This window comes from Podarcis raffonei, chromosome 16 (genome assembly GCF_027172205.1).
Source record: "Podarcis raffonei isolate rPodRaf1 chromosome 16, rPodRaf1.pri, whole genome shotgun sequence".
Lineage (NCBI taxonomy): Eukaryota > Metazoa > Chordata > Lepidosauria > Squamata > Lacertidae > Podarcis > Podarcis raffonei.
The window spans coordinates 26,549,022-26,775,967 of NC_070617.1; the positions used below are offsets into that span (position 1 = coordinate 26,549,022).

Below are 226,946 nucleotides of genomic sequence, written 5' to 3' on the forward strand. Positions count from 1 at the left end.
GCAGCCAGTGAAGCTCTTCCCCCCTCCCTCGCTTCCTGCCCCCCTCCCTCCCCGCATCCGCCAATGCAAGAGCAGCCAGAGGCAGCAGGCCGGCCCCCCACCCCACGCCACCACCCAACCCCCCCCTTCCTGGCCGCGGGGGCTGGGGGCTGCTGCTGCAATTGCAGCCGCCCTCCCCCCCTCCCCAGCACTGATCCGCCAATGCCGAGCCAGCAGCGGCAAGGGCCCCCGCCCCAGGCTGAGCAAGGACGGGCTTGCCTGGATGAGAGTTGAACCACCCCCCCCCGCCCCACACCCGGTCTAATGGATCTAGGCTGGAACAACTGGGTGGGGGGCGGCTTGCAGCCTGAACTCTCCTCCCCCAGTTGCTCAATGCAGATGGTGCAATTCAACCCCCCGCCTTCTCTAATTCCTGTTAAAGCCCCCACACCCAGCCACCCCTCCTTGTCTCTTTCTCTGATGAAGGTGATTCCTGGAGGGCCGCCTCGGAGCCGCCTCTGGCCTGGGCGAGGGGTGGGGGGCGCGCGGGGCGCTCCCCGGAGGCGCGGGGCTTTAACCCTCGACGGACCCAGCCGCTGGTTCCCCTTCCCCACTACTGCTTCCCACCTATCGGTGCACCGCGGGGCTGGGGAGGGAGGACTTGGGCGCCCATTTGGGCCCTCCCCGGGGGTCGTAGCGCACCTGGAGCGCTTGATGGGCCTCGGCGGGGCGCGCCCAGGCCGCTCCCTCGGCGGCCGCAGAGAACACTGATGGGCCAACAACCCCATCGCCCGACGGCACAGCCTGAAGCCGCTTGATGATTTCCCTCCACTTGCAATTCCTATCCGGCTCTTTTTAACGTTTTATAGAAAATAATTACGGTATCACAAATTACTTTCCCACTGAAATTGTCTAACTGTTTAGCCTGGCTGGAGAGGGGAGTAGGCAACTGAGTCTTACCAGTTTCCAGATCCAAGCCAGCTTCCATCACCGCAAAATTATAAATGGAAAAAGCCTTCAGTGAATCCTTTTGATCCCACAATGGGCATTCCTTAATTCAGGCACGGGGTTTTCTCCCATTCAGGCAGGTGCCTAAGCACATGCAAAACTTTCCCTTTAGCCAGAAAAAAGAAATGCCACTGTGGGAATTGACATGCAAATGAGCAGCAAACCTGCCAACCCCCATAGAGTATCCTAACATGTCCTTGAAGGCCCCATAAAATACCTTTAGCCTTCCATGTCCCCAGGTCTCTGGAGTCGCTCCTCCAATCGCCCTGTTTGCACCCAAGCTGGCAGGTGCAACAATGATGTAGGATTTGTCAAGTCTCGCTTTTTATTCCAGTAATTCTTAACGGCACAAAGCCCACATCAAACCTGTGGCACTAGGCGGCAATGTCCTTTAAATCTACTTTTCTCTTTGCCGGAAGCAATTACTGTCACAGAAATAAAAATTTACTCAGATATAGCAAAAGCATTATTCATATTTAAACAGGTGGTATTTCATGTGGTTCTTGGAGCAAAATAGAAGGGAGAAATTGACACAGCTCCCCTGTTTTAACACTTCGGGGGTTTTTTTTTTGCTTCCTCTCAGCTATTCCCCATCTTTCCTTTTCAAGAGTGATGATGCTTCCTTTAAACATCTGTTGCCATGGTACCTTTATGTTCCCAACATTCCCCCTTCTACGTTATTAACAGAGGAGTCAGCCCTTCAAATCCTGCCAGCGTATAGGAGCATTACCTAACAGCTAGGTAGAATATGACCCACTTTACTCAGAGTAGACCCAGTGAAATTAATCTTAAGTTTCAGCAGGGCTGCTCTTGAGTATGACAGACTCAGTTGTTTTAAGAGTGATTTTATCCCCCCCAAACAATAACAACAACAACAACCGTACTTAATTTTTATTTATTTCAATGGACCAAACAATGCAGCGATCCTGCTAAACTAGCAGGCCAGGTATCTCAGAGATCATCCATTCCAACCCCCCTGCTAGAGCATCCCTGACAGGTTGACATCCAGTTTCTGCTTAGAAACCTCTTAACCTTGGAGAAGACACCTTCTTCCAAGGCATCTAATTTCACTGCTAAACAGCTTGCACTGTCAGGTTGGTCTTGCAAATATTTAATCAATATCTAGGGGGTTGGCCTCTGGAGTGAGAGAAAACAAATATGGCAGCCTTTCAAAGATTTGTCTCCCTCCTAAGCTCAGCATAGGCTATCTGTGGCTGGCGCCCATTGGGACTGCTGGGGCAGAATACAGGTAGCCAAAGAGCCAAGGTGGCACCAGAGCCAATCAGTTTCATCCCCATCTTACCTGCTGAGATTTGCAAAACTCATTGGGAAGCAGGCAGCGCAAACCACTAGACTGTTTTTATAAGTAGGTGGAGCATGGCTCACGGTGCAGACTGAGGATGGTGGGGCAGTGCCCCATTTGTAGCCTCCACTGGCATAACCCTTCCTCACATGACCTGTTGGACCCAGCTCCATTTTTCTCTCCCATCCCTGGATTTGTTCCAGTTTGTCAACATCTTGAAGAAGCATCTCCACCCCCATCAATCAGCCTGGACACTGAGATCTAGCTCCAAGGGCCTTCTGGGGGTTCCCCCACTGTGAGAAGTGAATTTACAGGGAACCGGGCAGAGGGCCTTCTCAGTAGTGGCACCCACCCTGTGGAACAGCCTCCCATTAGATGTCAAGGTAATAAACAACTGCAGGCGGCAGCCATTTTAGGTGCGTCCAACTGACGCATGACCACTGACACATGGGGCGGAGCGGGCTTCTGCGCACTCTGCTGACACGGGTCAGAAATTGAACCCCTGCGCAAAACGGTTGCTTTCTGTATACAACACTTAGAAGACATCTGAAGGCAACTCTGTATAGGGAAGTTTTTAATGCTTGATGTATCACTGTGTTTTTATATTGTACCCTAGATGGCTGGGGTACTGCAGCTGCTGCTGCTACTAATTTTATCATTCGGTGCAGAGGAAATAAAGAACACATTTTATAATATGGGGCCAGAATATCTTCCTTGGGTGAGGGGGCTTGCCTGGGGCAGCAGTTTGAGAACCGCTGAGGTGGTGGGAGGGCCTTTTGCCAGGCAGGGGTAGCAAGGACCTCGGTCAATTCAAAACTGAAGGTGCCACATCTAGGGCTATAGCTAGGGGGTAGTGAGGTGGGCCCCCACTAGGGGCGCAGGCGGGGGACGATGACACAAAATTGGCTAAAAAATATGTCCATAAATATGTCTATAAATACAAATATTGATCATTGCCTCATAAGAAAAGGTTTTAAATAGAGAGTGAATTGAATGGGTGGTGTGGGGTTGGAGGAGAGGCAGAAAGAAGAGCTACAATTTGTTTGTGGCCAGGGGGCACAATCTAGACAGTTTTTCTGCCAGGGCACAAGATCACCTAGCTACAGCTCTGGCCAAATCCACACAACACCCATTAGCTCAGTCTCTGCACTAATGAGACAGTGGCAGGGAGATGTGAATTCAAACCCACCATGAGGAACAAATTTTTCTACAAATAAGGAACCCGAGTTCAGTGCTGAGCTAGATGGACCAGTGGTCTGACCCACAAAGCATTGTCCATTGTGAGTGGTTTGAGAGAGATCAGGGATCGACAGCCCCCTTCTTCTTGCCTTCATGACTCATGGTCAACACCTCACCCTTGGGTGGGGGGCTTAGCAAATGACCATTGATAATGATGCTACAGTCCCTGTTTGACTTGGATTTGGGCGTATGAAATGGATTAGGGTACAGTTTGGAACATACAACCTAGGGATAGAGATTACCAGAGAGAGAAAATCTGAAAGTACTACGATGCATTAGCAATAAATATTCTAAAACTCCCAGCTTTTCAGTACTTTCAGTACTAGTTCCAGCTAAAAGAACTCGCCCCCAAGGAATTGGCACACATCTGCTTCACTTTAGGACAGATAGACTCCTTCCACTCTGTTCATGAACTTCCTATTAGTGTGAGTCCTGCTGGCAAAATTGTCACACTTTGAGCTTTTGCGAATAGGTTGGGATTCCAGCTTTAGATCGAGGTGTGTATGTAGCATAGGATTTGCTGTCTGCTTAAAATTGTAATTTTACTTTCTGAAACAGCATTTACATATTCTGTCATGTTCAATTCATATAATAAACCAAGCCTTATTTGTTAATGTGTCAAGAATCTTAATGTAAAGCTATTTATTTGCCTCTAAAAATTACAGGGTTGCTCATCTGGCAGTTAATAGCTTGTTAGGGTCACTGGCCCAGAACAAAAAGTAAAAGCGTGTCTGTAGTTTTATTTAGGCAGGAATTGAGACAAGCACATATTCATAAATGGACACACATTATAACTGTAGCAAAAGATCCCAAACCTCTTGTTAGTGTGTAAGGATACACGAGTGCTGGACGCATGTTCAAACACACAACTGTGGCACCCAGAAGGAAGGGGAAAGCACTCTGTACAATGACTTTTTCCATTGGGAGAAGTAGGGCATAAATTTAACAATGCATTTTCAGAGTCTTCTCTATCCTGGTGGACTTTAGATAATTTGGACTGCAACTCCCATCAGCCCCAGTCCTGAGTTGTACTCCAGAACATCTGGAGGGCACCTGGTTGGAGAAGCATGATGATTCATAGCAGAGGTGGTAGCAGCAACATTGCACTATCATACCTCTGTGGTTGGAGGAACTTTTGGTCCTCCAGGTGTTGCAGAACTACAACTCCCATCAGCCCTAGCAGCATTGGGCAATGGCCAGGGATGATGGGACTGTAGTTCACACCTGGCAGGCCAAAGGCTGCCCACACCTGTTGTATGGGGTACTGTGGTAGGAAGGAATTGAGAGGATCTTGCCCTGAGGTGTCTACAGTCAAGAAAATGGGGTGTCAACAGAGGCAGGGGATAGGAAGGGGGATGGAAACAATATACTGTTGCAGTTACATGTCATTAGGTTTAGGAATAGTAAGCAACATGTTTTGGGGGTGGGGAGAGAATATAAGCCAGGGGTTCTCACACATTTTCCCCACAGATCCCTTCAAAATTTCAGAGGGTCTTGGCAGCCCACTTATTTTTTCCTGCCTGTTGTAATGCAAGGTTCTTAATTAATTAATACATTAGTATTACGTTTTGTGTTTTAATCTCATAAGCCATCCTGTGATCTTCCGGTGAAGGGTGGCATATAATTTTAATAATGCGCTGTGTTAGATGCTGTATGGTTTTTAATTACTTCTCTTATTTCTTATATTTTGTCTTTAATGATATAGTATTCCACAGAAGTCAAACAGTAGGATTTAAAACTATATTTTTATCGCTTCTGGAATTAAAATGGCAACATCATGAAAGATAAGATGGATGAGAAATGAACGGATAATTCTAAGTATATAACGAGATGGACCTATCACCTGAATGAGAGCCGCAGTTTGGGAGCTCCTGATAGAAATAAAGCCTTATTTATTAACAGGTCTCTCTATCTGCCTTGTAGGCCCAGACCTGAGCGTAGTAGCGAGGGTGGGTGGGGTCTGCGCCTCCTGCAATACCGTCTCCCGGCCATTAGGCGGGAAGAGTCCTTACGGCGACGCTTAAGCTGTCTCCTTTGGTTTCCTCTCTGGCCTCCTCACTCTATGGTAGCGTCCTCGATCCCCCCCCTTCCAGGAGTCAAGGGTGGAGCGTGATGACAACAGAGAGGCGGGGGTAACTCTCGCACTCCGCACGCGCCCCCCTGCCGGGCTTTTGTTAGAAGTCTCGCGAGAACCTGTGCTTTGGGCGCATGCGCCGTGCCACAGGCCTGAGGAGAGCCGTCCGTGAGGCACCGCTGCCGCCGCCACCGCCATCATGAGCACGACGTTGGCCAAGATCGCCGAGATAGAGGCCGAGGTAACCCAACCAGCGGCGACTGAAAGGCTCCTCAGCTCTCCCTGTGGTGCCCCAACCAGCGGCTCCGCCCCGCCCAACTGGGCTGTGGAGGAGTGGGCGCGGCTCAGTAGAGCCTCCGTACATTGTGGCAGTCTATCTGCTGGGGGTCAACAATGCGGGAGGCTGGTAGAAGCATGCTGGGCTGAGGTCGAATAGTATTCATTACCCCATTCCTGGTGCTTTCCAGATGTTGCTGGAGTGCAGCTCCCATCCTTATCGCTGAGCATTGCCGTGTTGGCTGATGGGATTCGGAGTCCCCAGCAGTACCTGGGAGACACCATGTTGGGCAAGGCTGGAGCCCAGGGGAGGGAGATACAGTGGTACCTCGGGTTAAGTACAGTGGTACCTCGGGTTACATACACTTCAGGTTACATACGCTTCAGGTTACAGACTCCGCTAACCCAGAAATATTACCTCAGGTTAAGAACTTTGCTTCAGGATGAGAACAGAAATTGTGCTCCGGCGGCGCGGCGGTAGCAGGGGGCCCCATTAGCTAAAGTGGTGCTTCAGGTTAAGAACAGTTTCAGGTTAAGAACGGACCTCCGGAACGAATTAAGTACTTAACCTGAGGTACCACTGTACTTAATTCGTTCTGGAGGTCCGTTCTTAACCTGAAGCACCACTTTAGCTAATGGGGCCTCCTGCTGCCACCACGCCGCCGGAGCCCAATTTCTGTTCTTATCCTGAAGCAAAGTTCTTAACCTGAAGCACTATTTCTGGGTTAGCGGAATGTGTAACCTGTAGCATATGGAACCCGAGGTACCACTGTACTTATTTTGTGTGTGTGTGAGCCCCCCCCCCCCCGCTTTCCACTATTGTATCTGTTTATTTATGCTCTGAGACTCCTTGGGCCCTGCCCAAGGGTATGTAAAATTAATAAGTAAATAGGAATAAAGAGCACTGGCCCTGCCTGGTGTTAAGGGTTGCAGTTGGAGGGTGGTGGGCTTGTATCTTCTGAGCACAGTGCAGACAGGCCTCCTTGCCCCAATAAAAAAACGGATAGCTGTGGCTTAGGTGGCTTGTGAACAGCCATTGCTGGATGGAGCCCGTTGGAGTTGCAGCACCAGGTTGGTTCAGTGTTTTTCAAACTTGGGTCTCCAGCTGCTGTTGCACTACAACTCCCATCATCCCTAGCTAGCAGGACCAGTGGTCAGGGATGATGGGAATTGTAGTCCAACAACAGCTGGGGACCCAAGTTTGAGAAACACTGGGCCTTAGACAGACCCAAGGAGGAGACAGCAGAAGAGGGATCTATCCCAGCTATAGGCTGCTGCCACTAGTAGTTAAGGCTGAAAGTGTGCAGCTCACACAGTGCCACCCAGGAAGCTTCATGGCCAAGCCAGGATTTGAACCTGGATCATCCTAGTTCTAGTCCAATCCTCAGGAAAACAATAATTGTCTTGTTTGACCCCTATCTTCCACAACACTGTTGGGGTTGGGCTCTGATTCAAGTTAAGCCTTGAAAACTGTCACCCCTGCCACCCTCCTTCTGCCTTTGTCCGAGTTTCCTACAGATTAGGAACAACCCTCTGTAGTTCTTCTCATGGGACAGATACTCTTCCTGTGTCTCTTGCATGATTTGCAGACAACTCCTCACTCCTTTAAATCTCTTCTGTGGCAGGGAAGAGTGACCTATGCCCTTCAATGTAATATGCAAGACCTTGGAACAAGGTTGGTGTCACCAATCTTTCCCATAAAAGTCCTGGGCTTGTGCAGCCCTCCCTGAGCTTTGTCTTCTCCCCACTCCACAGATGGCCCGCACGCAGAAGAATAAGGCCACAGCTCACCATCTGGGGCTGTTGAAGGCACGTCTGGCCAAACTGCGCCGAGAGCTCATCACCCCGAAGGGAGGTGGAGGGGGTGGTCCAGGAGAAGGTATGCACAGTATTCCAAAAAGATGGAAATGAGTGGCTCAATCCTCAAGTTGAAGTTGGAGGTGGAGCTGTTTTCCTCTCGTTAGTAGAAAAAAGAATATACAAAATACACCAAAAATATGTGCACTTGCTTTGGAAATTATACAGAATTTTTATTGTTTAAGATGCTGACTGTAAACTGCTGAGGTAGTGACTAGGAAGGGTAGTGATTGGTTTGAGTACTTCTCACTACTGTCCCCCATGCTTGTTTATTCAGATGTTGAACACCTGAAGGTGGCTTATAGTTCAGGATTATATGTACACTTGGTGTCATGTGCTTTTCCTCTCCTCTCCTCCTCTGGTGATGTAATACAGATTTTGCTTCAGTTTTTAGTTGGCCATAGTTGCACACTGCGTCTGAACCGTAAACCAAACATGACTGTGTGTGAATCCTAATAGTTAGTCTTAACTATGGTCCACTGTTGAAGTCTTCATAAACCATAGTTATCTTGTTTCAGTAAACTGTTGCTGAGAGTAACCCTAGTTTGGACAGAAGACTAAACTTCAGTTTGTTAAAAACAGAAGCAAATATTTCTGATCTCCTTGCTGCCATATTTGTTCCAGAGTTGGGCTGGTGGGAAGTTGCAGGGATTTAAAGTCTTCTCACGTAATGCTAAACCATATGCCAGTGTAGCATCTGATTGGGACCTGTATTTATTATGGATGAGCAAGACTTTGAGGCTCTGACGCTTAAATAAAACCTGTTAATAAATCCTATGGGCAGATAAAAATATTTCTCTGATAGGATACCAAATCTATCTCAGGCTGAAGGTATCATCCAAGGGGGCCCAGCCTGGCTTGCTGAGATGACTCTTCTCTGGCTTTCTCCAGAGGTCTTCTCCCCTCCCTTTTCATGCTCCAACTTCCTGGAGGGGTCTGGCACAATGAAGGGGCAAGTGTAGCCCATCTCTTCTGCAACCTGTCAGTAACAGTACTGATTTCTGCATTGAAGGTTTTGATGTTGCAAAGACTGGCGATGCCCGAATTGGTTTTGTGGGCTTCCCATCCGTGGGGAAATCCACTTTGCTGAGCAACCTTGCTGGAGTCTACTCTGAGGTTGCTGCCTATGAGTTCACCACGCTGACCACGGTGCCTGGTGTGATTCGATACAAAGGAGCAAAAATACAGGTGAGCTCTCTAGATCTGGGGTGGGAGTGTATGTGACGGATGGAATATCTGTAATATGTATGAAGGGCCATTTTCCCCCAGTACATTTCTGGTCTAGGTGGGGAGATTTTTTCCTTTTGTTTAATTAGAGCTCAGTCTGTACATAAAAGTGGATCTGCTTATTACGATGGCATCAACTGACTTTTCCGAAGTCAAGCCCTCTAGCATAGTATATTCTACCTATACTAGGAACAGCTTAACAGGATGCCCTCCAGGGATTGTGAACTACAACTCCCATCAGCCCCAGCCAGCAACAAAAAAATTCTAGAGGGCACCATGATGGCCACTCCTGATCTACACTGTTTGGCAGCAGATCTCCTGGAGATGCTTATGATGGTATCACCTTTTGTCATTAGATGTACAGGCACAAAGGGTGACAAATATATAAGAGTTAAATGGCAACAGAATGCAAAAGTACAATCTCTGACACTTCGACTAGAGCTTAAATGTAAACAAAACAGAGCAGTAGTAATTGGTGACAGATTTCCTCAGCAAAGCTAAGATTATTGTGTTATTTCCTGTCATGGAACAGGAAACCATTGCCTCTATTCAGACTCAGATGAATGAAGCTGATCAATATTGTTAAAATGTCCTCACAGCTTTCTCCACTGCTGGTGGATTCTGGCTTGCTGATTTCTATATAATGGGTTTCTTTCCTCTTCCTTAAACGCTACAGCTTCTGGATCTTCCAGGAATTATTGAGGGTGCAAAAGACGGGAAAGGTCGCGGTCGCCAGGTCATTGCAGGTGAGGTTGCAGGATCAGAGAAGGATCAGAAATCCATCTCTGCCCTAGCCATCTTTTTGTGCTTTTGGGAGGGAGGAATCTTTACAGATATCTTGCACCTGATTTAAAGAGCAGAATCTATAACGCATTCTGGCTTAGAGAAGCAGATTACAAAACAGGAGTGAGAAGTGCTTGGCACAGAATGCAACTCTTTCTTTCCAACCTCTTTGAAGAAACGGAGCGAGCGTCTTTTTCAATTCTCTTCTTTCTTCGCAGTTGCTCGAACCTGCAACCTTATTCTGATAGTCCTGGATGTCCTGAAGCCCCTGGGACATAAGAAGATAATTGAGAATGAGCTTGAGGGCTTTGGCATCCGACTGAACAGCAAACCTCCCAACATTGGCTTTAAGAAGAAGGACAAAGGAGGCATCAATCTCACAGCCACCGTAAGCAGGCCTGGGCAGAAAGTGTGCACGCCTCCTGCCTTGTCACTGTGACAATGAGAGAGCTCTTTGGATAATCTGAATGCTCTTCTGACTGTGCCTGGGTAGTTTTGGAAGAGAGCTATTTATTTAATTACATTTATCTGGGGACAATCCTTGCTGATCTGGACAAGGATCCCACGGCTTTGAATGGGGCCTCACTTTGACATAGATTTGTGAGAAGAGTAAGAGACTTTTCCTTGTTGCAATGGAAAGGGAAGTATGCTGTGCCATTAGCTGCTGGAATATGGCTAGTTGTACAGAGACGAGAGTCTCATCTGTTGCTCCACCCATTTTTGCCTCTGGCTCTGCCCATCACTGACATGAAGCCCTCTGGCTGAGAAAGGTTCCTGTCTGATGGTCTGAAAGTTTCCTGTCTGATAGGATCTTCAGATCTGTAGAGCTGGGACTTACTCACTAATTTGGTCACCACAAGAAAAGAACGGAAGCTTCTTCAAATAGCTCTAATGGAATCATAGCAAACCCAAATCTGCTGGGTTCTCCAGAGTTACTCACCTCCTAAATATCTGAATGGTTCTTTTGTTCTTCCATTAGTGCCCACAGAGTGAGCTGGATACTGAAACTGTGAAGAGCATCTTGGCAGAGTATAAAATTCACAATGCTGATGTCACGCTGCGTAGTGATGTTACTGCCGACGACCTCATCGATGTGGTTGAAGGAAACAGGTAGTGTGGTGGGACTTGTGAATCAGACTGGTTGATGAGGTTTACTAGGCTGTTGGGGTTGCTTATACTGTGTCATAGATGCCTTTCAAATTCTTCAGGGAATCAAAATCCAGTGTGCAAAGCAAGTACTTTTATCATTATGAATGCAGCCTGTTTGGGATGTGCTGGGGGTTGTGTTGTGGGTTTTGTACTTTTGGAAATCCACTCTTGAGGAGGGTTTGATTTGTGAGGAGGCCGCCTGCCCTCCCACTTGATTCCAGTAGCAGGGAGCTGTGTAATTGCTCTTGTAACTGCTGAAAGGTGTGGAATAGTTTTCTCGATGGAAGACCAAGAGTGCAGGATGGTCTTCTTTGTTGTGGGACACTGGAACAAGTGCCACATCTTTGTGGACACATGTGGGCATAGTAGTTTGGATGTACATAATCTTAAGGGCTTACAGTGGTACCTCGCAAGACGAAATTAATTCTTTCCATGAGATTTTTCTTCTTGCGAGTTTTTTGTCTTGCGAAGCACGGTTTCCCATAGGAATGCATTGAAAATCAATTAATGCGTTCCTATGGAAACCGCTTGCCGGGCTGGCTGTGCGGAGAAGGGCTTTTCTCCCCACCGCAAGCCTTCAGGACAGGTCCGGGAACAGAGGGGAAGGCGCGCAGCGCTTCTCCTGTGTTCCCGGGGCTTGCGGTGGGAGGAGGGTTTTTCCTCCCCACCGCCAACATTCAGAACAGCATGCTGTTCTGAATGTTGGCGGTGGGGAGGAAAACCCTCCTCCCACCGCAAGTCTTCAAGACAGGTCCGGGAACAGAGGAGAAGCGCTGCGCGCCTTCCCCTCTGTTCCCGGACCTGTCCTGAAGGCTTGCGGTGGGAGGAGGGCTTTCCTCCCCACTGCCAACATTCAGAATGCTGTTCTGAATGTTGGCGGTGGGGAGGAAAAACCCTCCTCCCACCGCAAGCCCCGGGAACAGAAGAGAAGCGCTGCGCGCCTTCTCCTCTGTTCCCGGACCTCCCACCGCAAGCCTTCAGGACAGGTCCGGGAACAGAGGAGAAGGCGCGCTGCGCTTCCCCGCTGTCCGCGGAGATTTCCCTATGGGCTTTCGTCTTGTGAAGCAAGCCCGTAGGGAAATTCGTCTTGCTTAGCGAGGCATTCGTCTTGCGGGGCACCACTGTATTCCAAAATACACCTGTCTTGTACCCATGGTCATCAGGAGGGACAGTAGAGAGTAATCACTAGTTTTTTTAAAAGAAATGTGTGTTGTCGGTGATAATTTATTCACTCTTACAGAGTTTACATCCCATGCATTTACGTGCTGAACAAAATTGACCAGATCTCCCTTGAGGAACTAGACATAATTTACAAAGTGCCTCACTGTGTTCCAATCTCTGCTCACCACCGGTGGAACTTTGATGACCTCTTGGAGAAGATCTGGGACTACCTAAAACTTGTGCGAATGTGAGTCAAGTGTTTTGCATTGTCCAGGCTGAAAGCATCTCTGGTTCCCATTCACTTGGAAATCTGCAGCTGCATTTCCTTCCCTACTGTCCTGGTTTGAGCTGCTTGACTTGCAGGCTGGTCTTTGAAGTTGGCTTCTCTTCCTGCTTTCTTGCTGTAATCATGTTCTGTCCCATGGTGCCACATGTAAGCCCTAAAATAGCTTTGGACAGTTGTCAACAAAACCTTTGTACAATTCAGCATCGTTGCAGTTTTCTATGACAGGATAAATGTGGTAGGGTGATGCCTTCAGTAAACAGAATGGCCATTCATCGGGAATGGAGGAAATTGTGGAGGACAACAGATGAGCCACTCTGGACTTTAAGGGCATGTTTCAGTGCAAAAAAATGATAACTTTATGCACATTGAAAATTGGCCTGACATTGAGAAGAGTAAGCTAGGATCTTTCTCTGTTCTCTGTGTGCTGTAATTTTTTAAAAAAATTTATTTTGGGGTGGTACAGGTGAGCGTTTCTTTGTGCTATCCCACCACTTGAATTCTGAAGCACTGCAGTTCAGACACAAGGATTTATCTCATCTGTTTTCTGTTGCTGCAAAGCAGCCTTCTCCATCCTTGTTGGAGAACCTAGAGAGCCAGTGTGGTGTAGTGGTTAAGAGCGGTAGACTCGTAATCTGGTGAACCGGGTTTGATTCCCCGCTCCTTCACATGCAGCTGCTGGGTGACCTTGGGCTAGTCACACTTCTCTGAAGTCTCTCAGCCTCACTCACCTCACAGAGTGTTTGTTGTGGGGGAGGAAGGGAAAGGAGAATGTTAGCCGCTTTGAGACTCCTTCAGGTGTGATAAAGCGGGATATCAAATCCAAACTCTTGTGCTCTCCAGCTGTTTAGGGCAGCAGCCCTAGCCAGCGGCTAGGGATTATGGGAGTTGGAAATCTGAAAACATCTGGATGGCACCAGGTTGGAGAAAAGTATTCTAGAGGGTATGACCTGAACCAGTGGGTTCAAAGTACAAGAAAGAATTTCGATAAAACAGTAGGAAGAACTTTATGTCAGCACAAGTTATTTGGAACAGCTTGTGTTTTTGGTGATGGGGGACTCCCCTGCACTGGAGCTTTTAAGCAGAGGCGGGCTGGCTGGCTTCCTGTCGGGGATGCTGCAGTAGTGGGTGTCCTGCATTAGAAGAGTGTTGGGCAAGATGACCTCTGTAGTCGGTTCCAGCTCTATAATTCTGCAAACTATTACATACCCCTCCTTTCTGCCAAAGGAGCCCAAATGTGGCAAACACACAAATAATAAAGGCAATTAAAATCATCTGAAAACAATTTTAATATAGCTGCAAACTGGGAGAGATCTCTTTTTAAAAGGCTTGTTGGAAAAGGAAGGTCTTTGAGAGGCACCAAAAAGACAATGGAGATGGTCCCTTCCTAGTATTCAAGGCTACAGAGGCCTTAGATGATGAATCTTTGCCCTGGGTAGAAGGGAAACCTTGTTTGAAATGTATCTGTGTTTTAACGTGCTGTAGCATCTCGTTTTGATGACTCTAAATTTAAATTGCAGTTACACAAAGCCCAAAGGGCAGCTACCAGATTACAGCTCTCCCGTAGTCTTGCCTTACTCCCGGACCACAGTGGAGGATTTCTGCATGAAGATCCACAAAAACCTGATTAAAGAGTTTAAATAGTAAGTACGGCCTACAAAGCAGCCAATTTTCTCCCGCAGTCCTTGTAATGTCACAGCACCAGGCGACAAAAACATCGACTCAAGCTTCCTTTCAAATAGAAAATGACTAGGCATTGGGAGGTTCAGCATTTCTGTGGGAAATTAACTGTAGTCTTTTGTCTGATTGTTTTTCTATTCTCCTTGTAGTCTTAGACAGCCTCGAAAGCACTGGGTCACAAGTACATGGCTTTTCATTCAGTTTTGCAAAAAAACCAAGCCTTTGAAGGATATTTCTCATAGTACTATCATTGTGATGGAACAACTTGTACTTTATAATTGAAAAGTGCATCAAAGGGCAGGGAAGCCATTGCAGGAGAAGGGAAGAAACAGTTCTTGGTAGTGGAAGATAAGTTGCCCTACTGAACCAGAAAATAGATTGTTACAATGACATGCTACATGGCGCTACCTCAAATACTGTTTGGAAGCTCAAGCTCATGGGTAGGCAAACTAAGGCCAGGGCACCGGATCCGGCCCAATCGTCTTCTAGATCCAGCCCGCGGACAGTCCGGGAATCAGTGTGTTTTTACGAGTAGAACGTGTGCATTTATTTAAAATGCATCTCTGGGTTATTTGTGGGGCATAGGAATTCGTTCATTCCTCTCCTCCCCAAAAATATAGTCAGGCCCTCCACAAGGTCTGAGGGAAAGTGGACCGGCCCCTTGCTGAAAATGTTTGCTCACCCCTGCTCTAGCTGCTGCTGGGCTGTGGAGGATTCAACCTCAATCCATTAGCCGCCATCCATCCTCCAACCACCTCCAGGCACTCGGACAGGACCTTAACCGCCTTCACTGGTTCTGATTTGAAAGAGAGGTAGAGCTGGGTATCATCTGCATATTGATGGACACCCAGTCCAAACCCCCGATGATCTCTTCCCAGTGGCTTCATGTAGATGTTAAAAAGCATGGGGGAGAGGACAGAACCCTGAGGTACCCCACAAGTGAGGGCCCAGGGGTCTGAACAGTCATCCCCCACCACCACTTTCTGGACATGGCCCAGGAGGAAGGAGCGGAAGCACTTTATAACAGTGCTTCCAGCCTATGCAGGGCATCCTTGAATTTATGAAACTTCCTGTTACTGAAGATGTGTCAGGTGTCATTATCACTTGTTCTGTCATTTCCTGAAGGTAGGCTGATTTTTAATAGCCAAAACTATTTTATAAGTGTTTTGTTTGCTGCTTGTTTCATATTTTATTTGTGAGGCACTCAAGAGAATTAAAGAATAGCGGCCAAGAGAGATTAGTGATCATCTCTGACCTCTAGAGAGTATCTGAATTTCTGGGGAAGCCTCATTGCTGCTGGTCTGTATAAACTGTGGAAGTGTAGCGTCTCAACTAAACGCTTTTCTTTTTCAGTGCACTTGTGTGGGGCTCATCGGTCAAGCACAACCCACAGAAAGTTGGAAAGGATCATACCATGGAGGATGAAGATGTCATTCAGATAGTGAAGAAATAAAAAGCTCTACTGGGCAATTAGTCATGACTCCTTCTCCTCAGTGACTGTTCAGAAGCTTCTTCTATTTGCCGGATGGTTGAATGTGTGTGTGCTCATTCCTATCTTAATCCTCCTAGGAAAGTCAGGTGTATTAGCCATGGGAGCAATGAAAATCTGTTTACTGTGTGAGGCCTTGGTCTCTATTGCTGTTTTGACTGACTGCACAGCCTCACACTAGGGCAGGGGGAAGCTAACCTGCGGCTCCTCCCCACCCGCAGCTAGACTGTAGCTCCAAGCAGCCAGCCTGGCAAGGGGGAGGCACAGCCCAACAGCTAGAGGTCCACAGCTTCCCCATCCTTGCTGTAGTGTAGATAAAACATACAAGGAAGAAAATGTGCAAGCCTTCTGCTTTGCTTTGTGCATGAGAGGCATACAAAACTAGCATTCTTATCATTATATGCTTGTGTAAATAAAGCATGCAGATAAAAACTCGAATGTTAATTCCGGAATGGTGCTCATGCCTAGAACTTAAACACAGTGTATGCGTATAACAAGCTTCTGCAAGTATGGGTTAAGAGCTTTGCTTTTTTCCACCTCACTCTTCCCCCGGGGATTTTAAGACTGGCACCTCTCATTGCTGTTTGAAATACCTAGAAATGTTTTCTTCAAGCTTTTCCAAAATTGACACAGCTTTGTACAAAAGGCGTCTCTGGTATACCAGTGATGATAAACAGCTGCCTATGGAAAAACCCACACATCACGTGTGTGCAAGAGTCTATGCCTGCTCCCCACTGAATGTGGCATTTAGATACAAGAGTTGCCCTGATGGTGGTGGAGGTAGAATTTAACTATCAAGATTAGACAGCCAGGAATAACCTTATCCTCACCCCAGCTGCTAGATGCGAATGGCATAATTTATCTGTGAAGTATGTGAAGTTCTTCCTTTCTCACTGACTAATATCATTGGATGACCCCTACTTCCTCTAGTGTTTATACAGTAGTATATTTCTTTAGTGCCCAAAAAACTCAGCTGCGCCTTTCAATTAAAAAATTGTTTCTATTCCCTTGCTGCCGCCAGGTGGAATAGTGTTTGAATAATAAGTGAAACGCAAGACAATCTTAACATGGATGGTTAGGAGCAGGACCCTTGTTCCTAGCTGCTTCCATGTAGTTTAAGGGGGGTCAATGCCTGTAGCACACAACAGGATTAATTATAGAGTATTAGTTTTGAGGTGTCTGCCAAGATTAAGCTAACACCAGGTGCATTAACACCCCATTAGGTAGTCCAAGCCCAAGCTCCATTAGAAACTTCTAGAACTGCTGCTCAGCCCATTCACAAGCATCTTGCAATCCACACATTTTGCCACCTTAAAGGTAAAGTTAAAGAAACCACTGACCGTTAGGTCCAGTCGCGGACAACTTGGGGGTTGAGGCGCTCATCTCGCTTTACTGGCCGAGGGAGCTGGTGTACAGCTTCCGGGTCATGTGGCCAGCATGACTAAGCCGCTTCTGGCGAACCAGAGCAGCGCACGGAAATGCCGTTTACCTTCCCGCCGGAGCGGTACCTATTTATCTACTTGCGCTGTGTGCTTTCAAACTGCTAGGTTGGCAGGAACCGGGACCGAACAACAGGAGCTCACCCCGTAGCAGGGATTCGAACTGCCAACCTTCTGATCAGCAAGCCCTACGCTCTCTGGTTTAATCCACAGTGCCACCTTACATGACAGGAATTTCTGTGACACATCTAACTCAACTCCCAATACATTACAGTGGTACCTCAGGTTACAGACTCCGCTAACCCAGAAATAGTACCTCGGGTTAAGAACTTTGCTTCAGGATGAGAACAGAAATCGCGCAACGGCAGCAGGAGGCCCCATTAGCTAAACTGTTACCTCAGGTTAAGAACAGTTTCAGGTTAAGAACGAATTAAGTTCTTAACCTGAGGTACCACTGTACTCATATGCCAAGTTTCCAATACTGTGCAAGTTGAGGGAGAGCCAAAAGGACAAACCTTGCAACTAGATTCATTTTCATTTAAGAAAGTTTTCCTTACAATGCAGCAGCTTGTGAGACTCTTCAAAAACTGAAAGTTGGCCCCAAATGAAATACTAAACAGGGTGGGAAATCTTACAAACCTTTACTGTTTACCAAGCTGCAGGTTTCTCATTTTCTAGTTTCTTTCAAAATTCCCAATTAAGCTGCTGAAATTGGTATGTTTAAGCAGCTGACAGCTGAAAATAAGCAAGCTGTGCAGTAAAGCCAAGACAAGCTCACTCATCCATTGTTGAGGAAGTATGAGCAAAGCTGCTACATTCAGACAGAACCTGAAGTTCAGTCCTCGAATCTGACTTATGCTACTGTTTCCATCTTTAATTTGGCTTTTAACATGTAGTCTAACAGGCAACTGATACAAAGAAGCCAAGCCCACACACTTCCAACATCCTTTTACACAGCGAGACAAACAGTTCATAGAATTGACTTTATTTACAGACCGTTGGGGGGAAATTGTCACTTAAAAAAAAAAGTTATGAAACAATCTTACAGGGAAGAGTCTATGACCACAAAGTATACTTAAACTAGTTCACTTTTTACAGAAATACTCAAGTGTTCAGTTATTGATGGCCCATATGGATTCCAGATGCCTGGAGCATGTGACAGGTCATTTCTGAAGCCTATTCTGGGCCATCAATACTAGCCACAGCATTGCTTTCAGAGTGCAAGAGCTGGCTTTGTTTTGGACTGTATCAGGTTGTCCTTTCACTTTCAAGAGTGGGGAGGAAAGAACAGGCAACTACAGCTACACTTGTGATGAAGAGTCGCTGGTGATGGTGGGCCACTGAGAGAAGCTGCTTTTGACCTTAGCTAGTGGAAGGCAATTTTAAAAGACACACCACACAGCAGCAAGGACAACAATCGGGTTGAACTACTGTTGTACTGATAATTATCTAAGGTCAGTTACGAAGGTCCGTATACAGCAGCCCACTTGCCATGTCTTCAGTGCACTGAAGGAGGCTGACACTTCCAATGAAGTGGTTGCCCATTGGAAGATTTTCTTGGACAGGAGTAGTTCAAGATGCACAGTGGCCGCTCTTCCCCCACTTTAGCTACCGCCACATTACGGATGACAAAAAGGATACCGTGGAGAAAGACTTGAGACTGCAACAGGCAAAGCGACTTCACCCTGTTCACTCACACTTGACAGATGCAGCACCTTTAATCTTAAACAAGTCCCACATGTACAGTGAAAAGATCCCAAATCATAGGCACACAAACTAAAGCATAACTTTTTACTAGCTACTCTTATGTACAGCTGTATAAGGTTTCAAAAAAAGCTATCTGGTGGAGATATATATATATACAAAAAGATGTTTATACATTGGTCTGTACACAAGGGTCTATACATTTAATTTCCTGTGAGGAACCCCTTAAGCTGCTACCTCTATCCTCAAGAGGATTCCCAGCACTTCATTCACATATCTTACAAAGAAAGCCAAACGCAAAAAAGGGAAGATGCTTTCAGAATTCGAACTGGTCCTGTCTTGCATCAAAGTTCCTTCAGGGTTCACTGTTCAGTCCAGGAGATACTTTTAATCTCAATGTAGACATGGGAGCTCGGACAGGTGCCATGTGCTTTCAGTCACTCAAAAAAAAGAAGAAGAATGAAGAAAACTGAAGAAAAAGGAGGGGGGGGGAGAAAAGAAAACCTTGCACAAAGTGCTAAAACCAAAGCGCCCAAAAGGAAATGCCAGTGAAGCACAGAGTTCCGCGTCTAAGGAGGCAGCAGCAGCAGCAGCAGCAGGAACGCTAAGTACCTGCTCTTCAACACAGCTGCTTACTGTCGGTACTCCAGTTCGTCTACACTGATTACTTTGGATGGCATGGAAGGGAGAGGTTGCTGTAAGACGTCCGAACCAAACCATTTTGCAAGACCAACAGGGGAGCTACTTCGCTGGTTCGCACGGTGGTCAAGCTGTGAGTGCACATGAGGCAGTCCAGTCCGAGATGGCACATTCAGAGGGGGAGTTTGTACACCAACAGCAGATCCTTGTGCACTTGAGCCTGGGAAAGGGGGAGCAGGGGGAGAAGGAGAGAGAGAGAAAAAAGAAAAAATTAAATACATGCCTTGAGCAAACACGAGGCTGCTTTGAAAGTGTGATGGGAAGCTTCAGTCCTGGTGGTGAATGGACTGTATGTTTGGCTCTGAGTCAGAAGCTCTTCTTCAGCTTTTCTGAGAGAACAGATAGAACTCCTGAAGTGGGTGGCAAAATAAAAGCTTTCTTCATCCCTGAACTCTATAACCATTCAGAGTACAGCTTGACCATGCTACAGAGTAGGTGCAAGCAGTTCAGTTGCTAGTTTGGTTTGGTGCAGCAGTATTCAGGGGCTAGCAGCATTTCCAAAAGCTCTGCTCCCCAACCTCCTGAACTCAAGCATCAAGAAGGCCTGGCCTCTTCACAAGACTAGGTGGCTTCCGCTCTCTAAGGTGGAGAGAAGAACTTGAGCTCTCCTCCAAAATACCACTTGTGACATGAGCCACCATCAGAGCCGTCTTTTCCACTGGGCTTACTGGCACGTTGCGCCAGGGTGCAGGCCTCTCAGGGGCGCCCCAGCGAGTCCCACCAGTTGTGTCCCACCAACTATATGGCTGGTGGCGGTGGCGGAGGAAGCGGGGAGCGGCAAAGCATCTGAAAGCGTCGGCACCCCCCGCGGGTGGGCGGATCACATGGCCACACCAATCAGCACCCCCGACAGATCGAAGGATGGCGCAGCTGCGCCAATCGGCAGCCCCGGCAGGGCTCCTTCCCTCCCAGTAAAGTGGCTCCCCTGTCCCCCTCCCTCCCCGGCTGACTCTCTGGCAAGCCAGCGGCTCATGAGCAACAGCACTGGCAAAACTGCTCTTCTCCCTCCCTCCCGAGCTTGCTGTAAAGTGGCTCCTCCGTCTTCCTCCCTCCCAGCAAAATGGCTCCCCTCCCCACCCAGCAGCAGCACCAGCAAAGCTGCTCCTCTCCCTCCCTCCCCAGCTCACTGTCAAACCGCAAAGCGGCTCCCCCTTCTCCCACCACTGGGGCAGGCACTTCCTTGTTTTGCTTTTCAAAAGTGAAAATAACCCATCAGTTGGTTTCCCCTCTTGTCTTTCTCTTTCTTTGGTGTTGTGTGTGTGTCTCTGTTTCCCTTTCCTCTGCCAGCTGCAGTAAGCCACCAAGAGGCAGCAAACTTGAGTGCTTCTGCCTCCCAGCCCCTCACCAAGCTCGGCTAAAAGAAGAGGAAGAAGCTTCAGCCGCCAAACAAAATCACAAGCGGATCTGTGTTGGGAGGCACACTTTGCCTCCCTCCTCCAGGTCCTTTTCACCCAACGCATTGTCAAATTCAACTCTGCAAAAGAGCGTTCTTCTGCTTTAAATGTCCTGTTCAAACCTTAGTTTGCAGAATGAACTTAGTGATCACCTCCCCCTTCTGCTTCTTTCTCCCCTCCTAGATGTCTCCACTACCTAGCATTTATATGGAGATCAGTCCCCCCCCCCCGATGTCTGCTCCCTAAAAAAAGGTCAACAACTCTGGGGAATCTTTCCTAAAAAAGGTCAACAACTTTGGGGTTGTTCCTCCCCTTAAAAAGGTTGACAACTCTGGGAAAGGGGGGGGGGGGCACCGGAGGCATCTTTGTACCATGGTGCTGGATATGCTTAAGACAGCCCTGGCCACCATCTGGTATCTTCTAGTGCAGAAATAGGCCTATGTTAGTCTTGCTGAGCGATTTCCTGTGGGCTACACCAAAGTGTTTTGAAACTTTACAAAACAAAGCAAGAACATAAAGGATTTATTAACACAGACTAGCTGCAGCATAGCTGTTAAAGATCCAGAATGTGAAAGTCTACTTAAGCAGTGCCTTGCTGGGCCTACTTAGCTCAGCATTCTTTGCAAAATCTTATCAGCAGGCCAAGGTGGTCCACTGAAGGATGGCAGCCCACAATCTGCTTAACTCTGCTCTAGCAGCAAGGAGAAGTACTGTAAGCTGCTTGTTTCTAAGTGAGAGTTTTGCTATTCATACTAGAAAGGAACCATTTAGAACACTGGCAGTCCCTGACTACCTGGGGAGGAAAAACCTTACCTGATCTCTGTAGCTGCTGCTGCATCATTGCCAGCTGCAGAGGTGTCCCAGAGCGAGGATTCAAGAGAGGATGGCCAGCTGTTGGAAGCGGGTAACAAGGCTGACCAAGGATGGGAGCAGACACTCCCTGGAAGTGAGTCAAGTCTACCCCAGGGGGAATCATACCTGGTAGGAAGAAAAAAATCCCCGATAAGCAAATGATCTCTCCTCAGTTTTGGAGATTTATCTGCATTTCTAGCCCAACCATTCCCAAGAATTCAAGGCAAGTTAATAGCCATTTTGACTCAAAACCACAAGCCACTGTTTAAATGGATTTGATCATTTGCTTGGCCCTGGTCATCTTCACACACTGCCTGTTTCAGGTTCTTAAGGAGATCCCAAAGAAATTATGCCCAAATCATAAAACTGAAAAGTTAGAATGGAAACAAGAGGATCTTTTAGTCCAACTCCCTGCAATACAGGAATCTTTTACCCAAGGTGGGGCTCAAACCCAACCGCAAGATTAAGGGTCTCATACTCTACCCACTGAGGTATCCCAGCAGTCCGATCACTCATTTAAGTTCCACCTACAAGGTAACGGAATTCATAAAGGTTGCTGTGCTTAAGTATTCATAGAATCATAGAATTGGAATAGACCACAAGGGCCATCGAGTCCAACCCCCTGCCAAGCAGGAAACACCATCAGAGCACTCCTGACATATGGTTGTCAAGCCTCTGCTTAAAGACCTCCAAAGAAGGAGACTCCACCACACTCCTTGGCAGCAAATTCCACTGTCAAACAGCTCTTACTGTCAGGAAGTTCTTCCTAATGTTTAGGTGGAATCTTCTTTCTTGTAGTTTGGATCCATTGCTCCGTGTCCGCTTCTCTGGAGCAGCAGAAAACAACCTTTCTCTCTCCTCTATATGACATCCTTTTATATATTTGAACATGGCTATCATATCACCCCTTAACCTCCTCTTCTCCAGGCTAAACATGCCCAGCTCCCTTAGCCGTTCCTCATAAGGCATCGTTTCCAGGCCTTTGACCATTTTGGTTGCCCTCCTCTGGACACGTTCCAGTTTGTCAGTGTCCTTCTTGAACTGTGGTGCCCAGAACTGGACACAGTACTCCAGGTGAGGTCTGACCAGAGCAGAATACAGTGGCACTATTACTTCCCTTGATCTAGATGCTATACTCCTATTGATGCAGCCCAGAATTGCATTGGCTTTTTTAGCTGCCGCGTCACACTGTTGGCTCATGTCAAGTTTGTGGTCAACCAAGACTCCTAGATCCTTTTCACATGTACTGCTCTCAAGCCAGGTGTCCCCCATCTTGTATTTGTGCCTCTCATTTTTTTTGCCCAAGTGCAATACTTTACATTTCTCCCTGTTAAAGTTCATCTTGTTTGTTTTGGCCCAGTTCTCTAATCTGTCAAGGTCGTTTTATTCTTTCTAACCTTGCAGTTAATAAGAAGGCCCGACAGTTTGTTCCTATGTTGGGGGGGGGAGATTACCTGCTTGCAGCAGAGGTGGAAGATGCTGAGGATGAATCCCTTGCTGCAGCATCCTCTGGACTAATCCCGGGGGCAGTTGATGAGTAGGCCGTACCATTGGTACATGAGGAACCAGGGGGACCTGGTGGACGGGACGGAGGAAGGTAGACCCCGGGACAGGGGAAGCCATGGTAGGGGTCTTTCTCCCAGTGGACTTCGGCCTGTAGTCTTGTTCTTTGGTGCAACGATTGGTCTGAGAAAGTGGCGTTGAACAGGCAGAGCGCTGTAGCGATGCTAGCTTGGTACCTATGGAAGGTGAATTCTCTTGATCTACGTGTTCTATGGACCTAGATGGCAGCAAGCCCTCTGTGGAGAGACAAGAGCAGATCACTTAAGTGTACTATAATTTGGGGTGGGGTTTGGAAAGAGCGCACACTCACTGCCCACGCTGACAAGAAGCCACCGCAGCCAAATTGCCTGTTGGATCGAGCAGCTTATCCCACATTCCCATAACAACCCTGTGGTTGGGGTTGGCTAGGCTTAGCCTTTACTCCCCCCCCCCCAAAAAAAAATTTAACTTAAGAACCGCCTGCTGGATCAGGCCAATGCCTCAGGTACTCTAGCATCCTGTTCTCACAGTCGTCACCCAGGTGCCAATGGAAAACCTGCAAGCAGGACCAGAGGACAAACGCACTCTCCTGTGGCTTCCGGTAACAGGTGTTTAGAAGCACTGCTGCCTCTGACCATGGAGGCAGAGCATAGCCATCAGGGTTAGTAGCAATAAATAGCCCTCTCCTCCATTAATTTGTCTAATTCTCCCTTAAAGCTATTTAGGTTGGTGACTAACACCACCTCCAGTAGGAGTGAGTTCCATAGTTTAACTATACGCTGCTTTTCCACAAAATTGTTTCCCCAAAGACCAGGCTAGATAAGATTTCATAGCCCAGGCATCCCAAAACTCGGCCCTCCAGATGTTTTGGGGACTACAACTCCCATCATTCCTAGCTAACAGAACCAGTGGACAGGGATGATGGGAATTGTAGTCCCAAAACACCTGGAGGGCTGAGTTGGGAGATGCCTGGTATAGCCCATGATCATATGAAACTTCATGTCTGAAGCAAGGATTTGTGGCCAGGCCTCTCTGGTCCAAACTGGAACCCCTCCACTACAGCCACACTGCATAGCTGTGGCCCAGGCACAGCAGAGCTGGTATGAGCCACTTAACCCTCACAGGAGATGTTCCATGCCCTGCTCCTTCACAGTGCTAGCTTCCAAAGGTTGGTTTGTTCTCTACTCACCATTACTGCCTCCCTGTGCTTCATTTTCTACTCTATGGATGCAGAGGAAGCTACACCATGTACGTTTGCCAGACAGGCCTGCCTAATTTTGATTTGTCAATCACATTTAGATGAGAAGATTTAATGAACTTTGGCAGAGAATTCCAAGTAGCTTGCCTGTCTTGTCTCTGCACAACCCATGAACCACAGAACACTCTCCTCCCTATTTGCCAGCCTCTTCAGGAGAGACCCCTCCCTTCTGGTTTTATGGGGATTCTCTGGACAGAATTTATGGCACATGGTGGCACAGACTTATTTAGATCTGTTTCGCCTTTCACAACACAGATGGCCGCCACACCATCCCGTACCTTCACTGTTCCTCAGACCTTCATCTCTCTCACTGCATTTCAGCTTTGCAGGATTTGGTTCATCTTTACTTTTGTCTTTGCTTTCATACATCTTGCGTATCACTGAGGTAGGAGTAAAGGAAGGAGACAGCTAGAAGGAAAACAAAAAGATCACCAGAAATTAGTAGCCCATTTTGTGGGATAGTTTTTGTGCATTGGGCAGCTCATCTACTTAGACAAGTTCCAGAGCCCTAGATACACCAGGCAGTGCCTGGGACCCCAAGGAGATGCTATAGAAAGGTACAACTAAAGGAGAGTTTGAAGGAGAAGTGCCACCACAATAATAATGTCAAGTTCATCTGGTATTACAACACTTCCATTAGCTGGAAGTTGAAAGAGGGCTTCTACTACACTAAATCTGATCCATTTCTCCTTCGTTTTTCATACAAAATCGGGTCTTTCGATAGCACTAACCATGCTAGTGATGGAAGCAGCAGGGGCTGGAGGAGAAGAGGCATTCCCTCTGTGGCCCATGGGAGCAGGAGATTTTGACAGACGCTGCTGCTGCTGCCTAAGAAAGAGAAAACACACATTAACTGTTGCCCCATCCTCTTTCTGCCTAGCTGGGGAACAAGAAAGCTCCTTGGCTAAACTGTCCCAGGAGTCTGGCCTGCTCTGCTCTGCTGATACAAATCAGTTTGAAGGCAGGAGAAAAATGGGCTAGTTTTTAAGAGAGGAAATGGAAGATACTGCTCAGCACAACACTAAGCTTGACCTTTGAACCTGGCTCCTTGTGTATTTGGAAGAGAGCAGGACAGACTACCTTTCATGACTAGGTCAGAACCCTGGTAAAGAAGCCACAGTCCTTTCTCTGCAGGAAAGCAGGCTGGGAGAGTTCCAGCCAGACCTGGGGATGGCCAGGCAGAGCAACGTGGAGGGGAAAGCAGGTCACTTGCCTTGTGCCAAGTGCTTTCTAGGCAAAAGCAATTGCGCCCTAAGTACTACAGACCAATCCCTGCAGTTCAGATTCAGTGGTCCCCACAGCTTTTCGCCTGCATCAATATCCAACAATCATTGTGCAAAATATATGCAATATATGCTATTACAAATATTTAATTTTTACAGGCACTGCTTGGGTTTCATGAAGTTACAGTCCAAGTCCTAAGTCAGCAAAACTATTCCGAGCAAACTTGAGACCCACATTTCAAACTATCTTCGCCAGAGCTCTGGGATGAGCCTCCTTTGAAAAATAAGGTAGGACAAATAGACATAGGAAGGGAGCATTGAAATTGCTCTCCCAGCTACCAAACTGCTGTTTATGCTCACCTGTTCCTGAAGCCGTCTCGGTTTTTGTCCATTTGTAGTTTGCCAAAACCCGGCTGGTAGAAGTTCGACACCTGCATGGTTAAGTCATGTGGAAGCGAGAGGCCTTCTAATGCCGCTTGCTGCAGCTCAAGTGGACTCATCTGAAATAAAGATTTCAGCAGAGTCGTAAGTCTAAAGCCAAGGCTTTTAAACTGTTGGATTATTATTACAAATTAGCTGCAGATGCCAACACTAAAAGGTTTCTTTATTTCTGTTAACAAGTCTGTACCAAAAGGCAACGTTCCCCTCTTAGATAGGAGGGTCACCACCTCATGCTTGCACTATTTAACCCAGATGTTAGGAGTAAGATGCTGAATTACAGCACAGTTGCAAGAAAAGCACTTCACCACTTCTCGCATTTTAAAGTATATCTCCAAAGACATTTGCCTATTGTAAAGGTAGAATCCAAATGTACCTAAGAACTAAGCGAGAAGTCATTTCTCAAAACTGTCTGAACAGGACAGTAACAATGCTCTAACTAGGTCAGTAGAGGTCACAGGTATTTTAGATTTTCTCACTGGAGTGCCCTTGTATGCTGGGCAGAGAGAAGGAATGCTAACTGGAAAACACTTTATTACCCCACCCTCCAGTTTCTTAGACCTTACCACATATCTCCCAAATCCTTTTGAGCTTCTGGCATGTTGTAGGAGCTACCTCTCCTACATTCCCTGTACACCCCAACATTGACCAAGATGTTTGCTTTATAATAGGCCACTCTCACCGTAGAAGTCCCAACTTTTCAACACGGCATGCAATTCTGCAAGTAGCCTAACATATGTGTGACTGAATAAAATACAATTCCTTCATTCAGCTAGATAGAATCGTCACCATTTCTAGCGGTGAGCCAGCTAGATTCCACACCCATCATGATTCCAACTTAAACACCAATGGGTAGGGAAAGCATTCCTCCCCCCTCACCTGCGCAGCAGCTGGGCTCATCGATTTCCGGATCCCCTGAAATGGATCACCAAGCAGCTGTTGAGAACCTGATCCAAAGCCTGCAATGAGATAAGTGAGCAGCTTCAACATTAAGTGAACCAATGGCCTAGTGGTCCTAAAAATCCTACAGAAACAGATGATTTTCTCTTAGACATTTTGTTCTAGGAAAGCTGCAAGCTCTTTTGAACACATAAAAAAAGAGCTACTGATTGTAGAGAAGTCATCTGGACTTGTTAGTTTGCAATTCAAATTAATTCTGATCCAAGGTTATTATTCAGAGCCTGAGTCCAACTTGTTTTGGTTAGAAACTTTGAGTTGATTGTTTGGTAGGAGTGTGAAACAATGAACTTCCCAGGAGTACCAGTAGGCAGGCACTGGATGTATCCAAAGGAAGCTGATGGGGAGTATTTCTAGACATTCCAGCTCTTACCAATTGGTGAGGAGATCTGATGCCTCAGATAGTCGGCAGAAGCAGCTCGAGTCGGAAACATCTGAGAAATTGGAGGCTGCGGTGGAGAGGGGGCTCTTTGGCCAAGCAGAGATGAGACAGGTTCCAAGCCACTCATCAAGTTGTTGAGGACATTAGATGAAGCAGGTCTGCCACTGGATGGCCCAAGGATCTCCTTTGGAAATAACACAGGAATTTCAGATCCTCCAAGTATGATGACTACTTAAAGTCACTTCCCAGCAGCACATAACAGAAAGAGATGCTCCATGAAAACAAGACTGTCAAGACATTCCAAACTGCCTGCGGCAGAAAGAATTGCCTCCAGGCAAGCAGAATGGAAACTTCATCTACTTGTTTTCTTTTAGGCGGCTGTCAAATGGAGCACAGATTCTCATTAAAACAGACATGGAAGGGCAGGCAGGCAGGCTGCAACTTTCTGTAAATCTGCAGGGCTGGATTACAACACTTCTGCAGCCATACTAGCTGAGCCAGTCAACAAGAGCAACACTCCTGCTTTTTTTATTTATTTATACAAATATTCTTTAAGTCATTGTAGCAGCTGCATGCAGCTCCTTGTGGTGAGCTCACTGCCACTGAGTGCTGCAAACATCCATTTGCATGCATGGAGTATGACAGTTGGAAGCTTCAGCTAGTGCGAAACGGGGATAGGCTACAGCCAGCATTTAATTCCACTGCTCAAAAGGTTTGCACTGGAGGCTCATACATTATTGAGCCAGGTTCAAGGTTTGTGTATTAACTTACAAGGTCCTTAGTAACTTGGGTCCAGGTTACATTAAGGACCACCTTATCCCCATTATTATTATTACTATTATTATTAGTTTCACTCTACCTGCAAGATATTCTTTGTGGCCGATTGGCCTTGCATCTCAGGAGGCGTTATCAAGTGGCTTTCAAGGGTTTGCTGAAAATAAGGTGACATGCAGTTTTTGTATCACTTTGTAAGCATTCATCACCTGCCCCATCCTCCCAGTGCAGCCCACCAGCACATGCAAGAATCAAGACAAATCTACCAGTGTAACAAGGCATCAATTTTGTAAGTAGTTTGATAAGCAGGCTATAAGGATGCCAACGTTAGCTCACCCACTTTAAAGACAGAGGTGGAGGAGCTGGTCTTCCACACATCAAACCTTACTACTGTCACCAACTAACTGGTACTGGCTGAACCAAAGGTGGCCGGCTCAGTGGTAGCTCCCCATTTATAGAATGCCCCCTACCCTTATATATTGATATTTAAGTTTTGGATGGTTGGTGAACAGCTTTTGCCCATGCTTAGGAAATAAATGACATCTAATAAAAAGTAATGAAAGTTCATACAATTTCTAAAATTTAGATTTCCACTCTTTGTGCATTAAGAACTCTTACAAGAAATCATTTCCCCATGTCATGGGACGCATCCAGTAAGACGCCCTCTCATATAGTTTTAAACTATTGATCTGAAGTATGTCTGCTATACAGTCATATAAGTACGTGTTTGTATACGGAAGTGGTTTCAGTTTGTGCCCCAAGACTAGGTGTGGTTGAATTTCTATCATTTACACACTCCTTCTCTACTTACATTGACTTTTGGTTGGGAAGGCAGAGTCCCACTTGCCTTCATAGTACTGACTAGTTTGTTGAAGGCGGACATATCGCCATCCTTAAGGTGCCGGGAATCTCTCATGTTTAGTGACTCTTCCATCTGCTCGGCCGTTAAGGGGGCGGCAGGTTTCCTCTCCTGGTCCACTTTCAGGGTTTTCAGCCCAGCTTCTACTTCTTCCACTGAAAGGACAACTCCTGAATGTGCTGAAAGGGGTGGGGTGGGGGGAAAGAGAAAGATAATCAAGAACTAGATGTTCCATTGATGGGGCAGATTCAGGGATGACAGAGATTGCCAGAAAGGAAGACCACAAGGATACGGAACTAGCTCCATTTTTGTTCCAGGTCACTGCTTTAAAGCGTCAGTCATTCCAAGGCCATGCAAGGACTTATGCACATCCAACACCAAAGCTGTAGCTAAATCAAAAATTAAGATTCCAGATCTTCCAAAAAGCAAATAAGAATCAAACAAAGAGGTGACACAGACATGAGACTCTCAATAATGTATGAGTCAGAGATAACTCTGAGCCCTGTGAGTAACTTAGAAGCCAGCCCAACAGCTTTGCAGAATTTAGATTACATACAAGGGTTGAAGCGTATAAACAGCCATGCATATTTGTACAGTACAAGAGCTATTAGGACAATGGGTACACTCCAGCACAAAGTAGCCCTATAAAGCAAGAGAGTCGGGACAATAGCACTTTCCAGTGGACGACACCTCAAGGCACATGCACAAATGATCTACAACCTGAGCAAGCTTTCTTTGAGCCATTAAGAATATGGACAATTTCTTCCAAGAATTTTTCAATGAAAAAAACTATTTTTCAAATAGTGGTTTGCCTAAAACAGAATAAAAGATCTCTTGGGCTCCTTAACTACGGGTCTCTCTCATGGTTCTAAGTTTCTACTTGCAATACCAGGGCGCTCTTGGAATGCATGCCTTCACTTCTATGCAGAAGATGACATCTGGAAGCATATATTCTGCTTACAGGAAGCTGCACTGTCATGTAATTATTTGATCCTTATGTCGTGTCAGTCAATGCTGAACCACTGGTGTTTGAAGTCAGACGAAAATAGAAGCGGATTTTCTATTCACAAGATCATATGTATGCCTTCCATTACTGCATCTCAACAAGATAAGAAACCACAACATGATCAATTTAGACCCATCTGAGCAGAAGCTACTTGCCATTTCACAGAAGCAGTTAACCCAAGCAAGTTCAAGGCTGTTGTATAAAATTGTGACGCTCCAGTCTTGTGTTTTCCAGGAGCTCCAAGGAGCAGAAGTTGCCTACATCTACTATAGAGACTGAAGAGTAGTCAATAGAGACACCAAGTGCATTGTTTGTTGCACTGGAATGGCTTGTCCAGTCTAGTCACAGATCATGCAAAGCCACAACATATGCATCACAAAGAAAACAGTGCTCTGAAGCAACAGCTAGCCATTTAGGCAAGATGCTTCCAGTTAGGGAACAGATATTGGAACACAGAGGCACCATGATGTAATAGGCAGTCTTAGGTCTCGTTTATGAGTTAATGGCCAAAGAAATGTAAATGAATGTATTTCCACAGCAGCAATTTCCTTTTTATTTATTACAGAACAAAATTGGCACCCAATACTGCAATTCAGATGCCCTGACAGTCGTGCAGATGCAGGAAAGGACCCAAATCACTTAACGTTCAAGCACATTCAGCAAACTGTAGCAGGAAGATAAGAGACTGACATCTGAGCACTGGGCTTGGCATTAGTTTGGGTGGAAACTTTTACAGCAGGGATTTCCCAGTTTTCCACTGTGCATATTCACTGGATGAAAATTCCAACTCCCGCTCCTGACTGTCATTAGGATGCACCAAATCAAAGACGTGTTTTTATAAATTCCTCAGCATGTTTGCATGCCAGTATCCGCTGCTCAGGCCTGCCAGCTGAATCAGCTGAAACCTGATTATTATGCAGCATATGCAGCACATGCAGGGGAGTTTCTGAACATGCACAAGCAACATGCAGATCAGCCATGCAAGCCTTCTGCGGTACATGCAGTTTAAAAAGGTGGGCCTCAGTAACCAAGACGTACAACATGCCAAGATTTCGGCAGGAGAATTTATGGCTCAAGAATTCCTTTCCCACTTTCAGCCCTCACCCCCACATCCACTGCAAAGCTGCCATCTCGGGTACTGGCCAAATATATTTCTCTTTAATATATCCAGGTTTATACGACATCCAGAGAAGCCGCAGACTCCCTAGCTGAGAGATTAGTTGCAGAAAACTTTGCTTACGTTATTGAGGCAAGAGATGCTGTGGTGCAAGCTTGGGTGAAGAGCAAGAGCAGCTCAAATGGCAAGCTTTGCAGTGCTCGAGGCTTTCGCCACCAGCTTTCAATTTGGAAATTGATTCAGATGCCAGGAAGGGTTGATACCAGGAGCTTCGTTTACACCAGGAGTTAATCCTGCTGTTATAGGCTATGGATAAGGATTAGGCAATAGCAAGGCAATGCAGATATCCATAGGGATCCCTGAAGTCCATCTTAGCACTTCCTGGCCGAGAACCAAAGCTTGGCACTTGAACATGTTTTTGCCGGAGGCACCCAGAGGCATCACAACAGCAGAAGGGGGAAGACTTACTGCTCTCTCTAAGCTTCTCCTTGTTGGCTGAGAGACTTGAGAGGAGGGGTTTTAAGTCCACTTTGGCTTTCTGCAGCATCTCTAAGATGTCCACTTTGTTTTCAGAATGGTCTTCCAAAGGAATGGGAGCAAAGTAGTTTCCAGAGTTCTGACCAGGGGACAGAATGCCTTGCTCTAGACCTGAAACAGTAAAAACCAGGACGACTGCCTTGTAAGTCTTTTCCGCTAAACGGCTCTCAGGAGAACAGAGCAAAGAGGTTTATACTCTTGAGAGGAGACAGCATTCCACAAAGAGACACACTCCTACCCAAGGAGTTTAGGGTTCTGCTCCAGAAGCCGAAGAATCAGAATGAAGGAAATGCCACGGGCAAGGGGTCCTGCAACATGGTCCTGCAACTTTCTAGAAGAAATACAAATGGCCATAGAAAGGACAAGACAGTATTACCTGCCAGTCTCTCCAACTCTTCATGGGGTGTAGATCGAAGGCTGCTCGAACGGCTTCCGGAACGGCTGGGATTGGAAAACCAGCGGCTGAACCTGCTGGCCGACACAGCACCTTCCCCCAGCACATCTTCTATCATCTATACAATAAAGAGAAAAGGGGTAAGTATTGCAGGCAATCATAACCAAGAACAGGTGTCTGATCCCTGCATAATCCCTTTGACTGTAGCAGGCCTGCTGTTTCCAGAATTCTTCCAGAAGCAACCACACAAAGCCTTTTCTCTGAAGGTTAGTCCCCAAACCACTTTTGTTGGCAGTTGGCACTTTGCCCTGATGGCAGAAGTGTGTCCTGGAGTCCATTGAGGGGCCTCAATTTACTAATCCTAAAGGTTTAGATCAATGGTGAGGGCCCTTTAGCCCTCCAGATGTTGTTGAACTACAATTCCCATCAGCCCCAGCAAGCACAGCCAATTGTAAGGGATGATGATGGAAGTTGTAGTTCAGAAACATCTGGAGGGCCAAAGGTTCTAGAACCTTAGGATAGTCAACAATACTTCATGCTCTTCAGCCTCCACCAGCGGCAATCTTACTTGTTTTCTTGGAAGCAAGATCCTATTGTGTCCAAGGGGACTTAGGATTCCAACCCAGGAGGTGCTACTTGTATTGCAAAAGGCAGCTTCCAAAAAGAGGCACTTTGCCTCCAAAGACCAAGACTTTGTTGCAAATGTACCATGTCATTCTTGTATATGAGAAACATTACATAAAAAGGGCTCCGTTACTATACAGTCATACCTTGGATCCCAAACGCCTTGTGAGTTGAACATTTTGGCTTCTGGACTTCCAGGTTAGCGCCATCGGCTAATGGCGGATTCCCTCCGAGCTCCGGAGGGAATCGGCTCTGGAGTTGGGTCCTGCCGCCGCGGCGACGCGGGGATCCTCAGAAATCACAGGCGCTGAAGCCTGTGAACTTGGTGACTCGGCAGGCACCGTTTGCGCCCCCCCGACCCGCGAAGGCGCCTTTTTAAAGGCTTCGGAACGGGGGACGGGGTGAGCGGCGCGGTGCTGAGAGTCGAGTTTGGGGATCCAAAGGGTGCATAATTACAATCTGTTTTTGCTTTTATTTTGTTTTGCTATTTGTATGAAAATTGGGGAAGTCGTGGAAGGGAATTTGGGTCGACTTTAGAAAAAAGTTTTAAGAATGAGAATTGATGTATAAATATTGATGTTTATAAGGTAAAATTGGCTTTTTTAAAATGAACTAAACAGAAAAAGGTTAAAAATTGGGGATAAGAACTTGTTGAACTAACAATTTGAATTGGAATATAAGAAGGGGAGGTGTGGGGAAGTCAGGGAAATATGTTATAGAAAAATAAGGATTGTAAACTTTATGTGTTTTTAACTTTTTTTGTTTTTTCTTTTTTGATTTTTTTTGTATTAAAGTGGAAAATTTCAATAATTTTTTTTTTTTTTTAAAAGAGCATTTTGGCTTCTGAACACCGCAAACCTGGGAGTGAATATTCCGGTTTGCAAACATTCTTTGGAACCTGAACGTCCGACACACTTTCCGATTGGCTGCAGGAGCTTCCTGCAGCCAATCGGAAGCCGCACCTTAGTTTCCAAACGTTTTGGAAGTCAAACGGACTTTCGGAACGGATTCTGTTCGACTTCTGAGGTACCACTGTAGTTGTACTTTTATTTATTTTATAAAACTTATACGCTACTTCAAAATTGTTTACAAAAACCCAAAATTATTGATTAAAACATTCAATAAATTAAAATCAACAACAAACTAAAAACACATCAGCATTTTATATATCTGCATAGGCTTTTCCAAACAAAAATGTTTTCAGCAGGTGCTGAAAACAAAGTGAAGGCACATGCCTGATTTCAATAGGCAAGGCGTTTCAAAGTGTATATGCTGCCACACACCAAAAATGAGTTCTTACAAATGTGGACCAGGTATTATGTGGCACCTGAAGAACTGCCAGTTCCACAGACTGAAGCAGCTGAGGGGACCTTTTTGTGTACCATAATGTATGCAGGGAGCCTCCTTGAGGGCTCCCATATGGGTCTGAACAGCAGTATATCAAATTTAGATCAAATCAATCTGCTATCCCATATTTTACTAGAGTATCAAATGCTATGTTGACTGTGGGCAAAATGGGACCCTCTATGATGACCTCTTATTGGCTTTACTGAAGGAAGAGTGGAACAGGAGTAGCACAGAGTTCAGGATGAATTCCTCCCCCCCCCCACCCCATGGAACTTGGAAGCTTGCTAGGTACCCACAGTTAACTGGCTGAAGTATTAACTAAATCATTTTTTATGCTATGTCAAGTTAACACCGTCACCCAACTCCAGACATGGCAACTCAAGGGTCCTTCTGCTCTTCACCGCACAGTACCACTATCAACCAGCACCACCGCTTCTGATTGGCAAACACATCCAAGGTTGAGCTTTGATAAGCTACTTTTGAAGGTGTTTCCTCTTTACTCTTATGAGGGGCAGGGGTAAGTCACTAGCCTATTTAATTTTTTTGCAGGCCATGCTTGAGAGGGAGAACCTACATGCACAGAAGTGAAGCCTGCGTTCTGCAAGCCTAGGCATGATCCTGGCTGCTGCTGCTCCCACCCTTAAATCCAAGGCAATCAATTCCTTCATCCACCCAATGTTTCCTATGAAGCCCAAGTTCCTCTTGCAAAATAACGCCTTTGTTGTGAGGCAAGTCAAAGCCTGAGAGATTGCATTTGGGTGTCAGGTATTCCATTTTGAAGGTTGTTGTTGTTGTTGTTTAGTCGTGTCCAACTCTTCGTGACCCCATGGAAGGTTAACTAGTCTTATTAGTTTATCTTAAGGATTGTATGTATATGAAACTATTCAGCTAAGGAGTCACAGATTCAAACTAATAATATGGAGCAGGCATAGGCAAACTCCAGCCCTCCAGATGTTTTGGAACTACAATTCCCATCACCCCTAGCTAACAGGACCAGTGCTCAGGGATGACTGGAATTGTAGTCTCAAAATATCTAAAGGACCGGAGTTTGCCTATGCCTGATCTGGAGTATCCAAATACATAAAATTTTAGGCCTTGTTTTTGGGAAGGGCCCTCAATATTTTGATTAAAAGTGAATTCAAGAAAGTACAAGCATCATACCTACAAAAAAAAAAAGTGTGTGTAGCCTCAAAATCTTTCCTTGGCTAGTTCTCTCCTAAGGCAACTGTGTATAACTCTGTATGGACACATCCAGCAGACTTCAACCCCAACATACCTACCTTGGAATAAGACAATTTAAATAAAGCATCCTGTTTTTAAAACTAAATCTATCCGATGAACAAACAGGCATATTCACTTGCTGGTTTGGGAGAAAGTCTCACCCACTCAATCAAGTCAGAAGTTCTTGTAGTTGTGCAAACCTCAAAGTTGTCCCCAGTACTTCCTGTTAAAACTAGAAGCCTCCTGGCTCCCACCACCCAAGTTCCCCATCTAAAATTATACCGGAGTTTTCCATAATGCAGCTCATAACCCATACCACTACTAAACATATTCAAACACTGTTGCTTACAGTAGCCGGAGGAATTTTAGATGACACAACTAAGTTCGGAAGGTCACTGACCTCATTTATTTGACTTGTTTCTTTAGCTTTTTCTCAGTTCCTATCACAAGGAGTAGTATTTAAAATATTTTATACCCCACCTTTCCATAAAAAGCCTATACAGTGGCACCTTGGTTTAAGAACAGCTTAGTTGGATTAAGAACGCTGCAAACCCGAAAGCAGGTGTTTTGGTTTGTGAACTTTGCCGTGGAAGCAGATCATGTTTCACTTCCTGTTGAATGTGTTCCATTTGTAAATTAAGTTACCCGCTGCTATGGGAAAGCACGCTTTGGTTTAAGAACGCTTTGGTTTAAGAATGGACTTCTGGAACGGATTAAGTTCGTAAACCAAGGTACCCCTGTATTCCAGATGATCTAACTCAGCATAGCTCACTGTCTGCAAATCTTTCACAGAAAGATGAAGTACAAGAAATGAAGCCATATCATCACTACTTCCAAACATGCAAGTAAACCCACCCATGGCAGAGGTGGGGGCTGCCTTGAAATATTCAAGTATTTCCACATCATTTGACAAAGTTTTTCAAAGCCTTCTACAGAGCAACAAGACATGGGAAAAGCCACCACCAGAAACAGGGTGCATTAGTTCAAGATGGTAACCATCATGGCAGAGTTGGGTGTTTTTTTAAAAAAATACTTACCGAAGCCAAGCCAGGAACACTCTTATCTAGGTTGAAGAACTCATTGAAATCGAACTCTCCTGGAGCTGGTTCTGGCAGGACTATTTCCCTTGGGACTTCTTGATCGGCTACTGTCTCCTGGCCAAGAACAGACTGCACTTCTACCTCTTCTGCTAACCCGCCATTGCATTCTATTCCTTGGGAGGGATAAAGCCAAAATCAGCGCACACAAAATAATTTCGAGAGACAACAGGAGCCACTCTTTGACACCCAGGGACAGAGCTGCCTGTTTCAATTGTTATACAGGTCTACAAGTTCATAGAATGCTTCTCTAAGTTACATTTAAATATGCATTACTCTCAAGTTTCATCAGAGTTGCTCCAGAGAACGTTCAAAACAGATACCAGAAAGGTGCCAATTGTATGCATTGTTAAGTTTTCAGGTGAAGAACTTCCTGACAGTAAGAGCTGTTCGACAGTGGAATTTGCTGCCAAGGAGTGTGGTGGAGTCTCCTTCAATTCAATTCAATATCCTTTATTAGGCATATCACACCTCACATTAACAAACAAACATCATATACAGACTGTATAAAATACGGGCTCAGCGAACACAATTTATCCCAGTCCTATTCTTAGTGGAGTCTCCTTCTTTGGAGGTCTTTAAGCAGAGGCTTGACAACCATATGTCAGGAGTGCTCTGATGGTGTTTCCTGCTTGGCAGGGGGTTGGACTCGATGGCCCTTGTGGTCTCTTCCAACTCTATGATTCTATGATTCTATGGCTAAAGAACTGTATTTCAGTTCTGCTAAAATAACGTTTTTACAGTCTACAAAAATGCATGAAGCCTAAAGGCCTACCAACACCCAGTTCCATTAGAATGCAGCCAGACAAGGGGCAGATGGGACCAATTTAGCTATCTGTTCCGAAAATCTCCCAAGCAAAATTTTGCTATTTACCTAGAATGCGTTAACACTACAGCTGCAATCTTAACTATGCTAAGTATGTCCCACTGAATTCAATGGAGCTCACTCCCAGCAAAGTAGTTAGGATTGCATTCCAAATTAAGAGTGCATGAGATACTGTCCTTCAGGAAGGCTGCAAAAGGACCTCAGATTAAGGCCTTCAATCCCCAGTATGACAGCTATGTACCACATGCATCACCTGCTAGCATCACACTAGTTACCTTGCTCACTATCACCCAGCCTTGCTTAACTAAATTTTTTCCTTGGTCTAGACAGGCATTTGAGGCTTACACTCATTTAAGCAAATAATATTCTAAAATGAAAACCTCTTATGGGTAGCTTTACAGCACAGCAGACACAGAAATGCCCTCTATACTAAGTCACACACACCTAGGCCCTATAACCCCACTCTAAAGAACTCAAGTAAAGATGCATCTCATACCTGAATCTACAAGCCAGAAGACTGATCATGAAGCAGAGAAAGTTCAGTTAATGGCCAATGACAGAAATGGATAGAAGCAGACACTTCAGTGCACAAAATGCTGCCCCCCCCTTTCTGGGCCATAGAGTTTTTCTCCAGTTATCCAATACACAAAGTTTCTGTGTTAATACCTTCCTTCAGAGAAGTTGGACGCCGTCTTGTTCGCTTCCGCCCTTTATGTTCTTCCTCTAGTATTTTATCATCAAAGCCAGTAAGTTCGATGGTTTCCGACTGACTTGTGGGGCCAGCAGAGAACCACTCCGGCTCCTCCTCTGTATAGGAGTCATTCCTTCGGCGTTCTCCAAATACACGCTTGCTGTCCCCATATTCTCTCTAAAGTTTACGGGGAGAGATGTGGAAAACATTCAACATGTGGTCACTAGCCAATCGTAATAATCATCCCTTTAGTGGGATCCAGCTTTTAATTTTTTTGTGTTGAATCCAAGTCCTACTCAGCACCGACCTACTGAAATTAATGGGCCTAACTTTGCCACGTCTGTTAATTTCAAAGTTTGCCACCCAATGGGCCCAAGAATGACCAATACCGGATACAGCCCTCTGCTTCTAAAGCAACATTCCTCACCATCCCTCTTTGCTGCCAAATAGCCTTCCAATTCAACACAATCCACAGGTTACAGGTGTTTCTGCCATTATCAGACCTACAGCAAAGGCATTTATACTTTACTGTTTAACAGGAAAGTGCTGTGTTGTTTTCTTGCTCTGGGATGCCCTGGTGCAGCTTATACAAGTGGTCAAGAAAGTCTATCAAATACATGGAAGCAGGCACAGGTACACCTTCTGGTGTGGTTTTAAGGACTAACCCTGAAACGCTTGTCTTTGTACTCCCTGTCGCGGTCTCTATCCCTTGCGTCTCTTGAGTCCCGTGAGTCCTTCTCACCACCTCGGTGGTCTTTATCAAAGTTTCGGGCAGAGATTATTCTCCCACTGCCAATCCTACGGCCGCCAATGACACGGACACAGTCATTTTCTTTCTCCAGTGGGCTTCCTGCTCTTCGTGAGCCTACAGCTGCAGTCACGTGGCAGCCCCCTCCAAAGCTTCGCCGCTGTGGACTCAGCACCACATCCAAGTCATCTTCTTTTACCCGTTCTCTGGGATCTACAGGTTGAAGAGATTTTAGTTACATGTCAGGAATGTGTTTATGTGTTAAAGAAAGTAGGTGCTACAAGCTATATTCACAAGCATGGCAAAATCATTTTACATATTTGCTGTGATTGCAAGGAGTTGGAACTAGAGGACCCAACCCTACAATTCTATGTTATATGTAGTTTAATTCATTACTCAAATCTGTCCTAAAACAGTCCTCACTACAATTTTAAGTAACTATTACATGCTCCTTCCTTGTTTTATCTTGCTTTCTGAAGCACATACTGAACTCCATGAAATAGTCAGAGCCACACAGGAACCTCTATATTTCAGTTTTGTGATTTATGTGCTTTTGTGAAGTGCTCACCCACTATCCTTCTCATGAGCGAACTCCGATCTGAATCCGAGTCCTTCTTAAGTCCTTCCACTGGTGAAGTCCTTCCAGAATTTGGATATAGTGACGCATGCCATTTTTCAGGATCCCAAACTCCATCACTGCAACGTTGCAAAAGATGCACATCACTCATGTTTGACCCCCTATATATTTAACATTTCTGTAACCAATGAAAGTCGTAAGTTGACTAATGATTAATAGAAATACCTGTCATATTTTTCTGAAAGACATGATGGCCTCCGTTTAGAATGGGGACGCTCTTTAATGTCCAAGAGCTCTTCCTAGAGAAAGGGGAGGGGGAAAATGATGGTATTCTCAATTTTCCACATGACAATTTATTGTACACCATATTTCATGCAACACAGCAAGAAGGCTTGTCTGGTATCTGTTTTGACTCGAAAGGAGTATTTAGAAAACAGCTGAAGGAGTGTCTGTTTGGGATAGGGGTCAGCAAACTTTTTCAGCAGGGGGCTGGTCCACTGTCCCTCAGACCTTGTGAGGGGCCTGACTATAATTTGAAATTCCTATGTCCTACAAATAACCCAGAGATGCATCTTAAATAAAAGCACACATTCTACTCATGTAAAAACATACTGATTCCCGGACCACCCGCGGGCCGGAATGCGAAGGCAATTGGGCCGCATCCGGCTCCTGGGCCTTAGTTTGCCTACCCATGGTTTGGGAGGATTATACCTTCAGCTGGAGTTTAAAGGATTTAGAAGCTGAAAGAATGTAAGATTCCCCATAAATAAGAATCTCAAATGCTTTCTGAAAGAAGTCCTTGTACATGGGAGATTGTTCCATGCAAGAGACATCAGTAATGTGCTGTCTGGTGGCAGTTACTGCAAAGTGACAACTGTCCTGCTGAGATTACTTTCAGGAAATCACACAATGGTCCATTTACTATATGTAGCAGCTATACATCTTTGAAGTACATTTCTACTGAAGGCTTTCAATGTTATTTTATACTGTTCGTTTTTATAATGTGGTCCTGCCTAGAAGCACAGGCCTTCTCCTGGAATACTTGGCATAGCAAAAGTGCAAAGCTAAATAGAATTATATATATATATATATACACACTGCTTTTCACCATGTAGATGAATGCAGGCATCTCTCCATTGACATGCATACCAAAAGGAGGTGGGGCAGAATAAGGAATTCCCCATTTGCATGTGTCCCGGTGATGAATGCAGCGGACCGGACCGGACCCCTCACATAAGCGGTGAATCCCCTATATATGAATTTTAAAACTAAACCTCCAACATTTAAAACCTCAAGAATCTCAAAAGACACTAAAACATCTGAGAACTATTCAGGGGTCAAAGACCTCCAGCAATAAGCATTTTGACCAGGTGATGTGAAATTAAATTAGATCTTTAACCCTAATTACATCTACAACCTATGTTCTGAAACAAAATAGAATTTCAGATTAATATTGTTCATTTGGTAAAATAAATTTGCTATCAGTCACTTCAGTGGCAAAAATTAGAAGGGTGGTGTTGCAAATCTTTATGTTTAGGTAAACTAGTTTAATATAAAATTCTTGTATCATACACCAGCTTGTTTAGTGTGGTGACAAGTCGGAGCTCTCTAGAAGGCTGTTAAGTACACCTATCCCTTAAATGAGTTCCTTTTAGCTTTACTACAAAAACAAGGTTTAGGAGTTAAGTCCAAAGAAGAAAAATCTCACTGACAGTTCTATATTTGTATGCTCATTTACACGAAAATTACAAGTTTTTGCAGACTGATGGCAACTATTAACAGCTTGATTCTACTATCACTTCAGAAGCAATTTGATACTTATACTAGAAGCATAAAAGCTTACTTTTGTGTAGCGATGAGGGAATTTCATTGCACCAATCAATGTATCGCCGTTCACAACTTCTGTCATTCCCCCCCTTTTATCCATAGTTGCTTGGAGGCCTTGAACATGCGCCTGTTAAACACACACACAAAATGGAATGTACAAAACTATGCAACGTAGTTTCACTTCAAGCATTCCATATGCACTTATGACAACTTTTGCCATTCTGAGCACATTACAAGCACCTGGACATTTGATGGTAGCCTGTAGTATGATTTTTCAAAACTGTTTGCTGACTTTACTCCTTCAAAGCAAAAGTCTCCAGGTCAAGAGTTACTCCTTTAAATAGTCTTTTTACATACATATTGTTGGCCAACAACTTATAATAATAGTGCTTCTTTCAACAACCTATGAGTATGAAGGAGATAAAGCAACATTGGCTGACTCACTTTTCTGCTTTAGGAGAGTCAAGGACCAGAGTATTGACATTCCAGGATACCATGATGCCTCCCTGAGAAAGTTTCCCTATCAAGACCGCTGCAGTTAATCATAGCTATGTTTGTAAGAGAGACCCTATGTTCAAGGAGACAGGCATCCTTATCACAGGTCAGAAGAACATGGGGAATGCCACATCAGTACTTCCAGATAGCTGGTGGTGGAGACAGACCATATTCGGCAGCAAGTCCTTCAAAGGGGGCACAACAAGCTCTTGTGGGAGGGGCCGTAGCTCCCATGTGCTGCATGCAGAAGGTCCCAGGTTCAATGCTCAACATCTCCAGTTCAAGAAGAAAAAAAGGACTACAGGCATAGCAGGTAATGAACCCTCCTGCAGCCTGAGACCTTGGAGAGTTTTACTATTGACTAGTAATGCCTTCCCCAGCATGGTGGCCTCCAGGTGCTAAACAGGATGCTGTCAAGCCTTAAACCTGGGAACTTCTGCATCTAAGCCATGGCCTTTCCCCTGAACATAAAGATTCTAGTCCTCAAAGTTCTGAATAAAGGAATGTCTTAAATAGGAAGCTGCCTTATACCAAGTCAGACCACTAGTTCAATAGTTCAATATTATCTACAGTGACCAGTAACAATGGCTCTCTAGATTACAGGTAAGGGGCATTCCAGCCCAATCAATCAATCAATCAATCAACCAATCAATTACCTTCCACCCTAAGGCCTTCCTACTGGGAGGACTGAACCTACAGGAACCTTCTGCATGGAAGAAAAGTCCTCCTCCACTTCCCTCGATACTGTTGGACTCAAACTCTCATCAACCCCCAAGCCAGCGGGGCCAATGGCCAGGGATGCCAGGAGTTGTGGTCCAACAGGCTGGTTGGAAGAGACAGTACAAGGAGCGACACAAGCCATTCCGACCAAACTGCAATGGAGGTTGCCAAGGTGCTCAACAGGTAGCCATATTTGTCAACTCCTGCCAAACATTATTCCTATTAAACAGGGGCGCGCGCACACACGTACCCTTAACCCGCCTCCAATCCTAACTCAGAAAGTGGGAAGCCACAATCCTAGGCGGGAGGCGCCTATCCTCACGCGGCGACCCCTTCCTTCCTTCCTTCCTTCCATCCCTTCCTTGGGGGCAGTATCATCTCCGACACCACTCCGCTCCTCCCCGCCGCCGCCCCCCACTTTCGTCCCTTGGATAACCCATAGCTGGCCGAGACAAGAAGCTGCAAGCCGTGGAAGTGGAGTGGTGGAGCAGAAGCGGGAAGCCCTCCGCTTCTCCTCTGCTCTCAGCCACGGTCTCCCCCGCTGACTGCCCAAGAGAAGGGGGCGGGCGGGTAGTAGCAGCGGCGGCCTACCTGGCAGGACTGTTGTTGTGGCCGGCCTGCACGCGTCGCAGGCGCAGCAGTAGTACGGAGACGCCCCGCCCAGGCAAAGGGGGGACGGTTTTCCGGGGAGGCCGCACACAGCGCCGGCGGAAGCGGGAAGGGAGAATGTGGCTCCTCGGCCCCCGCCGCCCTGAGGAGAGGCGCCCCCTGCCCCACGCCCAGCAGGTGACTCAGCGGAACCCCCACCGGGGGCCCAGGCCGCGGGCGGCTTCTCACCTCCCTCGCTGGCGCTCCCTCGCTGGGTGTCTGGCCTTCCCGCCCCCTCTCAGTCCGGCCAGGGACGAGGACGACGACGACGGGGGCGGCCGCCGCCGCTCCCTCAGACCCCGCCGCCGCCGCTTCTCCCGTCCTTCCTCCTCCTCCTCTCTGTGCACACGGCCCGTCCGCTCCTCAGGCTCAGCCCCGCCTCTCCCTCCTCTCCTCAGCCGCCGTAACCGGGGCCTTCGTTGCCCACCCCTCCCCCTTTAATAGCCACGGCGCATGCGCCACAGTCGCTCCTCGCCGAGCTCTCGCTTCCACCTTTCCTCCGGCTCGCGCACGCGCAGTATAAGCCGGCGGGCAGGCCCGCAAAGAGCGTGCCGTTGGCGATTGCCTGCCCAAAACGGGGGGGGGGGGGAGAACACAAATACAAAACAAAGTATAGGAACTTCACAGACTACTTCCAAATTCGAATTCCCATTTCTCAGCTCTGGCGAGATTTATAGTTGTATAAATAAACCCGCACACAATAGGCAGGTGGCGATAGAGTAGTGTGTTAAGAGGCATGGAAGGGTCCTTCAGGCGTTTCGGCAGGACAGCCTCGTTTTCTTATCGATTGTCGCTCGCAGCGGGGAGTCCCCGCTCAGGAGGCTCTGAATGACACATGTGCGTGGTTGGGTTGCTCTCTGCACTGCTTTGGTAGGGCTTTACTCCCTGGTTAGTGCGCATAGGGTTGCAGCCAAAGAGATTGAGCCCATGCAGCGTTGCAGGGTGGTCTTGTCCGTGATTTTTAGAAGTTAAGCCCCGCTGAAAGTAAAAAGGGACTCGCTTCCAAGTAATTGTGTGCAATAGGATTGCAGTCTCGGTCGCGCAGAGCGGTGGAGAGGACTGCGATGGTTCCCGGCCGCGTACCTCTTTAAGATGCAAAGCCTAACCCCATTTACCTGGTAAGCCCCATTTAATTTGGTGGGATTTACTCCTGAGTAGGCATGGTTAGGATTGCACTGTAAACTATGAGATGCCTTGTGTGTGGTGGTGGTGGTGGTGGGATTACTTAGCTATCCAAAGCAATGGATTAGCTTCAATTAAATCATTTAGCCCCGATGTATGTCACAAGACAGGTCATGAGATCCTGCAGCACGATCAGTTTATTCTCGTTAATTTTTAACGCGTTTTGTAATGACACAAACGAAGATCAGTTAATGCGGATTAGTTATGGCATCAGAAACGCAGATAAAAACTTCTATTTCGTCTCTAAGAATGACACACGCGCCTTTTAACCGCTCTGGCTGTGTGCTTAAAATGTGTTAAGGAGCAATTAATTGTTTCTTGCATCATTTGGGCTGCAACCTTAAACACATTTACTGGGTGCTAAACCCCTCTGCCATTGGACACAATGAGACTTACTATTGAGTAAACGTCCATAGAACCAGAATGTTGACATATGACAGACCTTTTTCCGCCCCACTGTTGACAATCACCACCACCCCTGTATATTTATGTAAGCGCAATTGCAATAAAGGGGGCTCTTGTTCATGAAACTTAAGATACTCCGCTTTGAAAGTACCTTTCCGTGCAATTCACATTTTCTGGGAAGGAATGTGTTTAGGGCTGCAAGGTTTGTTCCTAATTATAAGATGAGCGATAAATCACCGGAGTCCCCCCTCTCCTGCATATTTGTGGGAGAAATGAGAATGCCAGCCCACATTAATTATCCTATGGAACCAAAGGACAATGCAATCCTATGCACGCTTACTCAGAAGTAAGAAGCCCTAGTGCGTCCAATGGAACTTACTCTAAGTCGATAATGCTGAACAGGATTACTTGGGAGTCGGGTCTGTTAAACTGCGCGCGCCCCGTTGAAAGCAGCTGGGTCCGCTCCTCAAAGAAAAACGTGGTTTACCAAATGCTGGGTGGCTGTGCACCCCCCCCCCGCCTCCTCCACTTTTCATTCCATGCGCGCCGTGAGGACAAAAAGGCAGGGAAAGTTCACCAGGTGCTAGGCAGATGAGGCGGGACTCCAACTCCCATCATCATCAGCGGGCAGTGCCAATGGAAAGGGATGCTGGGAGTTGAAGTCTCGCAATGTTTGGAGAACCCCCGCCTCGGGTACCCGTCAACTTGCTCCGTGCGTGTGGATGGTTGGTTGGTTTTGAGGGTCTATGAAGAGCTACTGAGTGCGGCTCCAGGCTCCCTCGCGTTCCCGTCTTCCTCGCCCCCCCGGATGCCTGTTATTCCAAGTCAGAGGACCCCTCCCAAGTGTAACTAGGCAGCTGTCCTGCCTCCGGCCCACCATGGCGACCACTGGGCGTGTGCCGTGCCCCAGCCAAGGCGGAAGGCTTCGGCCGCCGCCGCCTTGGGGAAAGACGTTAGCTGAGGAGGCGGCCGCGGGCCGCCTTCCCGCGCTTTTTCCTGAGGAGAGGCGGGAGCCCCTTCTCTCGGTGATGCTTCCCTCCCAGTGACTGCCCGACACGGGCATAGCGAGAAGTGTCGTGGAGATGCCTGCTACACGTGTAGCAGGAGGAGGAATGGGGAGAAAGAGACTCTGCCCTTTTCAGATAGTAGACTGAGGAATTCTCTTTTTTAACACTCGGTTTTTGTAGACAAGAGAATGAAAACATCTCTGCAAACCGAAAGTTAGCTTCTGAGGCCGTAGGCTGTGGCAAAAGTGAAACCCTAGATCAGGCTACCCCGACCAGGTATCCTACTATCCAATGGATCCCCTCACAAGGGATTATCCTCTGCTTTCCTTTGGACTATCTCAGTGAAGGAGAGATAGGGGGGGGGGTCGTCTTCTGAGCAGCCCAGGACTACAATTGAGGGGTTCAGGCCCTTGGGCTGGAGAGATTTGGAAAGGAGAAGAAAATAAAGTTCCAGCATCTAAAGACCCTTATGCAAGTCTATAATGCTACCACACTTGGGGTCACTTCACCTCAAGAAGAATAGAGTTGAAAAAGGTACAGAAAATGTTCCAAGAGGATGGAGCGACTCTCCTATGAAGAATGGTTGCAGGATTTGGAAATTTTTTAGTTTAGATAAAAGCTGAGTACAAGGCAACATGATAGAAGTGTATAAAAGTATGCATGGGATAGAGAAGCGAGATAGAAAGTTTTTCTCCCTCTCTTACGGCACTAGAACTCAGATCCAATGAAACTGAATTCTGGAAGATTCGGGACATAGAAAAGAAAGACCTTCTTCATGCATCACATAGTTAAACAATGGAACTCCCTCCCTCAGGAGGCAGTGATGACCACCAACTTGGATGGCTTTAAAAGAGGGTTGGACAAATTCATAGATAAGGCTATTGATGGCAATTAGCCATGATGCCTATGCCCCTGCTTCCAATGTTGAAGGTGGCATACCTCTGAATATCAGCTGCTGAGAATCACAAGTGGGAAGAGTGTTGTTGTGCTCATATTCTACTTGCGGCTTTGCTATTGGGGCATCTCGTAGGATGCTGAACTAGATGGGCCTTTGGCCTGATTCAGCAGCTAGGCTCTTTTTATGTACTACCTTCAGTGTCAGAGGTACTGTGTCTCTGGATGCTAGTTTCTCCAGGTAGAATTGAGAATGTCCCCTGACCGAAACCTGGGAGAGCTGCTGCCAGTCACTGTAGGCAATATTGAGCTAGATGGACCAATGGTCTGACTCTGTACAGGGCCCCTTTCCATGTATGCTTACTGATTTTATAGAAAATAATCCTTATGTTTTGACAAAGGATTTTTCTTACCAGAAAACAGTGGTCTGGGCTGGACAGTAGAGGACACAAGGCTGTTAACGTGATGGAAAAGAAGGCTAAATTCAGGTAAGAAACACTTAAACAGAAGAGCCTGTACTTAAAACTCAGCTGTGTTGTTGCTAGTGCTTAAATAGTTCGGGGGGGGGAACAGTTTGTGAACAAGGATTGCTACCACTGCAGTGTAACTAGAAGCTATAATATTACACAAGAAGCACACAGTAGCATGATCAAATTATTTTTGTTTGTGCTACAGATTCCTGGATGTCAGACTTTCCGCTCACTTTATTTATTCATTTACAGTGGTACCTCGGGTTACATACGCTTCAGGTTACAGACTCCGCTAACCCAGAAATAGTACCTCGGGTTAAGAACTTTGCTTCAGGATGAGAACAGAAATCATGCACCGGCAGTGCAGCAGCAGCAGGAGGCCCCATTAGCTAAAGTGGTGCTTCAGGTTAAAAACAGTTTCAGGTTAAGAACAGACCTCTGGAACGAATTAAGTACTTAACCCGAGGTACCACTGTATTACCTTTCCTCTAAGGAACTCAAAGTGGTGTATAGAGTTCTCCCCCTTCCCCTTTTATCCTTACAGCAACCCTTTGAGGTCAGTTAGGCTGAGAGACAGTGACTGTCCTGAAGTTGGCCCCTGAACATCATGGCTGAACTTCAACAAGAAGCAGCCTTCTTCCTGCCCAGTACATTATCTCTGGTAAATTTACAGAGAAATGTGGTGCATTCTCAGACCTCCCTTTGCTGGAGGAGAGTGCTCATTCAACCACCAAAATATTTTTTTTGCCAGATGGTCTAGAATATATTGTTTAACAACACCACAGTTTTTCCTTTCCACTGAATGCTGTGAGGCTTGGCTTCTCTTTTCTTGACCATTAATTCTTCAATAATTTCTTTGCAGGTTGATTTTGTAGGTTTATTTTTAGTTCTGGAAGAGTAATCAAGTCTGAGCTTGTCTTAAGTGGTTGATAAAAGAGTTGTTTGATAAACCTAGGTTGTAGAGAAGCTGGAGTTGAAAGAAACATCACCTCCCACAGGTTGCATGCACTCACTGTGTCCCACTGTCACTTCTGGACTAACAGGTTTTGTGGGTTTTGAAACAGTACAGAATGCTGCAAAACCTGCATTGAGGAGGGTGAGTCTGCAGACATCCTTCTTCCACATCACTTTTTACTCTAGGGGGGAAACCCTATAATCTTGTCGTGAAGTAGGGTAGAAAATTCTCCATGGACATTTTCCCAGTGCTTTCTTTCTCCATGAAAAATGTTCTGTTTTATAAATTCATTAGTAACCATGAATGGATGCCAGTTGCAAATATAATATTAGGGAAGCTGTGTAGTTCCAACACTTAGCTTTGTTTACTAAATACAAGTACAGTACAAGAAGCATTCTAAATTAGAACACTTTCTAGGCATCATAAATTTTTCCAGATGGTGTAATATGCATTGGATTTTTTTTAAAAAAAGAAACTTTATGGAAAAAAATTCTGGAAAACCTACATCCTTGCTTTCTTGGGACTGGCACGCAGGAATTGACCTATCATATATATCATCAGTTGATCAATATACAATCACAGTTATTTGTAACAATTTTAGCATATGTCTCAGACATATTGATAAATACAGTACGGTGTGGTTTTGTTGTTCTAATAACGCTGTTATTTTAAAAATATTTGGCTATTATTTGACAATGTTTGACTATCCAATTGTTCATTTTTATTTTATTTTTTGGCCAGACAAATGTGCAGCCCTGGCCTATCTCCTAGTCTCTCTAGCTTTAGAAACAGCAACAGTATTTTCTATATGTATTAGGTTACATATGCTCTTTCATACTAAGGCAAATGGAGGCTGCAGACAATTACTTTTATACAGTGGTGCCTCGCAAGACAAAATTAATCCATTCCGCGAGTCTCTTCGTCTTGCGGTTTTTTCGTCTTGCGAAGCACGGCTATTAGCGGCTTAGCGGCTATTAACGGCTATTAACGGCTTAGCGGCTTTAAGAAAAAGGAAACAAACTCGCAAGAACTTGCAAGACGTTTCGTCTTGCGAAGCAAGCCCATAGGGAAATTCGTCTTGCGGAACGACTCAAAAAATGGAAAACTCTTTCGTCTTGCGCGTTTTTCGTCTTGCGAGGCATTCGTCTTGCCTGGCAAGACGAAAAACTGTAATTTTCCCTGTCTTAGCATGTTCTTTCTTGTACCAAAGCCCGTGATGTTCCCTAGAACCAGAAATTCAGACAGGCTTGTTCAAGAATGTGGTCGCTCACGGAATTGCCTGTTGTCATCAAGTTACACCATTCCTGAAAGGCTTGAACTGGCTGCCAGTTAGAAACTGGGCTAAGTTCAAGTAAAGGTATTGGTATACAAAGCCTCATACAGCTGGTGACCACAATACCTTATCCATTATATATCTGGTCTGTTGCTCTGAGGTCCTGCTAGTGGATTTCCCATAATGGGCATCTGGTTGGCCACTGTGAGAAAAGGATGCTAGATTAAATGGACCTTTGGCTGATCCAGCTTCAGGACTCTACTTATGTTCTTTATTAGTCACTACATTCTGTAGGAAAGGGCCTTCTACAGTTACTGTCACATCAAGAGGTCTAATACGTGCAGTGTAGGAAATGGGCCTTTATGAGAAGCCCATAAGCAAGCAGGACATGAGTGCAAATGGAGCAGCACTCTCCAATTGCAAAAGCAGCATCATTCTGAATGAACTGGGGCCCGGGGGAAGAGTGCTCACTCGATCCTGCTTCTGTGCTTTGTGAAAGTCTTAAGTTACCTAGGGACTTGCAAGCTTAGTGGCAAAAACTGCTTATCTTCTTTATTTTATTTATTTTAAGTTCAAAGTTTATAAAAACACAGAAACAGCCTAGTCACAAAGGAGGTTCAGGTGGCCAGTTCGCTTCTCCGCATCTGACTGGGAATCGCAGGATCTTGTACCGTGTGACATACACTTGGAACCGAGGTGGGAGATTAAAAGAACTCCGTATCAGGTAATAGACATGTTTATGTTTTATATCTTATTTGTAGGGCTTATTAACCTAGTATAAAAAGTAGCTGTGTCCAGTAGGTATATTTTTATTGTATTCCTTTTAAAACGTTGATCCGGCTTCATCAGTCGAATCAAGCAGGGGAAGAGATTTTCATTTAAAAGATTCCCCCACCTCCACTTTCCCCTTCCACAAAGGAGCTGCTCAAACCAGGTTAAACGTAAAAAGCAAACATAAAAAAGCAACAATAATCAGATAATTAAAACACAGATTTACCAAACTCTGAACAGCAGCAAAAACAAATATCTTTACTCCTAATTGATACATTAAGCAGCAGCAGATTCACAACTTTGTTAACAAGGAAAGTTTTTAACCTCATTTTTGAGGAAGGGTGAGGTAAAAATGTCATGTAAAAGATGTTTTTTAGTGGTGGACTTAAATGGAGGAATTAGCATTTATGTGTGAAGTTCCTGTTTGTTCATCTTTGGCTGAAAGTTTATAGATAATAAATATATGCTAAAAAGCACTGAGAGATATGTTTTTCAGACACCTGGCTAGGAAATTCCTTTACTTGTGGATGAAGAAGGCATTTGGAAGGGTCCTCCCTTCTAGTGCCAGGTAAGCAAAGCAAGTTCTTTGCTTAAAAATGATAAGTATTTCTCTGTGAAACTGGTCTACACAAGTGGACTTATGGCTAGTGCATGTGTAAAAAGTGATTATTTTGCTAAAACTGTGCAGAGCAGTGTCCCAGACTACAGTTCGGCCAAATCTGCTTCAGCCTGTAGTTTCAGATCCTGATTTGGGTGCAACTTGCAAACCATGCTTTTTTGTTGTGTCTGAACTATCACAGCCTCCTGTGGATTACTGGAGCACCAGGATGTTGAAATCCACAGCCTTTCCTTGTTAGCAGTGTCACCTGCTGTGCTGTGATATTTTGGGAGAGACTGAACTTCTCTGGGCTTTTATTGCTGGTACAAAATGAAGAAAAGAAAATCACTCATAAGAATTATTGAAACTATAATTGTCTCTAGGAACACTTGTTCACAGATGAAGGGCATGTTTTAGCTCACAGTTCAGCATGCTTAAATGTTGTTGATTTCAGCAGGACTAGAGCAGTCCAATCTGTGAACTGGAAGTGAAAAAAATGATGACTGAACAGATAAAGGGCAGAAGTTTACGATAACTGATTTAATATTGTGTGTATGTTTCCATTGTCTTATATGTTTTGTATTCTTTACTTTTCTAGGTGCTATTATGATCAGAAGATACTGCGGAAAACCTTTGGAGGGTGGAAGGAAGAATGGTGGGTTATTTGGAAAGAATGGAAGCTCACCATCCGGGCTGACTGCCATTACAGGTCTGTTAAATGTACTTTCTAATACTACAGAGAGAAGAAATCCCATGTTTGTTGTAATGTGTCAAAAAGCAAGCTGTGCTATCTTAGTCAGCAAGCAGCCAGGCATGTTGGCGTTTTTACAGTTCAGTTGAGTTTTCCTAAGTGTATTTCTTCCTGTGTTCTTACTAGGAAGACACATTGGCCCAAACCATGGCTCACACTAACCATAGTTTAGAGCCCAAATCATCCTCAGTTTGATCATTACAAACAGGACAAAAAAGGGGGTCAGGGATGCATTGCATCGCTGCTTTTCTTCTTCCTTGATATGTACAGCTGAAGGTAATTGTCCTGCAGTTCTGTACATTTATATTTTCCATGATCTTCCAAACCACTTTCTCATAAGCTGCCTGCACTGGCAATTCCCTGCTGTTTCTTTCCATTCCGGTGTTTCATGGCCAGTCACTCGGCCACCAAAATTCCTCTCTGGAACAGCACTATATGTAGCTTTACCAGTTCCTAGGCTTTGGGTACCCATCCAAATACAGCATGAACTCATCAACTTATTTTGATGAATAATTACTTTGCAAATAAATTCACAAAAGCTACTATCAAACAGAAACCCTCTCTATTGTCTTTTTGGCACCTGCGAAATATGCTTCTCTTTCAACAAAGTGTCTTTATCCCAACTGGTATCTGTCCTGCATTTGAACTGATTGTGTGTATGTGCTCCTGTTGCTTTTATAATTGAGTTTAAAACATTTTTTATATATTTAACTGTTTTATATTTGTTACTATATTGCACATTGCTTTGGGGTGGCTTGTGGGAAGCAATTCATAAATGAAATAAATAACAAGCACAACAGTAATAATTACTAGCCCACAAAAGTTTTTACTAGGCCATCTGCCTAAACATAACCCGTACACAGTCATTTTTAAACAAAAAAGGAACAAACTTCTCTGACTGGAGGGGATTCTTACTTGCCTTAGGCAAGCAAGCAAGTGGTTGTTTCCCAGCCTGTTTTGCCACCTGTGTAAATAAATGAATACTTTCTGTGTTGCAAAAAATTACAATGCAAAAGCATTCCTCAATAGTAGTTTGGAATGAATCATCTGTATAGCAAATGGGTAGGCTGGGTTCTGACCCTTGCAAAGTATTATTTGCTTTTGTTGGCCAGGTATTTCCTGTACAACCTGATCTTTCGGGCCTGGAAGTCCTACGTACTCCTGCAGCGAGAGAAGAAGGTGACTTATTGTGTTGCAGATTCATATGGTGAGAGAATAGAATCTGTTATGGAAGAATGGAGTAGGGAACTTGTAGCCCTCCAGTTGTTGTCAGGCTACAACTCTCACCACCCTTGAACTTTGTCCAGGTTGGCTGGGGCTGTTTGGGAGATGGAGTTGAGCAACATCTGGAGGACCACAGTTTCCTCAGCCCTGCAGTAGAAGAGCCTGGGCTGCTGTGTCCATGCTCTTCCAGTGCAGATGGCAGCCTGCTTGAACCCAGCATTGAGCCTTTTCTCTGCATATTTTGCTGTGTGTTAAATTAATCCCAGCTATCAAAGGAAGCCTCTGCCAAAGCTCAAGGGGTTCTCCATCTGCTCTGCAGTATTTCTGAACATGTATTTTGCATTTAGAGTTTTGTTGCAGCCAACACATTATTGGGTAGTTCTCTGAAAACCTTGCTTGCTGTGAAATCCATGAATTTCTACTAGGATCTCGAATCTTACAGCACAACAGTGCAAACTATGTTGATATATCTACTAAATAAACATTACATTAGCATCAGTAATTTAGCAGACATTTTGCTTAGCTAGCAAGTTGCATTGCTAATTTAATGACACCTAAGTGGCGCCACTCACCTTTTCCTTACAATTGTCTTTTTCAAGAAGCTTTAGCCCCGTGCTCTGTATCCCCAGTTGAACCAAAGATTGTGCAACTGCATTGGCTTATCTTTACTCATTGTTCCCTCTTTTCAGTTTCCTTTCCCACCTCCCCATGCTTTGCTGTTTCTCCTAGTGTAGAGAGGCAAGCACCTATATATATATATTTTCCACTGGAGAAAAAAATACCCTTCTGGTTTTCACATAAGGAAAGTGGGGGGTAGGACAAAGCGTTACTCTCCCTACCCCCAGTGTTGCTGCTCTGATCAAAAGTGGAGCAACACTTCCAGCAGCTGCTTTCAAGCTTAAATACTATATGTGAGGCATCATCATGTATTAGTTGGTCCAGATGTCTTGTGAAGACATCTTTTTGCCTTGATGGAACCATATTATTTCTTGTTTGTTTGTGCTATTTCTAGACCTTTTAATTCTCAAAGTTTCTAAGCTGGGTACATAGAAATTAAAAGCATATGACAGATAAGATAAATGAAATTTAAGTATAAAAACAAAAAACTTTTCCAAAATGCCTGCTGAAATAGAAATGTCTTTTTCAAGCACCTGAAGTTGAACAAGGATTGTTCTACTGTTTTCTTACATGCTGCTTTTTATAGTTTTATGCTATGTTTGTATACTGCTAAGAGATACTTAAGTATTGACTGGTTTAGAAATGCTAATAAGGAAAAGTAAAATAATAAGTAAAATAATCAATCTGGAGATCCCATCATGGACTTACTACATTCCATTTGGCCTTCAGAGTCCTATTCATGTGAGTTCCAGAACTATGAAGCATTTAAGGTGCCATTCCTCCCTCTTTCCCCAGTGTAGCCCTATTTGCAGCTGCTTGTTGCAAGGTGCCCTTGCAGTCCTCCTGATGAGATACGAAGTTTCTTTTGTGTCTGAAAACAGTCTGCCGTCAGTCTTTTGACCAGCCACACCTCTCTCCTGGTGCCAGGCTTTTTCCATATGGGCCAAAAAGGATTGGGAAGTTATGTGTATTGGACAAAAATATAGAATCTTTAAAATACTCATGGCTGCCATTAAAACCATGGCTTCACATTTTTCACAGCGGCAAAAATGAAAACCCTTTGGACGTGGCAGCGCTGGCTGAGCTATGTGGAATTGCGCCGGATGAAGCGCCGAATGCACTTGGAGGCCTTCAAGTTCAAGGAAAAGAGTACCTTGCGGTGAGAACTGATTCAGGTTCAAACAAGGGTTAATGGGGCACATGGCACTCCTCTTCCATCTTTCTACATATTCCAACCCTGAAACAATTAATTAATATCTTAATTAATATCTCACCTTTTTCTCCATGGAGCTCATGGCAGTCTTAGTCTGACACTCTAAACACTATACCACGTTGGCTTTCAATTCCACACTTCAGTGCAGACTCGCTCAACCTGGTTGTTAGTCTGGGCTACTCCACATGGACCCAAGAGATTTCTGCACCCCTCGTGATTTGATCCCTCGATATTTGACGGCTGGCGGAGACGTATTATTTATTTACTGCATTTACATCCCACATTTTTTCTCAAAGGCACTCAAGGTGGCATACACCGTTTTCTCTTATTTAATCCCCACAACAACCTTGTGAGGTAGGTTAAGTTGGGAGGCAGTGACTAGCACAAGGTCACCGCCCAGTGAGCTTCATGCCTGGGTGGGAATTTGAACCTTGGTCTTCCATGTCCTAGTATAATGCTCTAACCACCATACCACACTGGTTTCTTCTCCTGTTTTTAATTGCTGGGGTTTTTTTAAATAAAAAAGGAATGTTTTTCATGTTGTTCTATGTTGCCACCAGCACTTAGTGCCACAAGAGCTGATGATACATGCTAATGATAAATAAATAGATTTCCAAGGAAACAATAACTCACCCACCTCCAAGAAAACAGTTTTTGAAAACGACGGTGGTACCTCGGGTTACATACGCTTCAGGTTACATATGCTTCAGGTTACACACTCCATTAAGCCAGAAATAGTGCTTCAGGTTAAGAACTTTTCTTCAGGATAAGAACAGAAATCGGGCTTCGGCGGCGCGGCAGCAGCAGGAGGCCCCATTAGCTAAAGTGGTGCTTCAGGTTAAGAACAGTTTCAGGTTAAGTACAGACCTCCGGAACGAATTAAGTACTTAACCCGAGGTACCACTGTACTGTAATACGTAAAGAATGCTATTCAGTTAGTTGGTTGGCGTGGTAAGTTGTTTATGTCATGTAAAGGATCAAAAAGGGACCAGAAACAACCTGGTGCCCTTCAAATGTTTTGGATTACAACTCCCATCAGACCTAGCATCACATGACCATGGTGGCTGGGGCTGATGGGAGTTTTAGTCAAAGATGTTGGGAGAGCACCACGTTAACAAAAGCTGCTCTAAGAAGCAGATGGGGCTCTATAGTTCTCCAGCACATACATTCATAAAACTCTTTGTTTTCATCAGAGTTAAAGTCTAAAGTGTGTCCTGACCTTTTTATTTTCAACAGACTTGCATGGAGGTTGTGGAGAAAGAGATGGTCACAGAATCAAGTTGCTTGTGAAATGGATGGTCAGGCTCTACAGCATTGGGCCCAAGGCTTACAGTTTCGTGTGAGTGCTGGAAATACCAACCCTTTAAACCCTGTGTGCCTTTGTGTTGTGTGCACACACTAACACTGGCCAAAGGCCCAGATTCAGTGTTCTCTGACAACCAGTGCAAGGGCTGTTGTAGTAGCATAATAAAGCACAATATGAAATCCAGTTCAAGAGGTGCGCTAGCAGAGGTTTTGTTGTGGAACTAGTTATGCAACAAGAAGTATAGGAGCTAGTGCAAACTGTGGCACAACTATCCGTGTGAACCATGCTGGCTCTTTTCACCTTCTCTTGCACAAGCCATTATTGCTAGTGCAAGTGTAACTAGCACACAGCTGAATTTCGCCCATTAGCTAACAAAATTAATATTTAATTGCTGCTGTTTGTAATGATGGGTGCAATTTCTGTGAATTGTTTGCAGATAAGATCTGCCTTGCCTCTTCTTTTACTGCCTTGTTTTTGGACCCTTATTCTTCCTGTTCCTCCTTGTTGTCAGGCCTGGCTCAAATGGAAGGAGTGCTATATGTGCATCCAAGATGAGAGAAAGGAGGAGGCCAGGGCAGTGATGCATGAGCAGCACAGGGAGATGTGGAGGGCCATGAAATCCTGGCATGTCTATGTGCATCTCCGAAGAGAGAAGGAGCATCAGGACAGTGAGTTGCTTTGGGACAAAATAGAGTTGATTTCTCTTCCAGCATCACAGAATGATGCATTTCTTCTAAGAGAGAAGTTTTTGTTTTTCCCTTGGGGTGTTGGTTGTCTCCAAGTGGGTTTAGGCATCTTCTGTTGCTCAAAGACAGGAATCTCAGTGATTGCACTGCCAGTATAGGATGGCAGAAAATCTCCACTGCCAAGAAATCCAGTAGACCACTAAAAGCCTGTACAGAAGGATGTAGCATATTATTTCAAATGTGATGACTTTATTGCTTTGTTTGATAAGGGTGGAGCGTAGTAGAAAACCATGTCTGGATGCCTTTGAGAGCTAAATACGTATGTGTGCCAAAAAAAAAACCCTCTCTAGTTGGAGATTTCAAGAAAAGTTGTTATTCAGTGGAAGCAGCTCCATTGAGAGGTGGGTTGTAGGGGAGATCCCATTTCCTTAATTGCTGGAAGGTGACTTTAGTAGAATTCAGCATGAATCTCTAGATTTCTGGAAAGGCTGTGAAATTAGAGGTACTACAGGTGGAGCTCAGTCCCTCTGCCCTTGTATTCTTGCGCCTAATTCAATTCTAAAATAATCTTAGAAGCAGAATTCCACTCTCTTACTCCTGTCGCAGAACACTGAATTGTAGAGTAAACAATATAAAAGTCCTGTTTTCATTTTGCTTTTTGCATTAGTGATTCAGCACATTTTGTGTGTGTACTCCTAAAGAATCACAGAATTATAGAGTTGGAAAGTATCCAAGGGTCATCTAGTCTAGCCCCCTGCTTTGCAGGAATTGCAGTCCTGGTCTTCCAGCTGCCACCCTGGGACAAGAGCTCTAGAACAGCCTGTTACATTGCCCCCCTAGCTCAGCCCCTTCAGCACCCACAGTGGGGGCGGGGGCAGAACTTCTCCTCACTCCACCTTTCTTTACAAGCTTGAACAGTTGCTCCTGTGCAAATGCTAATTTGATTTTCATGCAGAATACCATGATCCCGCATTTAAATACCATAAAAGCCCTGAAGCTGAATCAGGCCAAATGCCCATCTAGTCCAGCATCCTTATAGTATCCAGCCAGATGCCCCAGTGGGAAGCCTGCAAGCAGGCACCATAAACTAATTTAGTTTCCAGCTCCTATTTCATACCAAAACATCTGTCGCTTGAATACCCAGTGCTTACGCACCACCCCCTGACCCTGATCCTAGCACAGATAGGACATTTTCTACCTCTTTTGTTCCAGAGCTGGCCTTGCAGCACAACCGCACCCGGGTCCTCTTTCAGAGCTTCTCGATGTGGCGTCTGACTTGGGAACACAGACAGCAACTGCATGCCCACCAGGAGCACCTTGTTCAGCTGGCTGCAAGGGTCGCCTTGCGAAGAGTTTTCACACGATGGAAGCAGTGTATCCATATTCTCCTCGTGGTCCTTTCCAGTGGTTAGGGGGGACATGGGTAGTAAGAGTTGAGGTGCATGTGTAAAATGATACTTCCATTTTTTTTAAAAAAATGACTCCTTTGAACATGAGGAATGACTCTATATTCCAATAGGTTTGTTCCAGGTCTGCAGCACTGGAGCAAAGACTGGGGAAGGCCCTGCTGTTTGATTCTGTGAGCCCTCATGGCTCAGAGTTGGACCACTATGTCACAATCCTTAAAGACATGCATTTAAAGCCATGAAAATATTCAGAGAAGTTGATCACTGGGTGCTTATTTTCTCTTTTGCCTAACAATCAAAGGAAGGAGTGGGCACACATTTGGAAAATATATTTAAAGTAAAGGGAAGAATGTTAGGATAACGCAGATTAACTTGGTGGAATTCACAGGTGCAGGATGTAGATTCTTCCCCATAACTTTTATCCAGGTCACTAATAAACTACTGAAAGGTTGATCTATTTTAGCTGTTAAGCAAACTTTTTTTCTTAACCTGAATAACAGATGTGACATTGTGTGCCCAAAAAGCTAAGCGCTATGAACATGCTGAGTGCCACTACAGATGTCACCTGCTGGTAAGAGGTTTGCCATATCTCTGGTGGCCTCTCTGGAATGACCTCTGACCAGAAAAAGTTGGCTCCTCCATGATTATTCTCCCATGGGGCCACTTTCCACAGTGGCAAGCAAGCACTGTGTGTATTCAAGCAGCTGGAGGCCACAGCCAATCTCAGCTCCCTGCAGCATAATTTTAGGAAGGATGGGGCTGGAGATGAACACACTACAACAGGTTTGGCCCTCCATTTGTTGCTGAACTACAACTCCAATCATCCGTGGTCATTGGCCATGATTGCTGGGGCTGATGAGAGTTGAAGTTCAGCAATGTCTGGAGGGCCAAGGTTTCCCACCCCTGCACTACAGCTCCATGGCCAATGCTCTTGTACTGTTCCTCTCTATGTAGCTTGCGCCAATATCCTGGTAGTTTATGCTTAGACAGTATCCTACTTTATACCAAAATCTGTTGTCAGAGGCTGCCAGTTCCTCATATCTCTTCTGTATGAAGCCGATCTTTATAAATTGTAAATAAGATGGGCTGTTGAAGACACACCTTTGCCTTTGTAGTAGAAGTGGCTTCTCCAACGTGCTTCCTGCTCTTTTGCTTTTCACAGCACTGTGGGCTGAGTGCCTTGCGGAAGAATGTTACAGAAGCTTCTGTCAAGCAAATGAGGATAAACTTGGCTCATCAGCAGCACCAAGTCATGGTGAGTTTGACCATGTTCCCTGCTTCATTTACATTAAACCAGAACCTTTAATGTGCCTTCTGGGTCACATTGGCAAGAAAACTACCATCTTGTGTTCCTGAGTTGTTTCTGTGGTAGAAGCAGTGCAGCAAGCTGTAGAAAACTCTGTGTGTGTTTGTGTGTAAAGTTAGGAACAGTTACTTACATATGGACCACTGTGTGACAACATCATGAAAGGATCTCCTTTGTGTACCTGTGCAGGCCAACAGGAGTACCCTGACTCTGACTGGGCTGGACTCAGAAATTATGGTGATGTTAGGGATAGGGAAATAAAAGTTAGGGATATGGAAGTTACCATGATGTGTCAGAGCATCCAATCTTCCAGGTAGCAAAAAGTTAGGTATCGTGTGTTGACCATAAATAGGTTGACCTACATGTGTGCTGTTGTCCAAATAAATTGTGGCCTGTCTATTTATATACAGCATTCAGAAGTATATTTAAATCCAATTTATTGGTATTTATATAATAGTTGTATCTTATTTTTTTTGAACTTATATGATCACGTGTTATGACACTTACTTACAATAATAATAAAGAGGAAGAAAAAGGATTGTCTGTGGCTTTTATCATTTGCCATTGAAAGCAAACATCCCTTTGCTGCTCTGTTGATGTTTTTATTTCAAAAAGACCCTCTCGGTTGGCCTATCTGTGTTTAAGGGAACCAGGCTTTAGGGTGTTTCACACTCTGTCTCTTCCGATTTTCTTTTAGCTCTTGCTCAGGTTCTGGAATGGATGGAAGTCTCGTTTGGAACAGAAGGAGGAAGAGCGATACCGCTCCCTGACACTGTCAGCTCATTCTCACTACAGGTGAGGAACCAACTATATTGAGGCAGCAACAGAGCTAAAACCTGGTAGCTCAATTCTTTTTGAAGTCTGGAATGCTCCCATATCTTAAACCTTCTAGGCCCCAAGTTGGTTTCCTCCAGAGGTTTTGGACAACAACCCCAGCATCCTGCAGCCATACTGGCCAGGGCTGATGGGAATTTTTGTCCAAAACAGCTGGCGGGCCCCAGGTTGGAGGAAGGCTGTTCCAGGCCCATGTTATTAAGAATGAGCTCATTCTGCCCATTCTTTCTTTGTTTCCTTTTAATCTTACATCTATTACTATTACACCTTTCCACCTCAAAGCTCACAGTGATGTTGACTGAGCTCCTGGGAATCCCCCTGTTTAAGCACTAGCCGGACATAGCCTTGCCTAGCTTTTGAAAAAGGATAGTAGTAATTATTATTATTATTATTACTGTTATCAGTTTCCAAGCAGCAGATCAAGTGTTACTCTCTGGGTCATGGGAACAGGGCAGGGAAGGGGTACCCAATGTTGGTTCCTTTTGGCAGAATTTTACTACTTAATAATTGCTTGTGTTGGCATAGGTGGCTTTGTCACTTGTTGATGGTGACAAGAAGTGCAGTTGACAGTGGCAGAACTGCTTGTAATGATACAAAGAGCAAGTCATTGATGGCCTTACTCCATCTGCTTTCTTTTGTGCTTTTGCTGGCTGAAGTCCACATGAAGCAGCACAAATGAATCCTGACTGTTGCATCCTCCATTGCCCCCCAAACCATGGAGACCTCTACTGGGTAGCATGAGTGGCAGGTTAACCCTGTGCTTTTTCTGTTAGCACTCATTCTGTGTCTGTAGGGAGCTGTCCTTGGTCCTGAGCTGAAGGGAACTGTCCACTACGTTAGAGGCAACTGTTGACAGAACTGCATACTTTACATTTCAGGACTGTGCTGCTGCACAGGTGTCTCAGGACCTGGTCATGCCATGCCAACTGGAAAAGGCACAGGAAGGTAAGGGGGCATAGTCATCTTCAGACTATTCAGGCTCTGAATTTTCCAAGTTGGATCTACTTTTAAGTGATACCCTTTCCCTTCTCCATATTTATCCTTTTCTCATTGTGTATTAATCCCGGTCTTTAATTGTCTCTCTCTGTCCTTCTCATCTTTCTTTCTTTCTTTCTTTCTTTCTTTCTTTCTTTCTTTCTTTCAAAAAAACACATGGTACGTGATGCTGGCCTACTTGGCTGTGTATCACCAGTCAAAGACTGATGTCTTATAGGGCCGCCTTCCCCAGCCAGACTCCCAGCTCCCATCAGCCCCAGCCGCCATGAACATTGGACAGAGGTGATGGGAACTGCAACCCAGCAACAGAAAGGTCGCTAGGGCAAATTTAAGTTCTGCTTCATGCAGTTCCATTGTGGTGTGGGCTCTTTCTTCAACACCCTGCTAAACTCTCTCTGCTTACTAGTAGGCCCTCCAAGCCAGCCTTTTTCAACCTTAGGCTCCCAGATGATTCTGGACTACAACTCCCATCACCTGTAGCCATTGGCTAAGCTGGCTGGGGATGATGGGAGTTGTAGTCCAACTGCTTCTGGGAAGCCAAGGTTGAAGAACACTGCTCTATAAAGGTAGAGAGTTGTTCCTTACTTTAAATGGAGCAGAGCCAAGTAAGTGAAGGCTGCTCTATGGGTAGCTGCTTGCCACTCTAGTCGCTTTGTATCACATGTGTGTACATGTGTCTTTGAGATAGCTTAAGCCTTCCTGCTTTCTCAGAGTGAGGCTTTTGCCGCTTCTGCTTTTGCCATATGTCTTCAGCTGCAATATGCCAGAGCCAATAGGCACTACGAGGGTGTGATCTTGCCTGCCACTTTTGAGGCCTGGAAGCGATTCAGGGATCATCAGTGCTGGTGGAGAAAGATGAAGGGGATGGCCGTGTGTTTCCACAGGTAGGATGGAGGGTCAATAAAAAGAGAATTTTGGGGAACAGCTCTTGGCAGGCATTGAGTGCCTGGTGAAAATCTAGTGCTCTTCTCCCTGCTTTCCAGAGAAACTTGCACAAGGCGATGGTTTGAAAGGTGGCGGCTGAGAAAACATGAGCACCAAGAGAACCACATGGCAGAGGAAATGGTAAATCTAGATTTTTTTGTTTCAGGATAGTAGACAATTTCTACACTGCTGTTCTTGAATATACAATATCAGGGGTTTCAGACAGGAGGCAGTGTTGGTGGATGTTACATTCTGAAATGTCCTTGCTTGCTGTACCTGCTTAATGTACCTGAGATGCCTGTGCCAAGTCGTAAATCTTTAAACACACGTCTCCCAGTGCCTCACCCTTAAGGCACTTTTGCTTACTTGGAGGGACTTGCCCTGGTCTTCAGACACATTGCTCTCTTCTCCTTGTGCACCAGAGAGGAATCCTATAATTCCAAACATGCTCTGGGTCTCAAAGTGATGATTAGGCCACTTGGAAAGAGGAAGTAGAAGGAAGCAGGGTATTTTTTGCACCCACAGCTGCCTCTGGTGGTGCTTGTGCTGCCATTCATTCCAGCTCTCCTTCCTGGTTCCCCTTCTCATATTTGAGTGACAGTGTTGATGTATGAGATTTATTTGGGTTCCTGAGCTCAACTGGGTGTCCGTCTTCTTTTTAAAAGACTGTTTGGGTTATCGGGGACAGGTTGCTGGCAAAAGAATTATCCTACCTTTGCAGGAAGCCTGGCAAAGCATGAGCTGGCTTCAAAATCCCTACTCTCCCTATGTAGGCTGTTCTGCACTCTGAGCGACGGCTGCTGTCCCAGTCCTGGTGCTTCTGGCGCAGGAGAACTGTGGTTCAGCTGGAAGAGTGTGAGGGACTGTCCTTGGCCAAAGAGCATCACAGCCACCAAATCCTGCAGACTGCTTTCTGTCTTTGGAAGGAGAACGTTCAGGAAATAAAGGAAGGGTAAGATAACAGAGAAGAATCAATAATAGCATAAGATAAGCCTGGCTGCTGGATCAGTAGCTCATCTTGTCCAGCATCCTGTTCTTTCAATGGCCAGAAATGTGTCCTAGTGGGAAGCCCACAAGCAGGGCCCAAGTGCAACAGAAACTTTCCTCATCTGTCATTCCCAGCACCTGGTATTCAGAAGCATCCTGCCTCCAACAGTAGAGGTAAAAGCAAAGCCACCAGGGTTAGTATCCACTGCAGGTCCTGCAGCTATAACTGCTTTAGGCTGACTTTACCTGACTGGCAGTGGCCATGTTCTTGCAAAAAAGGCCTACACCCTTGTCCCTTCAGCCTGCAGTCTGCATCAAGCCCACCAAGCCTTTGCAACCTGAATTCCTGCTGCTTCCCCTTACCTTGCTGTTGCCTTTATGGACATGAAGGGAAGCAGCAGACTGGAAAGCAAACCTGATCCAGATCTACTTGTAGGGCTCAGTCCCCATATGACCTGCTTGAGACTCTTCTTGTTCCAGAAGCTTACTTGCTGGTTCTGCTGTGGCTCCCTCCTTTGGCCCTGTCTTGGACAAGGCACACAGGAAATTCCCAAGCAGATATCCTTCAGGCCTAGTAGTTCAGGAATAGTGCTACAGTGGTACCTCGGTTTTTGAGTGTCTCGGAAGCCGAATGTTTTTGTTTTTGAACGCCAAAAGCCCAGAAGTGCTTCCGTTTTTGAACATGCCTCAGAAGTTGAATGGCTTCTGCTGTGTGTTTTCCCATTTTTCCAATTGAACTTGCAGCCAGCCCTTTGCACCTCGGTTTGTTAACAATTTGGAAGTCGAACAGTCTTCCAGAATGGATTACGTTTGAGAACCGAGGTACCACTGAAACAGCATTACCATTTATAACACCACTTTGGGAAAGTAAGTACTTTACATGAGATAAAATGGCAGGCTCTGCTTTGAGGCTCACCACCTAAGATAGTAGCACAGAAGGCCCATGTCTATCCTGAAGCTTGAGAGAGGGTCTGCTGTGCTTCCCTTTAGGAGGACGAAAGAGGCCAGAGCTTCAAGGTTCCACTCTGTCAAGCTCCTTCGATGGTCTTGGAGCAAGTGGCGACAGGTGAGAGATATACCTGATGGATTTCACATTGGTCCACTACCTGTTGTGACTCACATTCCTAGCCGTGTAGGCAGGAGTGAGTGTGTGTGTGTGTGTGTGTGTGTGTGGTATGGTGTGTTCTGCGTACCTTGAAATTCTGCCCCCAATAAGCCAACATTTTGTTATGAAATGAAGTAACATAAATTGGGTAGATCTGCATCTGTCCGCTGGTGTGGCATAACTCTGCCACATGTTCTCAAAGAAGTTTGAAAATGTTGGTAAGGATAAAAGGAACGAAAGGAGGGAAGAGCACAGAGATGAGGGAGAGACAGGGAGGCTGTGGAATAGCTAGCAGGGAAGGTGGAGGAGACAATTGTCAGCCTCTCCTCCAAATGCTGACAAACTCTACCTTGCTGACACTTTGGCTTTGAAGAGTGCTAGAAGGGTTGTCTTTAAAACAACAACATTGTGAAATCCAAGATTCCCGGGGTACCAAATCCTGTGACCGCTGTTAGATTCCAAAAGTGAAGAACTTGAGACCATGAGATAATTACAGCAATTGAAGGCAGAGTGTAAATTGTTGCTGTTGATTTAAATAAAATGGTTTGACTGTTGTTGCAGCCATTCACTGTAGGAGGCAGGAGAAAGATGATTCTCACAAGGAAGTAGGAGGTGTCTCCTAGTCCAACCTTTAGCTGTTGCTTTTTTTCTGAAAGGAACATGCTTCCAAGTGCCATGGGAGGCTCATCTGGAGGGTAGCAGTTTGGAAAAGGCTGATCTAACTCATCTGAACAGGTCTAACACTCTGCTTGGTTGCTATCCCACCCTGCCGAGGAAGCTGCACTTTCCTTTCTTCACTTTTTCCCACACAGTGACGTTCCGCTCCCCTTTTCCCTTGCAGTACTTGAGGCACCGCTCTGAGAAGTGGACGAAGCTGGTGAGAGCTGATGTGCACCACCAGCAGGCTGTGCTGCGCAGGGCCTTGTCAGCCTGGAAGGTATGGCTGAGCTCTTACATGTGATGCCCCAGGTGGCTTGGCTGGGCCCAAGGACAGCAGCCCCAAAGAACCACCAAGTTTGGCTGAGCTGGGATGGAATCCACTGTTGCCTTTGCCTATTGATGTGGGATACCTTTCCTTTTTGTGTCATATTGGTGGCATGTGTAGAGGGCTTTGCAATGCTTGTCATGAGGTAGGGGCTCTTCATTGCAAGGACAAGTTATGGGTGTGCTCAGAAAATGTGTTAGCCCTTTACATCAGGAATGCTTTCCTTCCTTAGAGAGAGAGACTGAGCTGTGAAGAGGAGCAGCTTGCCAGTGAAGCTGCCTTGTGGTCCACATCAGCCAGAATCCTCAGCAAAGAGGGTATCAGACAATGTGGCACTTTGGCTCTCTGCCTCGGGGGGAGGGGGGGAGCCAAGAGAAGCAGAAATGTCCTGTTTCTTCCAAGCAAACACACCTTAGCATTTCCTTAAAGGGGAACCTGGACTGACAGTAAATACCTCTGATTGGGGCACCGGTGGGCTACACAGCTCTAACTTCTGCTTTGGTAAAATCTGAAAATTAGGAACAATATTTCACATTTTTCTCTTGCAGGCTTACCAGAGTCACATCCAGCACATTCTGTCCCAAGTAGCCAAAAAGGAGGAGGAGCATAATCAGCAGCTGCTACGGTAAGCCTTCTTACATCTGTGGCGATGCTCAACCTGGTCTGACAGTCCTGGAGGAACCCTGTCTCTCAGCCCTCTGCCTTTTTCCCATCCTGGGCTTCACAGAGGGCAAGGATTTGCTCTTGGCTAGAGCTTCCATCCATATCTGTCGGCCCTCAGGCAAGCGCTGTGCACCTGGAAGGAAAATGCTGCAGATTCCAAGCAAGAAGCTGAGAAGGCTGCTCTGGCAGAAGAGCATCACCGAAGAGCGTTTCTCTCAAAGGTAACTCCCATCAGGAAGGAAACTAAACTTCCAGTAAAGGTCCCTTGCCCTTGGGCTGGTTGGGGTGACTCAGGCCTGACATGATGCCCTTGAGCCTCCAGTTGAGGAAGTAAAAGACGACACAGTATTAGGAGTCCTTAATGCTGCCGCCCCTGTTTTCTCTGCCTAGGTTGTGCTCAGATGGAGGGATGCAGCCTCCTTGTGTGCATACCATCGTCAGCAGGAGGCAGCAGCTGTGATGGAGGCCAGGAAGCATTTGCATGCAGGTGAGTGTGGCTATTTGCTTAAATGTGGCACATGATCCCAATACTAGCCTTTTGCCTCCTCCTGCATTGGGTCACTGGATTGGGCCTCTTTGTATGGCAGCCATATACCCCCTCCCTTGTGTAGTGGAGGAGGAGGAAGATCTGTGATAAGTGATTCTTCTCATGCATCAGTGGATGCAGGATGCATAGCAGCTTCAAAGCTATCCACCAGGGAAGGACAGTGCGTGTTTGTGTGTGGCTCTGGATTGTTGGAGATATAGATATATATGATGGTTGTAAATCACCCCAAAAAATTAATTGAAGGTTAATCTAAAAACCATCTATGAAAAATTAAAGTCCACAAAGCTTTTATGTACATGGGTTCCAATACAGAATTGCGCTGTTCTCCAGGTTTCCAACCTCAGTGTTACTTGTTGCAGTGCTGTGTTGTTTATTAGTGAGCTGCCTTCCTCCAACCTGGTACCTTCTGGATATTTTAGTGCTGGAACTTCCATCACTCCCAGCACCATATGCCCAGTGCTGGCTGGAGTAGATGGGAGTTGTGGGGCAAAATATCTTGGAGAGCACCAGGTTAGGGAAGGCTGCTCTGAGAAATAGGATGGGAGGAGGGCTGGGCTTCTTCTTGCTCATTATTTTTTATCTTCCTGTTTGGACAGTGAGGCTGCAGACAATGTTTATTCGCTGGAAGGAGTCCTACGTTCAGTCCTCTAAGCAGAGAGGGCAGTTTGTCTTTGCAGCTCAGCACCATGGGAGACAGCTGCTTAGCAAGTGCATGGCCAGGTGGAAGCAGTATCACCTCCAGTGCATAAGGAAGATGGTGAGGAAATTTGCAGATTTCCATCTCCAGAGGGTAGGAAGCAGTAGACCAGATGTGTGGAAGGCTTTCTAGGACAGCCTGATCATTTTCTTTTTTTTTTTTTTCATAAATTTTTTTATTGGTTTTTTCCACACATAATACAAGACAATACAACACAATACAAGACATACAAACATGCAAACACGTATAATTTCTTAACCTTTCATTTCTTAAGCCTTCTTTCAACGACTTCCCCATACCTCCCCTTTCTGCATCCCTGTTAAAAATCTTTTCAGCATCCCCTAATTTCAATATAAAACTTATCCAATTGCTAATCGCTGCAATTCTATTTTGCATTACCCAAAACATTTTAGCATTCATTAATTTTACAACAGTTCTTAAGATAGATTTTAAACTTCTTCCAATCTTCTTCCACCGTCTCTTTCCCTTGGTCACGGATTCTGCCGGTCATCTCAGCCAATCCCATATAGTCTATTACCTTAGTCTGCCATTCTTCCAGTGTGGGTAGTTCTTGAGTCTTCCAATACTTCGCTAATAGTACTCTTGCTGCTGTTGTAGCGTACATAAAAAACGTCCTATCTTTCCTTGACACCAATTGGCCTACCATACCCAGGAGAAAGGCTTCTGGTTTCTTCACAAACGTGCATTTAAGCACTTTTTTCATTTCATTATAAATCATTTCCCAGAATACCTTGATCCTTGGGCACATCCACCAAAGGTGGTAGAAAGTACCTTCAGTTTCCTTGCATTTCCAACATTTATTATCGGGCATGTGATAAATTTTTGCAAGCTTGACTGGGGTCATGTACCACCTATAAATCATTTTCATAATGTTCTCTCTCAAGGCATTACATGCCGTGAACTTTATACCGGTGGTCCATAACTGTTCCCAGTCAGCAAACATAATATTATGGCCAATGTCTTGTGCCCATTTAATCATAGCTGATTTCACCGTCTCATCCTGTGTATTCCATTTCAACAGCAAGTTATACATTCTTGACAAATTCTTAGTATTGGGTTCCAATAGCTCTGTTTCTAATTTTGACCTCTCCACCTGGAAGCCAATTTTCCTGTCCTCAGCCTGATCATTTTCATAGGAAAGGGCCGGGCTCTGTGCCTCAGAGTGGCAACCCTTGTGCCTCTTTCCCCCTGCAGCTCCTGCAGAGACAAGGAGATCAGCTGATGGCCCGGAGGCTTTCCTCTACCTGCTTCTCAACCTGGAAGACACAGGTGAGGTCAGACACATCCCTTTCCCCTTCCAGCCTCTGACTGCAGTGAGTCCATCTGAAGGCTGGGATGGAAGAGTGAGGCTGCTGACTAGTCTCCGTCATGTGGCATTATGGGAAACCATATTGTGGGAAGGAGGAAAAAAGGAGTCCAACTAAAGCATCTCCCCTAACCCTAGGTGCAGAGGAGATGAAAGGGGACAAAGGAGAATAATTTTTCAGTTAATGCTGAAAACGCAAAAGAACTTCATAGCTTGTATCTATGCTGGGTTGGGATTTTCCCCCTTCCTCCTTAACCTGGCCCACATGGTCTTTCTTTCTTTCTTTCTTTCTTTCTTTCTTTCTTTCTTTCTTTCTGCACCAACAGTTGGCGTACAGGCAGAGGGAGCGGCAGGAAACCATGCGGGCGCTTTGGCATTGGTCCATGTCCCTGCAGGGCAAGGTCAGTCTTGGCAGGCAAGAGAGGAGGCGCATTCACCTGGTCCTGTTTGGAGGAAGCAGCTCTGCTTGCAAGCAGACGGCCTTCTCTTTCTCCCTTTGCTGGATTGCAAAGCCAGGATGTCAAGAACCACACAGCTCGTTCTGTGCGTGGGAGTGGGAGGGAGCTTTCTGCAGTTCGGTTAAGTACATATTACTAAGGAAAGAGGAGGAGGAGGGTGGAGACACAGGATGCTCTGTTTCCAGCTGCAGCTGTGCATCTCCCAGCAGCCGTGGAGGGCAGTGCCATCTCTGTTACTAGCAGCACTGCATGGAAGGGCCTTCCACCTCTGGGCAGGGCTGGGGAGCTGCTTCAGCCTAGGGCATCATATCTTGAGAGGGAGCACAGCAGTTGCAGCTAATATATGTATTTCCACTACATATGTCAGACATAAAAATGTTTTCAAGAATATAGGGACGATCAATCTCTCACTTGTGGATGTTTTTGCACCACCTCCCACACTGCTGACAGTTTTGGATCTATACTTGAAATTCTGAGAGCTTAAAAAAGAAAAGCACTGGCATGTGTATTTGAGTTCCTTGAACCTGTTTGCTTTCTCCAGAGGGAATTTTTGCTGGCTCCTTTGTCGCTGATGAATGCGAGAGGCTGTGCGGCCACTGCCACCTATGTGTCTTGCCTGCAGGTATTTGATGCTTGGCTGGCATTTGTCCTGGAGCAGCAGCGCAAGAAAGGTCGGATCGAAAGGGCTGTGGAGATTTACCGGGCTGATTTGCTGCGGGAGGGTGTGACCCGCATCCTGAGGTACACGGCTGGCATGAAGGAATTCCGAGGGCACTTGCAGGCCCAGCATCAGGTGAAGGTAAAAGAACGGGACCCATCTTGTGGCTCCCTCTCATTTCACATCAATAAAACTTTACCATCGTTACCCATTTTATTTCGCAACAGGTTGATAACTGCTTCATACACAGTGGTTTCTTTTTTGCATGTTAGATGGATCGGATCCACAATGATGACTAACAATTATTTGCTCTATTACCTGCCGTTCGCCCCAGGGTCTCAGGACATAATTTAAAATACAATGTTAAAAACAGTTTTAAACAAATTTCAATTGCCAGTATAGGGGGTGTTCTGAAAATATTTGGTTGTTACCTGTGTTGGCTTGTCCTCTCTGTACGTAAGCAGGAAGCACAGATCCCTTATGGGGTTCCACCCCACAGCAACAGATAGAAGCACACGCCACCCTCTCACAGGTACTCCTGGGACAAGTATAGGCACAGTAGGTCCTGTCAGGTCCACTGCCCAGCCTCTCCCTCTAGGGGGCACTACAGAGCCAGAGAGTGACATCATCACAGCTGTGCCTGGCCCACACCTTGCCCCACTCTTCCTTTGGCTCTGTTCTTAACCTCTTTTGACATGCCATGTTGGATTGAAGCATTTGGGAGAGACTGCTGCTCCTCCAGATTCAAAACTGGAGTCTTTCCTCTTGACTATGGAGGAGCTCCTTATACAACTATCCTCCTCCCCTCAAGACCAGACTTCTCCAGCCTGGTGCCCTCCAGTTATTCTGGACTATAACTTCCATCAGCCCCTGCATCATATGGCTCTGATGAGATTTGTAGTCCAAAACATCTGGAAGGACACCAGATTGGTGAAGGCTCCCCAAGAAATACAGAAATTAACAAGCTCCTTCTCTCCATTTTCCCTGCCCAGCTCCTCCTTACAGCAGACTGAAGGGCACACGCAGCCCTCGCTTTTGCAGCACCACCTTCCCACCAACCTGCCATGTGCTTCTTCCTTTTACTCACAGATCGCCTGCCACCGTCACCAGGCTGTCTACCGATGCGCCATGCTCTGGAAACTAAAGGTCCTCTGCCAGAAATCCAGTCTGTCCATTCCAGGGGCCCCTCTCAAGAAGCGAGTGACATTCCAAGTGCCAGTGCCTGCTGCAATCTCAAGAGCCAATGACGATCTTGGAAGGAGAACGAGCCTTCGTTCCACGGCAAGGCCTGCACAGAGCGACCACCAGGCCCACATTTTCCAGGCTTCTGGAGATTCCATCCTGACTGATCTGTGAGTAAGAGGCAAAGCTGCAACCTCCTTGCGCTCGCTTCCCCTTGAGCCAGCAAACGGTGAATTTAATTGCACAGTCGCCTCCCTCATTTTGAAAGCCACTGCAAATGCACAGAGGAAGGCTTCTTTTAATTTTAAAGAGTGGGGAAAGAATGAGTTGCAGCTAGCAAAAGGACTCAGCAGCAGATGGTTAGACTCTCTTCTCCAGATCTCATTCTCTCTCTCTGTTCCATGCAGGGAAAGTGTCATGCACAGGAAACATTTAATGAAGCATTGGGGCTCCATTTGCCCATCTCCCTGGCAGTCATTTGCTGTTGTAATAATAATAAAAATCCTCTTGAAATTGACTAGTCTAACCAATCTTTATTACTAGCCAAAGGGCAGGCAAAGAAGGCTTGTGCCCCTTAGGATTATTGAGTGGCATGAAGTACTGGGATCATTATTCAGTTCTCAATAGCAAGCCTTGGAGTAACTGTGCTGGCTCTTTGGTTTTGTTTAAACTTGTAAGGCTGTAAGTACAGTTGCTTGTGTAAATTCACCTGTCAACCTGCTTTTCTTAAAGAAGTAGTAGTGCTGAGAACATGCTTGTAGGCATTCCTGTGCATAATTATCAGTGTGTAAAAGGTATGTATGTACCTCAGTGTTCCCTAATTCTAAAAAAGCCTCTAACCCTCCCTCCTATCCTCCCCACAGGCAGGCAGCCCGCCAAGGCAGGTTACAGCCCCGTAGACCTGACTTCCTGCTGCAATCTCTGGAGAGAACAGAGCTGCCTGATCCTGACTTGAATGGGTAGGGAAGAATGTTCAACTTTCAGACATGACAAATTAATAAATAGAACAAGGACTACATAGGGGCTACTCCCACCAGCCAAGTTCAGGGTCACTTTTACCCAAGACCTCTAATGAAAGGGAAGATCCAGGATGACACTCTCACCCCAGCTTGGTACTTAATGGATGTTCAAACTAGAATAAAAATGTGTGCCCATCAACCATCCTGTTGATGAAATAAGAAGCAAGGCTTCTTATTTGATTGCATGGGAAATTCGGAGTGTAGCAGAATATCAAACTCGCAAAACAAGACTTCTGCAACAAGAAGCTCTGATGCAAGTCATAAAGCTACATGGCCACAATTCTTCAAGGAATCTTGTGGATGTCTCCAGATTCTTGGAAAACTTCTGCTTGGTACAAAAAAGGAAAGGGCTGGAGGTGGGATAGATGGGTGGGTGGACTTAGTCCACTTTAATTTGTAGAGCAAAGCTTAAAATGTGCCTGAGCTAGAAAAGTGGATGCTGGCAGCTTGGAAGGTAACAGTAAGAGGGATTTTCCCAGATTCTTCCTTGGTGTGCTTTGGATTCTTATACATCTAACAAATCGGATCTTTGTCTTCCTCTTCTAGACTAGAAAGCCTTTCTGGGGCTTTGCAGAAAACGACTCCAAGCCACCCATCTGCTCTGTCTACGGCTCTTTTGTCATCTGCCCAAAGCAGTGTCCCTTCTCCACCCCAGTTCAGCAGCTGCCCCTTCTCAGCACCCCCACTTCCTCAGCCTGCTTCAGTGCTGCGCACACCCCCTTGGCCAGATAGCACAGCCCTCCCAAAGCCAAAGCCAAAGCCAGAGCTGTTGCCACCTTCCTCCTTCATGACACGGAGAAGAGAGAAGCCAGGAACGGTGAGTTCTCACACCTTGTTTGCTGCTTGACGCAGTGGTAGTGTCCTGGCCTTACACTCACTTGATCTGCCTGAGTCAAGTTCCCAGTTAAGGCTGCAATCCTAACCCTTAGCTGACAGTGGCAGGCTTGATGGAATGGTGCAATCAGCCACATCCACATTCTAGCTAATTGCACCAACCAGAGTGGAAGGGAAAAAATGCAGCAGCAGGGCTTGCTCAGTGGATCCTGGCCTTCACCCTCAAAAGGGCCTGTTTTGGGTTGACCACATTGCAGCACTACTTGCCAGCAGGGCTGGACAGAAGGACACCACTTCTGCTTCATCCAAACCCCCTCTAGCATGGCAGATTGCTGATTTTGATTACTCTGGAAGGCTCCCAGATTCAGAAGTGTTTGCCTCTCTGTTAGCCCAGTTCTGTAGCACAGAGCTTATCCCTCTATCAGTTTCTAAGGTGGGGATCATTTTATCATAAGAACATTCCATCCAAAGGGCTTAGGGTACCTTGTAGTTTGTTTAACACCAAATCCATAAGCACAGCTCTGAGTGGTGTCTGGACAGGGTTAAATAACATTCTTGTTTTCCTGCCTTTCAGGTCGAGCCTTTGGGCCTGCAGCCTGGCCTCTATTCCACAAGCCCTCCGGGACCAACCACTGGGAAGGAAAAAGTGCTGGCAGACTCAAGGGCAGATTTCCGCCTGCCTGAAGATTTTTCAAGGAGAGAGAGCCCTCCTCCCCATCCCACTTGCGGAAGGGCAGGTAATGATGATGGTCCTATGAGTGACCCACTTTTCTCACTCCCAAATAGCAAAAGGCTCTTTTTTTGCCTGCAGGGAGACATTTTGTTTCCTAAAGGAAGTGAGCTGCTTGTTTTGAGGCCAGAGGTGCAGTGGCTTTCCAGAAGGTTTGTCCTCCTACCTGGGTGTGTGTTCCCTCCCGTTTTTGCTGCTTCTGCAACAAGAGTAAGGGGGCATGTCTCTCTGAGATGTGATCCCTCCCAGATGACCCACAGTTAATATGGCAGCTACAGAGAAGGGAGCAGAAGCTTCTCGGAGGGATTCCAAAACCCACACTGCCTTCCTTTTCATTTTAGGAACCAAAGAACCAGAAAAGGCAACAGAGGGTTTTACTCAGGAGGCTCTGGCAGTTCACAAACAGCTGGGAGCTGAGCTCCAGGTTATTGGGAAGAAAATGCAACTCTACCACCACAACCAGCAGGAGCTGAAGTACGTAGCCAAACACTACTTCTTCTCCCACTTTGCAATGCGTGTTTGGGCTTGTTTCCTCTGGGAAGGAGAGATTGGTTCAGGAAATCCTAGTTGGAAGGGGCCACTGCTGTAGTCTGCTGTGTTGGTGGGTGCAGGGACACAGTTCCCCTCCAGCACACTCTTCCATGCCTCCCTTAACTGTTGCCCTCTTGTAGCACCGCCCAGTAAATCTTTCTTTTGACGACTTTGGAGCAAGCTGTAGGCATATCCAAGGGCTGGCTCCCTTCCCACACTAACAAATTCAGGAAAGGGAAGGTGAAAAATGCCCTAACCAAGGCTGCAATTACCCCGTACATTTAAAGCGTTATGATGCTGGCTTCCCCCAAGTAATTCTGGGAGCTGTGATTTGGTAAGAGTTTCTAGGAGACCCTTATTCCCCTCCCACAGCTATGCTTCCCAAAGTCATTTAACAATCCATCCCTCTTCCCAGGGAACTCTGGAAATTGTAGCCCTGGGAGAGGAAGAGGGGCTCCTAGCAATCTCGGCACCCCTAATAAACTTCAGCTTCCAGAATTATTTGGGGGAAAGTCATGACTGTTCAAAGTGGTATCATAGTGCTTAAACATTCCTGTTGCTCCTGAAATGCTTTTCCCCACAAACCTAACTGCAGGGGAGGGGAGCAAGTGTGTATGTGTGGGTGGGAGATTTATGTGAACTAGCCCTGGCCCTGTACACTTTGGCTCAGCCCACTCCTTTTGTCCCCACCTATTGCTGGCATGCAAAGTCTGGAAGGTTGGCCACAAGGACAGAAAAAGATTCTCCGCCATCAGTGTAATAGTTCTTATGGTCCAATTTCCCCAGTAAACCACAGTAAGGAAACATCAATAGTGCTCTGTAATTAAGTAGTTATTTAGACAGATACTGGGATCAGGCAGGATTTGTTCAAGGCAGTCCTACTGCAGATAACGGCAGAGGGCATTACTGTGAAGGCAAAGCAACTGGAGTGGATGGGCTGGCTTAACCTACCTGACAGGTTTATAGAGGAAACATTTGCACAGGGCTCACTTAAACCATTGCAAATCCTGTAAGTGCAAATGGTTGCATTGGGCCTAATAGAGGAAAGTGGTGGGGATTGGACCCCCAGCCTTGCTTTCATTTGGTCAGAACAGGGTGACATTCTGGCTTTTTATTCCAGGTTCTGCCAGCGGCGGCAGCGCATTCTGCTTAAGTGGCTGGAGATGAGACCAGGGGATGAAGAACAGGTGGCTGTGCGTCAAGTACAAGAAGAGTTGGATCAGGTACAAACAGAAAGTTCTCCCTGCGGCCACTGAAGCAAAATTAAATGGCTGCAGCGAAGCCCATACATTTCCCAAAGGGCATTGCAAAGAAGAGTCACCACTTCTGCTATTATTCTCTCAGCTCTAGGGCTGAGATGGCGTGAAAATCTGGAGCAAGAAAGTGTTTATAGTGAGACTGGAGGGAGCCTCCATGTCCCATGATCCTCAGGGCCTGCATGACTTCTCTGTTCTGCATTGCTCTGGGGCCTACTCCATTGCCACAAAAATCCAGATGTTCCTATTTCAGGATTTGCTTCCCTTAAAGTTTCGGTGATTGCACTTTTAAAAGAACGTATCCCAAGTATCTGATGCTAGTTTCTTATTTTCAGCAATAGGTATTACTATGCTGGTTAGCAACTAGAGGGTATTGATTAAATAAACTACTTGGTAGCTCAGCATGTTCTGGAGAATCTGGAGGAGGTGGGCCTGTAGTATTGGAGCAAACTCCCACGAGCTGAGGTCCCTTTGGTACCCTCCATAAAATATCTCACGGGGCTGTGCCTCCCAAAGTTGCTGGGCATTGCCATTCAAATGGTGTGTGCGCACCGCATCTTGTGATCGATTAAGGGGGGTGGGGCTCACATGCCCCCCCCATATTTTATTCAAGATGGCATCCCTTCTGTAGCAAAGCTCCCCAGTGACATTGTGTTTCTCACTCACCTGTCACTTGTGGTACGTGGTTGCATGTGGCAGACAAAAAGGGGAAATATAAATTTACTTATAAATCAAGATGCATCAGCTTAGCGCTTAGAAATGGCAAACTGGCATATCCGCTTGTGAGTAAATCAAGTTTTTGTTAGTTGGAAGTTTCCACCACCCAAACCGCTTTTGAGAAGAACCGCAAAGACCTACTCCATTTGGGATTGGTCTGGGAGCTAGTGCTACGCTAGCAGTTTGTGCATGTTTTGTGTGTTGTAGCTCAAAGCAAGATTTTTGGATGAGGGAGGCTAGGAATAATTTCTTGGGGGCACAGATGGCCGCCTCTCATGCTAGCTGGGGCCTGAGCCAGGCTGCCCCTCCAAACTACCTCTCTTTGTGCTTCTGTTTCTTTGCAGCTGAAAGTGAAGATCAGTTCCCTCAAGCACATACTGGGAGAAGAGCGACAGCTAATGGAGTCCTACATCACACGTGTCCAGGATATTCGAGCGGCTCTTAGCACTTAAGCATCTTGGACTCACTTGTTTGCATGATATGCAGTGGGATGGCTGGATGTTGTCCCTTTGCTATGCAAGGGGGGGGTGGCAGAGGAGCCTCCACCCCGTTAGCTGTACAAACACTGGTGGAGGCTGCAATCCAATATTAACACATTTACCTGGGAGTAAGTCACATTGACATGCACAGGATTGCACTGCAGGTAGTTAGCATGTCTCTTTACAGCAGTCAAATGCTTTCTTTTAAAAAGTCAGCCACGGTAAGTCATTCGTTTTTATTTTAAAACCTTTGCAATTAATGAGTTAATGTCTTTTAAGTTGTACATTTTGACATACAAAAATACTGTGCTACTGATACAGTTGAAAAATTAAATGGATTCTCCGTGCAGGAGAAATTCACAGCGTCACTAAGAAACCCACTCCCGTTTTGCTTAGGATCAATGTGACCTCCTCTGGCTCTCAGCAGCCTCAGGCCCCCACCACAATCTCCTCCCCTAGACCGGGAAGTTCATCCAGCAGAATTCCCGTGTCCTCAGTAAGCAGCAGAACCTTCAGTGCCGCTCTGCAAGCAGAGTAACAAGAAATTAAAGCTCAAAGAGGAACTGGCAAAGCAGCCAAGTGGAAGCAATCGAAGGAGCAATGGATGGAGCAAAGTTTACCCCCTTTGGGTAGTTTTGCCTTTTTTGATAATGCACTAATAGAGGAGCTGTGACCCATCATTCTATCCTATGGTTAAACAGGCCAGTTAGCTGGTTAGAAAACCCACCTTCACACTGTGCAAAGATAGGAAGGATGGATGACCAGCCATCATCACCAAGGCCACTTCTCTGCCCTGCATCAGCATCAGAGACGGGAGCCACTATCATTGGAAACATCCATGCCTCAAATGGCACACGCCTCAGATGAAGACTTGCTCCTTTTTCTAGCAGTCACCGTCTTCAAACGTGCCTTGGCTTCTTTTCTTATGGCTGTGCTCATTAAAAGGGGCAGCTTCTCTCGTGTGTGTGTGTACAAGGTAAGACTAAAGCAAGGAAAGCATAAGGAGGAGACTTTTAAGGGGAGGGATGCAGTTTTAAAGCCAAAATGAGCTCAACACTCCTGAGCCTCAGCCATGTTCACAACTTAGTTTCTTGAGGTCAAGAACAAAACACAGACATCATAAATAAACCAATCCCTTTTCAACTGCCCTCCCCCCCTTTGGCACCAATTTCTATGAATCCCCTCCCAGGGGAAAAAAGGCATAGTAAGTTTTAAGATTCCCCTTATTATTGATCTACGCAGCAGTGCTTAATATTTTGCCACTGAACCCCACTTAGATGTGTGTGGGATGAAGGTTCAGAATAGAACTCTCAAGCTGGCTTTGGCAAATTTGGCTTTTAAGTATTTTGCAAGTCCAGCAAAGAGTGGGGGAAATGGTTAACACACATGAGAAGAGGAGGACTACTCCTCTTGCTTTTTAGGAAGACCTGGGCTGACAGGATCTTTTCCCCCAGTCCTCGGGTTCTGGCAAGTTGGCAGTAGCTGCGTAGGGAGAGGAAAGAGGCTTTCACTGCTGTCCACAACAAGAGACTTCCCACTGCCTTTGCAGAGAAAAAAAATAAATCTGGGTTTTTTTCACGTCCCCAGCTTAACAAGAGACTAGATATTTCCCATACAAACAAAAAAAAAGATTAAGGCCAGAATAGCAATACAGAATGGCCAGGTTAGAGTGAGCTCGAGCTACAAATAAAATAGGCTTCCTAAAAACAAAAACAAGATCAAGTCAAATGTGGAATGTGGACACAGTGTTTGAGGTTTAAAAATACAGTGCAGACTTCTGTTTTAAAGGGATAGTACCAGATTTATAAGAGGTTTCTAAAACAATGGCACACCCAGATGAACTCTTTAATGTTTCTATATTCCACTCTGCTGAGTCTCCTGGTTTTGGCATTGGACTGTTCAGTCTGGTGTGAAACATAAATTGAGAATACGGCTGGGTGAGAGACATAATTAGAAAATATGGAACATGGGTCAATCTGACAGTATCCCTTGAAAGCAGGAATCTCTGCTCTCCTTCCTCCCTCTGACTGCAGCATTTCAACCAAGACTTCATCGTTTGGTGCCAAAGCAGGCTGAAAATGGCATCTTGGGGAGAAATGCCTATTTCTACAGGCACAGGGAAGAAGCAGAAAAGCCACCCTGGTCAACATTCCTAAAGGCCACAATCCCTGATATGTCTGCAGCTCTCATGGTGGGAATGCACTGCCGGCACCCCCCGTTCTAAGAACAAGGGGGCTTTAGTTTCCTCACTCAGGTCCTGCTGAGCAATACTCCCACCTTAGAGAAACTTATCCTTTTACGAATTGAGTCCCTGTTGCATATAAAAAGCCCCCTGGCAGTGGAGTCTCTAGAGAGATCCTAAGGCCTCTCCAAAGCGGATTTTCTGGCCAGGCTTCAGATAAAAATTAAAGTCCTTCGGTGCCTCAAAGATCAGGACGATGGTTGAGCCTAGATTAAACTCTCCTAAATGTTCTCCCTTCCTCATGGGGATGCCCTCATGATTGTTGTTGTTTACGAAGCTGAAGTCGTTGTATGAGCCTTTGCTGTAGCTGGGGCTATTGGTGCGCAGATCCTGCACATGGAGAAAAGAAAAGAGGTGTTACATAAGGACTCCAAGAGGGAAGCAGGTAAGTGCCTTGTAAAGAAGCCTGTAACGGTTTGTTACTCAACCACTGGCTACTTTAGTCATTTGTGAGTGAAGTGCAGGGAGGGAGGCATTTTTGTGGTGCCTGCCTGCCTGGTCACCATAAGAAGGTTCTTCTTCACCATGGGCAACGAGGCAAGAGGCTACTTAAAACCTCGCTCAAGGCCCAATTTGCATGTATGCACAGTGACACAGTTGCCGCCAAAACCACACCACCCTCTTTCGTGGAACCTATGAATTGTTCACAGGATGCTCAAGAAAAACCCACTCCCACCTGCTGCCTTGCAGGGCAGAAGTTGCACTCAGTTCCATAACCAAGTTGGAAACTTGGGAGCAGAACAAAGAAAATCAATTCAGCTATGCAAAAGGAGGTAAGGGCACGCACTCACTAGGGAATTAACAACAAGAAATGGATTTACAGTTCTAAGGTTCCTCAGGAGCTGGGATTATTACAGTCATTTAATATGTCCCAAGTGATTGCTCACAGGCTGGGCAAGTGATCCCACCATCAACATGCCCCCCTGAAAATATTAAGCAACCTTTTACCAGGTTCAGGCTATTTGTCCACTTCCTGGGAGAGGGGGAGCTCCCTCCAACAGGGAATTGGGTTGCCCTTTCCCATCACCTGCTGCCACCTGGTCCTTTTTTTTGGCCAGAGATGCTTCCAATGATTGAACCTAGGAACCTTTTCATTCCTACCATTGAGCTCTGGCCCCTTCTGCGTAATGTCTAGAGCAGGCCCTTATCCAGTAAAGGTCTGGGGTCCTGAGTTACTTTGGAAACTGCGAAGGTGGGGCAGCAACGGGCAACTCAACACAGTTCAAGCGTCACCATTCCACTTGCACTCTAAATGGTGGGGCACATGGGACAATGACTCCTTCTTCTCAAGTGTTTGAAAGGCTAGACTAACCTGATCAAAATAGATGCGGATTGATCCCACGTTTTGGGCTCCTACTGCAGTCAGAGAGAAGAAACCATGCTTCCAGTAGCCACTGAGTACAACGCGTTCATTATGGCAGAACAGTTCTTTGATCCAGCGAGCAACCCCTGGATTCACAGACATCAGGGAGCCTATGGGGAGCAAGGAGAGAAATGGGCAGAACCACCCTTTTATTTCCCCAGCCACTGTTGGGAGGATGAATGCAAATTCTCAGAAACAGCTTGAATGAAGAAGCTTTCAGCTCTGTAAGACAGTCCTCCTGCATTAAGACACAGGTGAGGCTTTGGGATGGAGAGTGGAAAGGGGCAAGCTGGAGAAGCCCCAAATTGTAAGGTATGACATCATTTATTACCTGGTAGTTTTAAAATTAAGTTACAAACACTGGTGTACTTTTATAAGGGCAATAAGGAAGGGAGGGAATCCACTCATAGTATAAGCGTGATCACAACCATTTTCCCACTTAAAATCCTGCAGAAATAATAATTTGAGAAGCACTTGCTATTTTTAAAGGGCAAATTCATTCAATGCCTTTTACATTCTGAACACTTCCTGGTAAATCATGCTTCTTCTCAAAGGAAGGATGATGTCCAGCATCAAATGACTCTTGGTTCAGAAACTATTGGATTTTACACAGAATCGCAGAGTTGGAAGGGACATGACTTCACCGACAAATATTTATTAAAATGCAGTGTTTAGCAGCAACCTTCCACTGCATGTGTATCTCTGGAAACCTGGCCTACCTGGGAAGTGACGCCGGTGAGACACTTTCCAGTCGGTCGGTGAGTGGAAGCAGTGGTAGTCTCCAGGCGCCAGGTAAATCACACAGTGATAGAGCTCATTGCAGTCCTTTGTTACCAGCTGCTTTTGGAATGAGGAGGCTGGAAGAATAATAAGTAAAATGGCTTTTGAGGCTTCAACACAATGTACAAAACAGGAACATAGGCAGCTGTAGGTGAGACAGAAGCAGCTGCAAGGAGGAAGGGGTGGCTCAATGCCTGTGCCCAGTCAGGGCCCAATGCAGCTATTACATGGCATCCAGTGGTTGGTCCTCTGCAGATGCCAAGTCCAATGGAATGAAACTGAGCCCCAAAGTGTGCCTGTGTGCACTTACCTGGCTTGCTTTTACAGTTCTCTTTATCAGCACGTGGACCCAGGAAGGACTCCAGTGAGTAAGTGATGCCTTTTACTTGCTCCACTTCACAGTTCTTCACTTGTCCAAAGCTGAGAATCTTGCCATCGGATGGACTGATCTACAGGGAGCAAACAGCACCAAAAATTCTCGTGTTAGCATCTGCCACTTCTCTAAACACTATTCTTTTTAAAAACAATTCTATCCCACTATTCAGAAGATGATCAATGATTTTAAAAAACCCAACAGTTCTAGAACAATCCGCAATGCAACTAAAGCATAAATCAAAAGATTGGCATAAAAACCACAAAGCAGCCATCAGAATTAAGCATCAAAACACCAGAAAGAGGCCTTTTTAAACAGCCCATTTTCATCAGCTCCAGTGAATCAGGTCTGATGCAGTTAACTTGGCAAAGAAACTCATCTAAAGGTGGATGGGATAGGGCCTTGATGGTGTTCATCAGCAGTGAGGCTACTGCTTCTCCATAAACTCAACACCACTGCCCCTCACATCTCTGCCACTTACCATACTGTGGATGCCGCAGACGGGTCGGGCTTGGGGCTTTAGCTTCCGCCTGAAGAACTCACTAAGGTTTCTGTAGTGGTGAAGGTCTTCCACAGCAGCCTCCTTCATGTTGACACCAAACGTCCAGATGTATAGGCTGAGGACCGGCTTCCGGAGCCAGGTGGGCAGCTCAACACTGTTCAGGCGCCCCCAGGCTCGGGAAAGGAGTCGCGTTGGCACAGATTTGTACAGGGAAACCTAAAAACGGAGGAAGATGGGAGCTACTTCACGACACCCACTCACCTGAAAAAAACAACTGAAAACCTGCCCTTGGCTAATTTTAATGCAAGAGATCAGAGGCTGCTGGTGGGGGAGTATGTTGGGAGGAGAATGTAATTTCCCATGTACCCTCTACTGATCTACAGAGGTGGAAAGGCTGGACGTAAAAAAGCTGGGAATTAAAGACTAATTAACATGGGGTTCTTACACACACACACACAACACCCAAATAATGATCATGGCAGCTTCCACATTTTGGTCTAACCATGAAAGCTCCATTCATAGAATCATAGAATCGGAAGGAACTACAAGGATCATCTAGTCCAGGGTTTCCCAAACTTGGGGCTCCAGCAGCTTTTGGACTACATTTCCCATCATCCCTGACCACTGGTCCAGCTAGCATGGGATGATGGGAGGTGTAGTCCAAAAACTGCTGGAGACCCAAATTTGGGAAACCCTGATAGTCCCAACTCCCTGCAATATTTCACCCAGTGTGGAGCTTGAACCCACGATCCCGAGATTAAGAATCTCATGTCCTACCAACTGAGCTATGTTGAACATATCCTCATAGCATATGCACCTCAAATAGATGACTGGTTCTCTCCCCTGGATTAGGCAGTGAGGTTGGGAGGAGAGGGTGCTAACAACTTTTGAAAGGGCCTCCTGTGGCTTCAGGATGCCTATTCGCTGGGGGCCACCATGAGCAATTTCACATCTCTGAGGATGTTGCGTCTTGGCAAAAGTATATAGGAACAGCAGTAGCTGCCTAACAGAGTTGGGCCCTTAGTCCATCTAGCTCAGTACTGTCCACACTGACCAGCAGCAACAGCTCTCCAGGGATTCAGTCTCAGGCGTCTCTCCTAGTCCAACCTGGAGATGCTGCTCTAGATTGAACCTGGGAGCTTCTCCATGCAAGGCAAATGCTCTGCCACTGAACTGCAGCCCTTCCCCAAAGTAACAGTTCCCTGACTGCTGTACTGGAAAAACAAACCCATGGAGATCATGCACATTCTCAAGGAAGGGGCTAGTGGTGGCCCAGTACCCCTTCTACCCCAGAAGAACTCTTTGGGCTAGTAAGGACTTTGTGGCGGCACAAGCAGCTACCCTGGATATGCAGGGAATGGGAGTTGCCCCTAGAACAAGGAGGCCATGGTTCCATTTGTACCAGCACCCAGACCTTGATGCAAGAATCCTGCATTCTGCTGCTTCTGTGCAACTGGAACACAGATATATTCTTGATTAATTGCTGTGACTGGCAAGGAGGAGGAGGTTGCTTTGTATTCTGTGGGAGGGGTGTGCTAACTGTAAAGCAGGGATAAGATCTAGGTCAGAACAGGGTGGGAACAGGTTAAAATACTGCGGGATTATCTGTAGGCAGCAAGGCCTGAGGAAATTGCTGTAGCTAATTCCTTCAAATCCCCCCTTGGTTAATCCTGAAACCCCTGGCATTCCTCTTGAGGGACGCAGAGCAGGGAAAAGAAAATCTCTCAACACAGCAGAGACTTTAGAAAAGCCATGCCACTGTCTGTAAATTGCTTACCGAAAAGAAAAGGAAAAAAGCAGAGCATCACAAAACTAGCCAGAATGGATCTTCCAATAGCAAATCTTGCCAAGCTAACTTTATCTCCCTTGATAAAGATCATGCTTTCATTAGATCAGCTTGGTACCCTCCAGATGTTTTGGACAACATCAGTCCCAACCAACACTTGAAAGGAGGAAGCTATCTGGAATGGGAATGTCCAAAAACAGTACACCTCAAGATGTGGAAGGGTGTCCTTGAGAAGGACAGAGCGGCAGGATGAGAGACGCAGCACAATGATAGACCATCTGCTTTACATGCAGAAGATCCCAGGCTCAGTCCCCAGCAGGTAGAGCTGGGACTGTCCCATCTTAAACCCTGGAGAACTGCTGCTGTCAGTCAGCGTAGACAATACCGAGCTAGATAGACCAATGGTCTGACTGCTCTTCTGATACTTTGAACTACAACTCCCATCTGCCCCAGTCAGCATGGCCACTGTTCAGGGATGATGGGAGCTGTAGTAAAAAACCCCAGAAGGTAATGCATTGGTTGTGCCCCTCCAGCGCTTCTAGTATGAGTTCCTGTTGATATAGGACAGTCTATAACTAGGCACCAGTATGTCAGGTCGGGGGTCATTCCTTTAGGATAAGTAAAGAGACTGCTGGTACGATGAAAAGGTCTGGCTGGTGCACAGGTGCAGCCCGGCTGCCATCAACACTGGGCAAAGCTGTTCAACGGCTTTCTGGCTTAGGAAGGAAGAGCAGGGTGCCCCAGCAGCCACTTCCACGGACCTATTCTCCTGCATCTGCAGTTTCCTACATGGCGGGCTATTGGCACAGCCATGTCAGGCGAGGAACAATGCCTCGAGGAGGGGTGGGGGAAGTGTCTAGGGTTGTATTTGCTCAGCTGAGTTCAGAGGGAAAATGCTTGGAACTGCGCTGTGATCATGGCACACAGACACACCAGCCTGTTGCCACTGCAGCTTGTATACTCGAGATAATGCAGGACAACTCATGTCCTTTCACTGGGGACAGAATGATTTTAGCAATTTTCAACATTCCTAACTATGAGGCTCCTCATAAAAATAGGAAAATATTTATCTTTCTCCTTAAAAGAAACGCCACTTTATTTCACTCATCAGAACACTCTGAAAACTGAGCCAGGAAGCAGAAAGAAAGCTACTTTTTATATCTCCTGAATTTTTCAAGCTCCCTTATGATCAAAAGGGTGTGCAACCCATCTGAAGCACTTGGCGTTAATGTGCTGGTGTCATCTGGGTTTCAAATGTGCACTTCAGCAACCCGGTGGGTTAGCCAGGGGGCAAAGTATAGCCGGTGATAAAGACCACATACTCAAGATGGCAACTGATAAAAACGAACCGGTTTGCTGATCCACAATCCTTCATTCAGAAAATAATATTATCCTTCATACAGAAGATAATATTATGACCTTCAAATAAAGACTAGAAATCTAGTATAGCAATATAGCAGTTAGAAAATAATATGGATTAAGAAGAGCATTATAATTGCCTAAGCAATCAGAATAATTTGAATATGAATCCAAGACTTACTATTTCTTATCCTTACTTTCTCCAGTGCAACTATTCTTTAAAATGATTTCCAAGTTCCCTACAGTATTTTGGAATAAAGTCAGGGGCCAACGAGTCTTGTGGTCTGAGCAAGTGCAGGAGGGAGAATCTTCCTAGGTTACTGATTGGCAACTGTACCAGCTTTTATCACTTAGGTTGGTGACCCTACCTAAGTAATAGATTATGGGTGCCCATAATCTGAGAATTGGAAAGTGTAACTGGGACTTGTAGCTCAGTAGTAGAGCACTTGCATTGCATAACAAAGCCCTCAGGTTCAAGCCTCAATGGCAGTTTCTCCAGGTAGGGCTAGGAATGTCCTCGGCTTGGAACCCAGGAGAGCCACTGCCAAACAGTGAAGACACAACATAGGCTGTTTGCTACGTTCTTATGTTCCCTTTATTTTTTTGGCAAGCCTTTACTGGGGTCACTTTGACACATTCCAACATATTCTTGAAAACAACTCACTTGTGCTACTGCTCCTTTTACTGTCTTATTAGAAATGAAGCTTTCTTTAACCTTACATCAGGTCCATATCATCTCCCAAGATCTCACATTAATTGCCACTGTGATTCACCAAACATTTCAGTTGAACTTTTTCTATTATTGGCATCCATTTTGGTTCATCGTGTGTTCTCTGATATTTGCCAGGTAAGTTCCTCAGGCCTAGAAGGCCCCAGACTAACTCAGGGCCACTAGCTTGCTACACACATACACCCTGTTCTTCTTTTCAGGTGAGCTTCTGCTCTACCATTTGGAAACAATGAAAAGCTACACATTTGGGAAAACCACAGACTGCAACACACGGCATGCCATTAAAAACTGCTGGTGGGCTATGCATTAGTCAGCAGCTCCTTGTCAGTAGATTCTGTTCTTTTAGGCACCCCCCTGTCATCCCCCTTTTTATTCACAATTCTGTTTCAGAAGCATGCAACAGGCCCACTTCAGTTTGGAAGGTGGGTGCTCAAATGTAGAGTGCTGCCTGCACAGAGGAAAAACAGACACTCTGAAGGGAAGGCTGTTGGAGGCAACTGTTGAGTGGCCAAAATCACTTTAATAGAATTCAATATTGTGCAGCAGAGGAGAGAAAATAATCCCTTTGCCTGCCTAGCCTGCTTTACAGGGTAGTTGTGACCAGTACTTTTTTTCTGGGGGGACGCAGGGATACGCATACCCCTAAACATTTTGTGAATCTTCGTACTTTTGTCCATTTACTGCATTTATTTTTCCCAATTTTCCCAACTATAAAATGGTGATTTTCTTGAGTCAAAATGAGAGTACCCCTAAACATTTTAAAAGAAAAAAAGCACTGGTTGTGACGATAAAATCAGAACCGCCATAAACACCATCCTGAGCTCCCTGAAGAAAAAGGGATGTGAGGTTTATAGCCATGACTGCCTGCTCATAAGATTCTCTTGTGGCTGCCTGAAATGGACTTAAGATGAAGGAGGAAAGTCAGCTTTAAAATAAAAGTAGTTGGCCCGAAAAGCAAGTGAGCAATAGCCACTCTGAAGATCACGCTAATGATTTTTCAGCGAATTATTCTTCTCAGCAACACTATTCCCATTTAAAAAGGGGCGGGGGGATGAATTAAATGGCTGTGAAGGTAGACTCCTGCCCAGCAGTTTCCTGGCACGACACATTTATATTCAAAATAATGGCACAATATGCTTGTAATACCAGCATGACTAAGGCACAAATGGCTAGTTTTAAAAGCTCCTATACTATACAAGTTGACAGTGTCCTCTCATGTATTGCACACCCGCAGAGGTCTGGCACAGACATGTTTGCATGAAGGGATGCAACAAAGCATTCCTGCAACATGTGCAGCGTCAATCTCCCAAAATATCACAGTGCCCAGTGAGGGTCCCTGCCCTCTCAGCAGCCATGGATGGCGTAAGCAAACATCCATCTTCACATCGTAATAAATGCACCTTGGCTTATCCAGAATTTTCCTCTCATTTTCTCTCTAGGAGCTGATTCCACACATAACTTCCACACATGACGCTAGCAGGTGAAATTATCCACTAGAAGGAAATGCTCTCCAAGCACAGAAGCTCCACTAGTCATGTGATTGAGAAAGGGGTGGCAGGGGAAGGGCTCCATATGCCAGCTCTACTTCAGCCTTTTCTCCCTGCTAACAGCCACCCTCCTCCTCCAAATAAGGCGTCAGAAAGCGCAGTACAAACCTGCAAGCACTTACCCTGCTCATAGGCCTCCATCTCACTCTGGTCAAGGGTTTAAGAGCACCAAAAGGCAGAAGGTAATAGAGAATAGTCAGAGGCCAAGAACGGAGTTTCAGGGCGGGCCTAGACATACAGCTCAGCTGGCCCAACCTCCGCCTCAGGGCCAGCTGGGGAAATTGCAACCTGTAGGATCACATACACACACACAAAACGGTCAGCCAACTTGAGCTCAGGCACTGATGACTCTCAAAAGTCAAGCACCTGGTCAATCAGAAGCACCTCTCTGTGGACACGGGAACATCTCTACCTACCACCTGCCCATCCACCCGCTCTTGCTCTTTCCCAAAAATAAAAGGCCAGGAGCGAGTGTGAGAGTGTACTTGCTACTCAGCAGTTGTTTCAGAAGGGAAGCAAGGCTGTCTTTAGGCTGACCTGCCTAAGCCACATTGTACTTTTTAGAACCACTCAGTAAAAGGCTTCACCCATAATCCACTAGAAAGAAAGCAAGGACACGTTTGCAAAAGACAGAATACTCTCTAAAATATAATTCAGTGTGGACATGGAATTGTCTGCAGCAAGAGAGCTGTAATAGAGTATGGCAGAGAGGCATTATTACCAAGTAATGGAAGGTCTATCTTCCCACTGACGCTGTAGGATGAATCCAACATGGCCCCAGCCTTGTTCCCTGCTATTTGAGAACCCGTATTTCTGTGGGGCTTGCAGTAATTGTACCCAAACTACTACTGTGCACAAAAGAGCACAGAGGGGGTTTCCTGCCTTTCTTTTGGGGTCCCAAGGAAACTTTGTCAGACAAATCCTAGTGAAGGGCTACAGCAGGAGCTGCTAAGGCTAAAAGTTACCAGCCAGTAGCAGGTCCTGCACAGAGCCAGGGATAGGATCCTACAGCAGCAGGGCTGCATGAAACCAGGAAAATGTTACATCCTGAGCCATCCAGGGAGACCAAAAGGTCTCACCTAAAGCAGAACACACCTGCTACTAAGCACCAAAGGTTCACTCCACTTCCAGGGTGGTTATAAGAATTCTAAGGTCTCAAATATAGAATAAATGTTCATAAATGTACAAGGCAAACACATACATAAGGATATAAACTACGTATCGGAAATAGTACAGGAGAGTAATCCTGAAGCCATTTTGACTCTCCCAAATTGACCTCAAATATTTCTCTGCAAGGAGGAAGGAAATGGGAAAAGCTTTCCAATTGTCTTTGGACTGTAGGGGCTTACACCTCCCTGCAAATACAGTCTGGCAAGTATCTGTTAAACTATCAATACGTATGAGAAATTCAGGAACTAAAGTGTTTATCATCTCAAAGGAATGGCCAGGCTACCGAGAAAATATCAGGTATCCTGGCAGACGGGAGAGAAGCAACACTCTCAAATTTCTGCTGGAGACCGCCTCCTTCTGTGATGTATGTATGATGTTTTGGGGGGTGGTCTTGGGTTACAGGGTAGGCAATTTCAAAAGTCTTTATAGGGGCTTGCGCACCATTGTTCTAGGTCTCTCCTACCTCCTTGCAAGGAGGGGAGGGAACTCTGTTACAACAGAAAAATAAAGATCTGCCTTGCTTTCTATGAATCTTGCCCCCATCAATTGATCTCTGACTGATCATGGACTTAGGGGACTCGGTCCCTTGGGGAGTTTGGCAGCAAAAGCCAATCCCCTTATTTTTTTCCTATAACATTTCCCTGGGCCTTCATAAAGTCAAGGGGTTCTACATCTCTTGCCATGGGACTGAGGCCAGAGGAACCTCTCACTGGACAAAAGCAAAAAAAAGATACGACTGGGAGTTCTGTTTTGATTATTCTTTCTGGACAGGTAATTCTCTGCTTTTCTGTTTTAAATTACCTGCATTTTTGGAACAACTGAAAAAAACTCCACTTGGCTGCAGCCACTGGCACTTCAATCTCCTTTGAGCCTAAAAGTGATCACTTGCTTAGTAGGCCTGTTCATTGCCCACACACAGTCCACCCATATCAGGGAGAGAAGAACCCATCCCTTTACTTCCTTCTAAGGAGGAAGCGACAAGAGGGCCTATGGGATGCTTCCAAGCACACATTCTGGTCAGGATCTGGACCCAGAGTGAAAATTGGGGAATAGGAGTGCTTTGGGGTCCTGACGAGGTCAATGAAGGCTCAAGCAATTCCCCACAAATAAGGGGCAGCCAGGTTTCCTTAGGGCCAAAGGAGAGTAAAGTTTACTAATCTTCAATGGGAAGCTCGGCCTGGAGGGGGGAGGCTGTAATGGGGCCTCATGGATGCTGCTCAGCCTCCTCTCACTGGCTGGACCCACAGAGGGGAGCTCAAAGAAAAAGATGCATCTCTCTTGCCTCCTTCTTCTTCCTCCATCTCCCCCCTTTCACTGCAGACAATCATGGGCCAATCCCCGCAGAGCTGCAGCTAGCTGTAAAGCATCCTTGCTTGCCCCCACATGGCCCTTCTTTTCCACACACACACCCAGTTGCTCTATTTCACTCTTGCCCCACTCCTCAGAAAGGCTTGGAAGGGGGAAAGGATGCCCAACTCCAGTGCAACACCCACTCTGACTGTCAATCAAGCACATAAAGAGCTTGGGAGTAAATTGGGCCAAACAAAGGCTTTGCAGGCAGCTGCCACTCTTCCTCCCTCCCTTCCTCCCCTTCCTTCCCCCCTCCCCCTTCCTTCCAGCACCTTCTGACAAAGCAAAACATATGCTAGACAGTACCTGAAACGGGCTCTCCTATTTGGGGTGCCCCCACCTGGGCCCGGATTTTCCAGCTGCGGGTGCTGCTCCCCAGCACAGCTGCCGCTGCTGCCACCATTCCCTGAGCTCAGCCTCCGGACATGAATTCTAACTTTGTGGAGGTTGCAGCAAGAACGAGGAGGGTTAGATAAAGCTTTGCAGCATCTCACCATTTCCCTGAGTGCAGCTCTGGTCCCTGCAGGGCGCTTGACTGACACATCGTCCTCTTTCTCTCTCTCTCAATCTTTCTCTTCCTTCCTCCTCTCTTCTGCCTCTCTTTCCCTCACTCACTTCTGGGCACAAGAGGGAAAGGTGCGATGTCACGGCTCTCAATTTCCCCTGCCGCCGCTGCTGGCTGCCGGTCTTCCCTCCTCCGATCTGCCCCTGCCTCTTGCCCTCTTAGGACGGTCTCAGCTATTGCAAACAAACAAGCATTGTGTCACAGTCCGACATCCTCCTGCAGAGACAAAAGCAAGCCCTTCCCACATGCCAGCCCTGCGCTATGAGGCTCTGCTTCAGCCAGGGGCTGCCATTGGAGCCGGGCTCCGGCGCCAACGAATCTGGAGCTGCCTGCGAGGACTGATGCACTATTGTCAGAAGTGCAGCCCGCCAGCCCTGCACATCTCTCCCTATAGCCAGGCTGAATGCAAGCGAGCAGGCGGAGAGGGGGGAGGGGAAGGGAAGGGGAGGGGAAGGGAAGGGAAGGGAAGGGGGAGGCAATCCCAGCTATGACTCTGCAGTGCAGCAACTCTATCTCCCTTAGTTGTGGGCTGCTGTTCAGTCAGGTCTGCATGCAGCACTCATGTTGCCAGAGAAACATCTCCTGCCCACATTGCCCAGCCAAAGCACACACCACTCCAAGCAGGGAGGGAGCCTCCCATCACAGACAAGAGGAATGCCCCCCACTGAGCCTGCAGGAGGCCCTCTATCGCATGCTGCACAGCTAGGAACAGATGGAGGCCACAGGAATCAGCCATCTCTTCCCGGAGAAATAGGCAGAGGCAAACTCTTAAGCAGATTCTTAAAAAACAAAAACAAAAAACTCAGGAGGCACATATTTATGAATATTCACAAGTGCATATTGTTCTTTCTCTCATTTCCCAAAGGCTGCACCTCAAAGCTACTCTGTGACTACTCAGGTCATATTATAGACTAAACCTGGGCGGTAAGAGGAGGACTGACCAACCATGGAAGTTGAGAGGGCCAGAGGCACAGACCAGAATAAACCTGCTTATATTGGACTTCACTCTCAAAGTAACAGCCAAGCAATGTAGAGTTGTTTAGTCAAGAAACAATGTTTAGTAAGAAAACCATTAACTTCGTTACTGATCCCCCGGCACAGCCAAAATGCAGAAATACTTGCTTATTTTGGACATGAAGTTGGTCTAGAGAAGTAAGTCCTTCTTATTTAACTAATGGCCACACAGATATTCCCTATTTCTTAAATTCATCCAACATGTACACTTGAACGCTGCCCATGATTTCAAGGAAGCTTATTTCCACATCAATACCAGTTAGCACCACATTTGAAGGCCATCGCTGCTGGACAAAACTAATGGCACCAGTTCCTCCTGCACAAGCCTCACTGTTGTGAATATGAGTTACACAAGAGCATTCATTTCTTACTGGTTTCTTCTGGTTTCCCATTACCATTGCTTCAAATTTACAGAATTTGTGGTGACTACATTCTAAATTAGATTACTATTCGCTTTCTATGCACATGTATCCCACCCCGCCAGTTTCCAGAGCAGCCTTTGCTGATTTGGTCCCTCCAGATGTTTTAGAATACAAGTTCCATCAGCCCCAGCATCCTTGAATGGCTGTGCTGGGTGGGGCTGATGGGAGTTGCTGTTCAAAACATTTGAAGGGCACCAGGCTGCTCTAGAACATGATCTCCTTCTGCCTGCCAAGGCCCAAAGAAAGGAAGGGATCCAAGCAGGCAAAGGACCCAGCAGCACAACTACAAAGTTGGAACCCAAAGGCAGCATTTCAAAATCAGCAAAACTGCCCAATACAGCAGGGCTTTCCTGGGTCAACTGGCAATGGTTTGTTTAATATATCTCTGTCTATCAATTAACCTCTTCTTTCCCCCCGTTATATTTGCAAATAAAAAACAGGGTGGAGTGCACTTTTAAGGGCTCCATCTCCAGCTCAGCTCTCCAACCTCCTCTCACCTAGCAAATGCCCCAGGCACTCCTAGGACACAATGACCACAGCGCCGTGTGCCACCCAACTGCTGGCACTGCTGTGTCTGGGGCAACAGATGTAGCAACAGGCCTGGCAAGGAGTGATAGGCTTCCTTAGCCAGCAGCCACTGTAGCTGACCTGGGGGTAGCTTTTGAGGCTGCTGGGTTGCAGGCTCCGGGAGCCAGCCATGTCTGCTCAGGCTCAATGCCTACGGCGGTGCAGAAGAATGTTCCTTGCCAATACTCTGGGAATTTCTGTCATCTGCCTGCTCAGGTTGCCATGGCTCTCTGTTAAGCCAAGCAATACTTCTTTCACCAAGCTTCCAAGAAACACAGCCAATCCTTAAAGTGCTGGGGGGGGGGGCAACTGGACAAAAGAGTGGCTTGAATAATGGTGGCAGGACGACTTTCTCCCCTCCCCCTCGCATTCCAGACAGGCTGAGTCTGCTCTCCTGAGTCTCCCACACCGGGAATTTGTTCAGCAACCTTTTTTCATGCTGCCTTCGGAGATCACACCTCCGTATTAGCCTTCCATGCAGAAAAGGCCAGGGCAGATTGCAATCATTACAAACAGCATATTCCACTTGGTGCTATTCAGAAGTCATTTCCAAGTGTTTTCCCCTCATCAGTGGAGCAGTCTATGGACTGTTCCATAACCCCCATCTCTTCTGCCACACTGGAAACCACAGCCTTCCCCAACTCAATGCCTTCCAGATGTTTTAAACTACAACTTCCAGCAGCCCCAGCCAGCAAGGTTGTGCTGGAGTAGGAAATATGGCTTTGTTGGCTGGGACATATGGAAGTTTTAGCCCCAAACATCTAGAGGGCCCCAGGCTCCTGGAAAGCATTGCAGCCAAACATCCAGCAGGAGGTTCCTTCACTTTGGCCTTAAAATGCAGAGATCCTGCTCATTGCCATTGGGCTTGCACAGGGGCAGTTCCTGCTGTTGCACTCTAGGGATCAGACTTACCTGTCTTCCAATCTGCTGCTACCCTTAGCAACACCCAAAACCTACCACTTAAGGCAACTATCTCTAGGAAGGCCTGCCTCTGTTTTGAAGCAAAGCAGAACTGGGGATGACACTCAACTGCCTCGCTTCCTGAAAGGTCTTACTGAAACAGGCATTTACTGCTGGGTTTCTCTTCTGAGCTCCAAGTTTCTCTGCAGAAATGATCTGTCAATCTAGGGCAGTGTCTTAAATCAAATATTCCTTTTCATGATTATGGTATCCCTGCGTTTTCTAGCCACTCACTACTTCCACTGAATTTTTAACTTCACTCGAGTATGGATGTAGAAACAGGCTTATATACAGCCGAGGAAAACATCTCATTCTTTGGGTGAGAAGAAAATAATGCAGTTCAATGGCCTGGATCCAGAGAAAGTTAGCTGAACTTTGTTACCATTGAAATCAACGAGACTAGGGATTATTATTATTCATAACAATTACATTCATCAGTCATTTTATACAAAAGAGAAGGTCTCAAAGCAGATTAACAGTATATAATACAATACATAAAAGCTATTTAAAACAAATAAATGTAAAAACACCACAAAATACATAAAATGCTTTCCCAACACCACATCAATAAGGCCAAGTCCTAGCCACCCAACTAAAATATGAGCAACTCTGTAGGAAAAAACTTTCTAAAGTCCTGGGAACCATCAAGTCATCAAGCACCTTTATCCATTGGTTTGAATGGGGCCTAACTTGGACTGGATGCATCCCAATGGACCTGTTTATGAAAAATGGTAGATGCAGATCACAAGTAAACAAAGGTCGAAGGTCATGGCATCAGCTGAGATGGGGCTAAGAGTGAGCTCCCAAGTAGACTACCTGCCATTCCCAGGGGCCATTATTTTTAGTTTATTATTTCCTACCTATATCATCCTTCATCTGGTGATCACAGAGTGATTAGATAGATAGATAGATAGATAGATAGATAGATATTGTAACAAACAAAAACAATACCCTCCGCCAGTGTATTTCTAAGGCCCTTGAAAAAACATTTCATCCATGGGTAAGCAAATACTGGGCATCCTTGATTTGGAGGTGAAATGCTGAAATCACTGCCAAATGCTGCTTGAAGAGAAGAGACAGCCAAGGCTTCAGAATTCAAGTGAAGAATATCATCTAAGCAGAGCTGGCCACCCATTCAAAGCCCTCACCTGCCCCCCACCCCTGGTCAAGCAAGTGCTATCTGTTCATAACCCCTGCAGCTGCAGGGTCCATTTCTTCAGTAAAGAAAAACAGAAAGGCAAAAAGATGGCTACCTGATTAACAAGAGAAAGGAAGAGACATGCAGGCTTCACAGAATAGAAAGTTCCCCAGAGGAAGTGGCCAAGCGTGACGGAAGTGCTCAGTTCACCCCTTAAAGCTATGCTCAAAAAGATAAACTCTCCCCTCTCAAGGCGAGAGCACCAGCTTGCAAGTCCCTGAAGAAAAACCATCATTATGCTCTTAAGGCAAAGTTTAGCTTTGCCTGGCCACATTTATTTCACTGCTTTTTTAAAGAATTAAATGCAGAGTCTGTATTTCTGTTTTCTTATTAACACTGAAAATTCTTCTGACTTTTTCAACTGGAAGTTCCAGCTTCACCTTGATGAACCTCCTGGCCTTGCGCTAATACCAAGTGGCTCTAAAAGGAGCTCTGGTCTCAAGTATTTCAGGAGCCAAAAAAAGCACAAAAGTCCTGCAGCCAGATTTTAAGCATCTCGCTTGCAACATCAGGTTGTACTTTGTGAACTTTGCTGCCACCTGGGAAAAGGGATAGAGTTTGCCAAGTACAGTCGTACCTTGGAAGTCGAACAGAATCCATTCTAGAAGTCCGTTCGACTTCCAAAACGTTTGAAAACTAAATCGCAGCTTCTGATTGGCTGCAGGAAACTCCTGCAGCCAATCGGAAGCCACGGAAGCCCCGTCAGACATTCAGGTTCCAAAAGAACATTTGCAAACCAGAACAATCACTTCTGGGTTTGCGGCATTTGGGAGCTAAAACATCCGAGTTCCAGGGCCTTTGGGATCCAATATACGACTGTACTCTTATCCACCTGACCCCCAAGATTGCAATCTAAGAGGGCAGCAGAGAGAAACACCCCAACATTCCATCTCATCAGAGCACTTTCTTGGAACTGACTGTTTTAAATGGAGAATAGATTTGTCAGTATTGGGTCTCAGTGTCATGTTTTTCCAGTCTTAAATTCAGTTTCTGTGGAAATTTGTGAATTTAAGAAAAAAAATTCTCATGAAAATTAATCAGCATTTTAGGGCAAATTTATCCTAATAAGCACCCTTTTAATGCAATTTTGACTAATATACATGTTTTTGCAAAGCAATTTCCCCTAATATAATGTATTTTTGTATGCTGTTTTCACAAATACTGTATATGCATTTTCATGCATACTTTGCCCAAATATACAGTTGCAACTTGGTTGTCGAACAGAATCTGTTCTGGAAGCCCATTCGACTTCTGAAAACGTTCGACAACCAAGGCACGGCTTCCAATTGGCTGCAGGAGCTTCCTGCACTCAACTGGAAGCTGTGGAAGCCACGTAGGACATTCCAAAGAACATTCACAAACTGGAACACTCACTTCTGTGTTTGTGGCATTCCAGAGCCAAAACGTTTGAGTGGCAAGGCGTTTGAGAACCAAGGTACAACTGTATGCTTAAAAGAAACACAACTTATTGCTTGGCTGGGGAACTGCACTGTAATTCATTCAGTGTGGTGCAATTTTAAAAGGAAGGCCTTGTGTTTGTTTGCATATCTTTTCAGAAAGTGTGAATCTGGTAAATTTGTCTTTAAAAGTAAACTGAAGTGAATTTCTCCCTCACCCCTGGCTTTAAATTCACTCAAATATTCCCGTTCCACGACACTCACCACACCTCTGTAAACCCAAGAGAATGACCATCTTTTAGTCTACATACAAATAAAACTGTGGTAAAAGCTCCTGGCTAGATAGCCTTATTTTTTCCTCACTTTTGATTAATACTTTGGTGATTAAAAATTATGTATATTTACAGGGCGATATGCTGAATTATAACCAACTTAGATTCTGACTGCTCAAACAAGCAGATCTGGCAATCTTCACCTATTTATAAACAGTAGATTAATAAATGTGTTTCTCGGATGTAACACTTCAGGCTACAGATGGAGACTCACATGGCAGAATTCTCTGTTAAAAACAATAATAATAGCAACAATATCCTTGCACATAGAAAGCTTACATGTCAGGAAGAATTGAAATGTTACTTTGCTGTGTGCAGGGAACTCCTGCAAAGAAAGGAGCATTCAGTTATCGAGACAGCACATGCTAAATCTGACCTAACAACGGAAACATAAATCATGCGTCTGACACAAATTGAAAGAAGTCACATGATTTTCCAGACAGCCTTCACCACGTAGCAGAGAATGGCAATGCAATTATGTATACATTCAATTGAAGGCAAACTTCTTGTTTATATTAACTCTTTGTAAAAATTTGACAGTATACAAGTGCTGAAAGGGCTCTGTACTCTACCACTACTATAGGTCAGTGGCAGAACAGGTGCTTTGCACACAGGAAGTCCAAGGTTCAATCTCTCCAGCAATAGAAGGGTCAGGTTGTGAGAGAATTATCTGTCTGCTGCTGGGGCTGCAGTCCAACAACATCTGAAGGGCACTAGGGTGGCAAAGGTTACTTAAGAGGAATGCCACAGCCAGGGCAAATGAAATGCTACTTAAAGTTCTCCAATTATTCTGATGATGTTTTTATTTCTCAAATCATGGGAAGTACCGCATTATTCTCTGTATAAGACTAGGTTTTTTTCCTAAAAAATAATGTCCAAAATTTGAGGGTGTCTTATACACGGATAGATCTCCCCCCATTTTCTTAAATCGGAGTCCCCCCAAATACGAGGCATCTTATACATGGGTGTGTCTTATAGACGGAAAAATATGGTAGTTATTTCCATGTGAAAACCATAGAAATAACATTAGGAAATAACTTTCACTGACATCATCAGCACCCCCTTCACAAAGTCCTCACCCCATTTATTAAAATCACATCAAGCAGATGCAATTATAATAAACAGGGGCACTATCTATTAATATTATTATTGCAACAGCAGGAGAATGTGCACGTGCATTGTAGAAAGCAGTTTACATTATGTCAACTAAATATTTAACAAGCAATTAAATTCTCAAGCATATTCCCAGGAAGAAAAAGCTTTCCGCAACTCACATCTTTGCATGCAAGACTGCCAGGAAGCTGAAGCCCTGGTTCAAAACTAAAGCAACCTTGTCCAAATAGCTGTTTTTGGTAGAAACTCTTCCAGGCTAGATGTAAAGGATCACTGCTGTAGACTTAACACAGACCAAAAAAATAATAATCTGAATAACAACCCCCACTTCTTTCTAAAAAACACACAAAAGGGCAAAAAATGCCCCGAGACTTCTGGGTATAGGGTGGTATATAAATTCAATTAATAATAATAATAATCATCACGACCACCACCATCTCATATTTAGACAGTGAGGAAGCTTGTAACAAGTAAGAGATAAATTTTATACATCTCAACATGGAATCTGAAATTTTGCAATAACAAAATACCCTTTACGTATCCTCTCATGGAGTGCAGGCTCAGAACACCCGGCTCAGTCTGGTATTTTCATTAAGAGATCAACAGAAAGTGGAAACTGCCTCTTTCAGCTGAAGTTTCAGTTACTTGGACTTGCAGGATGAGAACTTTTAAGGTTGTTCCATCTCTGTCATAAAACACAGATATCCCCCAAATGCCAGAATATGCCTCGTGCTTCTTTAAGAGGAGGCGGCAAGGCAGAAAGCCTAAGAGTGAGGAAGGAGGGGCGATAAAACTCACGTTGATAACAAGGCACTCTGACTCCCACCAGTTGCTCACAGGCTCTGCCCAGCCTGTACAGAGACCAGCAGGGGGCTGGGAAGCTGCTGATGAGTCATTAGGACTCTCACAAACGCCCCAAAATATTTCAGGCTGAGGCTTGAAAAAGGAAGTTTGAAAAAGGAAGCCCTCTTGGTCTGAAAGAGCAGCTTTGGGGAAAGCACTAAACCAGTTTATAGGAAGTCCAAAGTACTTTCTACACACAGTGGATTAAAGAGCATCACACTTTTGTGTGGACTTTCTGAATAGTGTAATCATTTGTCCTGAACTATTTTGGATGCTTTTCAAGGCTACAACCCCATCATAAAAGAAACCCCATTAAAGAGGGGAAACTCAAAACTACCTCATCTTTCTATCCCAGGACTGTAATTAAAATTTTATTCACACGAAAAGACTCTCTACAGAGGAGAAACAGTAGAAAACAGTAGACCATGTGAATATATTTAGCTACCCGATCTTCAGAGGGCTCTCAAGCACCTTTGCAAGGGCAAAAGGTTGGGCGCTGTAGGCTGGGATGGTGACTGCCTTCCTCAAATCCTGGCTCCGCTCTACTGTCACCGGCTCCAACTGCAGACTGTTGTTACTCCAGCTCCTTTTATAAACCACTGTGGGAAGGGAGAGGGAGGGCAAGCCCCTCCTTCTGTCCACTAAGTCCCCTTTCTCACTGTTTCGAAGCTTAGCTGACTGGGGCACTTCTCCAGCTTTCAGACAAAAGGAACAATAACCACACTTCCCAGATCTTAACTCACATTCCTCCTCCACTTATCCCTACGCACTTCCAGGAAACATATTTAAACCAGCAACTCACAAGTTTGCAGTCAAAATTATCAGCCAGCCACAGCCATAAGCACTTGCTGATGCCAGGCACCAAATATACTCTTCCTCTCCCGACAAGCACAGACAGTCCTTCAGGGGTGGGCAGATTGTGCAAGCCTCTGCCCAGTAACCAGAAGAAGCCAGATGGTAGCATAGCAGCGGCTGCACCTTTTCCAGAAAGGGGTTTCCGCTGCATTTGTTTAGCAACTTTGTATTGTTTTGCCTGCTTTGTATTGTATTAGCAATCTGATTTTTTAATCTATATTAATATATTTTTTAATCTATATTATTGCTATAGTGCTTCATTTGGGTTTATTATAAGCTGCCTTGTGCCTTCTGCTTTGCAAATAAATGCATGGTAGAAATTTTATTGCAAACAAATAAAGCACTTAGTGATTTGTTTGATTAAGGAGGAATACCAATCTTGTTAAATAAATGAAAATATATAAATAAAACTTGGCAAAATTCTGGCAAAAAAATGTTGCCATAGCTAAATGTTTTGTAGCATTCCCCAATAGATTTTCTTTGTAGAAATGTCTCTGTTTTGCATATGTGCTCTTTGTAAGGATCGCAGGAAGCTCTATTTACACAGAGACATATCATTGGGTCCCTCTACCTTAGTAGCTCTCCGGGGTTTCAGTCAGGCTATTCCCAGCCCTACCTGGAAATGTTGCCATGGATTGTGCCCGATAACGTCTGCATGCAAAGCCAAGGATCTGCCACTGAGCTGCAGCCTTTCTCCATCAAAGGAAGTTAACTTTTACTGAGTCAGACCAGTTGATCCATCTAGGTCAGGGGCCGGCAAGGTTTACCTCGCCTGGGCCAGTTCACTTCAGTGGACATCCCCCTGTGGGCCGGATTGCGCGCGTACGTGAGCGCACCTGCCCACGATTTCGGCATCTGGTTTAGCGCAGCGCGCGGGGACTCGCCAAGCAGGCAGCTCGGTTTGGGGGCGACTCGGGGGCCGGTTAAACGACCCCCTTGGGCTGCTTGTGGCCCATGGGCCTTAGGTCGCCTACCCCTGATCTAGGTCAGTACTGTCTTCATGATTTGCAGGGAGAATCAGATGGTGAGAGATGATATAATGTCTTCCCCAGCCAGGCTTTGATTCAAGAAGTTACCTTGAGGGCACTCCTCCCACAACCACCAATTCTACCTTGTAGGTCCTCCACCCCCTGGAGGACTGTGGGTTGTGAATTCTGCCTGTAGTTATTCAACAGAAGCCACGTGCCACAGGGTTGGGAATATTATATGTTTGCCAATAAGGCACCAAGTGGTTCCATCCTAAACAAACCACTACCACCCCATACAATTGCCCAGGCCTTGCTCCAAAACCCTTTGCTATGCCAAGTGATGCCATCAGCTATACAGAGCAGTGTCTTTAGTGTACGAGCTTTTCTGAGGGTTCTAGGTTCCTCTTCCCTCACAACTTTCTCAAATGAATATAAAGCTTATTTATCCAGAGGGATATTAACTAGTGCTGGTTAACTACTTTGTGTTTTATTTGAGCTTGTGATTTTATACTACTTTTTCTTTAGGTGAGCTGCATTGGAAAAGCAGCATGCATTCTAAATACTGATGGACAAGTTTTGTTCATTCCAAAGTGGATTATAAAAGCAATGCGTGTTTCTAAGTCCTCAGTATTGCAAAGTTCTGAAAATCACAGATACCAGCATGCATACAGCAAAGGACTGGTACCTGTATGGGATCTGAACTGATTTGGTGTATGTGTTGTTGTTGCAAACATGTTTATGCGTGTGTAATTTGTTTTTATATATGCAATTGTTTCAAACTGTTGCACATGTGTAACTGTTTTATATATGTTCATATTATATACTAAATCGCTTTGAGATGCCTCATGATAAGTGATTCATAAATGAAAATAAAATAAAAGAATAAAAACCACAACAATTCTTTACAATAATTTTAGCACAGCTTAACTTCTGTATCTCTGAGGAGATGACTCTAGGTTTTAAACGTTTGGGGTTCTTCTTCTCTCTCAACCGGCTAAATACTTATTTGCTCAAAAATGACTCAGAAGGTACAGAGTCAAAGACACGTGGCTTCTGTGGAATAACTACAGGCAGAATTTTAAAGAAGTCATTTTTTTTCCATTTAACACTATGTGGTTTCCTGAACAACCATTTCCTTATTTATACATTTATCTCTGGCTTTTCTTGCACTCAAAGTTGCTAACATCAGATAGCTGTTATTTTTCCACAGAAAAATGAAGCATTGGGGGGAAATTGTTTCAGAACATTTTCTGTATCACATCACTGCATCTAGCGATCTACCAATACTATTGTTTTACTGTACTTTTTATTCTTTTATATTCTGTTTTAATTATTTTTATGTACACCATCTGGAAATTTTGGGCTATGAGGCAGCAAAACTAATAACATTTGTTATTACATTTCCAAGTGTTCAAAATACACTTACAACAACCCCGTCCATTAAGTTCACACTACAGATGGAGAAGGCTGCTTGCTGAGGCTACTTTTCACTCATTTTAACTATACGTACTGGCAATGCAGCCAGACTGACCCACATTACACTTCATTCTGTACCGGCAGCAAACTTAGGCTCAGGAAAGGAGTCCCCGCTTGGGGTTTTCCATTGATTATTTTCTGAGTCAGGATCTCCAGCAGCAGGAGATATCATATTGCAACAGAGCCCACAGATGCAATTTGTACCCTTTCAGCAGAGTGTGCCATGTCATCAGAGTGGATCACTCATCAATGCATGCCACTCCCCTCCGCCAGGAAAGGCTACGTCAGTGAAGCGCCACTGGGGCTTCGTGTTTTTTAGGGCTGGTCAGGTGCCAAAGTATGGCCCATCACACTAAGGTTCCCTCTTCAGAGCTAGGAACGGCTAAGCTGCATGAACAGGCCAGGTTACACACCGCGTGCTCAGTGTCAGGTGTCACTGTGAACTGGAGCTCCTCCAAAGTTCACAGAGTTCTCTTGGATCTTGGCAGCACCTTTTCTACCTGGGTTATAGGCAGCATTCCCATTATCTATTCTGAGCCCAATTGTGCAATAGTATTTGGTGTTTACATTTAAATGAAAATAAAAAAGTGGGGAGCAGGGGAAACAACAAAAAGCTCAGCAAATTAACCCTCTCTCAGTAGCTTTATCTGAGCCTATGATGACCACTAAATGCATGCAGAGAATTTCACCCTATGCACACAGGAGAGCCAAATTTACAGGGGTTCACTTATACAAGGAACTTGGTCTGAGGCAAACCGAGATGTCCTTTCATTTGCCCAAGTGTTGTAGATCTTTTGATTTTACCCATCATTATACCTGGCTGCTAAGGTTATCCCACTGCTGTTTTGTGCTGCTTTTATATGAATTTGTTGCTAACATTTCTAGTGTTTTTTTTTTTTGTTAGCCACTAAATCAGTGAGATATACAATGGTACTTTGGTTTACTAACTTAATCCGTTCTGGAAGTCCGTTCTTAAACCAAAGTGCTCTTAAACCAAGACGTGCTTTCCCATAGCAGCGGGGGACTCAATTTACAAATGGAACACTCTCAACAGGAAGCGGAACATGTTCTGCTTCCAAGGCAAAGTTAACAAACCAAAACACCTACTTCCGGATTTGCAGCGTTCTTAATCCAAGTTGTTCATAAACTAACCTGTTCTTAAACCAAGGTACCACTGTAAATTCTCTTCATTAACTGAATAGTAAAAGAAGTTACTTTTGCTGCTCAATTTGCATTCTACCTTTCCAACAAATGGTACTCAAGGCAGCTAACAAACAACTGGAAGGGGTAGAAAAATCATTTATGCAGAATTCCCAGGTCTGCGCCATACAGAAACATCCATTCTGAAATGCAAAGACACAAAGCAGCCCACTAGAATGGCTAAGAGTCTCTTCATTAACAAAAAAGCAGGGAGCTTTTTCACACACCAAAGGAAAATATAAAATGAACATGCTGCAGCTCAAGGCGAAAAGCTGCTCTCATCCGGCCAAGTGTACACAAGCACATTCTTTGGTCAAGGCTTCCTTGTGTAAATTGATGTGGCAAGAATGCCGAGCTCTTTGGAGGAAAGGCTTCTTCTCCCTAAAGACCTCTAACCCCTTTGGACACAGCCCATGAACACATTCAGGAAATGCTTTTTGGATTCTCGGCCTCCTGGCTACATGATAACATATCTACCCAATGCAATCCGAGCCATCTTCATTCATCTAATTAAATGGAAGTAAATCCCCCTCTCATATTCACTGTGCGATCCAACTTTGGAAAAGCTGGAAGCAGAGCTCTATGTTAAAGCAAAAACGGGGAACTAGTGGCCCTTCTCCAGGCGTTGCTGGACTCTGCAACTCCACGTAGCCCCAGCAGCAACATTTGGAAGGGCATAGGCTGTACTCCATCCCTGCCTTTAAAGCAGGCTTCCTCAAACTCGGCCCTCCCGATGTTTTGAGACCACAATTCCCATCATCCCTGACCACTGGTCCTGCTAGCTAGGGATCATGGGAGTTGTAGGCCAAAAACATCTGGAGGGCTGAGTTTGAAGAAGCCTGCTTTAAAGCAAGGTTGGTGCTTAACAACTTAATGCTGACACCTGCTGGGAATCAAATGGCCATCTGTCAGGGAATCTTAATTGTGTTTTCTGCATTGCAGAGGTTTGGACTCGATGACCCTTGGAATCCCTTCCAACTCCACAAATTCTATGATTCTATGACATACTTTCCATAAATTTATGTTGATCTCACAAAGCAGTTTTGATCCAGACCAGCAATGGAGGCTCCAACAACTGGATGAACTGACAGAACACAACTAATTTTTATTTGATGAAATTTTTGATGAAATTAGTGCCATGGCAGTCCTTGATTTCTTCCTGCTAGGACCGATACTGCTTCTCTGTGAAATTTGCCTCTTTTATACACTCTCACTCTGTGCACCCTTGCCACTTTGCAGCAAGCTCAAGTGCAATTTAAAATGTAACACCTTCCTACCAACACAAATAGGCTAGCCCTGTGCTAGCCCTGTGCACTGGAGACTGAATCAAGGGGCGAGCCCCTCTCTCTCTCCCAGCAATCCATTCCTGTCCTGGTGATGGGCAGCTACACAACTCATTACCCATACAGAAGTGGGAAAAGCTCAGTCATTTGTGACCAAGGATACAAAAAAACCTGCAATGGGGGGGGGGGGTCCAGCAAAAATAGACTCCACTTTGAACAATCAAGCTTTTATATTTTTTGAGCCTTCCATTGTTGTAACAAACCGTTTGCAGCAAGAAGCAAGACAGCCCCCCCCCCACTATTAATTTGGCAAGCCATTCAATTCAGGGGTGCAATTAGGGGCCAGCCAAGCCGCGGACTTGTCAGTAAACACTGCATTCCAACGTCTTAGCACTTGATTTGAGGCTCTGAGGTGGGACACTTGATTTACAGGGCAGGAGGAAGCTATACAGAAATGTTAACATCAAAAAAAAGGAGCATTAACTATGACCTGTGTTCATCCCACCCCCCACCCCACAAGAGTGAGATAATAGGCAGATGCAAAAGTGTAAAGGTTGGGTGCCAGCAGTTTTTAAAGCAAAAGGGGCATACCACATTTACACACCGTGGAGACCACTTGCAGAAACACAGAGAGAAATAGAAAACAGTCCCAGAAACATTCCTCAGCACCAACAGAACAAGCTGTTCTGCTCAAGGAGTCAACTACAGGACACAGAAGCCACACCAGCAGGAACAAGAGGGTTGGCACAGCTCAGACCTTGTATTCAACAAGTGCAGAGTCACTGGCAGAATACACACAGACACACAGGAGCATTAGAACTACAGACTATGCAGTTGCACTCCTTCGTATCTAGTTCCTAATGGAATCAAGCCATCCATAGTTCACTCATTTAATTGGCCACCCTAGAGCCCTGGTGAAGGAAAGCTCCATGTTGCAGATACTACAACCACCGGTGACTGCATTACCACTCATCCAGATAAGAGACGCACGCATGGAACCCCCTTTGCACTCATCACCCAAACGCTTTAAAGACCCCTCTCCTTTTGTGGTCCAGAAAAGGCCCTAAGTGGCTTTCCAGGGTTTCGGACTGCTGTCTTTCTCAGCCCTACTTGGAGAAGCAGGGAACTGAACCTAGGACCTTCTGCTTTACCATGGAGCAATATGGCCCTCCCTCCTTATTACTATCACACAGGGCTTTTTTTAAAAGCCAGAACTCGCCAGGACTCATTTCCAGCACCTCTCAACTGGGCACCATTGCCATTTTAAGAGAACAAGGGAGGTGTTCATGGTGAATTCCAGCACCTCTTTTTCTAGAAAATATTCATTGCTATCATCACTATTACAACAGGCAACTAAACCAAAATGCCACTAGTCATGACACCCCCAGGGAGCAAGATAAAAGGTGATAGGTGGGTCCAAAAAGAAAAAGAAGGGGGGAAGGCTGAATACTTATGAATGCATATTAGTGTTCTGCCCTTCCTCAAAGAAACTCAGAATGATGGTTACACATCATAGCAGCCCTGGACTGGCACTCCGTGACTTGCTCAAAGCCACTCAGCAAGCTGCAGAGCTGAGCAGGGAATTCAACTTGGGTTTCTCACACCCAAGACACAAAACTTTAGAGCCACTGGACCACACCATTCCTTTTATTTTACATTCGGCAAGTTCATGTTGTTTTTAGCAAGGGATGGTGAGACGTTTAAGAACATGGCATAAAAACTTCCACAACTTACCTCCCAATCACTTGCGATTTTGGGGGGTGGCTCTAAACCCGACTTTCTGAGCTGATTCTCCTTATAATTCTCATATTGCTTGTACCCGGCATAACCTCCGCCTGTAGCCACCAAAAGGTGCAGTGGGCGTAACCGCAGTACACTTCTCACTGGTGCAGTGTAGAGTTTCCGCTGACCTGTAACAAAAGGAGATAGTACTTTAGGAAACCAGGCAGGCAGCCATTGACACTGCAGTGTAACAGAGGAAGAGGTTGTACAGGGAACCTGGCATCTCCAAGCCAGCCCAGAGAGAAACGTCACCATTGTTACAAAGACTGGCTGGGGGTTCTTTCAAACCATCAATGGTCACTTCCTAGACAAATCAATTCCCAACTCACAGCTTCAGTTCTCAAACATAGAGCACTATGGAACAGAGCCCACATTCAAATAAAACAATTATTTTGCTTTGACAATTTATATACTCATTCACTACATCAACTCTAAGCAGTGTACATAAAATTCAATACAATGAAAATAAAAATCAGTTAAAATTATAAAATCAGAATTCAGTTAAAAAGCCTACTGAAATAAAATAAAAAAATCAGTAGGTACTGGAAGTTCAACAGGGAGGGGACATGTCTGACCTCAACTGGAAGGTAGTTTCATAAAATCGGGCCCACAATATTGAAGGCACTGAAACTCCTCCAAAGAACTCAGTGATTGGGCAGAGATATAAGGGACCAAGTGATCCCTGGGGCATCTTGGACCTGAGCTGTTAACTTAAGAATGATAAAATGAGAAACTGACAGAAACCAAAATGGGCATTCATTCATCCCTTCTGGGGATGTTGCATTGCCTGTGAAAACCACCTTGGAAGCTGGAGATTTTCAATGGAGGGCTACTGCCACATTCATATTTTTGCTTAATAACAGCTGGCAAAATATGATGGGGAGATGACTACCAAATGTGCTTCTGACCTTTGTACCTCTTACATTCTGGCATCAAAATATTTCAAATTTTTTTTCCTTTGTTACCATTTCTGAAATGTTATTAAAGTACAACATTGTGTTTCTTTGGTATTTGGCACAGTGGGAAATGGCTGTTTTCCAACATTCCAGCAGTCTGGAAGCTGCATAATCAAAGAGACAGCAAACAGCTACAAACATAAAGAAGCCATGGGCTAACAACAACCCAAATCACCAGAGAGCTGTGAAAGGCAGAATACATATGAAGCCAGGGCTCTGCTGCACACAACAGGCACTTCTTGCACTCTATGGTCCTGCATAGAGACACGTGGTGCTTCCACTCAGTTAACAGTGCAAATTGGGAAGCCAAAAGATAAAAGAAAACAAGGAAGTGGGAGTGGGGGAAGAAACCTCATATCATTCTAATCCTTTTCCATCTCTATGCAAGCATGGATCTTATTAATTTGTGTTTCTTATCATAGCACAAGAAGCAGCTTGCACTTCCCTACTGCCACCTGCTGGTCAGGAGCATGTACTAGAATGAAGTCTTCTGGGAATCATTTGTGGGAGCAAAAGAACCTCAGCTAGGATGCAAACTGGCATACATTTGCATACAGGCAGATGCTTTTTACTGATGAGGTTTCTTCACCATAAGGTCCTATGGCTGGTTAAAACAATGTAAAAATAGTTTCAGCAGTGAGCCTGCCGTGAAAGCACTCTCACTGCATTTTAGACACATGGACCAGATTCAGTGGAAAGGAAACATGTTTTTCCAACTTGCAGTAACAATTGCATTTGCACAAAACTGATTGGCTAGCCCTTATGTAAATCAGCAAGCCACCAACCTTCCTTCCTTGCCACTGAGAACAAGATAACCATGACTATGTTATTCTGAGCTTTCTTCCTTCTTTTGGGACCCCAGAGACTGACACAATTAGAGAGAATATGCCACATTAGCTGCATCGGGGTTTTTTCTGGATTAGAATGTATTTATTAAAGGCCTTGGGGTCAAAACTTTTATATTTGTTTGTGGGTGGGGGATTATTGGTTTTTGCTATTGTAATTAAGTTATGTACTTTGTGTTTTCATTTTGTATTTTAATGCTGTAAACCAGCCTGTGATCTTTGGATGAAGAGCCGCATATAAAATTAATTACTTAATTAATTAATTACAGTAGTTAATTAAATTTCTGGAAATCGTTTCAAGTGTTCAGGAAGCCAAGGCTTTTGCACTTCTTCCAGCTATATTACTTTGTTTACACACCTCCTATATAAATCTGTATGGACATTATTCAGATCTTCTTTAGTGGCCTGGCTCTGGGTGTCCCCACTAAGAAACGGGGCCTTCTCTGTGGTGGTTCATGGTCTGTGCAACTCCCTTCTCAAATCCATTTGATTAAAACTGGCAAATCTGCCCATCTTGCTTGGGACAGGACACCTCTGTGCTCAAGGCAGAACAAAACCATCCTATTCTGGATGGTCTCCCAACTCTATAGAGCAGATTTTCAGGGGTCACTGGAGTCTGCAGGCCAGGGGCAGGGGGAGAAAGTAAAAAGTTGCCTCACCTCCTCCGTTAGCAGACACTTTCACTAGATTAAAAGTCATTGTGCTTGCACATAAGGCACCAACAGGCCACAACCAAACAAAATTAATTTCAAAGATTAAAACATAATTAACAGTTCTGGCCTACATCACCACCAGAATACTCATGCTGCATATACATGATGAATACCTTCACATGATTGATTCAGCAGGAACTACAAGACCAACAGGTTTAATTTTCATCTAATAGTCAGAGACCTAAAATTTCCCAAGGATGGGTATCAGAAATTTAACATCAAAGAGCAGTTGCTATACATGACATGTCACAATCATCATCACATACAGATTACAGATTCTTTATTATGTTGTGTCACAGACTCAAACAAAGCAAAATTGCATAAAGTATCAAATATCACAAAACGGGATCATATCCTGTTCTGTGTATTGAAACCAGCCTTCCAAACCCTCCCTAACCCTCTCTTGCAAAAAACTTCTCTCTTCCACTTCCTGAACAAACCAACTACCTTTAATACTGTGCTTCCAAACCATAATTTATAATCATAGTTTGAAGTGGTAAGATAAACAATAAGATGAAAAAATATGAGGATTCTTACCAGTAAGGAGGAATGGGGAAAGTGGTTGCTTCCAAAGTACCAACATCTTCTTCATAGACTGATTATCATGTCTTACAATGCTGCTGTGGAAAGGGGTACTAGTGGTGATGGGTATAAAAACAGGAAAATACAAATAATTATGGACGCATATCTATATAAAAAATCTACATTAACTACACATATTCATAAACCGAGCTACAAATCATTATCTTCCTCTGGATTACTGTGTAATATTTACCTACTCCTGCTTTACCTTACCTACTCCAGATCATGGGCAAGTTATAAATCTTTTTAGAATTAAAATAAATAAATCATGCAATGTGTATTTTAGAGAGCTCATTTCATCTTTCTTGACTGGCAGGTTCAGGGCTGCACTTCATTATTTTTAGCCCACTTTTTCCTGTTTCTGCAGGCTTTCCAAAATCTGCTTTTACTGAGGACAAATTTAGCAGCAAAGAAATACAGGAAGCCGCACCTGAAGCCCTGACCTTTGCAACCTCTTCTATCTTGAGGCCGGCAGCAGAGTTCACGGGCATTTTAAACCCATCAACCTTGATGTGTATGGAAAATCTAGAGTTGTGAGGAGGAAAGTACATTACTGTGGCCAAGTGAACACCCTCTTGTTAACCCTGAGAGGTTCTGCAGTGTAATCACATCAGAGAACATGAGACCTTACAAGCTGGAAACTATCACACTAAAGCAAATTCAATCCAATGGCCTAAGCCTACTCCTAATTAAAGTATCTGAATTAAGATTTGCTCCCTATGGAATTTATTTTCAAGTTTTCTATGTTGCACAACACTGTATGGGAGTCGCTGAGAATCAAGCCTTGTCATTACAGACTTGCTCCAGGTACAGTTCCTTGATTATGACAGGTAGGTGAAACTCAGGAACTGTATTTTATGATGAATAGCAAAATGCTTCTCATCATACCAGGTGAGGGAATGCATGGGAGAGAGAAGAATATGTACCCTATTGAAATCCTCCACTACCACATTGGTATGGATGAGAAGGAACACTGGAGGAGCACTGTTGGATCAGACGAAAAGCCCATCTAGTAGTCCAGCATCCTGTTTTCACAATGATCAACCAGATGCACCCATAAAAACCCCACAAGCAGAACTCAAGGGCTAAACCACTCTTCCCACTTGGAATTCCCAGCAACTGGCATACAGAGACGTACTGCTTCTGACACTGGGTATAGTATATAACCATCGATAGACAAATGTGTGAAAAATAAGGCTAACTTCCACTGAAAGCCATCCAATGTGGTGGCCATCTTGTGGCAGCAAATTCCAGTTAATTATGCACTGTGTGAAGAAATGTTATCTCTGCAGAGACATGTGGGAATCTACAAATGTGTGCAGTAATTTAATATTCATTATATGTGTGATTAGGGTGGGGAAGATGCCCTCGGGGACCCATTAAGATAGGGCTAAACCAAACCCTTGCTATTTGTGACAGACGGACAGACAGACAGACAGACAGACACACACACACACACACACACACACACACCCTGCCAGAGTTTGAGGCATATCCCAGATTGCTTACTTTGGCTCACAAAATTTAATGGGGGTCACTGGGTACAAAGTCATTGGTTCTATTTTATGGTCACATTTTAGAATCCTGACATTTGTTCACCTGCACTGAAAACTATGCCACTAATACAATTACAAATTGCGAATGGAATTAGGCAGAGTCACTTGCCCAAGACCACTCAGTAAAGTCCAAAGCTGAACCACGATATGAGTCCAGATCTCTTAGCACCAAGCACAGCACTCTACACTGACCGATTAAAACTGTTTCTCATCTTGTTGTTGCTGACACCCATCTGTCTCAGGAGACAATGGAGGAGTGTGCCTTTTGGGGGTGAAGTCAAACTGCTGGAAGTCAGCATACACAAGGCGAAAGCTTCCATCATGAGTTCAATAGCAGCATATATTTCAGCTGTTAATAAGAGGTGTCTCTGAAGCACTACTGAAAAGCTTTGAATAGGAGCTCTTCCTCTTCCCAATAGCTAGTTAGGCCTGCAGATAAAGCCTCCACAGAGGAAGATCAGAATGTTCCAGACTTACTGGAGTTGGCTGCCTTCACCTGCCAGGGAGCCAGTTCATATTACAGTCCTTAGGGCCAAATAAAGTGCGATGACAGAACTGTGCATTTAGTTATAATTTATATCTCACCTTTCTACTGACGCTGTACTCAAGACAGCCCACATTTTATAGAATAAACTGGTGACAAGGGCCAGGGCCCCTTGGGCAGCTAACACCTCCCTCCTCACCCTTGCCTGCACCTGTGGTGCTCTGCCTAGAGAGGCTTGCCTGGTGCGCCACATTACTCTTTTGGCACCAGGCAAAGACTGTCTTGTTCTCCCAGACCCTTTAATGTATTTTATCTTTTAAGCTCTTTGAGGGTTTTCAGTATATTTCCCCCCTTTTCCTTTTTGTTTTTCTTTGTCCTAAAAGGTAGTGGAATAAGTAATGTGCATTGAATTTTTTGTCATATGAGCTTTATTGTATTTTTAATATTTTGCTGGAAGCTGCCCAGAGTGGCTGGGGAAACCCAGCCAGATGGGCGGGGTATAAATAATAAATTTATTATTATTCTGAAAAATATAATAAAGATGATGATGATGATGATATATCATCATTGATATTATTTTAATATTTAATATTGTTTAGTTTTTATAATAGAGTAAATTGGTCATTCTTAACTTATGTATGCAAGTTGAATTAAGTTGATATGCAAATAGGACAGTCATTTGATTTAGGCTGAAATGGATTTTATGGCTGGAATTATTAATGCACTAATGCTCCCCCCAACCCTGCATTTTCTAAAACCATGGTTTGAACATGGTTTGCTTTAAACTAACCATAGCTTATGTTAATCACAGTTTGCCTGTTCTGACAAAATTACAAACTGTGGTGAACCAAAAGCAAAAGCTTCGAAACTCCTCCTTCCAGCTGTGCAGAAAGAGCGGAGCAGGTTCATCAATGCAGGGCTAAAACATGTTTTAGCATTGTGTTAATCCTGCTTTAGGTGCAAGCATAGCACAGTTGGCTTTCTCTCATTTGCACATGTTGCTCGAGAGCCTCTTTCTTGTAAGTTCTACCTGAAGGCTGAAACGAAGAGGGAGTAACTAATTCAGTATCCTGAGGAAGTTCATGGAGGTTGATGAGGGGACAGAGAACCCAGTCACCTCTGCTCCCAGTCTCCTGAGATTTTATGGAGATGGAAAGATGAGCAAAGAATGTCTAGCCCCTGTGTGTTCCCAGTGACCTACAGCTAGGGTGGCAGGGGAACATTCAAGAGCCCAAATTTATATATTCCCTGGGACTTGATTGTGTGTATATATGGTAGCAATGATGAGGTTATTTAGAGTCCAAACTCCACACTATAAATGGAATTGATGCGAAAGAGAGTAATTCAGATCAGAGTTCCACAGAGTTCTCATCTGCCCTCTGTGACTCTAGTGGGAAAGCACATGCAAGACGCTGAGAACCACAACTCTGTTCAGCAGCTTAAAGGAGTTTGTGAAGAACACCAGAAAGGCCCTCCTTTCCCTTTTTGTTCATATTTTACAACATACTGTCGCTGAACACAGGCATTATGGCTAGCAACTGTTGACAGACTCATCTCCTGTGAAATTAAACTACCCATGAAAGAAACTACTTCTGAGAGATGATCATATATGCACAGAGTAAGAAATTTTAAGACTTGACTTAAAAAACGCGCACACAATTCAATTCCAAAAGTAATTTCCTTTGCATATATTAACTATTTGCCATCACAAATACACTGGGAAATTATATGTGTGTTTGCCAAAAAAATAAAGCCCACTGAGTTGAACATGGCTTACTCTCAAGAATAGGTGCCTAGGATTGCCACCAAAATTTCATTATTACAGTGCAATTCTAACCATGTTAATTCCAATATCCCCATTTAATTTAGTGGAAATTACTTCTGAGTTAACACTCTTATGAACACACCTGGAGGCTGAAGTCCTACACCCACTTACTTGAGAATAAGTCCCATTCAACTCAGTGGAGCTGCCCTCAAAGTGAAATATACATAGGGATGGGATCAGCATGTTAAGGATTGCAGTGGTAACTTACAGACTTTAAGGGCTTTTAAAAATCAGTTTGCACTGGCATAACATGCAAAGCCCAGAGCTAAAACAGGATGGGTAAAAATTCTTGATGCCAGTCAAACAGGCATTGTTGGTTAGGAACACAAAACTAGTCTAATATGCTTACAAAGGCCCCTCAAGAGCATCTATTTCTCCTGATGCAACATTTTGTAATGTTTTCCCAATGCAAATTCAGTGCCAGGTGATTTTGACACAGAGAGTTACTGAGTTCTAGTTTTATTTAATGCTAGAAGGAAAGTTTTGTGTTGCATTATTTTATCATATCTGTCATTGTTTTTTAATTCCCAAATTTTGTTTTTAACACTATTTTATTTTTCGCTTCTCTGAGCCACCCAGAGAGACCGTTTGGGTGGGTGGCTTAATAAAATCAATAATGATAATAATGTGGATAGGCCATTTCCCCCAAATCCTCCAGGTTGAGCTAGGGCCCAACAGGCACACACTGCAAGGGGGGCAGTGAACTGACCACTTGGCTAGGGCTTCCTTTGCACCAGAAGGGGAACGCAAGGTCCCTGTAACAAAGCCTTGAATATCTGTAAGTAGAGCAGCCCTCCCCTGCCTCCATTTTCCTCCATTCCCTGCTTCCCACATCCCTCTTATTTTCTACTACATTGTAAGCACCTCAGGGCAGAGACCCCCCCTTCTCTCACATTTTGGAAAAGCACCATGGATGGCACTAGAGAGAAATAAGAGAAGACAAGGACTCCAGCAGCAATACAGGCAGTTAAGAGCAGGCTTAAGTGCCCCTGAGCACAGGCAGAGTGCATTTCCCTCACCACACAAGAAAGCAAATGCCAAACTTTAAACTTCAGGCAGTTTCTAACTCTTTGCTGCTGCTCTTCACGACCTTGTCCCGAAGTGTGATCTCCCACCTTCACACCGTAGGGTACCACAGATCAACTTAGAATTAAAACTTTATAGGGAGGCTGTGTACACACTATACATTTAAAAGCACCTTTTAAGCTCATCTCAGGCCCTCGCACCACACAAGAAACCTGGGACCCTGTCGTTTACCCATCAAAGAACTCCAATTCCCAGTACCCTTATCAAACTACAATTCCCAGGATTTGGGGAGTATATACATGTATTGGGGGGTTGTGTTTGTTTGTTTTTACCAGCCAGCCGTATATAAATTAACTAATAAAAATAAGCAAGTGGTGTGTACCGGGCCTGAGGAGTATTATCCAGCCTTTAATCATACTCAAAAGTCCATACCTATGAATTTCAGCGGCCCTACTACTCTGAGTAGGGCGCAACCCTGAATATCGTTAATGACACATTGGTTTGTTTCACGTTTAGACTTGTTCTAAATTTTAAACTGTTTTATTTCTCGCCGAGATCCGCTGGATCATAAATTTGAGGGCGACAAGAACCTGCACACCGCTTTGGCAATCCTTGTGCACACAAATTCCCCTGGAGGGAGACATAAAAAGGCGACTGCAAGTTCCATTCGGAGAAGACCCCGCTGAAATAGGATGCCCCCATTAACTCCAGTACGTCTCCTCTGAGTAGGACTGAGGTGAGGGGTTGGGGAGACCACCCCCCTCAGGGGTCCTCTGAGACGGGAATCCGCCGCCTGGCCAAGGGCCACCCGACACCTGCATGGCGAGGCACGGAGCACGCGCTGCGCCCCCTGCGCCTCACGCCCCGCCATGTCTGCCTGTCTCCCCCCACCTCCCTCACCCTCGAGGGCCAGCCCCTTCCTCCGAAACCATCCCGCCTCCCTCTCCCTCACGCCTCGCCGCCGCTAGGACTGCCGCGCGGTACCTGCCGCTCGCCCTGGCGCACGCCACCCTCAGAGCCCCTGCCGCCGCCGCCGCCATCTTGGCCCTGCTGCTGCTCTCTCGTTCGGTGGAGGGAGAAGTCGCCCCGCCGCGCGGCTGCTCTCTGCTCGTTTGCCGCGCCGCCGGGGCTGAGGGAAGGAGGGAGGGAGCGAGCGACTGGGCGGGCGCAGCTGGAGAGCACGAGCCAGCGAGGCGGGCCTCGGGCCGGAGGAGGAGGAGGAGGAGCCGCCGGTTCTCTGAGGCGCTGGGTTAGGTCGCAGCGCCTCAGCCGCCTCGCCTCAGCGGGGCTTGAGGGAAGCCCGGGAGCTTCTTGGGATTCCTCTCTCACGCAGGAAAAAGCATAATAATAATGCCGCAAAACGTCTCCAAGGCGTCTCACGCACACATTTGCAAACAGCCATCAATAAATCAATGCCAGATAGTTTATCCAGTTCTGGAACGACTAGCATCAGGGCAGCCACGCCGCTGTTAACAATGATGCGTTTGCTTTGTTGGAAAGTTATATTTCGATTTATTCGTCTTCATTCTGCATAAGTTATGGGGAGCTACTATGTGGAACAATAATTCGTAATAAAAAAAATAAAAGTAACCATCAGGTTGGGGGGGGGGAAAGGCCCCCACGCACATACAGAGAACAGCAATGATAATCCATATTCCCTTAAATGGCTAGGAGGTGAGATGCATAATGACAGAGCACAGAAAGGGTTCACTACTGTACTGATCCACACCATACATTTAAAGTACATGGCTTCCCCCCAAGTAATCCTGGGAGCTCTTGTTTGTTCATGGTGCTGGTAATTGTAGTTCTGTGAGGAGTAAACTCAATTTCCCAGGATTCTTTGGGGGAAGCCAGGTGTGGATGTGGCAGGTGTTAACGCCAGCAGCAGGCAGGCCTCACTAGGGAGATCATTCCATTGAGTTTATACATCTCGCCTTATTTACATTTATTAAACTTTATTAAACAAAGCTTTACTTCAAGGAGCTCAGGTTAGCATAAGTGGTTCATCTCCACCCTCTCTTTATCCTCACAAGCCTGTAAGGTAGAAATGGTCAGAGGCAACGAGTAGCTCAGAGGCACAGTCATCTTCTGGCCAAGCATGGCTTCAACCTGGGCTACCCTGGTCATAGTACAACCATCTTCGTGGTGCAGTTGTCTACACACTGCATACCCTCCAACATGCCACAGAGGGGAAAAGGGGGAATCCGTCTTTCGGGGTCTCACTTCGACACGAGTCAGGTGACTCGCATGGAAGCACAGCCCTCCAAAATGTGTTTTTGGGGAGGCTGCACTCAAAAACAGGACATCCAGGGATCAGTTGAGTAGTATGTACACAGTTACCTGGGAGTAAGTCACAATAAATTCACTTCTGAATAAAGACAGGTCTCGCTATATAAACACAATGCATTCTCGGGAAGTCAGGCAAGCATTTGCATAACGAGTCAACACTTTCCATTGCTTCCAAAATGATGGGCAAAACCAGGAAAACCCTCTGAAACTGCAAAAGGCAAACAAATGCTCTCTTTGTCCAATCTCTCCCCATCCATCCCTCCCTCCTACCATGTGAATCTGCTGCTGTGGAACAGCAAAACACAAAAAAGTAAGGCTGCTTATTTGTTTACAGTAATGCATGCAGGTCTGGCTGTTTGGATATCCGAATCTGCGGTGCATATTTTTGTTTGGGTACAAATTCCTCATGTTTGGATCAGTGAATTTTTGTATAGTGAGTGTTTGGATAGCAGGACTTGTGTTTGTGTATTTATATAGGATTGCATTGTAAATCAACTTTCCCAATCTGGTACCCTCCAGATGTTTTGAACATCATCAGCTCCAGTCAACATAGCTGCCCAGTGATGTCCCTGGGGCTGATGAGAGTTGTATTCTAAAACATCTACAAAGCACCAGGTTGGCAAAAGTTCTAACCACTATACTACACCACACCAGCAGTCTTTCTGTCACACACTCTCAGGGAAGCTAACAGTAAAAACATCATAATATTAACAATAATAAAAGTATTGCCTTAATTTAGATTTATTAATTACTTAGTTCAGATCTCATCTCTGCTATGAACTCAGGTGAACCACCTGCAATCCAGGAGGGGATGTGTGTATTGTGAGGATCCCTGAGTGCAGGCCTTTTTCCAACTGGCTTATGCAGGCAGGGTCCTGACTGACTCCAGCTACAAAAGCTGAGGTTGTTGAACAGACTCTTGGGCTGGGGTGTGGTTTCAGTTTTTGGTTGGGAGGGGGTTGCTGCTGTTGGTTTATTGTATTTTTATTTAAGATCTCATTTATGTTCAGTTTCGTGGTATATTTTTTAATGTTTTATTGTTTATATCTACTTTTATTATGTTGTAGTTATGTGTTTTTTCATATTGTAAGTGTCTTGAACTGTGCTTGAACTGTGGAAACATGGCATACAGATAAGGTTATGTATGTATGTATGTATGTATGTATGTATGTATGTTTGTATCTGGAGAATGCAGGTGAAGGACTCGGAACCTTTATAAAAAAAACTGAGGGACTGAGGGTGTGCAGGTGGGTAGATCACATTCCCCCCCTCTCTCTCTTCAAAATCCATTCCTGACACTTGAAAATCCTCAGAATGCTAGTTCAAAAGGAGATTTAAGGTTCAGTTGCTTCTGCTGAGTGTGAAATGAGGTTTTTAAAGCCCAACACAGTGCTATCTATGACAGATTGCCAGTGTGCGAAGACTGAAAAATGTTATAACTCATCTATTCTCTCTATCTCGCAGACTCGTCAGGCCAACTCTTGACCAAGCCCTGCTAACACTTCCCATCTGTGCCTAAGAATGGGGCCCCTTTCCCCGCCCATCATCCTTACATCCAGTGGATGCTGCTGCTGTTGCTCTCTCTCTCTTTTGTTAATCCTCCCCCAAACCCGAAAATAAATATTTAAGGCAGTGCCAAGACCCCTTGTTTGTTTCAGTCATAGCTCTGGAATTCATGGTATGAGGCAAGGCAGAGGCTTCAGTGTGTGGAGGCAAACTGGATTTATGCTTTGCATCTTTGGCCATGAAGGCTGCAGCAGCCACTGTGTTCATCCTCCTGACCACTCTTTCTCTTAGGTCTACAGGTAAGAGTGGAGGCACTGAGGGAGATGAAAGGCAGCCTCCACCCTGAACAATGCTAATTTGCTTTTAAGAGGCAAACGCCAGCAAGCTCCTCCACCATTACACTAGTCTTCTGCTTTATTTTTAATTTCTAAAATGTTATGTCTTTTTGTTATTGGAATGCTGTGCCAACCATCAGCACCAGTGCTCCTCTCATTATTTATTATTTGTTTGGTAAGCGTTGGGGTGGGGAAGCCGTGTTGTTGGGAACAAAGCAAGAAAGAGAGGGGTTGATGGGGGTTGGAGTCCAACAACATCTGGAGGGAGACGGGTTCCCCATCCTTGTTTTGCAGCGTCCCTCTCCCTTACAGGCAATGCATATCACCTGACTTGTTTCAAAATGTGGTACTCCTGCTTTGAGGTGGGGACTCCTGCTCATTCTGCCACGTGGGGCCTTGACTTCTTCCCCCAAAACCTGTCCTGATGTCTCTGCCATTCATCAATGATGCGCAGACTGCATAGCATGTTTTTGTTTTGTTTTTCAAATAGGGACCAGCCGTTTCTGCTCCTCAACTTTCTTCATTGCTTACCTTCAAGCTTCTCAGTTTCTACCCTATTCATAATATTGCCTGCTCTTTCTGTTCTTGCAGGGAAGAAGTTCCGATGGTGCACCCTTTCTGACCTGGAGCAGAGGAAGTGCTCAGAGCTATCCAAAGTGCTTCTGGCAGTGTTGCCTCCTGCCACGGTCAACGCCTTCGCCAGGGTTTCCTGCATCAGAGCTCACAACACTTACGACTGCATTGACAAGATCAGAGTGAGTACCCAGAAATTCCAGAGGTTATCCAAACCCCGGATCTCATTCATTTCTTCTACCTCCACAGTCGAAGCAGGCATCAGTGCTTTCGAATACCTGGAAACCATAGGAGGGGAGAGCGCTGTTTCGCTCACGCCCTTATTGTCAGCTTCCCTTTAGGACATCTGATCAGCCACTGTGAGAACAGAATGGTGGGCTTGGTGGTTCTGATGTCTTTTGGGCATTTTGGACTACAAATCCCATGAGGCCCAGCCATCACGGCTGTATGCTCCTGAGGCTTATTGGAGTTGCATTCCAAAGCATCCTGAGGGCACCAGGTTGTTGATGGTGGGAATCAAGGGTATGTGGGGGGCGGGCTGCTGGGGTGATTGCCCCGGGTGCATTTTTCTGACAGGCACAGTGTGCTGCTCACGCCCCCCCCCCCCGAGCCAGCCCTGCGCCACGAGGACGCAACAGCCATGTGCCCTTCGATTCCAGACCCTCAAGGGTGAGGCTGTGACTGAAGACATCTAAAGGCAGCCCTGTTTAGGGAAGCTTTTAATGTTTAATAGGTTATTGTATTTTAGTGTTTTGTTGGAAGCCGCCCAGAGTGGCTGGGGAAACCCAGCCAGATGGGTGGGGTATAAATAATAAATTATTATTATTATTATTATTATTATTATTATTATTATTATTATTATGAAGGGCACATGGCGTCCTTCTAATGTCACCTTCCCTGAGCCTTGCAAAGTGCTGCAGGGCCCTGTGCCTCACAAAGTGGTTCAGGGATGGTATTACTCTGGCAATTTCAGTGGCGAGGGCTGAGCTGGTGCACAGCGGGCTCCGTTTGCTGCGCATGCACCGGGCACCATACAATCACGCTCCACCGCTGGTGAGAATGAAGAGTCGCACATTAATTGTGGGGTTAGCTGAGCACAGCATCTGTTCAGGGTGGAAGCGGTGTTGCCCCAGGCAAATAACTGCAATTATTGTGGCAGGTTTTCATGCTTAATATGTGAGAGATTACAGCCCATTTATTGCCACATACGTACTTATTAAATCCTAACCAGAGGAAATTCTGCCATGACTAGAGGCAGGATGTTAGCCAATAATCCCAGGAAGTGTTGGGAAAAGTCTGCCTGACTAGAATAACTTGTACTGAAGATATTCAGAAGCTTGTTTTAAATACTATTTCTCATTCTTAATTAGGTGAACAAAGCTGATGCTGTCTCCTTAGATGCTGGAGATGTGTATTCAGCTGTGAAGCTTTATGGCTTGACTGTGGTGGCAAAGGAGATCTATATGGAAGGTCAGTCAGTGACCATACCCCCAGGGCTGGTGTCAGCACCCAGCAAATTGACCAGAGCCTACAGAAATGTAAAGAGCCTGCCCAGCCAAGCCTTGAGTCAGCACAATTCCTGGTGTACCTAGGTTAGCAATGGAGGTCAAGGGTCATGGAAGTGTTCCAAGCAGTGTGCTCTGGAGGGAGGCCCGCTCCCTTGGCTCTGGGATTTTATTATGGGATAGATGCTCCTCAGGGTCCTCATGACATCATTGGCATCAAAATGTCTGTCCATAACCTGCCCCCCAACTTAATCTGGGATCTAATCTTTCCAGCAAAAAATCAATAATTTACAAAACAAAACTGGTGCCAATAGCCCAACTGTAAATTAAACTGCCATCTGGAAGTACCGTAAACATTTCTTTAACAGAACTGGCCCTGCTTTTTCCACACAGACATTGCTTTGATCTGTGATAAACTGAGAGCATATCAACATAACACAGACTTAACTGGCTCAACCAGGGTGCCAACTTGAATAAAATATGGGGAGGGAGGTAAGGCAAGCCCCACCCTGGGTATTCGATCACATGATGTGGTGAACACAGTCATTTGAATGGCAATGCCCATCAACTTTTGGGTGGACAAGCCCCTCAGATACTTTATTGGTGGGGCAAAGCCCCGTCGGCTGCTAGGAGTTGGCTCCTATGGGCTCAACCATCATTCCTTCTCCCTAGGAAATCCTGAGAACACGAAGGAAGGCTTAGTGTAGTACAGCCGTTTCCAACCTGGTGCCCTTCTGATGTTGTGGACTACAACTCCCATCAGCTCCAGTCAGCATGTCTCTATGATAAAAGTTGTGATCCAAAACGACTGGAGGGCATGCAGTTGAGGAAGGCTGTTCTGTTCACACAGAGATCTCTCAGTGTTCATTAACATGGTTCCTGTATCTTCTGTACTTTTTTTTATCACTAGGTAACTGTGTGTTTGCTGTAGCTGTGGCCAGACGAGGAACGCTGGATATCCAAAGGCTAAAAGGGAGCCGCAGTTGCCACAATGGAGCCAGGTGGACCTCTGGTTGGAACATCCCTTTGGGCTTCCTTCTGGTTAGGAATGACCTCGTATGGGATGAAGACCAGCCCCTCAGCCACAGTGAGTGCATAGTGAAAGATCAGATGCTTAGCCTTGTATCAAAGGTCTGCAACCGATTGGAATTTGAGGGGAAGGACAATGTGCAAAGCACCTACCATAGATCCCAAGTCCTTCTTGTATTGGGACCACTTCTGCCACATGACGTCCTCTTTAGTGCCCCTGGTTTGAGCAGGAGAAATGCCAGAGCATGTTACTGAAACCAAAAGAGCACCAAACTGCTTAACTGTTTTAAGGCTGGACGATACCCAGGATGTTACGTGTCAAAGAAAAGCAAACCGCACCTGAGAATTTATCATGACATGCACAAAGTATCCTCACAATGTATTCTCATACCCGTCTGTGCCCACAAAACATAAACACGTGATGAGATCCTGAGACAGGTTCTCAGATCCTGTTTGGCCAGAGCTTTTTTTCAGGGAGAGCTGCAAACCAATTTGACAACACCCAAAGGAAGCACCTGTTGTCATGGCGTTGCCTGGTAAAGTGCTCCCTTCCTGTTTTTGTTTTTTGATCCAGATCATTATGAGGCACCTTTAATTTCAAAAGGATTAAGTCTGTCAACCAATTCAAGAAATTTAGTTGGCTAATTATCTTGTCTTTTACCAGTTAAGTTTCAATAAACCCACACTTTACCAAAACTTCAATATAGGAAAAGAAAGTGCAATATAATTTACAGTTAATTAAAAATTAATGATTAAGCAGAAGCTACCATTCATTGTTAGTTGCAAACATATTATTGATTAATTTCTTTTTCATTCACCGCTGCAGAAAGAGACCAGACCCCAAAGTAGCCTAAGTGAAACAAGCACCTACATTCTTAACTTGCAGCCCAGGTGATGAACTATCACCTTGCCAATGAGACATTAAACTCCTAATTCTAATTTAAAAAATAGATGAAGACTGGGGTCTGACTCTTGAAAATGTTTGGTTACAGCATTAACATACAGTATTATGTCTGCTCAAAGGTTTGCCCTATTGAGTTCAATGGAATGTCTTAAAAGGTTATAGATTTGTTTTATATGGATGTAGATATGGTTATAGATTTGCAACCTCAGGCTGCAGTCCTATACCTAGAATGAAGTCCCAATGAACTCAGAGGGGTCTACTTCTAAGTAGCCATACTTAGGAATACAACATAGTGGGTACATTTCTGTGAGTGCTTATCTGAGGATAGGGCTACATTCTGTCTTCTTGGGTCTGACCGAGATGGGCTCTTCTTACATTCTGATCATGCAGAGGTTGAGTCCAGAATCTGTGTTATTTTAGCAGTGCGTTTCCATGAGAATGTCTCCCCTTCTCATTTCTCCAGTCGTCGGTGGTTATTTCAATGCCAGCTGCATCCCCGGCATCGGAGTCGCCTCTCCGCAGCTCTGCTCCCTTTGCCAAGGACAGAAATCCTACATCCAGGACAAGAACCACTTCTGTGAGACCAGCGGTGGCGAACCCTTCTCTGGTTCAGATGGGGCCTTCAGGTGGCCTTGCGCTTGTGCTTGAAGTGCAGGCGGGTGGGGCTGGAGCAGGTGCTGGGTGGCCTCCTGTGCTAACGCCACTTCAATCTGTGTGCAGGTGCTTGAAGATTGGGGTGGCAGATGTTGCTTTCCTGGATCACCTGGCCATCATGAACGCCACAGGTAAACTTCTTGCTCGGGGACTCTCACCTTAACATCTGCCCTGGAGACGTACAGCAGCCCGATGTTAAATTCTCTCACTCCAGCTTCTCTCGATGCCAGTTGTTCTTTTCCCCTCCCTTTGTTCAGAGCCAGAACAAGAAGAATATGAGTTGTTGTGTCCTGATGGGTCAACAGGTCCTATGACTGCTTACGCTGCCTGCAATCTGGGCCGAGGTCCAGGACGGGCCATTGTCACGCGCCACAACTTCAAGAAGATCGCCAAGAAGTTTCTGACTGTCATTCAGGTATTTCTTAGCCAACACAAGGAGGGGTACAGTAGGGCTCATGCCCGAGGCCTAGTTGACACAAAGAGCTACTGAGAGCCAAAAGGACAATTCCATTTTAAAAAAATTAAAAAGTGTTTGGCAGACGACAAAATCTGGCTGTTTTGAGTGTTGAAACTGAGTGCTCTAGTTTTTGTGCTCCTAAATCAATGTGCCATGCTGGCTGGGGCTGATGGGAGTTGTGGTACAAAACATCTGGGGGGGCCAGGCTGGTGAAAGCTCTCACCAATTGAATGGCTTGTGGGAGGTGCCAAGCCAGTTTCGTAGGGTGTTGCAATCATGTCCACACTCTCTCTTTCCCTTGGGGATATGTGGCCTCTTTTTTTGGGGGGGGTGCAATTATTCTGCTGCTGGCTCACTATATTATCAGCTAAATAATAACTAGAAAAGAGATGCTGAAGTTATATCAGCATTTGGAAGAAAATAGCAAAGACTCACTGGGTGAGTCATGGCAGATAATTTTTTTTAAAACCCAATACTGGTGTCACTGCTACTTACCAGGATGGCACTGACATGATAAGGATGGTGTGGGTCTCTATATGGGTGCACCAGGAGCAGCACTGGTTTGGCAGCAGCAGTCCCACTGGTGCAGCTGCATGGCCCTGACCTTGCCGAAATCCCATCCCATCCAGAGAGGCGGCGGTGATGCTGGTGTTGGGAAGATAGCTTTGCCCCATCATATGTGCCAGTACTGCCTCCAGATATTGTTGCGATCCACCTCTCATCCGCTGCAGCCAGCATAGCCAGTCATCCGGAATGATGGGCATTGCAGCCCAACCATACCTGGAAGTTGCCATGTTGGCTGTCCCAGTGGCTTATTTCATCGTATAGCCACCTCTGCTGGGTAGCCCAAGGCTAGCTGAAACTTGCTCTTGTCCTTAGCACCTCTTTGGAAAGAAGGGAAGAGAGAAGGCCAGATTCGAGCTTTTTGCCTCTGCGCCATTCAGAGGGAAGAACCTGCTCTTCCACGATGCGACGCACCACTTCCAGCTTGTTGATGAGGAGGCTGAAATCACCCACATTCTTGGCCTGGATTATGTTGCTCTGCTGCAGGGCTTGGGCCATGAAGGTGAGAGAGTGCCTCCCTCCCTCATGAAATCATGGGGAGTCCCGAAAGATCCTATATAGGATCAAAAGAGCCCCGAAGATCCTATATAGCACTAGGAGCGTAGCTGGAGGTCAGCCCTTGAGGTATGGGCCCCAGATCATTTTCTAGGAGTCCCAGGTGTTTCTGGATGCTTAACTGAATTGAGAGGCAGAACTGGGCTGGATGCTGAATTAGGAGTATAAATTAATTCAATGTGATCTCATCTAGAGATGCTTTGGAGGGCAATGAATAAGAACATAAGGACAGCCCTGCTGGATCAGGCCAGTTGAGGCACAGATAGCCCAGCATCCTGTCCTTGCAGTGGCCAATCAGCTGCCACAAAGGCCACCCAAAAGCCAAACCTGAGTGCAACAGCAGTGCTCCTCCACTTGCAGTTCCCAACCACTGGGCATTATTCAGGGGCACACTGCCTACGAATTTTTGTAATGGAAGGGAAACTGAACTGATTTGGGGTGCAAATCAACTAAAGTATATATCTGGGGTGATCTAGATGGGAAACCACCTGGCTCACCATCTAAAGTTGCTTCTATAATATAAATTAGCATCTGCAGATTTTACGAAAATATCTTTCTGTGAGCCTATGCCTCAGATCTCTGAAGTACTAGGAGCTCGGTTACTAGGTGATGCAATTTGTTCTCCTTCCTATGACAATACCTTCTCCTGCTGCCTCAGGGAGCTCCCTGGCCAACAGCCTGGTCCGCTGGTGTTGTATCAGCAACGCTGAACTCCGCAAATGTGAGGAGTGGGCTCTGAATGTCAGGTCACACCCGCTGGTCTGTGTCCAAGCAAACTCTATGGTCAACTGCATTGAGCTGATCAAGGTGAGTTGCGCACAGTCTGGGAAGCAAAACCGGCAGCGTTTTCTTTTTACATAAGCAAAAGATACAAATAAATCACCCCATCTCAATAAGGCCAGATTGACTGGAACAGCACAGCCAGATGGGCGGGGTATAATTAATAAAACTAATATTTTCTCCGGTTCTACCTGTTTCCCAGCCCAGACAGACGATGGCTGGGAAAAGGCCTCGATTCTAGCAAGAACTCCATGGCTTGCAGGGAAGGGGGTGGCTTTCTTTAACATGCCAATGTCAGACTGTGTCAACTGTGCACTTTTTCACGGGGCAGAACAATGAGGCAGACGCCGTTACACTGGACGCCACACATGCCTACTTTGCAGAGAGATGCGCGCTTGTTCCTGTGGCTGCAGAATGTTATGGTGAGCTGCCTTTTTTAAAAAAAACAACACACCAAACTAACACATTTTAATTGGTTTTTCACTAGAGTGGCAATAGAAGTAAAACATAAAAAAGACCTCTAAACATGCAGGGGGAATAGTCTGCAAGCTGCTGCAGATAACCGTAAATGTCAGTGGTGTGTAAAATGCCTAATCTGGTGCATGGCAGAGGTGAGGTGATGTGATGTGTGTGTGCGCATCTGTTATGGTATGATAAATATTTCTTGCTCATAGCCATAGAGTCATTGCAAACAATAAACATAAAATGTCTTGTTGCCACAAACACAAGCAGATGTACTTAGTATTAAGATAAAATGAAAGTTAAAATAAATCCTTAAAACATCCTGGAATGACGCTTAACTTTAAACCACTCGAATGAATCGCCTTTATAGCCTTTACTGCCATCCAATTCAGAGTTCTCACTCCAATGGCTTTCGTTTTCAGTTCAGCAAAGCTTACAACCCAGAAGAATTAAAAGAGCACTTTGCTGACTCGTGCACTGAAGTGCATCACTCTGTGACTTGGCACTTGATGACTGGTAGTTGAATAGTACAGTCAGTATTGTGCTGCTGTTTTCTGACACTGACAGGTGATATTGCAGTGCTCACAGTGGTGTTCACTGTGTGACTGATCATTTACAAGGCAATAGCTGATGCTGCAATCATCGAGTAATGAACAGGCATGTACGAAGAATGTGCCTGTGGTCTTTTTCTGTGCCCCTGTCTTCTTGGTGCAAGTTCCTCAGTGCCACAGTGAATTTGTAATGGAGCAAATGGATATTGCGATGTGGCCTGAAGGTTCAGTTCTGGGGCCAGAGTGTTCACATGGCATTCCCAACATGGGTATCTCAGCTAGGGATTCTGGTTTCCAGAGGAATTCTCCCTCAGAGAAAGAAACTGATAGCTCCTGTGTCTGATATAAAGGCACTTTGCTAAAGGAGACATGAATTGATGTAATTTCCAAACTGACAACCTTCAGATGTTTTGGACTACAACTCCCATCATCCCCGGCCATTGACACTGCTGGCTGGGGCTGATGGGAGCTGTAGTCCAAAATATGGGGGGAAGGTCAGGTTGGAGAAGATTGAATCAGATCAATCCGTGTTTAGTATTGAGCACCTACCAAGTGGTGTAAGGCATGAGTCTTCTGTTCAGACGTCACTTCCTTACGCCTTTTTGTGTACAGGAGAAGAATGTACTTCAGCTCAGGGAGAAGAGGAAACTGAGAAGCCAGCCCACCTTACAGGTAAAGGGAAGTGCCTGTAATCATAGAATTGTGGATGGGATCCTGAGGGTCATTTAATCCAACCCTCTGCAATTCAGGAATCTAGACTAGATCTTACATGACAGATGGCCATCTAAACTCTGTTTAAAAACCTCCAAGGAAGGAGAACCCACCAGCTTTCGTGCAACGCAAATTGCATCTACTAGACCCCTCCCTTTTTAAAGTTGCTTCTGGGGCCCCTCTAGGATTAGGGGCCCCAAAGCTTAAGCTTCCTTTATTTCATAGTAGATCCGCTCCTGCTGCCATGTTCTAATGCCTCCTCGTTGCCACACAGCTCTTCCTCCAATTTATGCAGTGGCCCTTGTCAAGAAGAATGCCAAGCATGTGAACATCTACAATCTGGGGAGGAGGCGCTCCTGCCACAGCCATGTGTACAGTCCAGGAGGGTGGCTCCTCCTTGCCCAGTACACGGTGGGGGCTCAGGAGAATGGCACTGCCAACTGCAACCTCAGCTCTGGTGAGAATTACAGCCGAATCTACAAAACAAATGGGGACAACTTGATTCAAGAGGAAAGGTGGGAGTGGATGTGTCAGGGAGTGGTGTTGCTAGTTCAGGCTTCCTTCAACCTCGGCCCTCCAGATGTTTTGAGACTACAATTCCCATCATCCCTGACTGCTGGTCCTGCTAGCTAGGGATCATGGGAGTTGTAGGCCAAAAACATCTGGAGGGCCAAGGTTGAGGAAGCCTGTCCTAGATCTTTATTGAATCAGGATAAAAGCCTAGGCCACTTCCCTTTCTATGTTCCATTTAAGCCTCCTACTTGTTCTAGCCAACACAGTCCCTTCCAGATGCTGTTGGATTACAACTCCCATCAGTCCCAGCAGGCAGCATGGTCAATGATGATGGGAATTGTAGTCCAGCATCATCTGGAAGGCAACACATTAGCTACGCCTGGTTTAAACATGTGCAGCAGGAAATGGGGCCTACTTTACTGAATATTTCAAACGAGTTCATGACCCGGTACAGTGTGGGCTGGGGAAAAACGTGGTCCTGAGGATTATGTTAGATTTCCATCAGCCACATGGCCAACCATCAGAGAGGATGGGAGGTGTGATCCAGCAGCATCTGAAAGTCCATAGGTTCCCCATCCCTGTGCTGCTGTGGCCACAGAAATTAAAATAAGCTGCACATTAATGCCTCTCTCTATCTGGGGCCTGAATGCTGGTGGGAATTGATACTGCTGAAGTATGAAAATACTGGGCTTGTGGTACAAATTTATCCAGCTTGCGATGCACAAATGTATTTTGAGAGAAGCTTACTGTCCCCAGAAAAAAAGGATTTTAATGTGTAAATTAAATCAAGGTGACGTGTGCGGCAAGTTATGCATGTGTACAAACTGCATTGGACAGACAAGGTATACAAAGAAGACTCTCTCATTGGCTGCTTTTCACTGCTGCAACAGACACAAACTTTTTTTTATGGCTGATTTGCAGAACAATACCTTGGTTTGGAAGTTCTGATTTAGACAATCAGTTCAGCCAAAATGTTCAAGTTAGCAAAACTCATATGCACCGAAAGAGCAGGGGAAGCATCACACAAGCGTTTAGAAAAGCAAAGGATACCTGGCTGCTGAAAGAGAAATAAATATAAACAACTGTTTAGTTTTGCTTTTAAAAGTTTTCTGCACAAGCAACAGCAAGCTGAGTAAAATTAGCTATCCTGTTCCTTAGTTTTCTTCGGTCATCAGGGAATAATTTCCTCCACTGCTTTTAACCACTGTTCCACTGCGAGTTTAACTACTGGCCCTTCTCTCCCCACTGAAAGCTTACGAGAATTACTTCTGGAAGGGGTGCATGCCAGGAGGTGGTGGGAACCTTTGCAAAGTCTGCATTGGGCAAAAGGAGGCGGAGGGAGGAAGGGGGTCATCCAGATGCGCAGCCAATCACAACGAACTCTACTATGGAAACCTGGGTGCCCTCAGGTGAGTCGAAGGATATTGCTTAAAAATGACTGCTGTATACATTATAAGGTTAATGTAACTGATTTGTAGAAAAGACTGCTGCCTGAAAAAAGCGACAAAGGATTTTGTAACTGAAGGAAACATTTAATTAAAATTATATTTAAAAAAACCAATGACTGACTGCTGCCAAACTCTAAATTCCTTGGTGGCAGTCATTACACACTAAGTTAAATAGTGGGTTTTATCAGACTACTAAATCATGCTTGGAGGAGGAATGGAGAAATCTGTAAATTTTGGCTTCTCTCTGTTTCTCATTTTTCCTCAATCTTAAATTCAGTTTGTCACTTTCCCCACCAGTCTGCGATGTATTTTTTTTTAAGTCCTCATGAAAAATAATCAGCATTTTAGTGCTATTTTCTCCTAACAGACACATATTTGTATGTTGCAGGTTTGCCTAATACATACATTTTGCAAGCAATATTACATAATGTAATGCATTTGTATAGATTATTTTCATTAATATATACACTTATGGACACACTTTATATTTAGAGAAGTGCAAATTTCTAAGAATAGCTACATTTTGGTTCATGTATCATCTTTGGAAGTGAGAATCAGGCAGATTAGTATCAAAATGGAAATTGAGCCAAATTTCTCCACCACCCCTCACTCATAAGGGGCACACCCATGTAAAAAACACTGTAAATGCAGCTTGCAACTCAATGGGGGGGGAATGATCTGACTGTGTTTTAAGCCATTCACGTGACTAACTTTTGCTGGATTTGGACCACTCTTCTTCCAGATGCCTCTTTGGTGATCCCAGTGGAAGAAGTTTTGGTGATGTGGCTTTTTTAGAACACCATAACCTGCTCCAGAATATTCAGTGTAAGATGATTCTTTCAATCTTTTAAGATTCCAGTAAGGTGTCAAAGGGAATTTTCAACTTAACTTCCCTCCAGATGTTATCACCAGTTAAATAGCCTATCTAATCTAACGGTCGTAAGAATGAACTAGTGCTACTGTACTTTTGTTTCTGAGAATATCGGAACTCTTGGAACTTAACACCTGCATAAAAAAACAATTGTACTGCATTCTTTTGTTCTATTAATTCTTAAGATATCATAAGAGATCTTTAAAATGATCAATAGTTCAATGACAGATATCTGGATCTTATTTACAAAGCAAATGGATCTCATGAAGAACTGCTTTGTTTTTGCTCCTTCACAGACCTGGATAGCTCAGGCTGGGCAAAAGGATGTTCTCCAAGTGACCTTGAACTCCTGTGCCTCGACGGCAGCCGCGCAAATGTGACAGAATGGAAAGTCTGCAACCTGGGCCTTGTCCCTCCCAATATAGTTGTGACACGCCCCGTAACTGTAGCAAAGGTCTATGACTTCCTGGTGAAGTCACAGGTCAGTTTTAACGTGTCAGACTGAACGGTAAGAGCTTAAACATTATTTGTGAGAGCTTACACCCAGTTATTGCTGTTTGGCTTTAAGCTGCAAGTGGAAAAGCAACTCTGCATCCAAAGAATATTCTGTGGCCTCCTTTGGTGGTGTGATTTTAATTGGGAACATGATCTGGGGGATGGGGGGGGATTGCATGCCCACCCGCCACTGCTGGACATCCAATTACAATTGCTGCCCCTTGAGGAAAATAAAGGCCATGCTTTTGGAAAACAATGAGTCAAAATGATAGAGATGCTTCCTAGCAGACTACAGAGGGGGAAATGGGTGAAGCAATCTGTACAGTCCATAACCAGACAGAAAAGATATTGAAGCGCTCTATATTGGCTTTGCTTGTACTTGCGTTTCCACAGCTTCACCTTTCTCTTTTTTAGGAACAAAGCGTAGGCTTGACCTTTCAGCTCTTTCAATCAAAGGCGTACGGTGAAAGTGACCTGCTCTTTAAAGATGCCACTCGGCAGCTCATTCCTACAAGCCACCTGGACTATGAGACAATCCTTGGGGAGCCCTTCTTCCAGCTTGCAGAGTCTGTTTTCAACTGCACACCTGCAGGTAAGGTGGGCTTACCTGGAAGGAGACATATGGCAGGGTCCAAGTTGTGCACCCCACTTGCCCTCTACTGCATTGTACTTGACATGCTTATGAGGGCAAGAATACTGATCCCCTTGCTGGAGAGCTTCTACAGGATCTAGTAATAGAATGCATGATATGCAAAATTGTTGGAGAACTCTCAGGTTATTGAATGTCTGACAGACATTAAGTTGAACTGTGTAAGACCAATGAAACATAATAGAATCCATGCCTGCAAAGTTATTTGAGTAGTCTGGATGTGCTATGCACCGGTTAAGTGTCAGCAAGATAGTGCAAATTATGCTCAAATCAGTTGATGCTAGGCAATTTCTGATAAATGATAGTTATTATCATCATCATCATTAATTGAATTCCTTATCCACCCTTCATGAGGTTTTTTTTTGGGGGGGGGGAATTACAGTATATAAAAACATAATGCAATTAAAGCACAACAACCCCACATAACACCCCTGCAAATTGTATTTTGCTTGGTTATTGTAATGGGTTAGGGTAGGAACCATAAAGGGCACAGAGCCCCTTGCTTCAACCCAAAGATATATAGATTTCAGACCATTGTCTGGCTTTGCTAAAAAGATTTCAGCAGCTGTCCAAACACATTCTTGCAGCTGTTAAGGGCTGAAAACATGTTTTACAGAAAGCAAATTTGAGATTCTGAGGAAGCTACACTCTGAGCTTGGTTGACTCTCAGAAAATCACAGCGGGTGCGCGCGCGCGCACACACACACACACACACACACACACACACAGACCTGCCTAGTGGCATAACTTAGATATATCCCATTTTGGTTTTCAGGCATCCTGGACTACTGCAAACAAGACACTTGCATCTATTCAGAGCAACACTGATGTTGTTTCTAGGGAAACTCCCAAAATAGAAGTGAGACTGCAGTGGAAGATTTGATGCATTCGCCAGGAAGGCAGAGAATTGCCAGGAGGCTCTGTGGGCTTCATCAGTGGCTGGCTGTTTTCCTTAGGAAACATATGCAAGGTGGGTTTAGTACACCAGCTAATACTAGAATGTCACCCGCGTTGGTAGCCAGCCTGCGGTACCACCATGCTGGAAGAGCTCTTGATTTCCCTGCTGCTTAAGTTTTCCTCAGGCTATATCTTCAGTTATTCCAAAACATACACTTGCCTAGAAACATTTCACAGCAGCTTACCCTGGAATGGCTTGCATAAGATTTACTTGCAGATCTACTGATATTTTAACAACTAGCCATGCGTTTCCCAATCTGATACTTTCCAGGTCTTGTATATCACTGAAAATTTAAATAAAGGCATTGCTATAAAACAAAGAAATCCCTTTAACACACGCATGAAATGTTATTTTTTTTATTTCCATAATTTAACATACGAAGAAAGCAAAATTTCAAACTCAGACTACTGGAATTAAAAACAAAAACACCACATAATAATGGCATGACAGGTACAAAAATGTGCAAGTTTCCATTCAGTTTTTATTAATGCAAAAGGCTTAAAGAAGCCATTTCTGAACACTAACCACAAAGCAGTTGGAGCCTCATCATAGAGCTCTGGGGACGTCAGCCAGACCAGCCTGACAAGGAGACAGTCAAATCTAACCACTGGCAGAGATGACCAATGTTCTGTCCCTGGCGATGTTACCTTGCAAGCCCTATTTACTCCTGGCAGCTGCAGAGGGATTACATTTTTATGTACTCCTGATTTCATTCAAGCAGACACAGTCCTAACAAGCCACATTATTTTATTACAAAACGATGTTCCGGTCCCAAAGAGCTTACACCAGAGGCTGCCTTGGCTCTTTCCTGACAGGGAATTTTCGTTCAAGTGCTCTGGGTAGAATTTCTTCAATGATTCTACTGAAAACTAGGAAAGGAAAAGAATTCCAGTCCCCACCTTGGAAAGGGCCTTGCCTGAAGGCAGGTTCTTCCTCGGGAACCTATCCTCCAAACCTCTCTCATGCGGTAGGGGCAGCTCCAGAGGACACTTTTCACCAGCCACACTACTGCCACAACCCGTCTACGGGTCCGATAAGAACAGGGGTTAGAGGAACTTGCATCCACACAAAACAACGCCTTTAGAAAGAATCCCAGGTAGGGAAGAAAGCCTCTTTCAATGCCAACCATTGTTGGGATTGCCACAGATCCCACCACGTTACAGGGGAAATTTGGCTTCATTTTCTGGTCAGCTGCAACAAAACAAAGGCAAGAACAGTCCTTGCGTTCCCATGTTGCAGCTTTACAGAAATGCATTCTCAAGAGGAAGCGAACAAAATGGGAAAGAAAACCACACCCACACAAAAGACACCAACAACAGACAATTCAAAATTCACAGTGGAGGACATACTCCTGTTCAGAGCACTGACCCTGCCTGGCACTCATGGAACATCAGCTCAACAACGGAATTGGAAATCCCCACATCACAATCTGTCCTGGTGTGCTGTGTCATAGAATCCCACTATGGGACAAAAAAATGTATTTTAAAATGTACTTCTAACGATGATTCTATTCAACACATCCAAAATATTGAGACTAGAGATGTTCAGGGATCGCCTACCATGATAAAAGTATTATTTGCTAGCCAGGAGCGTCCACAGATTTGCATGCAGTAGCAAACATAACGTCAGTCACATATGGAACTGGCTACGATATCTAGTCCAACCTTCCCCACAGTGGCAGAACTACAACTCCCACCAGCCCCAGCCAGCATGGCCATACGATACTGGGGCTGTTGGGAGTTGTAGTCCAAACCATCTGGAGAGGGTGCCACTTCGGGGTAGGTTGCACCATACAAAAACGATTCCCAGTTTTCTCACCTTTATCACATTGGGGAAACTATTTCACTTGCCCATACAGATGAGTATGCAGCAGGAATCCAACGGTTGCTTCAGGCACATGTGCGGCAGCCCCCCACCCTCCACGTCTCCAGTTTACAGGCCCAGGGTTTTATCACAGGCAACTGGGCTGACACCTTCTGCTTCTTGCTTCCTCCGATGTGGGGATGGCAGAGAAGCGAGGGCAGCACAGATTTCACCCCTGGGCTTGCCCGAGTTACCATCATCTGCTATATTGATTGGATGCCAGAGCAATGCTCATTCTGGAGGTAACAAGAAGGTATCCCAAAGGGGCATTTGAGGTACAGAAAGTGCAAATTTTAAATGAGAGGGAGGCGAGCTATGAGGATTTCAGCCATTAAATCTGGCCCAAATTATAGGCACTGCAGACACACAGCAGCTGCTGTTCCCTACGGTAAATGCTCAAATAAAAATGGGGAGGGGAAGAGTATCCCAGAGCACAGAAATTTCCCAACTGGGCAGGGGGAGGCTAAGCTTTCCTGAGTGTGGCTACCAATTGTCACTGGCTGCTCACCAGCTTCCACCTGTCAGGATCCAGTACTGTATTACTCACCAGGCTATACAGACCAGTTGGTTATTAATAAATTTGTTCAACTAGATGAGCTAGGCAATGCTTGGCCCCAAACCTATAATTTTTCAAGTTAAAAAGAGGAGGAATCTAAGAGTCACAGCATTTGCAGGCAGGGAGAAGAGACGATGCCGGGATGGGGAGATAACCCAACAAAATGTGGCGCACTTTGCAGCTGAAATCCACTGGTGTGTCAAATACCGAAAGGTTCAAGTCAGCAAAAGGAACATAGTGAGGAGGGAAAGAGCGGGGCTGAGCTCATGCTACCTGCTATCCCTCGTCTGAGGGGGCAGGATGAACAATTACAGCCATTTCCCAGGGGAACCTCAACCCACAGTGTCCGTACCACGCATCTTTAAAATGGGTCCACATGCAGCAAAGAAAGTACAAAAGTGCAAGTTGTTATGTTGTCGTGGGATCTCCCAGGAGAGACTCTGGCTGACTTGAGACAATTTCAATCAAGAGAGCGGCAGGGGATCCTTGACTGGTTACGGAGGATGGGGAAAATGTTGAAATCTTGCTTCACAAGTGCTGCTTGTGAATAAGCTCTTCCCCCTGCTGCCTATTTTATTCAAGCTTTTCGGTCCTCCTAGCCCCCTACGACATCTAGGGGTGGGGGGCACAAAAGAGCAGAGTGGCCGAAAACCCAACACACACATACATTTGGAAGTTCTTTAAATCCTGTTGCCTTTGAAGGTGCATTAGCCTTTAATCTGCCCCACCCATTTTCCCCAGAGGATGTTAAAACAATGATTTTCAGTGAGGCTGCAAGGAGGATGACAGAGCCACCTGGCTGTGTTAAAAGGAAATTAGAAGCTCTCCTCCCCAGTGCTTAATGAACTATCTCTACGGCCATGCCAGACAGGCCCGTAAACAAGAGCTGATCGTCCGGGGATCGGAGCAGAGTGGTTTCATATGGGGAAACTGATTTCGTGCCTTTCCGGGCACACTGAAGCGCTAAAGGACATGGGCCGTTCCCAGCCGCCAGCCCACCCTCAACTGCCTGATGCTTGCTCCTGCTCTTCCTCCTTGGCAAAGAAGCTTTCCAGGTCTGTCAGTTTCTGGATCAAGAGAACGTCTAGTTCTCTTCCACCCAAGGCGGCCTTCTGAGCCCGGGTGGAACCGCCCATCATTTTGACTCGGCTGCGTGCTCTCCTCTTCCGGGGAATGGTGAAATCTTGGAACTCCAAAATCCGCTTCCTCTTTTGCTGGCTGATGGAGATCAAGGACCCGTTCTTCTCCTTTGGCTCCTCAAAGATGGTCTCCAGACACCTGGGAAGGCCAAAAGAAGTAAGCTTAGAATGTCACTAACTGCATGACATCTCACGGACCACAGGAGTGTCAGGAACAGCCCTGCTCTGAGAGAGAAGGCAACTAGAATGACTAAACAGTGACCTCCTGTGATATCTGTAATTCTAAAAACCTCATATCTCTGCCACACAGAGCTAAGCTGTACCTTAAGAGTTTCTAACCACAAACCAACCCTTTTTTAGAAATCCAATCGCCATCATCCCGTTGCTAGGACACTTCCCAGATGGTTTCCTGCTGGCATCTAGATATCCAGGCAGAATATCTTCCAAGCCTCTCCCTTTGCTCTAAAAGTGCAGCCAAAGATCAAAGTTACAGCAGGGAGGAGGGGTTGGGAAGGGGCTGAACAGAAGCTAAATCTAGTATATTTCCTCATATCAGTGTATATTTAGACATATTTTTCAGAGTGAAAGTGGGTATGAATATGCTTCTGCACATCACAGAAAGACAATGTAACTCGTTCTCATTAGCTCACTACTTTATGACTACCCCCAACAACACAGCTCATGAACAAATGAGAGCTATTCAGTTTTCTGTGAATTCTCTTTGTACAGCAGATTAACATCCTGGAACTCAGCTATGGAGGCTTGCTATTCTGTCCCAGGATGGGTCCAGAGAGAGAGCCCTTCCACTGGTATATGTAAACCAACCTGGTTGTAGGGGGAGATTTGTAGTTCTTGTTGGTGTATATTTCTTCCAAACTGAATTCTGTCTTCTTCAATCTGGAAGAATGATAATCGAGATACATCAGAAACAGCTGTAATCCATCAGATCTAGTTACTGCTGCGTTTGGTCAGAAGAAGAAAAAAGGAGTTTAAGAGGCACACCAAAACGTTAAGAGATTTGGGATACAGGTTAAGCACACAAGAAGAGCCCTGCTGGGTTCAGGCCAAGTGGCCCATCTAGTCTGCGCACAAGAGCATACATTAATAGAATCATAGAATCATAGAGTTGGAAGAGACCACAAGGGCCATCGAGTCCAACCCCCTGCCAAGCATTCCTACCTTTTCGGTCGGGGAAGTCCCATGGGGGTGAGGTTGGGATCTGGTTTAGGGATAGTCTTTCGAATCCGGATCTGAGATACTTTCTTTGGCCTCTTCTCCAGTTCAGCCTGGTGAAAAGAAGAGGGTTATGCAATTACAACATGGCTTCAGATGCTACAAGCTCCAAAGGGAGGCATTCCACCAAGCTGGCCTCTGGCTCAGGGGTGATTATCCCATTTTATCCTCACAGAAATTACGGGACAGGTTGGGGCAGGGGGAGAGAAAGGAGATGCACACATAATTTGCCCAGAGATATCCTCTGAGATGCACAGCCCAAGGGTGATCTGACTTATTGCCAAACCTGGCCCCCTGTGGCAGCTACTGCTCTGCTGACAGTCCCTCTTTACAATGGCTCACCTATAGACCGTAGACCAGCCTTCTCCCAACCTGGTGCCCTCCAGATATTTCAGACCACAATTTCCATCAGCCCCAGACAGCACAACCGTATGATGCTGGGGCTGATGTGTGGTGGTCAGGGCCAATGGGAGTTGGAGCCCAAAACATCTGGAGGGCACCAGGTTGGGGAAAGATAAGATAAGATAAATTTATTGTCATTGTCCATATATACACAGTATACACAACAACGAAAATCAAACACCCACCCAAAGACCGGGTTCACATACACATTTGCACGTATCTCCAACATTCTCATCCTATTCAGACATAATCTATAAAACATAACATAATCCAGAATATAACATAACCTATTTAAAGGCATAACATAACCTAAAACCTATCTCATTCCTTCCTACTTCCTGCTTGCTATTTCTTGCAACTGGCCCTAAGATCATTATTTAGTGCAATCAGAGCTCTTGGATAGAAACTATTCAGAAGGCGTGTGGTTCGTGTTTTCATTGTCCTATATCTTCTGCCCGAAGGCAACAGTTCAAAGAAGTTGTGAGCAGGATGGGTGGGATCTCTCAGGATATTGTGTGACTTCTTCAAAGTGCGAGACGTGAAGATCTCATCCAGGGTTGGTAGTTGGAGCCCAATAACATTCTGGGCAATTTTAATTATTCTCTGTAAAGCTTTTTTATCCGTTTCAGAGCTGCTCCCATACCACGATAATACACTATAGGTTAAGACACTCTCAATGGTACTGTGATAATAGGACAGAAGTAGGTGCTGAGATAGATTCAGTCCCCTGAGCATTCTCAGGAAATACAACCTCCCCTGCACCTTCCTCACAACCATATTAATATTTGCAGTCCATGAGAGGTCCTCAGAGATATAAATGCCCAGGTATTTAAAACTACCAACCCTCTCCACCTCCTCGCCATTTATGTGCAATGGTAAAAATACACATTGCACACATTGAAAAGTGGCATACAGTGGTACCTCTGGATACGATTTTAATTCATTTCAGGGCTCCGTTCTTACCCCGAAACATTCGCATCCAGAGGTGCACTGTTCTGTGCAGGTGCAGGCGGCGGTAGCCTGCTTCTGCGCATGTGGAAACCTTTCCTTTACTTCCGGGTTTGCTGCATGCGTAGCCCGAAGCATTGGTATCCAGAGCGATTCGTATCCAGAGGTAAAGGTAAAGGGACCCTGACCATTAAGTCCAGTCATAGCCGACTCTGGGGTTGTGGCGCTCATCTCGCTTTACTGGCCGAGGGAGCCGGCGTACAGCTTCCGGGTCATGTGGCCAGCATGACTAAGCCACTTCTGGCGAACCAGAGCAGCGCACGGAAACGCCGTTTATCTTCCCGCCGGAATTTATCTACTTGCACTTTGACGTGCTTTCGAACTGCTAGGTTGGCAGGAGCAGGGACCGAGCAACGGGAGCTCACCCCAACGCGGGTATTGGAACCGCCGACCTTCTGATCAGCAAGTCCTAGGCTCTGTGGTTTAACCCACAGTGCCACCCGTGTTCCATTCCAGAGGTACCATGGTATTAATTCTTACAAACAACCCTACAAAGTAGATCAGCACTACCTCCATATTATGAGAGGTGGGAGGAGATAACAGAGCTAAAAGGTAGAGTGGTCTGTTAGAGCCTCCCATCCTTTCCCCACAAGGGTAAATCGAAGATTATTTTTTGCTTCCATTCCCTCCCCCCACCACTAAACATGCTTTCACCCACACACATCTTAAACCAAGATAAACACCCGTCAAGCAATGGGAAGCACCATTCACCCTCCTACCAACTTGTGTACCCGCCTTTCCTCAGGACATCACTCACCTTTTCAAGCCGGCTACCAGTCTTGGGCAACACAGGGACAGGAACGTCCAGTTCGTCCAAGGGAATGACTGGAAATGCAGGCACTGGAATTCCAAGAGGAGGTGGTGCTGGCTCCAGAAGTGAGCAAGATGCATGTAATGACGCAGAAAATGAAGGTTCCAGCCTAGGAGGAGGACAAAAGAGGCAGTGAGTGTGTGGGGGAAGAACAAAAATGCTGATTAAGGCCAGGGATTGATGATGGAGACAGCATCAAGATTGGTTCTGGTGGGACAAGTCAGAGGGCCAAAGCCAGTGGTTAGCTGGGGTTCATGGTCATGGCCGTAGCTTAGCGGTAGATCATCTGCTCTGCATGCAGAAGGTGTGTGTGTGTGTATTCTTAATTTATATAATGCTTAATACTAAAAGGGACGCGGGTGGCGCTGTGGGTTAAACCACAGAGCCTAGGACTTGCCGATCAGAAGGCCGGCGGTTCGAATCCCTGTGACGGGGTGAGCTCCCGGTGCTCGGTCCCTGTTCCTGCCAACCTAGCCGTTCAAAAGCACATCAAAGTGCAAGTAGATAAATAGGTACCGCTCCGGTGGGAAGGTAAACGGTGTTTCCGTGCACTGCTCTGGTTTGCCAGAAGCGGCTTAGTCATGCTGGCCACATGACGCGGAAGCTGTACGCTGGCTCCCTTGGCCAATAAAGCGAGACGAGCGCCGCAACCCCAGAGACAGCCACGACAGGACCTAATGGTCAGGGGTCCCTTTATCTTTACCTTTACTAAAATAGGCTTCTCAGCAGCTTCGGAAATATAAACTCAATTGCACAACATTATAACATGAACACCTACCACAATAAAACAATCCCAATGAAACATGAAAATATAAAACATCCATGATTAAAATATGCAACAAAAGAGTTGGGTGGTATATAAATACCAACAATAAATATATTTGAAAAAGAGGGCCAGCTGGGAGAGCAGAGGCCAAGGATTGAAGAGGCAACAGTGATATATGCACTGAGCGCCCTCCTCCAGGGTGTTTTAGACTACAACTCCCATCAGCCCTGCCTGCACAGCTAGGAGCCGCAGTACAAAACAACCTCAAGGGTGTCAGGGTAGCAAAAAGTAATGCTGGGCAGGCATAAGGACATAGGAAGAGTCCTCCTGCATCACGCCAACACTCAACACTTCTAGGGAAGAATCCAGACGCATTTTCCGCAATGACTCCCTAGTCAGAGACAGACACAGTTTCAGGCAAGGTGTAAAATTGACCTCGAAAGGGGAGATCCTCAAGTCAAAGGCTCCTTTGTGTGATGGGGGGTGAGGGGTGGGAATGCCCCCACTTACCTCACAGCATCAGCGACAGTGCTGGGGTCATCCACACACTGGTCAGGCACCTGAGGCAACATGGCAGAGCTGGTTCAGATAGGAGAGAAAGCCACAGAAAAGCAAAAGTTAGAGATGAATCAGCACAAGTTACATTCCAGGCAGGAGGGGAGAAAACATTGGGCTCTCTCTCTGAGCTTCCTGGGGCCACGTGTTTCGGAGACCCCTTGACTAGGAGGAAGGGTTTCGGCCTGAGAGGCAGAAGCCAAGAAAATATAAAACAAGAGGGTGCTAAGTTTAGCCTGAGAGGCTGGAAATCATTTAGAGAAGCTCCTGATGGTTTCAAAGCTACTTCTTTTTTTAAAAAAGAGCAAGTTCAGAACATCAGCCTTCCTCAACCTCGTGCCCTCCAGCCTACAACTTCCACCAGCCCCGGTAGGCAGAGCTGTTGCTGGCAGAGGCTGGTGGGTTGTAGTCCAAAATACTTGGAAGGCAGCCGGTTGTGGAAGGCTGAAGGAAGTTGCAAAGGAAGCTGAGCGCTAGGGGCATCTAAGGCTTCCAATCAAGGCTGTGACCTTTCATTCCCTCGCCTCATCTTACTGGAGCACTTAATTGGAAAAGCCACAGCAGGAGAAAGTGAGAAAAACCAGGGAGTCCTGGAAAAAAGCAGTCCTGAAAGCCTTTGAATGGAGCAGCCACCATACATGGACTTAAGAAGCCATCCAAGGAGATACTGGAGAGCTGGACAGGGTTTGAAACTGCAGGAGAACTTTTGCAGTTTTGAAATACTGCATCCATTCAGATTGCCCTTTGTGGGTACACTGGGGATCCAGAGGAGGTTTGGGGTTCAGGAGAAGGGAAGACGCAAGCAGAGCTTCACCCTTCAGGACTCTGAGCCCACCTGCAAGGCAGTCCATGCTTGGTGTGCAGGATGGCCAGAGAGGCTGAGACTGGCCTCTGCTAAATATGTGCCAGTAGAACTGGATGAGGATTAATGACATGCCCTAAGGTGGAAACCTCAGCTGATCCACACCTACCACTCGCTGACATTTTGTTAACAAAACCGCATGTGAAATGGATTCCCAATATTTTTTTGCCATTTGTCCTTAAGTTATTATTTTAAACTGTGGTGCAGTGACAATAGTTGTACATTGTGTCTTTTCTACAGGTTGCAGAACCACCCTCAGTTCAGTAACATAGGAAGGCAGCATACAAATTAAAGACCAGAGCCTCACACCAGCATCTTTTCCAAGCCTGGAAATAAGGTCAGGGAGGTCCCAATGCGTTAAGAGAGATTCCCTCACAGCGTCTATGGAATGCTCCCCACAAAGAGGCCCTCCAAGCACCAACCTTGTCCAGGCACAGAGGTGTCCGTTTTCCTTGGCATTTGGACATATCCAGTGATATTACATTGTTAAAAATGGGGTGGCTTTTTAAAAAAACGAAACCACATGGTTGTGCAATTTTATTACTTGCATGCCAACCGCTTCAGGACATTTTAGTGGGAAACAATATAAAGGTAAGGTAAAGGGACCCCTGACCATTAGGTCCAGTCGTGGCCGACTCTGGGGTTGCGGCGCTCATCTCGCTTTATTGGCCGAGGGAGCCGGCGTACAGCTTCTGGGTCATGTGGCCAGCATGATTAAGCCTCTTCTGGCGAACCAGAGCAGTGCACAGAAACGCCGTTTACCTTCCTGCTGGAGCAGTACCTATTTATCTACTTGCACTTTGACGTGCTTTCGAACTGCTAGGTTGGCAGGAGCAGGGACCGAACAACGGGAGCTCACCCCGTCGCGGGGATTTGAACTGCCAACCTTCTGATCGGCAAGTCCTAAGCTCTGTGGTTTAACCCACAGCGCCACCCGTGTCCCTGGGAAGCAATATATGGATTTAATAAACCTTAAAGCCGAACTAATTACCGCAGAGCTAGGGGAAAGGGGTGGGAAGCCTCACTAACAGAGGCTCTTTTCCGCTCTGACCTGCCCCAAAGAGACCCTCACTGCAGGGTGAAGTGTTTTTTAAATGAATGGTTCTGGTGTGACTTGCCCTCGGATATAGCCATGAGAAGCGCAGGAGGCGATTAAATGCCTTCAATGCCTGGGTGTTCCTTCTAAGCCTTGGCTTGACCACTGTGGGGTTCAGCCGGGGTGGGGCAATTCCCTCTGCCAACCTCCTTTGTACACAGAGGGTGAGATAAAGCAGTAGAGCAGATCTCGGTCTTGAAAGGGGCTGCCTCTTTCCAAGACACCGAAAAGGGGGGGGGAGCAACCCACGGTACCTTGCTTTTAGCAAAAGGATGTGCAGGAAACTGCTCCACAATCTCCACCATAAGGTCAAGAATTTGGTAGGTAGAGAAGTCAGAGGAGTGACAACACACAGTTAAATCCAGCACTCTCTGTCCCTCCAAAGCGGTACATTTCTCAAGATGGCCTCACAATGATTCTGTATTTTGTTAGAATTGTATTTTATCAGCTCAGGCAGCATTCCTTCAGAACATGACACAAGCGCCTTCATTTGATAGTAAGAGAGTTACAGATAAAACTCACATTTTACGTTGATCCTCCCAACTTGCTTTCTATATGCTGAACATTGTCAAAATCTTGACAAGTACACGAGATTAAATATTTGTGGAAGGACACAGTTTGGTGGCAAAAGCTCTTGTTTTGTATGTAGAAACACCGGGATGTCATCCCAGAAACCTGGCTCTTATGCAGGACTACTTAAAAATATATTTTAATAATCTCCCAAACCTTACAGCAGCCTACACCAGCCTGGTGCCTTCTAGATGGTTGGACCGCAGCTCCCATCTGCCCCAGCCAGCACAGCAGTGCTGGGAGTTGGAGGGTACCCAGAAGGCAGAGGCTGCTGCCTTAGAATCACAGCAGATCACATCAGAAAATGCTGTGCTTGAGAGTTCCACTAGGTATTAAACAGCTTCTTCACATGTTCTGCTAAACCCGTTTTAAAAACAGGTCAAGGAAGGCGAAAATACCTATTTTTAGAGTTTTTAGTTCTTAAAGTTCCTCTTTTGCAAACCAACAGGTAACTGAAATTGTCTCACAGCTGAGCCATATGCAAAAGGTTTATTTCCTCCCAGTAGGCATAGCAAATCGACTGCTTTATCCATTTTTATTTCTGGCCATTGAAAGCACAGAATCGGCATTCTGTTAAGCAAACCTACAAGGTATTTCCTTTGCTTGACAGACAGATGCAGCAAGTAAGCCCCTAAAGGGCAAGGTGGTGAATTATTTAATTTTTTTCAGAGGAGTGGAACAAAAACCCAACTTAATAATTTTAGATCACACCCCACTGCCTTGGAATTACAAAAGCCACAAGTTGAAGAGAGAATACTACTTCAACTTCCTTTGCTTAATTCTGTTTTTAATTCGGGTAGTCAACATTTCCTGCTGACTTTTGGTGATGCCCTTGGAGCAACATTTACTTACAACTCCCCCATGCTATCCTGCTCAAAGCTCTATCTCTGAGGTGCATGTGGGTTGTTTTCAGTAAGGGTAAACACTCTGAACCTAGGCCAGCCTCTTTCCCTACCTGGTGCTCTCTAGTTGCTTCAGACTACAACTCTCATCAGCCTTAGCCAACCCAGGTGAGACGGGAGTTGTAGTCTGGGACAGCTGGAAGGCTGGGAAAGTCTGGCCTGCAGGACCCATTATGGAAGTCCAAAGTCTGCGCTCCGTAGTTCCGGACTCTGAAACCTCTCCTACCTCACACCTCCGGGAGCTCTGCCACCAGATTCTCACCTTTCCGCCATATATATTCTGGCACGTGGTGTGGGGTGTGTGGCCGGGAGGGGAGAAAAATGAGAGTTAGTGGAGCAAATAAACCAACCAAGCCTGGCTCCGCTCCAGCTGACAAGATGGCGCTCTGCAGGGGAGGCATCTTGCGTGAGCAGGTCTCGCCAACGGCAGGCACACACACATGCAAGGTGGAACGTGAGCCCCCCCATAACCTCCTGCAGTTCCTAATGCTGCGCTCCCCTTCCTCTCCAAGAGACAGAAAAATACATAGAATCCTAAGAGTTGACAGTGACCCAACGGGCCTTCTAGTGCAACCCCCTGCAATGCAGGAATACACACACACAGCCGCACAAGATGGGAGCCTCGGGAATAAGGGGGAGGGAGCTTTACCTGTTCCCGAAGCCCAGCCTGGTGGTCGCAGAAGTGGCTGGCTGCCACTTGCAGCGCTTGGAATGGAGAGGAGTGAATTCGGAGGGACGGTTGGGGGAAGGACTGTGCTGGCTCCATATGGACAGAACTCGACCCAGCGAATAGGGCAAAGAAGAGAAGAGGTCAGCTGACGCAGAAGCGGAATGTCTTAACCCCTTCAAGCCCTGGGCGAGCTGAAGTGCAGCCAGATTCTGGACCGCTGGGAGGCGGCTGGTGAGGCTCCTTCTTCTGGTCCAGATCCGATAGCAGCCGGGGGAATAGAGGGCCAAGACGGTGTGGAGGCCAAGTGGGGAGCAGCCTGCCCTCCTCCGCTGAGTCGTGATGGCCTCGCTTCGCCAGCTCTCTGCCGCGCCGAGAGAGGCCAGCGGTGTGGTGGTGTGCGATTCAGCAGGGACCCAGGCATCTCTCTGGACTGGTGTGACACCGAGGCAGCTTTGAGGCAGGAGGAGAGAAAAGGTCCACTTGGAAGGCTGGAAGCTGTGGGCCTCCCCCAGAGCCAACCGGTGGCTGTTGCTAGGGTCGTTGTGCTGTGCTGTCAGCCCCGGGAGGTTCCTCGCTGGGCTGGAGTCCAATTTTATATGGAAAGTCACAGGGAAAACAGGGGCACTGAAGGCCAGGGGGGAGTTATTATTGCCCAGTTCCAAAAAGAACAGGTTGGTCAACTCCAGAGGATAAAGTGCCAAAGATTGAGAGGTGAACATCTTGAAGCTGCAGCTGCTGCCATTAAACCATGGAGAGTTGAGCTTCAAGTCCACGCAGGAGAAAACTTCCAAGAGCTTCTTATGTCTGAAGTGGCTGTACTTTTCAGGGACAGAGAGGAGCTCTGTAGAGCCCAAGAGCTGGTTGCGGTTTTGAGGGTTTCCCGGCAGTGCCAGCAATTTGTTAGCCAACGCTGACAGCTTCCTCAAGAGCACCGGGTCTTTGGTAAGTTTGCTAAGCCTGGGGCTGTCCAGCAAGCTGCTTTGGCTGCCTTGTTGCTTTGGCATTTGATCCCTGACTGTGCCTTCTCCTGTGTTTCCTGTAACAGTGAGCTTTGGGGCAAAACAGACAGAATCTGTGAGCTGGCACTCAGGCTTTAGAACAATCGCAGAGGGATTCCTGAAGGAAACAGAACTTGCCATTAGGTGACTTTTTCTTGCTGTTCTGAGCTGGTCCGGCCTAGAAATCCTGACCCAGGCTTTCCCCAGCTGCCTCCTGAATGGAAGAGGTGATCTTATTCTGCGAGTGCATCTGAGGGAACTCCTGCTTCCATCGTAACTAAAGTGAAAGGCTTGTGGCAACATGCAAAAGACTACAAGGACAGGACTGTCATTGGTGGCTGGCGGCTGGCTTTGGCTCCTGAAACTCCCTAGGCTTTGGCTTTTGGCCTCTAGGTAGTCCAACCCATCAAAGTCCTTGGCTCTCTTTGGCCTTTTCCACCCCCTGAAAGTGCTGCCATTCTCACTGACCTCAACTCCGCTCCCCGAAGCAAAAGCATGTGGCTTCACCACCATCTCACGGTAAGAACTGCTTAAAGGTGGTGCAAGGCAGAAGAATCTCCGTTTCAAGAGGTTTCTGGATTTCACCTTCACTTTAGCTCTTCTGTCTTGAACAACTGCACCACAGGAGGCAGCAGGCAGAGCTGGAACTTCCTCAGCCTCCTCTTGCAAGGGTTTCTGGGTAAGCATCAGACAAACACCTGATTCTGAATCTCTCGCCTTCTCAACAGGTATTTCAATGACCAAGCGATCTTCCAATGGCTTCTTTCCGTCTCCTGCTGGCTCCTGGGTGACCTCTCCAGCCTGCCAGCTTCTTCCTTGACTGCTGAGGCATTTGGGGGAAGCTTCTAACCTATGACCACCTGAAGAAGGACAAGGCAGGACGCTGCTGCAAAAGATTTCCGGAGACAGTCTTGTGGAAAGTAAGCATTTAGTTTGCAAAGCATAATGCACGTTCTTTAAATGCCGTCGAGCAACAACAGTTGGCTTTGAAGGATCTCTGATTCTGCAAAACTTGGGGTTGTGCAGCAATCTGCTAAGTTGCAAAATGTGCTCAGGTAGGGGGACAAAAGAAGGCTGTGTGTGTATTTCAATCTTGAATGGGAACACAATTTCTTCTCGCCCTGCAGAAAACCTCAAGCCTTGCAAGAGAGCTCCAGAAGAATCTTTAATGCCTAGAGGGTAAACTGTTACCTCCGTTTTCTCAGTGGACAGATTGAGTGCTCTCTGGTTACCTTCCAAAGACTGTTTCATCTTTTTTGAGGGGTTAGGACTATCAGAAATAATTGATATGTCTTTTACTACTTCCGCTCTTCGCTTGGTACCTACTGCACAAACGGACGTTTCCTTGCTATCTAGAGGAGAATCTCTGGGTGTATTTTCTTTAACAGAACAGCTTGCCTCTTCATTCTCTGAATTTAACAGGTTAACATGTTGATAACTGAGTCTACTGAGAGAGAAGCTGATTGTTCCAGGGTGTTCTTTGGGAAAAGGACAACAGCGACTACATGGAGGAAAAGATGGAGATGTCCATGGATCATCTTTCTGAGACAAGCAGATGGCTGGATTCTGAGCGAGCTGCACTCCGAAACATATACTTGCCAAAGTAGGCACTTCTTTGTTCTCCAGCGGCTTTGAACACACTCCCTCCATACTTTTCTGACAGTTTACAGAGTTTCGCTGGAAAAACATTTCACTAGGAGATGATGCAGGCCCACTACTACACTGTAAGAATGCTTTTTCATCTAGTACCTTGGAAGGACTCCTGCTGACTGCCCCAGAGGCAGATTCATCAGTTGTTGCTTGAGAAGCCTGATCATTAACAAACCCTATTGACCTCAGAAGTTCAGAACAACATTCTGAATGCGAGTCGACACTTTTCAGTTCTATGGACTCTTCTTTCAATGGATTGCCAAGAGATTCTGACAGCATTTTAACAGATGAGCAACTGCCTAATGTAGTTTGCTGAAATGTTTCTTGAATACTCTTTTCTTCTATTAAAAGCAACGGAACTGGAGTTTTGCCGTGGCCCCTCTCCGAGCACAAAGAGTTGTTCCGATTACAGTCAACAGATTTTTCAGTGTCTTCACTTGAGGTCACAGCCTGCAGAGCGTGATCCACCTTTTGCTTCTCTGAGGACATCAAGGGAGGCTGCTGGCATTCTGAAACATCCTTTTCTGGGGATTCATTTTTCTGATTCAACAAAACCAGTCTATTAAAAGGAGGATTCTGATGCGGAAAGGGCTGGACTTTTGTCTGACAGATTTTTTCCCCTGGCTGACCTGGATTGTCAGCACATAAATCCTCCAAGGGCAAAAAATCAGGCTGCTGCTCTGTGTGACCTGGGAAGCTGGAGTGCATGGCAGTCTTCATACTGGAGCATTCAGGTGCAAAGGAGGAAGAGGAGTGATGGTCTTGATGCTGCCTTTGTTTTCCCTCACCTTTGTCTTTTACAAGTTTGCCAAGTTCAAGGCAGTTCGTTTTGCCAAAATCTCTGTAATCTGCCAGTTTCTCATCTATTCTGTTTCTCCAACTCTCTCCACATGTTTTTACACTTTCAGCTGCTCCCGTTCCATCAGATTCAGCCACCAGCGAAGCTTTACCTAATTCTGGGTTTGAATCTGCAGGGAAAACACTGGCGTCAACTTCCAGCGCAATGTGTGATTTCACAGAAGTATCGTTGCCGTCAGACCTCTGAATTCCAGCTGCCACATCTGCCACTTCTGAAGCTTCAGGACAAGCTACATCCCAGATTCTTCCAGCATCATCTGAGTCATCACAGGGATGATGGTCCCCTGCCTTAACAACACTGCCAGGCTTCTCGGGAGGGACACCTTCCCCGGCAGATGCAGAAGAGTGACTTGCTTTCAGTCCATCAGATTCTTCACTTCTGCTTTTGAGAACACTGTTACTGTCAACATCATCATTAGCAGCTAAGCAGATACCTCCTAACGAGGCGCAGCAAGTCTCAATGGCAGAAGACAGGTCGTTCATGCATGGGTTCCCAGGACTATATGCTTCGATTTGCGCCATTTCCTGATCAGCTGGCTTCTGCTCTGTATCCTTCAGCATAAGGCCTGTGCTTTTCACGGATGCTTCCCTTGTTGTAATACAACTCCCAGCATTCTGACTTGGCGAAGGCAACTCTTTCTTGGTGTGAAGTACGAAGCTGGCGCTCTGCAGCTTCAGCTCTGCAGGGAATTCTTCTCTGGGCAAGCTGTCCAGTAACCTGCTGCAATTTAAATTCCTCTCGGTTTGCTGGGCAGAGGAGTAATTGTCACAGAGTTGAGCTGTTGAGGGTTTTTCTTCTGAGTCAACATCTGCTATGGTGGTAGCACACAGGTGTGTAGCTGAAGGACTCTTTCGGATTTCTGTCTTTGGACCACTGTGGGATCCCATCTGTGGTACATGTTCACCTAATCTGGAGCCACAATCCAAAGAGTCACGACTGGTGGGATTTGAATCATTGCTTGTGCTGCAGCTGTTCTGAATGCACCCAACGTTTCCCACTTCCACCATGAGAGACCTGTTTTCTTCTCCCCCAACAGCCATGCTTATGTCACTAGAAGCACATTGATGATGCTTATCCTTTTGGATGCTGTCAACCTCTATAGAGGCCAGTCTTAAGTCATCTTCTGGATGTGCAGGTGAAGAGGGAAACATGTTTTTGGCCACTGAAGATGATTCTGCAAAGCTGTTTTCCTGTGGCTGATAATTTTCTTGAATGTCTTTCCAGTAGCATTGAACAGCACCCCCTTTCTGGATTTCAACAGCTCCCTCACAGGTCAAACTGTAAGAGTGGTCCATATTTTGAGCATCCACCTCCTGTTCTTGGTTGCTTTCACTGGACATCTCTTCACTGCTGCACGCTGGGGACAAAGTTTCATCCGTATCCGGCTCAGAGGCCCATTCTTCCAGCAGCTCAATTTTTTTGCAGCTCAAGTCTTCCTCCTGCACTTCACAGACAATTTCAAAAGCATCCATGTTCTCTTCCCAGAGTATGTTTCCAAGCTCCAAATTGCCTTCCAAGTGATGTGCTGAAGCTTCAGGGGCTGAGTTTGACAGCTGAGCAGTGATGGTAGTCCCACTTTGCAAAACTGGAGAAGAGCTACTGTCATTAGGCACGTTTGTCTTATCCTGCACGGAAGCTGGATCACTGTCAAGGATTGGGTTCGCTTCCACATCTCGACTGAGGGACTTTTCTCCCGCAGCTCCTGAGCTAGGAAGGATACACTTCGTTGCTGACAAAGCAACATGGGAGATCAGAGCTTGACAATTCTCCTCCACTTCTTCGTCTTCCTGCAGCAGCTCTCTTGCTGAAGCATCATTCTTGGCGCTCACAGGTTCTAGAGAGACTAAAGTGTTGCTTCCTGAAACCTCAACTTTGGCCATGACTGTGTCTACCTCTGAGGACTCACTGCTCTCAGGTGGGACACCTGCAACCTCTCTGGCACTGCGCTTGCCTGCATGACTAAACAGCCCATCAGTCCCCTTCGCCTTCATACCTTGTGCTTCTTGCAGGAGGTTTGACAGATTTTCAGGGGTCACCTGCACATTTGCTTGGCTTTCTTCTGCACAAAAGAGAAACGGGTAGGGGAGGAGTTAATGTGCTACATGCCTTACTCATCCATTTCTTTAGTACTGGAAGAATAAGGTTATAAGCAAACTTAGCTGTAAGCAGGGTGGATAAAAATCAATGATTGTTTTTTTTAAAAAATGGCTTTTTTACATTTAAATCAGATTTTTTTGATCTAAATTTGATCTGTCTAAAGATATTTTTCTATTTAAGTTAAATTATAGCCCAAAGGCTATTCATCAGGAAATAAGGATTTGTTTTAAGTTTTTCATGTGTGCTAAAACTCAGTCTAAGTTTTAAAAAAAAAATAAATTGTTTAACCACATCAGTTACCAAACATGGATACATATGCTACAATGTTATTGTTTGGTTAAATAAATTGTTCAAATTGTTATTAAGGAAATGATTATTTTTCTCCTTCTAATAAAGTACAGCAGAAAAGTTGTCCAAATATAAACAGTTAACATATTAAACCGCACAATAATTTCATAATTATCTGCCTATGTATTTCCAATAGTATTACCAAATCAATAATTTTTGATATAACTGTAAAAACTACTCTGTAAATTTATTATTATTCCAAAAATGAAACCTTCCTCTGGTTGTAAATATTAAGATGATTACCAGCAAGAATGAGTGTTTCTGTAAAAAAATGATTTAAATCAAGTGGGATGTAAATGAAATAAATAATTAAGAAGTAAATAATACTCAGCGGGTGACCTGAGAGGCAACAAGAGCAAGATAGCAGAGGAAGCAAATAACCAGTTCGCAAATAACTAATAGCCAGACCAGATCAACCCATTTTCTTGACTTCTTAACCCTGGCCTAACTGGTTCACACAGAAAGGACTGCAGGGTCCTTTCCTCTGCTCAGTCCTTTCCCTGAGCAACAGTATTCACTCCAATTTACTCCAAGGTACCCACATGTTAATTCTGACAACGAAAGTCAAAAGCCTGACAGCACAACTACTCTGGCCTTGTAGAGAAAAAATGCCATCTCAGCTGGGGCTGGCCCATGGGCTCTCTGTTAGGGCTAGAACTCTGATGAGGTTCTAGAATTCTGAAGGCACCACTTTGTTTGTGACGAGGATACGGGTGAAACCATCTCCAATCTCTCTCACCTGCTGTTAACATCATAGAACAGATCCTGCCTTTTGCAGATTAATCAAAGCGGGACGCCACAAAAGGGTTACGGAGCTGAAATCTCTAGCGGGTACATTTATGAGCCCCTCCTCCATTGTTTGGCCTCAACAGGTATTAATAAAGTTATACTGGCTCTGAACACAGAAGTTCTCCATTTAGCCAGAGCAATGGGTAAATTGAAGCTTTCTCTCAGGAGGGAAAAAGAAGCCAAGTTACACTACTTTATTGTGTAAAACAAAATGATGGTTAAGACGGTGACCTGGATGGTGAATGGTACCGTATTTTTCGCCCTTTAGGACACACTTTTCCCCCTCCAAAAATGAAGGGGAAATGTGTGTGCGTCCTATGGGGCGAATGCAGGCTTTCGCTGAAGCCTGGATAGCGAGAGGGGTCAGTGCGCACCGACCCCTCTCGCTCTCCAGGCTTCAGGAGAGCCCCAGAGCCAGCCCCACAAGGTCGGGGGACAGAGGGAGGCGGAACGCCGCCATCCCGCTGTGGTTTGGAGGCTGACGGCGGGGAGACGCGTGCTTCTCCCCGCCGCCAGCCCCGCAAGCTCGGGGGACAGCGGGGAGGCGCAGCGAGCCTTCCCGCTGTCCCCGGACCTGGTCTGAAGGCTGGCGGCCGGGAGAAGAGCGCTTCTCCCTGCTGCCGGCCCCGCAAGCTCCGGGGACAGCGGGGAGGCGCAGCGCGTCTTCCCGCTGTCCCCGGACCTGGTCTGAAGGCTGGCGGCGGGGAGAAGAGCGCTTCTCCCCGCTGCCGGCCCCACAAGCGCCTGGGGGGGGGATAATTTTTTCCCCTTTATTTCCCCCCAAAAAACTTGGTGCGTCCTATGGGGCGAAAAATACGGTATTTCTGAAAAGCATTAGAATACACTGCTTTCCTTGTCAGGGAAATGGAAAACCATACCCAGGTATGCCGTAGGTGACCATAAAGAAGCACTCTCTGCCCCGGTCAATGTGGCCAATGGTCAAACATCCTCTCATGCTCTGTTTGTGAGGCAAAAACCGTGGCAAGCTGTAAACACTTCCTAAAAACCCATCTTTTAAAGCAGACATTCCTGGGCTCACACTATTTCGTTTTATTATTTATTGATATTCGAACTGATTCAATCCCAAATGGACTATCCAGGCAGGGAGAAGCAGCTTGGCCAAACAAATTTCTGCGTACCTGGGTTCTTCTGCAAGCCTGCTGCTTCAACATTGGAAGGGCTTGGAAGAAATCCTCTTCCCATGTGGGTTAGCCAAGGTTCCTTCTGAAACAAAAACACACACAATGCCAGCCATCAAAGCAGTAGCAGCAGCAGAGACAGAAGGGATTAATTATTACTTCCCCAAATCTTCCCCAAGCAGTGCAGGTGTTAAGTCTGTGGAGAGAATCTGTCTCTGGATATTCTTCATTAAATGTGCTAGATTGTTTCTAAAAAGATACTCTTTCTCCACGCTTATTTTGTGCTACCAATCCGCTGGCGACTCACACAGGAGCAAGGTGTCAAAACCAACCTGCCATGGATAGCCCTGCTTTATTCTACTAATAATCGTATTACGGATTTTTAGTTTCTGATTTTTATGAAATATTTGCACCAATGTTTACGCTCACCGCTTGGATGTTTTGACAATAACAAAGAACTAAATGAATTATTTCCTCCCAGTGTGCATACAGACCCAAACAGCTGCCTGCTGTTTTGAAGGAAGGTCTGTGACTGAGTGGTAGAGCAATTGCTTTGCATGCAGAAGGTCCCCGGTTCAGCCTTCAGCACCTCAAGGTAGGGCTAAAAACATTCCCTGCCTGAAACACTGGAGACCTGCTGCCAGTCAGTGTAGACTAGGGGTGTCCAAACTTTTTCCAAAGAGGGCCAGATTTGATGAAGTAAACATACATGAGGGCCGACCAAAGTTGTTGACCTTTTTTAGGATTGAAGTTGTTGAGGTTTTTATTGGATTGCAGTTGTTGAGCTTTTTTAGGATTTTAGCCTTGGAAATAAACTGCCACAGGGGCCGGATTAAACCGATGGGCAAGCCACATTAGGACCCCAAAACGGACTTTGGACATGCCTGGTGTAGACAATACTGAACCAGATGCATTTATTATAAGGCAGGTTCCTATATTCATAAAACATACAATTAAAATATCCATCACAATGGAAAATTTAAATACCACACCACCACCAAAAAGATTCCAAGAAGGAGGTGCCATTTCCTTCAGAGCAGTATGTTTGCACGGGGACAAGATACAACAATTCCCTCATCTAAACCCTTCTGTTCTAGAGATGACTGGCAGAATCCGAGACCAGGGAGAAGAGTTGGTGGAAGAAGATTGGAGGAAATTTAAAACTTATTTACAGAAGTATTGTAAAATGTATGAATGCTGATGACATTGAATTAAAATGAAGGGGTTCTAGTAATAAGAGATAAAAATTTGAAATTTGGGAGGTAAAATAAATAAGGATAAAGTAGTAGGATACGAATTTGCTGAACTAATTGTTAAAAAGGGATATAAAAAAGGGAGGCGTGAGGAAGTCAGGAAAATAAGTTAATTGAAGATGAATAATTGGAAAAGAGTGATTTGTGTTTTTCTTATTCTACTTTTTGAGTGTTGATTGTCTTTTTTTGTTTTCTTGTTAAATGTTTGTATTTTATGTATCGTGAAAGTTTGTATTGTTGTGTTTTATATTTTCTTTGTGTTTTTATTGTTCTACTTTTTTATTGTTAAACTTAATAAAATATTATTTTAAAAAAAAAAGCCTTCTGTTCTCTAAGCTGTTGTTTCCTTGACAGGTCTACTGCATTTGAGCTAATTTAATTTGTTTTTAAGAAGCGAGTTCCCATTTAACATGCAGAGTGGTCCTCAGATGAAGTATAACACTAGCTTCATACCTTACAATATTTTTAAAAGTACCATATTTTTCGCCCCATAGGACACACTTTTCCCCCTCCAAAAATGAAGGGGAAATGTGTGTGCATCCTATGGGGCGAATGCAGGCTTTCGCTGAAAAAGCCTCTCCAGACTTCACGCAGCTCTCTCTCCAGACTTCACTCAGACTTCATGAAGTCTCTCCAGACTTCACGCAGCTCCCTGCAAGGCGCGGGAGCCCTGCGCTGGGCTCCCGCGGCTTGCGGAAAGTTGCCTGCATGCCGAAGGCTGGGCGCGCTGAGCTCAGCGCGCCCAGACTTCGCACAGCTCTCCGCAAGGCGCGGGAGCCCGGCGCTGGGTTCCCATGGCTTGTGGAGAGTTGCATGTTCTGGGGGCTAGGGTTGGGGGAAGCTCGGGCTTCCCCCGCCCCAGCCCCGCGCATGGGGGAAAAATAATTCCCCCCCTTTATTTCCCCCCAAAAAAACTAGGTGCGCCTTATGGGACGGTGCATCCTATAGGGCGAAAAATACGGTAGCTTGTTATGAATTTTAAACAGACATATGAGCAAGGCTAGTTCACAAGGCTAGTACAAAGAAACAAGAATTCTGAAAGGAAAATGGGAAAGAGAATGTGCTGTTTTATACAACAATGAATCATAACAAAACACAGTTCTCCACTAGCTGTAGATTTTATATTTCAAGACATTCCATTAATAGTGGCAAGCAATATAACTTCATGATTTAATGGAAGAGGACACCCAGTAATTCACACAGGCTGCAATCCTCACTAACTACACCCACTGACCTATGAGTTATTCCCATTGAACTCAAGTGGGCAGAGGTGGGTTATTCTGACAGGTATAGGATTGCATAGTCAACATTTGATTAATTACATGCAGCAATTCTTAATCTGGTATCAGCCTATACAACATCTCCAGTATTTGGAACCGTTCAATTTTAAATCCTCTGTATCTTGTTGGGGGCCGATTTAACACAATTGCTATGTAACGGTTCTCTTCTAACACTGACACAACGGGCAGATCCCAAAATCTTTCCCCATCTTAACTTAAACATATTTCCCCACACATCTCTTTTCCAGAGAAGTGTCATGTTAATCTCTTGCGAAATAGAGGTGTAATAGAGGCTAACAAATTTATTACGGTCTTCAAACCAACACCAAATGGCCCTGATTCTTACCTCTCTTAAGCAACATATTTCCTTTGAGGATAGATAAGACTGTGCAAGGTCTTCCTCCTCAGCAACACTCCCCAATTCCTTTGTCCCTCCCGTGTCTTCCCTTGAATGTTGGTAACAAGGGTCCAACTCCATCACATCCTTTTTTGGGGTATCATCATCCTCAGCCAGATCTCTGGCTTCTGCAGGCTCTTGAGGAAGCAGATCCATCAGTCCAGGGCAAGAGGCTTTGCCTGTGCAATCCAGCCTTTCAGCAGAGTCCTGAGAACAGATTTTCAACCCATGAGTCCGGTGGGGCTTGGGTGGCAAACTGCTACATGACAGCACAAAGGTTGATGCTTCAGGTTTAGCATCAAGTACAATGGTGGGATCCGACAGAGCTGCAAGGTCAGTGGGGAGGGTGACTGGCAGACTCGTGTAGAGTTCTTGCACCACAGCAGACATGGAGGAGCTGAGAAGGTCAAAATGGCTTTTTTCCAGGGACTCCACACCGGCAGTGAGCATCAGGACAGTTGGACCAGCCACCTTTCACAACGGAAAAAGACAAGTGAGCAGAAATATTAGAAGAGCCCCCTGGATCAGGCCAACCACCCATCTAGCTCTCACAGTGGCTAACCAGATACCTGTGGGAAACCCACAAGCAAGACCCAAGCACAAGAGCACTCTCCCATCTTGTGGTTTCCAGCAACTGGTATTCAGAAGAATCGCTGCCTTTGACTATGGAGGAAGAGCATAGCCATCACAGCTAGTAGCCATTTGTCTAACCCTCTTTTAAAGCCATCTAGGTTGGTGGTATCCATCACTGCCTCCTTTGGGAACAAGTTTTATAGTTCAAATATGTGCTTCTTTTACCTGTCCTGAATCATCCTACATTCAGCTTCATGTCCACAAGTTCAAGTGTTATGAGAGAGGAAGAAAAACTTTTCACTATCCTCTTTCATTCAGGCAAGGCAAGGCAAGGTGAACCACCACCCTACCATGCCTTCTTCCAACGTCTGTTTTTCCAGGCTGCTAATGATCAAGGCCTTCATTATGGCACAAAGTTCTCACCCCTGTCTTCACCTTGCCTTCTGTGCTCCAATTGCTGATCCTCTCCTCTAGAAGCAGCTCCTTCCTCACATTCCATCCTGAAATTCCCACCTCACTTCACCCAGCTTGGGGAATTTTATCTACTAGAGGAGGAGGAGGAGTAGAAAGAGAAGGATTTGGGGTGGAAATGTTAGGGTTCTCATCCAAAGCTCTCTGGAGTTCTAAGGCACTCAGGATTCCCTACTCACTTCAAGATTGGGGGAGGCTCAAGAGGTGATGGACCTGAACCACCTTCATGGAGGCACCATAGCACAATAGTAGAGCCATAAAGGCCATAATGAATATATTCCGTATCCATGGTAAGAGGCCAAAATGCTTCTGAATGCTAGTTACTGGAAACCATAGGATGGGAGGGCTCTTGTGTTTGGGTCCTGCTTGCTGGATTTCCTTTGGGGCATCTAGTTGTTAACTGTAAAAACAGGAGGAGGGACCAATCCTTTCTCCCAATCCATCACCATCTTCTTATGTCCTTATCCCTGGCAGGTATAAAAACGCCCCCACCTGAAACCTTGCACAGCCACCAGCCAGTGTCAACAATACTAAGCTAGACAGACCAAGGCTCTGACTTTGTATAACTCAACTTCCTATGTTCCTTTCAAATTCAGCCCATCATTCAGAACTATGAGGGCAAGAATATATTTTTGTGTACGCACCCATAAGTTCCATGGCAGAGCATCTATTCGGCAAACGAAAGTTCTCAGCTTTAATCCCCAACAGCACCTCCGGTCTGGGCTTCAAGAGACCTCCTACCCATCCCAAGAAACCACATAACTGTCAACGTTTCCCTTTTTTAAAGGGAAATTCCCTTATTCCGAATAGGATTCCTCCCAAGAAAAGGGAAAAGTTGACAGCTATGAAGAAACCCCGGAGAGCCACTGCTGCCAGTCCGTGCCAACAATAATGAGGTAAACGGACCACTGCTCTGCCTCTGCAGAAAGCAGCTTCGTATAATCCTGCTGAAATCTCTTCTCCGCAACACTCAGGAGCCGTCTCGGATTTTCTACCTGGTTGCCCTTAGCTGACTAAGCCCTCCTCCGCCTGGGGGCCCACGCCAAGGCCCAGAAAGCTGCCCTGAAAAAGCTCCCTTTCCCCTCGCCAAAGCACTTTCGGTGGGCGAGTTCAGGATGGGACCCTCAGAGGATCCTCATCGTCATCACAATATTCAGTCACTTATTACCCAAGGGTTTCCTAGCCACCTTCCATACATTAAAAAACATAAATATAAATAAATTACATCATAAAAAAGAAACAAAACATCCTCCACAGGAGGAGCCTGAGTGGGGGGGGTGACCCCAAAAGTCTTATTAGCTAATTAACTAATTAAGCCCCCCCCCGCCTCGAGCTGTTTATGCCATGCTGGAGCGAAGGCGGGGTACTGGGGGCGCCTCCTAAGTCCCCCCCCCTTCGTATTACTCTTCCGGGGCCTCCACTCGCCCTCGCCCCCTCAGGTGGGGGGGGCTCCGCCCCGGCGTCTGTTTTTCCCCCTTCTTCACCTGAGCGCTGCTCCGCAGGCCGCAGCAGTCTCCGCTCCCTCCGTCATCGCGCCGCTCTCTCCCCTGCGTCTCTATGGGCCGCGCCGCTTCCTCATCCGGGAAACCAACCTGCGCCACCATATAGAGGGAGTCGGGCGGAAAAGCGCGCGCGAGGCTCCCGGATGAGGAAATCAAAAGGGAGCCCAGGCGCGTGCGCTGCGTGCGGGGAGCGGGTCCGCCACGCCCCCCTCTCCGGTGCTGTGGGTAAGTGTAGCACGAGAGGCGTCGGTTCCCCTCAGCCCCAAAGCACGGTCGGTCGCGGGTAGGCATGAGGTAATCTGCCTCTTCCCCCCCCCTTTTGGGGGGTTGAGTGCGCTCGCCCTCCTTTTTTCGCCATTGGGTTGGAGGCTGAGTGGACTGTACTATTCCGGACCACGGGGGTCGGCCAGAAATGTAGTTTTAACGGGTCTCGCATGGTTGTTGTGGAGATTAAGTGAGGACGTGGAGAGCCACGAGCTCCTTGGAGCAAAGGGTGGGATATAAATGCAACAATAAGTAGATGATAAATGACATATGCCCTGCAAGTAACAAACTATTACGCCAGGAAATATTATCTCATATCTGCATTACTGTTAGATTTTTTTTTTTAAAGTAGGGTAGCTTTCACAAAAGGGATTCCCACCCCAAAACAAAACAACAAAAACACCCACCACCACATGAAATCTGCACAACACACCCCATTTCTTGCACTGGGGTAGAGGTGAAAGTGCCCCTGAGTTGGTGCAGAGTACAGTTCCTGCGTTGCCACAGTGCATAACTTACTTTGTGGAATTTGCTGGTACAAAATGTGATGATGGCCTTATTTTGAAGCTGGGCTGTGTGGTTGTTTTCCTTGAAATGTAGAATGGAAGGCAAGTGGTTTTGAATACTTTGCTTGCTTATTTTGCAGAAATGCAAGACCTTGTAAAAATGCCTGGTGTCTAATAACTGAGAAGAACAAGAATTCAGGATGAAGACCAGCAAGGTCTACAAGCTCGTCATTCACAAGAAAGGCTTTGGAAGCAGCGGTCAGTAGCCATGGAGGTGGTGGAAATGCCCTCAGGGCTCTTTGTGTAAAAAATGCAATAGACTAATCTCTATTGAAATAACTTCTCTGCAATCTGGAAATGCTGCAGGAACTTCTAAATAGTAAAACAGCCGTACAGATTTATAACCCCACCTCCCTAATTTCTTCCCCTTTTCAGACGATGAGCTTGTGGTGAACCCCAAAGTATTTCTTCAGATCAAGCTGGGAGACATTGTGGAAATTGCACACCCTAATGATGAATACAGGTGAATCTTTTTGTATTTGGGCTTTTGCATGCAGCAATTTGGGGGCACGATGCAGGAAAAGGGGCCATCTTTGCAGACTCCGCCAAATGATTGGCAGCTTTGAGGTAGGTTTGATGAAGGCCTCTAGCTTGACAAAACTAAAGTTGATATTTGTGAAGGAGTACCGCATATGTGTGTGTGTACAGTGGTACCTCAAGTTGTGAACGGGATCTGTTTCAGAGGTCTGGCCGGATCCCGAGGTTTTCACAACCTGAGGATCACTGTTCTGTGCATGCACGTGGCGATACCTGGTCTGATACTTCCGGGTTTGCCGCTTTCGTAACGTGAAGTTTACGCAACCAGAGGGTTACGTAACCCTAGGCGCTACTGTATTTAGTTGGTTACAGATGCTGGCTGTTACCCTGCTGTGTTTGGCATTGAGGTAAGAAGCTCCAACTCCATTGGGCAGGATGGTATGTTAGCTATTATTCCAAGACTACTAGGACACATTCAGGTGGACAATACATGTTAGAATTAGTCTTAACGTCTTTCCACCTCTTGGTCATGTCTTTCCCTCTACAGTGAAGTATTTGAATGTTGATCTATGTCTCTTGCTAGCTCAATGGGAAACGTATACTTGGAGGGGGGTTGTTTTGTGTGACCACTTTTAGCTGCTATTGTATGTTTTTAATATTTGTTTACTATGTAAGTTGCCTTGATGCCTTTGTATAGAAAGTAATACATAAAGTTATTTTATATTTTTAAAAGATATGGTGTACTTTGTAAGTGCGTAGAAGACATCGTGCACCAGTTCCTCTAAACTCCTGACCACTAGAGGTTCTGGCTTCATAAAGAACCTTGTCCACTTCTCCTAAACCACGAAGGACAGAGCATTGAAAGCATGGTCTTGCTTGGGTGGAGGTTCATGGAGGCTGGTTGTTGTTTTCCCTGGGAGGGACAGGCCTTTGACTGCTGCCCTAACCCTGTGCAATAGAAGAATGTCCCACTTCTAATCCGGGAGGTTACCAGGCCTATGGAGACACAAGAGTGTTCAAGCCAACCACCTCTTGTGCTTTTGGCATTCTTCCTATTTCCTAGCCTCCTCCTTCCCAAATCAATTTAGCTTCTGGTTGCACAATGCGAATCTTGAATTAAAAGTTTAAGGGAAATGCTGATCTCTTGAAGCAGCTATGATGCCCTCCTTGGACGTCAGTGTGGTAGGGTTTAGGGGATACATTAGAACATCTCAGCTTCTTAGAGTATGTTGTAGAGGCCCAATTCATGCAGCTGTTTATCTCTCTTATGTTCCAGCCCTTTGCTCCTGCAAGTGAAGTCACTTAAGGAGGATTTACAGAAAGGTAAGGATTTTCTGATCTTTATTTGGGTGCACCTATTTGGGTGCAGTATAATCAGCCAATAGTGTTGTCTGCTGTCAAACAGCTCTCCATCTAGGGAGTGACAAGGTCTCTGTGAGATCCAACGTGAAGTCTTTGCTGGGGTGACACAGTTGGAAGCCACCTTCTCTCAATCACCTAGGATTTCCTTCTTTTCGCAGAAACCATAAGTGTAGATCAGACTGTGGCACAGGTGTTCCGACTGAGACCCTACCAGGATGTCCATGTGAACGTTGTTGACCCAAAGGTATTTGTGGCACTGCAGCCTTTGCCCTGAGGCATTTCCACCTGGTCTGGTTCCAAGCATGTGGAGATTGTCTCCCAGCCCAAGTTGCAAAAGCAGGTTAATCTGCTCTGTGGAGGCATTTGAACACTTTTGCAAAGTTGCATTCTGCTGGGGTTCAGCAATTCTAGCAGGAGAGTAGCAGATCTCGGACTATGGCTGTATACTCCTTGCTGTAGGGCAGACTGCCTTAGATGGATGCCTTTACATGCTCTGAGTACTCTCCTCATCAGCAACTACATTGGGATGCCCCTGACCTCCTGTCCAGTGTCAGCCAGCTTGCCTTAGGGGTGTGCCTATGGTATCTGCCGTATAAATAATGCCACCTGTGACTTTACTTGCCCAGTGTAAGAGAGGGTTGGCACAAAGAGAGTCACTAAGGACCTGGTAACACAGTTGTTTTTAAAATTTATTTAACAAGCTGCCTACTCAAATTACAGGTGGTATACATAAAATATGATCCAAAACATAAACAGACTATACAAATAGCAGGCATATCAAAATACAGTTTAAAATAATGGTTTAAAAAACTAGTACTGTATACATAAACTTAGCAGTTTTGCTATGGGGGATCATACATGCAGGTGTTTATCTGTCATAAAGCTTATTTTCTTTCATTTTTTTTGGTAAACTGCTTTGAGGTTGTTGGAGTTTTTTAATCAAGCGCTGTATAAATTTTCTGAAATAAATAATAATAATAAATAATAATAAATGAAAAGTTCTCTTCAGCTAAGTGGGGAGATCAGGGGAGCTTGTGCTTGTAATCAGGAGCCTACAGATTTCAGTGCCAGGCCTTCACAGGAGCAGAATGGGGCTCTCAGACACCTTAGCCATCATGCTTCTCTGCTCCCCTCCTCTTTAGGAAGTGACCCTTGATCTAGTGGAGCTGACATTCAAGGATCAGTACATCGGGCGTGGGGACATGTGGCGACTGAAGAAGAGCTTGGTGAGGGCCCTGCGTCTAATCTGGGAGGGAAAGTGCTCTTTGTTCATTCTCAGTTAGATTGCGATGGACTCGACTTGGGAATCTGAGGCTGCTGCTCTGTGCATAAACTGGACAAATACTGACAATCGAATTTGTTACAGGACTGGGGCAATGAGAGACAACTGTGATGGTCAAATGGGGTGGGGAACATCAGGTTGAATACGGCCCCCTGAGTTCTTTGTCTGGCCCTCAGAACCCTACCCTAGCCACGCCTCTTTCCCAAGCTGCACACTTCACCAGCCCTGCCTGGCTTGAATGTGTCATTGAACTGTTATAATGTGCCTTCCTTGCCTACATGGAGAGATGTGGGTGTAGAAACCTCTGGATTTGGCATGGCAGAAATGTGGCCTGCTGTGCGAATGAGAGAATCGCAACTATTGCTCTGCCTACTTTTGTATTTGGCCCCACTCTACTCCCAACCACTGGCATGTAGCCCTCAGGCAGTAAAAGGTTCTCACCACTAGTGTAGAACATGGGATATTTTTTGGTTAGGGTCTGAGAGGATGGCAAAGAGAGGTGGATGCTGGGCTGAAATAAGATGTGGTAGGAATAGAGGGCAAGCAGATGAGGCGATTGTGGATGAGAGCTTCTGGGCCTTTCATAAGCATGTATGCAGCCGTGAGTGCTAGAAACCAGTCCCCCCCCCTCTCTCTGATGTGCTCAGGGGTAAGAGGTATGAAGAACAGTTGTCTCCTGCAAATTCACACTGCCTTGAGTTCTCATCCCCCCTCTTTTTCTGTTTTAAACCAAATGCCTGCTAGGTTGGCACATGTGCCTATGTCACTCAGAAGGTGGAATTTGCAGGTATTCGGTGAGTATCCAGCCACACCCCACACATACCCTTTGCTCCCTCTCCACACCTCTCTCTCTCCCTCTCAGAAGTGCTTTCTTTAGAAATCTGACTGTGCAGGCAATGGTTATGTTAGCCCCAAAGTAATAACACAGAACTGTAGAATTATTGAGCTCAAAGGGACTTCTGGAGGTCCTCTGTCCCAACTCCCTGCTCGGTGTAGGCGCCTTGCAAATGCAGCGTGTGCGGGGAACTTTTGGTCCTCCAGATGTTGTTGAACTACAATTCACATCAGCCCCAGCAAGTGATGATAGAGGACCTCCAACATCTCTTCCAGCTCTAGAATTTTGTGGTTCCAGTTTTGAGGTTTTAATAATAAGCAGAGCCATTTGTATGCACCAGATAAATTGATTAATTGAAATTGAAATAATTGAAATACTTTATTGTCACTTGTACAACTTGTATACAGTGAGATTACACTCAGCTCTCTTAGTCTTAATTCCCCTTGTTTACTGATGCAAACCCATTAAACCTGAAAGTCAGCTGCCATGTTGTTATCTTTTCATTCAGCAGCCTAACAGCCCGCAGATAGAAGCTGTTCTTTACGCTGTTGGTGTGACTAATCATGCTTCTATGTCTCCTGCTTTAATCAGGCTGATGATACCATCGAGTTAAACATTAAGTTGCAGCTCTAGTAACACCATTTTGGAAATCAATGCAAACATGCCCCTGAGGAGCTCTTGAGACTCATGCATGTTCCAGGAAGTTTTTAGTGTCTGATGTTCTATTGTGTTTTTACTATTTTTTGTTGGGAGCTTCCCAGAGTGGCTGGGGCAACCCCGTCAGATGGGTGGCATATAAATAATAACTTATGATGATGGTGATGCACCTAAAAAGGCATTTCCTTTTTTGTTAACCCAAAGCCCAGGGACAGGGATCAGTCCTGGTGCTTTCACCTCCTGCCAATACAGCCCAGCCAGTAGCAACTCCAGTTTTCATGTCCACTGTTTCGGAATGTGATAACAGATTTTCTTTGGCTTTCTTCCAGGGCTCAAGCAGGCGAACTTTGGGTCAAAAGTGAGAAGGTCACGTGTGGCTACATCAGTGAAGACACCCGGGTAGGCCTCTTTATTCCCCACCCCAGAGTTTTCTCTCTCCCCTTTTCAAGTGTTTGTTCTACGCTATCAAGCAGCAGCTAGAGCAGTAGTTTTTACTGTTTGTGTGTCTCTCTTGCAGGTTGTCTTCCGCTCAACCTCCGCCATGGTATATATCTTCATCCAGATGAGCTGTGAAATGTGGGATTTTGACATCTACGGTATGGAGAAATAGCCTTCCTGGAGATCTGCCCGTCCCACACCTGCTTTTAGCACTGTGCCTCCATGAGAGCTAATCCCGCCTTGTTCTAACCTTGATTGGGTCGACAAGCAATGAGTCATCTCTTGTGACCAGTCAACCATGGTTTGTTACTGCAAACCTTGGTTTGTTTTCCAGTTGCCTTGTGACTCTGTCTCTTGACAAGCATCTTGGGTGGGTGTGTCCAAAGAACTCTGAGGTTGCTCTGATGAACCAGCTTCCACTGCAAATACGGCCCCTCTCCTGTTGAACAAACACCTGGGGGGAGGATCGTAGGTTGCAGTATCAATGCTCCTTTGAACAGAAATCACTCTTAGTCCCCGGCCCCCTGTTTTGTTATTCTTCCCTTTGCAGGGGACCTTTACTTTGAGAAAGCTGTGAATGGTTTCCTCGCTGATCTCTTCACCAAGTGGAAGGTAACTTTCTATGTCTTCGGCTGTAGCAATGGAATAAGAGTGTGCTTTTTACTTTGTGACCTAGGCTCATATTCAGGCCCGCTTGCAACTGGGGTAAGGAGGTGTTCCTACACTTCCTTACCCTCAATAGATACTTGAGCTTCCCCGAATGTAGATAAAACATAACCCAGATAGGAGGTTCCTTGGTGGAAGTTGCTGCCTGGTTATGGGACAATTGGATCCAAAGGAGGAAGGGAAAAGGAACCTGGGGAGTCCACAGGATGCTGTAATGCAGGGAACGCCAATGCGAAGCTTACCTAGACATGTACTCCCAGCTCCCATCAGCTGCAGCCAATGACTAAGGATGATGGGAGTTGTAGTCCCCCATCATCTGGGTGACTCCAGGTTGGCAACCTCAGCTTGCAGGACCTTGGAGGTACATAGCATAGCAAAAGATGTTTGTCCACTTGGTTAAATTTTTTTTTGTGGAGAATTGTAGCGGTACTTCCAAAGAGACTTTGGATAAGTGACTTTCAAGTAAACGAAGAGCCATAACATTAGACGGTAAAGAGAAGTCCAGTCCTGTCTTGACATTTGTCAGGTTTCTGTATAGATATTCCCATAGACTGAGTTTTTTCTTGCATGTTCATTGCTGGATTTCTACTGTAAAGCAAATATTAAACAGCCTCATTTAGTGGCTGTAATGCGTTTACGGGGACGTGGGTGGTGCTGTGGGTAAAAGCCTCAGCGCCTAGGGCTTGCCGATCGAAAGGTCGGCGGTTCGAATCCCCGCGGCGGGGTGCGCTCCCGTCGTTCGGTCCCAGCGCCTGCCAACCTAGCAGTTCGAAAGCACCCTCGGGTGCAAGTAGATAAATAGGGACTGCTTACTGGCGGGAAGGTAAACGGCGTTTCCGTGTGCTGCGCTGGCTCGCCAGATGCAGCTTTGTCACGCTGGCCACGTGACCCGGAAGTGTCTCCGGACAGCGCTGGCCCTCGGCCTCTTAAGTGAGATGGGCGCACAACCCTAGAGTCTGTCAAGACTGGCCCGTACGGGCAGGGGTACCTTTACCTTTACCTTAATGCGTTTACATTTTTCAGGCATGAGATCAGGGTTGCCTTCCATTCAGCTTTCTAGAGAAGCTGTAATTGTTGTTTGGGGGAGAGAGTTGCCCTGTGTGTGCTTGGAAATGCCCTTGCCCTGGTAACATTTTCCTCAGAAAAGCTATTCATAAAGCCTTAGGTTATGTCAGGAGGTGTTAGACTCTAACATGGTGTCAGATTCCTCCGGCGTGGAGCCTGTCCTCATGGTTAGGTCATTCTTCATTGAGACCAAGACCGAAGCAGCATCGCCATTGATTGAAGCAGCTGTTTGTGTCTATGTGCATGCGCATGCGCATGGGACCCCCTTGTCCCATGAGGGCTGTGACTGAGGCTTTGTGCAGAATATTCACCTCCTTCCTTTCCTCTTGGTCAGGAGAAGAACTGCAGCCATGAAGTGACTGTGGTCCTGTTTTCTAGAACGTTCTATGATGCCAAATCCTTGAGTGAGTAGCTACAAGATAAATGTTTCTCTTCCTCCTTGCTTGTAAGGGTACTGACATCTTCCTGCCTCAGTTCCTCTCTGGGACTTCCCTCTATGTCTCCCACACCCTCTGAGCTTTGAGCTGTTGCCTCAGTCACTACTCTGCGTAGCGGAAAGGGATGGTTGCCCTTGGTTGGTGGCTTGGGCAAGTGCTTTTGCAAGGAGTTGTATTACCGTACTTTTCCGTGTATAAAACGTCCCCATGTATAAGACACCCCCTATTTTGGGGGACTCAAATTTAAGGAAATGTGGGGAGATGGCTCAGATTTGTTGAGCTTTTTTTAGGGGGGATTGCTGAAAATCCACCTTTCGTCTGTCCCCTTGCTGGCAGAAGCTGCCAATCGCTTGCCCAATTGCCGCAGCATCAGCCAATCAACGCCAGCCCTTGACACAGCAACCAATAACACACCCAATAGCCACTGAAATCAAATGTCCACCCTATGCACTATCCATGTATAAGACGACCCCCACTTTTTGGCATAATTTATAAATAAAAAAACCTAGTCTTATACATGGAAAAGTACACTACTTTGAATTTTGCTGGTCTGCAGAGACGGGGGCTTGGGACAGATGCCTTTTGGGTGCTTCAGGGATGGTCTATACATCTTGCTGCTGTCTCTTGTAGATGAATTTCCAGAGACACAGCGTGCCTCAATTCAGCAAGATCATGAAGGAAGATTCTATGAAGATTTTTACAAGTAGGTTACCCATGTGGTCCTTCTATTGAGTATCTGGTCCATTTCCAGGTGTGTGTGTGTGTGTGTGAGAGAGAGAGAGATGCACAACCACACACATATCACCCCTCATAATTGATCTAGTAACCTATATGGGGAAAACATGACAGTTGCTAAAGAACTGGAAGAATTCCATTCCTTTTCAACAATTGTTTTTTCTAAGTTAAAACCTGATGAGTTTACGTTTATGCAGGGAGTAACTGTTATGTCTTACTCTACGGTATCCCAGAAATTTTGTAAGCGTCCTAAGAAATCTGTAGTTTGCAACTGAAATGTTTAATTTGGAAACTGACGTTTGCTACAAGATAGACAACTTTTGCAGTATTTTGGAGGGCGAGGAGGATATAGATTGGGGTCCTTGAGGGACAGCAAAAGCTCCATGACTGAAAGTTTTTGCTGAAATGTTTCTTAAATTTTAGTAGAAACTGCTTGGGTTTTTTTGCCTCATAACCTTGAGGACTAGCAACTTGCTGCTATCCTGGGGAATTTCCCCTGTATTGCAAGATGCTGAATTCGTGTTTGCAGATGTCTTTAACATTTGGGTTACATGTTAGTACCTTGTGAAGCAGCATTTGGATAAGTCCCCGCCAGAAAGTCCATTTTCCTAACTCTAAGCTCCCACAGGGAGGAGAGGGCTATCGATGGTTATTTGCCATGATGGCTGTGTTTCTGAGTACCAGTCACTGGAATCCACAGGCAGGGAGAGGGCTGGATTAGGTGAGCCATTGGCCTTATCCAGCAGGCTCTCCTTGCTCCCTTCCCTTTCTATCCTTAAGTCCTTACATTATCTGTAAAGTATTGTGCTGGTTCAGTTTCTCTCCTACTCAGTCCCAGCGCTTCCTTACAGGGTGGTGGTTCAGAACGAAAGACGAGAGGAGTGGACATCGTTGCTTGTGACTATTAAGAAACTCTTCATCCAGTACCCTATCCTGGTGCGTTTGGAGCAGGCAGGTGGGGCATTCTTACTATTTTTACTATATTATTCCTGATGGTTATTATTAGAATTTCAAAAAAGGTAGTATTCTAGATCTGGCATTAGTCAGAGCAATGAAAATATTATTATTATTATTATTATTATTATTATTATTATTATTATTATTATTTTATACCCCATCCATCTGGCTGAGTTTCCCCAGCCGCTCTGGGTGGCTTCCAATCAAGTGTTAAAAATAATACAGCATTAAATATTAAAAACTTCCCTAAACAGGCCTGCCTTCAGATGTCTTTTAAAGAGTATATAGCTGCTTATTTCCTTCACATCTGAAGGGAGGGCGTTCCACAGGGTGGGCGCCACTACCGAGAAGGCCCTCTGTCTGGTTCCCTGTAACCTCACTTCTCGCAATGAGGGAACCGCCAGAAGGCCCTCAGTGCTGGATCTCAGTGTCTGGGCTGAACGATGGGGGTGGAGACGCTCCTTCAGGTATACAGGACCAAGGCCATTTAGGGCTTTAAAGGTCAGCACCAACACTTTGAATTGTGCTCGGAAACGTACTGGGAGCCATGCAGATCTCTCAGGACCGGTGTTATGTGGTCCCAGCGGCCACTCCCTGTCACCAGTCTAGCTGCTGCATTCTGGATTAGTTGTAGTTTCCAGGTCACCTTCAAAGTAGCCCCACGTAGAGCGCATTGCAGTAGTCCAAGCGGGAGATAACTAGAGTATGCACCACTCTGGCAAGACAGTCCGCAGGCAGGTAGGGTCTCAGCCTGCGTACCACATGGAGCTGGTAGACAGCCGCCCTGGACACAGAATTAACCTGCACCTCCATGGACAGCTGTGAGTCCAAAATGACTCCAGTACTCTTGGAACTTGTCACAAGGCAGCCTTCCCCAAACTTTGCCCCCCCCCCCCAGATATTGTGAACTGCAATTTCCATCAGCCCCAACCACCACAGAGATTCTTTTATCAGCCGTAGCAAAATACGGCCATGCTGTCTTGGGTTGATGGGAGTTGTAGTCCAAATGTCGCAATAGGCCTTGAAGGGGCCAGATAGGTCTGCAGCATGCACCAGGTTTTTTTATTCTTCTACTGTGTATCGACATGGTCATTCAATTTTGTGGTTTTTAAACTGTGTCTGTACTTGACTAGGAGCTCTAGGAAAAGGAGTGCTGAAGGGTGGGGTGGAAAGGGAGAGCTGGAAAGCTGCAGTTGATGCCCCTCCCTCCCCCCAACTTGAACGGCTTTGATTTTCATATATTTATTTTTTTTATTTCAATATTTATATATTGCACTTGGGTGTAAAATATCACAAGGTGGCGTGCGACCTAAAAAAATCGTAGAGAAAGCAGTTATGAAATATCAGAACACTCCAGCAAAAGCTGGGATTAGGCAAATCCCTTCTGGTGTCGAAAGCAGCATGGTTGTCTGAATATCAGCTGCTGAGAATCACTGCTGGGAAGAGCCCTGCTGCTGCTGCTGCTGTGCTTATGGGCTTCCCAGAAGAGGCATCTGGTCTTCCGCAGTGAGAACAGGATGCTGGACTATATGGGTCCCCTTTGGCCTGTTCCAGTTCTCCTTACGCTCCTAATTCATCAGGCAAATAAATAATAAAAATGGGCTTCAAATATTATAGCTGACATCTCTTTCTCCTTTTCTCCTTTCTCCTTCGTCATTAACCCTCTAGAGGGCTTTCCTCCAGGGTGCAATTCCACCTCCGCTCAAGGAAATTATTTGGAAGCCATAAACCTCTCCTTCAATGGTGAGTAGAGGGAAAAACATCTTGTACCACTCTAGCACTAAGGAGCCTTCTGTACACAGGCAGTGACCTGGCTCCTCCTCACACAAATGTCATCTGTTCTTACAGGATAGATTGGATTGGAAAGGCCAGTAACTAGCACAGTTCTGACTTAGGGGATAATTCAGTGGCATTCAAAGTTTCTGTCTTCAGGGGGATTTCTACCTTGTTGATTTATCTGCCAAGAAACCTCTGAGCATTTGGAATGGAATTCCTTCATGCTGCTGAGGACTCTTGTTTTATTTCTAGTGCACATGCTCAGTGACTCTGGAACGCTAGCCTAGCCTGGTGGGTTGTGAACTGAGAGTGACCAATAGGAGGCACCCAGTACTTACCTGAGTCTACACCAGCCTTCCCCAATCTGGTGCCCTCTGGGCTACAGCTTTCGTCAGCCCCAGCCAGCGTGGCAACTTTGCCTGCGTCTCACAATCAGCCCCCAATCCTCTTCTGTACATAAACACACACACACACACACACACACACACACACACACACACTTTTTTGGGTTGGTGGTGAATGACCTTGGAAATGCAGGAGGAGATTTTTTTTGACTCACCTCTAGTATAACTGTTGAGGGTCTTCATTAGTAAAACCAGCAGATTCTTGACTCCAACGGATTGAATATCCAAATCATGACTTTTTAACTGTCTCATACAAGTTTCTGTAAGCTGGTGAACTGCACGTTGTTGTTGTTGACCTGCCTTCACCCTAAGGTCCCAGGTCCTCAATTAAAACTCAATATTTAGAAAAGAACAGTTTAAAGCACCTTACAAAGTTCACATTTTAGGAAGCTGTTGTCGATGAAAGCAAATTGTCCCTTGATAAGCATATTATGTGTAAAAAATTGCATGTCCTATTGCTTCTGACTTTTCCTGCTTTTAGTGTTCGACAAGCATTACATCAATCGAAACTTTGATCGGACGGGGCAGATGTCTGTAGTCATCACGCCTGGCGTGGGAGTCTTCGAAGTGGACCGGCTCCTCATGATCTTGACCAAGCAGCGCATGATAGATAATGGTAAAATGGTCTTAGTGGCAGGCAGTGGGAAAGGGCTGTGTAGTTCAGTGGGGAGAGTAGCCTCTTTGCAAGCAAAACCTCCCCGGCGGCATTTTCCAGGGAGGACCTGGGAAGAAGAAAGACTCCTTGCCTGTAACCCTGGAGAGTGGCTCCCTGCTGATGTCCACCAGATGTGGGGGCCCTTCTCCAGATGTTGTTGGTCTCCAGTTCCCATTAGGCCCTGCAGCCAAGCATGGCCAGTGATAAGGGATGGTGATGAGTGTTGCAGTGCAGCAACATCTGGTTCTCCATTGCTGGGGACTCTGAGCCGGGTGGACAAGCAGCCTGACTCTGCCACATAAGCTTCCTATCTGTGTTCTTTCTCACTTTAGAGCATCTCCAAAATGTAGAGATGACCTCTCTTTTTTAGGCGTAGCGTTGAGAGCTGGGCTGTTTGGAAAACCAGATGGCTAAATCCTTTTGTTTAAAAAGCATCTTAAGTGATGGGTGACCAAGTGGGAAAGCTTTTCATTGCTGGTCTGTGAGTGGCAAGGGGAGGGGCCAGATCCAAGCCCTCCCCTCTCTCTGCAGTGGACCTTCCTTGTCCAGCACCAGGACAGCACGTGGCTATTAACAAACTCATCTTCCTCACCCTGCTTTGCTTGCTTCTGTAGGGATTGGGGTGGACTTGGTGTGCATGGGAGAGCAGCCCCTCCACGCCGTGCCCCTCTTCAAGGTAAGGCCCGTGGGGTCGTATGCCTGTTTTCTTTCTTCCTCCTCCACCTCTGCCGCACCTGCCTGCTAGCTGTTTCCCTCCTCCAGCTGATTCTTGTGCCAATTAAATAAAAAGCCATAATTCTGTTTCCACACTACCGGCTCTTCAATTAAAGCACATCCTCTAGGAAGGGCTGAGTACATAGGGAAATAAAAGAGATTGGAGGTGGGGGCGGCAGGAAGGAAAAGGTATGGGAAAGGAACAAAGTGCTGAACACCTGCACCTGCCTAATTACCAAAAGCCAGGCTTGTTTCCAGGATGCCTGTTAGCCTCTAACTTTCTCCAAACTATTGAGGATTAGGAACTTCTCACTCCTAAATCAGACTCCCTCAACATGGTGCCGTTCAGATGTTTGGGGCTATAATTCTCATCTGCCCCAGCTAGCTTGGCTGTATGATTCCCAGGACTGGTGGTAGTGCAAAGCATCTGGGGGGCACCAGGTTGAGGAAGGCTGTTTTAAATGAAGGTTAAAAATCTCTGGACCACCAGCTTTGGGTTGAATCCAACTACATCACAGCATAAGCAGAATGATTTGTGCTCCCATAACGTAACTTCTCCTCCCTCCTGTACCCTCCCAGATTTGCTCCATGGGGGTAAGGGAACCCTCAGGGCATATATGGGGGTGCAAAGGGGGTGCTGTGGGGAGGAGAGGGAGAGACAGTTCTGCTGGATTCATGGCTTCTTTCGCTGCAACCCTCTGTATCCGGTGCCAGATTCCTGTCTTGCAACCGTCCATTCCCATGGATTCCCAGAATGCAGTACAAACTAGCTGCAAAAAGCATCCAGTTAACATGGTGCCTTTTCCAAACTCTTCTTCTCTTAGCTGCACAATCGCTGCAGTCCTGGGGACTCTCGCTTGGGAGATGACTACAATATACCACACTGGATAAACCACAGGTGCGTGTTTGAAGTTGGTACTATTGCGGCCAAGGCTTCACCTTGGGCAATGCTCACATGGGCCTGTCTTCCCTCTCTGCTTTTGGTACTTGGGAATTCTCTCTGCTCTCCCTCCCCTCTCAAACATCAGCCCTGGGCAGTCTTGTCCTCAGCCTCCACTGAGTCTGCTCTGGTGATGCTTCGAATCCCTGTATTCCTACATTGCTTTTCTCCTTAAAACTTGGAAGGGGGGTAGTTTTGTTTCCCCCTAATCTCAGCTTGTCGTTACATGTGAATCAGAGATTGTGGGTTACAACAAACTGTGGCTAGTTTAACAAGCCAGACCCAGAAACCATGGTCTGAAGCTGGCCTGTTTTGAAAATGTTCAATTTGTTGTAACCTGCAGCCTTTGGTTTATTAAGATTGGAGATGAAATGCTACCACTGAGTCAGAAAGGAGATGGAGTGAATGTGCAAACCCGAGTCTCCCTTGGGCTTGATCCAGTTTGTGTGTGTAGTCGCTAAACCATGGTTTAGTGTTACATGCAAACAGAGCCATTGTCTTTCTACTTCCCTTTTCCAGTTTCTACACTTCCAAAAGCCAGCTCCAGTGTAACAGCTTCACTCCACGGATCAAACTGGCTGCCAGGAAAGTAAGTGGGCTCTGTTAAGACAGGGCTGCCAACCTTTTTTGGGGGGGGCAGTGGGCACATTAGGAAGTTGCACCAGTCACTAAACAGCTGTGAGCTAGGACAAGCAGGAAGAGCAAACCATCTGTCGTGCCTTGTTGATTTTTGAGGGGCTATTTACTGAGACCTTTTGTGGATGCCATAGGAAGTACCAGTGGGCTCACTGACACCTGTGGGCACTACTTTGGCAGCTCCTGATAGAAGAGCATTTTCCTTGACTCGCTTCCTCTCCCCACACCCTTTAGCCAAGTCATGTTGTCATAGTGGGCAGCTTTCCGAATTCCTCATTGGTATGGGGGGGACGACCTCAGCCATCAGGGGTGATCTTTATTCATTTACTTTGGCTGATGCATGAAATGTAGCAGATGCTTCTCTGTAAAAATGCAGTCGCCACAGGCAATTTCAACCTTGCACAATTGAAAGCTGGCTGGTTGAAGTTGCGTGAAATAAAAGCTCCATTTGTACCAGGTTTTCCCAGCACAGAAATTACTTTTAAGCTCTGCACCGAGCTTACTGGGCTCTAGGAGTCTGTTTCTCGACCTTGCTTGAAATGTAAGGAAAGTCGCATGGGGGTGGTTCATATGGAACATGTCCCCCCAAATGCATTTGCACTGAAGGCTTTTAAAACAGTAAGAGTTCACCAAGCACTTCAGTGTGAGATATTTGAGGGGGGGGGTGCATTGGGTGACTGGATGAATTGTCAGAATATTCCTGGTCTGAATCTATGCTTGTAATGCAGTGACCGTTCCATGGCCAAAACTAACTTAAGTTTCCAATGCTTTCTTTCCTTTGCCATTTTTCGTGCCGCTTGGATTCCAGCCGCAGAGTGAAAAACTGAAGAGCAGCAGGGATGCCTGTGAGTAGTCATCCCAGGTTGTTATTGTGAAAGGGTCCTACCTCCATTGATCGTTGACAGATTGGGTTTATATCCTCCAAGGTGGCAGACACGTTTCTCCTCCTTCCCATTTTATCCTCACAACACCCCTGCAAGACAGGTTCAGCTGAGAGGCAGTGAACCGGCCCAAGGTCACCCAGTGAGCTTTGTGGCTGAGTGGGGATTTGAACCCTGGTCTCCCAGGTCCCAGTCTGACGCCCCAACCACTACTCCACGCTGGCTGTTAGAGGCAGTCAATGCCTCTGAGCACCCATTGCTGGGAATCCCAGGTGGGGAGATAGCTGCTGTTGCTTTCAGGTCCTGCTTCCAAAGAGGCAGCTGGTTGGCCACTAGGAGAGCAGGAAATTGGACCACCTTTCGTCTCTACCAGCAGGGGATTTTTTTTTGTAATTAAAGATTTTCTTGATTTTCTTGATTTACAAAAGTGTGTGCAATGTCTCTCATATTTTTTCCCCATGTACCATTTTTACAAATCAGTTTCTTTTTTTAAAAAAAAAGATTTTTATTGATACAACAAGAAAAAACAACACTTAACAGTAGAGACCCAACCTCCCATCTATTCCATATTTCAATTTCATATTACTTATTGCCAATACACACTTTTATCATAATTAAACTTATTCTTAATATATCTAATTTCTTATCTCTACCTTGCAACTATTACTGAAGTTCCTTGAATGCTGCAACAGAATGCTGCAACAGAATTTTACAAATCAGTTTCATTTGTTGAGACATTAGGAAGAAAAGGGGAAAGGGGGGGAAGATGGGTGGGGGTGGGGGTCGGGTGGCGATGTTTCTATTTTACTTACTATTTGTAGGGTTTGGTGTCAGCGTTGCTCGTGCAGGTTCTTTGCTGTTCACTTGTGTTCCTTTGGTGGTGAGGGAGGTTGGGGTTGGCCTAGGGTGTGGTTGTTCATTTGTGGTTGGCTGTGGTGGTCTTTGTTTTCGTGTGTGAGTGGGGTGGGTGGGTGTTTTGGATCAGGTTAGCCATACTGATTTGGATACTGTTGGTGGATTTTTGTCATTGTCTTGTTGGGCTGTGTATGTGATAAAGGGGAGCTGTACCGGGGTGAAGGCATCTTCTTCTATTTGTCAGCCGGGGAAATTCTCACGCTGATATTAGGCCGTTTTGCCCAAGAACGGAGACCAGGTTCTTGAAAGCTGCCCCAGTCAATAACGTGCTGTTACTGCCTTCCAGCTTTGGGAGCCCCGAAAGAGACAGAGAACGCTCTCCCCATCCAAGTGGATTACGATGGTTACGACGCCCAGGTTTTCCGTCTGCCGGGGCCGTCCAGAGCTCAGCGTTGTCCCATCTTCAGGTAAAGAAGCTTGTGAGGCAACGAGCCAAATTGAATGGTGTGCTTATGAGCCATTACCACAATATTACGAATCTGGAGCAGCCTTTGCAAAGGAGGGAGCATAGATCAACACACACACACCCTTCTCCATCACCTTCACATTTCTGCTGGGCTTCCAGTCTGCATCTGCTGTTTTAACCATGAGCGCCATCAAAGCACACCTGGAAAATGGTTTCCCGCTGTATCTTCCCATGGATTCCCCCCCCCCCCCATTTCTTCTTCCTTTTTAAAAAAAAACCTTCATAATCAGCTTACTGTGATTGGTTAATTCAGAGGTGGAGAACCTTTTTTTACTCCAAGGGCCACATTCCCTTCCGGCAGCTTGCTGAGGGCCATGTGCAGAGAAGCAAACACTACATTTGTCGATGTAGGCTTATTTCTGAACACTTAACACCATCAAAGTTTTCAGGAGCACATCTCAGCCAGGCAAAAATGCTTAGGATGCAAATCAGGGCCCGCGTGGCCTGGGGAGCGTTCCAAGGGCCAGCTAGAGATCCTGTGAGGGCCGCATTTGGGCCCCAGGCCTGAGGTTCCCCACCCAAGTTAAGTGACAAAAGGTCTTTGTGACATGACTGGAGCTGGGCCTCTGCCCTCCCTTCCACCTGGTGCTTTTTGCCAGCAGGTCTGTCCGGGAACGAGAGAGCCGCCCCCGGAAAAGCTCCAGCTCCTACGACGTCTCCTGCAGTCCTTCCCTGCAGAGCCGGCCTTTGCCCCCGGAAGAGGTGAGGAGCCAGGCGTCGGACGACAGCTCCCTGGGCAAGATCTCCAACATCCTGATGATCCCCCGCCAGCACCTCCACCTCCAGTATGAAGTCAGCAGCTCCTTGGGCTACACCAGCACCCGAGGTCAGGATGAGGCCCGATGTGAAGCGGGAGCAATTCGTTCCTTTTGAACATATTGTCGTTTCATTTCATACTGTGGATTATTTCATTAGACATTGCCGGCATGTGTCACCTCCCAAAACATACAGGTTTCAGAAAAAATAACATATTTTTTAAGGGAGAAGGCGGCATTTGAAATAAAAAATTATACAGGCAATCCTCATTTTGCACGGGGGTTACGTTCTGGACGTAACCCCCGTGTCGGCAGAGCAAGCGTAAGCCCACTCTGTCCCTTTTCGTGTCCTTATGAGGTTTTTGTGCTACTTCTGGGTTCAACGCTGTGCGCATGTGCACAATTGTGCATCATTCAGACATGCCTAAACCAGTCGTTGCCTGTAATTGTTTTGGTTCAGACCATGGAACCCTTTACACCGATCGACAACACATCCTTTCCCTCTTATAATGCTTTATTATTAAATCAGTAAATTTCATAGTTGCATCCTGTATTTCTTTATTGACGATTATTACAACTTATCCTTTGTGGGTTAAACCACACAGCCTAGGACCTGCCAATCAGAAGGTTGGCGGTTCGAAACCCCGCCACGACGGGGTGAGCTCCCATTGCTCAGTCCCTGCTCCTGCCAACCTAGCAGTTCGAAAGCATGTCAAAGTGCAAGTAGATAAATAGCTACTGCTCCGGCGGGAAGGTAAACGGCGTTTCCGTGCGCTGCTCTGGTTCGCCAGAAGCGGCTTAGTCATGCTGCCCACATGCCCCAGAAGCTGTACGCCAGCTCCCTTGGCCAATAAAGCGAGATGAGCATCGCAACCCCAGAGTCGGTCACGACTGGACCTAATGGTCAGGGGTCCCTTTACCTTTACCTATCCTTTATATTATATATATAAAACCCTTATTTTTCCTTTCATTTCTCTCCCCCCCCGCCCCCGAAACCTGTTTGTAGATTGTTCTGAACTGTCCCCAGGGAGGCCTCCTCACTTCCTGAGCCAGCCTTCATCCCCTTGGCTCATGGCACACCACCTATCTCGCCTGCTCCGTCTTAAGTGCCCTTGTACTCCTTCTCCAATTAACAGCACGTGGAGTGGGTGGCCTACTTCTCTGGCCCACTTATCAAATCATTTAAGGAGGTCAGCTTAGTTGGGGAGCCCCTTGGGACACCCCCCCTTACAGCCTCAAACTGTGGAAAAATTAGCGGCTGTTTTCCCAAGTGGATTTATTGTCTTATCATAGCAGCTTCTTTTTTAGGATCTCCATTTTAAAACATCCCTGTGAGGTCCAGCATTCTCGGGGGTTAGGTAGAGAGCTGGACTTGTCTAGAGGGACTTTAAGATTCAGGGGACCTTGAGCAGGTGGTTCTTTCTCAGCTTCAGGGACCTAAAGCCTCACCGTGGCATTTTGAAGGCAAAAAAATACAGCGAGAAGAAGCTAAAGATCTTGTTTCTTGCCACTGCTTTTAGTTTAATTGTTGGTTATTGTAATCTTGCATTTATTTTAATCTTTTGCAAGCTGATTTGGGTGGCTCCCTTTCGGGGGTGGTAAATAGGGTGCACATTTGTGCATGCATACACATCGTCGTCTAATAACTGGCCTGAAATCAGAGATCTTTGATTGAAAAAGTCATCTGTGGACAGCCAAAGAACTGCCTGTGTTAAGACTGGTGCTTTCACTAAAATAATTCCGATTAAGTTAATTCACTGAATTGGTTCAAAAGGATCCGAATTGCCCCTGCGAGTAGTTCCTATGTTTTCCAGGTAAATTGAACATGAATTAAGTTCCCTTTGCAGTGGACCTTTCTGTGATTTTAAATTCAGTTTAGTTTTGTAGCCATTGCATTTACCATTTTTACCTGTTTGAAGAGTTACGCTGCTGTGTAAGCTTAAAGGTTACAAGGAAAAATAAATACAACAATCATTCATGTTTAATAATAATAGAAAACAAAGACACTAAAGAGCACCCTCTGGACAATGATTTTTCTTATTTCATAAAATTTATTTTTTTAAAAAAACCTTGGTTTGTTAAAAACTAACAAACCTCAAAGCAGTTTAAGATCATTAGTAAAAATGTTCAGAAAGTTAAAACCAGCAATAAACTAAAAGCATATCAGCCATTCTAGACATCTGAGTAGGCTCAATAGGCAGGGAGTTCCAAAGTGCAGGTGCCGCCATACTAAAACATAGATGAACTTGGGTATGTTGCCTTCAAGATGGGTCCTCCTTCCCCCCCACACACACTTTTGCCTGGGCTGGCAGAGCAAATATGTTTACATGCCTGAGTCAGAAACGCCACCCACCATTCCTGCCCCTCAATAGGGTACAATCTCCTCTGAAGCTTTTCAGGTTAAGCCTTGTTGGGGTGAGTGGGTGCTGTGCAAAAGCACCCTGTTTGTGCCCAGTGGGTTCAGTCTGTCTGTTTCCCGTTACAGTCCCACCCGCCAAAATAAATCTGCTGTGTGGGGCATGTGTCTTTACTGGCTGCTTGGTAGGCTCCTTATGTGCCTGTCGGATTCTCCCTATTGACGTGAAGTTTTTGTTGTCGTCATTTCAGATGCCCTTGAGAATATGATGGAGTCCCAGCAGCGAGACTCCAGTGCCCCAGGGAGATTTCACGTCGGGAGTGCCGAGTCCATGCTGCACATCCGTTCGGCTGGGGGCTATGCGCCGCAGAGGGCCCTCATCAACCCCTTTGCCCCCTCCAGAATGCCCATGAAACTCACATCGAACCGGAGGCGCTGGATGCACACCTTCCCCGTGGGTAAGGAGACGGAAGGCTACTAGCCACTTATTGTGGCAGAATGATTATTTGGGACTGCAGCTTCCGCCAACTCTAGCCAGCATAGCCATGTTAGCTGAGGCTGATGGAAGTTTCAGCTCAGAACATCTGGAAGTTACTAGGCTTGGGGATGCTGGGCTGGATCAGGGTTTCCCCAACTTGGGTCTCCAGCTGTTTTTGAACTACAACTCCCATCATCCTTAGCTAGTGTTCAGGAATGATGGGAATTTTACAGCAGTACCTCGGGTTACAGATGCTTCAGGTTACAGACTCTGCTAACCCAGAAATAGTACCTCGGGTTAAGAACTTTGCTTCAGGATGAGAACAGAAATCGCGTGGCGGCAGCGGGAGGCCCCATTAGCTAAAGTGGTACCTCAGGTTAAGAACAGTTTCAGGTTAAGAACGGACCTCCAGAACGAATTAAGTTCTTAACCCGAGGTACCACTGTAGTCCCAAAACAGCTGGAGACTGAGACCGTGAGTTAGATGAACTCTTGGCCTGGTCCAGCAAGGTGCTTCTCATGTTTGGTTCAGGCTATTCATGTGAAAGGTTGCACCCCTTTGACGAACTGCACATTTTTAGACTGCGGCAGGAACACCTCAGGGAACGCAATGTAAACTCGGCCACGTCTGTGTTTGATTTGGTGGGAAATCACTGCTTCAAATGCAATCTTGTGGCATGGAGAGTCGGTGTGGAGTGTGGGAAGAGCTGGTTGACAAACCAAGTGATAACTGAATCCTGTGCTTGGGCAGGTCCTTCTGGAGAAGCCATCCAGATCCACCACCAGACGCGTCAGAACATGGCTGAGATGCAGGGCAGTGGGCAGAGGGACTGGACCCACTCCTCTGCAGAACTGCTGGAGCTGGCCTATCACGAGGCAGCCGGGAGGTGAGGCTGCCCAAAGGGAATACATAGGGGCACTTTCCCCTAAACTAACAACCAAAAGTGGGTCTCGTTGATGGAGCTTTCAGGCATTAGGTCCATACCATAGCAAGTCTGATTCCACCTCAAAATATCTTTAAATGCTTTCCTTTCATTCTCTCCAGGCATGGAGTTTCTCACCATCCAGATGATGGCACTTCCTTCATGAGCTTCAGTGGCATGGAAGATTACTCTAACCAGCTCACTGGCAGCCATGCCACAGGTAATAACGGTTGGCATGAGGCTGGCGGCGGGTGGGCTTTGGTGACTGGGGAAACTCAGCCAGATGTGCGGGGTATAAATAATAAATTATATTGTCGTTATTATTATTATTATTATTATGTGGGCCTGTTCCAAAACTGACCCATAACATACACCTGTCTGGGCGTTCTTCATGGAAGAGCAAATTGCAGGGGCTGTGAGCATCATGTCCCTGCAGTTAGTGCCCACGAGGTTAAACTGTGGAACTCACTCCCACAAGAGGCAGTGATGGCCACCAATTTAAATTGCTTTAAAAGAGCATTAGACAAATCCATGGAGGAGAGGGCTATCAATGGCTACTAGCCATGACGGCTGTGCTCTGCCTCCACAGTCAAAGACAGCAATGCTTCTGAATCACAGTTGCTGGAAGCCTCAGGAGGGGAGAGGGCTCTTGTGCTCGAATCCTGCTTGCTGGCTTCTTCCCATTGGAGGATCTGTTTGGCCACTGTGAGAACACAAGGCTGGACTAGAAATGTTCTGTGGCTCACGAAAACCCTCTCTGCACCTCCTGTCATGGCGAAGGTCTCTTTTGTCGGTGAATTTCTACTCAATATTGATCCAGAGTAGATTCCAGTGTATAGTTAGCAGAGTAAAAACTTAAGTACATTGCAGGATTCCCAAGAAAGTAGACTAGAGGCAATTAATATTTCATCCAGCAGAGCTTTACGGCTACTGAAGGCAAATGAGCATAATGGTCACAAATCCAATTCATTCAGGATTAGCACTGTCCATAAGAAATCCAGTTGCAGCAGACTTAACAATCACTTATAATGACTAAAACCTTAACACTAAGCATACTATATATAGAACACCACACCGGAAGGAAAGAGAGATAGAAAAGAGTGAAACTCGGTCTCCTTCTGGCCTCACGATTATAGTCAGCATGACCTTGACAGAAAGAGGTAACAGAACCAGTTTAAGCCAGCTGTGCTCAGCTTCTATGAAGGAATAACCCAAACATCATGAACCTTCTGCTTGTTTCTTTCACACAGAACCCTCTTGAATTTATTAGAATAGGAAAGATCAATACTCTCTGTACTAAGAAATGCAAGCTGACATCTTTTCCCTTCTTTCAGGAATGAATGCCCGAAGCCAGAACAAGGACTCCCTGGAGAGCGCCGTCTCTAACTCTCCAGATCCGAGTAAGAGCAGTGATGGCAGGGTTGGGGAGGAGGAGGTTGGTCTGTGTAGATGAGGGCAAAAGCGAGAGAAGCACTTCCAGAGTCCCAAGGGCTCCCGATCGCCTCCAGTTCCTTTTGCTCCCTCTCTCCAAAGTGGTAAGTTTTTGGGATAGGGCTTTCCTTCCATCTGGGATTTTCCCATACAGAAGCTGTGGGGACGCAGTCCCACCGAGGAAGGCTTCTGGTTGCTCAGTGACCGGATCTTCAGCTGTCGGGAACATCCCAGAATATTTGTCTGAGAGCGAGCAACACTAACCGCAGCGTTTAAATCTGCCTGGGTAAGGGAACTGGGGGACGCGGGTGGCGCTGTGGGTTAAACCACAGAGCCTAGGACTTGCTGATCAGAAGTTGGCAGTTCGAATCCTCGCAACGGGGTGAGCTCCCGTTGCTCGGTCCCTGCTCCTGCCAACCTAGCAGTTCGAAAGCATGTCAAAGTGCAAGTAGATAAATAGGTACCACTCCGGCGGGAAGGTAAACGGCGTTTCCGTGTGCTGCTCTGGTTCGCCAGAAGTGGCTTAGTCATGCTGGCCACATACCCCAGAAGCTGTACGCCGGCTCCCTCAGCCAATAAAGCGAGATAAAGCACTGCAACCCCAGAGTCGGCCACGACTGGACCTAATGGTCAGGGGTCCCTTTACTTTTACTTTAAGGGAACTGGTGGAAAGGGTTGTTTGACTGTCTCCTCATTTACTATCTGTGAACCTTGAGCAGGGCAAATGTATTGTTAGACTAATGAATGTTGACCTGTGAGAAGTTGGGGGAGGCAGAATCCCCTGCCTGGGACCTTATCTTCCCCCGCTGGCACCCCGTCTGGGTTGCTGGGTTCACCGTGTCTTAATTCTAAGAACAGGGTGACATACTTAACTGGTTTTTCTGTTCCCGCATACAGGAAGGCTTTCTCCTTGACACACTTGAGTGCTTTGATATTGAATCTTTTAGAAGGCAGACGTAATAAAGTTGCTGGACAGCCCTTGTAATAATGAAGAGGCAGTTTTACATCTCCTTTTCAAATGCAATTTTTATTGAGGAGGCTTGGAAGTGAATGGAGAAAACTGCTCTACCCCCTTGCACATACTTTGCCAGGTTGCCCGTTCAGAGTCATTTGCGGGACTGTTTTATCGGAGGGCTGCGATTCTTCAATCACAGAGTCGATTGCAAAATTCTTAAATGGAAGGATTTTGCTTAGGCGGCCTATGATTGTTTTTTGCGTTTCCCCCTCAGAGAGCTGTGAGGCTCTTGCAAATTGCAGCTGTTCTGGGTGGAGACCAGAGCACAGTCTGTGCCCTGGGATGGAAAGAGGGAAGCTAGATTGCTCATGCTCTGGAACCTGAGTACAATTCCCACTCCACAACAAAAAACTTTGGTCCTAGGGCTTGATCTGCCTGCCATTTAAAAGTGGGTCTCCGTGTAAATTTGCCTTCTGTTTGGATTTATTGTGCCCATCTTCTGTGATCAATAATATCTGCCAAGCCCAGAGTGTCTTGCGAGGCTTACTCCGATGCAGGAATTTGCCCTTGATGGCTTAGCCTTGGAACATAGGTAGGACTTGAGGGAAGTGTTTCTCTGAGCATGTGTAGAGTGCTTTTCCCTCATGGGTGTGGGAACCAGCCCAAGTAGCTGCTCTGACAACCCTGGTTAGCAGGAGATGAGCCCCACGAACCCTCTCCTGGGTGCAGATGCCATTCTCCCTTTAGATTGCCTTCTGTCTTTCGTGCTGTTGAGCCAGACTTACGCATCTTGAGTGTGGGAGAGAGCACTATGGGGAAATGAGTCCCCCATCTTCGTCTCCTCCTTCTGCACCTGTCAGCTGGCTCAGAAGGTGCAAAGAATGTCCTGCCCTGGCCACTAGGCTGGGGATGCAGAGGGGCTTTTGGCCGAGAGGAGTCTTTGATGCAGCCCGTGCCCAGAGTGTGGAGCAACTGGCGGCTTTGATCCTGTGAGCTCTGCTTCCTTGGGAAGCTTCTCCCCTTTTAGGGCAAATGGGGGGCACTGCGCCTGCAGCCATATCCTCCCAAGTCTGCCTGCCTTCTTAGTGGGTGGCTCTGCCTGCCTTTGGCCTGGGTGCCTCCTACCACTGGCCTCCCTGCCAGTTCCACCCACTGGCAAGGGTCACCCCAGCAAGATCCCCCTTTTCACTATTCCCCCAGATCCCTTCTTACCTCCCTGTGCTGCTCATTCTTTCCTTTTAAATTTTTTTCTGTGCTTGCTTTTCCTGCTGCTGCTGCTGCTGCTGCTGCTGCTCTAATGAGTGTGCAACTTCTGCTGGGTGCAGGCCGCTCTGCTGCCCTCTCTTAGCCCTCCTCTCTTTCTCTGGCACTTTGACAAAGGAGGAGAAGGGTCTTCTCCCTCTCCTGTTCTGGGCTTGGAATACGGGTGTTGTCCTGCACTTCTTCATTCATTCGCCTTGGGATGCTTTTAATAGCTGCTGTTGTTTTTTAATTCCTGCAGCTGCTGTATTGGTTCGAGTTTACAAATCGAAAGGCGAATTGAACTGTTAATTAACTTTATTTTTATTCCCAGTTGCATGATGGGAGTGAATCGGCATGGCCACTGTGTTGTTTAACAAACTCTGTCTTTCTTTCCCTACCTTCCTCCCCTCTTCCTCGACCCTTCCTCCCACCTCATTTTCCCATCCTGAACAATTTTCATTCTCCTGCCCCATGCAAATCTATCTTTTTCTTTCTTTCTTTCTTTCTTTCTTTCTTTCTTTCTTTCTTTCTTTCTTCCTTCCTTCCTTCCTTCCTTCCTTCCTTCCTTCCTTCCTTCCTTCCTTCCCTTTTCCCATTTTTTTGCTTCTGTGGCACTTTATTCTCCTCCTCCTCCTCCTCCTCTCTTTTTCTCTCTCCTTCCTCCCTCGCACTGATGCCCAACCCACCCCCATTGCCTTCCGCCCGGTGATGAAACGAGGCAGTTCTGACGCTGTCTGCTCCCCCCGTAGTGCCAGGCTTCTGTTGTACAGTCGGGGTGGACTGGAAGTCTCTTACCACGCCCGCCTGCCTCCCCCTCACCACGGATTATTTCCCGGACCGCCAGAGCCTTCAGAACGACTACACCGAAGGGTGCTATGACCTGCTGCCCGAAGCAGATCTGGACAGGTACGCTTACCCTGTGGCTGAAATCGGAGAGCTGTCCCTGTCCCATTGGGTGCTTTGGGATGCTGAACTGGCTGGGCTAGGCTGGGCCTGGCCACCAGTGGCTGGAGAAATGGCAAGTAATTGGGAGGGCAGGGGGGTCACGGCCAGGCCAGCTTCTTCCAGGTAGTGCCCCTGGTGGGGAACATGAGAAGAGCCCTGTTGAATCAGGCCCATGGCCCATCTAGCCCAGCCTCCTGCCCTCACAGTCGCCAACCAGATGTCTTCTTCTGGGAAACCCCACAAGCAGGACTTGAACAACAAGAGCCCTCTCGCCTCCTGGGGAGGCAGACCATAGCTGTCATGACTAGGAACTGTCAGTAGTCCTCTCCCCAACAAATTTGCCCAATCCTCTTTTCCCCCCAAATTTTTTTATTCATTTTATAACACAAATAAACAATACAAATGTGAAGATTTTTATGGTAAAAGTAAGTGTGATAAAGGGACGTGGATGGTGCTGTGGGTTAAACCACAGAGCCTAGGACTTGCCAATCAGAAGGTTGATGGTTCGAATCCCCGCAACGGGGTGAGCTCCCGTTGCTTGGTTCCTGCTCCTGCCCACCTAGCAGTTTGAAAGCACGTCAAAGTGCAAGTAGATAAAGAGGTACCACTCCAGCGGGAAGGTAAACGGTGTTTCCATGCGCTGCTCTGGTTCGCCAGAAGCAGCTTAGTCATGCTGGCCACATGACCCGGAAGCTGTACGCCGGCTCCTTCAGCCAGTAAAGCGAGATGAGTGCCACAACCCCAGAGTCGGTCACAACTGGACCTAATGGTCAGGGGTCCCTTTACCCTTTAAGTGTGATAAAAAAATGGTTAAAAATTATGATACATGAAACTGCTAAAGATGAGGTAAAATGAAAATCAGACAGGTGGGACTTGGGGAAGCTCACCTAACAATGTTTAGAAAAAATAAGGATAAGACAAGAATTTGTATTGTTTGTATGCCCAATCCTCTTTTAAAGCCATCCAAAGTGGCAGCCATCACTGCCTCCCGTGGCGGCAAATTCCACAGTGCAGCTATGCGCTGCGTAAAGGAAGACTTCCTGAATCTTCCAGCCTCCCCCTTCATGCAGAAAGCCGTCTGGTTGGCTGCTGTGGGAAGAGGGTGGTGCCTGATTGCCTGCCTGAGGTAGGGACAACTCACTGCCTGCCTTTTCCCTTCTCAGGAGGGACGAGGAAGGTGTGCAGATGACGGCCCAGCAAGTGTTTGAGGAGTTCATATGCCAGAGGCTCATGCAGGGCTACCAGCTCATCGTGCAAAGCAAGCCTCAGAAGCCGCCTGCAGCCGTCCAGCCGCCTCTCAGCAGCAGCCCCTTGTACAGCAGAGGTGAGGGCCTGCCCAAGACCCTCTCTTCCTCCTCCTCCTTCTCCTCCATTTTAAGGAGGGAGATTAATGAGTTCAGATTAGCCCTTGGTTGACTTGGAAATGCAGTTGAGCAATGGTGGGAGACCAGCCCTCTTCCCAGGCTATGCCTGTGCAACACCCCTCACCAGCTTTGCTTTGCACCCTCCTGGAGTGTTTTTGCCTGGCTGGGATGTGTCATTGAGCTCTGATTGTGTCTCTGGCTTGCCGGATGGAGGGGAGAGTTGGTGGCGGTGTGTGCATGTGTAGAAAACAGCCTACTGTACGGCGTTAACATGTTTTTATTGCTGCAAACCACTTTGATATATATATATTTACGATACCCTTCCTACACACCAGGCCTCGTGTCTCGAATCCGGGCTGAAGAGGAGGACCAGTACTGGCTGAGCATGGGGCGCACCTTCCACAAAGTGATATTGAAGGACAAAATCATTACCGTCACTCGGTATTTGCCAAAGTGAGTAACTTCGGCAGCCTTAGATCAGGAGTGAGGAACCCTTTTTGGCTCTGTGTGCCAGAATACCACCCACCTGTCAGAATCTCTTGCGTGAGGTTTCCAGGTTCAGTAACCATAGCGCAAGGGGCGTCGCGAGCCATACACTTCACAAGCCTCCCACGCTTTTCATTTCCACCTTGGATGATGGAACAAGTCCCTTTCCTCCAAGGCACAGTGTTTGGTTCATTATATATAGGGGGTGAGGTGATCTTCTGGGTACTGATCTTTAGATGGAACTCCAGGGCCAATGTGGACTAGCTGCTTGGCTTTAAAAAATATGAAAACAAAAAAGCTTGTGGGTTTGAGTTGCCAAGGTTTTCTCTGTTCTCTTTAGGTATCCGTATGAATCAGCCCAGATAAACTACACCTACAGCCTGTGCCCTTCCCACTCTGACTCTGAGTTTGTCTCTTGCTGGGTTGAGTTTTCCCATGAGAGGTTAGAGGAATACAAGTGGAATTACCTGGACCAGTACATCTGCTCCGCAGGTTCAGAGGATTTCAGGTAAGTGCTGAGCAGCCTTCAGTGACCTGGTGCTCTCCAGGCATGTTTGAAATTCACCAGTCACATTTTGCACCTGGCTACTGGCCACTTGCGACCAAGTGAAGATGCCTGAGTGCCAGGATGGTGCCTGACGTCTCCACCATCTGGAAGTGCATGCCTGGGGATCCTTGGATTTTCCCTCTTTTCACACACGTAACAACACATCCTATAGAATTCTACCTGTGATATTTTATCTGCATGATCAGAACAAATTTCAGGAAACAAAACGTTGCATTGAAAAATACGACTTTTGAGCCATCCAGCCACAAAATGGCAATAAGACATTCTGTTTCGGCAACTTTAACCCTGGTTTAAGGAGACATTTGGTACCTAGCTTATATATCTTGAGTTTTTAACACTGATCTCTAGCTGTGTTCAATATCAGTTCCGCAGAAGAATAGGATGAACTCCTAAAGCAACATAAAAGTGTTTCTTTTGATACTTTTAGGCTTGTTTTCTTCTAGTTATTTGGGCGATTTGTCTATGTCTGGCTGGCTGCTCCCTATATTGCATGGAAAACTTACTTGTGTTGGATTTGTGTGTGTTCTGCTTGTGACTGCTCTGCATCTTTTTTAGTGTAACAGACTTGTTTTGTTTTGTTTTGTTTTTAAAAAAGAAGCCCACAACTCTGGTCTCCAGAGCGTGGCAGCAACCCAATACAGCCACTGCAGCTCCTGCATCAAGCTTGAGAAGGAGATGCTTCAGTGAGGATCTTCTTGTGTGCAGCCAGAGGGAGCCATGCTGACCTCTGGGCTGCAGGCTGGCCAGCAGCCCCTTTGCCCGGTTGCCCCACGTGGCCAGGAAGCATCCCCTCCTGGCACCCAAACTCTGAAGTAGCATGAGAGTTTGGCTCCTCCTTTTCTGCCAGGCTGCAAGGGGTGAGCACAGATGGGCAGGAAGAGGTGTAGAAATCTGTAAAATATGTTTGCAAGGTTGGTTGCCTGATACTTAACTCAATTTGAGCAGCTTGGCAGACGTTTGCCATACATGACACAGAATCGGAAAATTTTAGAATTGGGAAGGGTCATCCTGCAAGGCAGGAATCGTAGCCAAAGAATCCCTGACAGATGGCCATCCAACTTCTTGTTTAAAATCCTCCAGTGAAAGAGAGTCCACTACCTTCCAAAGGAGCCTGTTCCAGTGTCGAATGTCTCTCACCATCTGGAAGTTCTTCCTAATCTTTAGTTGGAATCTCCTTTATAGTGGTACCTCGGGTTACAGACGCCAGTGTGGTGCAGTGGTTAAGAGCGGTAGACTCGTAATCTGGTGAACCGGGTTCGATTCCCCGCTCCTCCACATGCAGCTGCTGGGTGACCTTGGGCTAGTCACACTTCTCTGAAGTCTCTCAGCCCCACTCACCTCACAGAGTGTTTGTTGTGGGGGAGGAAGGGAAAGGAGAATGTTAGCCGCTTTGAGACTCCTTTGGGTAGTGATAAAGCGGGATATCAAATCCAAACTCTTCTCTTCTTCAGGTTACAGACTCCGCTAACCCAGAAATGGTACCTCGGGTTAAGAACTTTGCTTCAGGATGAGAACAGAAATTGTGCTCTGGTGGTGCGGTGGCAGTGGCTAAAGTGGTACCTCAGGTTAAGAACAGTTTCAGGTTAAGAACGGACCTCCAGAATTCTTAACCCGAGGTACCACTGTATTGTCCAAAGACATACACACATTATGATTTCCATGTATTTCTCCACCCCACCCCCCTTGGCTTCCCCCCAGTCTCATTGAGTCGCTCAAATTCTGGCGGACTCGCTTCCTGCTGCTGCCGGCCTGCATCAGTGCCACCAAGCGCATCATGGAGGGCGAGGCGCACTGCGACGTCTACGGGGGCAAGGCTCGCTCGGACGAGGAGGAGTGGCAGCTCCTGGATGGCTTCATCCGCTTTGTGGAGGGGCTGAACCGCATCCGCAGGCGCCACCGGTCGGACCGGATGATCCGGGTGAGCCGGTGACCTGAGCCAGCGCTCTGTGAATTTTTGTGGGCCCATTCACACATTCTTCAAGGCGTATCTGGGCCTTGCAGCCAGCATGCTGACTTTTGGCAGGGAGCTGCTGCCAGCCCCGGCTCCCTTGCGAGCCTACCTGTTTGTGATGCTCGTCAGTCTTTATACCACTCATGCTTTTTCTCCACACCCTTGCCAGATTTTAATTCTTATGGGAGTCAAACAGGTATAAAGCTGATGTAACAAGTTCCTAGTGGAGACTGAACTGAGGACCTTGATATTGTATGTGGGCTGGAACTGGTCTGTGACCGAAATAATAAAATTCATTCATGAGCTAAGGAGGGATTTTTCTAATCACAGTCCTACAGTTGAAGAGCTACTGAAACATCATGTGACTTAATACCTGTGGCTCCATGGTAGAGTACAGGCCTCTCCCCACAATGTGGGAGTTACATTCCCAGGTAACGCACATGTGCATGAAATTGTGTATAGTGGGGAACAGCCTCAAAAAAGCCCAGAAACATGCTCTAAACCTCTGCAAACCCTTGAAAAAAAAACCTTAAAAAAACCAGCAGCACTTACCAGACTGGCACGAATCACTCCCTACAAACCATTCTCAAACTCCCAACTCTCCACAGGCCTCAAAGGTCAGTGCAAAGGCTTATGGGATTGAAGTTGCCAAGGCTAGCCATTTCCCCACTCTTTTTGCGCCATTTTGCAGTTTAAACCGATTAATGATTTCCCAGTGCTGCACGTATGCATGGCCGCATGCGAGTCAAACACAGGTAACTGGGGAGACTCCTGTACCGGCTCTGCATTCAGAAAGTCCCAGGTTCAGTCTCTGTTGGCATCTCCAGACTCCCTGCCTTAAAGACTAAGGAACCACTGCCAGCCAGTGTCGGGAGTACTGACCTAGCCAGACCAATACTCTTCACTTAGTATAAGTCAGATTACGATGTTCTTGTGACCTTTTTGTTTTCTCTTTGTGTTTCCCCCTCTTCCCTTTCCATTGCCCCCCAATGATCCCTTTCCATTTAGAAAGGGACCACTATGAAAGGCTTGCAGATGGGGGGTCCGCTTTCCGCTCATTCTTTGGAACCGTCCGGGCCTCCCCCTCTGGGTAAGAAGGGGACCTCTGCGCTCTCGGCTCTGCTGGAGATGGAAGCCAGCCAAAAGTGAGTTGGGACACTAAGCAATGTGTTGAGTGTCATGATTTATTTTTTTAAAAAAATAGTTTTTATTAAGAATTTCAACATAACAAATTTTCAAAAACATATCATCTTCATTTCCCCCCTCCCCGAGAGAAACCCTCCCACTCACCCCCAGACTTCCCTCAGCTCCTCTCTCTGGTTTTTCAACACATATTACTCTCTGCATATTATAAAATTGTAAAGATCCTTAAATTATCTCTCTATTATGTTAACAATAATAAATGTAAGTATGTTTATTCAAAGGGTGTCCTGAATTCTACTCATATTGATCCAGAGCAAATTCCAGCATATAATTAGCAGAGTATAATCTAAAACATGTTGCTGGATTCCCAAAGGCATAGACTAGAGGCAATTAATATTACATCCAGCAGAGCTTTACTGCTACTGGAAGGCAAATGAGCATAACGGTCACAAATCCAATACATTCAGGATTGGCACTGTCCATAAGAAATCCAGTTGCAGCAGTATGCTGCAACTTAACAATAACTTATAATAAGACTAAAACCTTAACACTAAGCATACTATATACAGAACACAACACCAGAAGGAAAGAGAGATAGAAAAGAGTGAATCCCAGACTCCTTCTGGCCTTATTATTAGAGTCAGCATGACCTCGACAGAAAGAGATAACAGAACCAGTTTAAACCAGCTGTGCTCAGCTTCTCTGAAGGACTAACCCAAACATCATGAACCTTCTGCTTGTTTCTAGGCAGAATAGGAACTTACGTGTCAGCTACAAACTTCCAGCTTGCACCTGTTTGTATCATGCAGAGAAGCTTCCAGAACCCCCTTGAATTAATTAGAATAGGAAAGATCTCTCCACATCAGATCAGTACTTTCTGAACCAGAGCAACTGACGTGACTTTGTACAACAGGCCACATTCTGCACAGAAACACACATGCAGGTTGAAATGGTCGAGTGGGCAGCCAAACTGTTCTTGTGGTTACTGCCCACAAATAAGAAGTGTGAGTTCATCCCTCCGTTCTGCCTGCACTTTCTTCTCCAGGACCCTGGGAGAGCAGCAGGCGGCGGCGGCAGCAGCAGCACTTGCTGGGAAGAGCTCCAGCCAGCCAGCCGAGAACAGCAGCAGCATGGCCATGACACCGACGTATGTGGACAGTCCACGCAAGGTAAGGACACAGCCTCTGGGACTTGGTTTCAAAGAGGCTACGTTTGCCCCATGCATGTTGCTGGCATGGACCCATCTGCTAACTCTTCCAGCCAAGCTGTAGCCTCACTTGCTCCATGCGGGGTCATGACTCTGTTGTCTGTGTGAGGGAATTCCAGAGGGTTTGACCACACCGTCCGGGAAAGCATAAAGAGACATACAGTGGTACCTCGGGTTACAGATGCTTCAGGTTACATATGCCTCCGGTTACAGACTCCGCTAACCCAGAAATAGTACCTCGGGTTAAGAACTTTGCTTCAGGATGAGAACAGAAATTGCGCCACGGCGGCGCAGCAGCGGGAGGCCCCATTAGCTAAAGTGGTGCTTCAGGTTAAGAACAGTTTCAGGTTAAGAACGGACCTCTGGAACAAATTAAGTACGTAACCAGAGGTACCACTGTAATGAGGAATCTTGAGTGGTGTCTGTAACAGCTTCCGGTTTGGATGACTTTAAAAGTGGGGTTCATCCCGTTTACTGAGAATAATACCATCAGCGGCTGCAAGCCAGTGATAGCTGTGCTCTCCCTTCTCTGTCAGAAGCAGTACACTGGGGAACCACAAGTGGGGAGAGCACTGCTACGTTCACATCCTGCTTGCGGTTGTCTTCCTTTTGGACTAGATGGGCCATTGGCAGGCTCTTCTTGTGTTCTTACATGTGTACGTAGCCTTGTGCAAATGAGTGTCCATGAGGAACTATTTGCAGCCCTTCCGCTTCAGCAGAATCCATCCAGTCCCTTTGGCTTGGTCCAGCTGCTGTGTTTTTGTTTTTGTTTTACACTGGCTTCTTCAAAACTTAACAAAAACACGGGTGGACGGGGAGTTTCTCTGGGTCAGCCAGGCTACCTGGATTTGCGAATCCTTTAAAGGAGAGAGGGTGAAGGTGTGAAATAGGGAGCTGGTTTGGAAAAGATGTCGGACGGCCGTCCTCCCAAGCCTTTGTAAATGTTTGCCATGCTGAAGGGCCTTTGCATTGGTGTTTCATTGTGATCTATCGGCTGTGCGGAGCACTTAACCAGGTTGAAATTAAAATAAGCTGAATGTGCTGACATTCTATACCTTTTCTGATAACATCGTCGGCCTGGATAGCTCAGTTGGTTAGAGTGTGGTGGTGCCAGGGTTGCAGGTTCGATCTCCATATGGCAGTGGTGGCCAAACTTGGCCCTCCAGCTGTTTTGGAACTACAGTTCCCATCATCCCTGGCCACTGGTCCTGTTAGCTAGGGATGATGGGAGTTGTAGTCCAAAAACAGCTGTAGGGCCAAGTTTGGCCACCACTGCCATATGGGTACAGCTGCATAGTCCTGCAATACAGGGCACTGGACTAGATCCTCAGGGTCCCTTCCATTTCTACAATTCTGTGATTCTATGAAGGGCAGAGGATTGGAGCTCTTGGGAGTTTTAAAAGTGCATCGCATTATTATCCCAGTATTGCAGAGAATGGGCTGAAGCTGTAGCCTTGCTTCTGCTGTCAACTGGCAAAGTAGCCTCAGGCAAGGTTTAAGATGGAGTTAATGCAGTTCCCATGCTTAGTCACACCACGCTAGGAGTCACCTTGGCTCTTAAGACCCAGGTTGCGTATCTAGGAAACTGCTGCACCAAGAAAGGCATTGGATGGGCCGTCATGGAGCAAAGGCCTCTCGTGATCACATGTAAAAAACTTGGAGAAACTCCACCCTCCCAGTGAAACGGAGAAATAAAGTTATGCATGGCATACAGTGAAACTCAATGTTGGAGAATTCAGGATGGGCGAAAGAAAGTTCTTTTTCACACAAGAATTAAACTTCCAGAGGCAATGATGGCCAACAGCTTATAAGAGTCTTTGAAAGAGGATTCAACAAATCGATAGAGGGGGATAAGGCTATGTTCTCACTCCACTGGTGGAGACAGTAAATGCTTCTGGATACCAGTTGCTAGAAACCACAGAAGGGGAGAGCACTGTTGTACTCAAGTCCTGCTTGTGGGTTTCCCTTGGCAACATACAGTAGACCTCCCTGCTCCAGGAAAGACACCCCCTTGCGCCCCTTCCCCATACTTTGAATGGATGGTGTGCCTGCAGGAAAGCGGGCGTGTTTTGCATGCCTTCCCATTGCTATGCAACCTTCCTTGCTTCTTGAAATTAAGAGCCCCCATGCTGTTATGCTAGGACCTTGTGCCTTTTGCTGCAGCTCAGCAGGAAAAGTCCAGAATGTGGACAGGGATTGAGCACAAAATTTGGTTTGCTTGGAATCTCGGTTTGCTTGCTTGCTTGTCCGTTTGTTTGAAGGGCAAGTTTCTAGCCCTCATGCCTGAGAGGAAAGCATGCGGGAGATGCTTGATGAAATCCCAGACACCAGAGGGGTGGTGGAATTAGATGTTTCATGCCTGCAAGAAGCGTCTGTGTCATTTCGCTCTTCCCATGGCAAGCAAAGCAGATTCAAGATGCAGAGGTCATGCATGCTGCAGAATTTTGATTCCCAGGGTGCATGGATCCCTAATGACTTTGTTTTCAGGGTGGCTTCAAACTGCTTGCTCTTTTCACCCTGGGGGAGGCTCCTCTCTGGGTGCTGGAGGTGTTTCCTCCCCCTTCCTTGCCGCCTCCTTTGCCCTTCCTCCTCTTCCTGATGGTGACAGTTCTGCACAAATGTGTGTCTTCCTCCCCCATCTTGTTCCTGCTGCTGCCACCCACGGCTTTTTGCTCTGATGCCTTCAGGATGGGACCTTCTTTGTGGAGTATGTCCGGAGCCCACGCACAGCATCTGCCTTCCACACGCAGGTCAGTTTCCTGACAGGCCCCTGCTGTCCCTTGGCGCAGCTGGTCTTTTTAGTGGAGCCCCATTATATCTCCCTCTGCTACCACTTCTGTTCTGCTCTTCCTGGGTGCTTATGGAACTCCCTCCTACTGGAGGCAGTGATGCTGGGATTGCTTTAAAAGAGGGTCAGGCAAAACAACAGAGGAGAATAAGGATATCAATGGCCACTGGCCATGACGGCTATGCTCTGCTTCCACAGTCAGAAGTAGCAATGCTTCTGAATGCCAGTTTCTGCAAGCCACAGGAGGGGAGACTCCTCTTGCACTCATCCCATGCTTGCAGGTTTCCCAGAAGGGGCAACTGGTTGGCCTCCTTGAGGAACTGGAGGCTGGACTAGATGGGCCAGTAGCCTGATGTCCTCTCTCCTATTGGGCCTTGAGGGTTCTGCATCCCAGGAGGCTCACACCGTCTTCTGCGGCCAGGCAAGACCTTTTTTTCGGTGCGTGACCTGCTTCTAATGGTTTTGAGAGGCAGAGGATGCTGGAGGTGGAGGGAGGGAGGACGAAAGTGCCATTGGGAACATGCAGTACCGGTTAATATATAATGAGAGCTGTTCGTTCCTCTTCAGAGAAGGCTGGAGAGGATCCAGGGTGAGGCTGGCTCTGCAATTCCAAGCAGAGCATCTGTTCCTCCTGGCTGCTGAGACAGTGTCATGTAGGTGGTGAGGGGGGAGGGTGTGAAGTGCGGGGCAGCGGGGAGGTGTCACATAAGCTGGGCCTGCAGGAAGCCATCCGTCCCCAGGCGGGGAGGGGGCTGCAATGACGTTATTCGTGCCTCTTTCCCCCACCCTCCCTTTTTAATCGTGTTTTGTTGCCTTCTTGCAAAGTGAAATATAGTCAATAGAACTTAAATAACTGCTTAAATAACCTGAAGAGGGTTTCTTGTGTTCAGAAAGATAATGAAGGTTGCAAATCACCCGACTGTGGTGTGAATTGAAACGCCTCTGGGAAAACAAAAAACAGATTGTCTCTCAACTCGGAAACCTGATTTAGAGATGGTGGTGGAGGGTTTTGAAAGCGGCTGAGATTTTGTTTGTCGCCTTCATCTCCCACCTTTTTCTTCAAGGAGTTCAAGGTCACGTACATGGTTCCCCCTTTCCTCATTGAATTCCCACAACAACCCTGTGAGGTAGGTCAGGCAGGAACAGACCTGAGGCCAGGCCTAGTGACCTTTGTTGCCGAGTGGGAAATTGAGCCCTAGTCTCCCAGGTCCAAGTCGGATGCTCTACCATTGAACCACACCTTCAAAGGAATTAGGAGGACGCTATCCGTTAACGATTGCTTATGAAATTAGATGGAAGTTTTGCTCAGCGTCGGAACAGATTCATAGATGCTCAAGACAATCATTAATTTTAAGACCTTAATTTGGACTGCGATGGCTCCCTCTCTTTCCTTAGCCCTGCTGCCGACTGAGGCCTTCAGTGCATCATTTGTGCGCATGAATCCCAGTGCCTCATCTACCAAAGCTTTGACATACTGTGTTGTTAGCAGCAGATGGGATCCGTTTTGGGGGCAGCTGGCCTCGTTTTGACGCGGAGGCTTTTGAGGCTTTCATTCCTTCCAGAAGGTTCTTTGTTGTTCATTCCACCGCAACTCCCAAGCCTTCCCTTGGATCGTCCCACTTTCCAGTCCTTGGGCAGGGGGGAAACGTTCTGTGTCATCACACAAGCTGCAAGCCCGACTGGTTGGAGGGGAGGAGGAGGAGAACGTCTCAGCTCCTGTCCCTTTCCCCGAAAACGCAAATTTTATGTTATTGCATTTCAAACCACCTTTTTTTCCTCCTAAGGAGCTCCAGGTGACGTACATGGTTCCTCCCCTCCTCATTTAACCCCCTCCCCCCAACAACCCTGTGAGATCCCGTATTTTTCGCTCTATAAGACGCACTTTCCCCCTCCTGAAACGTAAGGGGAAATGTGTGTGTGCCTTATAGAGCGAATGCAGGCTGCGCATCTATCCCAGAAGCCAGAAGAGCAAGAGGGATCACTACGCAGCTTCAGGGATAGCCACGCAAAGCCTCTTGAGCGCAACTGGAGCGCTCCTCCCTCTTTGCTCAAGAGGCTTTGCGTTGCTTTCTTTTTTCTTGTTTTCCTCCTCTAAAAACTAGGTGCGTCTTATGGTCGGGTGCGTGTTGTACAGCGAAAAATACAGTAGCTTGAGCTACGAGGCAATGATTGGCCCATCCAAGGTCACATGCCTAGTGAGCTTCATAGTTAAGTGGGGATTCGAACCCTGGTCTCCCACATCCTAGTTCCAACATGCTAACCACTACACTGCACTGGCTCTCTTGAGGCTTATCTTAAACAGAAGAGGCAGCTCGCACAATTTCGTAATCCAGGGTTCTGGTTTTTTCAGTTAGGTTGTGAAACGCAAAACACTTCCCATGAGCTGAGAGGAAGCGGTAAGTGTCCCAAGAAAGGAGCAGAACTGGAGGCAGCAGTGCTTTCTGGAGACCAGTTGCTGGACACCTCGGGAAGGGAGAGGGCTCTGGTGCCTGGGTCCTGCTTCCAGGTTTCCAACCCCACAGACATCTGGTTGGCCCCTGTGAGAACAGGGTGCTGGACAAGATGGTCTGTTGGCTTCATTCAGCTGGGCTCTTCTTAATGTTCTTCTGTGGACCCTGAACTCCGCTGCCAGATAGGTTGGCCTCTCTTCACCTCGCGACAGGATTCTTCTCCAGGGAATGAGGAAGGGGCCACAGAGCGGCCATTCCCAGCACCCTTTGCAAACCACAGTTCCCGGGATTCTTTGGGGGCAGCCATGTGCTTTTGATGATGGTCTGGGCAATTGCGCTTGTGGTGCTGCGCTCTACAAAATACCACAGGGTGGTGACTCCAAAATGGGCATTTCCCATCACTCTGAAATGCCTTCCTTCTACCATAGGCAAAGCATCATGTATTGGTTGCTCCAGGTGTCTTCTAAAGTCTAATCTTCCTGCCCAGGTTTTCCCTGATCCAGAAGACTGGAACCTGAAATTACTGAATGTCTGTTTCTATAATACTGTTTTCATGTTTTGTATCTCTGAGGTTATTAAAAAACAACAACTTTTATTGGGTTTTTATGTCGTATTTATATATGGCTTTTCAATATCAGTTGGTTTAGATTAACGCTGCTAAATTAAAAAAATGAATTGTGCCCACAGAGGAGTTGCCTTTCTTTTCCTCCTCAGGTCTCGATTGATCAGACAGCCCCTGCCACTCTTGAAGGCATTGCGCTGAGCAACGCAAGCCAGTCCACAGACAGGAGCATCAGCCAAGCCTTTGCCAGCTCCCAGAACTTAGGAGACCAGGGATCTGCCACATCTGGTTCCGTCGAGAACAGGTGAGCCGGTTGCCACAGGTAAGAAGGCTCGTTGTGGGCCTGTCTAGTCTGTATACCTACGAAATTACCTTTCCTCATACATTCCCACTTGGCCACTCTGATCAGCGGAACTGTGCCACATAACAACTGTTCCTCATTTGTAAGAAATAGATTTTTTTTTTTTAGTGTGGCAGCACCTAGACTTTGGAACTCCCTGCCACTTGAGATCAGGCAGAAACCTTCGCTATATTCTTTTTGGCACCTCTTAAATACATTTTTTGTTTAGACAAGCCTATCCAGATGTTTAGAGAGTCGGTGCAAGTTTTAATCTGTTTTTTATTGTTATTTTAACTTTTTGAATGTTTTAAATTGTGGTTGTTTTTCTGATTGACAATTTGATCGTCTTTTTTGTAAACTGCTTTGAGAGGTTTAAAAACAAACAAATCAAGCAGTGTATAAATTTTATGAAATAAATGTAATAAAATAAATCTCCCGGGCTGTCCCAGACTTGAGATGACACAGCTATATTGTCTAGAGTTAACTTTTTGTAAAATCTGTACGGGCAGCAGAGCGACTGTACCTGAATTACAGAAGCTGGTAGATGTTTAGGCTCCTGCTTTCCGAAAGCCCTGGCATGGCCTTGAAAGGAGAACAGACTTTTGATAATGGAGGGAGACTTAAGGAAAGAGACAAAGGTAGAGAAAATCAAGTCCTGCTTCGTGCAGCAGATAGCTAGTTAAACTATGGGACAGAAGGCAGTGAAGTCCACAAACCTAGACTGGGTTTAAAAGCGGATTGCACAAATTCATGGAGGAGAGGCTTAGTGATGACTACTAGCCATGATGGCTGGGCTGTGCCTCCATGTTTGGAGGGCAGCAATGCTTCTGTTTTGCCAGTAGTGATGTATGGAAGTGAGAGCTGGACCATAAAGAAGGCTGGTCGCTGAAGAATTGATGCTTTTGAATTATGGTGCTGGAGGACACTCTTGAGAGTCCCATGGACAGCAAGAAGATCAAACCTATCCATTCTGAAGGAAATCAGCCCTGAGTGCTCACTGGAAGGACAGATCGTGAAGCTTAGACTCCAATACTTTGGCCACCTCATGAGAAGAGAAGACTCCCTGGAAAAGACCCTGATGTTGGGAAAGATGGAGGGCACAAGGGGAAGGGGACGACAGAGGACGAGATGGTTGGACAGTGTTCTCGAAGCTACCAGCATGAGTTTGACCAAACTGCAGGAGGCAGTGGAAGACAGGAGTGCCTGGCGTGCTCTGGTCCAGGGGGTCACGGAGAGTTGGACATGACTAAACAACAACAACAATGCTTCTAAATACCAGTTCCTGGAAACCACTGGAGGAGAGACGGCTCTTGTGTTCAGGTCCTGCTTGTAGGCTTCCCATTGGGGCATCTTGTTGGCCAATGCGAGGAGGGGAGGACGGACTCCCCACCCCCGCTTGGCCTGATCCAGCAGGTTTTTCTTACGTTCGAAGCAGCTGGAGGGCCTTAAGTAGTTAGGGAAGGCTGCCTGAAATGAGCCAAATTGAGCTGGCGGCTAAATATATTTATATAGTGTGTGTGTTTTTTAACTTTGCAGCTCTCAGCCATCCTCAGCAAGCTCCCTGACCTCATCCTCTACTTTGATAGAGATCCTTGAAGCCATGAAGCACCCCACGTAAGGGCAACTTCTCTCTCTTTCGCCTCTTAGGCAGTCAACATGAAGCTACCCCGTGCAGAGTCAGGCCATGGGTCCATCTAGCTCAGTATTGTCCACACTGGCTGGCAGAGACTCCAGGGTTCCAGATGGGGCGGTGTCTCTCCCAGTTCTACCTAGATGCTGTCAGAACTTTAACCTGGGGGCCTTCTGCTTGCAAAGCAGATGCTATGGCCCTGCCCCTAAAAATAAGGTTTCTAGTCCTCATGCTTCTGAATAAAGGGTTGATGTAACTGGGAAGCAGCCTCATACAGAGTGTGAGTCATAAAGAGTTGGAGTTAACTCGTTACTACCAAAAGCACGAATTCCATGGACTTGGTTGAGTGTCAGGCCTAGTGAACAGAGCAGCTCATTCCTGCTGGTCTTAGTCCATGAAAATCAGTTGCCAACACTGAAAGTCCCTGCCTCCGCACAGCCTGCCTAAGTCCCCACCTCTCCAGGGCTTTTTTCAAGCAATTGGAGACTGCACCTGCGTGCATCCAACCAACCAACCTCTCCTTTGCCCTTTTACTGCCTCTCCTGGTTCTGGGAGACAAGGCGGGAAGAGAGTTTGTTGCAGCAGGGGGGGAGACACTCGTGACTCTTCGCCAGCCTGACTCATCTTTGCCTCTTGCTTCTCCCTCCTCTTCTGCCTCTGATTCTGGACTGCTCTCTGTCACAGACTCCTCCAGCTCACTAAGCTCTGACACCTTTTCCCAGTCTGCTCCCTTGGACCACTCATCATTGCCCCACCACCACTCCCCGAGCTCTGAGCATTCTTCCCTCGGTGGCTCCCCACCTGGTGCCTCTCACCCCTCCTCTGCAGCCATCTGGTTCATGACACCAAGCTAGACCATTGGTTCAGCTTGCTCAGTATTCGTCTACCCAGATGGGCCGTGGCTCTCTGGACAGGAGTCTTTCTCCCAGCCCTACCTAGCAATGCCATTAGGGATTGAACTTGTGCATGCAAAGCAGATGGTCTGCCACTGAGCTGTAGCCTTCCCCAGCCCAGATAGTCTTAGTATCCAGAAGAGCAGACCACAAGCGGCAAATTTGTGTCCCCCCTCTGTCTTCTAGCTGTCTCCCTCACAAGGAGGGTTGCAGGAAACCTGGCGTGGATACACCTGCATGCCCCATCCAGTCAAGGGCTGGAGAGGGGAACAATTTTATCCCTGCCTGTGTTAACATTCTGTCCCTTCTCCCGTTGGGCTTCAGCACAGGGATCCAGCTGCTGTCAGAACAGAAGGGGCTCTCCCCGACCTGCTTCATCAGCGCGGAGGTGGTCCACTGGCTGGTGAACATGGTGGAAGGGGTGCAGACCCAGGCCATGGCCATTGACATCATGCAGGTGAGAAGAGCGCACACACATGCCTGTGTGGCTTGCTACCCTGAACCAGGTGCAATTGAGACCTTTGCTTTACCAGGGTGCTAATGGGCATGAAAAGTGCCTCCCTTGGGCAGTAGGAAAGGCAAAAGACTTCAGCGATGGGCAGAAGGGTCCCAGGCAGTGTTCAAGAGCAGAAGGCGGAGGTCCACCCCCGCCATATTTTCAGCTCTTCACTTCACCCCATAGTGCTGAATGCGTGCATAAACACCCACTCAAGTCATAGGGGGGTGGAATACAAGGTGCAATTGAGAGGATCCCTACTGGGGTTGTGGGTGAGCCTGCCCCCCAGGCCCTGGAGACGACGTGCCCTCCTGCCAGCCCTGGAGACCCTAACCCTGCTTCTGTCTGCAGAAAATGCTGGATGAGCAGCTCATCACCCATGCCTCAGGAGAGGCCCTTCGCACCTTCATCTATGGGTTTTACTTCTACAAGATCATGGAAGACAAGGAGCAGGAGCGAGGTCAGGCTATCTGTGGCAAAAGGCAACTTGCACCCCTTGTGGAGGCTTGGGTGGGTGTTTGGTGGGGGGGGGCTTCCTCAGGGATGCTGGTCTTGCAATGGTAGCTCTGGGCATCCTGCAAAGCTGACGCAACACGCCATTTCACAGGGATCTCTCCTCCTTTTCTTCCTGCAGTGGGAATCCAGCAGCCAGCCATGTGGCACACGGCCGCCAAGGACGACTTTTCTGCCTTCCAACGGAAGTGGTTTGAGGTGGCCTTCGTGGCCGAGGAGCTCCTCCACTCTGAGATCCCGGCTTTCCTTCTGCCTTGGCTACCCAGCCGCCCGGCCTCCTATGCCAGCAGGCACAGCTCCTTCAGCCGCAGCTTTGGAGGACGGAGCCAGGCAGCTGCGCTGTTAGGTGAGATGATGGCTGCAGATGGCCAGGGGAGAGTTGAGCCCTTGCGGCTGTCAGAAACGCCACAGAGTTCATGATGTGTGCATAAGAGGAAGAGAGGGTTTAAACCAGGCACTGTCAAGCAGGCACCTTCCAGATCCTGGTTGGGGGCAGTAGCCCAGAACATCTCAAGGGCAGCAGGATCATTGTAGGGCTGGGTAATCTAAATCTAATTGCAATACAGTGGTACCTTGGGTTAAGAATTTAATTCCTTCTGCAGGTCTGTTCTTAACCTGAAACTGTTCTTTACCTGAGGTACCACTTTAGCTAATGGAGCCTCCCGCTGCTACCATGAGATTTCTGTTCTCATCTTGAAGCAAAGTTCTTAACCCGAGGTACTATTTCTGGGTTAGCGGAGTCTGTAACCTGAAGCATCTGTAAACCGAGGTACCACTGTACACTGGAAGTTTAGATGGTCAAATATATCCTGTGGCCTCACTTTTCAAGACCACCAGCAAATAGAGATAAGAATTAATCTCTGATTCAGGCAGAACGTGAAATATGACTTAACCAAACTGTTCATCTTGCCGCCATATAATATTGGGTGTAGTCCATCTCCAATGTTCTGATCCCCCCCCCAATAAAAATTGCATTAAAAGGAGGGGGTAGAAATGTAGGGTTGGAATGGTACCGACAAGGGTGCTTTAGTCCAGTGTTTCCCAACCTTGGGCCTCCAGCTGTTTTTGGACTACAACTCCCATCATCCCTAGCTAGCAAGACCAGTGGTCAGGGATGATGGGAATTGTAGTTCAAAAACAGCTGGCGGCCCAAGGTTGGGAAACACTGCTTTAGTCCAATTGGCTGCAATGCAGGAATTACAGCTAAAAAATCACTGACAGATGGCCATCCAACCTTCATCTAAAAACCCCCAGCGAAGGAGAGCCTACCTTGTTCTGAGGGGTCCAGTCCACTGTTGGAAAAGGCTGGTTAAAACAGCTGCCCCTAAAACCAGCAACCCCTGCTGAGCATACATAGGAAGCTGCCTTATGTACTGAATCAGGCCCATTGCTGAGACCCTTCTGTATTGTTTACTTAGAGATGAGAAAAGGTCCCTTATGCCTTTCATTAGAAGCTTCCTCCTTGTAGTTCCCCTACTCTTAATGGCTTCCTTCTGTTCTGGTTCCCTGACTCACGGCAGCTGCCACAGTTCCAGAACAGCGGACGGTGACGCTGGATGTGGACATCAACAACCGCACGGACCGCCTGGAGTGGTGCAGCTGCTACTACCACGGCAATTTCTCCCTCAACGCCGCCTTCGAGATCAAGCTGCACTGGATGGCTGTGACGGCGGCCGTTCTCTTTGAGATGGTGAGAGGGGTTGGGTAGGACTGTTCCTTGCTGAGAACTGGCAATAGAGAGTCGAAGGGTGGGCCTGTTTCTTTGGTGCGAGGAAATAACAGCACTTCTGTAGTTACACCTAGAATTGTGGAGTTATCTAGGTTTCCGTTGTCCTGCTGAAGAATTTGGTCGTAAACCACAAGTTTGTGGTATTGCTGTGCCCTCATATGGGCCCTGGCCAGTGGCTCCTCTAGGCCTTTCTACCTCTCTCTCTCTCTCTCTCTCTCTCTCTCTCTCTCTCTCTCTTCCTCAGTGTGGCTCTGCTCCTTCTCCTTCCAGGTCCAAGGTTGGCATCGCAAAGCCACTTCCTGTGGGTTTCTGCTGGTTCCTGTCCTCGAAGGCCCGTTTGCACTGCCCAGTTACTTGTACGGAGACCCCCTTCGAGCCCAGCTCTTTATCCCTCTCAACATTAGCTGCCTGGTGAAGGAGGGCACCGAGCACCTCTTTGATGGTAAGGAAGAGAGGGAGGCAGTGGCAACTTGGTGACTCAGGTGAGAGTGGAGGGTCTGCCCTGTCCCCCCGGCATAAAGCCCAGCAGTGTCGCTCTTGGCTCTGGTTGGGTCCTGTGGAATCCGAAGCTGGATGCATGGGATATTTCAGTCTTGTGGATAGAGATTCAGCGGGTGCCTTCTGTTCCAGCTTTGAAATGCCTGCTGGAAACTTTTCTATTGCCAGGCCAATGCAGACAATTAAGAGTGCACACTTTGGTGATGGTTAATTGATGTCTGTTTTAACTTTTTCATGTCTGGTTTTATGCCTTTATTGCTGTAAACTGCTTTGATTTATTTTTTTGACCCAGCAGTATACAAATGTGTTTGTTTGTTGTTTTTTTTACAAATAAATCATAATAATTAAATGTGGAAAGGTGTTGTTTGCACCTGCTGGTGACAGGAGGAGATTTCCTTTGCTCAGTTTCAAAACTCTGCTCACTGTGGCGCTTGGATTTGGGCAAGGAGGTAATCAGTGCTCATGCATTCCTCATTTTCAGTCTCTCCCTCCTTCCTGCCCTGTCTCAGATTGGCATGGGAGACACTCACTTAAATTATTGTGTCCTAATTTCCCGAAAATTTCCCTGATGTCACTCATAGATTTGTTTAGGCTTCTCCTCCTTCTGGATCCCCCTCCAGTTTTAGTTCCTGCCTTTACCAAAAGTTGATGGGTTTCCTCCTCCTCCTCGTCATCTGGTGTATACTCTGCGGGGGCGTTTTGGAGGTGCTGTATTTTTCCCTCCTCGTTTCCTGGTTTAAAAATCTGAGCCCGTGTCCCTCTTGCACCCAGGACACAGCTCTCTGGCATGTAGGATCTGAGAGGATGATCTGCCTCCAAATCTGCCTCTTGCTCACCTGACTAGAAGGAAGCCTAGGGCAGCAACTCATACAGAGGTGCAGCAGGTGCACTCCTCTGAGGGCGGATCATTCTACTGCAACTGGTGTGACTGATGCCATTTCAGTAGAGACAGAATCTCCTTTTGGACTACACCTCCCATCAACCCCCAGCATCATAATGCTGGCTTGGGGTGATGGCAGTAGTCCAAAACTTCTAGAGAACAGGAGGTTGGTGAAGACTGGAATTTGGCAGCTTTCAACACTCTTAAGGGGAGGTGGGGCGCTGTAGTCTCCCAAGAGCCACAAATGGCTTTCTTGTTCTAGCAATGACTGTGTTAAAGCAGGGTCCACCTCGCCATTTGAGACTTCATGATGAATGTCCTGCCAGGTGGTCACGTCCCTCATTCCACCACCCCCGCCTGCCTCCCCCTCTCCACACCCAATATGGAATGATCCAGACTTCTGCTGTGCAATTGCTTCCACTGTTACCATAGTTACCTCCCTCCCACCCCAAAATATTTCAGACTTAAGGTGCTTTCTGGGAACATGAAAGGAAGGGAACAGCCGGTGGCTTTTCCCTTTCCGGTGATGAGCCAAAAGGCAGGAGGGGCTTCCTCATCGCCAACAAGAGGGGAGCGCCCAGTTACGAAAGCTAATCTGCTTCATTTGTCTGTCTCCAACCTGAGCCTTGCCAGCTCTTGGAACTAGAACCTCTAACAATGGCATAGTGGACCAGTGGAGGTTCCTTCCTTTTCCTCCCTCCACCCAGTATTAATACTGTCTCCCCTGAGACTAGCAGCAACTCTGGCAGAGAAGGAGAGGGGTCTTTCCTACCCATCCCTGCTGCTTTCTGACATGAGTTCCAGCACTAAGCTATGGCCCTCCCACATGCATGTGTTTTAAGGAAGGAGGGCTGGTGCAACAACCTGGCCCCCCTCCCTACACATCCAGACGTCTTTAGGTGCAATCTGATCCTATCCTGCTAGCAGGGTTGGAAAGTCACCCAATTGTTCTCTTCCAGGCTTTGAGCCAGAGACCTACTGGGACCGCATGCATCTCCTTCAGGAGGTGATCGCACACAGGTAAGCCTAGAAGAGGGCAGGCTGAGGAGCGTCTGTTTAACCCTTGAGCCACAAGAAGGGCAGTCACTTGTTGGGGGGGGGGAGAGTGATCAGGGATGGGGAAATGAGATCAATAAGGTCTTCTACAGGAGTCTTAGCCAGTGTGGTGCAGTGGTTAAGAGCTGTAGACTCGTAATCTGGTGAACCGGCTTCGCGTCTCTGCTCCTCCACATGCAACTATTCTTCTTCTTTATATAACCTTCTGCAAGCAGGCTGTCTGGTTCCTGCTCATGTGCAGAATGCAGTCATTCCTCTTGTCACTTAGGAGCATAGGAAGAAGCTGCCTTACTCTTTGTCAGAGCACTGTGTCTACCTAATGCAGTACACCGACTGTCAGGAATTCTCTAGGGTTTCAGGCCTCACCTGGAGATGCCAGGACCTTCTGCAGACAAAGCAGATTATCTCTACCCCTGACCTACTGCCCTTGCCCTATCCTAGGAAGCTGCCTTGTCCTCCATTGGCCCATCTAGCGAAGCAGTGCTCCCACTGAGTGGCAGGACTGGCTCTCCAGGGTTTTAGGAAAGGAGTCATTCCCCAGCCCTACCTGACGATGCTGCTGGGGGGCTGAGTTTGGGACCCTTCTGCAGGAAAAGGTACAGCCCTTCCGCGATTCCTTGCTAATTTCCTTCTGCAACGTTTTCTTCTCTCTAGGTTTGGGTTTGTGCAAGATAAATATTCTGCCTCTGCATTCAACTTCCCTTCAGAGAACAAACCCCAGTACATTCATGTCACAGGTGAATACTCTTCCCCCCCCTCCTTCTGGGATTGTGACCCTCAAGACACAAAGCGTCCTGTGAGCAGCTGGCCTTGTATAAAACCACCAGAACATCCAGCAGAGAAATATGCTGAATGAGGAGATGAGTCAGCAAAAGGCCCCTAGCAAGCAATAACTGCTTTATCATTGAAGGCAAAGCTTTGCAGCAGAGTAGTGGGCTAGGTCAGGGGTGGGCACAGTGCTTTTTTTAAAAAATGAGGTACTCAAGGGTACGCAGTACCAGCACCTCTCTTTTTTTGTTAAAAAGTGTGACACTTACAGTGACAACTTCATGACGAGTGCCGGCACCTATTTTTCTAGAAAAAAAGGACTGGGTGGACAGAAAGGAGGTCAAGGGGAGGGGGTGCCAATCTGATTTGCAAGAGACTAGCAAGGGGTGCAGTCTCCCAAGGCTGCAGCAACAACAAAACAGTTTCTCATACCAAGACTAGGCTTCTGAAATAAAGAATGCTTCAAAGTAGCCAGGATTGGACTTCTGACATCAATTCAATCCTGGTTCTGAAAACCAGTTCCAAGGCTCAGAATGTGCTCAGAGGAACCCTTTTCTTCCATTCTAACTGTGTCTTTTGCTCTTGGCTCCAATTGGTCAGGGACTGGTTGGTAAGTATGCTGTAGAGGAATCCCATAACACCCAAGTGCCTCAGCCAATTGAGTCCCCTACAGCCCGCCTACCAACCAGTCACCAAAGAGAGAAAATGAGTAAGTTGCTGAGAGGACCCTGGAAGGCAGCTGGCAGGGGCTCTGTCCTTCTTCAGAGGAGAGTGAGCTGAGGGCGAGGTTTGCCTTGCCCTGGGGGCCCCACCCACCGGCTTTCCTTCATCCAATGGCACAAGCTCTTTCTCAAAGTTCTGGCGACATGCTTGTGTCGCTGCATCTGATTTGCTCCTCAGCTGGAAGGGCCTATTGCAGTGGGGGAGGGAAAAGCAGCCTCGGCCATGTATACCTGAAGGAGTGTCTCTACCACCGTCATTCAGCCCAGACAGAATTCCAGCACCGTGGGCCTTCTTGCAGTTCCCTCACTGCAAGAAGTGAAGTTGCAGGGAACCAAGCAGAGGGCCTTATTAGTGGTGGCACCCATCCTGTGGAACGCCCTCCCATCAGGTGTCAAGGAAATAAGTAACTATATAACCTTTAGAAGACAGCCCTGTATAGGGTAGGCAGCCCAGTATAGGGAAGTTATTTAATGTTTAACGTTTTATTATGTTTTTATATGTGTTGGAAGCCACTCAGAGTGGCTGGGGCCACCCACTCAGATGGGTGGGCACAAATAATCATCATCATCATCAAAGCAAGAAATATTATTAGAGTTCAAGGGTAGCCCAGTGAGGGGTGTGGCTCGGGGGGAGTTCAGAGTGCCTGATAGTGAGGCCTAAAGTTTTTGACTACCTTTCTGACTTTAGTAATAAAAAATAAAAAAATGCGATCACCAACCCTCCCTCTTTGAGCAAGCTTGTGGCAATAAGGTTGATTGAGAAGAGATGTTTTGCAAGAGCTGTACTGCTAGCTCATGCTGGAGCTGTTTGCAAAAACCTCAGCAAAGCAGGTTTTACAAAGGAGGCAAGCTCTCAATTTTAAGAACAGAACTAGCAGGCTTGCTAACTCTGCTGTAAGTTGACCAGAGTCCCAGTATGCATCATACACTGACATGTACCCATCACTAGCCTAACTGCAATATGAGATTGTTGCTGCTTTTTTAAAAAAATGTGCTCCTCTCGATTCAGGGACAGTGTTCCTTCAGCTGCCATACTCCAAGCGGAAGTTTTCTGGGCAGCAGCGACGGCGGCGCAACTCCACCAGCTCCACCAACCAGAATGTCTTCTGTGAGGAACGCATCGGCTATAACTGGGCCTACAACACCATGCTGACCAAAACGTGGCGGTCCAGTGCCACAGGGGATGAGAAGTTTGCTGACCGGCTGCTGAAGGACTTCACCGACTTCTGCTGGAACAAGGACAACCGGCTGGTCTCCTTCTGGACAGGCTGTCTGGAAAAGATGCACGCCAGTGCCCCTTGAAGAATCCCCACAAGCCACAGAAGTCAAATGTAGCTGCAGTTAGCTGTCCTGGAAGAGTGGGTGCAAAGAGCATCTTGAGAAATCCTGGGCAGGCTCCTGGGAGCAAGGTCTCAGTATGCCACAAATGGGCACTTTTCACAGGTGCGAATGGATAAGTCTTACTATGGGAAAATGACTTCCTGCCCGAATGGAGGACAGCCTGATGGACATCAGACAGCAGTGGAAGAAGAGCAGAAGCTTTTTCAGAAAAACGAGCAAAAACTTTTTCATCTTCTGAAAATGCTCATTGGGAGTTTTTTGTGCATATGTAAAATGTTGTACAATATTTATGGAATAAATACACACTGTTCTCCTCCCATTGCTGGAGTGGTGTATTCATTGGCTCTCGCTGCTTGCATGTGGTTGCTGGCAGGCAGCAAAACAGAGCGGCAGATGGTTGGATCCAGCGACTAGATGATACAGTAGAAGCAGGAAAAGCACATTAAAGGGGAGTGGAAATAGCACCTCTTTAGGAACCTGGGTTTTACTGTTGCCTGGCGTGCAAACTCCTCACTTATCTGACGTCATTCATTGGCTAAAAACTGACTCAGGAGCAGCCAGGTTTGTTCATTTCACAGAAATTGCTTAGATGATTACCTACACTTTTTGCTTCATAACTGTTTATCTAGCAGAGCTAGAGACTCTTTTCTTTTTTAAAAATGAGGGCTGGCCAACCCCATTCCAGAGGGGAGGCGAGGACCAGTGGAGAGAAATAAAAGCATTGGGCCTGGGCTAAAAATAATACAGTGGTAAAGGTAAAGGGACCCCTGACCATTAGGTCCAGTCGTGACCGACTCTGGGGTTGCGGCGCTCATCTCGCTTTATTGGCCAAGGGAGCCGGCGTACAGCTTCCGGGTCATGTGGCCAGCATGACTAAGCTGCTTCTGGCGAACCAGAGCAGTGCACGGAAACACCGTTTACCTTCCCGCCGGAGCAGTACCTATTTATCTACTTGCACTTTGACGTGCTTTTGAACTGCTAGGTTGGCAGGAGCAGGGACCGAGCAACGGGAGCTCACCCCGTCACGGGGATTCGAACCGCCAGCCTTCTGATCGGCAAGTCCTAGGCTCTGTGGTTTAACCCACAGCGCCACCCGCGTCCCTTACAATACAGTGGTACCTCGGGTTAAGTACTTAATTCATTCTGGAGGTCTGTTCTTAACCTGAAACTGTTCTTAACCTGAAGCACCACTTTAGCTAATGGGGCCTCCTGCTGCCGCCGCACCGCCGGAGCACAATTTCTGTTCTCATCCTGAAGCAAAGTTCTTAACCTGAAGCACTATTTCTGGGTTAGCAGAGTCTGCAACCTGAAGCGTATGTAACCTGAAGCGTATGTAACCCAAGGTACCACTATAATAGAAAATATCTAAGGATAAGAGCTATTTGACAATGGAGAAGCCTGTCTCAGAAGGTGATGGATGGGTTATTCCTTAGCTGGTGGAGGCATTTAAGTACAGGCTGGTTGGCCGTTTGTCATTGTTGCTATGGCTGGATCCTGCATTATAAGACCCTACACTGAGCAAAAAATTGGATTGGGGACCTCTCCAACATGATTCCATGAAGCTAGATAAGCAAAACTGGAGGGGAGAGAGCTCATCTCATCTTTCTGCATCAGTACATGTCCAAAAATTGAGTAGATCCATTTCCTCACATTCCCAAAACTACCTGGGACTGTCAGCAATTATGCATGAGTGATGATGGAGCTGCATTCTCACATCACCGAGCCCAATCCTTGCCTGACTTGCGTTACTCAGCGCTTTCCTTCAAAGTGGGTGGTTGCCATGCTGGGATGTGTGGCTGGCTCCCAAGAAGCTTCTGCTCGGAAAGGTGTGTGCAGAGAGACTGAATTTCTCTCTCTTATTTATTGCTTTTAATAAATCCCTTTTGCCGGGTGGGGAGTTGGTTCACGTTCTAATGAGGTTGAAGGTTTGGAGGGGAGAGCCTTTCTGCAGGTTCCCTCTCCGCAGACAAAGGCTTTTCAAAACCACAAAAAGTGCTCCAGCCCCCATGTAGCTTTCAGAATGCAAGCTGGCTACTCAGAGAGATGTGGTTTGCTCTCCAGTTGATGATGATTATATTTATGGCTCACCTGTTCCTCCAAGCAGCTCAGGGTGGTAGACATGGTTCTCCAACTTCCCATTTTATCTTCACAACAACCCTGAGAGGTAAGCTAGGCTAAGAGTGAGTGTCTGGCCCAAGATCAAACACTGAGCTACACGGTTGAGTGGGGATCCGAACCCTTGTCTCCCAGTTCACAGGCCACCAACTAGCTCTGTCTAGTTGACATCTGCTTTATATACCATTTGACTGCAGAAAACCACAAAGTGTTACCATGCACACACAGGAAACACTAGGCTGCATGGGATGTGTTGGCAATGGGGCTCCCCACTCACTTATTATATATATTATTATATATTGCTCTCATTCATTTATGAGCTTTTTGCAGGGGGTGGGAGTCAGATAAATAACTTCATTGTTGTGGCTTAAGTGGGGCAGTCCACTGATCATGGGGATACACAATATAGGGAATCCCCATTTATTTTGGGGCTCAAGGAGTATATAAGCAGCTGCAGTAGGAGGAGAGGAAAGAGCATGAATAACAGCTGTGAGTGGAGAAGGCCTTTTCCCCAACCCTTTGAAACACCTGGGAAACTCCACAAACTGGGTGCAACTGAATGGGACACAGCTGTGGGCCGCCTGAGAAAAAAACCATCCACCTGGGCGGGGTGGGCTGCCTATAAAATGGTGAGTCTTGCATGAGAGTCACTAGATGTTGGCTTTTTCCAGGCACAGCAACTCTCGTGGAGCTTCTGTAGGTGAGTTGAGTGTTTTCTGGACCCTGTGTGAGATCCCAGAGGCTGAGTGGGTGGGGTGTATCAGAAGGAAAATGGATATTGTCTCATATGCATTAGTAACCTTGTACTGCGTCTGAAGAAGTGTGCATGCACACGAAAGCTTATACCCAGAACAAACTTAGGTGCTACTGGATAATTTTCTAATTTATTCCGACTGCGTCAGACCAACACGGCTACCTACCTGAATTTGTACTGCGTGTAACTGTATTTTTGCAATGTTTTTGTTTAAGCCGTCTGTTGTCGCTTCGTCATTATTTTTTGTACACCGCTTAAGAGATATTTTTTAAAGATATTACAGAAACGAAAAAATCAATCGGCATAGATTTCTGGAGCTGAGACCTTTGCAGCAAATATAGAACTGGGAACAAATCAGCACCTTTAGGACCTTCTGCTGCCCCCTAAACTGTACCCCTAGGATAACCCCCCCCACCTCAAAGCCCCCGCCCCTGGCCTTGCCACGTGCGCTCCGACCCCCTCCTTTGCAATTGCAAACGGGCTGGGCAACCCCGCCCACGGATCGAATCCTGCCTTGGGGCGGGGCTGATCCTGCATCTTTCTCGGCGGGTGCGGGGGAGTGAGGCCGGTGCGCCCCAGGGCGCCTTCCTGTTGAGGGGGGGCGGGAGGCTGCTACTAATAAGAGAAATGGGTGCCACTGGTGAGTTGCCCAGGAACGGGTCGAGTTACTTGTTTGCTGAATTTACACCCCACCTTTTACCTCTAAGGGGCCCGGAGTGGCACACCTGAGTCTCTCAGTCCTCGGTTCATCATCACCACAAGAGTAAACTTCCCGAGAGGTCATGATTGAGGTGTGATTTTAAATGAAAACCTCATTTCCCCCCCAATTCGGAGCCTGCAATTTGCAGAGAGGAGCTGGCTAGAGACCCCAGACTCTAGTCTAGAAAATCCTTTTAGCCACGGTAATTTGTCAGTAACTTTTCCTCCAGGGAGTTGTCTAATTTCTCACACCTGAGAAAGTTTTGTCTCTCTGCTCTCTAATTTCCTGATTGTGCTTGTATAAAACAAACCTTCTTGGTGCTGTTCCTTCCTACCAGATAATTTGTCAGAAGCTGAGGTTTGAACCCAAGGCCAGAATTCTATTACTCGCTGGCGCCTGTGCTTTTGTTCCTGTCTGCCCTTCCTAGTAAAATAAAAAGGGACCCAAACAAACCACATTTTAAAAACAGTAGTTTCACGGGCCACGCTTTGTTCAGATAATTCTGTTGGCAACTTCTGTCTTCAGAGCCACAGTCTAATTTACTAGATAGTCCATTTTAGTTAAAATGGTTAGAAAAAACCTAGAAGTTCAAGCATGGTGTGAAGAAAGCAAATAGAAATAAGCTTTTCTCCCAGCGCAAGAACTTAGAATCATCTCTTATCTTTTGCACACATACCCAGAGAGAGAATGAGAACCAGTTATGGCACTAGGACCTGGGAGACATGGGTTCAGATCCCCACTCCGCCATGAAACTCACTGGTTAACCTTGGGGCAGTCATTCTCAGCCTGACGTACCTACCTCACAGGGTTGTTGCAGAGATTAATGGTTCCTTGTTCCCCACAGAAGAGGCCACGCGTGGACCAAAAAGGTGAAGTGGTTCACAGCCCTGCTGAAGAGGAGCCATGAAGCAGGAAAGCTTTTCAAGCTCTCCAGCAATCCCCTTGGGGCCTGGCAAGATTGGCAGGTACTTGGAGGGGGGTCCCTCCTTACAGCATCTACATCCCTGCGAGAATCAGCTTTTAATGTTTAATAGGTTATTGTATTTTAGTGTTCTGTTGGAAGCCGCCCAGAGTGGCTGGGGAAACCCAGCCAGATGGGCGGGGTGTAAATAAATTATTATTATTATTATTATTATTATTATAATTATTATTATTCCAACTTCTGGAGGCAGGAATAAGACTCAACTCTTTTTTTGCAGAGAATACAGCTGGGGAACTGGGAATTGCCTAGTCTAGCCCAAAGAGAGGGTGCACCCCTAAGCTTCTGAGAATGTTTTGTTTTATTTTTTTACTTTTTAAAAAAATCATTAAGTGGTATATAAATCTTACAAACTGGTTTACAAAGAGAATAAGACACTAAATTTATCAGTAAAAGCAACTCTTTAAAAGCAACATTCAAAAGATGTGCTGTTGAGGTGTCTTTATATACAGTACTGTGTTTTTTGGTTCATATACTACCTTACAGATATTTTATATGGAAGTGTGGTTTATAAGTACAGTGGTGCCTCGCAAGACGAAAAGAATCCGTTCCGCGATTTGCTTCGTCTAGCGGTTTTTTCGTCTTGCGAAGCAACCCTATTAGCGGATTAGCACTATTAGCGGTTAAGCAGCTTAGCGGCTATTAAAGGCTTAGCGGCTTAGAAAAAGGGGGGGAAGCGGGGGGGGAAATCGCAAGACTAGCAAGATGTTTCGTCTTGCGAAGCAAGCCCATAGGGAAAATCGTCTGGCGAAGCAACTCAAAAACGGAAAACCCTTTCGTCTAGCGGGTTTTCCGTCTTGCGAGGCATTTGTCTTGCAGGGCACCACTGTATTCAGACAACCAGATCACCGTGTGTGTGTGTGTGTGTGTGTGGATTTCTTCAATGCAGGTTGTGCCAGAATGCCTCCAGGTGCGTCAGGTCAGAGACAGTCAGTGAGCAGGACTTGGAGAAAGATGGCCTGGTGCTTAGATACAAGGAGTGATGGTGGCCCTGGTCAACTCGCCTTTCCTGCAGCAGGTAATGAGAAAGGAGCCTGATGGAAGAATGTGGGATTCCTCATGGAGCAGCTGCAGATTCGTGAACCTGTAGCCTCAGAGGAGCAACTGTGTCAGGTTCCTGCCCTGCACCATTGAGGTAGTGGCACCATCTGAAGCCATACTGATTGGACTTGAGCACCAGGAAACGGAGGGTGCTTCCAAACAGGTGCTTACAGTGGTGCCCCGCAAGACGAATGCCTCGCAAGACGAAAAACTCGCTAGACGAAAGGGTTTTCCGTTTTTTGAGTCGTTCCGCAAGACGAATTTCCCTATGGGCTTGCTTCGCAAGACAAAACGTCTTGCGAGTTCTTGCGAGTTTGTTTCCTTTTTCTTAAAGCCGCTAAGCCGTTAATAGCTGCTAAGCCGTTAATAGCCGCTAAGCCGTTAATAGCTGCTAATAGCCGCTAAGCCGCTAATAGCCGTGCTTCGCAAGACGAAAAAACCGCAAGACGAAGACTCGCGGAACGGATTAATTTCGTCTTGCGAGGCACCACTGTATTATGGATGGGTGTTTCTCACACATGCACATTTTTCACACTACGTAAACAACTCGTATTACACCATCCCCCCAAAATACGTAATAATCCAGATTTACCCTTTCCAGGGAAAATCCAAACAGTTAACAAAACCTGTTGACTAGTCACCCAATCATAGAATTATAGAGTTGGAAGGGACTCCCAAAGATCCTCTAGTCCAACCCCTTACAATGAACCACAGCTAATATTTCTCCCTCCCCTCCTCAGCTCTTCTATCCCTGTGCTTGGCCAACCTCGATGCTGCCCCTGTCCTGCTCAGAGAATAGCCCTGCCTTGGCACAACAGCAGGTAAGGACTAGTTTCTTCTTCTTATTTGCATTGATGTCCACCCTTTTTTTGCCAAAGAGCACAAGGTGATGTACATCGTTCTCCCATTTTATCCCCACAACAACCCTGTGAGGTAGTTTAGGCTAAGAGAGGCATTGACTGGCCCCATGATATGGTAGGTGTTCTAACTTATAGAATGGCTGTGGCCGGGGGTGGAGGGGAGGCTTTTCAGCCCAAGGGCCACATTCCTCTTAGGGTAACTTTTCGGGGGCCAAACGTAGGGGGAGGAAAGAATGCAAACGTGACTTTTCTACTAGTTTAGACACACCCACACCTTTATTCAGCTTTGGATCCCGAGATTTGCAGATGAAGGGCACTGGGCAAATGTAATAAAAAATAAAAATAACATCCAGGCACACGAGAGTCCACTGTTGCCTCCCAGCCAGGCAAAAGCACTCAAGGGGCTGGGATTGAACTTGGGATCTTGCACCTGGGCCTGGTTGGCAGTTTGTGGGGTCCTAGCAAAAAAACAACCACCACCCCAAAGTTGATCCAACAAGCCTGAATCCTGCCCCGCCCTGCTGGACTGGCGCAACTCATTTTCTGCAGTGTGTTGGGTGGGAGGAAGGAGGCTTGCGCCACTCAGCCGGGTGGTGGTGGGGGTGCTGCTCCTACTCGAAAGGGCTCTCTGTCCGTGTTTTACCTGACGGCACTCTTCTTCTTCGTCTTGGAATGTGGCCCTCTCAGCGGCCATTAGCAGAGCAGGAATGCTTTTAAGGACATCAATAATGAATGTGCTACCTCTGTGCACTCTGGGCTGCTGCTTTAGTGTGGCTCTGGCATCTTTTTGCCACGTTGGCTGGTGGAAAACGAGGAAAGTTGGCTGCGCTGGGTAGCTTAGGGCAGTTGCCTCCCACGCTGGGGGCTCGCAGGAAGGGCAACTCCCTATGTCTGGATCACGAAGAACTGGCAGGTAGGTAGGTGGCAAGGGAGCCTGCCGTCAGTGCCACGTTTCCTTGGGGTAACAGCAGTACCGTGGATTGGCACGTGGCACGCAGCCCAGGTGAATCTGCTGGATCACACAGATCCAGCCCCTCCAGGGGTTCAGAGCCCGCCAACTTCACAAGGCGGTTGCCATCTTGCAAAGTGGCCTGTAAGTCAAGCAACGAGGGGTGGCATTTCTCAAGTTTTAAAAGAACAACGCTTGAGGCTGTTGTGAGTGCTAAGCTATGAGCCCGCTGTACAATCTCGTGGGGATGAGTTATCTGTGGAAGGGATGCCCCTAAGATATCATGGGAAATGAGAAACGGGGGAGCAGATTGTCGTTTACACTCTGGAATTTGGTCCTTTTAACATGCTTGCATACTTACCTTCCCCATTTTCGCATCTGTTTTTCCTAGGAAGTGAAAAGAAAAGGGCGGTGATGGAGGGGAGATCTTGCTTTTTAATAAGCCTTCCACTGATCCCTTCCTGCCTCCCCTTGTGCTGGATCCAGAACGTACTATGTCCTGCAGTTGCGAAGACCCACATTCTCCATCCGTTGCATCTGTGGAAAACAGTGCCAGGGAACTCTTTTCAGGTGGTTCATAGTCTAAACAGAACCACTTTCGACATTGGGGTCTGCTAAGGACTCCAAGATTTCTTGTAACTATTTTGCAAAGCTTGTTTTGCAGAGGAAGGCTTCGTCCGTTTGAAAAGCTGTCAAGTTTCAGCTCTCATTGATGGGCATCTGCTCATCTGCCTTCAGAGGTTCCACCTTGACAGAGGTGTATTCCAAGCCTAACACGAGGAGAACAAGACCAACATACATGGCTTTCCTTAAAGAAACTTGGGAACTGTAGGTTCCGGATTGTAGCTGTGAGGGTAAACTACAGTTCCCAGGATTCCCTGGGGGAAATAATGTGATTTCAGTGTATAGTGTGCCCAGCAGCTAACACGCCCCAAGCCACTCTGCTCTCTTTCCTGTTGTGTAACTTCTGCTGTGAGCTGAAATAATGGAAATGGTGTCTCTTTGGAGGCAAGGGGGGGGGGCATTTGCCACATGCCAGAGACCATAGAAATGTAAGATTGTTATATGGCCTTTGCAGTAATTTTATCAAATTGTTAACTTTTTAAGCAAGATTCCAGATCACAAGGTCCATTGAAGGTTTTATTTGCTTAACTCAAATGTGAGGCCCTCCAGATGTTCTGGGCTACATCTCCGATCATTCTGGATCGCTGGCCTTGCTGGTTTGGGCTGATGGGACACCAACATCTGGAGGGCCAGCAGTTTCATCCTAACTGTTTCTCTTTTAATCTTATTTTTCATAATTTTCAGTTATATACATTTCAATAGTTTTACAGTCATTTAATTATTTCAAGACTCGACTTCCTTCCTCGTCTTTCTGTGGTCCCTCTGGTAATTTTCACCATCTTAAATGTTTCTCAATGGGATATTTGCCTCCTGCATGGACCTTCTGTTATAAAGGAATAATTACGAATAAAATTTATTTGAAAACGGCTGCCTCTCTTTGCATAGGTGGTATTGTGGTTGCTGTGGTTGGTTGGGATCTGAGCCTGGGTGTCTTTTGCACCAAGCGCTGGATTTTTTTTGGCCTTTCCCTTCCCTTAATTTTTTTAAACTTTGCTAGGACTAGGCTTGGGTGCCTTGTAAAATATATTGCTGATGAGACACACACACCTTAATTTGCCCAGAGATGCCTACACATAGAAATTAGTCAATGCAAATTTTTATGCGAAGGTTTTTTTTTAATTGCCCTCCTTTCAAACCTATAATTGGAGACACAGAAAGACTTCATGCAAATTGTCTTAAGGACATATGTAGCAGCGAAAACATGAATGGAACAGTATTCAACCTGCTTTAAAAAAAAATTAGGGGGTGCCATTTTAATGGAAACCTAATTCTCATTCCCCCAAAACAGAGGTCCTTTGAAATTTGTATTCTGGATTTAGGTCTCCAACAACAGTGTGTATGAAAGGTATATGTTAGAGGAAATGACATACAAAAAATGCATTTTATTTCAGATTATTTGCAACAACAACAAAAGTGTATAGTATTAGGCAACATGCCCCCTGAAATGCTGACAAATTTTTGTGAGGACTTGAAAATGGTAATTGCAAACTATTTTGCAGTGTATTTCTCCAAAATACACTGCAATGTGTACACTGTATGCATACAGGCAATAATGCATGCCTGTATGCGATTCCCCTAATACAGTGGTACCTTGGGTTACAGATGCTTCAAGTTACAGACTTTGCTAACCCAGAAATAGTGCTTCAGGTTAAGAACTTTGCTTCAGGATAAGAATAGAAATCGTGCTCTGGTGGCGCGGTGGCAGCAGGAGGCCCTATTAGCTAAAGTGGTGCTTCAGGTTATGAACAGTTTCAGGTTAAGAACGGACCTCCGGAACGAATTAAGTACTTAACCCGAGGTACCACTGTATATGAATTGTTTTAGTGGAAATTGTGAATTTGAGGATTTGAACAAAAATTGTAAACTGATGTAGAGGGTTGGGAAAATGGGAAACAGAGGAAAAAACCCCCAAAAGGGGCTGATTCCTCTCCTTCCTCCTTAAACCATCATCTTCTAGCAAAAAAAGAACTGGGGGCGGAGGACAGCCCTTCCCAGAGACAACCCCTACAATGACGATATATAAGAACGTGCAGACTTGGTCCCACCAGAGAGCTGATGTTGCACACATAGTCGTGGTCTTGCTCTGTGCGGATAGGCTGGTCTGCCTCCTTTGCCTTTAGCAACCGGAGACAAATATATCCATCTTCTCCCTTCCTCCTGAACCATGGCAACAGATGGGGGTGACTCTTCTCCTGGCTCAGGCTGCAGCCCGATGTCTGAGTGCCAGGGAGAAGGAGGAATGGGCACTTAGAGACAAGCTGTGCATTAATAAGTCATGCTTTCCCGGCAAATGAAAGGAGAAAAAAATCAAGTTTGCGAGGCGAGTTGGAGGCTCGGAAGTCACTTCACTCAGGATCATGGGGGAACATTGAGCCCAGGGCCAATATCTGCCTCCCAACCTGCTGCCTTTAATGTCACAAACACCCCTTCACTTTTCCTCATGTCCTCAAGATGTTGGACTCTAGGCCCCATCAGGCTGGGGCAGTGTGGTGTAGTGGTTAAGAGCGGTAGACTAGTAATCTGGTGAACCGGGTTTGCTTCCCCGCTCCTCCACATGCAGCTGCTGGGTGACCTTGGGCCAGTCACACTTCTTTGAAGTCTCTCAGCCTCACTCACCTCATGGAGTGTTTGTTGTGGGGGAGGAAGGGAAAGGAGAATGTTAGCCGCTTTGAGACTCCTTTGGGTAGTGATAAAGCGGGATACCAAATCCAAACTCCTCCTCTTCTTCCTAGTTCAAAATACAGTAGTAGTACCTCGGGTTAAGAACTTAATTTGTTCCAGATGTCCGTTCTTAACCTGAAACTGTTCTTAACCTGAAGCACCACTTTAGCTAATGGGGCCTCCTGCTGCCGCTGCGCCGCCAGAGCACAATTTCTGTTCTCATCCTGAAGCAAAGTTCTTAAGCCGAGGTAATATTTCTGGGTTAGTGGAGTCTGTAACCTGAAGCGTATGTAACCCGAGGTACCACTGTAGCTGGAAGGCAAAGCTTGTTTCAGCGAGCTCTTCCCGCCCCAGTTGCACACTCGCAACAACAGCCCTGCGATGTAGGTCAGGCTGAGACCACTGAGCAGCACGACCGAGGGAGAGATTTTTTGGGGGAGGTGTCAGGGAGGTCAGTCTCTAGATCTAACAACCATCCTCGTGGGACGCCTCCCTCCTCCTCCGCCCTGCCTCCCTCCGCAATGCCCGCCCACTCCTTTTGCAATGCAGCACCGCTACTGCGCATGCTCCGGTCTCCCTCTCCCCGCCCCGCGCACTCCCGCGTCCAGCGCCGCGGAGCTATTTATAGCCGATGACGTCAGCTAGAAATAGAACGCCGGGGCCAGCCGCGGCTCACGCGCGTGACTGATGGGCTGACGCACGGGCACGCGCCCTCCGCAACCCCTCCCTTCCCTTGCGGTCTTCTTGGCTCCGCCCACTTTGCCCGCTTTTTTACTATAAGGGGAATGCCTCGTCAGGCGTGCGCACGCGCAGCTTTTTTTTTTTTTTAATATATAATATCGCAGCAAGGAATCCAACTTGCCCTCCTTTCCCTTGAGCGGCGGCGCTTTACTCTCTGGCGCATGCGCACAGTGTCATGCAGTGAGCGTGTGTATGTATGTAGGTGGGTGAGTCTCTGCCGGGCGCTGGCCGGTGTGTGGAGCGCGCACGCGCGAGAGCGAGGGAGTAGACGTTTGAAGCTGCGCGTGCGCGAAGCAGCCAGTCGGTCCAGTCAGTCACAGAGTGCGCGCGCTCTCTCGCCTGAGGTAAAAAAGAGGCGAAGGAGGGAGAACCGTCGCTGCTGCTGCTGCTGCTGCTGCTGCTTCTGCTTCTGAGGCGACGCCGCCGCCGCCGCCGCCTCAGCCTCGCTCTGTCTTTGGCCGGCCCTGAAAGGAGCTTCGCCTCGGAAGGGCGCGCACAGCCCCAGCCCAGAGACCCCACCGCCACCTCGAGCCTCCGCCTCAGCCCCCGGACAACGACGACGATGAGCGACCGCGAGCAGCTGCTGCAGCGAGCCCGCCTGGCCGAGCAGGCGGAGCGATACGACGACATGGCTTCGGCCATGAAAGCGGTGAGTGGACCGAGCGAGGGGAGCCAAGAAGAAGAAGAAGGGGCTGCTGCTGCTGCTGCTGCTGACCCACCGCCAGACCCACCCACGGGGAGGATGAGGATGGCGGCCGACCCCCTGGAGGAGGAAAGGGGGTCGGCGATGGTGGCCAAGACTTCTCGCTCCAAATGTATCCCCCCCTTCTCACCTCCCTTCTCAGTCCCCCTAACCCTTAAGGCGGATGCCTTGCGATACCTGTCTCTTTTTCTTAATCTGTGGCTGCCCCCTTTTATTTCTGTTAAGTGATCTTAATAGGGTATTGTGGAAGACTTTCTCGGGGAGGCGGGTTTCTGCTTTTCTGTAGTTGGAGCTGGGAAGAGGCTGGGAGGAGGGAGTTCAGAGGGGGTGGGTGCTATCCATTGAATCAGCAGCTGTGGCCCCTTTCTCTCAGGCCTGGTGTCCCCCACCCTCTCTCAGCCCTCCCTCTGAAAGTAGAAGTTGGGGTGTGGGTGGGGATCCTCTGTAAAAGAATGAACTGGTTCTATCAGTGAACAGATCTCTCCTCTCAGCCTCCCTTCTAAGGCATGCTGCCTGTTAGTCTCCATCCTATGAGAATGAGCTGGGAAAGGGGAAGGGTCTTTTAGCCCCTTTTAGTCTTCTCACCACACCACACACGTATGTTGTGACTAGGCAGGACAGGAGTGTGTGTGGCTTTCTTGAAGTGGGGTTAGTCAGATTATTTTATCATTTCCCTCCCTGTCTGCTTATCAGCTGACATGGGCATTGTCAACGATGGAGTGGGTGTATGTAGTGCACTAAGGGAGTGCCCTTTAACAGCTTGGCATGTCTGTGTGTGCCAGAAGCTGAGGACAAGCCCTAAGCCATGCGGCAAGGTGGAGCAATGGGGATGTGGGCACTGTTGGAGTGGGATGGAGACTGATTTGAGCCATGGGGCAGATCTGGCTGGGAAGCTCTTCTCTGTAAGGTTTGTCAAAGGGTTCTATTTCATGTGGCTTTTGTTGGAGAGCTTCCTAACAGTTTGTCCCTCATGCTAATGAGGCTCTGCTTCTAAAACATCTTGAACCACTTTGAAAAAGGGCCTTTTGGCCATACTGCTATCCATCTCCCTTATTTCCAGCAGCCCCCTTTTGCATTTATATGGTACTTGCCTCAATAACCTTCCAAATGACTGGTTCAGAATTATTATTTTTGCCTTTTGTTGTTGTCATTTCAATATCCAGCAGCATAAAAAGGATTAAAATCTAATTAAATTTTGATAGTAGTCTATAGCATAACATGATTCTTATACAAGTCTGTTTTTCTTATTGTCACTGGACAGACAGCTTTTTATTTGGCCCACCAAAAAATATACCAGATTGCATGTAAATGCAGGGCATGTCAGTTTCCTTCTCTGTAATCCAGGTGGTCAGGATTCATCCTCGCTCTGCTATCTTGCATCTGCTTGATTTTCTTCTTTATTACTCTAGTGAGCATCAAATCCAAGTGACCAAAATCAATTGACAGAGTTCTTTGGAGGATTTCCCCTCATGCATTGGCATTATGGGTTTTCCATGAAAGTATTCTGACTGAATAGTATTTATGACTACCCAGTTTCCCCATTTTTGCTTGCAGGGGGATTTTGCACACTCACCCCCTCCTCCATACTTCCTGTCTGTTAACACTCTTGATTCTACCTCAGATTCTTTCCTCTGCACAACCTTGGAGATAGTCGCAGTGCTGGATGATTATGTTTCTGCCCATCTGTCTTGCCGCATGCTGACTCTGAGCCTGAGCTACTGTAGCACAAGCACACCCTACTGCTCTGAGGCAGGCTTCAGTAGCAGTGGGGATTCAGTCTTTAAAACAGCTACTCTTGGATACTTTTGCTTCAAGATCCAGTTGTCAGTCTGAGCAATAGTCTGACATGTAAATGGTGCAGCTCTGGGGCATCTTGTGGGGTTGGATTGCTATTTATTCCTGTCTGCTTTTGACCTACTTTTGAAGTTCCCACCATAAAAAGAGCAATTTCATGATTCCAGAACGACTACACATGTATAGTAGTGCACATGCATACCTAGATGACATGTGTTAGGATCTTTACCCAAGGGTTGCAGTGCATCACAGCAAACATGTTTTCTGAGGGGTAATTAGCTAAAAGACAACAGTGCAGTGCTTAGAGTAATTGAATATGCAGTTTACTACAAAAAGGGGAGTAAAAAACAGCCATGTCACTTGAAGCAGTGTGGGGTAACTTACTTAAGAGTTAGAGAGGCAAGAAAGGAAACAGGGAAAAGAGATCAGTGTGGGTACCTGTCCCAAGGCAAAAGTTATAGGAAATGACTCTTTCAAAGATGTCTGCCTTAAATCTGGAGGTTGTAAATTGCACTAGATTTGCATGAGTTATTCTTTACATATACTAAAATGACTAGACACCCTGACTCTTGATAACAAGGGGCACCTTACAGAACATTCCTAGGTGAAGGCTGTGAAGGAAGAACACAAATGTTGGCAAGCTGTAGGTTCCTTTGGGACCCTTTTAAAACCAAGTGCAAAAATAAAATAAATGGAGAAGAAGGAAAGAGAAGGATTGGGGGAGGGGGAGTTAGGGCTATCTGTAAAAGAAAGAACCTCCGCTAGGGATGATTTCTCTTATAGGCTCTGTTATGCGAGGGAGGAAAAGAGTATTGATAGTGCTCCTGTCATGGGGTGATGAATGTAAAGGTCTGGGGAGTGCAAGAGGGGTCCCTTGCATACATGGTTTGGGAGGAAGTCCCTAATCTTAATGTGTGGCTTAGTTATTTGCACTATCATTCTCCAGTGCTTCCTGCTTTCCCTCTCCAGGGCCCTGCAGTGCGAATCACTAGGTGCACTGCAAGGAAGCAGGGTGTGCACATACTCCAGAGGTCTCTGGCCTGCTGCATAGAGGGTGTCAACACCCTGTGGTTTGTGTTAATGGTGACAGCCAGCACATGCTTGCTCCTTTCTTGCCCTGGGTGTCTAAGCCTCTGCTGAGGAATACATTTTCAGGCAAAATTTAAATTTTGGAGCCAAGGTGATTAGAGAAGTATATAAAATGGGGACAGGGCTTGCATGTTTGTTAATAGAAGGGATGGCTTGTCTCACTCTACAAAATACAGTACCTGGCAATGTCATCTTGGTTGTTGGCATAATTTTCCATTTATGTGATGGGCTCAAACTATTATTGTAGGACTGTGAAATGGTTATAACATCATTCCTTTCAACTGCTCATTTGATTCTGCCTTACTCTGGCCTCATCTTTTTGGAGACTAGAAGTGATGGGAGTCTTTACCACAATTCTGCATACTAATTATTGGTTTTAGAACAGATTCAACATTGTATAACATGGCTTGATTTAGGGTAAGGACATCCATTCAGAACTGTGTCTTGCTGAAATCAGTGCTACTAGTTCAGGTGCAGCCATATTTAACCATGCTAGTAACCTTAATGCTTTCTGCATGTCTAAACAGGATCATCTTGCTGGTGGTGGGGTGGGGTTTGAACATTTTCCCCATTTGAAATTATATTGGTTGATGTTTCACAAGGGAATTTATATTGCCTCTTTTATTGCTGTCTGCTACATATTCTTCCCTATTTCATGAGAAATTGAGATGCTGATCCTAATAAACAGTGAAATTAAAACATGCTGCCACTCCAAAGAGAAATATAGAGAACTTGCACATTCTTATCAGTGTTGTGTAAAAGCCAGCCCCATCTTGTATGCAAGCCCCTGCCCTACCTCTGGGTAGAGAGGGGGGTAGCATGCTAGGTCAGAGTGAAGGTGTTTGGAGGATTTCTGAGTGCTTTTGAGCAGTGTTGCCCAATGGGCACCTGCACGAGAATAGGTGGTTGGGCAACACTAGTCAGAGGTAGTGGCACCTCCAAGCAATGTTGCCCATCAGGGGAGTGGTTTGGCATAGCTTCAGGCTGCTGTGCCCAGTCTTCTGCACCCTTCTTTCCTGCTCCAGAACAAGAAAGGACAGCAAGGGGCAGAGGTTAACCTTTTTAGCTTGCATTGCTGGCTGTGTGTCATTCTTATCGGAGAACACCACCACACTTGCCATGGTAAGCAGGTTTGCAGAGGCTTGGTTCTCATGTACAAACTTCAGTCAAAGGTTTTCAGCTTAAGACATCTTTGCTTTATGGTGAGGATTTTTGTCTCAAGAAAGCATGCATAGCATTGTGTGGAGAGCTGCCCAATTTACTTGAATGTGACCCATATCGCCTACATTTAGTAGGCAAGAAGTGAGCCATACTGTGAAAGTGGAGCTGTATCTATCCTTTCAGAAGACAAATGGACAGTAACGGGTAGGGGCAGGATTCCCTTAATCAAGACACCCTCCTGTCTAACCAGATCCTCACCCTTACCCCTGTGGTAAAGGAGCTGTAGAGCAGTATTCTGTTAGAATGAAAGGTGGAATGAGTTATAAATGTGAATAGGAGTAAAGGAATTTTATTTGGTAAAAAGTGCATTATTCCTCCAGTGGGATTACTATTTGCTTGTCATTGAGCTTTTTGCAGTGCTCTGAAAGGAGCAGTGCTTTGCTCTTTTTTTTTTTTTTTGCCTGAGCTAGATTTTAGTACAGGGTGTTCCATTGGTCCCGTACACACATATGGCTAGCTATTTATACTAGAGACATAAGTAGAATTATTTGTTAGTGGACAGGACTGCCACATGCCACGTAACTTGTGATGTAGACAATGAGTTCATATCTACATTTCCAAGATGAGGACTCTGTTCATTTCCAGATTCCTTATATAGGGAATTTCATTAGCTGTAATTTAGGAGACGGAAATGAAAGAAAATCAATTTTAATAATACAGATGTTTTTAATTCTTCTTATGAAAGCTTTAGGAAAATCACATGCATTTTTGTATACAAAATTTCCTCATTTATATTTCTTCCTCAAATTGAGTTAAATGTTGTAGGAAAACTGTGATGTTACTTCTTGGTTTGCACATTTGTAGCTGGTTGATTGTTGCATTAATTATGTCTCACACTGAGTAAGGTTTGCACCTCCCTTAGTTGGTCACTTATAGCACTCAACCCTTCTAATTTTTTTCTTTATGGAAGTTGCAATATCTTCTTCCCACAACAGGATGGCTTTGGGCTAATTTGCCTTCCACACTTCCACAGTGGATGCTGGGGAGCTAGAAGATATTTCTCTTTGCTCCTGCTTCCTACTGCATGCTGCCTCCAGTTTTCAGCAGGGCAGTTTCCATTGTCTTAGCGGCCAGATCATTCCTTCCCTAAGCAGTCACAGACTCAGGGAAGTTATAGCTGCATTTCTGATTCTCAGCTGATGTGACTCTATGCAGTGCAGGGATCCTTTTTCTCAGCCTGTGAAAGATGAATCAACTGGGGCTGAATATGTGTTCCAAGGTGCTAGGATTATGTTTTTATGAGCAATCACTGAAAAAGGGCTCATGGACTTTTAAGTCCACAAATCCTCTGTCTCAGTAAATCTGACGGGCCTTAGGTCCTGTTCTTTAACGGCATTTATTTATTTATTTCGTAGCAAACTAACACAGCTGCTATTCTAGCCTCTTTTGAAGGCATAACAATTGAAGGTGCCAGATCTGTGTAGGAATAAACATTATAAATTCTTAGTCACCCACACCTTAATTTTAAGTGCAAGAGAATTTTCCAGCCCTGTAATCTGTCATTATTATTGATGTTGCTTTGCGCTTACGATATGAATGTTGTCCTCTCAATACATAATGTAAAATCATTCCGCTTCTGCCTGAGGGTGGAGATGCACTTGAATCATTGTCTGCTTCCTACGGTGTCCTTACTATGTTCATCAATGCAAGGCAGAGTTACTTTAAACCTCCAAATGGCTGATGAGGTGAAAAACTGTTGTTCATGTGTTCCATGTTCAGAGAGCATAGAGAGGTCTTTTGTCCTTCTATTGATTAATGGAATGGAAGTTCCAATGTTGAAAGACTAGTTTCTCTGCAACCATAAGGGCCCAGAGAGTTTTTTGGCTTTTGTAATAGATATGGGTGAAACTTGTACATGTGGTATGGTTTGGAGGATGGTATATTTGGCCCCCAAAACTTGTCTTAATATCTCTATGTGCATTTGCAGGTGACCGAGCTGAATGAGCCCCTCTCAAATGAAGACAGGAACCTGCTGTCTGTAGCATACAAGAATGTAGTTGGTGCCAGGCGATCTTCCTGGCGAGTCATCAGCAGCATAGAGCAGAAAACCATGGCTGATGGGAATGAGAAGAAGCTGGAAAAGGTTAAAGCATACAGGGAGAAGATTGAAAAGGAGTTGGAGACAGTGTGCAATGATGTTTTGGCCCTGCTAGACAAGTTCTTGATCAAGAACTGCAGTGACATTCAATATGAGAGCAAGGTCTTCTACCTGAAAATGAAAGGTGATTACTACCGCTATTTGGCAGAAGTCGCTGCAGGTGAGAAGAAGAACAGCGTTGTGGAAGCATCAGAGGCTGCCTACAAAGAAGCCTTTGAAATCAGCAAAGAGCACATGCAGCCCACGCACCCAATCAGGCTGGGGCTGGCACTCAACTTCTCCGTCTTCTACTATGAAATCCAGAATGCCCCTGAGCAGGCCTGCCTTCTAGCCAAACAAGCCTTTGATGATGCCATTGCGGAGCTGGACACACTCAACGAGGATTCCTACAAGGACTCCACGCTTATCATGCAGCTTCTTCGAGACAACCTCACTCTCTGGACAAGTGACCAGCAGGATGAGGAGGCAGGGGAAGGCAACAATTGAAGAGCTCCCCAGATCACGGCTTCCCATCAACCACCACCTCATCACCATCACCAATACTTCTTTGCCACGATCACACTATGTATTTAGTGCTAAGCATAAATGTATTGTTGGCACAGCTGTGAGGTCTGCCAGATGCTGCTTCAGATGGGGCTTCATGGGCATTGCTGGACTAAATGGTGTATCAGCCCTGTTTATCATAGTGGCATATTGTGCAGGAAGAAACTTAAAATGAGGCATTTTAGTTTCATTTGATTCATATTATATGGGTTAATAAAAGAGTGGAAATGATTTAGGAGAATTGATCGAAAATTGAATCTTTAAATTTTCTGCTTGGAGTGGATTATGTCAGTTCAGCAGTACATCTTATACATGCAAAACATGGAAGTGGCTCTAAGCAGATGTGAACTGATTTTGTCCTGTTCATCAATTTTAAAATGTGAGGTTCTATAACAATCTGTGTTTCACTCTTTATGTGCACAGACTTGGTTTCAGGCAATGCATCTTGAGGTTTTGATTTTGATACTTGTAAGCTTTTTTTGCAGTTTTGAAGAATCATGATTTATTTTTTGTAAATTCTTTGGCTGTTCAGTTGCCTGTGTATTCTGACAGCGCAGTGTCAATGTTAGCCCATGTTAAGATGGATGATGAGATGCCAGACTTCTAAATTAAGTGTTTTGGAATTAAAGAAAATAAACTGCTGCTTGGGGGAGATAAGTTGTAAGAAGTTGTGTGTTTGTTTGAGAGTATTTAAACCCACCCACTAACCAAAGTTCTCAAGGTGACTTACGAAGTACAATGAAATAGGAATTTCTAGAGAGAGGCAAAGGTATATTCAGATTTACCTGGATTCCTCAGATGTTCCATTTGCTGCTGCATCTCTGGGCCACAGCATGTCTCAGAGGAACTTGCCATCACCTCAAAAAGGATGTTAGCCTCTCAAAAAATGGGCTTCTTAGTGATTTCTCACAGCTTCTGCTGGCAGATACAAGATGGAGCAAATAAATTTACAAGCCTTCTTCAATTCTCAAATATTTACAAACTAATACTCCCAAGGTGTGTAACTATAGGAATTAAATAAGCTCGTTAAAGCTGCAAGTCCCTTCTCACTGATTAGCTGGGTTCCAGTAATAGGGAAATGCAGAGTGAATATTTTGCCCCAGTTGCAATGAATGCCTGACTGATTTTACTGCTTGTGGATGAGGCATGAGGTTTTCTTCTGTCCCATGGGTGCCATAGAACTCTGCTGGTATGCCAACCTTACACAGCTTCACTTTAAAGTATGACCAATTGCATAAGATCCCACCCTTCTTTTTGACCTAGTTACCTACTGGAGTATCACTTTCTGGAAGTTAAGGGCAGATTCCTGGAACATTCCTTTGTTGGGAACAAGAGACAATAATATAAAAGCCAGTTCCTTATCATACATGTCACACATGTGCACTTCAGAGGTGGAGCTCTCCCAGGCTGCAGAGAGATCTGGCCTGACACAATTGGAGTATCATGAGGAGGCTAGCATAGCAACAAGAAATGAGAATCTGCCCAATGAGGCTGCCTGAAGACTGAGCAGACATAAATTCCTCCTTCTAGCCTAGGATATTCCTAGTGCCCTTCACATGAGGTCTTTCCCGAATTTAGTCCACCCCTACCATTGCCAAATCAGGTCCTATTGGTGGTGGTGGGGACTCTTGATTTGAACTGGGGGTGGTTGTTTTTTTTAGAATGCTGCTCAAGTGTTTTAAGACATGAGACACAACCATTCTGCCATAATAATAATTGTTATTATTTATTATTATTTATTGAATTTATATACCACCCTATACCCGCAGGCCTCAGGGCGGTTCACAGAATAAAATCAGAATATAAAACCACAAAAT

General features: G+C 46.2%; 8 protein-coding genes and 1 long non-coding RNA gene across 35 annotated transcripts; 6 read left to right on the forward strand and 3 right to left on the reverse strand.

Moving 5' to 3' along the window:
- The first annotated feature begins 5,716 nt into the window (after nt 1-5,716).
- Nucleotides 5,717-15,492, forward strand: DRG1 (developmentally regulated GTP binding protein 1). The gene is made up of 9 exons (XM_053368860.1): nt 5,717-5,844; nt 7,635-7,758; nt 8,749-8,924; nt 9,640-9,709; nt 9,965-10,134; nt 10,726-10,856; nt 12,136-12,303; nt 13,860-13,982; nt 15,373-15,492. The coding sequence occupies exons 1-9, from the start codon at nt 5,803-5,805 to the stop codon at nt 15,470-15,472; spliced, it is 1,104 nt and encodes a 367-aa protein (XP_053224835.1). The 5' UTR covers nt 5,717-5,802; the 3' UTR covers nt 15,473-15,492.
- Nucleotides 15,493-17,916: 2,424 nt separating this feature from the next.
- EIF4ENIF1 (eukaryotic translation initiation factor 4E nuclear import factor 1) lies at nt 17,917-43,328 on the reverse strand. 4 transcript variants are annotated; one of them, XM_053369570.1, is made up of 19 exons: nt 43,094-43,328; nt 41,058-41,168; nt 39,440-39,513; nt 39,206-39,333; nt 38,555-38,850; nt 37,865-38,066; nt 36,313-36,488; nt 32,066-32,201; nt 31,621-31,800; nt 28,982-29,208; nt 28,256-28,327; nt 27,388-27,580; nt 26,937-27,016; nt 25,980-26,119; nt 25,128-25,224; nt 24,675-24,804; nt 23,051-23,395; nt 21,558-21,722; nt 17,917-19,510 (listed from the first exon to the last, which is right to left on the reverse strand). In XM_053369570.1, the coding sequence occupies exons 2-19, from the start codon at nt 41,139-41,141 to the stop codon at nt 19,284-19,286; spliced, it is 2,952 nt and encodes a 983-aa protein (XP_053225545.1). In that variant the 5' UTR covers nt 41,142-41,168; nt 43,094-43,328; the 3' UTR covers nt 17,917-19,283. The 4 variants fall into 4 exon arrangements, with proteins under 4 accessions (XP_053225545.1, XP_053225548.1, XP_053225547.1 ...); XM_053369573.1 differs by having other exon boundaries at nt 25,128-25,220; nt 25,979-26,119; XM_053369572.1 differs by lacking the exon at nt 43,094-43,328 and adding an exon at nt 42,848-42,946.
- SFI1 (SFI1 centrin binding protein) lies at nt 42,884-76,266 on the forward strand. Its single transcript, XM_053369569.1, has 34 exons — nt 42,884-43,042; nt 45,679-45,774; nt 46,809-46,880; nt 49,662-49,814; nt 50,358-50,429; nt 51,058-51,168; nt 52,323-52,417; nt 54,094-54,211; nt 55,502-55,604; nt 56,083-56,239; nt 57,470-57,631; nt 58,164-58,234; nt 58,826-58,918; nt 59,667-59,764; nt 60,682-60,748; nt 61,553-61,683; nt 61,783-61,864; nt 62,497-62,675; nt 63,701-63,776; nt 64,657-64,752; nt 65,349-65,425; nt 65,582-65,684; nt 65,854-65,950; nt 66,607-66,767; nt 67,923-67,997; nt 68,361-68,435; nt 69,115-69,291; nt 70,240-70,502; nt 71,196-71,291; nt 71,898-72,168; nt 72,760-72,922; nt 73,257-73,389; nt 74,567-74,669; nt 75,764-76,266. The coding sequence occupies exons 3-34, from the start codon at nt 46,858-46,860 to the stop codon at nt 75,869-75,871; spliced, it is 3,789 nt and encodes a 1,262-aa protein (XP_053225544.1). The 5' UTR covers nt 42,884-43,042; nt 45,679-45,774; nt 46,809-46,857; the 3' UTR covers nt 75,872-76,266.
- PISD (phosphatidylserine decarboxylase) lies at nt 76,120-114,223 on the reverse strand. 9 transcript variants are annotated; one of them, XM_053369582.1, is made up of 9 exons: nt 97,957-98,053; nt 96,830-96,951; nt 89,407-89,838; nt 86,703-86,868; nt 81,138-81,374; nt 80,594-80,732; nt 80,223-80,360; nt 79,453-79,613; nt 76,120-78,470 (listed from the first exon to the last, which is right to left on the reverse strand). In XM_053369582.1, exons 3-9 carry the CDS (start codon nt 89,595-89,597, stop codon nt 78,246-78,248), a joined length of 1,257 nt encoding a protein of 418 aa, XP_053225557.1. In that variant the 5' UTR covers nt 89,598-89,838; nt 96,830-96,951; nt 97,957-98,053; the 3' UTR covers nt 76,120-78,245. The 9 variants fall into 9 exon arrangements, with proteins under 9 accessions (XP_053225557.1, XP_053225563.1, XP_053225559.1 ...); XM_053369588.1 differs by lacking the exons at nt 86,703-86,868; nt 89,407-89,838; nt 96,830-96,951; nt 97,957-98,053 and adding exons at nt 105,028-105,203; nt 108,127-108,224; nt 114,047-114,223; XM_053369584.1 differs by lacking the exons at nt 96,830-96,951; nt 97,957-98,053 and adding an exon at nt 105,028-105,132.
- A 184-nt stretch (nt 114,224-114,407) lies between these two features.
- On the forward strand, nt 114,408-130,948 carry LOC128404163 (serotransferrin-1-like). Of its 6 annotated transcripts, none has more exons than XM_053369579.1 (17): nt 114,408-117,156; nt 117,784-117,947; nt 119,136-119,235; nt 120,181-120,357; nt 121,667-121,829; nt 121,924-121,988; nt 122,115-122,272; nt 123,194-123,380; nt 124,092-124,240; nt 124,545-124,635; nt 125,839-125,898; nt 126,212-126,394; nt 127,703-127,859; nt 128,641-128,723; nt 129,066-129,250; nt 129,679-129,856; nt 130,689-130,948. In XM_053369579.1, exons 1-17 carry the CDS (start codon nt 117,096-117,098, stop codon nt 130,739-130,741), a joined length of 2,214 nt encoding a protein of 737 aa, XP_053225554.1. In that variant the 5' UTR covers nt 114,408-117,095; the 3' UTR covers nt 130,742-130,948. The 6 variants fall into 6 exon arrangements, with proteins under 6 accessions (XP_053225554.1, XP_053225553.1, XP_053225551.1 ...); XM_053369578.1 differs by having other exon boundaries at nt 114,408-115,661; XM_053369575.1 differs by having other exon boundaries at nt 115,590-115,661; nt 116,816-117,947.
- Nucleotides 130,949-131,213: 265 nt separating this feature from the next.
- Nucleotides 131,214-156,777, reverse strand: PRR14L (proline rich 14 like). Of its 3 annotated transcripts, none has more exons than XM_053369627.1 (9): nt 156,643-156,777; nt 154,064-154,585; nt 151,185-151,266; nt 143,284-148,870; nt 139,160-139,228; nt 137,830-137,992; nt 135,609-135,715; nt 135,255-135,326; nt 131,214-134,568 (listed from the first exon to the last, which is right to left on the reverse strand). In XM_053369627.1, exons 1-9 carry the CDS (start codon nt 156,760-156,762, stop codon nt 134,292-134,294), a joined length of 6,999 nt encoding a protein of 2,332 aa, XP_053225602.1. In that variant the 5' UTR covers nt 156,763-156,777; the 3' UTR covers nt 131,214-134,291. The 3 variants fall into 3 exon arrangements, with proteins under 3 accessions (XP_053225602.1, XP_053225601.1, XP_053225603.1); XM_053369626.1 differs by having other exon boundaries at nt 151,185-151,269; XM_053369628.1 differs by lacking the exon at nt 156,643-156,777 and adding an exon at nt 156,154-156,432 and having other exon boundaries at nt 151,185-151,269.
- A 3-nt stretch (nt 156,778-156,780) lies between these two features.
- Nucleotides 156,781-206,576, forward strand: DEPDC5 (DEP domain containing 5, GATOR1 subcomplex subunit). 7 transcript variants are annotated; one of them, XM_053369631.1, is made up of 43 exons: nt 156,781-156,885; nt 157,571-157,688; nt 157,866-157,953; nt 159,244-159,290; nt 159,488-159,573; nt 160,472-160,555; nt 161,356-161,405; nt 162,433-162,502; nt 162,621-162,699; nt 163,092-163,153; nt 164,607-164,676; nt 165,340-165,412; nt 166,296-166,399; nt 168,070-168,144; nt 169,063-169,197; nt 169,851-169,912; nt 170,775-170,848; nt 171,410-171,479; nt 172,335-172,371; nt 173,609-173,729; nt 174,391-174,614; nt 177,151-177,357; nt 178,128-178,263; nt 178,422-178,519; nt 179,634-179,699; nt 182,650-182,833; nt 184,036-184,196; nt 184,572-184,689; nt 185,063-185,230; nt 186,989-187,208; nt 188,250-188,386; nt 189,430-189,553; nt 192,279-192,341; nt 195,544-195,695; nt 197,268-197,345; nt 198,579-198,711; nt 199,102-199,210; nt 199,385-199,609; nt 200,784-200,953; nt 201,263-201,434; nt 203,330-203,390; nt 204,081-204,163; nt 205,926-206,576. In XM_053369631.1, the coding sequence occupies exons 2-43, from the start codon at nt 157,631-157,633 to the stop codon at nt 206,216-206,218; spliced, it is 4,827 nt and encodes a 1,608-aa protein (XP_053225606.1). In that variant the 5' UTR covers nt 156,781-156,885; nt 157,571-157,630; the 3' UTR covers nt 206,219-206,576. The 7 variants fall into 7 exon arrangements, with proteins under 7 accessions (XP_053225606.1, XP_053225607.1, XP_053225605.1 ...); XM_053369632.1 differs by having other exon boundaries at nt 156,859-156,943; XM_053369630.1 differs by having other exon boundaries at nt 156,867-156,954.
- A 2,405-nt stretch (nt 206,577-208,981) lies between these two features.
- On the forward strand, nt 208,982-215,143 carry LOC128404014 (uncharacterized). Of its 3 annotated transcripts, none has more exons than XR_008328038.1 (4): nt 208,982-209,072; nt 210,671-210,791; nt 212,587-212,667; nt 214,047-215,143. It is a non-coding gene; the product is annotated as an uncharacterized LOC128404014 (long non-coding RNA). The 3 variants fall into 3 exon arrangements; XR_008328039.1 differs by lacking the exon at nt 208,982-209,072 and adding an exon at nt 209,576-209,766 and having other exon boundaries at nt 210,674-210,791; XR_008328037.1 differs by lacking the exon at nt 208,982-209,072 and adding an exon at nt 209,581-209,766.
- Nucleotides 215,144-217,846: 2,703 nt separating this feature from the next.
- Nucleotides 217,847-225,786, forward strand: YWHAH (tyrosine 3-monooxygenase/tryptophan 5-monooxygenase activation protein eta). Its single transcript, XM_053368811.1, has 2 exons — nt 217,847-218,330; nt 224,416-225,786. Exons 1-2 carry the CDS (start codon nt 218,244-218,246, stop codon nt 225,070-225,072), a joined length of 744 nt encoding a protein of 247 aa, XP_053224786.1. The 5' UTR covers nt 217,847-218,243; the 3' UTR covers nt 225,073-225,786.
- Nucleotides 225,787-226,946: the final 1,160 nt, after the last annotated feature.

Bases quoted from the DNA above. Each gene is read 5' to 3' on its own strand.
- DRG1 (XM_053368860.1), top strand. From the start codon at position 5,803: ATGAGCACGACGTTGGCCAAGATCGCCGAGATAGAGGCCGAG. The intron at 9,710-9,964 runs GTGAGGTTGCAG...CTTTCTTCGCAG, and splicing joins CGGTCGCCAGGTCATTGCAG to TTGCTCGAACCTGCAACCTT. The intron at 10,857-12,135 runs GTAGTGTGGTGG...TCACTCTTACAG, and splicing joins GATGTGGTTGAAGGAAACAG to AGTTTACATCCCATGCATTT.
- EIF4ENIF1 (XM_053369570.1), bottom strand. From the start codon at position 41,141: ATGGATAAAAGGGGGGGAATGACAGAAGTTGTGAACGGCGATACATTG. The intron at 38,067-38,554 runs GTTAGTCCTTAA...CGTAAACTTTAG, and splicing joins ACAAAGACAAGCGTTTCAGG to AGAGAATATGGGGACAGCAA. The intron at 26,120-26,936 runs GTGAGGGGGGAG...TCTTTATTTCAG, and splicing joins TGAGCCCAGCTGCTGCGCAG to ATGAGTCCACTTGAGCTGCA.
- SFI1 (XM_053369569.1), top strand. From the start codon at position 46,858: ATGGAAAAGAAGGCTAAATTCAG. The intron at 49,815-50,357 runs GTAATAGACATG...TATGTTTTTCAG, and splicing joins TTAAAAGAACTCCGTATCAG to ACACCTGGCTAGGAAATTCC. The intron at 65,951-66,606 runs GTGAGTGTGGCT...CTGTTTGGACAG, and splicing joins CAGGAAGCATTTGCATGCAG to TGAGGCTGCAGACAATGTTT.
- PISD (XM_053369584.1), bottom strand. From the start codon at position 89,597: ATGGTGAGATGCTGCAAAGCTTTATCTAACCCTCCTCGTTCTTGCTGC. The intron at 80,733-81,137 runs GTAAGTGGCAGA...TGCTCCCTGTAG, and splicing joins TCTGCGGCATCCACAGTATG to ATCAGTCCATCCGATGGCAA. The intron at 79,614-80,222 runs GTAGGCCAGGTT...TGCTCCCCATAG, and splicing joins TCACCGGCGTCACTTCCCAG to GCTCCCTGATGTCTGTGAAT.
- LOC128404163 (XM_053369575.1), top strand. From the start codon at position 117,636: ATGATGCGCAGACTGCATAGCATGTTTTTGTTTTGTTTTTCAAATAGG. The intron at 121,989-122,114 runs GTAAACTTCTTG...CCCTTTGTTCAG, and splicing joins GGCCATCATGAACGCCACAG to AGCCAGAACAAGAAGAATAT. The intron at 124,636-125,838 runs GTGAGCTGCCTT...TTTTGTGTACAG, and splicing joins TGTGGCTGCAGAATGTTATG to GAGAAGAATGTACTTCAGCT.
- PRR14L (XM_053369626.1), bottom strand. From the start codon at position 156,762: ATGGTGGCGCAGGTTGGTTTCCCGGATGAGGAAGCGGCGCGGCCCATA. The intron at 135,716-137,829 runs GTGAGTGATGTC...TCTTTTCACCAG, and splicing joins CTGGTAGCCGGCTTGAAAAG to GCTGAACTGGAGAAGAGGCC. The intron at 134,569-135,254 runs GTTGGTTTACAT...TGGCCTTCCCAG, and splicing joins AAATCTCCCCCTACAACCAG to GTGTCTGGAGACCATCTTTG.
- DEPDC5 (XM_053369631.1), top strand. From the start codon at position 157,631: ATGAAGACCAGCAAGGTCTACAAGCTCGTCATTCACAAGAAAGGCTTT. The intron at 166,400-168,069 runs GTGGGGCATTCT...TTAACCCTCTAG, and splicing joins GGTGCGTTTGGAGCAGGCAG to AGGGCTTTCCTCCAGGGTGC. The intron at 169,198-169,850 runs GTAAAATGGTCT...TTGCTTCTGTAG, and splicing joins GCAGCGCATGATAGATAATG to GGATTGGGGTGGACTTGGTG.
- YWHAH (XM_053368811.1), top strand. From the start codon at position 218,244: ATGAGCGACCGCGAGCAGCTGCTGCAGCGAGCCCGCCTGGCCGAGCAG. The intron at 218,331-224,415 runs GTGAGTGGACCG...GTGCATTTGCAG, and splicing joins TGGCTTCGGCCATGAAAGCG to GTGACCGAGCTGAATGAGCC.